The sequence below is a fragment of the Dermacentor andersoni genome, chromosome 7 (genome assembly GCF_023375885.2).
Source record: "Dermacentor andersoni chromosome 7, qqDerAnde1_hic_scaffold, whole genome shotgun sequence".
NCBI lineage: Eukaryota > Metazoa > Arthropoda > Arachnida > Ixodida > Ixodidae > Dermacentor > Dermacentor andersoni.
In genome coordinates, this window is record NC_092820.1 from 109,309,358 (window position 1) to 109,563,985 (window position 254,628).

At 47.2% G+C, this 254,628-nt stretch overlaps 2 protein-coding genes across 2 annotated transcripts; both read left to right on the top strand.

Moving 5' to 3' along the window:
- Positions 1-51,239: 51,239 nt before the first annotated feature.
- LOC126534633 (cell-death-related nuclease 7-like) lies at positions 51,240-104,213 on the top strand. Its single transcript, XM_050181904.3, has 7 exons — positions 51,240-51,465; positions 54,485-54,677; positions 71,613-71,685; positions 75,315-75,485; positions 78,499-78,696; positions 81,447-81,688; positions 103,940-104,213. The coding sequence occupies exons 1-7, from the start codon at positions 51,347-51,349 to the stop codon at positions 104,054-104,056; spliced, it is 1,113 nt and encodes a 370-aa protein (XP_050037861.1). The 5' UTR covers positions 51,240-51,346; the 3' UTR covers positions 104,057-104,213.
- A 10,098-nt stretch (positions 104,214-114,311) lies between these two features.
- Positions 114,312-240,627, top strand: LOC126534634 (plancitoxin-1-like). Its single transcript, XM_050181905.2, has 7 exons — positions 114,312-114,623; positions 153,245-153,440; positions 158,331-158,403; positions 169,782-169,952; positions 203,065-203,259; positions 211,094-211,335; positions 240,382-240,627. Exons 1-7 carry the CDS (start codon positions 114,505-114,507, stop codon positions 240,487-240,489), a joined length of 1,104 nt encoding a protein of 367 aa, XP_050037862.1. The 5' UTR covers positions 114,312-114,504; the 3' UTR covers positions 240,490-240,627.
- Positions 240,628-254,628: the final 14,001 nt, after the last annotated feature.

The following is a 254,628-nucleotide window of genomic DNA, read 5'->3' on the forward strand; positions in this document are numbered from 1 at the left end:
AAACCAAAGCCTTCTTCGCCCTCGTACGCTTTGTAACGGTTCCCCCATTGCTGGCTCAATATCGTCTCTCTGCCGCCACTGAACTTCACACGGATGCCAGTGGCCATGGCATTGGGGCTGTACCTGTTCATTGGCAATGTAACGCATAGTACGTAATTGCATTCGCCAGCGGCCTCCTGTCACACGCCGCGAATAATTTTTCAGTTACCGAACGGGCGTGCCTGGCGTCAGTTTGGGCAGTTGCCAAATTCTGCCCCTGTCTTGGCCATTTCTTCTGTGAAGGCAGCGCAGCGCTAGCTTCTTCTCTCGCGCCTCTCGATGTTGCCAGAGACAATGAAATGGCGCTCGCTTCCCAGCCAAATAAATAATATCGTCCTAGCTACTCGTCTATCGCGGATAATTCAAGTGAGCTTTTAGACATGTAGGCCCCTCTGGGCTGGTCTTCAGCGCCTTAAGGTGGCCTTGCCGCCAGCAGGGTTATCTGACTGAGCTATCTCGGATGATCGGTTGCTATAGCCAGAAGTTTAAATACTTGTTTTTTGTTTTAGAAAAAAAACACTCCGGCTCCAGCTGATTACTGGCGCTCCTAGCTGCCACAGGCACCGAAGAATCCTTTCTTCAGACGCAGTCGCTAACGAATCGGGAATGACATGCCATCTAGTAGCTGCAGCAAACGCGCCTGTCGAATCTAAGTGGTGAGGTCAGTTAGAGATATGGTTTGTACACCTCGCGCACGGCAACAACCGTGCAAGAGATTATTACAATAACAAGTCAGGCGCCATATCGAAGACTGAGTCGTCGGTCGAGACGTAGGTGTACTGGAAGGGCTAAGCTGTAACTAAATTATGGTAGAAAGCAGTGCAAAGCTAGCGAAGCGCGACTTAGCACATTAGGTAGGACAGTATTATTTATTCGGCGCGGAAGCGAGTGCCATTTCATTAACTATGGCCACAGTCCAGAGGCGGGACAGAAGAAAAAATAAAAAGCCAGAAAAGAAAAGGGAGGAAAACATTCAAAAATAGCTCTAGGTTCGTTGTTCTGAACAGCACGTAAGCAGGCGACCGAGAAGTCGACTAGGTACGCTGGACATTTGCAACATTCTTTGACAGAACTTAAACGAGAAGGGAAGTGAAAAAAAAAAGACATGCCTAGAGACGCTAAACTGTGCTCATTCTTTTTCTCAGTCTCTTCCTTTAGAGCCCGCCGCCTCCGTCCACGAACGCACGTGACGTCACCCTACCATTAACCTGTAACCTGGTAAAACTAACCCACCGAGGATGACAAGGCTGACCTACTTTTATAACTAAAAGTAGGTCAGCCTTTCTGAGGCACCTTACCCTGTATGAAACTTTACGCCCATTACAACCCATGAGGTATTCAATTTAGGGCTGCGAAGTCCGGTGCTTTAGTTTTAAAGGATCTTTAAAAATTACGACGTGGAGAGTCACGTCAGTACCCTTTCGTATATAAAACACGCAGCGTAGCAACTGATTTCATTGTTTTTTTTTGGAGTTCCCCCATGGGTAAGCAACGTATAGTTAGGACTTCCGAGAGGCAGCGTGAATACGAGGAGCCGCAAAGGGAAAAAGAAACCACAATACGACCAGCGGCGACGTGCTGTAAAATTTATCATTCGTCGCATTCCTACCGCTAGTGTAAATTACCATTACTGCCATTACTCTAAAGCAATGAAACATTGCATACCCGCCTCAGGACTTGTACTGCTGGTTTTGAACAGCTTCGCCGGACATAAGTGGGTAGAAGTCCACCCATTAAAGAGTATAGATAGGTAAGTACGTTTCAGCACTGCGTAGCTTTAATATGGAAAATAATGAGCAAACATGGTTATCTAAAACTGACGCGTGCACTCTGTGAAAGCTTGTTTCCAAAGGGGATTCTGTTTGCCGATACGTTATGCTCACTGCCTGTCATACTTTCATTCACAATGGGTTTTATCCCAACGAGTTTTATTCTCCAGATATGCTTTGTACAAGATGGGAAGGTCTCTCGAGCTTATCTCGAGGGACTGGTAGCTACGGCAGCACATTTGGCCGTAGTCAATGGATCCTTATCGCAGCTCTTTGTTGGCTTCGAGGCATACCAATACGCCACTTGTAATAAAGTGTCTGCAAACAAAAACATGTTTGGGTTTTGTTTTTTGCTTACAACGACAGCCGTCATCGCTGCCGTACAATGACCCTTTCAGGTTCCTAATTCAGAGAGCGTGAAACCGTTCTTTCTAATAGCAAAGTGAATGAGAGTACCGCGATTATTGTCGATGTGGAGGACTTGTATTCTTTAGCCTAACACAAGGAGAGCTCACGAACGATATGAAATGCCGCATAACAGAATAAAAGATTGTGCAAGTCTTCACAGAGACCAATGAACGTTTTCTTGGAACTACTTCTATTCTATTCAAATTCAAGACTTGTGAGGACAAACAATTAGTTGCACAGAGAAAGGAGAGGCGTTTATGCTGGATTAATAGTCGAACCAATTTTGAGAAATGTCGTCTTAAATAGAGAGTACGTATTGATTTCATGCCGTCTTAATAGGCTGGTTATCAGACTGACCAAGTATGTCGATAACTACATTGTGCTCCTCAATATCGGCACTGACTGTCGAGCGAACGACGTTCTTAACCTTTTTATTTAATCTTTTATTAACCTTTCAAATCTAGCTCTTTCATTAGAACTTTCCGGGATCATATGAGTTGCAAATATTCCGCTAGAACAGAAAAGCCCCTTTTGCATGCTAGCTCGGCGCATTCCAAGGTTGCCAAGTATGGAATTGCTGTATCGTGCCAACGAGTGCCGCTGTGTCAAAGTCTTGCGCAGATAGCAGGTGCCAGTGTTCTTCACCAAGCAGAAATTTTAAGCAATGACGGCTGGCCATAGTTTCTAAAAATGAGTGCTCGCGAAAAGGTGGCAAAGTGTGCTAAGACCAAAGGCAGACCAGAGAATAAAAATTAAGCGGAAATAATAACTTGCTGCAATCCCGTTCGCCCACAGGGTGGCCGCAACACGAAAAATGAGGCCTTCGGTTATGACGCCAGTTCTTGGCGCCAAATGAACTTGATGGCGTATGTCAAGTTAAAAAAAAATCGGTAGAAGCGATCTGAAGATCAACGTCGAAATTCATGTGATGAACCTCATCTTGGGTATTAAGCGCGAACACACACAAGGAACAAGGAAGGAGACTGGAAAGAACACCACTTAAAACAGCTTTGTTCGGAGGCACACCACACACTTGTATAGCCGTCTTAGACGCAAGGAACACAATCAGATCCATATTGCTATGCAAGGGAACTGGTTAAATATTTCTTTTCAGCCATATATAAAGATATTGATGGGTCGCTGATGCACATGCTTCCTTTCTTTCCGATAAAGAAAGCTTCAATTACTTCTCGAGCTTTTGTATCTTTACTCTTTGCTAGAATCCGCGCCCCTGCAGCACATGGCTCACACGAGCGTGACGGGCAGGACTCAATGTGCTTGGGTATGTTTGGCCCTTCTTTATCTTGCTCTACATTTCTTTCATGTTCCCTAATTGGGTCGTTAACGCAGCGCCCAGTTTATCCTATGTAGGAGCGGCCGCATGAGAGGGAGATTTCGTACTCGACACCTTCGGCGCACTTCATAAGCGGTCACTTATGCTTGGCGCCGCATCCATTTTTATCTTCACCTATTCTTTCGATAAGGGAACAAAGGCTTCCGAGCTTTTTGGGGGCTGAAAACACAAGCGGCATCCCATGTCTGCTAGCATCATCATCATCAGCCTGGTTATGCCCACTGCAGGGCAAAGGCCTCTCCAATACTTCTCCAACTACCCCGGTCATGTACTCATGTACCCCGGTCATGTACCTCTGCTAGCAACCTTCTTTAAATTGTAGGCCATCTTGTGTACATAGGGCACCACCACAGGCCTCACCACCTCTTCTCGAGGGGGATCTTCCCAAGCTCTCACAGCCGCACTCTTCATTTTTTGTAGTAGGCTTTCAGCGACTGCCATCAAAATCGAATTAGGGAATCCAGCTGAAGACAGCCTGGTCAATTGGTTCTGGAAGCTAAACTGCATCCTGTGAGGGTACGATTTTTCGAGGGCGGATTTCAGGCAAAGTGAAGCAATCTCCCTTTTTATAAACATCGAATGGGCGGAGTCGTATGGCAGGAGCCCCCTTTTTTTTGCACGAGGTGCATATGCCCAACAAATCTGATCCGCACAAAACTCAATATTTATATCTAGAAACTGTAGGCAGTTACCCTCAGGCACTTCAATGCTGAATTGCAAGCCATTTCCATGTTGTTGGAATGTGGATAAAATATCATGCACATTCTCTTCGAAGTTCAAACATCCGTGCTTATTATAAGATATCAAAAAGATCTTCCACGTATCTACAAACATTAAAAACGTGCTTAGCCGGTAAAATCTGATGTAAAACTTCATCCATTTGTGAGAGCAAACTATTACACAATACTGGCGCCACACAGGATCCTATAAATATCCCGCCTTTCTACAAGAAACACTGCTGGTCAAATGTTATGAAAGTCGATTGCAAGTAAAACTCTAAAAGGGTTAAAAAATCATCAATGGAATTTCCCGCATTGTTCTGAAAGGAAATAGGTTCGTTTTTTTTTTCAATACACTCTCGGACTGCAGCAAACAGGGCATTGTGAGGAGCAGAGTAAAATAAATCCACCACATCCACGGAAAAGGCGCACCCAACATCACATTGCAATTTTAGGAAGTCACAAACTTCGTTGGATTTCCTTGTAAGAAATGGGTCGTCCACTTCAAGTGTACTCAAATGTTCTAACAATAGCTGGCTTCGCTCCTTCCGCCACGACCCTTTTTCCGTGACTATTGTTCTAAACGGCATACCTTGCTTATGCGTTTTCACTGAAAAGAAGGCTTCCAAGGCATTATTTTTTGCTTTTTCCTGTCTGTTCGCCAAGACGGTCTAAACCAAACTGCCCCGCAGGGGCGTCTGCGTAAGCAGGCGTTTGGTGTGTTGCGACACCACGTACCCGAGCACACGAGCGTCGGACCCTCCCGCGTGTAGCCGTGCGCGGCTTAGCCGTGTCTGGGGAAAAGGGGATCCTGGGGGTTGAGCCAATGCTGGGTGTTTGGACCTTTAAGGCGCCCCGGCGGAGGCAACACACCTCTTCGGCCTCGGCTTCACATAGACGGCACCTCCAGGCTGACCCACCTGGAGGACATCGGCAGTCGCCTTTTCCTGTCTCTCCCTCCTCGAATCTTCGTCTTTATCTCTCACTTTTTGACCTTTCCTGTCTCCTTCTCTCTTCTTTTTACTTCCTTTCTCCTGGCGGCAAGGGTTAACCCTGTGTGGCTATCCAACCTTGGGTACACCATATTCGGTTATAGTGACGGCGTACGACTGGCGTCGTGCAGACTTGTACGCAAGCTCTGCCGCGTCCCCTCGTTGGGCTCCGTGGTGGGCGGTCGGCGCTGTTGCCGAATGCATACATTTTTCATGGAAACTTCTTTCCCCTCCCTTACTGATCGCCCTCAGAAACGAGGGCGCACCGAAGATGTCTTCAAGTTTTTTGGACGCCAAACCCAGAACTTTCCCCGCTTCCATGTTATTCATTCCGAAAAGCCAAACAAAGCAGTGCGAAACATCTCACCATTCCTTGTTTCAAAGTCCCTAACTGATATTTTTGGTCCAGGTTACAAAGTGTCGAGGATGGCAAGCGGCGACCTCCTCTTGGAGCTCCGCGATGCAAAACAGTATGAGAAACTACCGCAACTAGTGTCATTTGGAGAGACCCCCATAACAGTAACCCCGCACCGTACAATGAACACCACCCGTGGTGTTGTGTCAGATGATGATTTGCTTGAGCTGACTGAAGCTGAACTACTGGAGGGCTTCAGCGAACAAAATGTGATCAATGTCAGAAGAATTAAGATGAGGCGGGATGGAAAAGAGATTCAGACGAAGCACCTAATAATTACTTTTGGATCAAGTATCTTGCCCGAATCAATCGAGGCCGGGTACATCAAGCTCCGTGTCAGGCCGTACGTGCCAAACCCACTCCGATGTTTCAAATGCCAGCGCTTCGGCCACAGCTCGCAGAGCTGCCGAGGCCGCCAAACATGTGCAAAATGCAGTGCCCACGAACACACATCTGAAGCTTGTGAGAATGCTCTGCACTGTGTAAACTGTGATGGGGAGCACGCCGCGTACTCGCGGGCGTGCCCATCCTGGAAAAAAGAAAAGGAAATTGTAACAGTTAAAGTAAAGGAAAATATAAGTTTCAAGGAGGCACGCAGGCGGGTATCGTACCTGCCCAGGAAAACCTTTGCCGATGTGGCGCGTCAGGGGGCAGCGTCACAACGGCCTCCGGCGGCTGTCCGACCCACAGGCATTGAGTCGGCAGTTACGCCATCTGCCCCCGCGGCGGTTGCAGCTACCGCTCCTCCGTCGACCCAGAATGAGGGACCATCGACCCCGAAGGTGGCCGCCGCCGAGGCTGTCCCAACCTCCCCGGCCCCTTCCAGCGCTGGCAACAGCCGGCGCAGCTAGATCCCTCAGGGAGCCCCATCGACCTCCGGGCTGGTGGGCGCAGGGGTCTTGCCCTCCAAGGCGGGACTCTTTCGGGAAACATCTCGCTCGCAAGAGCACGTGTCCGGCGCCTCACAAGAGGCAATGGACACTACACCCATCCTCAAGGCGCACCAAGCGCCTAAGGTGCGGCGAGGCTCCCTCGAACGCTCCAGAAAGAACAAAACCCCTATTACAGGGCCTCGAAAGGGCTCTGTAATCTAAAGCATCCCATCCGATTCCGTAAACACAGCACCAATTTTATTTTAAATATGGATACCCAAATTATTCAATGGAACATCAGAGGTCTCCTTAAAAACCTTGATGATTTACAAGAACTCATCCACCAACACAATCCAAAAGTGCTGTGTTTACAGGAAACACACCTAAAACCAAAACACACAAACTTTCTACGACCGTATGTCACGTTTCGGAAAGATCGCGATGATGCTATCGCATCATCGGGCGGTGTTGCCATTTCTATCTATAAGAGCATTGCATGTCAACTTTTACAGCTACAAACGCCTCTCGAAGTAGTGGCGGTTCGAGCTGTACTCCTAAACAAACTCATCACCATTAGCTCTCTTTACATACCCCCACATTACAAATTAACGAAACATGAATTCCAATCCTTTATTGATCAATTGCCAGAACCTTACGTTGTACTTGGCGATTTCAATGCGCACAGTTCCCTGTGGGGCGACTCTCGTATAGATGCGCGAGGTCGACTTGTTGAACAGTTTCTTTTTTCCTCTGGTGCGTGCCTTCTGAATAAGAAGAAACCCACATATTACTGTCTTGCAAACAATAACTTTTCTTCAATTGATCTGAGCATAGTTTCTCCGTCCATACTGCCTGAACTAGAATGGGAAGTTACGAATGATCCTTACGGAAGCGACCACTTCCCCGTACTACTAAGAACACTTAAAGAAAACGAATATCCACCACAGGCTCCTAGGTGGAAGATTGACACAGCAGAGTGGGATAAATTCCGAAACTTAACTAGTATATCATGGGATGACATGTCCTCGTTAGGAATTGATGCTGCCGTGGAATATTTTACAGCCTTCATAATAGATGCCGCAACTAAATGTATATCACAAGTAAATGGCTTGGCATGCAAACGGCGTGTCCCGTGGTGGAACGAGGACTGTAGGATCGCTCGTAAGAAACAGAACAAAGCGTGGGGGTTGCTAATCGCCTCTCCTACTGCGGAAAATCTGCTTAACTATAAGAAAGTGAAATCGCAAGGCAGGCGAACACGCCGACAGGCTAGAAGAGAGAGTTGGCAGAACTTTTTATCCGGTATCAATTCGTATGCAGATGAGTCCAAAGTTTGGAACAGGGTTAATAGGATAAAAGGGCGACAAACATATTCCCTTCCTTTGGTAAACACACAAGGTCAAACACTGAAAGATCAGGCAGACTCGCTTGGGGAACACTTTGAGAGCGTGTCGAGTTCAAACCATTATTCGCAATCCTTTTTGAAATATAAACAAATAGAAGAATGTAAGCCAATAATACGAAAATCCAGACAGAATGAACCCTATAACCGGCCTTTCAATATTGCTGAGTTGACAGCTGCCTTGAACACATGCAAAAGCACTACACCGGGACCTGATAGAGTCATGTATGACATGATCATAAATTTACATACTGACACCAAACTTACACTACTCACACTTTTCAACGCTATTTGGGCTACGGGATACCTCCCATCCACATGGAAAGAAGCGATTGTGGTTCCTGTTCTTAAACAGGGCAAGGACCCTTCCTTGGCGGCAAGTTACCGTCCGATAGCCCTTACAAACTGTATTTGTAAGCTTTTTGAAAAAATGGTTAACCGCAGACTTGTACATTTCCTTGAACTCAGCAATATGCTCGATCCCTTTCAGTGTGGCTTTAGACAAGGGCGGTCCACAACCGATCACCTTGTGCGCATTGAGGGAAACATTCGCGACGCCTTTCTACATAAACAATATTTCCTATCCGTATTCCTCGATATGGAGAAGGCGTACGACACTGCGTGGCGTTATGGAATCTTGAGAGACTTGTCGGGAATTGGCATCCGTGGCAATATGCTCGTCCTAATAGAAAGCTATTTGTCCAACCGTACATTCCGTGTGAAAGTCGGCAATGTATTGTCGCGACCTTTTATACAGGAAACTGGTGTACCCCAAGGAGGTGTACTTAGCTGCACGCTCTTCATCTTAAAAATGAACACGCTTCGTGCTTCATTACCGCCAGCCATTTTTTATTCTGTTTACGTAGACGACATACAGATAGGTTTCAAATCCTGCAACCTTACAGTATGCGAGAGGCAAGTACAACAGGGCTTGAACAAAGTGTCCAAATGGGCAGATGAAAACGGATTTAAAGTTAACCCCAACAAAAGTTCTTGTGTGCTTTTCACAAGAAAGAGAGGGCTCATTGCAGAACCCAGTACCGAAATGTATGGTCAGCGAATTCCTGTGAACAAAGAACACAAGTTCTTAGGCATCATACTTGATTCGAAATTAACGTTTATTCCACACATAAAGTACCTCAAGGTCAAATGCTTAAAAACAATGAACTTGCTTAAAGTGTTACAGCACACAACATGGGGCAGCGACAGGAAGTGTTTAATGAATCTTTACAAGAGCCTCATCCGATCACGGTTGGACTACGGTGCCGTGATCTATCATTCTGCAGCCCCGAGCGCGCTAAAGATGCTAGATCCGGTCCACCATCTAGGAATCCGACTGGCCACTGGAGCCTTCAGAACAAGTCCTATTGAAAGTTTATATGCAGAATCGAATGAGTGGTCACTTCATATCCAGAGAACATACATCAGCCAAACATATTTTTTGAAAGTCCACTCTAATCCTGAACATCCCTGTTTTAACACCATTAATGATATGACATATGCTACACTGTTTCGTAATCGTCCTTCCGTAAGACAGCCTTTCTCGCTGCGTGTGAGGGAGCTTAGTGACGAAATGCGTGTCCCAATCCTCGAGCTTCGCCCAATGCATCCAGCCAAGCTGCTACCTCCTTGGGAGTGGCAGCTGATACAATGCGATATATCCTTCATGCAAGTTACAAAGCACGCTCCAGAGATTGAAATCCAAATGCATTTCCGGGAACTCCAGCACAAATACTCCTGCACGGAGTTCTACACAGACGCATCAAAGTCACACGACGGGGTGTCCTATGCAGCCGTCGGTCCATCCTTCTCGGAATCCGACGTACTGCATCCGGAAACTAGTATCTTTACGGCTGAGGCTTACGCACTGCTGACGGTCGCAAAGCATATAAATAAATCAAAACTCCAGAAATCAGTTATATATACGGACTCGCTTAGTGTTGTGAAGGCCCTGATATCTTTCTGTAGCCACAAAAATCCGGTAATTAATGAACTCTACTCCGTACTGTGTAAAGCATATATATCTAACCAACATGTGACTATATGCTGGGTGCCTGGACATAGGGGCATTGAGGGAAACGTAATAGCGGACCAGATGGCCACATCCATTCCATTGCATGCAGTTAGTCCTACTGCTTCGGTCCCTGTCACAGACCTGAAGCCTTTCTTAAGAAGAAAACTGCGAAACCACTGGCAACGTATGTGGGACGCAGAAGTAAATAATAAACTACACGTAATAAAGCCACAGTTAGGTTCTTGGCCCTCTGTAACAAAATCACGGCGAACAGATGTCCTATTCTGTCGCCTCAGAATAGGACACACGTTTGGCACGCATAACTTTCTACTCACTGGAAATGATCCTCCAACCTGTGGTAGATGCGGGGAGAGGCTGACCGTCCTCCACGTTCTCCTGGAGTGTCGGGCAGCCGAATCCGAAAGAAGGAAACATTTTTCCCTAGCATACCGGCAGCACATCCCCCTTCATTACGTAATGCTACTCGGCCCAGAACCTTTATTTGACGCCAACGCAGTCCTAAGTTTTCTGAGAGATGTTGTCTTGCATGTTTTTAACCCCACATGTTCGTAGCAGGTCCTCTCTTCAGAGGATGCCGCTGCGATAGCTCTTTAGTATAGCACATGCCTCTAGGCCCTTGTGCTTCAAGGGCTCTGATGAGGCAGCAGTGCTCCAAGTGATTTTACCATCCTATATATTTTTAATTTTTTTTGCATCATTTTCCTACGATGGATTTTAATGGTCATAGTATTCGTCATTAATCATCGCCATACTTTTATAGCACGTAGATTTTACGCAATTTACAGCGACTATTTTTAGGCCACTTTACAGCCAAGTCACATCTTCCATAATACATCGTCAACATTAACACTTGTCATGGCGCTCTTTGGTCAAACCTGGCCCTTGCGCCACTAAACACAACACATCATCATCATCATTAAACCAAACTGCTCACATAGTGTAACAGCTCTGCTCTTAACTCTAGTAGCTTTAACTTTCACAGGCGCAATATTCTTTTCTAGTGCCTGCGCAGCTCTTTCCGAAAAATTACCTTGAGATAACACGACAAACCCTCCCTCCTTATCGGCTTGTAAGATCTTTAGGTGGTTGTTTCTGAAGCACGTCACAATGGCTCAGGTTGAAGTTTCCTTGTGACGTGAACGCCCCCGATCGCATTGAAGCAATAAAGTTACACGCCATGCTGACAACGCCGAAGCGTGTATGCAGCCGGGGTCCTTTCTCACGCTTCCCATGGCACGCGCTGTGCCGCATAGCGCGGCTTGATTCTGCTTCGCTCGGATTCTCCTGGAGAGCTTCTGTTCAGAGACACTCATCATAAAATTTGACACTCCGTCAGGTAATGTTGCATTTGGGGGGAGTGGGTCTCGACACGACGTTAAGTGAGGGTGCGGTCAGTGTGAGGGAAAGGGAAAAATTTGTCGTTGCTTGTTATCTCCAGCCGATAGCGAGAGCACAGCTGTTGTAAGCTTCGTCCAGCTTGCAAGCGATATGCCACACGCCGTAAGCCACGTCCCAATGGTGGCTTGGCGATGTGTCGAGATACATGTTCCGGTAGGCGAAACTAGCTGAATCAGTGTCATATCTAATGATGAATATCTCGGAAAAGAAGCGCTCCAGGAGAATCAAACAAAGTAGTCTTGAAATAGGACCGCCTCAATATTTGAGATATAAACTTGTACTACAATTGCAGTGGTATAGTGACTTGTAGATTTTAGTGACTTTAGAGCGGCGTACGCAAGCACCACGTTCCCCGCTTCCTTTGTGCTTCTTATATAGTGTAGTTCCGCGTTCGCGATGGCGCGTTGCTGTGCCTTCGGGTGCAGCACAAGCGAGAGAGACGGCAATCGACTATGCTGTATTCCATCTGCGAAGCGTGGCGCGGCACGGAGGAAGGCCTGGCTCTAAGGAATCAGCCGGGCTGCTTTCAACCAATGGCCCGGCTCTGTGAGGTAACCCAGCGTTTCTTCGCTCATCACTAATCTCACATGCTGTCACTTGCTGTAAGCGGCTTCGTTAGCTTATTGCTCTCTTAAGTGCCGCATGTTCGCGTTGCGTTTACTTGCAACTTTCGTGCCCGACGTCAATCAGGTCGTCTTCAAATGCACCTGATTTTTGTCAACTAAGTCGTACATTCCATACCGTTTTGTTTCCTGAATATATGCGAACCTTTTGAATGTATCATAGTACGTTACGAAGCGGCGACGGTACTTAGGCAAACAAGTGCGCTGATGACGGTCCGATCATTATAAGTCGTTATCGCTGTTTAGCGCCTTATCCATTCGTGTCGAACCGTTATGAACCGCGACCAAACGTACTCGGGCGGAGGCACCGCCACGCGGACCGTACCTTGAAAGTAATCGGCGATGCTGGCAAAGAACGCCGACTGCTGATATAGCTTCGCGCTTTGTGTTCTCGCGGCTTACGTAGCTTTGAAGAGAGACGCGCCCAGAACGTGGGGACCTTCTGAGAGCGTCTGCTAGTTCAGCACCTCGTAGGGGGAGCCAACGCCGGCGCAGGAGGAGGAGGGAGGAGATGGCGCTACCTTTATTTTATTTAAGGGCATTACACCAAAGAAAGTCAGAGTATCACGATACTGACACTGAAAAGCATTAGAACATTCAAGTACTGATGTACTTTTTGTATGTTTGTTGCCAGTGCGGCTTTCAGTTCCGTAGGAGTGCTACGCAGCTACTATATTTTTATTCGCTCATTGTAGTTTATCTGTGACGATCTTCGAAATCTTATCGCGAACATTCGCAAGTGCAGCCTATATTGTCGCAGTACAACGCGGACAGTAGACAGGGAGACGTTCAAGAGCCGCAGGACAACTTGTTCAAATACAAAACAGGCCAGAGCCACGTCTTCTTCGATCTCGCCGAATCCCACTGATCCACTAGACGAAATCCGTTAATGTCCCTATCTTCGTTGTCGTCTGCATAGAAGAATAGACGCACGCGTCAATCTACGATGATTTTCATAAAATATTACAAGCAACGTTCGCATGTCTATCCTACCTGCGGTGATCTTAAAATCGTAGTCAATATTCGAAAGTTTATAGACCTGTATGATGTGCCGAAGGGCAAACTCCTAGCGAACGCGGACGATGTCGTTGGGTGTCGCATAGTTAAAAAAAAAAGCGTTTGAAAATCTGTCCCTGTGCTGAAAAAATTTTAGGACATCACGGGTAAGCGCGTAAACTGTGGACAGTGTCTTGACATTTGGCACGAAGCGTGGCCGTCAAATCCTGCGATCTTGGCAAATAAATGTAAAATGATGCACAATACCTGAAACATACGTAATGTGCCGCTTGAGGTGTGCAACATTCGACCTTTTAGTGTTAAATTTCCTGTATTGCATATGGCGCTCCTGTGTGGTTGGCTTCTATTGTGAGCGAGATAGAAGACCAGCTTATATCTATTTTCGAGAGCACCTTAGTCGTTTTGTATATGTAATTGAAACCCATTGTTGTCCTCCGCCATGGCTGGCCAAGGTGGAACCCCTGGCAACCTTAAATGAGTTTTGAGTGACGATGCTGGTCGTAATGTGATCTTGGGCGTTCGGCACTTCTTGTCTGTGGTGTTTATCAAGGCAAAAGTGGCTCGTACCTCCCATGGCCTTACAATAAACGCTTCGTCCGGTCCAATGGTACAAAGACTATCACCATCAGCAATGGTTCATACTTCCTTGACCAAGCAAAAAATGCAATAGCCGTCCAATACAACCCTCTCCTAATGCAGAGACATTACGAGAGGGTTGTATTGTGAGGCGTACAATGTATACATTCATTGGAATCATTACGATTAAGTGAGGCATAGAGTGCATACATTCATTGGAACCACGCATACAACGTAGAGAAACGCGGCGTCTAATCGAGTCATACAAAAAAAAAAAAACACCACGTGACTTTTTCAATGGCTCATAAACCTTGTAAACAAGCAAAAGATGCAATGACTCATACTCCCACGAGGCTGAGATTACAAGCGCTCAGCAAAGAGAAGCGAACAGTGCATACATTCATTGAAATCACCCATAGAACACACACAACAGCATAAGTTTCAATACCCTGCTGCGAGGATGCAACGCAAAGTCGAAGAGAAACGTCGTTGGCGCGAGTCAGACTGCGCTATACGAGCGCGCGAATCCGCAACTAAGCGTTGAAAATGAGCCGAAGAAGTCGAACTGCGAATGCAGCAACGCGACGATGCGAGACGGCGCATTAACAAGTGTGCAGCAGGCTTTCGCCTTCGCGTTGTTACAAGAGTGTGACATGCTGCCGAATTTGTTATGCTGACTTCATTGTGCACGTTTCCGTATGCGTCTCTCACTTAGTGTCTTGCTAAAATTAGTTAAATCTTGGGATTTCGCTTGCCGAAGCCACAATAGAACATGAGGCGTGCCGTAGTGATGAGCTTCGAATTAAGTTTGACCATCTGGAGTTCTTTGGCGTGCACCCGAATGTAAGTACGCGAACGTTTGCATCTCGCCCTCACCGAATTGCGGCCGCCAAACCCGGGATCGAACTCGCAACCTCGCACTTGACAGCGCAATGTCGTACCCACGAAATATTGTATCGCTGAAATCCAGATATAAAGAAGAAAAAAAGAAAAGAAGACAGGGGTCAAATTATTAGAGCATTGGACTGCTGTGACGCGAGACAGAGGTTCGTTCACACCGTAGGTCGCGCACGTTTATTTATTTATCGAAAAAACCGCTGAGCCGAGACAGCAACCTACCTACCTAGTGTGAAGTTAGTGATACAAAGCGAAGTTTGTTTTACATTAAAGAAGATTGTGCGCTAATGGTTAGAGCACCGGGCTGTTGTGAGAAACCAAGCTTTGATCCCGCACATTCGGCCAGACAGCAGCAGCAGCCACGGTCAGTGAATTCGGGGATCGTTCGCGGAGAAAGCTTCACTTTAAGATGTGCCGCGTGCCTCCGCACAATCACACCTCGAGGTGTAAGTGGTAGGATATTTGTAGAGCTCGCGTGGCATGGCCGGCGTGACGGCGTCCTTTCGACCAGGCGTCGCGACGACCGCCATTCGAGAGCTGATAAGCGCAAAAGAAGATAATGAAGCAGACATTGCCCTTCGTGAACCCTTCACCATGTGTGTGCACAAGAGCCAGAGTGGCTACTTCTTCACTCTCGATAAAATGAGTTTAAGCGGGAGCCGACAATCGGAGCGTGCCGACGTGGCCACGAGCACTCTCGTCGCGTGGGCGCGTGACCGCGTTTATTTTAAAATAGAGGTGGGTGAGTATCACCTTTTTTGAATACCAACCGATGACGAATATTAAGCAAACAAACAAACACAGCCACATATAATTTACAGCACGAGTATTTATTTCGGTATAATTGGGTTCCACTTTTGAACTGACTGGAGAAAAAGAAAGGCAGATAATTATAGGAAGTAACTGAGATCAGTTTTAAACAAGATATAACTTATTGTCGTTAAGAAACTACGCAAATAGCCTCTCAAGATATTTAGAGTTCCGTAGCAAAAAGTCCTTCCAAGAATCAACGGTTGCTGTATGAATACGTCTCGAAAAGGGATAAATAAATGTTCTTGCACTGCAATGTTATATATATATATATATATATATATATATATATATATATATATATATATATATATATATATATATATATATATATATATATATATATATTGTGGCAACGTGGCTTCTCGGGCTCAGCCGTTGCCCTCAAGAAAGACAGCGAGACCACGACATCCGAGGTATATTCTGCTTTCCGAAAAAGCATTTGATTTCTTTGATCGCTGGGCGTTCCGAGCGTGCCATGGCGCCCGATACTTCTCCCTCTCAGGAAGTCGACGATCCAGTGACAGGCGCGTAGACAAACGCGCGAGAAGCCATGAGCGGCAAAATGTTGGCGTGCACATTATGATGGAAGCTTAAACTGGGGGTAAATTTTCATGTGCGGTGTGTGACACAGATTAACCAGGTGCCTAATAAGCCTTTATTTCCACAAAATGCACAAAGCCCGCCTCTTCAATACTCACGCAGCGAGGTAGCCTGTAAGATAAGGTGGACATTTTCTCGGTTATTGCGTACCTTACGTTGCGGGTTAGGAATGCAGCGAAGGCGCCCGTAGCACCGCTGATAGCGTGCCTGCGGCGTAGTTTGAGATCGCCGACCTCAAATTCCTAGACTTTGAGAGGCCGATTGCACTACTAATTCTGCTCCATACGTGCAGCATGTAAGGGTACCCGTGTAACACCTAAAGCGTATCGCAGAGACGACGGGGAAGCTGATCCGCTGCAATGGAAGAACCACTTGAAGGAAAATGCAAGATTTGCGCGGGGAAAAATAACGCACGACCAAAATTAAGCATCGCCGCAGCGCATCTAGCGCAGCAATTAACAGTAGTCATCTAGGCAAGAACCATCTCAGGCAGCTCTGTATCCCGAACAACTGTGCCCTCTGTATGTGCACTGAACATTGCTTTCAGATTGTGGTAGGTACTTTCTTTATTTCTTATTCAAGATTGACCCCGCATTGTCCTTGGGCGTTAGAACTTTCGTTATATTTATTTATTTATCTATTTCAGCGACATGTAGGTCTGGATATAACTTTCACTTATGTTAGCTTGGGGATGGTAAGCTACCGGCCGCTTATGCTTCCAACCAAAAGAAATGAAGGCTCCAAAGACAGGTTGCTAGAAGCTGTACGAAGAAGGTTTGCAGGTGAAATATGAAGCATTTAAAAAAAATCTGTGCCTAGACCACGATATCACAATCTACGTTGATGCAACATTGCATAATAGCGGCACATACAGCACAACGCAAGCACCTATCAAAGAAGCGCCGCGTCCACCTATTCCCACGGTGCATTGGATCCGCGTGCATAGTGTTTGCTCAATTTTATATCACCAATAAAGTTACATTAGCGATGAGTATTTGCTTGTATTATCAGTTTGGTTGAGTCCACATATATACGGATGGCTCTTCCACTCAGACCAGCTCCACCGGCGCAGTGCTTCTACCACCATGATCAATAAGCATCCGATACAAGATTTCTCACTTGACAACATCCACCGGTTCGGAGCTTGTTGCCCTCCGAGGTGCCGTTGATTATATTAATAACCAACCGGCTAATCGGTGGGCGATATTCTGCGATTCAAAAGCGGCCTTACAGTGTCCTGTCATCTCTTCGTTGCGGGTCCCGAGAGCGACTCGTGTCGGAGATACGAGAAATGCACCATCATATGATCTCGAAAGGACACGACGTCGTGTTTCAGTGGCTGCCTGACCATTGCGGTATCTCCGGCAATGACCTCGCTGACGAAGCTGCTAGGAAAGCACACGAAGGAGCAACACTTGTTTCCGTACCATTATCGCGGACTGACGCAGCCCAACAAGCTAGTGCACCGTATGACGTTGGAGAAGTAATTTACTCAAAATCGCTTGCATTCCCTCGATCCATCTATGCAACTGCGGCTGTTACCAGGGCTTCCGCGTAATGACGAAACAATGCTGTGCCGCTTACGCTTGGGCGTCGCATTCACCAATGCATAGACTTTTTTGGTCGGAATGGCTGATAGCGCCGAGTGCAATGCCTGCGGTGTCGAGGAAACTATAGAACATCTACTGTGCTACTGCCCGTCTTTTGAAAATGTAAAACATGACCTCTGCACAGCTCTGAATCAGTTAGATAGAAAGCCGTTCACCTTGAACAAGATCTTGGGACCATGGCCTCGCATATTTCAGCTGCAAAAGGCCACAAAAGCGCTGCTGCGATATTTTAAAGCTACGGGATTGAGTCAGCGTCTGTGATCTGGACTGAGAGACAGAATGATGTCCCCAGCGGACTTTCTCTTATTCTTTTAATCTTTCTTTACCATTTTCCCTTTCCCCAGTGTAGGGTAGCCCACCGGGCTCAGTCCTGGTTAACCTCCCAATCTTTCATTTATCATTTACTCTCTCTCTCTCTTGGTTCTCTTTCTAGAGCACAGCTCTTTGGCGACCGTTCCTGCGGCCAGCGTCGGCGTCCCTCGTAGCCGAGCGAACGAGCACAGGGAAGAATGAAAGCAGACGCGAAGCGCAGCGGCGAATGAAAGACGCCGATGGCAGAGCGATAGGAGGAACCATGAAGCGGAAAGCAGAGGAGGAGGGTATGGCGATACCATGAGAAGAAAAGCGTAGTTCCGCACAAGACAGGCTCTGCGGTGATGACGGCTACGAGATGGCGCAGTGTGGCGCGCGTCGTCTGTTCATCGATGACGCCACCGATGCCATATACAGAAACAATGCGCTGCATGGTGTTAAGAACGGCGAGCTGCAGCGCAAGTTTGCCAGCCATTTACGCCAGCGGTGCCAACCTCATCTTGGAACGCTGCCGCCAACCTCTAGCCACGGCGTGACTAAGTCGACTTTGTGTCGGGGACAATACGCGCATCCTCCACTCTCCGTCGCTTCAGCTAGGATGCGTTTGACGAAGCAGGCTTTGTGCTGAAACCGCCACCGTTACGCTCTAGCCTCGTCGCCAATGTGACTGAAAGAGTTCGACGAAGCAGGCTTTGTGCGCTACACGACAGCGCCGCCCTGTTCTGCTATGAGTGGGGGAGTTGCGGCGGGAACGCCGACGAAGGCCCCTTCCCACGCGCCGACCAAGACGCAGGACAATGGCTACCCGGGCGTGCTACCCGGGTCCCCTCAGAGTTCTACGAAATTCGTGTGGTGTCGGTTTCGGACCGTGAACACGTGTGTGTGTGCATCTGTGCGTGTAAACTGTCCCGCCGAGAGGCGGCTAGTTTACGATGCCTAAACGAACGTTCGCGTCACCTTGTATCGCGCGAGGACCGAGTGTTTAAAAACTGCTGTTGTGCGGATGCTCGACACACTTTTCTTAAGCAGTCATGTTGGACTGAGACATTCTCTCAAGCAGTCGTGTTAGACTGACGTACTGTCTATCGCAGTCATGCTAGAGTGATGAACTGCATGTAAATACTGTAAATAAACCCATATTCCTCGTTCTCGATGAGAAGCAGTCCTTCCCTTTATCAATGTCCTCAGCGTGGATAAGTTGCACGACGGCATGGGCCAGCTACCTTCGAATTCATGCCGGACTCCAATCTTGACAACGGATCACGAGCGATGGGATTGAGCCCCCAATCCTGACAATGGCCGGAGGTCTGTCTTTGGCGGCCCCTGTGAATCGCGCCCACGCGTTACCTACGCTCTGCCTCTCGCGAGGCCGACGCCCCACACTTCGTGCCGTTTGAAACGTACTGCACGAGACAGACTGTCCACGCCAGCCGATATATCGCGAAATAAAGACGTGTAGCGCTGCACATATATTTCGCATCACTGATTATCGTGATCGTCGGAGAATATTTTTCGTCTTGAAGACCGCAATAGAGAAGCTTTTTTTATGGTTCTAAGCTTCTGAGGGTCTGCATAATTGATTATGATGTGATCTCTATTTTGTGATGATAATATAAAGCGTGAGCAGTTGTTGAAATTTGTCAGAAGTGTACATATTTGCTAACTTCATTTGCGGCCAAGGTGCTTTGTAGAGAACATCAAACGCCACTTGCAGACGCGTGTGATGTCGTGCTTCGATGCTTTTTACGCAGGCAAAACTTCTGTGCACTTTCATAAATGTTTCCCTGAAAGTCCTCTTCATGACATCTCATGACACCTTTGCCTCTGAGCAGTGCCGCTCCATTGAAATGTAAAGGTAAGGCTTATTTTTGACCGTAGGCCGACCTTTATAGTATGTAACCTATTCCATGTTTTTCTGAAAACGGAGATGGCAGGGAGCGGGGAAAGGCATTTATTGCTCTCTCTCTCTCTCTCTCTCCCTCCATATCGAGAAGCTTTCCTTGTGCTGAGCACACTTGTCGCTGTCGTTTACACACCGTTGCGAATGTGCCACGCAATCTGACAATTCTTATCATGACTTTAGCATAAGTACGTTTGCATAAAAACAGGCGTAATCATTTTTGAAGGAGAGTGAAATTAGTGACTTGTGCGAAAATTGGGTACATATAAAATTATAGCCAACAATCTCAGAACCAGGACGACCTGGTTTAATTGCACCTTTCTCAGCAGCACTGTCTGCATAGATTCAGAGCCATAGACACGAACAGTAGCGCATGGGTACTGCATAGTGTGCGTTGTTTCTATTTTCACAAAACTCTTCGTATCTTTTAGATTTTCTTCCCAAATAAAACTAGTTTGTAACCAATACTGAGATGAGAAAGTTTTCTTGAAGCCGTCTTGCAAGATCACAAAGCCATACGACCTAGTGACTGTTATAAGTGAATAAGATCTAGTGCATTTGATATACAAATGCATTTTAGTTGTAACAATGTCGTGCGTTCACAGCTCGAACTCATACTGAAAAATATCAACGGATATACACCCTGCGTTACCGTACATGAACTTGTTCTTGCACAACAATAGCGATAGTCAAAAGAGTGCAAGGACACGGGCTAGAATATCCTGACACCTTGGCCCCCATAAACAGCCTCCAACACCCCTCTTCCTTCATGTCAGTTCTGCCGCAGCGGCAGGTAAAATGTAGTGAAGCAAGAAAAAAAAGAAAGAGTCAGTAAAGATTGCTTTCGCGGCAATGCTAACCTTAACGTCACCAGTCTCCTCGTATCAGAGAACATGCAAGCTGTGTTTCTCTTAGGTACCAGAATCAAATTTTATTGCTATATTGGCACGTGTGATTGTTTACCGGGTGACCGCGTTTTCTAACATGGTCACACGGTAAACAAGTCCCCCAATCTCATGACAAATAAATGTTTTTTTCCTCTCTCTCTCTCACCATCTAACAAATGGTATCGCTCAGCGTTGGACGCACGTGCATGTATCGGAAGTTTCTCGAATGTTATCGATGGATCTATCCGCTGTCTATTGTCGCGGAACCTTGTGTAATCTGACTGGATGCGCGACACCAATTATGCAATACTTTCTGGAAGACACGCGGGCGCCAGCGACTGCTCTGGAACAATCGATGACTCATGTATAAGAGCCGACGCGCCTGACCCGATGATCATATTTTCGACGGTCGCCGACTGTGCTCGCCGTTGTCGTTCTTCTTTGAGTGTAACGTGTTTCTGAAGGCTCAGATTCACCCAATAAAATGCAAGTTTCGTCATTCAAAGTTTTGCTGATTTCTTCACAGCCACTATGACGTGACATGTGGTGGAGGTGCTTTGCGTTCATGCACTGGACGCCCAGAAGAAGCCATGATCCAAGCCAGAACCCCGAACACAACACCAACGTCACCAAGGACCACCGAGCTAGCCGCACGCTGCAAGGACTGCCCCTGGAGAACGACCAGGAAGATCGTTACCAAGTCAACAACAACAATGGCAGTCCCGGCGTCCTCATCGTGCTTCAACAGCCCAGGGAGCCGCCTACCTTTCGAGGAGCTTCGTCGACGATCCGGAAACCTGCTCGATACTTTCGAAAGAATGTCAACCTTCAACAACTGGACCTCTGAGGATAAGCTACGCCACGTTTACTTCTCCTAGGCAGATGCCGCTAGGACGTGGTTCGAGAACCGGGAGTCCACCCTTAAAACGTGGGACCTATTCCACAGTAACTTCCTGAAGACCTCCACGAGCGTCGTCCAGAAGGAAAGGGCAATAGGAAGCCCGAGTGCAGCCACCTAACGAAAACGTTGCCATCTTTACGGGAGAAATTAGCCATCTGTTCCGCCACGCCGACCCGGAAATGTCCGAGAAGAAATTCCACCTGCTCATGCGTGGTATGAAGCAAGAACTTTTTGGTGGAATGATACGGAGCGCACCAAAGACACTCTAAGAGTTCCTTCGCGAGGCCACCAGCATGGCGGAAACACTGGAAATGTGGAACCGACAATTCAACCGCCTCACGAACGCAACAAATTACGGCGGAGTTCAATCAGTGGGCGCCAGCGACCTGCGTGGGACTATCACAGCGGTTGTGCGCGAGGAGCTTCAAGTGTTGTTTCCTTCGACGCAGCCTCAGGTAGCATCCATTGCTAACATCTTGCAAGATGATATTCAGCAGTCACTTGGAATCCCCGAACCACCGCGGCCTGAACCGCAAGCGCTGACCTACGCCGCCGTAGCCGGCCATCACGCTCCCCCTCTGCCCCCGCGCCAAGGCCCGGTAAAGTCCTGTCGTTCACCGCCGCCGCGGCCGCCGCCAGCTCCCCCTCTCGTTGCCCAGCGCAGCTACCCAGGGAAAGCAGTTGTGTGGCGCCCTCCAGACCACCGCCCGCCCGTATACCACTGCGGAGAAGCAGGCCACGTCTACCTGTGGTGGCCATACCAAGTTTCGGAACTGCGAGGCTTCGCCTTGAACGCGCCGCGTCCACAGCTTGGCGAACAGCCTCGTAACATCGCCGACTACATCGCCGCGACACAGTGGGAGCCCCGATGTCCTTCGCGTTCGTTGTCACTAGGACGCTACGTGTCGCCGGAGCGCCTACCATACACTGGTCCAGCCGGGGGCCGGTCCGTAAGCCCCTGACCGGAAAACCTTTTAGAGCGCGTCTCTTACGCGCCTATTGGTCGGTTGAGCGTCGGCGTCCTCCCTCGGCGCAACCGCGCGAGCGAGCACAGCGAAGGCTGAAATGGCGAACGCGGAGCGCAGCGGGGGATGAATGACGGAGAAAGCGAAGAGGAAAGTGGAGAATGAAGGTGCAGCGAAAGCATGAGGAAGAAAGCGGAGGAGGAGAGTATGGCGAAAGGGTAAGGAGGAAAACGGAGTGCTGCACTAGAAGTACTTCACGGCGGCGACCAGGCATGCGGCGAGCGCGTCCACCGATGCCATATATGAAAACAAAGCGCTGGCGTGGGCGTCGGACTCACTGCTAATCGCTCTAAAGTGCGCTCTAATCGCTCTTTCTAAATCGCACTAATCGCTCTTTAGAGCTAAAAATCGCTCTGAAGTGCGTAAGATCCATCCACATGCCAACAAATATAGGCACTGTCTTCTTGTCGATAGGCTGCTGGAACTTTGCGATGGCAGCTGTCTTCTGCGGGTTGGGGCGGACTCTCGCTTTCCTGATGACGTGGCCCATGAACGAAAGCTAATCGTAAGCGAAGCGGCACGTTTCTGGCTCCAGAGTGAGCCCTGATGACTTGATGGCCTCTAGTACTGTCGCAAGCCGCCAAAGTGTGATCGTCGAAATTGCCGACGAAGACGACGACGTCATCCAAATAAACAAGACAGGTCTGCTACTTCAATCCTGCTTATACGGCGTCCATCACGCGCTAGAACATTGCAGGATCCGAACACAGTCGGAATGGCATGGCCTTGAACTCATAGATGCCACCCGGTGTGATGAAGGTGGTCTTTTCGATCCCTCTCGTTGACTTCTATTTGCGAGTAGCGAGTCTTGAGATCCATCAATGAGAACTACTCAGCATTGCAGGCCCGATCCAATGCGTCGTCTATCCGTCGGAGGGGTACACGTCCTTCGTGATGTTCAGTCGACGATAATTGACGCAGAAACGTAGGGCTCCGTCCTTTGTTGCTTCAACAAGACTACATAATAATGTGGTCGCGAAGCATTTCGTAGACTTGTTTCCCTATAGCTTCACGTTCTCACGTTGAAACTCGGTAAGGGCTCTGGCGGAGTGGCCGAGAGCGCTCTTCTATTATCATACGATACTTTGCAACCGGTGTTTGCCGAATCATCAATGACATCGAAAAGCAGTGTTTGTATCGTCGGAGACGACTTCTGAGCTGTTGCTGCTTACTCATGGGGAGACATAGACTTATGTCCAAGTCAGGTCTGTAAACTGTGGTCAGCGGGGTAGATGCTGCAGAATCGGAGAGGATAAACGTATCGCTCGTTTCCACAATTTCCTAGATGTACGCAATCATCGTGCCCTTGTGATGGGCTTGAACTCCTGGCTGAAGTTTGTGAGCATCACTTTCGCTTTCGCTCCCTGTAGTCGAGCGATCCCTTTTGCGACACAAATTTCACGGTCGAGCCGTTGGTCGAGCTCGATGACGCCTTCTAAGTCTTCGGGTATTTCGGTGCCGACGGAAATGACAATGCTGCAGAGAGGTGGAATGCTCACTTAGTCCTCAAGTATAATCTAACCACGCTGACTTAAAGGCATCTCGATTGGTATAGCGTGGTCTGTGGACATCGTTATCGACTTCGACCCGAGGTGGATGACTGTGCCGTGTTGGTTCAGGAAGTCCATGCCGAGTATTGCGCTTCGTGAGCACTGTTGGAGGACAACGAACGTCGCAGGGTAGGTGGTCATGACCTGTAATTCTTGCCGTGCAGATTCCAGTCACCATTGTAAGGTGTCCTTCAGATGTCCGAATTTGAGGGCCGTTCCATGCTGTCGTGGCTTTCTTAACCTTGGCGGCGAATAATCCAGTGATGAGCGAGTAGTCGGCTCCAGTGTCACAGGCACGGTGACTACTTGGCCATCGAGAAGCACATCGAGGTTGCTGGTTCTTTGCCTTCAGTAGCAGTTAGGTCTTGGCGTCGGCTCACGGCTGCATAGCGTTGACCTGTTGCTCGTACGCGGCGTTGTCAGGTCATCTTTCGTAGGCGTATTCCTGACTTCAAGGCTTCGTCGGGATGGCGGCGTGCCGTTGCTACGTCGTCGAAGTAGATCTTGAAGTGTTGTCGTCGTCGGCGGACGGTCTTCGGAATTTCGACGGGCAGTAACCGCACCTCCATCGGTTGCTGTTTTTAGTTTTCAGATAGCTGCTTGCGGACCGACCTGGGCTGGGCAATTGCATGGTCCGCACTGCGGTGACAGGTAGTGGCCTGGCGACGGCGAACGAGACGGTTGTCGAGAGCTCCACTGAGTGGCGGCGAGGTAGTCGCCGATGTTACGAGGTCGCTCCCCGAGCTTTGGACGCGGCGCGTTGACGGCGAACCATTGCAATCCCAAGTCGCGGTATGGGCTTCGGCGGTAAACATGGCCGCCTTCTCCGCAATGGTAGCATAGCAGACGGTGGTGGGAGGCGCGAAATGTCCGTCTTCCTCGGGGTGTTTCGCTAACCGACGTGTGGCTGAGGTAGAGTCGCGTAGGAAGTGTCTGGCGGCGGGCGACGGGGGCGTATGTCATAGCTTCTGGCTTGGGCTGTGGCAATGGTGGTTGGAATTCAGTAACCCCAAGTGATCGCATAACCTCTTTGACGATGTCGGCATTGAGGCCACTTGAGGCTGCGACCTTGGAAAGCGCTTCTGCAGTTCCTCGCATACGACCGCTCTGATGGTCGCTCAGTGTAGTTTACCGTCAGCGTTCGGCGGTTATATTTCCTTGTCCGCATAACAAGCGTCTTCTCAATAGATGTGGCCTCAGAAACAAATTCAGCAACAGTCTTGGGCGGGTTGCATGTCACTCCGGCGAAGAACTCTTGCTTGATACCCCTCATCAACAAGGGAACTTTTTTTATTTTGTCATATCGGGATCGGCGTGTCTGAATACGCGAGTCATCTCCTCCGTGAAAACCGCGATGTTCTCATTGTGTAACTGTACTCGGGCTTCTAGCGTATCTGCGACCCTTTCCTTGCGCACGTCGCTCGTAAATGTCCGCAGGAAGCCGTTACGGAACAGGTGCCATGTTGTCAGGGTCGACTCCCGGTTTTCAGACCACGTTGTGGCCGAATCTTCTAAGGTGAAGTATACATGCCGCAGCTTGTCGTCGGAGTTCCAGTTGTTGAAAGTCGCGATTCGTTCATAGGCCTCCAGCCGATGATCCACCAAAGGTCGGTGGCTCCCGAGGTTGTTGCACCAGGATGGTGGCCGCTGGGTGAGCCATAGGGGTTGTTGACTTGGCCTTGATGGTCTTATCTAGAAGAGACCCCTACTACGGTAGCAGTCCTTGTAGTCTACGGCTAGCTCGCTGGTCCTTGGCGACGTTGGCGTTGTCCTCGGGTGTCGGGCTTCGATCGTCGCTTTTTGGGGGCGCTCGGTACATGAACGCACTTGCGCCTCCACCAGATGGAGTTAGTGCCCACAAAAGCAAGTTGCACTCAAATCACAGCGACAGCGACGAACACGATCGGCGAACGTCGAAATCTGATCTGCGGGTGAAGCGCGTCGGCTTTTATAGATGAATCATCGAAGGTTCCAGAGTAATCGCTGGTGCCCGCGTGTCTTACAGAAAGTACTACACAATTCGCATCGCTCATGAAGACAAATTATGCAACGTTTGGTGGCAACGCACAACGGATAGAACCATCGATAACATTTGAGAAACTTCCGATACATGCAGGCGCCGCCTGCGCTAAGCGTTAATGTTTAATGCTTGTTATTTGGTGAAAAGCGGTCGCCCGAAAAAAGTTCAACAAGTACACGTGTCAATACTGCAACACGGACCATAGCAACTATGGTCACTTAACGCAAATTGACAAACATATCTCGCTAGTTATTTCAATAGTAAGTGCGGTCACTTATTTATCTGTGGGCGCAACATTCACTCTTTGAACCCTGTGCAGTGTTAGCTACAACCAGCGTGAACGCCCGTGCTGTGCGTGTATTGTGAAGAAAAATGTCTATCGCATTCGCGGAATTGTTTCCCATTTATTTCGTATATAATGCCGCAAAGCGAGAGTAACGGCGAAGCAGTTGTTAAGGCTAACCTCTGAAAAACAGCTAGGAACATCCGATACCTTCCAGGGTTTCACAATGCGACAAAATACTGAATGGCTGATTCAGCAATGCCCTTTCAAAACAATAAAAAAATATTTACACGAAAGTGAATTACTAGCCAGAGGGAAAAAGCTTGTCGTGGAGGGCTTAAATGACATAGATAGTTTTTTGTATTTGGGTCCGCGCGTCATATCTCCAAAGCTTTCATTTTAGCACGCTTTGACGTCTAACACGCTCTCGTGCGATATATATCGTGCCGTGACGACAGGCAAAATTTGACGTCATTAGCTCATGTGTGTTTGAACAAGAGCTTCGACACAGTTTCACTGGACTCAGTGCACGGCTGTGACATTCGCAGCGATCATTTCTTACTGTCCGACGACGTGTATGCCCTTTTAAAGTGAGCTTTTCCTTTAAATGTATCGCACTTGCAAATTTGAAGGTGACAGCTTAATCTCGTCGAATATTTCAAAGTTTTCACTGCGCGGCCTATGTGAACTACTGTGAGGGCATCTAAGACGGCTAGTCTTAAGAAGGCTCCGTGCAGCGCGCCTCCAGCATTTTCAACAAAAGAAAATGTGCATAAAACTAGAACTAAAGGAGAGGAAGCCATAGACTTGACCTTGAAGGCTAACTTTCTAGAACTTTTCGTTAAATATGGGTCACATCTGTGGATGCTTACTGGGGCTCTACGACATTATCATACGTGTCAGTATCAGTGGGTTGTCGCGTATGTAGCCCTTTAGGAATCGCCATTCGGGTCGCCTGATGTGTCGGCCGTACAATAATTTAGAAAGAAAAAGTACATATGTGACTGGGATATGTGCGCCATTATTATTGAAGTCATGCAGGTGTTTCAGTATTTTGGAGTATTTTGTCACATACGCCGAATCATTTTCTTTAGCCTAGCACTGTAGCTCACGACGGGGCCATTCGGCATATGGTGGGATGGCGTCATTGCCAATTGTCGGAAAAACAGCCGCCAACCAGTTCAAGCATTAGGTTCGCAGTACCATGCTTACCTAATCGCCTGCGATTTCCTGCGCGCTAGAATGTCTCTAGCGAGACTTCCACAATTGGTAACGTAACAACGATTTGGGTAGCGTCTTGCACAGTCAACTTTCGTGATGGTAAATCAATAGACCGTTCGCACTGACCAGTTTCCCGAAGCCATTGCTGACGCGGTGCATGCTGGTACTTGTAGTCATTCGGCCGCTCCAGCCGCCTTGAGTGCCTGTGCGTCCTGTTTCCGAACGATTATTGCAATTTTTGGTTTCTGTGGGGCCACGGTGCGATGGGAGGATTCGTCTGCTACGTTCCTATAGTACTAGTCAATCTGTACTCCATAGTCCGCAAACGAGGCAAGCTAATGAAACAGCTGCATATATCGAAAACGTTAAATGCCTTCACTGCAATGTGCTTGTACCCTATTAGTATCTTCCTTTTCCGGTGTCCCACTGTGCTGCTAATCTCATGACTGTAACTATACTACTGCTGACATCAGCTTGACTGTATAGTCATTCTCATTTTCATGATTATTTATTATCCAATCATCCCCAAAGACCACGAAGATGGGTACTATAATGGGAGGGAGGGCGCACACAAAGTACACAGAGAAAAGTGCAATAAGGAAAAAAAAAAATTGGCAGCAATTACGAAACGCCACAAAAAACAAGTGAAGTAAAGAAATAACAAACGATATAGCATAACAGCAGTTCAAAAATAATGCCTGCCAAGAAATAGGACGGGAACAGCACAAAACTTATTATGAAAAATCAATCCAACGCAATTAAAACTAATCACAGGCAAAGCGTTGACCGTCTTGAAATGTAGTCATTGCATGAGTGCTGTGCAACGATAATGCAGGGTTTCAGACGATATTTTTAAAGCTGATCTGCAACCACAGTAACTGCTCTGGAACGGGAAAATAGGTAGCTCTGAGGTAACTGTGTGCACAAGCGACTCGAACGCTAGCGCGGCACTTGTTGACTCTTGGTCCTTATATGCGGCTTAGTCGGCCAGTACGAATCACTGATGAAAGTGTATTACGACTGCTCATATAATATCACTCCAAGCAGTCGGAGTTTTCGAAGCCGCAACCCCACCTTTCTCTTGAATGCAAATAAAAAAATGGCTGTGGCTTAGCTAAGGTTAAGCCCAGGATGCGAAGCATACTAGCCTTTATTTTAGTTGTTGAACCACTGTTTAGCCTGGTGAACTGCTGTTGCTTGGCTATATTTGGTTCGGCTAGTAGAAGAAACAACTCATGCGTTACTCCGCTTCGCCTTGAAGAGTGGAACGCGACAGCGTTCCCGTCGACCCGCCAAGGGGTGTAAGACAATGGGCTACGGCGCAGCGACTACGCGCCCCGCATTGGACGCGGTGAGCGTCGAGCAACGCAGCGTTCGGCGCGGCAACGAAATGTGCGCCGGAGCAAGCGACGCACGCCTGAGCCTTAGAAACAGCTCGTTTCTAAGGCAACACCACATTCACTAGAGGCTCTTTTGTACCGTCTCCGTCTCACACTCCGGAGACCCTGGTTCGATTCCCACTCAGCCCATCTTGCAAGAGTTGAGCCAAAGCCACCTAGAAAAAGCGCAGCTGCTTATATGCCGCGAGCGACGGCGCGAGTAGGAGCCCCGTTTCTCCTCTGTCGTGACGTCACGGTGTCACGTGGTATTGAAGGCGACACCGCCGCGCCTGAGGAGCTGGGTTGAGCTCTAGTAATATGCTTCGCATAAAAACGCTGCCTAGCTTACCTAAGAACTTTTACATATCGCTGTCACCGAAGTAACAAGGATATCTAAAGTCGTGCACGGAACCCATGTAGGTAAGCGTCATTAGGGCACGACAGTTTTCGCGTCGCACTTCAAACCTGTTTCCAACAGGTATACAAACCCTATCATGTCCGTCGTTAAGCAAACAACGTTGAAGTCACCGAGATGAACGTGTGCAAAAATAGTAACGCAAAACGACCGCGTACATCAGCATGTACTACATACAGAGCACGAACAAATATGATACCCTAATTAAAGTAGTAACTTAGCGCGATAAGAGCCACAGAGACAAGAAAGGTGGACAAAGACAAGCGCTACTCACAATTGTTTAATGGAAGGATAAAATCGTGCATAGTTATCCTCTTGCCACGCATGCGCCTAACAAGCAACAAAGAACATGCACATGCACGTCAAAGGCGGTTGCGCAAGAAGTCAAATTCGGCATCTAGTAATGAGATAGAAGGCTCACTTACACACTTATCTCTATGCTTCTTGATAAAGAAGGCCTCAAATGCAAGCCTAGAAGAGGCGTTATCGTTCCTGCGTAGAATAGTAGTCTCAGAAAATCGTGCGTCATACCTACACGCGTTAACATGCGCCACCATATGTGCGCCCTTATCCTCCTTTTTCTTTAGTTTTTGCGCATGTTCACCTAAACGTCATATATGATATCCGTATATGTCATATCCTTACTTGCTATTTATTTAACCTCACTTGTTTTTTGTGGTACCACTGCGTGAGCCTTTTTCTTTTGAAGAAGCGTAGGAACCTACATGTGGCCAATCCCTTCCGTGTGAAAAGTTCTTCGGAGGTAGCGGAATTTGTTAAGTGTAATGACTACATTAGGTATGCCTTTTCTGTTGACGTAGATTATCTATTCTACTCGATTCCTCAGGATAAGCTGCTAGTTTCCTTAAGGGAATGTATTGAGTACAATGATGTGATAGGCTTCCAGAACTCTGCGGGCCTGTCAGTGGACAGCTTTTGAACATTACTGGAGTTTTATTTAAGTGTGACTTTTATTCTTTTCAACGAGCAGCTGTATCTACAACGCCGGGGAGTGTGTATAGGGTCATGTGTCGCTCCTATTTTGTGCGACTATTTTGTTTTTTGTTGATAGGTCTTAGGAGCTTGTTTTTTATGGGGGGAAGGTTGTAAAGGCTTTTACGTATGCTGATCTTCTAGTGCTTTTAAAAAATGTGGGTGCCTTTACATCCCCAGCTTTCATTTTAGGAGCTTTTAACAACCAAGGCCAAGGGCTCGTTTTTGCGCATGAACTTCCTGACGCCACAGGCTTGCAGTTCCTAGATTTAAAGCTGTCTTTTGAAGCTGGTCACGTCTGCTGGGCCTATCAACGACGAGCCTTGAAGCAATTGCTGCCGTATAATTCCGCACTTTCTAAGACGTGAAGCGAGCAGTGTTACGTTTCGCCTCCGACGTGCGGTATAGCCGGCGCGGATGCAACGGACGCTGGGGCTTCGTTCAAAGCGGCGGACATTTTGGCCAGTTCAGCGCTACCTCAACGCCTCCTGCCAAGCGCGTCCAGGCATGTTTCAATGCCACGTGTCTTCGTGTGTTCGTGTGTGTGTGTGTGCATGTTGGTGCCCACGCTTGTCAAAGCGCGGCAGCCGGGGAGAGGAGCTCCCCAACGGAGAAGCGAGGAGGTCTGACCGGCGCCGGCCTGGCGGATACGTCACTTCTTGTCACAACGTGTCCGTGCGCCGCTGTCACGTGCGCCTCATCCGAGCCGTTCCTTCTTGCCCTCGACTCCGAGAGTATAAAAGCAGCTGCCCCCGGACGCCAAGAGAGAAGCTTCGATTTCTTCAGTCGAGTAACGTGGTCTCCCGTTTCTCCACTTCGGTCGACCTGACCGGCCGCTCTTTTGTGATGCTAGAATAAACAAGTTGTTCTGTTAGCAGTCGACTCATCCTTTGCCAGGACCTTCGGATGCTTCCAGCTGTGCCCCAGACCGCCAAGCCAACGCTACCCTTGGGGCTTGCGACCCATTTGCAACAGCAGTAGGCAGTCTTTGCTTGGTATCAGCTTTGCGAAAGTAGCGCGTGCGCCAAATGCGGTCTAGTTTCTCAATCCAAGTTGGACGCCTTTTGGCAGCTGGTTTCTCTTTGATTGTCGTCAACGCTATAGTAGAGTCACTTTTGCAAAAAGTATAGTTTGGAGCACGAAGGGCAAGAGTGCAGGCCCAACGACCGAACGCGAGAGCGGTGGCTATACCCCACGTCAGTAAGGTGTCACACAATCTTAAAAAGGTTGCTAACCGTCATGGTATTCCTCTGGTTTTTTTCTGCGCCCAACAAGCTTTCGAAGCTGTAATCTCGAGTTTGCTGTGAGAGCAGGCGCGGCTGCCGAACGAGGCATGAGAAGCCCTTTGTTAAGCGCTCCAGAAGGGTTGTATATGCAGTTCCCTTGCACCCTTGTGGGCAGGTCTACATTAGACAAACCGAGCGTTACGTGAATTACCGTTTAAGGGAAACTAAAGAGAAATGAGGATAAAGAAAAAAAGCTAAAGAAAAATGAGGGTAAGTGCGCACATATGGTGGCTCATGTTGCTGCGTGTCGGTGTGACGCTAGATTTTCTGAGACTGCTATTCTGGGGAGGAGTGGCCTTTATCAAAAAAGAATAGGGATAGGAGCGTAAGTAAGCTTTCTATCTCACTACTAGATGCCGAATCAAACTAGCGCAACCGCCTTTGATGTACATGTGCATGTTCTTTTTTACTTGGTATTCGCATGCGTGACATGAAGGTATATATGTACGATTGTACACTTCCATTAAACAGTTGCGAGCAGCGCTTGTCTTTGTCCGCGTTCCTTGTCTCTGTGGTCTTTATCGCGCTAAGTTACTTCAATTATGGAAAGCCAACTAGCCCAACAATTAACTCTTCTAGAATATGATACCCAATTTGTAATCAGCGGGTAACAACCAAAATGAAACAGCAGCACTCACTTTTGAACATTCGCCTCACATGCTGCAATGAAGAGCCGATGTAATTTCTTAAAATACTCACATGACGAATTTTTCTCGGTGGTGGAGTCGCGGAGATGCCTGGGGAGCTCTTGCGCAGTACTCAGTGAGCGGGAGCAGCGGTGGTGTGGTTGAGCAATCCACTACAATCAAGATGGTGGCAGCGCTACTTCAAGAAAAGCGGTGCATGCGCAGATCGGTCGATGGGATCGGTCTATTACCGTTTTCGAAATCTGAAAACAGACGCACCATTTTGTCAGTGAACACACGATTAGAACTGAGGGTTGAATACAGACACAATTATTTAAAAAATACGCCTAACTCGATGATTGTTACGGTAACTTGGCATGTGTCGCAGGAGAATATGATAGTGAATGTCACATTGCCTCAGCCCGCATGCCAGGTCATAAGAAGATTTCGTCAGTAGTCCGCTTCCTGCGACAATCTCCTTCCAGGATTCCTTCCGGGGCTGCATGAAACAGGAGTGAGGGAGGTCTAGACAAACAGTCAAATAAGATACTTCTTTCCCAGGAGTGAGCTGCAGCGCCGGTCTGGTGTATAGAACACGTCGCTAATGAAGCAGCTTGTACATGCGCATTTCGTCCGATTGTTTCTTACTAAATGAAGATTAAATTCTTGCAAGTTCCGGTGTGTTTGTTCCTACACTTGTCGAACTTGTAGACTCAAATCCACAGCATTCAAATTATGGTCATGTCACGCCAAGTCTCCTAGGTGTCACTCACCTTTGTGGGCTTCTCTTTTAAAAATCACGGCTATTTACTGTCTCGCGCAAAACCTTTTCCTAACATCGTGCTTGGTCTCAAATATACTGTCTTCACGTGACTCGTTTTGAAATTTGCTGATGTATGAAAACACGCTGCAGCCGGAAAGCTACTCTAAAATATGTTTTCATGTGTAGCGCTGCGCCCCCTTAAATTCGTCCTAAATATGCAGTGGTATTTGAAGACAACTTCCAGAGAGATATATTCCTTTGGAGCCCATATTATGATGAAAACTTGCTAAATGGGTCATCTTTGAACTTTGAAACAAGTTAGTTTCTATCGCGCACTGCAATCATATCACTTTACTCTCCTTGAGCTGTTCCGAATATTGTAGTACATTTTGCTTGCGCAAATACATTCCAGATGCTTTCAGAAAAAAAATTCACCAATTACCAAAATCTCAATACTAGTCAATTTCAAGCCATAATTCGGCCAATGATGCCTTCCACGTAAATATATGGCACAAGTAGATTAGACATTCCTGCTCGTCATCGCTACATTTCTATGTTATCTTATTTAGTATTGTTTGAGGCTAGATATAAATTTTGAACTGAAATCTAGCTAAAAACTTCATGTGTGACCACATCAATGGGTGCAGAGCTTACGGCACTCCGTGATGCACTTAATTTCGTTAATCAGGAACCACCGCGACTATACACAGTTCTTAGTGATTCCAAGGGAGCCCACAGTGCATACAAAGCGCAATGCGCCACAGGCACAATAACTTACCTCAGAAACCCGCCAGATATGTAAATGCAGCGACGACAATGGATAAAAAATAATCTTTCAATGGCTTCCAGCACATTGTAATATCAGCGGGAATGACCACGCCGACGAAGTCGCCCGATATGCACATGAAAGTGGTCTGTGTGTCTTGATTCTTCTGATTTCACCAGGGAAGAGGAGGAGGAAAAAAACTTTATTTATGGCCGACACTAAGGCCCAGTAAAATAGAGTGCTTGCTCCGCTAAGGCCCGTTGTTGATACGCCGAGTCCGAGTGAAGCCAAGCACTCCAGGAAGAGGGGAATGGTAAAGAAAATAAGGAGAGGTAATGGCAGTGTTACATGGGTACAGAATGTGTTCTGTATGTGGCTCTTATCTCCAGACATTTGGGCCAGTGAACTGCGCTATGGCAACCGAAGTTGTAGAGCATTAGTGCCGTGAGAAGAGTGTTCGTTTGAACTTTGCGAAGGACATGTGCTTGTTCCGTGTTGAGGGAATGATGAGGTTGCGGCAAAATAGTGCTGTTTTCCTTGATGTTCTTGTAGTGTTCAGCTATTTGCTCTTCGTACGTGGCAGCGACTTCCACTGCCTTTGGATTTGGCCAGCGAATCGAGGGCGCCCGGAGGTTAATTTCGCGGGCACGTTGATGAACCAACTCATTTCCCTCGATCCCAGCATGGCCACGCACCCAACGCAGGGTGATTTTAATGTTCGGCTTGCGGTTACAGGATTATATTAGGATGTCATGTAGGTGTATTTCCAACAGTCGGTGATGTATGTGGCGAATGGCTTAGCTAGGACGTTATAAAGGTTCATGTCACTGGACTGGTGCTTATTGAGTGGAGAGGCTTCTTGTATGGCATATATTATAGCGTGAGTTTCCAGAGTGGCTATATTGGGATGGTTCTAAAATGGCCCAGCTGTTTCAATGATCGGTGCTAAGAGACGCTGCGGCTCAGCTGCGATTGATGTCCCGTTAATGTACTTTGCCCCTGTGGGACTCGAACGTTTTTCCCATGCGTCGTTTGCGTTCGCTGCATGCAGATATACAGATGCATCTGCCCGCTGGGTTACCACGATAACGGATTATGCTCAACCGTCTGTGACTAGGCATTGCATTTGCCAACTCTTATGCCTAATAAGAATGTTGTCCAAGATATATATTAAATAGGATATTGAAATGGCCAACAGCCGCAGCTGCGACACATGCAGATGTGAAGAGACGCTCGCACACATTATCTGTGTCTGCCCGCGCCATAGTGCCGAGGGGCAAGTGATGTGCGCAGTGATGGACGAATCGAACAATCGTCCACTATGAGAACTAAAAGCTCTAGGCCAGTGCTCCCAAAGAACAGAAGGCTTTATTCGTGTTACTAACACGCCTGCGGTCTATCGGCCTTCCCGAGAGACCTTAAAAAAGGCGCCCCCTACCGCTCTATAGAGTGCGTGGCTTGTTTGTACTCGTCTCTCTTTCTCTCTCTTCCGCTTCCCTTTCTCTTTTTATCCCTTCCTCCTTCCCGCCGTGGAGGGCAGCCAACCGGAACTACCTCTGGTTAAGCTCTCTACGCCATTGGATTAAGCTCTCTAACTAAACCTACTTTGGTGTTTACTCAAACGCCTTCACTTGTGTGTTGCTCAAGGATCCTCTCACAGTGCACGCACTGGTTTCATCAGTTTTTTTCTCTTTTCTTCTTTTGTTTTTCGCTTTTGTTTCCTGTTCGTTTTACATCCTAACCTTTCAGTCAGAATGGCTCCGATTGGACAGACAAGTTAGTTTTTATTCTTCTGAATAGCGACGACGAGATAAAGATCTTTAGCATAACGCAGAGTGCGAGCGTAACCCTTCATTAGACAAAAAATTGGCTGAAGGCTTAGCTTGGTTAAGCCTGGAAGATTGCGAAAGCAATACCCTTGGCTACGCCGTGGTTTGGCTGATGGTGTGGACATGGTTGCCCTTTGTTAAACTTATGGCTATACATCATCCGACATAGCGCAAGGCAGCGCGATGACCTCTGCGAGAAGCCCAGCTGTAGCCCCAACACCAGCGAGCGCCCTCTCTCGGTAGCGCCGCAGCAGCGGCGCTCAAGGCTTCGCTTCCACCATCGATGCCGCGAGCTGGGGCCCCGTCTCTCGGTCTGGCGTGACGTCACACGGTCACGTGACGCGCAGCTGTGCAAGGAGGCGCCACGACCACCGATGGGCCGAAAGTGCGAGCAGTATTGCTTTCGCAATAAAAGATAAATAAAGCGTCGCAGCGCATCTCACAATAACTGTCGACGGTAATGCGTTTAGGATTGAGCTAATAAAGCCGCAGTACGTACTGCCACCGTCCAAACGAATCATGTGTGGGGCCTGTAGTGCAGCGCGATAGCTCTCTCTGGCATCGCTAAGAACACTCGGTGCAATCGAGCGCCGCCGCCGCGAAGACGGCACGTTGCCTCCGAAATGCTTGGCGCGCCGCTGAGGAAAGCGTCACGTGGCCACCGGGCTCCTCCTTTCCTGCGCTTTTCTCTGCACGCGCTGCCCCATCTTGTTGCTTGACCGAGCAGACCGCGCTGCCTCCGAAACGAGAAGCGTGACGCGCCGGTACCTAAGAAGGCGGAGAATTGTTCCTTGCTTGCCGCACCACCCAGTGGCGCATACTCTGTAACGAAACTTGGCGAGAAGTCCATTGAAGAGCCGCACATACCCAGTGCATCGTTGGCGCTGCATGCCTAAATGTTAGCGTGAAAGGCGTTCACTAAAAGCAGAACATGCCCAGTGCGTGTTTGGCACTGCCTGCTAAAGCGTCGGGTTGCTGTCCTGCACGGACCGTTGCGACGTGAGCTGGATTCCTTTCACCATCGGAGAAATCTAAAAGACCTTTGTACTAATTGTAGAGCGGCACATTACCAGTTGCGCATACCTAGTTACCCAAGTTGGCGTCATAGACGTTTGTTGAAGAATGGCACACAACTGCTGGCCTATACCCAATGACCTAAGTTGGCACCAAAGAAATTCCCCGAAGACCCGCTCAAGCCCAGTGGCGCATACCCAGTGCTCCAAGTCGGTTTCGAAGAGCTTCCTCGAAAAACGGCACCTGCCCAGTCCCGCATCTACAGTGGCCCAGGTCAGCGTGAAAGTGGTTCGTCGAATAGCTGTATCTATGTACACGTTGCCACACACACTGTGACCTAAGTTGTTCCTATGGTTCGCCTCGGACACCGTTACCTCACCGCAGCAGCCCCATGCGCTACCTATTCGACCACGGACAACAGAGTGACCCTGATAGGCGGGAAGAACATTAGACACAAACATATCGATATAGCTAAATAGAAAGGTGCGTGAAAGTGCGTGAATTACCTTAAGAATTCTAACGCATGAAAAGAAAAGTCAAGAACAGAAAAAATAAGAGAGAACAGCACAAGCATAATAAATTCCTATGCGCATCTTATGCTACAAGAATATCATATATTTTCCGCTGGTCGCGCGTCCAAATGTAACGAAGCACACAGAGCCCATCTGTCAGTTTTGAAGGCTACGAATCTAGACTTCTTGTTATAGCTTGACATTCTCCTTGAGTTCATGCGTTGAATTATAGGCCACTTGCCGGACGTTCATTCGCGGCCGTTGAATGTATGGATCTGAAGCAGCAATCGGAGCATAAAAGATGCCGTAATATGGGCTGCCGCATTGATTTTGACCACCTGAATTATAGCAGAGTGCATTGATATCTCGGTACACGTGCCTTTCTACATTTCGTCCTCGTAATCGGAGCCGCGTTCTTAGCCGCAGAACGCAATTTCCATTGACATCAAAGCGGCCATTGTTAGACAACTCCATGTACAGAAGCCTGCTAGTCTAAGTTTCGTTTATGAAATTTAAAGAAAAGTCTGTAGACTATCTATATTATTAGAGTAGACCTGCAAAATGATTTAGTCGTACTTCGCAGATAGTATGCTAAAGTTATAATGCGTTTCGTACACGTTCACGACCGGCCCTAATGGCACGAAGTTATTTTGTAAAAGTGATTTTTTGAACGACACACCTCGCATTTTCTCCTGTTTGACGTCACCAAAACGCAACCTTTCAGCTAGTCCTCTCTGGAGACACATGAGCGTCACACGGTTGCCCCGCTTGACGCTCACAATAAAGTGTCAAACACATGTGCACATTATCTGTCACCTTGTTTTTTTTTTATTGCCCGACAGGATCAACACCCCGGCAGACATCACCTTAAAGGTCTCTAACTGGCGGGTTTTTTTTTTTTTTTTTTTTTGGCAAGCGGACTTGCGAACACATTTTGTGAGCTTCATGTGGGCTTCAATTCGTTTTCTGCGCTCTGATGGTAGCAGATGACGATGACAAAGGTTTACAAAGCAGCAAAGCTTTTTTACCGCAAATCAAGCCTAAAACACAAGGACGTGGCGAGTCTTGTAGTAAATGAAGACGTCACACTTGGCCTGAAGCCTATTTGACGTAAAATTTTCTCCATGCCACATGCTACTTGAATTGCATACATTCATTACTAGAAGGCCGATTCTAATACATGTTTACTACAAGAAACGGTAATGGCAGCAAACGGAATAACGGAATGTGTTGCCGAGTTAGGAGGCGAGGGAACATCGCTGCTGCACGTCTGCATATAACCCATATAAGCCCATGCAAACATTTAAAAAATATGATTTAAGGACAGAGTCGCAATGTAGCGTCGTGACTACAGCAAGGCGTGCATTTCCACGACGATTAATGGCAGCAAGAATGTTAATTGCTTGATTGTGCCCTTTCACCTAGCCGGGACCGTAAAAAAAAAAAAAATCCATCAACTCCAATTTATCTCCGTCGCAACAAATTTTCATGTCGCAGTTATAGTTATGCGTTTGTCATCTCAGCTGGTGCTTATATTGTGCAGGAACTGTACTGCTTTCATTTTATCACACTTTGAAAAACCACAACCTAAAATTCTGTAATAACATCGTATGCCTCAAAATCGTTTCTGTGAAAACCTTCACTGGACAACTTGCATATTTGATCAGATCAGCAATTCAAAGGTAATACTGACGTATATTTATCGAGATTTTTCAGTTCTAGCTATATATGTGCTTTCAGCTGTAACCAAATCTATTTCTGCTATAATTAATAAAGAAGAGGATGATTAAAAGCACTATTCCAGTGCTGCGAAATGTAACTGACTTCTTTGCAGACAGCCCTTGAAAAGGAAAAACTGGGATGATCCTTAAGCTTCACCTTTAGAGTGGAACGCGATAGCATCTAAAGATCCCTGACTGCTTCTCACGCTTCCCTCCAACTGCAGCGTATGTAATCGTAATGTTTCCCTGAAAGCGCTGGCGGCGAACGCTATGCACGAAGGCGAGATTTCTGGGGCGAGTCGCTTATATTAAGATAGTCCTCAAACGGCAGCTGGAAAACGGGTTTGTATTCGACTTTCCGGGTAACAGAACGATCTTTCCTTGTATACTCAAGTTACAATCCAAAGCTATCATGTGTGGAGGTAGTCTGGAAGTCGTACTTTGCGAATTCTCTGACGCATTTTACTTTGACAAATTTATTAGTTCAGTAAGGCCTTTGCGCAACGCCGGAAGGGCTACGTGGATCGGGATGCGTAGTTCTGGATGTCTTCTTTTTTAGGACGCGGTGCCCCTAACACTACTGCGTAATACATATCAACTTACTTCTGCACTTTTTGACATTACACGCGTCACCAACGCCTACCTTTAGAACAAGGGACGTACAGTCGCGGACAGAATAAAATGGACCATGGCTCAGGCTGCCGGAGCGGCTGCGGGGCCACACCACGGCGCTGCTATCGCGCTTCGCGTTAGCTTCGCGCGCTCACGAAGAGAGTACCCGGAGTGACGTCAAGCTTCTCCTCCACACCCTCGCTCACGCGCTTGTGTTTGTCGCGCTTGATAACTTTCTTGAGCGGCGTTCGGCCGCTCTGCTGCTTACGGTCGGGGTGATTGGGGCACGTGAATCGACAGTGGTTCAGCACTGTGCGCTGTCGCGCAGCAGCGGACAGCCGCAACTAATCAAACCTCCACACTGTGAAGGAACGAGAACCCGATGTGTTTTTTTGTGTGTCGGCCATTTGCTGTCGCGGACACAATAACATGAAGCATGTCTTCAGTTAAAAAACGCGGACCAGTGCCAACTAGTGCAAAAGGCGCCTGCTGTCGAGACGTCTGCTCGCGCATGCTAGTCCTTTTTAGCTCCCAGCCTCTCCAAACCGTATCGGATTAGCGCTATTTAATGGTAGGGAGCAGCGCGAGATGACGCCGCTGTAAGCGCAACGTCTGATGCGCTGCCGGAATGGGTTGTCGCGGGCGCGATGGTTTTCGCCCAGCTCGCGCTGCATCTGACGGCTGCCACCTTAAAGCCACACGGCCTACAGATTTCCTTTCTTCTGTCGCGTGACCACAATACCGCGTAGGCAGATGGCCGATGCGGCGTCTCGTCTGTGAGAGTACCAATTATCCATGCGCGACAGGTCGTTGGAATGACGGCGCGCGACCCACCCTTTATATTCGCACTGCCTGAATGCTGCTGGGTTTATTCGCAGTCGATAAGTGGCTTCGGTAGGCTTTCTCTAATGAGAACTGCTATCGTCAGATCTTCGCTGTTTTTTTTGTGTGTGTTTGCTGAAACATGGAGCGCTTCACGCCGTGCACACCGTGCGGCTTTATGCGCTACCGCCCACGGCTCGCTGTTAGCAGACTGCTTAGCTGGTGTCGTGAGCTTGCTGGCGGGCAGTTTTTGCTCCAGCATGTTCCAGGCGACAGTTGTAATGCAGGGGCCTTGTTAAAGTGGCGACCATGTTGAATGGAATTATCTGTTTCTGGTACATGATATTAATATATGTTCGTGATCACTGAATAACCTGCTTGACTTTTCACGGGCTACATATGTTATTGCATCTTTGGTATATCTCCTTGAAATTCGCTACGTGCGAAAGGGTTTAGTGCTACGTTGCGGGGAAGTTGCTATTTTGCCATGTTCTGCGACGTTGTAACGGCACTGTGTTGGATGACACGAATAATTTTCTCATGAAAGGAAAGCTGTTCTGTCGCAGTGACTGCCTGCGAGTGGCTCGGCTATGTATGAGAGGGGTGGACGATAAATTCATGGGGATAGTTTGAGCCTCTGTTATACATTAAAACATCTGTGGCACATGAATGTTAGGATGTAAACATGCACTGGACGTCACTGGGGCAGGAAAACTCCTTCGGTGAATCCAGCGTATTGGTGGCGGTGCGTTCGACAAAAAAAATAAGTAGAAGTGATTGACTGGAAGCTGAACCGTCACTACCACTACCAGCGCACACGTAAAGGCGGTGGAGACGGTATGGAGCACGAACAAAAAAGAATAAACACGCATCCTTGCACACCACGGCAAGGGTGCCCCATGCAACGGCAACGCAATCTCACCCTGGTGACCGATAGCTAGCTTTGCACAGCGAAAAGCATACGATGGCGCTGATAAGTTTTTGGTTAGGCTTAAAAGACTACAGCAAATGAGCATGATGTCAGCGATCAACGATGCACGCTTGCTTGGCTCCAGCCGGCAGTCGGAACGGCCGCTGGTCTGGACGCCGCTTTGAGCTGACATTTCCGCATAATGTGTTCACATAATCGCGAGTTGTCTTTTGAAAAACGTACAGAAATAAAACTCGACCTGATATAATCGCGCGATGATGAAGCTAGATTCGCGTTCTTTTCCTAACTGGGCCTGGGTATGCAACGGAAGCTATAAAAGGATGTAGCAAATGGTTCGCGTCGTCTTTCGCCAAGATACCGGCTCGCGTGCCTTTTGAGGAGCGAAGATTCATCGTGCGGCTTTACATAGAAGGAATAAGCCAGCGTGAAATCTGTAGGCGAACAGGAAGAACAAGAACGGCAGTAAGCCGCATAACTCAAGCGTACCGCGATGAAGCAAGATTCGGTGACGCCCCCCGTACAGGGAGACGAAGAATAACCAAGGAAGAGGAGGACCAGCTTATAGTTGCAGCCGCCGTGGCAGACCCTTTTCTCACGGCGACAGATATCAGGGAGGCGCTCTCCTTGCATGTATCATGCAAAACAATTCAAAGGAGGCTTCAAGAAGCCGGTCTCGAAAACCGCGTCGCTGCCAAGAAGCCCTTACTCACTGAATCCCAAAGGAGGGCTTGGATTTGCACAGAAGGTTGCTGGCTGGACCGTTGAAAATCGGAAACAAATAGTTTTCACGGACGAGTCGACTTTCTGTGCAAGATGGAATGAACAGCCACGAGTCTGGCGTCCTTTGAACAGCAGGTGGGCAGCGCTTCACTCCCTTTATAAATTTCTGCCAGATGTTTGGTAGGGGCGGCGGAAATAGTTCTGACAGCGCAATATGAAGCAAGATAAGTGTTCTGGTACTACAAAGCGATGAGGAAAGATTAAGTTGTCAAGATATCTTGCCTAACTTTTATTATTTGAATGCCACTTGAAGATTACAGCTTGCAAATAGTGACCTCATCCTATGTCAGTATATCTTCATTTCATTGTATTTTTTTTTGCGCCATTTACCATAAACTAAAACAGATGTCATGCAAACCCTGCTTCTTTGGTGCAGTCAACCCTTGAGGGTTAATTTTCCTGCTTGCCCCTTTTTCCCGGTCTCCCTGTAGATACCGGGAGGTGTACACAAGAAGCGTACTTTCAAGCGGACGCTGCTCGTAAACGTGTGGGGCGCCATCATCAAAGACGGCCTGGGCCCGCTTGTGCGAATAGAGGACCGCTTCACGGCGAAGCAATATTGCGACATCTTGGAGCACACCCTGGTTCCGTACCTGCTGTACGGGCCCTTTCCAGACGGCCTCTACTTGCTCCAACACGACCGGAGCCCCGTTCATACAGCGCGCCGATTGTCTCGCTTGCTTGAGAACCGTGGCATTCAGGAGCTCCAGTGGCCGCCAAATGGGGCAGATTCGAACCCCATTGAAAATATTTGGGGGCTTATGAAACGGCGCCTAGCTTCAAGGCGCCTTAGAAATGCCACTGCGGACACGCTTTGGCAAACCATCAGTGACGAGTGGTGCACGCTTCAAGCGCATGCCGAAGTAGTGTCGCTGTACGATTCCATGCCACGACGGGTGGCGCAAGTTTTGGATGCAGAAGGAAGCTTCATTGGATATTAATTATGCAGGAGAATGAAAAAAAGTGTCGAATGTGGATAGTTTGAGGGCACGTGATTATTATAGTGCGAATAAACAATTGTCGATGAGTGCTCTTTGTCATGGTTCCCGTTGATTGCTTGGTCGCTGCATGCCTTGGGCGATGAAAGAGAAGGCAAGTGCCACGAAAGATATGCAGTAAGGTTTGTTCATTGAGAACACTTAATGTCTGTGCACATTATTAAAGCTAAAAAAGAACACTCCTAAAATCCTGCATTGAGGTAGTTCCCACTTAGTAATACCTGGAAAATCGCCTTATTCCTTTTTCTTTAAAATGTGTAGCGTATATTCTGTCTTTGAATATCCACTAATGGAGATGACTGAGAATTCAGAGAGGTCTAGCAATGGCTTCATCATTGCTTGTGCTTCGTTCCCATAGCCCGCCAGCGAGCCCCATGCATGCCCATTTTTAGGCAGTGAAAGGCTGGTAAGTTCGAGCCACTATAGAGGTAGAGCATCAAGCCACACGGTTTGCACGGCGCCAAGCGTTCCATGTTCCAGAAAAAAAAATAAACGAAGATTCGGCGATAGCAGTTCTCATAAAAGAAAGTGTATACCGAAGCCACTTATCTACTGCGAATAAACCCAGCAGCATCCAGGCAGTGCGAATATAAAGGGTGGGTCGCGCGCCGTCATTCCAAAGACCTGTCGCGCATGGATAATTGGTACTCTCGCAGACGAGACGCCGCATCGGCCATCTGCCTACGCGGTATTGTGGTCACACGACAGAAAAAAGGAAATCTGTAGGCCGTGTGGCTTTAAGGTGGCAGCCGTCAGCTACAGCGCGAGGTGGGCGAAAACCATCGCGCCCGCGACAACCCATTCCAGCAGCGAATCAGACGTTGCGCTTACAGCGACGTCATCTCGCGCTGCTCCCTACCGTTAAAGAGCGCTAATCCGATACGGTTTGGAGAGGCTGCGAGCTAAAAAGGACTAGCATGCGCGAGCAGACGTCTCGACACCAGGCGCCTTTTACACTAGTTGGCACTGGTCCGCGTTTTTTAACTGAAGACATGCTTCATGTTCTTGTGTCCGCGACAGCAAATGGCCGACACACAAAAAAACACATCGGGTTCTCGTTCCTTCACAGTGTGTAGGTTTGATTAGTTGCGGCTGTCCGCTGCTGCGCGACAGCGCACAGTGCTGAACCACTGGCGATTCACGCGCCCCTTCACCCCGACCTTAAGCAGCAGAGCGGCCGAACGCCGCACAAGAAATTTATCAAGCGCGACAAACACAAGCGCGAGAGCGAGAGTGTGGAGGAGAAGGTTGACCTCACTCCGGGTACTCTCTTCGTGAGCGCGCGAAGCGCGATAGCAGCGCCGTGGTACGGCCCCGCAGCCGCTCCGGCCGCGTGAGCCGTGGTCCATTTTATTCTGTCCGCGACTGTACGTCCTGGTGTGGAATAAGCAGTCCTGGCCGCCTATCACAGCCACTGCCATCGTTAGAGAGCGCTGTAAGAAGGCCTGCCTAGTAGCTACGTGTCGGCGGCCTCTGGCGCTGCTGCAACTCAAACTAAAAGAGGAAAACTCTTACGCTTTGTTTCCCTGGCAGACAGTGTAAAACCAAACAAGGCGCAGTGGCGCGATCTCAAATGATTACTTTTTTTTTCATCACCACGAATGTGTATATTTGTATGTGCGTTTGCTTGTGTGTGGGTGTGTGTGCGTGTGTGTGTGAACTTAGGCTAACAGCAGCGGCATTGCAGCCATATATCGGGAAGATAAAGAATATTTATTTATGTATCAATTAATTTATTTATTTATTCCTCATAGGCTCCGATGAACAATGGATGAGGGAGGCATATCAATAGAAACACTTTACAGAAATAATAAACCAGAGTACTGGTGCAACAGACGCGGAACAAGACAAATACGCAAAAGACACAAGACATGCACAAGACGTGCACAAGACATAGCGGCAACTTCCAACCACACTTTATTCCTGGAAACGGCGATTTATTAAACTCAGCAGCATACATGCTTTCATAGCCTTCTAGGGAGGCGATGAAAGAAGTCACCCAATCTGACTCAAGTCTCCAAATCATGTAGGCTTCGACAATTTCACGCTATAACTGGTGGCGTTCCTTGCTTACAATTGTAAACGAATTAAAGGACGGCTTACCAGCACAGATCTTAGAGCGCTCTCTGAGCCAGCCTTGACATGTGTTTTAATATCATTTGCATGTTCTCTGAGGCGGTCATTGAAGCAACGAGCCGCCTGACCTATCATGGTTTACAACATAGCGGTATCTTACACACAACATAACATATAGAGCCGACCCACGTCACTTATATGGACCCACCAGACAAATTTCCGCCGTCATCGTGGTCGTTGACCTCGCTGTCGGCGTTGTCGTGAGGCTCCGCATATATTTAGGTACGTGCATCCTACATGCGTATCCATACCGTATAGGCATGTTCTATCGCCACACTATTCAATCTACAAAGTTGCTCACGTCGGGTCTTATGTTCTTGACTGAATTTTTCCTCAACATTTTGAGAATGGCAGCCCGCAAACAATTGTCATGAAACATAACGTTTACAGCGCATGTGTTTTATTTTAAAAAAAATTACACAATTAAATATTCAAAGTGCAAAACAATGTCGCTGCTCAAACGTGAAAGAAATATAATTTTACTGGCGTGGCTCTTTACGGGCAGCGTAGTGGCAACTGTTAGGCGGCCAGCCATTCTGGCCCCCCGCGCATGTCACGTTCAAAAAAGCACCGTCTATGAAGTTCATGCGCAACGACAAACCTCGCAGTCGCAGTCAGAACTTAGCCCTTCGGGCGAAATTTACACGCTTATTGTGCCACAACATTCTTTAGCTACAAACAGCGGGCCACTGCACAATTACAACTATATACGCCAAAGTCTGCCACTGTTACGAGGCACAGAAAAAACAATTTTACCTTTGCAATGCTCCGTTATGTTTAGATTGCGAGAAACCTTATCTATTTTATGGAATCACTGCTGTGTTTTTCCTCTGCTTGTCTGAGTGGGGACGCTCAGAACTTTTTGAGGAACGCGTTTTTCTAAGCGCAAACTGCAAATACCGTTTGAACATACGTTGGATAAGCGACATCAGAGGTGGCCACGTAGATTGCCTCCTATGTCAGTCACTACCTCGTGTGTACAAGACTTGAAGTGCGCGGTAGTAAAATGTGTTTAAAATCACTGTCTTAACGAGCTGACCATGCGTGCAGAATGAAAGAGGGGGCGGGATTGATTTGTGCCACGTGGCTGACAGCGCCAGCAACTCCTCTCAGGGTGGAATAGAGCTTTAACTAAGACGATAATATTAACATCTCGAGGCAATACTTACGTTAACAGAAAGGGAAGAATTTTTCTATGAACAAAGGCAGGATACCAAGAACACGCGGTTGCACCTCACCGAAAGTATTAACGCGATGTCGTTAAGGAGCCCGTGTCGCAGAAAGTCTGTCGTCCCGCGGCCGGCGTCAGACATCGCATCGGCAAAAACATTTTCGTACCAACCATATTCATGATGATGTTTGAGGTTTAATGGCGCAAGGGCCAGGTATGGCCAAAGAGTGCCATGCTTGTCATCAACAACCTTGGGCACTGTCGCACCTTCCAAGTAAGTAACTGAGCCTCTGTTCTCTTTAGCCTTTCCTTTTTTTGGCAGATAAACCCTCAGCTGATTCCAGAACACTTCTGTTGCCTGGCCTGTCAAACGGTGATGATCCCGGAAACAGCGAACTCCTGACGGTAGCTGAATCGCTGCTTCAGAGGCTAAAGAAGGAACATACGAAGCTGGTAGATGGTGGGGCAAATGAATGTAGGAAACTTCAAGTTATGCCGTATGTGCATAAAGTGAGCCACAACATCAAGAAGGTTGCCGCCAAGCAGGGAGTAAGTGTTGTGTTTTCTGCCCCTTGTAAGCTTTCGGGTCTGTGCTCGCGGATTTCTCGAGGCAGGGCAAGGAACCACGTTTGCACAACGCAGCATGAAAACCGTTTCACGGCATGTGCTGCAGGGGTTGTCTATAAGTTTCCTCTCACGTGCGAAAGATTTTGCATAGGCCAAACCGGTCGATGTATTAATGACCGCCTGCGTGAGCACCACTCCTCCCTGGGGTCAGATAACGGTGCAAACTTGCCTCGCCATAGCGATGATGGTGGTTGTTACCCTTTGTTCAGCAATGTGACGATTCTTGGTAGGGGCACGGGCAAAGAATAGCGAGAAATCTTGGAAGCGTACTACATCAGTTTATTAGGTGATGACTGCGTTAGCACAACCTCGGTGCGCTTGCTTGAAAAAAGAATTTGAATTTCTAGGTCGGTCACGATAGAAGCGTTTCTTGTCTTTTCATGCTATGTTATTCGCGATGATGCAGTTGCGCATGCTCTGCTGGCCTTGCTGGGACTACACCGATTCTAATAAACCTCAGTTGATAGTCCAGTCGTTGTGGTGTGAACCTCTTCTCTTGTCCTTTGTGTTTTTGACTGGTTTTTTCGTTCAAGTATGTACCAACTGGCCCAGATTTCAACCCTTCTGCAAAGCATTTCTTCTTCCCTGGGCGTCTTTCTAAATGTTCGTTCTCCCGGCAGTCAGGCTACGCTTTGTATTAGCGCCATGCTAGTGGTAATGAATACGTAGTGGTCTGATGGGTTCTGTGAATTTGATGTGACGTGGCTGTAAAGAGGCCTAAAACAGTTGGTGTAAATTGCATAAAATGTACACGTAATAAAATTATGGCAATGATTCATGACGTGTACTATGATCACTAAAATTAATTAAGAAAGAATGATGTATTATATAAAATATGCGAGATGCTAAATTGCTTAGAGCCCTACTGCCTCGCCAGAGCCCTTGAAACACAAGGGCCTAGAGGCGTCTGCTATTGAAAATAATTATCACAGCGGCATCCTCTGAAGAGAGGAGGCGCTACGAACTAATGGGGCTAATAACATGTAGCACAACTTCTTTCAGGAAACCTAGGACAGCGTCGGTATCAAAGAGTGGATCTGAACCGAGTAACATAACAGGATGAAGGGGGATGTGCTGCCGGTATGCTCAGGGAAAATGCTTTTTCTTTTCTAGATTCGGCTTCCCGACATTCCAGAAGGACGTGGAGGACGGTCAGCCTCTCCCCGCATCTACCACAGGCTGGAGGCTTGCTTCCGGTTAGTAAAAACTTATGTGTGCCAAATGTGTGTCCTATTCTTAGACGACAGAATAGGACAGCTGTCCGGCGTGATTTTGTTACAGGAGGCCAGAAACCAAATTGTGGCTTTATTACATGCAGCCTATTATTTGTTTCCAGGTCCCACAAGCGGTGCCAGTAGTTTCGCAGTTCCCTTCTTAAGAAAGGCTTGAGGTCTGTGACTGGGACCGAAGCAGTAGGATTAACTGCATGCAATGAAATTGATGTGGCCATCTGGTCCGCTAGAACGTTACCCTCGATGCCCCTATGTCCAGGCACCCAGCATGTCATCACATGTTGATTAGATATATATGCTTTACACAGGACGGAATAGAGCTCAATAATTACCCGATTTTTGTGGTTTACGAATGACATCAAGGCCTTCACAACACTAAGGGAGTCCGTATAAATAACTGATTTCTGGAGTTTTGATTTCTTTATATGTTTAACAGCCGACAACAGTGCGTAGGCCTCAGCCGTAAAGATACTAGTTTCCGGATGCAGTACATCAGTTTCCGAAAAGGATGGTCCGACGGCTGCATAGGACACCCCATCGTGTGACTTCGATGCGTCTGTGTAGAACCCCGCGCAGGAGTGTTTGTACTGGAGTTCCCGGAAATGCATTTGGATTCCAATCTCTGGAGCGTGGAGCGTGCGTTGTAACTTCTAGAAATGATATATCACATTTTATCAGCTGCCACTCCCAAGGAGGTAGCAGCTTGGCTGGATGCATTAAGCAAAGCTCGAGGAGTGGGGCGTGCATTTCATCACTAAGCTCCCTCACACGCAGCGAGAAAGGCTGTCTTACGGAGGGACGATTGCGAAAGAGTGTAGCATATGTCATGTCATTAACGGTATTAAAACACGGATGTTGAGGATTTGAGTGGACTTTCAGAAAATATGTTTGGCTGATGTATGTTCTCTGCAGATGAAGTGACCACTCATCTGATTCTACATATAAACTTTGTATGGGACTCGTTCTGAAAGCGCCAGTGGCCAGTCGGATTCCTAGATGGTGGACTGGGTCTAGCATCTTTAGTGCGCTCGGGGCGGCAGAGTGATAAATCACGGCACCATAATCCAATCGTTATCGAATGAGGCTCTTGTAGAGATGCATTAAACACTTCCTGTCAGTGCCCCATGTAGTCTGGGATAGAAGTTTCATTATGTTTATTGTTTTTAGACATTCTTCTTTAATATGTTTAATGTGGGGGACGAAACTGAGTCTATAGTCGAGTATAACACCTAGAAATTTGTGTTCTTTGTCTACAGGTATCTGTTGTCCACACAGTTCCAAGCAAGGACCTGGGATCAGGCCTCTCTTTCTTGTAAAAAGAACACGATAATTTTTGTAAGGATTGATCCTAAATCCATTTTTGTCTGCCCACATTGACACTTTGTTCAGGCCATGCTGTACCTGTCTCTCGCACACTGCGAGGTTACAAGATTTGAAAGCTATTTGAATGTCGTCCACGTAGTCAGAGTAAAAGATGGCCTGTGGTAACGAAGCACGAAGCGTGTTCATCTTCACGATAAAAAGCGTGCAGCTGAGCACGCCTCCTTGGGGTACACCCGTTTCTTGCGTAAAAGGACGTGAAAGTACATTGCCGACTTTTACCCGGAAGGTACGATTGGACAGGTAGCTTTCTAATAGGTTAAGCATATTACCATGGATACCCATTTCTAACAACTCTCTTAAGATTCCGTAGCGCCACGTTGTGTCACATGCCCTTTCCATATCGAGAAATATCGATAGGAAGAACTGTTTATGTATAAATGCGTCCTGGATCATTATTTCTCAAGGCACCTAATGCTCATAACACACGTCATGTGTCATCGCCATAATCTTATTACTCGTACATTTTACGCATTTTACAGTGACTATTTTTAGGTCCCTTTACAGACACGTCACATCAGCTTCATAGAACCCATCGCTCCACTGCGAAATCACTAACACTTGCGTGGCGCTCTTTGGCCATACCTGGCCCTTGCTCCAATAAAAACCACACGTTCATTCATTCATTCATTCATTCATTCATTCATTCATTCATTCATTCATTCATTCATTCATTCGCAATACTTAATCGACTGCAGGTTACTTGAAAATCACTGGTGGGCGGAAGTATTGTACATCCACGCTTGTGTTAGCAAGCGATGAAAAGCCAGAAGCTCTTCGCTCGCTCCTCAGCTGATCCTTCCTTGGAGCCCATGGGCATAAGTTCTCAGCTAGAAGCCCAGTGAAGTGAAAACATCAGATATTTTACTCTGGCGCAAACGAAATATGTCAGGCACGTGATTGTCAGGTGGCATGGCGAGGACATGCTGTTCCTTATTGTAAATTTATCCACGTTCGCTGCTCTAGTACACATCATATTGTTTTTTTTCGGTACAGCGGCAAGAGTTTCACATTTAGCGGCCTCTTGCTGTGCCTTGTTTCCTGCGGTGGTGGGTGAACACAGCTTGCGAAGTGTGAGCACGCTAATATTTGTGTGAAGTAAATCTTGTGCGACATGTCTCAGAATGTCCTACCATTGTGTTGTAACCTTTCAGTGACCCTTCTCTGCAGACACATAGGCGCCACGCGACTCTTCACCGGTCCTTGTTATATACAAGTCAGATCGTTGTGAGAAGAGGACGAGTCTTACGCAATTGACTTTGAATGTCACTTTGTTTTCTTGAGAAGCGGAGCGACGCATATCTCTTGCGAATCCAGCGTCCTATGTTCATATGGCCTGAGATACCGGCGAATAAAGACAATAGTAGGGCTTCTGTAAATCACACCGATATTTTTTTTTTACAACAAACACATCAAGGCCGAAATACTATGACGTCGCGCGTCTTTGTGATGATCGCAGATGTCGTGAATGTCGTCAATGCTGCTTCGTGTGCCTCCGCCCTCTTTGCCAGCTGGTAGTAATAAAAACACATGACTGAAGACGCAGGTATGTGTCAAGGACAAACGTATATAGATCGGTTTTTAGAGAGCGGAGTTGGGTATTCTGCCTGCAGGTGCTGGTCACGCCGTTAGACCGTATCGTTCGTGGCGTATACAAAAAATATATCCAACGAATTGCTTATGAAGTGTCAAAATTTCCTGTCCCAGTTAGACCGATGGTTCACTTTTGCAACCCTGTGCGTCTGCTTCTCATCGGGGCTTGCTTAGGTGCTGTATCTGGAGCCCCTGCTTCCGATGTATCATGCAAGAATGCACACGGCAAGGATGTAGACTGGTAAGTAATTGTTTTTTTATTAATAATGCATTGCCTATGCTAACTTAGGTTCTATTGATTGCTGAAAAGTATTAGCACATTTTCTTAAAAGAACGTATTCATCCAACTGCAATTAAAGTAATGCGCCTCGTCACATCTTATATCCACGGGCAAACATTCGATTATATTCTGGAGGAAAATACCTTCGCTATTACGACTTGGAGAAAACTGCGGAACGTCACCATAAAGAGGACACTCACGTTTTACTTATGTAATGTATATCGGCTGTCCAAATACTTCGGCATGAGGAAAGCCTATTCCTAGTAATTTCTGAGGCCGCAGTACCGGGAACTCCTCTCTGTCAGCCATCGCTGGGTTTCAGCTGACCTGACACGCAACTTTCTTTCATACTGCCCACAGTAGTAATCTATCATGCTTTAAATATAATCCAACCGTCGACGCCCCATTGTTTAAAGAACTAAGGGTCGCTATAACATTAAGCTATTTCAAACTTTTCTCTTCCGATTCTGCAATCAGCCCTTCTTGATTGGTAAAAAAGAATTTTTTGGGCCAACCCCAGTTCACCTGTCTGTCACGCGACGTCACGACAACGGCGACTGCTTGCTCTTCTGATATCATGTGTACACACTGATTATGCATGATCAGAACAAACAAAAGAAAAATTATTATTTCTGATTCGATGCCTTTTCCACATTAGCCCTCTGCTATTGGTCAAAACTTTTCGGGCTGCTCCCACTTCTTCTGTCTATCACGCGACGTCACAAAGCCGCGAAAGCTCACCGCGTCCAAGTCAGGTGTACTCGTTAAAAATTCATTAATATGCCGAGCAAAACTGAATTTTTTCTGAATATCCGGATACTGGGCCCTATGACGTAAAACTATTCCAATCTGTTTTTATTCGAATTTCCTGACGTCAAATTACGTAACCACTGACGCAACCATCGGGCGGCAAGTCACAGCGCTTTTTGAAAAGCCCAACGAAACGCACTGCTTGTTTATTGGAGGTCGTTTTTTTTTTTCTTTCAAAGCGAATAGCATTGCCTGCGTTAAGATTTCCTTATCAAATTGGCTGAAAAGAGGCGAGAAGGAAGCTCAAGTGCGGAGGGCTTTGATAGGGCCGAGGCCAACAGCGAAAATATATAACCGACTGAACAGGCTGGTGCCGGCGTCTGCGATTGATCCGCTTCGCCTTACTTAGCTTGCGGTAGATGGTCGAAAATCGCGGTGGCGTGCGACGGAACGTTAAATATGCCACCAGAACAGACTCTAAGCAAAGAATAGTTGGCAAAGTGATGTCGGATACGTGCCGAAAGGGCTCGATAACGATGTGGTACAACGGAAAAAGGATTATTATACGCATATAAATCCATGCTTCGCGGCCACTCTTAGTAGCTAATGCCAGAGCAATCGGTGGGCAGCCATCGTCTGTTCCTTTCGGAACGGGGCAGCTTCCGGCTATTCAGAAAAAAATTCAGATTTTTTCGGCGTACTAATGCGTGTTTTATGCGTACACGTCACTTTGACGCTAGTAGTTTTCGTGGTTTTATGACATCGCGTAACAGACAGGCGAAGTGGGTGAAACCCGAAAACGTTTGACCAACGGCAGAGTACTATGGTGAAAAAGGCGTCAAATGAGAAATAATTATTTTTCTTTCATTTGGTCTAAGCAGGCATAATCAGTGTGCACACATTATGTTAGATGGGGCGTTTTCGCGGTTTTCGTGACGTGGCGTGAGAGACAGGCGAAGCGGGGTTGGCCCTAAAATTGTTTGACCAATCTGGAGAGCTGATAGCAGAATTGGAATGTAAAAGTTAGAAATAACTTTGCGTTATAGGGACCACTGTCTCGTTCCAAAAGGAATAGAAGATGGCTGCCTGCCGATCGCTCAAGCACTGGCTACTCGTACCTGCCGGAGATAATGGGTCTATTTGCCTATAATAAATCTGGCCGGATAACGTTACCGAGCCCTTTCGGCACTATGCTAACTCTTCTTTGCTGAGGATCTGTTTTAGCGGCATTCTTACCCTTCCGTTGCATGCCGCCGCGGTTTTCGACCAGCCACAGCAACCTAAGTAAGGGGAAGGGGGCCAATCGCAGACGCCGGCACTACCCTCTTCATCCTGCTATCTACTTGAATGCGCTGGCTTGGCCCCATGAAAACCCTCTCCTCTTTAACGTGCTCCTCTCTTTTCGTCAGCCAATTAGGAAAAGCCGCTCAATGTAGGCGATGTTATTTGTTTTGAAAGCGAACAAAAGTGACCGCCTATAAACAAGGAGAGCGTTTTATTGGGTTGTTCGGACAACGCTGCGGCTCACCGCCCGCTGCACGCGTCGGCATTTACGTAAATTTGACGTCAGATAATTTAAATAAAAAGACTGGAATAGTTTCACGTTATAGAGCCTCAGGGTTCATACAAGGGACAAACGTTCACGCATAAATCGAACGTCTTTTACCGGTGAAAGAGCTTGTGAAAGCAATGTTTGAAGTGGTTGCGTGGAAGAAACACAATAAAATGGGTTGTGCGTCGTATAAGAACCGTTGGAGTGGTCGTCCTTGCCACTTCATGAAGGAACATTCCATAAGACCATTTAAATGTGAAGTTCATCCTGGCCATTGATCGCAGGTAAGACACATAAGCATAGAGTTGTTGTCTAGACTTGAATGGCTGCGCTTTTCTTGCCGTTCAAAAACGGTAGCGTTTCACGTGCAAAATTGTGATTCCCTAATCTACTTTGTACATAATATACAGCTATCACGTGTTTTATTTTACACCAGTGCTCGAAGATCTTTGTAGAGCAGATATAATTTGACCACCTTTCGCACCATGCCTTAAATTTATCAGTGGAAATGCTCGTGGAAAGCACATACATAAAAAAACTATTCCTTCTTTTTCCAGGAATTTCTTCTTTTTCTGGCGTAGCTAAAGTGACTTGTTATAAGATCCTTGAATTCGCTTGGAAACCATCAGAATTTGCTTGAATAATTTTGAAGGTAGGTTTTCATATGCTGCTTTACAGGTTCGTAATTTACAAGCTGCCAAAAACTAAAGATGATAACAGAAATACAAGGTCACTTTTAGGTGGCGAGATGGCATATTACGACAGTAGTTCAAACAATTCGGAGTGGACCTTGTTGGACAACGACATTTACGCGAAAAAATTGAATCCTATTAAGGAAACACTGGCGCCGTTGTATGATTCTACGAAAAAAGTAAGTGTTTTATTATTAAAAAAAAAACCTCACCAATTAAACATCACGCATAAACAGCCGGGTACCCGATAATTATGAACTTACGGGAATAAATCGAAGTCTTTTGTCATGATACTTTTTGTATATATTAAATAATGTTGATGGCGGAGAGACAACTTGGCACATTTCTTTGCGATAAGAAGTTCAAAAATTATCTTGTGAAACCAATCGGTCGTAGAAACGGCTTGCACGTAGGTCTTAGGACAAAAAACATGTTTTGAAGCCTGAACTGAGCATGAATAAAGTTTATTCCTCCAATGGTATTCAGATACATCAATCCACTCATATATGACGCTCCTCATAACCTACGTCGCCTATTACATTCTAGGTCACCCACTTTTTAACAGCGTATTTCCCTTTTATCTTAGGCAACTTATCGTAATCATCATATCTTGAAGTATTTACGCTAATAATACCAGAGCGGCGCGCGCTGCTCGGTTCCTTGCAGCACCACCAGATGGCACTCACTTCCCCGCATCCTAGAGTTACTGTATATGCTACCAAAGGTAGCAGAGTTGGGCTTAGGTCCGCCATCTTGCCTGGGCGGCCATCTATGCGGCGAAACCGCACTCCGTTTTTGCAGGCGACATACCGTATCGTCGATCGACCGTGGCGCTTTTGCATCTCTTGTGGACTGCTTTTCCAGCTAATTACAAACAAAGCGCATCGAAACAGCTGACTGGATAAGATCGTCAAGAAAAAGGCGCCGAGATCGGTCCCCACCGAAGCTTAGGCCTAGCGTATCCGCCGAGTCCGTCTGCACGCTCTCGGCGCGTCTAGGCTCAGGAATCAAGAAGTCTAACAAGGATAAATCACTCTATATTTCAACTTGCGCATCGGTGTTCTTAAATAAACCATTTTTCATGTTTACAGTGCCAGCACAAGTAGCGATGAGCGCCGACATGACGCGTCATAAACACAGGTATATATTTGCTGTTGCCGAAGGCTCCCAGCACTAGCCTGCTCTTCTCTGACGAAGATATATGACTAGACAGACGTGTCGACTAAAAGGCATCACTGAACTAAGAAAACGCTGCATATCCTTCGCGTGAAGAACAAGAAACGGCTATCCAAATCGGTAGTAACTGCCCATACAGCGTCTCGGGTCGGCGGTTCATTTAGAACTTTTCTCGAAGTTAAAATGCCAATTGCAAGTGAAAATCGATGGTGTGGCACTTCCGAGCATGCTACTGAATACCGACAGCAAAATTTTCTTTGTGGTACAGGCGTGAGATTTAGTTGCTGGGCGATAGCGCATCTACCATGACTGAGCGAGACGCATGTCTGTGAAACTAAAACTACTTCTTGATTCTTGACATAGCATATTATCCGCCCATGTTCACTTTCTGGCGTGGCGTAGTGGTAAAGTACCGGGCTTAGGATCTATCGGTCCCGTGGTCGAATCCTGGTCGAAGCTTTCTTTTTCCTTTTTTCATTGCACCAAAACGCTCCCAGTTGCTTTCTGTATCAATATATATATATATATATATATATATATATATATATATATATATATATATATATATATATATATATATATATATATATATATATATATACAGTGTCCAGGCACCGCGTATTTAACGCGCTAGAGTTGTTTTTCACACCAATACCCAGCGCCTCCCAGCATGCCGCGCCTGCCCAGCGCCCCAGGATCCAGCGCGCGGCACTGGGCCCATAATCCGCACTGGACACTGGATACTGGGTTTTGCAATAGGGATACCTGCGTATGTGCCAAATCTCTCAACGTGTAGGCAGTCTAACATATTACTGGTAAATCAATGACCAACCACTAGTATTTCGACTCTGGTACCCCATTAGATTTGCTGTAGAAACGTACCCACCTACTAGCAGGCAGTGGATATCAGCCACACCTGCAAGTGCCACTTCATTATGTGCCTCTTCACTGCAGGGATTCCAAAAGTAACCTTGTGTGGGAGTGTAGTGAAAGTGAAAGGCGGGTGTCCTACCTGCCTAAAGTCAGTTTTACCGAAGTGACGCGTCAGAGGGCAGCGCCACAACGGCCTCCGGCGACTATCCTGTCCAAACAATGTGGGCCGGCGGTGACGTCATCCGCCCCCTTGGCTGCTGCAACTAGCGCAGCTCCGACGTCCTAGAAGAAGGGGCCATCAACTTCCGGGTTGGTGACTTCCATAGTCTCGTCTCCCCAGACGAGGCGCTCAAGCCAAGCAAACTGCTCTATAGAGCGGGTGTCCAGTGCCTCGGAAGTGGTCCTGGACACAACAGCCATTCTGACGGCGCCCTTAGCAGCCAAAGAGCGGCGAGATTCTCTCGACTGCTAACAAAAAGACAAACCTCGCATCAAGGCGCCCAGAAAGGGCTTTGTGAGCTAACTCATTTTACAGCGAAGCTGTATATGGCTAGCCTATTCGTCAGTCCATCCTTCCGTCCGTGTGTCGGCCACCTGTACGCCGAAAACTCCTCCGGCGCAACCCCATGCGCATACACAAAAGAGAGAGAGAGAGGGAAAGAGAGAGAAAGAGAGGCACGTGATTCGCCAATACCACCTAGATAGCGCGAGGCCTGTTTACTCCGATCCATGACGTCACGCCACCTGGCCCGCAATTTCCATTGAGAAGGCTGGCGTGACGAAAGCGGTGACGTCAAAATTACTGTTGCCTACTCAGAAGCATCCACATTAGATTCTATGGCAGTCGGGCCAGGAAACATAACGTCATGGATCGGAGTGAAAAGGCCTTGTGCTATCGAGGTGGTGTTGGATTAGCTGCGCCAGTAGTGACATCGTTCCTCTCCATCGCAGCCGTGTGCGCGTGCAGCAGTTTCTGTCCGGCTTCGAAATGGGTAGGCCACGCGTCATACGTACTCCTAAGGAGCAGACCGCTTTCGATCAGCAACGCCACGAGCAGAACCGGGAACGAACTCGTCTAAGCCGTGCCAATGCTGCAGCTGGGGTGCAAGAACAGGCTCGTGCAGCCGCGCGCAAACAGCAACTTGGTACCGAGGATCCGGCATCCTACCAAGCGGTCACTTAACGAACCGTCGGGATTAACCAAGTGACAAACACCGGGGCCGCACGTGTCAGCTTCGATGGTTAACCATCTGTGCGATTTTTTTTTTGTAGACACCCAGTATAAAAGCAACATTCAACGTGGACGCACAAATATTTCAATGGAATGTGAGGGGTCTCCTCCAAAACCTCGATTACATCAAAGAACTCCCATAAAAGTGTAATCCAAAGGTGATGTGTGTTCAGGGAGGCTATAACGTAAAACTATTCCAAACTTTTCTATTTCAATTCTGCAATCAGCCCTCCGCGATTGGTCAAAAAGTTGTTTGGACCATCCCCACTTCCCTGTCTGTCACGCGACGTCACGAAAACCGCGATAGCTCCCCATCTAATATTACGTGTACACACTGATTATGCAAGATTTGACCGAACAAAAGAAAAATAGTTATTTCTGATTCGACGCCTGTTCGTGATTAGCCCTCGGCTATTGGTCAAAAGTTTTCGGGCTGCACCCACTTCACCTGCCTTTCACGCTACGCCACAAAACCGCAAAAACTCACCGCGTCAAAGTGACGTGTACGCGTTAAAGGTGCATTAATATGCCGAACAAAAGTGAATTTTCTTTTGAATAGCCGCAGGCTGCCCCGTTCCGAAAGGAATAAAAGATGGCTGCCGCCGATCGCTCAGGCACTGGCTACTCGCACTAGCCGGAAAGCATGGGTTTATTTACGTATTATGAAACTTTTTGCGTGGCCGTGTAACGTTTTCGTACCCTTTCGGCACGTTTACGACCTCGTTCTTCTAACTCTTCTTTGCTGAGGATCAGTTTTACCATCATTCTTAAGCTTCCGTTGCATGCCGCCGCGATTTTCGATCAGCCACCGCAAGCTAAGTCAGGGAAAGTGGACCAATCGCAGACGCCGGCACCACCTTCTTCATCCGGTTATCGATTTTCTGTGCACTGGCTCGGCCCCATCGAATCCCTCTCCACTTGAGCGTGCTCCTCGCCTATTGTCAGCCAATTAGATAAGACAAGCCGCACAGACTAGGAAATGCCATTCGCTTATCAAGCAAACAAAAGTGACCTCCTATGAACGAGGAAAGCGTTTGATTGGTCTGTTCAGACAACCCTGGGGGGTCACGACCAGATGCTTACGTCGGCGGTTACGGAAATTTGACGTCAGCAGATTGGAATAAAAACACATTGGAATAGTTTTACGTTATAGGGCCCCAGGAAACATATTTAAAGGCCACGAAAATAAATGTTTTCCTACAATATGCTGTTTTTCGTAAAGACCGAGACAACGCTTTTGCATCGTCCGGCAGTGTGGCTATCATAGTCGACAGGGGGTTGCCTGCCGGGTATTGAAACTTCGTACGCTCCTAAAGGCAGTTGTTTACCGAGGGGTGTTGTGTGACAAGCTGGTCACTATCAGCTCTATATATACATCGCTCCCAATCATCAACTTCGTAAAAACGAATTTCAAAAAGTACACAGACGAACTTCCGGCGCCATACATAGCTGTCGGAGATTTAAACGCACATAACACTTTGCGGGGAGACTCTCGTTGCGATGCGCGAGGTCGCTTAATCAGAAACCTTATCTTTTTCTCAGGAGCACGCATGCTTAATACGAAAGAGCCAACGTATCACAGCGTGGCACATAACACGTACTCCTGTATAGATATAAGCATAGTGTAGACTAACGCCGTGCCTTGAGTGGTAGCGACCAATATGCATGCTCGCCCACGTTCCCCAATGGAAGGTTGACTCAGCCAACTGGGAACTTTTCCGAGAAGTAACGTATTTAAGCCCGGGTAATATTGCCTCTTTTGTAGCGTTGCTAACCAGTACGGCAACAGAAATGACAATCTGAGTGAGACGGGTGTCGTCCGCCATTTTATTCCAACTTCTTCCTTCTCACTTCTCCCCTAGCCCATTTCTTCGTCTTCTGTCATGCGTCCAGCGCAGACCGCTTCACTCGCCTGGATTTCTTTTATATACACCTTCTGGGGTAATACTTGAATATGTTTCCAATAGCGGCGCACTCCGTTTGGTCAGAGGCTCTGGCGTACCAGACATTCTTCAATATTCCATGCTGACATGCAGTCTTAATAACTTGAAATTGTCCGCAAAATTTTGAATTTGAAGGCACAGCTCCTTTCCTTACAAGGACATAGTCTCCAGGCTGTATGTCCGGTATCTCGCTACTGTGCCTTTTATCAAAGTTTCGCTTCATCCGGCGCTTGTAGACCTCCTGTTCTTTGACAGTTTTCCTTATTTCGGCGAGTGCGAGGTTCTCTAGGAGACCTAGCTCACGATCTGCAGGAAGTATGGGCGCTGTACCCGAAGTTACAAATGAGGGCTGCAGCCTAAAGCCGTGGTGTATGATCTGTTGTGATGTTTCACAGCGGCCTCTAGACAGCACTTCCAGCCACCGGCAAAGTCTGGATACATCTTCAGATACTGTTTGATGTCTCGTATGGCACGTTCCGCTAGGCCGTTTGCTGCCGGGTGGTATGGAGAAGAATACTTTATCATTATGCCGTGCTCCTGTGCCCACTTTGATAATTTGGCACTCCGGAAAGCCGGCCCGTTGTCGCAGACGAGCGTTTTTGTGTGTTTAAAACATTCAGCTTTGAGGAGATCTATTACGCTGTTTGCGTCTTTTTTGCCAGCTTTAGCCGCAATCGTCCTTGTACACTGATCTATGGAGAGCAAGAAAGCTTGCGTTCACTTGACTCCTTCCCCCTTCTTTTTGAGCTCCGCGAAGTCCAAATGAATTACTTCGAACGGGACGCTTGAATATTCAGGGTTTGTCATAACGTCTGTCGATTGCTTGAATTTAACTTTGTTCACCTGGCAGAGGTGGCATGCGCGGATGTAATGGCTGATGTCGTTTTTCATGCCCGGCCATGTGAATCTCATGAGCAATTTCTTATAAGTGCGCCAGAAGCCATCATGTCCACCCGATCCAGGGGTGTCGTGGTATAGATGAAGAATCCTTGGAATCATAGTTGGTGGTACGTGATACCTTCCATTGATAAACTGGAGCTCTTCTGTACCTTCCCATAGCTTAATATGATTGATTGTCTCTGGATTATTGCTTGATTCCTGTACAAGTAATCTTGATAGTGCGTCAGCGTCAGTGAGGAGTGGCCAGGACGGTGCGAAATTACGAAATCAAATTGTTGCAGATAGTTCACCCATCTAGCAATGCGGCCTCTTGGCTGGGCCATGCTCAGAAGTTGAGTCAGTGCTTGATGGCCAGAGCTTCCTTTTCTGTAGTAGAGTAATTGATTTCGGCGGGTTTCAGGGTATAGCTGTAGTACCCCACAACGTAGTGTTTGGTCTGATCAGCTTGTTTGGATGGCTTCTGGTATAGAACTGCACCGGTAGCATAATGGGATGCGTCCGTGTTCAGCACGAAAGGCAGAGAAAAATCCGGTATTCGCAAGATGGGGTCCGACGATATTAGTTTTACAAGCTCACGATAGACAGCTTCGCACTTCTCGTCCCAATGAAAAGGCACGTCTTTCTGAGTTAAACATGTGAGGCACCTTGTTCTCAGTGCATAGTCTTTGATAAATGCCCGGAAGTGTCCTGCAAGGCCAAGAAAAACGCGCAGGGAGTGGAAATCATAAGGCTTTACCAGCTTGGAGATTCTCTCTACCGATTCTTGCTTGGTGCTTTTAGTCTGTCCATCAAACACCCTGCCAAGAAATACTACGGTATCTTCAAAGAACGCACTTTTCTTGAAGTTGACCTTGAGTTGGTCAAGTCTGAGGGCATAAAGAACTTTTGAAAGATGACTACGGTGTTCTTCCTTTGTCTTTGAGTAGATGATGATGATGTCGTCGATGTGCACATTGCAAAATATGCCCAGGTAAGGTTTCAGAATGTCCGTCATAATCTTCTGAAACCACGCACGGGAGTTTTTCCAACCAAATGGTAGGCGGTTGTACTCAAACAAGTCAAATGGGGTTATGAACGTGGTGTACTTCTTCGTTTCTTCACTTAGTGCAATCTGCCAAAAGCCCTTGCAGAGATCTATTCGGGAAAAACAATGACAACCACCAGTTTCGTCAATAATGCCGTCGATTCTCGGCATTGGATAAGGTATCAATTCAGTTTGACGATTGGAAGCCCGGTAGTCTGTGCAGAGGCGGAGTGTCCCGTCTCCTTTAGGTGCAATAGTTACAGGAGAAGCAAATGGGGATACAGAAGGCCGGATGATATCTGCGTATAACATTTCTTGCAACTCTTTTTTCAGCCACACCTTTTTATCTCTGGACATATTATAGGGGGCTCCACGAACCACTGTTTTATCTGCGAGCTCGAAAGGAACGACATGCGATTTCATTGCTGGAGGGTAGCTTCCCATGAATATAAGCTCTGGGTACTTAGTCTTGATGTCTTCCTGGTGAAAAATTAGCCTTGATAGACTAGGTTCTTCACCAGGATCTTCTGTTCTTACCGTGTCTACGGCATTACCTTGTCATCCCAATAGAGGTTTATCTTAAGTTTTTTCATGTCTGGACGGGACAAAAGAAAATCGTAGGTGACATTGGGAATTGCCAATACGTCACTGGTAATAGCATTTCCTTGAAATTCAATAGCCAGGGTTACCCATTCGCTATGCATGGTCACTGACCCATCGTAGGCTTGGACACGCAATGTTCTACCAGCGTGCAGACGACTGGCATCCACTCGAGTCTTGTTGATAATTGATAGCGAAGCTCCACTGTCAACGAGAGCCTTCACTTCAATGCCATCTACCTTAAGGGGGCGTACAATAAGCTTGACGACACCAAATACACTGTCTCACTGAAGCTCTTTTTCTGGGGCTTGTGATGCACGGTAGACAGATTATGTGGAAGTAGGTTGCCAAGAACTGCGGTAATTGGTTCTTCACCATCCTCCCAGTCATTATTTACGCTTCGCAGAGATTTGTTTATGAAGCTGTGTTCACATTCAGTTGACGGCAACGACTCTAGACGCTCACTCAGCTTACGAGAATCAAGTTGCTCTGTTCTACCATCTGGCTGTCTTCTCGATGTAATTCTTGGAACTGAGGTCTGTAGAAAGTTCAGAAGGTCATCAAACGTTCTTGGACCTTTGAGCTGGACATGACTACGGATCTCGATACGCAACCCTTGCGTTATCAAAGCTACAACAGCAGAAGACGACAGCTTCGGTTCTGCAGAATACAATAGGCGACGCTTCTCAAGACAGTACTCAAGCAGAGAGCCACCTTTATAACTAAACCGTAGTGCCGCATCCCATCTGTCTACTGCGTTGTCTTCGAAACCCGCTAAAAAGTTGCTTTCCCACAGTTCCCAACAAGTTGTTCCATGATCCATGAGTTGCACGTCATACCATTTTCTGGCTATACCGCCCAAATAGCGGCGCATATTCAAAATCTTTGTGTCGTCGGTGTGCCACATTCTTGTCACAGGGGTACTCGAAAAACCACAGCCAGTAGTGTGCACTTTGCGAGTTTCCTTCAAAAACACCTGGTTCAACAATGCTTCGTGCTGACTGCTCTCGACTAAGCGCTTGGGCGAAAGTTCTCATTATTTCGATCTGTTGTATGATGTTCCTTTGCAGTTTCATAACACTGGAGTCTAGGCTCACCTTCCCGGCAGGCGTTTCCTCTTTGAGGGTGCCACGTCGTATGGTTTCCAGAACGAGTTCGCTCAGTGTCTGCAGTTGTAGATTCACTGTCACCGATCCTGTTTGCGCGAGGGCTTGGCGGCTGATTGCAGCTTGTTGCAGCACCACGTTGATCAGCGCGGTAGAACTAACTTCAAGAGGAAGGTTCGTCGCTGGCTCACCGTGCACTTGGTATCGGGTGAACACAACAGACTCCGATGACGCCTGGTCGACGAAAAACGTCACCCGCATGGCTGGTCTTCGAAAAGTGTCGGCTGCGCCAAAACGTAACGTTCCTAACTAGAACGGCAACAGAAATGGCTTAATCTAAGTGAGACGGGTGTCGTCCGACATTTTATTTCAACTTCTTCCTTCTCACTTTTCCCCTAGCCCATTTCTTCGTCTTCTGTCATGCGTCCAGCGCAGACAATATAGATGATGCTGTGGCGTATATCGGGTGTCTCGGCTAATTTGAGCCAGAGATTAAAAATATGCGAATGTCACATAGCTGGACAGAACCAAGGTAACCAAGGTAAATGGAAAACTCCCGATACAGCTTTCTGCTGCTTAATGCGTGCTAAATAGAAGTGTTTTTCTAAGTATGAAAGAAGCCCGCGAATACATCCAAAGTGCCTCGAGTGGACAATCGCCCTGCAATTTTGCGTTCGTCAGCTAGTAAAGAATGATGATCGCTGGCAACAGTGAAAGAACGGCGATAGAGATATGGGCGAAACTTCATAACTGCCCATACCACCACAAAACATTCCTTTTCTGTGGTTGAAGTATTAGATTCAGTATGTGAGGGCGTCCTGCTTGCGTATGCAATGACTCTCTCGGCTGAGTCTTGCCACTGCACGAGCACAGCGCCTAGACCTTCGTTGCTACCCAGGTAGCACAAAAGAGATACGTAACGTTTTCGTAGCGTTTATCCAAGACGATAAAAACGGGTTAAAGAAGACACGAATGAGAGAAGTTCGGCGGGAAAACGTCGTATATCTCTGCTAATGTCCGGCTTAATTACTTTCTTGAGACGATCTAGAACAGGTCTGCAAGACGTATTCGAAAAGCTGGTCTAGAAATAGGATTGGGAAAGACACAAGTAATCCCTTTGCCAGAACTATTCGTAACCAATTTCTAAACGTTTTTAGGACGTTATCAAAAAGCTGGTCTAGAAGCGGTCTTGAAAGGTTTACGATCATCTGAAGCTAATTTTCGCGGGTGACGGGCGCGATCAGACATCGTTGTTCAAAACACGCGTTTAGTTTCGCCTCACGCGACTGGCCTATGCCGCGCAGACGTCGTCAGCCGCACCCGTTGGCACGGCCTAGGCCAATCGCGTGAGGTGAAACTGATCGGGCGTTTCGAACAACGATCTCCAATCGCGCCCCAGATGAGTAGAAGCGTCGGTGTTGACTGTAAGAGCCACGGCGCAGTGCCAAGCACTGTTCCCCGCATGGCCGGCGCATCCTCTACCAAGTAGCACGACAATGAGCCTGTTAGGAATAATAAATCCTTAATACCGCCTTTAGTAAGCTACGATGCTTACAACCACAATGGGAATGACATCCTGCAAAGAACAAATGGCCACGTCTTGGCAGGTGGCCAGACCAAGCCTTTCGTGCCAAGAGTGCATGAAATGAGAACATTGTGACAAAGCAAAAACACTTTATTAAAATGTAATGCTTATGCAAGGTTCGAACAAACTGTGTGAGAAATGCAAATAGAAGTAAAAGTACATCAACAATGACAAAAGTCGCAGAAAGGATTCGTAATGAACTCGAAAGTGAACATTCATTAGCACATAAACAAAATTCCAAGTACACATACAAAAATGAACAGAAAAACCTGGAGTGTACTAAAGTGTCTATTTTATCATAGTAAAGTGCACGTGCTATTAGATGGACTAGAGTTATGCAGAAGTGACATCGGAGCGAATGGAAGAAGTAGACTGAAAAATGCAAGAGTATGAATCGGATGGTAACTGCCTCCAAGCAATGTTACCTACCAATCAGCTAGAAGCTTGAAAAGAGCACAAAAAGAAATACCACCGCATACCATCATAAAACAATCCTGTGACAGAAATAAAAAAAATAGGAACAATGCAAAATTGGAAATATTGCCTTTAGGATATATCAAAAAAGGTAATGGCGAGAAAAAATAACCATACAACAAAAAAGCAATAAAGTGAAATTAGTACAGAATACTTAAACGGGGGATTCAGTGTAACAAGTGAACACTACTGTAGTACAGCGAACTATGAGACAATAATGCTGCATCTTGCCACTCCACAACGTGAGAAATGAATATGCAAGCCTCGTATCAGAAAACTTACATAAACATGGAAATAAACTGGAATGCACTGGAAGCTGCATTTGTGTAACAAAGGAAGCAATGGTCATAATAAATAGTAAGTGTTTTATCGAAAAAGCCCTTTACAAGAGGGAAAGTTGTACCTCTCTGGCAAAAACAAAGTTGCAACGAATAATTTGCAAACCAGCAAATACATTAATTAGCACACTGACATGTCACACTTTGCGCACATCTCCAGTCTCCTAAAGTAAAAAAAAAAGCACTCTGAATGAGCAAAACGTTTAACACATGTAGCCCAGAGCAAATTCTTTGCCAGTTCACTCACACTTTCACATCCAAAAACATTTGCCACAAAGTCCAGGCACAGTTCCACTGATGTTTACCAATTCACCCCCACTTTCACGTCCAAAAATAAAAAATATTTGGCACACAGTCCAGGCAGAGCTTCATAGATAAACAGCTTGAGAGCACCCTACTGATTATTGTGCAGTCCCGCTGCTGGAAATAGAACTGCCGCACATGCTGGTAGTGGTTTCAATGTAGACACACTTGCTGCCCTGGACAGGTATGCTCAGATATCTGCACTGGTGCTCCATTTTGTCGAAGTAGACACATTGATGCACTACGCTGGTAATTGAAATGTACTGAATGCACAAGTATTGGCTTCACCAGAGAGACTTGCCCACATACCACCAATGGCATATATATGCACTTGCTCTTCACTCAGTAGCATTGAACTTAAAGTGTTCCCTATGTGGAAGCCATGTGTAAAACCGGTGTCACACGACCACTCTCGATCGCGATCAAGCCCGATCCGGATCGAAATTATCGATGCGACTGGCTCACTCTCGTAGGTTGCGCAGAGGAGCCAATCACGACCGAGAAATTCGATTTGTAACGGACTGGATAGCGGCTAAAAGAGCCCCGTGTGAAACCGGTATCAAATAATGCACAGACGTACGCTAGGAAAATGTGTTTCACAAGGACAAAGAACTGCGACATGCCCTGTTGTGCGAAGCGCGCGAACAGAACACATGTATATATATACATATATATATATATATATATATATATATATATATATATATATATATATATATATATATATATATATATATATATATATATATATATATATATATATATATATAAAACTGCGAGAGCGCTTTGCGAACTCCATGCGCACACATGGCACCCGCACGAACTCGGCAGGCCGCCGTAAAGCGCGAAGGGCGCACAGCGTACATTCCGACACATGTCCCAAGCTGCAAACAATCGTACTACCTAAAGCATACAAGTTATTTTATACCAAGGGCATACTCGACTCACGTATGCAGTATCCACAAGCGAGTTATGCAGCGTACATGCTGTATCCATTCGCCAAATAGTAAAATTGATAACAAGCACAAAGCTACAAGGGACTGAATACATTACTACCATTTGAGGCGTCAAATAAAATCGAATTTGGCCGTTTCATATATTGGACACAATATATGGACACATGTGGTACCCGGTAATACCATGAAATACCCATCACGTGGGTAAAGGGGGCGAAAACACAATCGAGAACCTGAAGCGCAAACGATAAAAGCACGGTATGGTGCACGCAAAATTCTGACAGTGCGCTGTAGCGCGAGGGAAGAAAATAGGGCGAGCACTTGACCTCACCTTTTGGGATACCGCACTAGTACTGAATCATTAAAAGAAAAGCCTGTTTGAACCAGTTCCCTTGTCTGCAACACTCTTGCTAAAGGGGAGACTAAAATACCATGATGACGGCTCTATTGCGGAGATCGGCAAGGTGCGCACAGACAGAAATTTTGCCGCCTTTCTTCGCATTCTGCAAAATGCTTTCTTGTTAGGATCACGCATAGCGGCCGATCCCGACGCTAGGGACACACAGGCACGATTTCGTCCCTCTAACTTTCGTCCTTATACTGTCCTTAACGCCTTAATTACAGCGTCAGTGAAAAGGCGCCTCACATAACATGACAATGAACTTGAAGAGCTGATTAGTGCCGCCCACTCCGCGCCCTCCAATTGAAAACACTACTGATTTCCAAGTTAAACTACACAAACAGATCGCACAACCCAAACTAATCACAGAACGTCGTTTTCTTGACGGCAAAACCCTGCAACACTTACATGACAAAGGGCAGCGGCAGCACATTCAGAACAGCCGCTATCATACCACAGCGCAATGCAAGTGCGATAACGCTATTATGCCCGGCTCAAACAGATCGCACAACCCAAACTAATCACAGAATGTCGTTTTCTTGACAGCAAAGCACTGCAACACTTACATGACAAAGGGCAGCGGCAGCACATTCAGAACAGTCGCAAACAGACCATAGTGCCATGCGAGTGCGATAACGCAACTATGCCCGGCTTCACGAATAACGTGGCCGCCTTGGTCACATAACAATTGAAAACACTACTGATTTCCAAATTAAAACCACACAACATATCGCACAACCCAAACTGAACACAGAATATCGTTTTCTTGACAGCAAAACACTGCAACACTTACATAGCAAAGGGCAGCGGCAGCACATTCAGAACAGCCGCAAACACACCACAGCGCAATGCGAGTGCGATGACGCGAGGCCGCCATGACGGCGCGACTATGCCCGGCTCGCCCGGCTGCCGGGCATCACGTGGCCACCTTGGTCACATGATTTGACGACGGTATCGCCACCTTGCGCAAGGTTGGATCGCGTTGATGGGTTGTTCAATATTGTAGAAGCCGCAAAGAGGCTGACGCGCCGTGGCGTGGCGCTGGCGCCTTGAGTCGTTTTCAAAACGTATTCACCCCTCGTTTTTAAGCTGCCTGGCTTCTAACGTTATCAAAACGTATTCACCCCTCGTTTTTAAGCTATCTTGTTTGGAACGTCTTTGATGCGTCGATTTTGGTCAAAAATCCGTTTCAGACGTTGAATCCCTTAATACGACGTTTTCAAGACTTTGTGTGCTACCTGGGATGAATCATTGTGGGAGCGTCCGTGTCAAAGTGAGCCAGTACAGGAGGCGTTTGCAGGCCCTGTCGGAGATTTTTAAACGCTGCTAGTTCTTCTTCGCCCGCTAGGGAGGCAACGTCTTCGGTTGTAAGGCGCGTTAACGACGAAGCTATATATAAAAAATTCGCAATAAATCTTCGGTAATACGCCCAGAGACCTAGGAAACTCCTCACTGCCTTCTTGTCTCTGGCGCTGGAAATTTTGCCACGGCCGTGACCTTCTCGGAGTCAGGATGGACGCCTTGATGACTCACAACATGACCTAAGAACTGGGGTTCCATGAAACCAAAGTGATACTTTTCTGCTTTCAGTGTTAGGCCCGCGTACCGTATCCTTTGTAAAACCACCAGTGTTCTTCGAACAGTGCCGAAAAAACCATGACGTCGTCGAAGGATACTACGCATGTCTGCCACTTCAAGCCTTATAGAACGGTATCCATGAGTCGCTGAAAATTTCGTGCAGCTGAGCATAAACCGAAAGGTAGGACCTTGAATTCATAAAGCCCATCAGTCATTACGAAAGCAGTCTTTTCTTTGTCTCTCACGTCGACCTCGATTTGCCAATAGCCACTGTTTAGGTCCATCGACGAAAAGTAGCGGGAATGCCTCAGCCTGTCGAGAGAACCGTCGGTACGCGGTAATGGCTATACGTTTTTCTTTGTTACCCGGTTCAGCTTACGGTAGTCGACGCACAATAAACGTAGACTGCCGTCTTTCTTTTTGACCATCACTGCCGGCGATGCCCAGGGGCTTTTCGATGGTTGGATAACGTCGTCGTCGAGCATTTTCTTCACTTGCTCTTGGATCCCTTCGCGTTCTTTTGGTGCTACACTGTACGGGTTTTGTCGGATTGGTCTCGCTGCCTCCACCGTAATAATCCGGTGCTTCGTCAGTGGCGCCTGACCGACTCTGGATGCAGACGAGAAGGAATCGTGAAAGCAGTTCAGCAGTTCCACAAGGCGCGTCGTCTATAATGCGCAAGGACTTGAAAATGCCTTCTGAACTTGTGCAGGATTCTTGTCTGCTCTCGCCTTGACTGTGGTGTTATAATATATCATTCTGCAACGCCAAGCGCGCAAATTATCTTAGACGTTGTGCACTACCTGGGTATCCGCCTAGCGAGCGATACTTTCAGGGCAAGCCCTGTAGATCGCCTCTACGTAGAATCAAACGAGTCGTCACTCCGTTTACAGATGTTATATTCTATCTTCACATATCTGAAAGTAAACTAGAATCCAGAACATCCTTGTTACACAAGTGTAAACGATTTGTCCTATGCCATACTTTTTAATAATCGTCCCACAACCAGAGAACCCTACAGAGTGTTTGTTAGGAATCTCAGTGAAGAAATGTGTGCCCCACTTCTAGAACACCATCTACTGCTTCCAGTGAAGCTGTCACCGCCGTGAAAGTGGCAGCTTCTGGAATGTGACATGCCATTTGTTGAAGTCAGTAAACGTGCTCCTGAAATGCACATTCGAATACACTTCCTTGTACTTCGGTCGAGGTGCTGCTGCCCGGGGTTTCACACCGATTCTTCAAAGTCACAAAGTGGCATGTCTTATGCAGCAGCTGGTCTGTCCTTTTTGGAGTCTGGCATTCTGCGTGCGCAAACAAGTATCTTAGCGGCTGCAGCCTCTGCACTATTATCGGCTGTGAAACACATCATACAATTAAAACTAAGAAAGGCAATTATATTCGCTGACTCTCTAAGCACTGGCAAGACTTTAGTATCGCGACAAAAGCATAAAAATTGTGTAATTATTGATCTTGATACCCTTGTGCGCTTTTTATGCATGCGATCAACGTGTTATAATGTGCTGGGTGCCCAGGCACAGAGGGATCAAGGGTAATGTGCTCGCCGGCGAAATCGCCACATCCACACCAACAAAATATTTCAACATTTCCATAGCTGTCCCCCCATAGATTTGAAACCTTTCATTCGGATCAAAATAAGAGGCTATTGGCAACGCTTGTGTTACGCCCGAAACTCGAATAAACTTCATCTGATTAAGCCATAGTTAAGCACTTCCCCATCAATAATAATATCACGAGAAGCTGGTGTCCGATTCTGCAGATTAGTAATAGGCGAAACATGCGGAACAAACTTCTTGCTGACTGGTGATGAAACTCCCACATATAGTAGATGTGGTGAAAAATTGACCGTCATCCAAGCCCTTGTGGAGTGTCGCAAAACAGAAATCGAGAGGCAAAAGCACTTTCTTTTAGCTTGTCGACAGCGTATCTCATTACATCCAGTACAGTTTCTTGCCGCAAACACATTATTCTGCAACGAATCTGCTTTAAATATTTTTAATGACTCTTTACACTGCACATTATCAGTCCAAAAGTTACGTAGTACGGGCTCTTAGGTACATCTAGTAGAGCACGTATCTCCAGGTCCTTGTATTAAAGGCCCTGACGAGGCAGTGGGTCTACGTTCACCTACACGTTTTATTACATCCTCCCTACGTAACAAAACATTTATGGTCATAGCTCACATCCCTGATCATTGTCATTGTTTTAATACTTATGTATTTTACGCAATTTAAAGCGAGTGATTTTAGGCCTATCTACAGCCATACCACATCCACCATTCAAAGTACAATTCTCGATTTTATAAACGATTCGTTGAAAATCATCACCATGTGTATGGCCCTTGTGCAATAAAACCCCATATATCTATCAATCAAACCATGTAGTATTTGTATCATCAGACCATTCTTCTCACATTGTTTTGGGACACCGCTTTATGTATATTTAAGGTTAAAGTGCCAATTTAGCCTTGAAAATTGATTAAGTTCGGACAAGGCGATGATTTAGAAAAAATAGATGTTAGAACGTGACGTTACCACACTTCACAGTACATAAGCCTGACTCATTTTCCTAAACATTCAGTGCATAACTAATGTATGTTTCTTTCACAGAACGTTGCCTTTCTGGCTTACAACGACCAGCCTCCTCAAGGCTTCGGCGGCTCAAGAGGAGGGCACACAAAGGGTTCGTATGACGTTGAATGTGTGACGTTGCACCCGGAACAAGCGGTGAATGCTAGTCTGGCACGTTCTTTCTTTCTTCGTTGTAAGTTCGCATTTAGTGACCTATTAGAATGCTTTCCATTCGACGACTAAGCCACTTAAACGCCTTTGACATTATGTTTGTGTTGCTAATGAACAAAGACTGCATAGCTGTTCTTAGGTGCTATAATGCACTATATTAAATCTTGTAATTATTATTATTATTAATAATGAAGCCAAGCTTTATTTGCCTCTTCCGCCGACATCGTGGGTGCTGGCTGCTACCCTTGCACGAATGGCCGTGCCGGACATAGTGCAATGGGACACCGGAATCTGAGGTGGCAGGTGATGCGCTAAAGCGCGATAATTAGCTCTACCGTATAAGTACGTCATCGTAGGTATTCTGTCGTCATTCCATTGACTTCAGTTTATTGCAATCTCTTCCTTCGTTTTTATGAAGTCGTAATCGTTCCGCCGTCTTGACGCTTCAGTCATTGCGTTGTGATTTCGTTGTCATGACGCCGCCCTAGTCAAGCCGTGTCTCGCAAAGCTTGTTCAAATGGTACGGGTTTTCCTCAGTTTATTCAGCTGATACCATGAGCCGCTTTCCATATTAGTTGACAAAAAATACTTAACTTTAAGCTCTGACCACACATAGAAAGTGACTTTGTTCAATTTGGTGCAGTGTGGACATGTGAATCCGAAATAAACATTCTGCAAAACCTGTGCGAGCAGGTGACTAAAGTAGAGAACATGATGCGTTGATGTAGCCAACCGAGTTCCGAGCAGCCTAGTACTGTTCACTGATGAAGTTACATAATGGCGAGTAACAATAGATGGCCCCTGTCAGACTGCTAGTTTTTACTGATTTGTGTGCTTTGTGTATATGTGTTTTGTTGTAAGAACAATTGTATGGACACTCCACAAATATCCACCGTTGTCTTCGGCGACACCTTCGACGTCGGCGTAGCCGCGATGTTCCGTATAAAGTCCAAGTGCCATAACATCGCGGCCGCTCGCCGTATATGCTATAGATGCATGCGAAAACTTGCTAGGGTAAGCCGAGAAGTATAGTGGCTTGATGCGGTGATTCCTTCTCTCGCTCGCAAGGGACGAAGGCGAGGAGGGTGCGCGTTGTCCTCTCACCCGCGCACAGGGAGAGGACAAGAGGAGTAGGGAAATGTCACGGAGGAAAGAGGCCCTGACGTCACTCTTTGTGAAGCTAAAGTGAAGCCGGAAGTTGGCGTTGCTCGTGGCGTTGCTCCGCCTTTCGCGCCAGCTCTCCTCTCTTGTTTACATTTCTCGCGAAACCACGCCGCGCTGCGCGCAACCGGGCTGCTCGGACGCGCGCGCTCCGCAGCAATACTAAACAAAATCATGTAATCGCGGTGTCTCAGTGGATTACCGTTGCCGAAGTCATGTTGAAAGAAGTTCATAATGAACTTTGCAAATTGGGCCGTGGGTCAAATCGGCTGCCTTTACTGGCTTTTATGAAAATAAACATGCTTTATCAGGCCAGCCAAATGAGCTATTCTCATCAACCGCGGGTACCGGCAGTTTCCCAGTTCTTGCGCGATATTAAAAAAGGTCACCTTTATCGCTTTTTTCTGCTTGGACTTCCTGGGGCTCTCGACGGTCTTGCGAGCTAGACGTCTGGCGATACAAAAAAAATGTACGCATTCTCACTGCACTGCAAGAACGCACTGGAGACACGTACGACACACCGACCCATTTGCGATCCATTTGTAGTTTATGAGCACAAACACATTCTCGTTTGAGGAATCGTCGTGCTTTATTGAACAAAGCTCGGGTAGCCGCGCATCACTGCGACAGCGCGCCGGCGAGGAGGCAGAATATCATTTCTGACTCCGCGTTTAGATTCATCGACTGCGGCCTGAGGTGCCTTCTGACCACGGTAAGTGAAGCATCACGTAACCAAAGTTTTGCGATAGACGGCGCACGGTGCCGAACAGTACCCGCGTAGAACCGGCCTACGTGCGACCATGAAACAGCCATTTGATCTGTTCGCAGGCGTACGTTCTGTGGAGCCTTGCTCACTCTTGCAGCGCATCCGCTAACCTTCATTTCCCTGCGCTTCTCGCGCGCACAGATAAGATACGCCTGCCGTAGGGAGGATTCGTTCCTTAAGTCAAAGCAGCTGCTTCTTTCCCATCTTCCAGGATGAAGCGTCGGCTGGCAGGCGCACGGCGCCAAGGGCAGCAAAATGCACATATTCTGCGTAACGCCCTATCAGCACGTGTATTGAGGTACACAGCTGTGCAGCTGTGCATGAACCTCGAACGCGCTCTGCTTAAAAGACTTCGTGCTGTCGCAAGTAATGCGAGGAACAAGCAACAGTTAAGCAACATGTGTTTTAATATGCACAAAAGCAAGTTGCTACCGAACACGAACTATGCATTCATAACGTACGTCTACGTGCCGCAAATGCACCATATGCGCTGTGAAAAGCAGGAATCACTGACCTGCAAGGCGTTCATTTCACAGATTCTGAAACGCATCGGTTTCGGCCAGCGATGGCACGTTAGCATGATTCCGCCAAAGAGTGCAATATTTCCCGCGGATATTCCTTCGTCCGTTGCCATTGCCGTGGCGCAGTACATTGCGTACAGCGTTGCATGCGCGTTCATTTCACGAACATTAGTTCCTCCTGTCCCACCTGGCCACAGCAAAATCCGGGAGAGCACGGTCCAGCTGACGCAGCGCAACAAAAGACGGAGACCAACGCAAACCTGCCCGCACGGCGCCTTTGCCACGGTACGAAGCCTACGGAGCAACACGTGTGAGCGCGCAGAACCAAAACAAAGCCGCCATTGTGGCCCGAAAGGCGTGGCCGCCACGGCAAAGAAATAAAAAATCTGCAAAAAAGAGGGAAACCTACTACGTCATTTCCTCCACACTTTTCGCCTAGCGCGCGGACGGGGCAGGGCCTCTCCTCAGTTTCCTTCCTCCATGGAAAATGTGCTCGCGCTAGGAGGGAGGGAAAGGGGCACGTTAGTGCAAATCTCACCTTCTACTTCCAGCTGCGGCGACTCAGCGCAGCCACACGCGTCGTATCTTGGCGGCAATTTGCACTGTGTTTAAAGGCTAGTCGGCATCGTGCACGCTGTGATCTCGCTCCCCTAGTACGCGTTGAAGCGAAAGGTGGCACGGAGGGGAATTTACTCACCGCTGCTGCCGGTCTTTATCACGCCCGCGTTTTGCCAGTGCGTGTCGTCGGTCATCGAGTGACATGTGTTCCTGTTTGCTCGTGGGTGAATGACGATGTGCTTGTTAACTTAGTTTGTAACAGACTTTGCGATGTAACTTCGAAAAGCTATCTAATGATTTGCTATAGCAATCATTGTTTCTCAGGCGACCTTAGCAATATTGACGTGAACCTATTACGTTCAGCAAACAAACAAGCATATCAAAAAGTTTTCACACGTAAATTATAAAACGTTATGCAATAATTTGAAGCCGAACCAGTTACATCGGTGACGTCGTTTAGCTACCTGTTTACAGCTGAGTGCAGCCCTGTTCTGTTCGTTGTATTGCGTCGTTCCTAACAAATGGCGCAAATGATTAACTCGAGCGGATGCCGCTTCCATGCAGGTGTGTTATTGGCGGGTACCGGACGCAGCGAAGGTGTAGTGTGGCTTCAGCACAGCGTGCCGAGGTTTGTGGAGGACGTGAAGAACAAATACGAATACCCGGAGAGTGGTCGAGAGAACGGTCAACTCTTCTTCTGCATCTCGTTCCCCTTGCAGGCAGTCGAAAATATATGTACGGTGACGGCTTTCCTGCGTTTCTTTTTCTTTTGTTTCTGACTGAAATGTTTATGTGCACTGTCGAATAATTATACTTTGCGCATATTTCCCGTTCGCTTGAAGGCAGTTTGTAAAATATGCTGATTATACGTCATTTCCAAACGTAGCAGTGAGGAGGACATGTATACAGTTGATGCAGGAAGATTAATACTGTTAACTCCTTGCAGGTGCACAAGAATAGTGATTGATTCACTGTGGTTGAAATTTTATGACCGCAAGGAATCAAATAATGACAGTTTAGACCTATTTTCATGCAAGATCAGCGAGACTTTCACTTAGCCACAGTGGCACCAGGACAAAACGTTTGTTTTCTGTTATACTATATTAATCTTCTTATCAAATGTTGAGCTATATTGCTTGCTAGAAAATAAATAAAAGCAAACACCAAGGGAGCGGCACTGGTGATGCGGTTTACGCAACTGTTTTTCAATAATCTTCGTACAATGTCACCAATGTAAGTGACATTTCAGAGAACTGTTACGAAATTTTTCCGGGGCATGCCAGTACAAGCACCTCTCGTCTCTGTGCTTACGTTCACATACTGCCTACGTATTAGTTGCGCATGTACCGTTCGCTCACCCTGACTGACCCTCACCCACACTCATTTAAGCGCCCGCTCACACTCATCGAAAGTTACTTGTGTTCACGCTAGCGTCCACTCACGCCTTTTCTTACTTACACTCACATTCACGCCCTTGAAATGAGTGATTTCGAATGCACTGGTTAATTAGTATGCCGACTTTCCATTGTGTCACAAAATAATCTGGACGCATTTGTAAGGAGCACACTAATACCACCGAAATGACAAGGACATGTGGACAGTGCGTTGTGTGCGCTTTGCACTTCGCGTGACACACTGCAGCGCTTGTTATTGGAGTGTCTTGCTTTTCTTGGGCAGCGCACGTCGCTAAAGAGGGATTACCTTCTTCTTGGCTGGTGATATACTACCCTCGATTAATGCCTGTGGCACAGTTTGTTGTCATGCCCACGGGACCAGGATCATCGTGCCCTCATTTTTCTGAAAGATAATTATTTGGCTTCCCGTTTGTTGTTATGTATTGTCTCTTGTTTGATTTGTGTTGTAATGACAAGACCGTGGACAATGATGCTCGTATTTTCAACATTCTTTTAACAGCGCAGTCTGTAGCGACATCCTTTTTTGTTGGCGGTGTCATACTCTCTTCTTTTCCATTGTTTTACCGCAGCCTTTGAAACCTGTCATTTGGTTCGTTCTTTCCTCTTTCATTCTCTTCTACCTATCTTCAGTTTCTTTATTTCTGTCTCCTTCTTTCTGAAGAGTAACCACGGATGGTGCCCTTTCCCATGGCTGTCACCAGCCTGGTTCTTGCTTTCATTTTTTTCTCTCTCAATTGTATATACGAAGTGTTTGATGCTATCTTTAACAGAATTTTCAAAAATCAAGTCGCACTGAGCCAATTATTCATCAGCTAGATTACTCTCGCAAAGAGATTTGCACGAAAAATCAAAATGAATCTTTGAATAAATAGGTTCTTGTTAATGAACTTTTAAACTAATAACTTCAACGTACATATTACAATCTACCAATTTTAGCGGGGGACTTCTAGAATCCAACCCACTTAGAATAAATTTTAAGGAGGACACCATCTTCGAGATATGTCTTCACAATTTTTACGACAAATTGCATTGGTGTCCCAGTAATTTATGAGCTTCAATGCTTAAAACAGCGTTTTAAGCATCGAAGCATTTAAAACGTAAATGGAAGAACACGTCATGTTTACTCCACGTTTAACTGCGACTGTCTCTCAACTGCTCCTACTTTTACAATTCGTTCTAAGTGGGCGTGTCTTGCAATATCCTGGCTGCAGTTCGTGTGGTGCAATATGTGTGCACAAGTAACGGTTAGTTAATTACTTAAATTTTAGAAATTAGTCAATTACGGATATCAATTTCCAGCGCAAATAATGTCGGCCTTGCAGAGTAATCTTGCTCAATAGGTAGATTTCTGCTATATGCCACAGGCGATTGCTCAAAGGTGTGTTACCGTAAAAGAAAACACTGGTGTGTGTTCAAAGCTAATAAAATATAATAATAATAACCAGCTTAGAAACTTCAAGCATCCACGAGACCTCCTATTTTATAGAAGAAAAGCTGACACAATTTATTGTGAAACCTGACACCTTACGTATGAAAAATAGAAATTATCGAACTTGAGTTCATTGTTGGCATGTTCTCACGGATGCTCCATGGTTGCTACGGACAATCTTCGTGAACACAGAGTGAGATTGACTCTGCACCATTGCTCAGTTACCCTCACAGGCGGTTCGTTGGATTAAGGAACCGTGATATCGCGTGAGATTTATACGCATATAAATTCATTGAGACTTCGGCAAGCTTCAGTTTATTGGGACGCGCCGATTCTTCCAACTGCTAATTGTCTACACTGACTCATATTACCTGGAATCAATTTTATTCAGTGACACTTACACTTGCGTCAGCTCCTTTTGATGCCGCCAAACTCAAGGTTCATTTACTTACACCTGACTGGGCTCATTCAGGCTTACGTTCACGCTACGTAGGACCACCCTGTCAGGCGCACTCAGTCTCATGGGTCGTTGGCGAGTGAGTGAGGCGATTTTTAACTCAATCGCTAAACATATAAACAAATATTCAGTCACTCTGAGAATAGGCAAGAAAATATAGTAATTCTTGAAGTAGGCAAGAAACCTTGCTGAGAAAGCTTTCACAGAGATGCCAGGCTTACTGGAAATACATCACTCAACTACAAAATATATAGGCAATGTCAAACAACACTATTTTTGCTTGCTTCAGAGAGTGCCATGTTTCGGTTGCTGTCTTTCGCGTACGTGGAAATTTAAAAAAAAAAAAGCGTAAGGGAATCTCATGAGTTCAATAGTTATTTGTACTTTCTAACTATATTTTACAGCGAAATCTTTTGATGAAATATTGTACGAAATTGTTTTTTGCAGCTTTGCATCTTCGAGTCCAAGGCGCCAATGTATACCAGTCGCGTGCACCGAAGTGGGCCGCCGATTTTGATGAATTCTGGTATTTGCTTCACCAGATGTATAGGAGAGACAAAAAGGGTCACTTGCGGATCGACCTTCTGCACACAAGTGCGCACAGGCTTGTGCTGGCCATTGCCAAGCCTCCACGATTGTTGCGAGGTAATGCGCTGTGCCCGGAAGATACTGCGCTGTCGAATAGTTTCGGTATATGGAACATGTGCACGAACTGCTTGTGCATATGCTACTAGTAAACTTGCAAATGCAATGTGCTTACTAGCCAAAAATGAATGAAAATTCAGTTTTCCTAGCATTTCTGTACGATATAACATCACTGCGCAAATAAGACCTACTAAGCAGGATTATACTATAACTCAACTCTAACAACATTTCTCCTTTACTATTTCCACATACGAAGACATACAGCTCACCTTTGCCGCCTGCCTTTCCTCCACTTTCGCAAGTCTCCTATGACAACCGTACACTTATTTGACTTCTCTGAGGGTGATTTAACGTACGGATAAGATTATACTACTACATGAATATATGAGCAGAATTTGGCGCATAGACGCGTTATTTTTAATGCGCATCTGTTATAGAGTTTCATTGCAATTATTCTGTAGAAATGACCGATGTTCATTGTGCTACGAGGTTTATTGACTATTAGCGGGAATCACAGTCACGTCGAGTCCAGCGCAGAAAGCAGCCGAGCAATTCTAGCGAAGCGCCAGCGCTAGCGCGAGCAAGAAGAGCGACGGGCACCCGTTGGACTTTGGCTTTCTCACTTCAGGAACCGATCGGCCGCAGTAACGCTTCGTCCTTACAACTGCTTAGTTCTTATATATCAGAAATCCTACCCCATGTTTTCTGTGTAGGTCTGCAAGACCTCTGTGACAAAGCGCAGGTTTATTAGTCAGTGCAGTATATGCGTCACAAGCACTGCTAAGCACAATGCGTTCCCAAGTAGCGCCTCATAATTTCTGAAAGGAGTGCGTTAAAGATGATTCAGTGGATGGGGTTTACGAGGTACAATTAAAGAGAAGATGGCCTTAAAGCAATAACCTGAGCGCTAAACGACGGACACTGGGCCATAAAGATCGAACAGTCCAAACGCCTACATATTCCAAACCCGTCGTTAACTAAATAACAGTGTACAAGAACACCAATTATCTCTGAGAAATCAAATATCTACCTTCTTACCTGTAACGCATTAAATTATGAGCCACGAGTACGTACGATAAGAAAATTCAGTCAGACCTCATCTACAATTACCATCCAAGTATGCGAACAGCTGAAACGCATGTACAACAAAGGCATGTACAACAGCCAGGCTCCTTTCTCGCTCTTTCCACAGGACACGCTGGGCCATCAAGAATTCGCGCAGCTAAGAAGTACGCGTGCATTGTTCTACGTAGCTCCTGAGATCGCGTGGCCTCCGAGATTTGCACCAGCGGCGCACCGGTGCGTTAGAGTCGTGTGCTTCGCGTACTTCAGCCGGGCTCCATTCTGGCGCTTCACCTCATAGACATCCTCCGCCATCCAGCGGCGCCCCCGGAAAGTCCGGGTGAGGCCTTTAAGATGCACGGCACGCTGGTGCGTGCACACAGTGAAAAAAAAATGTTTTACGTGCCGAAACCAGGATCGCATTATGAAGCACGCCGTAGTGGCAGACTCTGCAATAATTTGGACCACCTGCGGTTCCTTAACGTGCACGTAAATCTAAGTACGCGGGTGCTTTCGCATTTTCACCCCTTCGAAATGCGGCCACCGGGGCCGTGATTCGATCCCGCGACCTCGTGCTTAGCAGCCTAACACCATAGCTACTGTACAACTACGGCGGGTTGCTTGCGGACAGTCAGAATTAATTCCTGCCTCCACGAAGGCCTTCCTAGCTTGCGGAACCCGTCGGATGCGGGTTCCATTCTGCCCAGCACCATGGAAACTGTTAGTGGTTTCTTTTTTCGTTGAAGAACGCCGTCAACAAGGTCTAGGAAAAATTTTTACACTTCAATACCTGCCGTAGCGGCCAACAATTGTGGTGGAATAGTTTGACCGCCGGAAAAACAAAGAACTGGTCTGACAATATCATGAATGTCATCCGCAAGTATATTGGGTAGGAACACGCATTAACTTCTCGATGCGTGTGACACTGCGAAACGTCCTGTTGCTTGTACCAGTGACACGTCAATATTGCTGCTCTCTGCAGAAGTGAATGTACTTGATGACAAATCCTAACAAGAAAAGGTAGCGTTCGTCCCGTTCCTCTTTTTTCTTTTCGTATTAATGCTACGGGCATTTTTTTGCATATGAGCTGAGTAACCTTAGAACAAGAACAGGTGGGAGTCAAATACTGCATCAGGAATACCACGTCTTCTTTCCCCGAGGTTGTCTTTTTGCAATTCAGCAGACCACTACTTAGGTAGTGCAGGCTCACTAGGCTTAGTTTTATTGTAAATATGCTGCTATTTGTGTTGTTTGTATCAACGGAGCTGAAAACACCTAAGTATATAAAATGTTGTGTTACTTCAATAAGCTAGAAGCAACTGAGAGGTCGTCTGTGTATTGCAATCATAAGATGGAGCGTTCACAGTGAACTGGCGGAAATACCTTAGCTTGAAAGTTTGATTCACCCAAATATAGTTTTCTCTCATCAATGCAAAAACCAATTATGCGACGTCAATAGAAGAAAGCAAATTATAAATAGATGACTTAGAGTTAGTGAAAATGCATGTTTTCGTGGGGTCTCTTATAGAGGTATAGTGGTAACAGCAACGGGAGATTTTTCAAAGTCTACAAGGCAGCATTGAGCCGCCATGTAAAATGCCTCCGCCAGAAACGGTCATAGGCGGCATAGCTCTGTTGATGGCTGTTCTTTTAATAAACGTTTCGATTTCTTGTTATGGTTCGCACAGACGTCTACACACAGGATTTAAAAAACCACATGAACGACAGCATCACGGTCCAGTCCTGGAAAAATGGGGCCGGCGGTGCCCAACAAAAGCACTGCACCAAAACGTACAGCGTCACTGACGTTGAGACGATAAGGATACACACGAAAGATGACGACCTGTATTTCACAACTAGTGAGGACCACAGCAAGTGGTATGTCACAAAGTCAAACGGAATATTCTGCTTTTCTTCGCTGAACCGCATGGTAAGTATGGAGTTATGCAGTCCATCCAGCTCCTTGGCACATACCTTTTAATGCCTAAAGTCTGGCTGAACAACACTGAGGAAACCGCGTCTAATAAAATATGAAACGGATAACGACAGGCCGCATCCAAATGCATAAAACCGACACAGCGCACGTTCTATGCGTTGGAGTAGCCAGTGCTACGGTTAACGTTTGCTCATAACTGCGATAGCTGAGAAACACTTTTTACTTTCTAGTGTCACAGTCTAATATGGTGCAACAGAGTAAACCTCCAAAGTCCTCGCTCTAAGTGACAAGTGGGGATGGGGGATGTGTCCCTTTCGCGATGTATATTCGATAAAATTGTCAAGACACAATAGCGACCATGTGAAATATCCTGCATCGCCTTTCTGTTAGACTTGCAGTGGGAGTTCTTTATTAAAAAGTACGCCTTTAGCCGTGGACCGTAAATGCGGTGCATCATAGATGCATGCGTCATTAGCGTCATTAAAGGACGGACGCACATTTTCTAAAAAAACGAATACGGATAAAGTGATGCTGTGAACATGCCGGAAGACTAGAATTTAGGGCAGGCTAACGGCGCGTCTGCCGAGATGGATAGTTCCCTGCAATGCCAGAAATATTTAAGAGGCAAAAGTATATTCTGCCAATATTCTCTACGCTGTGTGCTATGCTCCCTACTTTACGTAGTCTTGTGGTATGCAAATGTCTGTTGTACTAGCGTTTGTGGTATCTGCGTCTTCGATTTGTGCCCCGTTTATATTGCACCAGTGCAATGAAGCAAGAAGCATCGCAAGTTGCTCATAAAATGCAGTACACTACTGAAGCATTATACGATCGATATGCAGGTTAGTTCGTGTGGTTATCTGAGGAGGCTGACTGATAATTGAGACCGCAAAGTGCAATTTTTTTACAATCATATTCAAGTAATCCTTTTTAAAGTTGGTAAGTGTAATCTGCATAATCCTCAGCAGAACGCAATGCCCTTTATCAGTACTGTTGGCATTCAGGAGTGTCGCTTTGAGGAGTACGGTTCCTTAGGGACAGACGGCGGTAATGCACTCTTCAAAAACAGAAGGAAGCATGAATATGAAGGCCTTGTATAACTCGCTGAAATTCCACTAGAAACAGGAGCTCTTGTGAGATGTATGTGATGTCTCTCATTGAAATATTCTGTAAAGTTAAAAATGCACAGGCAACAGCCGTAATGTTTTGCTACTCTTAATAACAACTCCGAACTATCAGGATTTTTACGCAACTAGTGTTTGTTCTTTTCGCTTTCGGAACTGCAGTTCTTGTGTACTTTATTCACATTCTACTTCAGCCATGCGTCTACATAGCGTATTTAACGGTCAGCTAACCGTGGCGGCCTCTTATAGTGTCACGAAATGGGGCCGCTAGTAATCGTCCCGTCGAGTTCTATAGAAGCGAGCTACCATGTCAAATCTACGAAACGCTTGCTCAGGACACCGCCTATGTCATTGAGTTTTATTGCCAGACCAAACTGCGTCAATCAAAGTGTATGTACACGTACCAGCCCGCTTTTCAACGTTTCTACAAAAAGGACGGCTCACACGACGTCGTGCTCTGCAAATTCTTTATTGGTTGTCGGCTCAGCGGCGTCCGTCTGTAGCATTCTCACGAAAAAGAACGAAACGTGAAGTGCAGTTCGGTAATCTGAGCGACAAGGGTCACTGAGGCGCCGTTTCGCGGGTGCGGACGGCAGGCGCCGGGAAGAGCGCATGTACCTGCGCTAGATCGCATTGTGTTGAAGTGCAGAGGGTGGTCACTTCTGGTTTGCTAACGTTTGCATTAATGCCTGTGTGGTATATTTAGGAAGCCTAGAAAGCGTGACACTTGGTTGTGCGAACAAGAATGAATGTTTATTGAAAAGGCTGCACTCGGGGTTTGTATGCCATAGCCATGCCGCCGGAGCGTGGGCAACTGCAAACCGTACAGGCACATGCTTTATGGACGTGTTCTGCTGCCCGTGTCTCTCACAACCTACCATACAACACTTCCTCCCCTCTTAGCTTGCGCCTGTCCTAGGGCCTACGGTGCCGGGTTAAGCGTCTGAGAAGAAGCGGTTCCGTTGTCGACCCTGGACTCCCTGCTGGCTCATTGCAACCTCCAGACGCTTCATCCCCCATCACGGGCTGACCAGCTTGCGGGGCTTGCCTACTTGTTGATTGAGTGTCGCCTTTCCTGCGGATGGCCTTTCCTGCGAAGCTTGCTCTTCACGAACTGCGTTTCGCAGTCTTCCTTATCCGACGTCAATGGCTTGCGTGGTCATAGGTGATCGACGTGCCTTCCCTTGACCCCATTTGCTGTGTGGACGGTTAACAAACGCTTGCCTTCTACTGTCGTCACGGTTTCCGGTCGCCACCTTTGGCCAAGCTGATTATACTGTCGAGTCCACACCTGCGTTCCGAGCACAAATTGTTGCAATCAGTAGTTCGGCACATAGTCGACAGCAGCACTCTTGCCCATCCTGTCCTCCGCTTCAAAGCAGGTGCTTACCCGATTCCGTGGGAGGATTCCTAGGAGCATTTCCGCAGGCGACTGTTCTTGTCCGGTCGGCCTTGTAACGTAACAGAAATTTGGCAAGTCGACTTTGCAAAGCTCCTGTCTGGTTTTTCTTTAAGCCCTCTTTGATGGTGCGGGCGCCCCTTTCTACCAAACCACTTGACTGAGGGTAGTATGGGGCAGTCGTTATGTGGCGCACACCATTTTCCCGAAAGAACCGCGCCATCTCTGCGCTCGTGAATTGCCGACCATTACCGGACACGACAGTCCGTGGTAAGCCAAATCGTGCGAAAATGCCCCTAAGCGTGTCTACTGTGGTAGGCGCTGTCGCCATTCTCAGGGGCACCACCTCAATCCATTTAGTTTCCGCATCGACGAGAACGAAGCTCATAAGCCTCTCCATGGGACCGGCAAAATTCATGTGTAAACGGCACCAACGTCTATTCGTCTTCGGTCAGTTTGCCGGGACCTGCGCTGTGTGCATGGATAAGGACTGCGCGATCTGGGGACACCGGTTCGCCAGCTTCGCAATAGCTTTGTCTACCCCAGGGTACAAAAAAAAAATAAAAAAAAAATAGCGCGCGAGGTTCTTCATTGCAGCCGTGCGAGGGTGCGTGGCGTCCAACTCTTTCAAGACTAATGCTTCAGCTGCTTTGGGCAAAATCACACGGTGACCCCAGAAGAGTACCCCCTTATTCTCAGCCAATTCGTCTCTCCGTGTAAAGTAGGGATGATACCGCTGTTGTTCCAAACCCAGACGCCTGGGCCAGCCTCGTAAGATCTACGTCCTCACTTGCTGGAGCAAGTTGTCCTTGCTGGTGTGGACGGACGCTTTCTCCGCAGACAAAGCAAAATCATCTAGCGCCTGCGCATGCAGGACATATTCGGCCAGCACACTTTCACAGTCCTTATCGCGAATCGGCAGATGCAAGTGGCTCAGAGTGCCTGCATTTGCATTTAGCTCCCCCTTTTCGGTATTCAAATCCCATTGATAAGCCGCTAAGAGCAGGGCCCAACGTTGAATCCTTGCCGCTGCCATTTGGCAAAGTGGTTTGTGTGGACTGAACAAACCAGTCAAAGGCTTGTGATTGGTAACAAGGGTGAACCTATTGCCAAAGAGATAATCTCCAAACTTGACAACGCCAAAATAAGCGCTAATGAATCCTTCTCTAACTGGGAATAATTTCTCTCCGCTGACGTAAGTGTCCTAGAGCGGAACGCAATGAAATATTCCACCCCGTTAATGCGGTGAGACAAAGCTGCGCTTATTGCTGCTACCATACGCGTCGCACTCAAGCAGCAGAGGTTCCTGAGGATCGTTATGCACGAGAAAGTTCCCCATGTTCATGGCGCACTTTGTTTTTTGGAATGCTGCCGCCTGCGTGGCCCCCCTACACCATGAGCCAACAGCCGGTACAACGGAGACAACAGCCGGTCTAATGGAGCTAAAGTGGACGACGAATTCACCACAAATTTCGAGTATTACGTGACCAGGCCCAAGAATGCTTTTAGATGGCTTACCGATGCAGGTGGCGGCGCCGTTAACACTGCCTCCAAGTTGTTCGGCAGCGGGTGAAGGCCTCTTGCATTGATTTGGTGCCCTAAGAATGCCACTTCTTTTTCCCGGAACCGGTACTTCTTTTTGTTCAGCGTGAGGCCGTTCGCCCGCAGTCGTTCGAACACTTGCCGCAGTACCGTGGTGTTGTGTGCTTTCCCCGCCACATTAATGTCGTCCAGGTAAACTTTCACCCCTGGTATGCTTTGTAGCATCGCTTCTGTGAGACGCTGAAACAGCGCCCGCGCAGAGGCAACGCCGAACGCTAAGCGGTTGTGGCGGAAGAGGCCCTTGTATGTATTCAGCAGAACTTTCTTCGCGGCTTCTTCGTCAAGGGTCGGCTAGTTGTGTGCATTTCGTAAGTCGAGAGTGCTGAATACCTCACCTCCTGATAGTGCTGCAAAAATATCGTCAATTTGCGGTAGCGGGTATTTCTCAACTCCTGTTGCTGGGTTGACCGTCTGTTTATAATCTTCACACAGCCAGAGCTCACCGTTCTTCGCTCCGGCACTACTGGCGTTGCCTATTCATTCATACTAACTGGTGACAGCACTCCTTCCCTCACGAGCCGGTCGATTTCGGCAGCTACCTGCGCTCTCATGGCATACAGGACTGGCAGAGCCTTGCGAAACCGGCGTTGGGCTCCATTTTTAAGGTACAGCTTCATCGGCGGTCCCTTGCAGCACCAGAGCTTCTGAAAAATGTCCGCAAATTCGTCAATCAGTGCGCCTAACGAGGTGTCGCTGTGAGCAACATTTACGGACGAAGACGTTCCTCCTTCCAAAAGCGACACATGCTTTCCGAATCGTGTCTCTTCCGCTAGGAGGTGGCCTCAATGGTCCACCTCTAGAAGTGAACTGCTTACCGTTGCTGATCCAAACTGCACCTTCATATCCAGTTTGCCAAGGACGGGCAACGGTCCCAGAAAACATAAAAGGCGCAGTGGGGTTTTCTGTGCAGCCGGCCACTATTTGCGATGCTTCTTATAGACCGTTTTATTGAGGGCACCAACACTTTGCGATCGTAGCGCAGTCTATGGGGCGGCGCCATGCTGGTATGTGGGATGGCGGTGGAAGGTGCGCGGCGAAGATGTTGTTGACGACGAGTCAACAACGCTTTTCCGAGAGTTGTCAACAAGTTGTTTGGATTGCAAAAATCCTTAGAGTGTCGTCACTAAGCTTTTAGCGTCGATAGCCGCAATATCGAACGGCGACTGGTCGAAAGGCGCTGCCGCACCTCTCACCAAGATTGAAATAGGAGGCGAGTCAAGTCTGAACATTGTTGATACGTAGCATATACATGTAGCGTGTTATTATTGTATGTCTAGCATTGAACTCTATAAAGGTATCACTCAGGTGACAGCAATCCGAGGTGTCTCCATGTGTCATGCAGTGTGCCGCACCAACGTACCACCAGGTACCAGGTCGCACCACACCAGGTAGCTGCGACGCTCCGAGGAAACATGTTTTTGCTAGCTTTCGTGGTCTTGAAATTTTTGCTGTACAAAATAAAGCTTTACAAAATAAAGAACTGTAAAATAACTCGATCGAAAGGGTTGTTAACATGTGTAAAATGAGCTGATGATAGTGGCGGCGAGTATGCCACGATCAACCAGACGCACGCGACATGTTGAAAGATGATGCGCAATCTTATGTCTCGAATGGTGCCTGTGCATGCAAGGACACCTCGCCTACTCAGAGAGTTCAAAAACAAACTACTCTTTGCAGTGGCAACTTTCTTTTCTGCAGTAATACAGCGCACGGTGAGCGCCGTCGGCAGCTTGCCGGCGAGATTCGGAAGCACGGGGAACCCATGTGAACCCGACGCACGGTAGACATGGCTTTGGTTGCAGAATGTAAAAGAACACACCTGCATTTCTTAGTCGGCACGCATTGTTTTCATAATACGTCCTCGGCCAACTTCAGCCAGAACGTTGTTTGCCAAGCAAGATAATCTTAGAACACGTTTGAGCAGAACAAGTTTAATGTCCGTGCACGAAGGAATAGCTTCATCCATTCGCAATAGTTGACCAACTCGAATACGCACCTTTCTTTCATATCCCAGTTTGATCATGGGTGCCTAGTTCCGAGTTCGTCGCCGTGCGCTCTCTGGGAACAAGATATTCCGAAGATACACAAGATGGCTTCAAGTCCTTTCTGTTTATGCTGGCAATACAAAGCGGACGCTTCTCTGGTATCGCAGCAGTGTCCACGAGGTCGCCACGGCTCAAGATCCATTTCACGCTTGCTTCCTAAAGTTATTTTCGCAGTCGAATACAGCAGAGTGGTAGCTCGTCGATCTTGTGTCAGCTGACATCGCAGAAATTCCACAAAGAACACGTTAGAATCCCACTAATTCGCAATGAAACCGCTACCTTTCCAAGTTGTGGCTGGGAGAAAATGGAATCCGCACATACCAGGGCGCGGAGCAGAACGACGCGGCGCGCTGTATCGAGGATAGGTTCCTCCTCGCCGATAAAACGGTCTGTAGATCATTCCACGCCAGCTGTCCCAACCGCGGCGCTCGACCTTCAGCGATTTCTTTGAAAAAAAAAATTGAGGACTATCTATTTAAAGCAAGAAGTCATACTGTAAAACATTTTTGCGAAAAAAAAATTTTTCAGAACCGCTAGGAACATGTGAAGGTGTTTTAGAAAGCTCGAAATTTTGAGTCGTAAAACGCATTCTCAAAAAATTTTGTCTCCTTAAATTAGGTGAGCACACGATTTTCTCTTGCGAATGAAGATAGGCTTTTCGCTTTAAAAAGTTGTTATCGCTCTTTACGTTTCCGTGAGCTTATTATACGGCACTAAATATGCAAAATTTGGTGCATATTGGGAATTTTTTTGCAGAAAGATAACTTTTACCGAAAGGTTGTATTGCATAGTAACTAATTGCCAGCAAGTTGTACTTAAGTGAAAAATAACTTGAGATGAATATAACGCGATCATAACGTGAATATAAGTGTCAGCCAGCAACATATTCACTCAAGCAATCACGGCGCGGGTCCTCGTCGTGTTCTTGAGCGAGCCACGGAAAGAAACACAAGCGTTTCTGCTTCACTAAAACTGCTACAGAAGTTTCGTAGGCTTTGTTTTGACGCGTGTCGGAAGCCCACACTTCCGGCGGTTCGTAACCATCAAGTGCCAACTTCTCGCCCATCTGCTCTGGCGAGCTACAGAACCGCTGATTCGAGGCGCAACCTTTTTACAGTCGATAGCTCGAACGACCCTTCCCATTTTTTTATTCAGTTATCGCAGACTGGATGTCAAATCCTGCGCTTCACAAAGGTCAGCGGACTACCTCATTCGGCCTGAATTTAACATTTAACTACAAGAAAGACATAGAGGGCAAGCAACTAAACGTATTTATTTCTTTCCATCATCTTTTTAAATGCAGTACTTTGAACTTGAGCATGCCAAAACATTTAATGACGAGTCGACATCACTCCTCGAACATCATTGCCGACATGGTCGCTAAAACACGATTGTTTTGGCTGACATTTGCTACATATTTGACGTAATAAAGCAACAGATTGTTTTCTTATTCACAAACTTTTCGCCCATTTCTAAATCTTAGTGTGGCTAACTGCACTCTGCACTCACCGCCGTAACTTTCCGATGCCGCGTGACGACGTTATGCAGGCCGTCGTTGTACGGCGACATCCGGTTAAATGCGCTCTATTGGGGCTCGCGTTTTTGATTGGCTAGGCTAATGATTTCTAATAAAGCACTCAAGTAAAACCTAGGAGTTGATTATCTTGTCTAGATGTTCCTCCATCGACTCAGGAAATTTTGCGTCCGCGCAACTTCTACTTACCGCTAGGACGCTTTCCTACGAAGGGGAAACACGTGCAAGCACATAGATCGGTATAACGCAAGATCAAATTTTTTTTTTCTTTCGCAAAACAAAAGGTTATTTGATAAAAGTTTGTCAGTTTGTAGACAATGGATGTTTCTAATAAATATACTATTTAGCGTATTTTTACCCCAGCCACAATGCTAAATTTGTGACTAAGCATAGGCTAAAACTACCTTTTTTGCAACTTTGTCGCCAGCTGTACAGATCATTTCACGTTATATTCGTCCCAAATTATTTTTCGCTTACAGAACAACTTGCTGGCAATTAGTTACTATAAAATACCACCTTTCAGTAAAAGTTATCTATCTGCAAAAAATCCCCAATATGCACCAAATTTTGCAATGTTAGTGCCGTATAAAAAACTCACGGAAACGTAAAGATCGATAACACCTTTTTAAAGTGAAAAGCCTGTCTTCATTCTCAACGGAAAATTGTGTGCTGGCCTAATTTAAGAAGTGAAAATTTCTTGAGAATGCGTTTTACGACTCATACTTTCGAGCTTTCTAAAAAAAAAAAACTTCATATGTTACTAGCGGTGTTGAAAAAATTTTTTTTTCGCAAAAATGTTTTACTGAAAGACTTCTTGCTTTAGATAGATAGTGCTCAATTTTTTTCAAAGAAATCGCTGATGGTCGAGCGCCTAAGTTGGGACAGTTGGCGCGGAATGACTCCTGTACAAGCTTTTGGGAATTACGCTTTTCGGTGACCCCGCATCCACAATCATTCGCAGCCTCCGGCCCTCCCATGTTAAGACGTGCTCGATTGGCTGCACCATGTTCTTGTTGGCGGAATTGCGCGCGACGAGAGAATGCAGCATCGCTTCTTCTCTTTCGCATTTTGTTCCTTCGACAGCAAAAGTTCCTGTTGCGCGGGCGTGGGCTCCAGTGGAAGCACTTGCAGTACGCCCACGTTTGCCACATTGGTGGCAGACAGAACTGCGATCATGGCACGATGCCATTCCATGAGCCCCTTTGCATCTGTTGCACAAAATACTATGACTTGGCTGGTCTTAATTCTTCTTCCAGTGTATTCCTGCTGTTCGTGTACTATGTTGACAACGCCACTGTCAGGCTTTGCGTAAGAACCCTGCATGCCACGAGCGTCTTCATTCGCTTTCTCAGAAGCTAAGACGATTTCTTAGGAGCCAGTAAGCACCGGCGCGTTTCTTCGTCCCGGATGCTGCAAACGATTCGGTCCCGCAGCATGCGGTCCAGCGTCGTTCCGAAGTTGCAGTTTGCGGCCAGTCTTTTTAGTTCTGCAATGTTGTCCCGGACGCTTTCTTGATATTCGTGTTTTCCCATAGGGAAGGAATAGCCTGCTGCTATTTCGTTTGTTTGAAGATTGAAATGTTCCTCCAGGCATTTTAGAACGTCGTCATACGTCAGCGAGTTTACGGGGACTTCCGGCGGGTGCCCCTTGCAAGATCCGGTGGACAGTGTCGCTCAACGATGACGCCAGCATGGAACCACGCTTTCCAGCCTCTGTTATTTCGTTACCACGGCCATGCGGCCGGAAGATGCGCAACTACAAACCGTACAGGCGCATGATTTGCCGACGTGTTCTCGCGCGCGTGCCTCTGACGATCTACGATACAGCAGCCTCATTTGTAATTTCCACTTTAGCCTTCTCCCAATACAGAAGTCTACAAGCAACGGCTACAGTACGCACGCTTTCCCCTCTGTCGCTCAAGCGAATTGCCATTGACGTCTGAGCATTCGTACGGTACTTACAGCTAGTACATCTTGTCTTGCGCCGAGTGTCCCCTGTGCGACAAGCACACCTTGTAACTCCGCAGGCACCGAAGAAAACCCATTATAAAGCAGTAGCTTTCTTTGGCTCTTTCGCGGGTGTTATGACGTGCTTCGGGCATCAGGTTAAATGTGTAAATCAGAGACGCATGTGAGATCAGCACGGAAGGAACGCCAACAATCAAACATATATTCACACATACAAAATGCAAGTACAAGGGCAGAGGCCATGCGAGCAAGCGGGACCAAGCGTCCCTACACATCGGTCAGGGCGACTGTCGCAACGCACCGCAGTTTGGCTGGTGTTGCGTCGCTTGACGAATTGCACGAGCGGATACGGCAGGCGACCTCTCGCAGGCTCTTGTTCGTGTGCTGTATGACGGGAGCGGAAGACGTGCCCTTTAGAGGTCCCCTCGTGCGTTCGCGCCCGACCGAGTCCCTGGGACAGCTGTTGGCCTCCCGAGCGTTGACGTCCAGCCCAAGCCAAGGCGTATTCCTTGCTCCGCTTCTCAGCTCCGTCTGCCTTGCCGACGTGGTCTCTTCGCCTTCTCTAGGCTGCATGAGCCACGCGTTATCTGCCGATTCGTTGCGCGCTCTCTTGTGGTGCTTTCTAATCAGCGGTTTTATTCTAGACTTATTAGGTTGTCGACGCCACGAGCGCACGTGCAGCGAGCTGTCGTTCTTGTTGTCAACCTTGCACGTGGGCGGGTGCAGGTGCTTCTGTATATCCTAAAGTGCTTTGTATTAGTTTTGCGTGCGTCGTTAAGCACTTCAGCACAGGGGTATTTAGTGGCCGTTGCTCGTTTAACCGCGTAGGCAATTAAGCCTGTCGTTCGAGGAGAGAGAAGGTGACGGAATATAAAGAAGAAGGCCGCTACGCGGAGATAAGACAGTCTCAAACTAACCTTTCTTTGAAGTGTTCTCATTTGCGCCAAGCAAATGACGCCATTGCGTGAGCGAAGTGTTGGCGGATAAGTTTATTCCACGCTATAGCGCTGCACGCGCTGACGGCATCTCAAGACATTCGTCTCTCGTAATGTACTCCGCGATTCTGGGAGGAGGAGGCGAATGCGCAGAAATCCTAACGTATCACATATAACGGTAACGTATCACGCGAAGCCAGAACGCTCCAACGTGAAGAGAGGTGCTGAAGTTCAGCGCATGAAGCTGCATGAGCACCAGTTCTCTCATTTTGGTCCATTAAACGCACGTACATCCTGCGCCCTGCCCTTCCGGCCTCCTATACATGAATAGCCACAATGTACACTGCACCAAATGAGCCAGGTGGAATATGTGTAATGCCAGCTGCAAGCCAGGTGAAATATGAGTAATTTCAAAAATCAATTCGAAGAGGACGGCCGGCGACCGTCCTCTGCAGCGGCGGTGACATAGACGACATGGTGCAACTACATGAAGGAAGGGCAGGACTACATAGTGTGCCTGGCGTCAGCGGGCTCATCCGCCTGGCACTCGGGGGCCCTTGGCCAGAATGGCTAGCCAGATTTGAGTAAACCGTGGCTCCGGCGGCTCCCTCTTCAGTCTGTCTAGAGTGAGCGCTCCCGCTGCGCTCAGGCGTAAATACTTTGATTCTTCCAATGCCTCTAATGACTTCGCGAGAGTACCGCATGCTTTTTACTCAAAACATCACAAAATAATTGAGGTACATTTCGCCCACTTCCACCAAAAACGATTATGTCCATCTAACGAAGTTGGAGGAGGAATACACTTAATTTATAGAAATAAGCTGACAGTGAAATCGCGCGAGGTGGGCAGTGTCCCTAGTCCAGGATACCGTGGGCCTGAGCCGATAGCTCGGCACTGCTCACCAGATGATGTTGGTCTTCAGGGCGCGGGCTTGGCAGCTGGGCCTCCCACTGATCGACGGTTGGTGCGGTGATGCTTGTTGTCGATGGCTTTGGCCCACATTCCCATACCATGTGGTAAATGGTATTAGGCACAGAGAAGAAGGCGCACTTCTGAGTTCGTAGGATACATGGCGTGCATCAGGGTGCCATGCGAGAATTTGCCCATCTGATGAAGTTATAACTGTTGTAAAATGCGGCATCAAACCGCCGCGTCATGTGCGCGCTGTCAATGCACATGCGCCAAGTTTCTTTTCTATGTTCACTCTCCAGATCCCCCTTTCCCTTTAATTTATATACCCCGCAGGGGCGTCTGCGCAAGCAGGCGTTTGGTGTGTTGCGACACCACGTACCCGAGCACACGGGGGTCGGACCCTCCCGCGTGTAGCCGTGCGCGGCTTAGCCGTGTCTGGGGAAAAGGGGATCCTGGAGGTTGAGCCGATGCCGGGTGTTTGGACCTTTAAGGCCCCCCGGCGGAGGCAACACACCTCTTTGGCCTCTGCTTCACATAGACGGCACCCCCGGACTGACCCACCCGGGGGAAATCGGTAGTTGCCTTTTCCTGTCTCTCACTCTCCCTCCAACCTTCGTCTTTCTCTTACTTTCCATCTTTCCTGTCTTCTCCTAACTTCCGCTCACTTCCAATTTTCCAGGCAGCAAGGGTTAACCTTGTGTGAATAGCCAACCTAGGTTATTTCATATTTGGTTATAGCGGTAATGTACAGCTGGCGTTTGCAGGCCGTGTTTCACACGCCCTGCAGCGTCCCCTTGTAGGACTCCACGGTGGGTGGCTGGCGTTACTGCCGAAAAATCACATCTATTTATGGATAGCTCCTTTCCTCGACTCCCTGATCGCCCTCCGAAAGGAGGGCGCACCGATGAAGTCTTTCAGTTTTTCGGACGCCAAGTCCACAACTTCCCACGTTTCCATGTTATTCATTCTGCAAAACCAGATAAACCAGTAAGAACTATCTCACCCTTCCTTGTTTCCAAGTCATTGACCGAAGTCTTTGGTCCTGGTTATAAGGCATCGAGGATGGCAAGCGGTGATCTTCACTTGGAGCTCCGCGATCAAAAGCAATATGAAAACCTGTCAAAACTAGAGTCATTTGGGGAAACCCAAATAATTATAACCCCGCACCGCACGATGAACACCACCCGTGGTGTGGTCTCTGACGATGACTTGATGGAGCTCACTGAGGCTGAACTCTTGGAGGGCTTCAGTGACCAGAATGTTATCAATGTTAAACGAATTAAGATGAGGAGAGACGGAAAAGAAATCAAGACGAAACACCTGATACTCACTTTCGGCTCAAGTGTCCTTCCCGAATCCATAGAGGCCGGTTATATCAAACTTCGTGTTCGGCCATACGTTCCCAATCCTCTCAGATGCTTTAAGTGCCAACGTTTCGGCCACAGTTCACAGAACTGTCGAGGCCGGCTCACTTGTGCCAAGTGCAGTGACAAAGAACATTCCTCCGAAACATGCCAGAACACTCCACATTGTGTCAACTGCGATGGCGAGCATGCCGCATACTCGCGGTCCTGCCCGTCCTGGAAGAGAGAAAAAGAGATTGTGACAATCAAAGTCAAAGAAAACGTATCTTTCAAGGAGGCACGGAGGCGGGTGTCATACCTGTCTAAGAGCAGCTTTGCCGATGTGGCGCGTAAGGGGGCAGCGCCACAACGGCCTCCGGCGACTGACCGACCCACACCCAGTGAGTTGGCAGTTACGCCTTCTGCCCCCGCGGCGGTTGCAGCTCGCACTGCTCCGTTAACCGAGGAGAAGGGACCATCGACACCGAAGGTGGGCGTAGCCGAGGCTGCCTCATCTTACCAGGTCCCTTCGAGCGCTGGCAACAGCCGGCGCAGCCAAATCCCGCAGGGTGCCCCATCGACCTCCGGGCTGGTGGGCGCAGGGGTCTTGCCCTCCAAGGCGAGACTTTCCCGGAAACCTTCTCGCTCGCAAGAGCACGTGTCCGGCGCCTCACCAGAGGCAATGGACACTACACCTATCCTCAAGGCGCACCAAGCGCCTAAGGAGCGGCGAGGTTCCCTCGAACGCTCCAGAAAGGGCAGAACTCCCGTTACAGGGCCTCTAAAGGGCTCTGTAATTTAATCTCTGTAATTTCCATAATCACTATTTCTGTTTCTGTACATACAGCACATATTTACCACAAACATGGATACACAGATAATTCAATGGAACGTCAGAGGTCTCCTTAAAAACCTTGATGATGTACAAGAACTTATCCACAAACACAATCCAAAAGTGCTGTGTTTACAGGAAACACACTTAAAATCTATACACACAAACTTTCTCCGAAAGTATGTTACGTTTCGTAAGGACCGCGAGGATGCTGTCGCAGCATCTGGCGGTGTAGCCATTATTGCTGACAGAAGTGTAGCGTGTCAGCATTTAAAGCTCCAAACGGCCCTTGAGGCCGTGGCCGTTCGAGCCGTACTTTTAAATAAACTCATTACAATCTGTTCTCTGTATATACCACCACATTATCACCTTCTCAGACGCGACTTAGAGTCATTAATAGATGAGCTCCCGGACCCCTATTTTATTCTTGGTGATTTTAATGCACACAGTACTTTGTGGGGCGATTCACGCTGTGATGCGCGAGGTCGCGTCATTGAACAGGTGCTTTTATCCTCTGGAACATGTCTCTTGAACACGAAGGAGCCCACATATTTTAACCTGTCCAACAAGTCATACTCTGCCATAAATCTTAGCATTTTATCGCCGACGCTTTTACCCTATTTTAAATGGAATGTGCTTAACAACCCGTATGGGAGTGACCATTTCCCAATAATCCTAACTACGCCGAAACAAGATCAACTTCCCCCGCAGGTCCCTCGGTGGAAGATTGACTCAGCCGATTGGGAACGGTACCGAACTCTTATTCACATGACGTGGACTGAGATGTCCGGTATAACCATAGATGACGCTGTTGCATATTTTACAGCTTTTATACTGGATGCCGCCTGTAAGTGTATTACACAAACGAGCGGCATGGGTTCCAAGCGGCGTGTTCCCTGGTGGAACGATGCATGCAGACAAGCACGGAGGAACCAGAACAAAGCGTGGGCGCTATTTCGCGATTCTCCAACAGCTGAAAACCTGGAAAACTTTAAACATGTCAAATCCCAGGCAAGGAGAACGCGCCGACAAGCAAGACGAGAGAGTTGGGCAAACTTTATATCAAGCATCAACTCCTATACAGATGAGAGAAAAGTCTGGAATAGAGTGAAGAAAGTTAATGGGCAACAAACATATTCCTTACCTCTAGTAAATTGCCACGGAGAAAGCCTTGAAGATCAAGCCAACTTTCTTGGAGCACACTTTGAATACATATCGAGCTCCTCACACTACTCCGAAACCTTCCTAAAGTACAAAACGCAAATAGAACAGCAAAAGTTAGAAACAAAATCTGCTAAAAGTGCGGCGTACAATGAACCATTCTGCATAGCAGAACTGCAGGCAGCACTTAACTGTTGTAATACATCCGCCCCAGGTTCAGACCGCGTAATATATGAGATGTTAAAACAACTACCATCCGGAACACAGAAAACCCTCCTTTACCTTTACAACGTTATATGGTTTTCCGGCGAGATCCCCTCTGCTTGGAAGGAGGCCATTGTAATTCCATATCTAAAGCAAGGAAAGGATCCTTCCTCTGTATCAAGCTACAGACCCATAGCATTAACAAGTTGCCTCTGCAAAGTTTTCGAAAAAATGATTAACTGTCGCCTACAACACTTCCTCGAATCAAACAATTTGCTCGACCCATACCAGTGCGGGTTTCGGGAGGGTCGATCTACCAGTGACCAGCTTATACGCATCGAGGCACGTATCCATGAAGCTTTTGTCCATAAGCAGTTTTTTTTATCTGTATTCCTTGATATGGAGAAAGCATATGATACTACGTGGCGGTTTGGGATATTGAGAGACCTCTCACACTTACGTATACGTGGTAATATGTTCAATGTTATCAAAAGTTATCTGGCTAATCGCACATTCCGTGTTCGAGTGGGCAATGTTTTACCACGGAAATTTGTACAGGAGACTGGAGTGCCGCAGGGCGGGGTGCTCAGCTGCACGCTATTTATAGTAAAAATGAATTCTCTCCGTCTACACATACCGCATAACATCTTTTATTCAACATATGTTGACGATGTGCAGATAGGATTTCAGTCAAGTTCTCTCGCAATCTGTGAGCGACAGGTCCAGCTTGGTCTTAACAAGGTCTCCAAATGGGCTGATGAGAACGGGTTCAGACTGAACCCACAAAAAAGCACCTGTGTCGTTTTCTCTAGAAAAAGAGGCCTGCATCCTGATCCTGAAATTGTGTTGCATGATGCGCGTCTGCCTGTAAACAGGGAACATAAATTTTTAGGCATAATCTTAGACGCTAAATTGACTTTTATACAGCACATAAAGCATCTTAAAAACAAATGTATGAAAACAATGAATATCTTAAAGGTTCTCTCACGCACAACCTGGGGCAGTGATAGAAAATGTCTTATGAACTTATATAAAAGCCTCATACGCACACGGCTAGACTATGGAGCCATAGTTTACCAGTCGGCTACTCCAACTGCTCTAAAGATGCTAGACCCTGTCCATCACTTAGGAATTCGCCTGTCCACAGGCGCCTTTAGAACAAGCCCAGTGGAAAGCCTGTACGTTGAATCGGATGAGTGGTCTCTTAATCTGCAGAGAACATACTCGTCTTTCATGTATTTTCTGAGAGTGAACGCAAACAGTGAGCACCCCGCGTATCCCACTATAAATGATTTGTACAGTTCTCAACTTTTTCGCAACCGACCCACAGTCGCACAACCTTTTTCACTGCGTGTTAGAGACACAGCTGAAGAAACAAGGGTTCCCCTGCTTGAATACCACCTTATGTCCCCTGCTATACGGCCCCCACCGTGGCAGTGGCAACAAATAGAGTGTGATACTTCCTTCATAACTGTTACAAAGCGCGCTCCTCTCGCGCATATACGAAACTACTTCCTGGAATTACAACACAAATACTCCTGTCCTGAATTCTTTACAGACGCATCAAAGTGTAATTCTGGCGTATCTTACGCAGCAGTCGGTCTATCCTTTTCGGATACCGGTGTTCTGCACACGAGCACAAGTATATTTACAGCAGAGGCCTACGCCATATTGGCTGCCGTTAAACACATTAAAGAACTAAATATCCCGAAGGCAGTTATATATACAGACTCTTTGAGCGTCGTAAACGCATTGAAAACTGTGAAGAAATATCAAAATCCTATAATTGTATCTCTCTATTCAGCATTATGCACCGCCTATGCGTCCAGGCAGCATATCGTATTATGCTGGGTGCCGGGGCACCGCGAGATTGAAGGAAACGTGTTGGCTGACCAGCTAGCCACATCCGTCCACACGAACGCTGCAGACACTTCGACGACTGTCCCTGTAATGGACCTCAAGCCCTCAATCAGAAAAAAGCTAAGGGCTTTCTGGCAGCGCTTGTGGGACAAACAAACAGAAAATAAACTACATGTTATCAAGCCGTATCTTGGTAACTGGCCGCCGGTAGCAAAGAACCGCCGCACGGAAGTAACACTTTGCAGACTTAGAATAGGACACACATACAGTACACACGCATACCTCTTGTCAGGTGGTGATCCACCCACGTGTGATAAATGTGGTGAGCCACTTACCGTGGTTCACATCCTGATACAATGCAGAGAATTAGATGCAAATAGGGAAGAGCATTTCCCATTACCTCACCGGCAACAAATTCCACTACATCCCCAAATGATTATAGGTATGGAACCTCTCTTTAAACATCAATCACTGTTTCAATTTTTAAAAGCTGTACAGAGTTTTCATATTATAGCCCCAGGAAATCCGTAGCACAGCCTCTTAACAGAGGTTTCTGCTGCGGTAGCTGCATTAAAGAAAGCACCTGCCTCCCAGCCTTTGGGCTCAAAGGCTTTAAGGAGACATATGTGCTATTTACATATTCATGCATTTTAGCCCCATGATCACTTGTCACTCGTAGTATACCCAGAGACCACTCCACGTATCACTGCCATAATTTTATACCTATATATCGGTTTATGCTCCTACAATAGCGATTAATTTTAGGCCACTTTACAGCCATGTTACACCCCATCCTCGTAACTCACCAATCAGCGCTTAACATATCATTATCAGTCATGGCGCTCTTTGGCCACACCTGGCCCTTGCGCCACTAAACAACACACATCCTTTAATTTATATATGCGTGCAATAAACACTTGTACGTTGTTCTCGGTTAACCACTGGGTCGCGAACGTCTCCCTTCTTGCATGACGGCAGCTAGGCTCCCGCTGCTATGCAACAGTGGCGACGAGCCAGCAAGGCACCCCCGCAAGGAAGAACCCAATGCTAAGCTTTCAGAGATAGCCGTACCGCTGACAACAATGGCCTCCAACATCCTTCCGAACTTCGACGGCATCACAGATAAGTGGAAGCTTTACCTCATCAAAGTGGAGGCGTATTTTGAAGCTAATGCTATTTCGGATTCTACTAAGAAGAGGGCACTTCTAGTGGCTGCACTTAGCACATCGACGGTCCAAATCCTAATGGGAAATATAGCACCTGGAAAGGTCAATGCCTTAAGTTAAAACGAAGTAGTCAAGGTGTTAAATGGCCGCTGTGACCCAAAGCACACCGAAATCTCTAAATGTTTCCAGTTCTTGAACCGCTGTCAGCATGAGAACGAATCCATTCATGATTTTGTCGTTGCAATCCGGTGCATAGCAGACTACTGCAATTTTGGAGAACCGCTGACCAGGCTATTTCGAGACAGAATTGTCTCCGGTGTGCGTTCAAGGGCTGTTCAGAAGCAACTTATGACAAAGAACGAGTTAACACTGGAGGAATCGGAGTCTATAGCAATAGCCGCTGAAACTGCCGAAAAAGGCGCCCGGAGAATGTCTGTAGTACCGCCTGTGAAAGCAAGTGAAAGCACGTCGCAAGCTACCATTGAGATCAAGCATTGCAAACGCAGAGCGATTGGAGTGCGGAAGGTGTGGCAGTTCTAGATATCATAGCAAGAGCTGTAGATGGGCTAAAGCCCGGTGTTACGGTCAGAGGGGTCATCTGGCAAATATGTGTCGCAGCCGCAACGGTAACGATGTTGCCACCAATCGGCGAGTCCCTCACGGGAAAGCTTTGGCGCTGGAAGACGCTGCTTCAGAAAAGGACAGCAGCGATAGTGCGCAAATCTGGACGTTGGCGTCAGCACGAAAGAATGCTCTTAAGCCGCCAATTAGACGAACATTTATCAATGAAAATAGATACAGGTTCCCGGGTGTGCGTAGTATCGCGACAGCTTTTTGATAAACATTGCAAATGCTTGCCAAGCTTGAAACATTCGCTTGTGAAGCTATCCTGCTACAACGGAAGATTGCCGGTGCAGGGCGGGTTTCAACTTTGTGTGAAATACCGCGCTATTTCTGTTAACTTTTCCCTTGTGATGGTAGATTGCCCCGGACCAGGCTGGCGCAGCCGAGACCTGCTAATCCTACTGTAACAAGCGGACGTTCCGGTACTACGAGACTCGTGCGAAGGTGAAGCGACGGTGAGTCAAGTGAACTGCAACATCATCCATGCCATTTTCGACACATGCCAGGACGTTTTCTCGGGAACCTTGGGGTTGATCAAGGGACCACCGGCCAGCCTCCTGAAGAAGGGCGACGCTGTTCCCAAATTCTGTAAGGCGGGACCTATTCAATATACTCTACGTGACAAAGTATCGCAAGAACTTGACCGGTTATGTCGCTGCTTGTAATATCGCCAGCCAAGCATTCTAATTGGGCGACGCCTATTGTACATCCTGCTTGCGCCACGGAGCAGTACCTGCTTCCGGTAATTCAAGACACCTTTGCGTCTTTAGGAGGAGGCCAGGTGGCCAGGTGCTTTTGTCCGAGGACTCTCGGAAGCTGTGCGTTATTAACACTTACAAAGGCCTGTTTTGTTACAATAGGCTTCCGTTCTGCATTTCCTCCGCGCCAGCAATTTTCCAAAGAAAAACTGACACAATACTTTTTGGGTTACCTGGCGTTCAGGCTTACTCGGATGACGTTCTAGTCTCGGAAAGGTTTAGAGATTGCGGAGCACGATTGTATAACGTGTTAGAACGGTTCAGAAAACATGGCGTGAAGCTCACATAAGTGTAAATCTAGCCAGCGATCTGTCACTTATCTTGGGTAACGTATTGGCCGTTCCGGCCTTCACCCAACTGGGAAGAACGTGGATGCTACCATGAATGCACCTAGTCCCGAAAACCTAAGCGAGCTGCGTTCGTGCCTTGGAATGATATCATTCTATTCGAAGTTTCTGCCGAATATGTCAGACACATTTTTCCCATTGTACGAGTTGGAAAAAACCGCGGTGACAGTGGAAGTCCTAACAGGAATCTGCATTTCTGTAGGCAAAGTAGTGTCTTAAATACGCCGAGGTAGTTGTGCATTTCGATTCATCAAGACAACTGAAGTTGGAATGCAACGCATCCGCTCGTGGGAAAGGCGCTGTTCTTTTTCGCACAATTGGAAGCACCAACGGACCAGTCGGGTTCCGTTCAAGAACCCTAACAAAAGCCGAAAGAAATTCTCCATTAGAACGCGAACCACAGGCGCTGGTTTTTGGAGTGACTAAATTCCAGGATTATCTTTTAGGTCGAGAGTTCGTCCTGGTTGCCGACAACCAGCCACGTTTAGGACTGCTAGGGCCAGACGCCTGCCGTGGCTGCAGCTCGTATCCAACGCTGGGTCCTCTACCTAGGAGGCTACCGTTACAAGCTCGAATATGCTCCAGAAAAGCTGCTACTGAATGCGATGCACTGAGCAGACTGTCACTGCGGGGCTCCGATCCCGTTACGGAACCTGACCCTGACGAGTTTTTTTTTTAAACCTCGATCAAGGGATAGTCGCAACACGCGAGCTGAAGGTGCTGACCGCCAATGACTCAACCTTAGCTCGCGTAAAGCAAAACGTGTTGCACGGGTGGCCGAAAGGCACAGAACGGCGTGACCCTTCCTTGGTTCCCTTGGCTGATTGCAAGTTGGAACTATCTCTGGCACACGACCTCGTCTAGTGGGGACATCGTGTTGCCATAGCTGTCGCAGCACGGAAGCGCTTGTTACAATTATTACATGAAACTCATAAGGGGTCCTCGGCAATGAATGAAGACAGTTGCGCGGTCCTTGTTTCGGTTGCGGTGAATAGACCGCGAAGCAGAGTTCACGGCAGCGCAATGTAACAATTGCATTGACAATTTGACTATGCCGCCAGCCGCCTATGCCCGCCGTTAAACTGGCCGAAAACGCAGGAGAGATGGTCCCCGGTTCATGTTGACTTCGCAGGGCCAATAGAAATTAAAATGGTTATCGTGGTAGTGGATTCCCACACTAAGCGTATAGAAGCGGTGCCACTGAACCAGGCTACTTCGGCAACCACCACTGACTGCCTGCGGGATATATTTAGCCCTTTCGGGGTACGAAGAACCCTCGTATCCGACAATGGAATGCAGTTCACCAGCCATGATCAGCAACGTTTGCTGACAGGAACAACATTAAGCACCTAAGAACCGTCCCCTATCATCCGCAGTTAAACGGAGCGGCGGAAAGAGCACTCAGGACAATCAAGGACGGTCTCTGGAAGATGAGAGGCGGAAAGCTGGAGCATAACTTTAAGCGTTTGCTGCTCAGTTACAGGACTCCCCAGAAAACCGGAAAGTCGCGATCGGAAATGCTGCTGGGGTAGCAGATACGATCGCGCCTGGACACCTGCTTGCCTGCGGCGACGGTGTCAAATTCTAAAGAGGAAAACGACCAGTGGTTGCCACCAATGGACTGTAGTGTACATGTCCGCAACTACGGGTCAACTGGTAAATGGATACCAGGACGGGTAACAACGACATCGGGAGGACGAAGCGTCACAGTGGAGACTCCTCAAGGAATCGTGCGGCGTCACATCGATCAAGTGAGTGCCCGTACTGGATCTTCTCAAGATGAAACACCGAACCAGGCACGATCAGCAGAGACATTACACCGAGCGCACCGCCACTCTGCCAACAGCTATCCGCGAGCACAGACGACGCGGGGGAATCTTCACCCCAAGAAGCGTTTCCAGACGTGGACCGCCAGGCACCTGTTGTTCGAACACTCGTGGCATCTGGGGCAGACAAAGTAACCACACGGCCGCTTCAACGCTCCACAATATCACGCCAGCCAGTGCGGCGTTATTAAGAGGGAAGAAATCTTGTAAAATGCGGTGTCACACCGCCGCGTCATGTGCGCGATGTCAATGCGCATGGCCAAGTTCCAGATTCACTCTCCAGATTCCCCCTCCCCTGTCGCCTTCACTTTATATGTGCTTGCAATAAACATTCGTGCGTTGTTCTCGGCTAACCACTGGGTCGTCAGTCTCCCTTGGATGATGGCAGCTAGGCTGCCACTGCTATGCTACAATAACAAAATTTAAAGGATAGACGAGGCAGACTTTTGATAATATACCTGCCAGTAAATGTCTAAAGCTTTCCAGCTAGACTGTGAATATCGCTTCGGCCTGTCCTTTTCTTCGATAGGGGGGGGGGGGGGGGGGGACACAAACCTTCTGCCTATAACCTGCTGTCGCATAACGTAATGTCTTATCTTTTTCAGCTATCCCAAATGAAGCGTGGAGGCGAAATTACTTGTATTGCGAACAAGTCCCTGGCAACCCTATTCATAAAAAGTATCTATAAACGGAGCCTATGTAAAGGTGAAAAAGCAGACTAGACGCCTCAAACTGTGCCCATGTAAAGGAGTATACAAGGCCGTCAACAAAAAGATCCACTCGTCTGCCACTTCCGTTCCACTCATTCCCATACTTTACTCTTACTCTGTCGCATGTCGTTCAGGTGGACCTTTCCAGCCTTCCATTAATAAAGCATACTCTCGCTCCTGCAAAGAGTGTTTACTTGAGCATTACTGTATTTCCAAATGAAACGAATCAATAGACATATGCTTACTGTGGCTTGTTAATCGCGTCTGAAATACGTAAATTAAAGTTCATTATTTCCAGCGGGGACCAGGCCTCTCCTCGCAATAGTGCCGAGAAGCTGTTGTGGCAATTTAGTTTAAACCCGTTTTCAGTGGCCCATATTGACAACCTGTTCGGGCCAAGCTGTAACTGTCGCTCGCACAATGTTACACGATCGGGCGTCAGTAATGTGTAGGAAGTGGCGCGTGGCTCGTGAGCCGGGTGACTCTTTCGTGCTAAGGCACCAGCGCCACGCGAATGCTGGTCGCCCCATTACGAAAGAAAGCTGCATGGGGTGTTTTATTGTGTGTGTGTGTGGGGGGGGGGGGGGAGGGGGGGCAGGGTCCAAGGGCCCACCAAGGCAGGGATCGCACCTGGGCGTCCATTTGAGAATTTGTCTCTTATTACACAGACTTCTTCACAGAACCAAACTCAATTAGAATAAGAAAAAGTGCTTCACACCAAGAATGAAGTAAATCGTCTCTGCCCCAAAACATAACTATAGGTACCGAGGGGAGGTCCACTACAACAATGAGTGTGTCGGTCAGCGAAAGGACTGAGAACCGTTCGGAGCGACAGCAGGAACAGGAGCTCTCTTTTATTCGTCTTGCCACGTTTCTTCTAAGCTCGAAGCACGAGGCACACGCACCGGAGCGCGCCATGTGTAAAAGGTGGCCTAGGAAAGTGACGATGGCTGCTAGAGGCCTACTTCTCCCCGCCCCCCCACCTCATCATTCCTTTCAGGAAAAGAGCAGCGGTGCCCAAGAAACAGTCTTTGATGCCGGACGATCGGGTAGATCCGTCGTTTCAGCGGTTCTAAATTCGTTCAAAGCGGCTAATGATGGCGAGGTCGCTAACTAGGCTGGTTTGACCCTTTCTATCGGCACTACTTCACGTCCGTTGAGGTCGATGGTAACAGCTGTTTTTGTTCGCATAAATACCTTGGGCCGTCATAGGGAGGCAAAAGATGGTCGGATGTCCTCACGCAGCATGAAGACGTGGCTCGCTGTAGGTATGCCTTTGCTGACAAAAAACATTACTACAGGATGCAACGACACAAGCGTGCAAACAGGAAGCGGGGCTGCTGAACATAGCTGTCCGGACCGGGCGTGGCAACAGTAGCTGGTGCGAGAAATTCAGCGGGCAACCGCAACCTCGTGCCATAGACCAGCTCCGCAGCTGTGCAGCCGAAGTCTTCCTTGAAAGAAGAGTGTACGCCTAGCAAGACGAGAGGGAGGTATTCAGGGCAACAAGAGTGAGCCTGGCGGGCGACCAAAGCTACCTTAAGTTGATGGTGAAGGCGGTCAACCATACCATTTGCCAATGGGTGATACGCGGTAGTATGGATATGGCGGACGCCAAGTGGGCACGTAAGTCCGCAGAAGAGATCACATTGGAAATGTCGGCCGCGATCGGTCGTAACAACGCTGGGGCATCGGAAGCGCGGCATCCAACCACTCACAAACGGTGAAGTCACAGTAAGTGCCATTAGGCCAGTGAGAGGAAATCCTTCAGGCCAGCAGGTATAACGTCCTGCGCAAGTGAGTACGTCGCGAGCACCAACTGGGCGTCAGGTGGACGAAAGGAGTTAATTGGCGACTTCGTGCGTCGTTTCGTCTTTTAGCATTGACAGTGAAGGCATTCGCAAACCCAGCGACGCGCGTCAGAGTTCACGTTCGGCCGCACAAAGCGGGAAGTAATTAGACGCTAGGTGGCACGAACCGTGGGATGACTGGCGCCGTGTAACTTGTAAAACACTCGACGGCGGAGTCGAAATGAAACGATTGGGCGTGTGCGACCTTTTGACACGTTTCAAGCGATGGTGCCCGAAGAAAATGGAAGGGGCATGTCGGACAGCGCTAATGACGTAGCAGAAGACCGGAAGTCCCGATAGCAGGAGCCGAAGCAGTTCTCATTCATTCATGAAGTCTATTAATCCTAGACATCCACTCTTGCGGCGACGCCGACCTTGGGGCGATGTGGTCGGCGTAGCTCTATCTGAAGGATTTGTTAAATATCGACTGATGAGCAATGCCTCAGTTTTCCCAAACTGCAATTTAGGCACTTAATTGTGACAACAGTCTCACGCTATATGTGGCGTCTGGTTTAATTACAATGGCTGGATTTAATTACAATGGCTTGAACCGTTTAAAATTTAGGGGTGATTTTTTTGAATGCTCATTACAAGGCAGCGAGAACTCATCCGCTAATTGCACTCTCTCTAGTGGAACATACTCTAGGTCTCCCTCTATATGTATATAGGTCCAGTTTCGTTTTAATCCGCTGGCTGAATTTTTTTCCTGGGGCGCTTTGTTCGGCCACAACGCGGCGAAGCAGCACTACAGGGGCAAAAGATTCGTCCGCCGTTGTATTGAAGGGAAAGATTTCATCAGTCATGTTAAACCTCATGGATTGGACTGTGCAGAAGGATGCACATTCGCACACAGATGTACAAGGAAAGATGGCACTACCAGATTTTGCAACAAGCAGCGGGCCGAATGGTTTTATTGAATAACAGTAGCCTGTATTTAGAAAGAACATGGGCCTTTGTCACGCCGAACTCTTTCGCCTTTTTGCACATGTTCCGGGCATTGTGTAATCATGATGTCGAATAAATCTGACTGTCTGACATCCACGCATTAAGCCTGGATACGGGCGGTATTCTTTTTTCTCAAATGTCGACAGAGGGCAAAATGTTCTATTTGGAATTTACAACGATGAAAATTACGTTTTACATTACCTTGCGGAAACAAAGCAGTAATTACATTGAATTAACGAGAATTTCACTAAGTAATTACATAATACAGCCAACTGATAGCACTAAAGCCACAAGTTATCACTAGTTACTAGCATACTAAGTTCTCCCGATTTTACACACCTGTACGTCATTGATATGAAATGAAGTATTCTCTCGTTGTAATAACGTTGAAGAAGGAAACAGAACTGTGATTGACGAAACCAGTATTTTATTGGGCGAACCCGTGCCCTCAAAAACAGGCTACACTCAAAGAAGAACTATAGCGGTGAACACAGTCGGCGAACGTCGAAAATCTGATCAGCAGGTCAAGCGCGTCGGCTTTTATACGTCAGTCATCGAAGGTTCCAGAGTAGGCGCTGGTGCCTGCATGTGTTCCAGAAAGTTCTACACCATTCGCGTCGCGCATACATGAAATCAGATTGCACAAGGTTCGGTGACAACAGACAGCGGATAGAGCCATCGACAACATCCCGAGAAACTTCCAACACATGCAGGCGTGTCCTGCGCTATGCGATAACATCTGTTAGGTGGTGAAACAAGATCGCCCGATAAAGATATACAAGTACACGTGTCAAGACACCCCTCTCAAAAAGCATCGTGCCGATGCTATGAACAAACGAAAGCAATAAATAAAAACACCCGTAGTAAAGTAACAACAAAATAACAAAGTTCGTCAGCCTGCGTAAAATGTTCCATCGCGCGCGGCGCCGCTGTGATTGCGAAATGTCGTCTGGCACTACCTCATACTCCAACTCCCCAATACATCGGATGATCTTGTAGGGTCCGAAATAGCGTCGCAATAATCTCTCACTGAGTCCTCGACGGCGTAACGGGGTACAAAGCCAAACACGGTCGTCGGGCCAGTATTTCACGTAGCGTCGTCGAAGATTGTAGCGGCGGCTGTCAGTCCTCTGCTGGTTCTGGATGCGCGTGCGGGCGAGCTGTCGGGCTTTTTCGACGCGCTGGAGATCGTTGGCGACGTCAACATTTTCTTCGTCGGTGACGTACGGCAACATGGCACCGAGAGTCGTCGTCGGGTTCCTTCGGTAAACCAGCTTGAACGGCATGATCTGTGTCTTTTCTTGCACCGCCGTGTTGTAAGCGAAGGTTACGTACGGCAGGACGGCATCCCACGTCTTGTGTTCGACGTCGACGTACATTGCTAGCATGTCGGCGAGAGTCTAATTCAGGCGCTCCGTAAGACTGTTCGTCTTCAGGTGGTAGGTAGTTGTCCTCCTGTGGCTTGTCTAGCTGTATTGCAGAATGACTGGGTACAGCTGTTGACCTCATCATCTCTGTCGGTGATGAGGACTTCTGGGGCACCATGCCGGAGCAGGATGTTCTCGACGATGAATTTCGCCACGTGTGCTGCACTACCTTTCGGTATAACTTTCGTTCGGCGAAGCGGATGAGGTAGTCTGTCGCCATGACGATTCACTTGTTTCCAGATGTTGACATCGGAAAGGGTCCCAACAAATCCATCCCGATCTGCTGAAGCGGTCAGCAAGGTGGCTCGATCGGCTGTAATAATCTAGCTGGCCTCGTTGGCGGTGTCTTTTGCAATTGGCAGTCACGGCAAGTCTTCACAAGTAATTCAACAATGAGGCCTGCTGGGAACCGGTATGATGCAATGAATAGCGATAAATAATTATTTTACTGGTACAACAGTTGTTTTGGTTCATGCACGTCGTCACTGGGATAATTCGCACTTTAATGAAATGAGCCTTTTGGTTGATATTGATTAGTGATATCACTTATTCTACCTTTCATACAACATTGTGTCATGGATATTAATTGAAAAGTCATTCAAACAGTGACTAAATTGTTATAACTAAGAGTGCCAGGACTGAGTTAATAGTGATCACGAGTTACTTTGTTAAGTCTGATACCGGTAGGCTTTACCCATATACGTCGTCACAGATGTCAATACAAAAGTCATTACCCTCACAGCTGCTGACCAATTGCGCCCGGTTATTAGTGATCCCTAGTGATATAAAAATTAAATTATGAGATTTTACGTGCCAAAACCACGATCTGATATGAGGCACGCTGTAGTGGGCGACTCCGGAAATTCCGACCACCTGGAGTTCTTTAACTTGCACCTAAATCTAAGTGCACGGGTGTTTTTGCATTTCGCCCCCATCAAAATGCGGCCGCCGTGGCCGGCATATAGATTTCGTTTATTGGAAATTAAAAAAAATCACCGTAATTAACACACGAAGTGTCGATTCCGTCGTCAATCTGCAAAAAATCGACAGCCATGACACATATTTAACGCATGATAACATTTCTATAAACGCAAAGGAACATTCGCATCACTTATACTCAAACACTGAGTTGGATTTGACGTAAAGTTACCATTATTGTTGTTATTCTTCCTATATAATAATAATAATATTTGGTAGTAGTAGCAGCAGTAGTTAGCAGTAGGAACTATTATCCTTGTTACCTTCGTTTTTACATGGTCATGCGAATGGTCAGCGATAGTTTCTCAGCGAAAACGATAGACCAGAGTTGACATGGATGAAGTAGAAGAAACGATGCGGACGCTGATTTGAGGTGGAGTGCAGTCACTCCACCTCAAATCAGCGTCCGCATCGTGAAGACCCTAAATCAATACAAATACTCGAAAAGTAGATTCGCCCTTGCATGTGACTCGAAGATCAGTGAAATTATTCTTATCCATCAGGTTTCCGAGAACGCAAGGGGCTGTTGTTTTTGTCGTAGAACTTTCACAAACATTTTGACAAAGGAGAAAAATGTCACAAATACGCAGCTCTATACTGCAAATCGCAGTGAAACGTTTGCGAACGTGTGGCGCTGTTTGATGTCTTTAGAAATATTTACTATTGTGCATAGGTAGCTCCCAGAAAACAAAACGAGGGTGCCCTATAACTTCACATAAACCAAACGCAGAACAATGGCAATGGGAAAGAATATCAACTTCCTTTTGTATCTTAAATTTTAGCTGAGCTAAGCTAGACTGTTTTCCACCCTTAGAGTTTCTGAAGCTAACAGAGGCGTCTCTTCGACTCCTCGAAGGAGGGCTAAGTACAGTGGTATGGACGGCGTGTCATAGCTGATTGCATTACAATTTATTTGGATTTCACGTAGCCTAGAGTCTCAGGCCATAAGCTCAGGTGAAATTAACCACACTACTTCAATACTTTATTGTGGAATTGCTGACGCATGCAGCTTCTGTTCGAATGATATAGCCTATATTTTATTTCAAAATGAAATAAAAGCGTGAGCACTTTCCATTCACGCTGGTCGAACATTTTAGTACCGTTGCGACATGGCAAGTGGCATTAGCCACATACGTATAAATACCCGATCATGCTGCGCGGTTTATTAGGCTGTGAGACGGCTAAAAAACGGACACCACGAGAAACCTTTGATGACTTATGTTGCTCCGCATGTAAAATAGCGGTAGTTTTTGTTGACTGACTTTATCAACACGAATCTGAACAGGGAGCAATGGGGAATGCCCCCCCCCCCCCCTTCCGTAGTAGAGGACATAAAATAAATTTCATGTTGGGTTTCTCAACGTTCATTTCAACTTAAAGGTATACTTGCCTGGAGTTTGTCTTTCGAAAAAAGAAACGACCGTAATAGCCGGGTTTCAACCCACGACCTTATGCAAAGCAGGACACCGGCAAAATGATGCACTAAGCCTTTTAGTGAAGCATGTCTTTGAACAATGACCAGACACAGACAATTTTCTGCATTTACTCCCGTTGCTGGCCAAGCCCTGATAAAAGTTACTCAGCTTGTACACGTCTCCTGCAAAAAGAAAACGGGAAGAAAAGAGACATCGACGTCTGCGGCAGTGAACATAACGCGACCAGGCACCTGCACGCAAATACACAAGTAGACTTGTGAACTGAGGCCAACAGAGATTAAGGACTATGTTGGGGACGTCAATCCTGCGTCTGCATATCCTGAAACATGCACCCATCACAACCATTTAAAAGGATTGCATTATTCTTCGAAAATAAGCTTTTCAAATTACGAGAAATGCAGTAACAAAATGAATTTTTTTTTGCTTTTATTGGACACCCGATGAAGCCGCACGACAATCCGATCGCAAAAAAAAAGTTCGACCAGGCGTAAGATAAACGAGAGGGCGTTTTTGTTTTCTCGAGATTCTGCGCCCGCTTTCTCTAAGCGCAATTAACTGAGCCTCTACATGCCTATCAATCGCAAGAAAGCTGCTAATTCACAGTCGACTAGCCGGCCGCTCGTATAACGCGCTGCGGTTATCATATCAGCCCTACCCGATAAAAGCTGCTGGCGTGGCCCTGTCATTTTTTTAGGTGCATCGTGTTTTCGTTTAGAAAACTACGTGCGTGATCGCGCGAACTTCCACTCTTGATGGTCGGTACGTCGCGTGGAGTAAAAACAGGGAACTAAAGGCGATGTCGGGAATTGCTAGCGTTGCTTCCCTTTTTTTTCTTCCCATTTCACTCGCACCACAAGACACGAGACGCACGCCGGAGCGCGCCATGTAGAAAGTGAGCCGAGGAAGATAATGATGGTTGCTAAAATAACAAAAAACTTCTGGTGCTCACTGTTGTTCGAAGCCCTTGCGAATCTTGCGAGCACAGCACGGCTGGCAAGACCATATTGTCTCTTTCTTCTTGTGTTTTCCCCTTTCCGGAGCACTTTATCGTCCCTTTTGCTTTTGCAGCGCTTGTGTGCTCGTTTCAGGCCCATAATAATGTTTCGCACGCATTTAGACCAAAACGCGTATGATTTTTTTCATTTAGTTATTCTATCCTTATGTTCACACACGTCTGGGATTTAAGCCCTAGATTACTAAAACGCCACGGCAGTACTGCAAATAGTAAATGCGAGCTCGTAGCACGGCAAGGGAGACGGAATACCACATCTACACGTAAGCAACGCGGCCACAATTATTACCGGAGGGGGCACTTTCGGGCTTTCCACAAAAAGAAAAAATATATATTTTACGATTATACCGCGATAACATACCGCAAAGAAACAGGCAACGAACAGAAAAGCGGATGCCCGCGGGGCTCTGTTAATCGTTACTGCGAACTGCAGTCGCAAAATAAAGGGAAAGGATGAATGCTGACATCTTTTTCACTGTTGGCGGGAATGGCGTCATCCTCCGTTTGATGTCGTCCACCGCGGTTATTGGACAAGCAGCGCAACAGAAATGCTCTCGCCACAATCGAACACGGCAAAGCCATTCACCGATTACGTGTTGATCTACGGCGCGAGTTTGAAGACAATGAGGATATCAATAGGGGCTTGTTGGTACGGCATATATTATTTTGTTATAGCGCAAGCTTGACACGGACAACAGAAGGCACACCTGACACACACAGGCTGTTGTTGAAAGTTAGCGCTGTGTGTGTCAGATGTGCCTTCTCTTGTCCGTGTCAAGCTTGCGCTATAACAAAATAAGATTTGAAGACCACTCGCCTGACGCGCCTACACAACAGCGCCGATTGTCTTGCTCCAGGTTCCGATTAATACGCCGTAGCCATATTATTGCGGTACTAAAAGCGTTCCAAATGAAAAGAAGCCCCAATCGGGCCGCTTTCATGCGAGGTGAAGTGGCAGCGCGCACAGAAAACACGGCAAGCAAGATAGCCGAGGGAGGTCCAGTCAGGTTTTGCGCTATAGTTTTAAGTGCTACAGAAAATAGAAGAAAAAGAAAATGAGACCGCTGAATATCGGAGCCTCGATTCCGAAAATAACTCGAGGCCGTTTTGAGCTCAGAAATTAAAAAAAAAAGACGCCGACGACGGCATTGGAAAGAGCATTATCTGAGCACCATCAATTTGAGGAAAAGAACATGCGTAACGCTTCGTCATTGTCCACACCCGACAAATATATATATATATATATATATATATATATATATATATATATATATATATATATATATATATATTATGAAAGAAAGCAACATGAAATTTGCCCCGAATGGACACATGATGCATCTCAGGTGTAAACAATAATCTGAAGAACTATGCCTACATGGGCGTCATCTTCATACCGACACCATACTGTCCTCAATGTCAAAACCAAAGAAAAACAAATGTTTGGTGAGGACTTAGCGTGAACGAGCAGGTAGAGCTCATTACAAAGTACATCAGTGTAGGCATTTGGGCTTGTTGGTGCAACATTTTGCAGTTTTTTTTTCCTGTAGCGCAAGTAGCAGAAGGACGTCTGTTTTCTCTTCTACGTCATTGTGCTATTTCCGCTACAGGAAAGAACTGCAAAATGATCACGAAGTAATCAATACCTTGCAGTCGCAGGCAACGTAGTGTTCGATCTTACAATGTATACATGGTGCGGGATTACGTGCTGAAAATCGACACATAAGCTATTTGCTATGACTCGGCAAATTACTATAGATATAAATATTACCCCTATATGTACGGCATGTTAGGGCAGTTTCAAGTTCACAGCATCAATATGCATTCTTTCTGGACTCATAGTGTACATCTACGAGAGGCAGCGACGATGGGTGGAACCTAATAAAAGAAATGACAAAATGTGGTATACTTTCTGGAGACTACGTCTTCAACTACTAAGAAACCTTTACATACTATGCGCAAAGAAAAGACGAGGAATTATTCTGAACTCATTCGACATTTGTCGACATAGCTAGCTATCAAAGAAAAGTTTTACTTTTAGCTAAGGATTGTGTGGCTCGATATATGTCCAAGAGTATATTCCGCTTCCCTTCCGGTAGAAGCAGTGAAACTTCTCTCTAGTCTGCTTTGCTATTTTCATTGAAAGGCTCTCGCATGACCTCAAGTTTTGGGTAGTCGTCGTTCAACCTTTTAACAGCGTTTTTCTACTGATCCATGGACGTCATCAGGTCGTATCCTCTGTCACAGCATCAGAGAAGGCAGCCAGAAAATTAATTCATTTTACGCAGCCTTCTATCTTACCGCGGCAAGAACTCCAGCCTGAAAGATACGAACATTTCAAAAATTCATAGCTACCGTTGATAGACAACCTTCAGTGACGCATTTGTGCTATGCCTCATTCGCCTTTAATTTTATTATTTCTGTCGTGGTTTGAAGGCTAGCGTAATAACAATAATCGAAGGCCCCAAGTGTCAGCTCTCTTGAAAAAACCATCCCATGACAACAGGAGAAAAAGTAGTTCGTGGAGAGCGCAGATGTCGCGCTTGTCGTCAGAGTGAGTGGCATTTTCCTCTCCTCTTTTAGCCGCCTGCTCTGCACTTTCCACAGTGCAGGTAGACTTCAGGATCAGAAGTACATAAAGCGCTACTTCGGGAAAGCTTCGGTGGATACCGCGCATGAAGTTTACAAGCCCAACTACGGCGACCGCAGTACAGGGAAGAAAGGAATTGAAAGAAGCGGTTTTACGAAACTTTACGAAGTTAGGGGGGATCTGCGTCTGCCGTCCTGTGGAGATTATCTCAGGAAAAGTGCAATGGCTACCTTCCACATTTCTGCGCAGCTCGTCGTCATTGGGACATGCGTGAGCTTTTACGGTGCATTTGTGAATGCAAAGCTCTCTTGCAAGGACGCCAAAGGAAACGATGTTGACTGGTAAGGCATCCTTTACATTTTTTCCTCAAAATGAAGATAAGCCTTTTGTTTTAGGCTGCGTGGGGCTGGATGCCCGCGGAAGACTTTCAATGAGAGGCAATGCACTCAGCAGAACCTATACATTTCGTGGCATACATTGCAGTATGTAGAAGCTTAGTTAAGGCACCTACGTTGCTCAATGTCTCTATCATATATCATTGTTTGCTACAATTTGTCTATCCGCGGATAGCCGCGGCTGTCTGTTAGTGGCTATGGCATCCTGACGCAGAGCGCCATGTGGATGATTCATATACAGGTAGCATGCGAAAATTATGATTTATTAAACACTGGGTGCAAGTTCAAGATCAAGTGATTGAAATTTACCTGGAATCGTCTGCCAATAGACCATCTCTCGCTGCCTGTTGTTCCTAAAGTGTCGTTCAACCGAATTATTGAAATAAATTGGTCAGTTAGTCAACCTGCCATTCTTTTTAAGAAAATTAATAAATTATGGGGTTTTACGTACCAAAACCACTTTCTGATTATGAGGCACGCCGTAGTGGACGACTCCGGAAATTTCTACCACCTGGGGTTCTTTAACGTGCACTTAAATCTAAGTACACGGGTGTCTTCGCATTTCGCCCCCGTCGAAATGCAGCTGCCGTGGCCGGAATTCAATCCCGCGACCTCGTGCTCAGCAGCCCAACATCATAGCCACTGAGCAACCTTGCTACAGTACTACAGTGACTCGGCCGTACAACTTGATGAGCACAAATGCTTCAGCACTATCGGCAATGTGAAGGAAGTTTATCAAATAGAAATTTCGCCATTTAACTCAACTCTGCACGAGGGCACAAAGTAAACGTGTAAGTGCATCTTAAAAAAAGAAAGCTTTGCACTTGAATACGTGTACGCCTTGGTACGCGAATCGGAGCAGGGATCAAAGATTTTCCTAGGCGATCGCATTAGCACCTCATCTAGGCAGCAGGATAGCATACTGAAAGGCGATGTCGAGTGATTCGACAACTCGAAGCGTAGGAGCACTCAATAAAGAAATAGGTTCTCCTGAACTCCAAAAGGTGGAGAAAGCTTTATCAAAGGCAAAAATTATTGTCATCCACGCCAATGCAAACGAAGCTACAAATCGAACCCATGCAGGTACAATAGAAAGGAAGGACCGCAGTTGAAAATTTCATCGTCGTCTGGGGGATCAAACCCGGAAATAACGCGTTTTCTTGTGCCTTCCTCCTCATACGTTCTTAGGAAGTACAATGTTGAAACGTTTTACAATATTTTACGATGTTTTGAAGGTGGCGATCTCATCGCCGCCAGTGGCACCCGTGGCCCGCGTTGACTTCCTTTCATTAAGAATCCCTTCATTAAGGTCAGGGTACAAACGCCGCACAATGTGTTTGTGATTTTATCGATATTTTCATTGCATCAAGCTGCAAGGAAACACAGCTATGGTACACGTTAGTACTCCGTCTATCACATTGCCGCATTCATGATGGCATCGCTTAAGGCACTCGGGCCGGCCCAAGGTGCCAAATTTAAAACAGTACATTTTTTCATCAGGGGCCCTATAACGTAACACTATTCCAATACGTTTTCATTCCAATCTCCTGACGTGAAATTTGCGTAACCACCGAAGCAAGCATCGGGCGGTGACCCGCACGGTTGTCTGAACAGACCAATCAAACGTTCTCCTCGTTTATAGGAGGCCAATTTTCTTTGCTTTAAAAACGAATAGCATTGCCTGCACTGAAGGGCTTGTCTTATCTAATTGGCTGACAAGAGGCGAGCAGCACGCTCAAGTGGAGAGGCATTCGATGGGGCCGAGCCGGTGCACTGAAAATCGATAACCGAATGAAGAGGGTGGTGCCGGCGTCTGTGATTGGTCAAGGCGACGGCACCACCCTCTTAGCTTGCGGTGGCTGGTCGAAAATAGCGACGACGTGCAACGGAAGGTTAAGAATGCCGCTAAAATGAATCCTCAACAAAGAGTTTGCACAATGACGTCGTAAACGCGCCGAAAGTGCTTGAAAACGATACACGGCCGCGCAAAAAGTTTTCTTATACGCAAATAAACCCATGCTCTCCGGCAGGTGCGAGTAGCCAGTGCCTGAGCGATCGGCAGCATCCATCTTTTATTTCGGAACGGGGCAGCCTGCGGCTATTCAGAAGGAAATTCAGTTTTATTCAGCATATAAATACATCTTTAACGCGTAGACATCACTTTGATGTGGTGAGTTTTTGCGGTTTTGTGACGTAGCGTGACGGGCAGGTGAAGTGGCGGTGGTCCAAGAACGTTTTTGACCAATCGCGGAGGGCTGATTGCAGAATTGGAATAGAAAACATTGGAATAGTTTTAGGTTATAGCGCCCCAAGGTTTGTACACGCCCGTCTAAATCAGTACAGAGGCGGCACGCCTTCAGCAGTCGCCTTGGGATACTGCGTTCATTTGCGTGTCTGTAAGTCGCCCTATTTAAATGCGAGGGTGCAGACGCTCTTGGCTGCCCGTGCTTCTGCCGTCTATGACTATTTCTCAAGTTTCTCGATAATTTCTCAATTCTCCTTAGCGGAATGCGTGTCCCTAAAGCTAGGTAGAATGTCGGATTTCTTTACAGCGCAGACGATTGGACAGCATCACGAAGCGACAATTACCAGCTTAAGTGAGAGTGCGTAATGCAGTAATTTCTATGACCCAAATTCAAGAGATTTTGTGCCTTGAGATTTTAATTTCCTTTGTTTTTTGGGTCGTAGAAATCTGATTTAACAAAAAAAAAACATGGTCTGCATACACAAAGTTGTTCTAGCGCTAAAGCTGTTCGTAAGAGCACATTTCCGCCAATCATCATGTTCGACTTAAAAATAACAAATGTTGCAGGAGAATGTCAGGAACACTTTAATGCGTTGTGGATTCGACCCCGTTATTCAGGAAATTTTAAACGTGCACCCTCAGAAGTCCTAGTGACACTTAAGTTATAGATTTTCGCTGGCATTTAGAAAAACAAGATGCGAACGACGCATACAATATTTTTATCGATAGCTTTACAAGAATTTATCATAAGCATTTCCCTTACAAAGTTATAAAATCTCCAAGAAATGCTGGGGAAGCATCGATCACTAAAGAACATTTGAAGATGATTAAAGAGAGACATCGCAAGTACCATTCATTTTTACGGACAAGTTCTGAGATCGCATTAAAAGAATTTAAAATATACAGGCATCGGTTGAATGCTGAGCTCAAGCAAGCAAAAATACATACTATCAAAGTATTTTTGCGGATGTCAGTCGGCAGCAGCCGGATCTAACGTGGAGAATGATCAATACTTTACTGGGTCGTAAGAACAAAACCAGTGTCCCGAATGCAATAGTACACAACGGTTCCATACTCAGCGGTAAATCACTTGCAGATTTTTCAACGAGCACTTTGTTAACACCCCCCTCGCATATAGCGATCCCACAAATACACCCTCTACCACCAAATGTATAATTAACACTGTTCAGCACACAATTTTTATGCAGCCCACTGATGAATATGAAGTTTACAGTACCTTCGCTAGCTTAAAAAATAACAAAGCAATCGATATTGAAAATCTACAGGTAAAGCCCATAAAATACTGTTTATGTTACATTGCTAATTTACTGGCACATATATTCAACCTAGTGTTGCAACCGAGAAGCTTCCCAGAACGTATGAAATGTGCCAGGGTTTCAGCAATCTTTAAAGGTGGTGATCACAATGCGTGCCGAGTAACTATAGGCCAATATCTGTATTGCCTGTTTTTTTTAAGGGTCTCGAAAACGTGTTATTCTCTCGCATGACAAAATTTTTCGACAAGTATGACGTTTTAACAAATGCACAGTTCGGCTTCAGAAAGGGGAGATCAACAGAAACAGCTCTACTTTCATTAAAGGAATACATCATACAAAAAAATAAAGAAGAACATGTTTACACTTAACCTATTTGTGGACTTTAGCAAGGCGTTTGACTGCCTTGATCATTCTACACTACTAGGCAAATTGCAGTCTTATGGTATAAGTGGTAATTCCTTAAATTTATTGCAATCATACCTCAGTAAACGCCTACAGTGCACATGTATAAATGACGAAACCTCAACCTTCTTACACAATAAATTTGGGGTACCGCAAGGGAGTGTGCTGGGAGCACTTTTGTTTAACATCTATATCAATGATATCGTAGATTTAGACAGAAGGGCAAAATTTAATATATATGCAGACGACAGCACCATTTTAATGGAAGGATCTGATATAAACCAGTTATCATCACAATGTAATGATCTACTAAAGCTATCTATATGGTCTAAGGAGCATAAACTTAAGATTAATGCAACAAAGTCAAAGGTTATGATATTTCATGCGAAAAACAAAAAGACAACATTGAACCACAGCATAATTTTTGAGAATTGAGGAATAGGGATTGTTGACAGTTACAAAATTCTTGGTGTTCATTCTTTATCTACTTTAACTTGGGATACACATGTAAGCTATCTATGTAAAAAACTATCCTCTGTGACTGGAGTACTATGCCGTTGTCGCGGCATGCTGCCAGCCTCCGCCAAACTACAGATATATTACGACCTTTTCAATTCACTCCAAAACTACTGTGCATTGGTCTGGTGTACAACTAAAGCCAATATAAACAGACTTTAATCTTACAGAAAAAAATTATTTGTCACATTGGAAACCTGGAACCTTTGTCTACGACTAGAGATGCGTATAAATTGTTTAATATTGTCAGAGTAGACCACCTTTACACATACCGTTTATTATATGTGACGCAATTTTTCGACACATTAGTAAAGAACTTCAAACGTCCAGCATGCTTAGAACACCGTTAGCCTAAGCTAAACACAAGGAAACCCATAAATGGATTACTCCACATTTCCGTACATACTGCTTCAAACACAAATCGCTAGCCTGCAACTTACCGTTTATTCTCAACAGATATGTAGATATAGCAGGTTACAGTAGGAAGCAACTCAGACAATATTTTGTTTCAGTTATAATATTCCGTTTCAAGTCGCTCTTCTTCTTTCCATACGCTTTTCGTTCTTTTTTAAAGTAAAATGTTTTTTTTTTCTAGTGTCCAAATGTTTCTCTTTTTGAAACGCATGTCTTTCTCTTCTGCATATATGCATCTGCTGTCATTACTACGGTGCGCTACGACATAGTTATTTATAATGCAGTCATGATAATTGTGTTTTTGCCTCACATATTTGTATATATTGATACAAGGCAGAAACATTTAAACAACGCGCGCAGGTTCGTGCGCCCCCTCAAGACGACAACGGAGTATTGAAGGAAAAGGACGAAGTAATGGCACGTGTTTTCGCCGCACGCACTCGCATCGCAGGTGGCCGTTGTCGGCGTCTACAAGAAGAAGACGAGGTGAAGCGACGCTCGAGAGAGAAGAAGAAGGCCTTCCTGATCTCCCGTTTAGAACGCGGCAGTGTTTTTTCATTTACCCCAGGGCACAAGTTCGCCCACAATAAATAGTTGTATCTGGGTTTCCTTAACTGTCCGTTACAATTCTGGTGGAGGTGCTGGGTAATGATTTCCAGCCCAATTCGAGTTGGAGAAAGCAGCCCGGAACCACGCCATCTCAGACCCAACGAGCTTACGCCCGTCCACCAGCGCACGAGCCGTCGCCTACGTGGTGAGCCGCCCGAGTTTCCTCTTTTGCCGGAGCAGACTATAATAGCAGCAGCAGACAATACAGAAATGACATCTCAGACAGCCTCAACCCGCATCGTGGTTGATCAGCCGCGAACGCCCGAGCCTTTTCACGGCGACACCTTCGAAGACGCCGAGGACTGGTTGGAAGGCTTCGAGCGCGTCGCTGACTACAACGGATGGGACGAAAACCGGAAGCTCCGCAACGTTTACTTCGCGTTGCAAGACTGTGCGCGAACGTGGTTTGAAAACCACGAAGCTGTCCTCCGGTCGTGGGATGACTTCCGACGGGAGCTGTTGGCCACGTATCCGAGCACAGACCGCCGGGAAAGAGCTGAAGCCGCTTTGCAAGCAAGAAGCCAGCGAAACAACGAAAGCGTGGCAATGTATCTCGAAGATATGTCCCGCTTATTCCGCCGAGCCGACCCGAGCATGAGCGAGGACAAGAAGCTTCGGCACCTGATGCGCGGCGTGAAGCAGGAGCTTTTTGCTGGTCTGGTTCGCAGCCCTCCACGCACCGTCGCCGAATTCCGCTCCGAGGCGACAACTATGGAAAGGACTCTTCAACAGCGTGCGAGACTCTACAACCGCGATACGAACATCGCCTCTGTGGATGCGATGCCGGCAATGTTCGGGAACAGCGTCGAGGTCTTACGAGAACTCATAAGGTCTGTGGTTCGAGAAGAGCTCCAGAGGCAACAGCGGAACAACGGCCCCACAGAGGTCTCTTCGTTAGCAGAAGTGGTTCGCGAAGAAGTGAGACAAGCCGTCCGCGAACAGCACCCACCAGCACAGCCGCAAGCGTCGTCACCGGTACGGCCGACGGTATCGTACGCCGAGGTACTCAGAGGATCTCCAGGACGTACCTTCGTCGCGGCAACTGCGCAGGTACCTGAACCTCGGTTCTTGCCGTCTCCGCCGGAGACGAGATACCGGAAAGCTGACATATGGCGCACTCCTGATAGAATCCCGCTGTGCTACCACTGCGGCGAAGCTGGTCATCTCTACAGGATGTGCGAATACCGCAGAGCGGGACTTCGGGGGTTTTCCATAAACGCTCCTTGCCCAAGAAACGGTGAACGCCCTTTCGAGATCCAGGAGTATTTGTCAACGCGCCAAAGCCCGCAGACTTCACAGCAACACCAACCTCGGTCAACAGTGCCGCTGAGGTATCGATCACCGAGCCCGCGTCCATCCTCAAGCTCCCCAAGGCGACGCCCCCAAAGCCCACGTCGGGAAAACTAATGCCGGCGACCTGTGGAGGTGAGGCCGCTGTCGACGCACGAACGGAGCCTCCAGCGCTGATTCTGAAATATAACGACGGACGCGAGAGCAGTTGCGAAAAGAGTGACGTAGCTTCCGATTTATGTGTGTTTATAGACGGCTGCGAAATTACTGCTTTAGTAGACACAGGCGCAGACCATTCCGTTATGAGCAAAGTACTTGCCAGAAGACTGAAAAAAGTGCTGACTCCTTGGAGAGGACCGCAAATTCGAACCGCCGGTGGACACCTTATCAACCCGGTGGGCAGGTGCACTTCTAGAATCGGAATACGCGGCTTTACATACGTCGCCAGTTTCATTGTGCTATCAGAATGCTCAAGGGATGTAATTATTGGAATGGACTTTTTGCAGGCGAACGGTGCAGTTATCAACTTGCAGGAATCCTGTGTGTCGTTCTCAACGAAGCACGCCATCGCGACGTTCGAGAGTGAAGAACGATTCGATGCGCTTCAGATTATAGACGACGACGTCACGATACCCCCAAGATCCAGCATAGCTGTCGCCGTAAGAAGCACCGTATTCAGCGACTATGAAGGAATAGCCGACAGTAACACTGGGCTCTTACTCGAAAAAGGGATCTGTATGGCAAGGGGCCTTGTTCGGCTGCGTGACGGGTGTTCAAATGTCTTCCTGACTAATTTTGGAAATGAAGTTCAGCATGTTGCGAAGGGAACCGTCATTGCCCGCCTTAACGATTATGAACAAATTACGGATTTGAGCTCTTCCGATGGTGCACTACTGGAGTCTGACAACGTAGACTCCATACTCGCATCCGTCCACATCGAAGAAGCACTATCACCGAGCCAGAAGCAGCAAATAGAGAACCTTGTACGAGAATTCGCCTCATGTTTCTCAACGACATCGAAAGTCCAGAGAACATCCATCGCCAGACACCGCATTATTGTCGACGAAGCTGTGAGGCCCATTTGCCAGCATCCCTACCGAGTGTCACCGAAGGAGAGAGAGGTCATCAGCAAACAAGTCGAAGAAATGCTTCGAGACGACGTAATTCAACCATCGACCAGCCCATGGGCTTCGCCTGTAGTGCTGGTAAAGAAAAAGGATCAGACCTTGCGCTTCTGCGTTGATTATCGGAAGCTAAACGTCGTCACAAAGCGGGATGTCTATCCACTTCCGAGGATCGATGACACCCTCGATAGACTACGGGATGCGAAATTCTTTTCCTCTCTCGACCTCAAAAGCGGATACTGGCAAATAGAAGTGGACGAACGGGATCGTGAGAAGACAGCATTCGTGACACCAGACGGACTATACGAATTCAAGGTACTTCCGTTCGGCCTCTGTTCCGCACCTGCCACCTTTCAGCGGATGATGGACACTGTGCTCTCCGGGTTAAAGTGGCAGTCCTGTCTGGTTTATCTCGACGATGTCGTGATTTTTTCTACCACCTTTGCTCAGCATGTGGAACGACTAAGGACTGTGCTCAAAGCTATTAGTTCAGCAGGGCTGACGATAAAGCCACAAAAATGTCACTTCGGCTTCCATGAGCTCCTTTTCCTCGGCCATGTGATTAGCTCCGAAGGCATCCGTCCTGACCCTGAGAAGACCGCAGCAGTAGAAAAGTTTCCTAGACCAACCAACAAAAAGGCCATTAGGCGATTCCTAGGACTTTGTGCCTATTACAGACGTTTCGTCAAAAACTTTTCGAAGATTGCCGAGCCGTTAACGCGATTAACGAAAGAAGATATGCCTTTCGTATGGCACAGTGAACAAGAAGATGCGTTCAATGAGCTGCGACGGCGACTTCAAAACCACCCGGTCCTTGCGCACTTTGATGAGGAAGCGGAAACAGACATCCACACAGACGCCAGCAATTTAGGACTTGGTGCCGTCCTCGTTCAATGGCAAAACGGAGAGGAAAGAGTGATTGCATACGCTAGCCGCACTCTTTCGAGGGCTGAAACCAACTATTCAGCCACCGAAAAAGAATGCCTCGCAGTAATATGGGCCATAGGAAAATTCCGACCATACTTATACGGTAGACCGTTCCGAGCAATCAGTGACCATCACTCATTGTGCTGGCTTGCAAACCTGAAAGATCCGTCTGGACGACTTGCTAGATGGAGTCTGAGGCTGCAGGAATACGACATAACGGTCGTGTACAAGTCAGGTCGCAAGCACAGTGACGCTGATTGTTTATCACGTGCTCCGGTCGAATCTGCTCCTGTGAAAGATGGAGACGAATTTTCGTTTCTTGGAGCCGTGACCACATCTGAGATGGCCAAACACCAGCAGTCTGACGCTGAGTTGCTTCTACTCATCAGGCACCTCGAGGGACACCACGTCCATGTTCCGCGAGTTTTCTGCCGGGGATTGTCATCGTATGTGATGAGAAATGGCGTCCTGTACAAAAGAAATTTTGAGCACAGCACAGAGAAATTTCTACTCGTTGTTCCTTCAGCTTTGCGATCGGAAATCTTAGAAGCCTGTCACGATGACCCATCAGCAGGACACCTCGGAGTGAGCAGAACCTTCGCCCGAATTCATGCTAAATACTACTGGCCAAAGCTATTGAATTCAGTGCAGCATTATGTACGAACATGTCGGGATTGCCAAAGACGCAAAACGCCTCCATTAAAACCCGCAGGCCTCCTTCAACCAATAGAACCCCCAGGAGCCCCGTTCGAACAAGTAGGAATGGACTTGCTTGGTCCTTTTCCGACATCGTCATCGGGGAAACGATGGATTGTAGTAGCGACTGATTACCTAACGCGATATGCCGAGACATCCTCTCTAATCAGTGCAACGGCCGTTGAAGTGGCTGAATTCTTTGTCACCAAGATAGTATTACGACACGGTGCCCCTGCAATTATTATCACGGACCGAGGAACTTCGTTCACAGCCGATTTGACGCAATCCATCATGAAATTGACTCATACCAGCCACAGGAAAACAACTGCCTATCATCCTCAAACAAATGGGTTAACCGAGCGATTGAACAGGACGCTGACCGATATGTTGTCAATTTACGTAGACTTAGAGCACCGTACATGGGACAAGATCCTACCCTATGCAACATTCGCCTACAATACCGCATTGCAAGAAACCACTCAAGTAACGCCATTCCAACTTGTTTTTGGTCGAACAGTTACCACACCCTTGGATGCAATGCTGCCTGTCAGCGACAGTACAGAACAGAACCCTGACATCAGTGACTTTACACAGAGGGCCGAAGAAGCACGTCAGCTGGCGCGACATCGCATTCAACAAAGGCAGCGCATCGACGCGGACCGTTACAACCTGCGACGAAGGGAAGTCGAGTATGCACCAGGTGACAGAGTATGGGTGTGGACCCCCGTGCGGACGCGCGGCCTGTCCGAAAAGCTTTTGCGCCGTTACTTCGGCCCTTACCGAGTACTTCGCCGCATCAGTCCCCTGAACTACGAAGTTACGCCAGAAGGACAAGTGAGCTCATCACGATGCCGGCGTCGCACAGAAACTGTACATGTGGTCAGACTGAAGCCATATTATGACAGGCAGTGATTATTCGACCAAACATCTTTTCTGTGCCATATACCACTTTAGTGTGGACAACTGCTTGTGAACAATTTCGTCGCTTTACGCATCGGGACGATGCGTTTTGGAGGGGGGATAATGATACAAGGCAGAAACATTTAAACAACGCGCGCAGGTTCGTGCGCCCCCTCAAGACGACAACGGAGTATTGAAGGAAAAGGACGAAGTAATGGCACGTGTTTTCGCCGCACGCACTCGCATCGCAGGTGGCCGTTGTCGGCGTCTACAAGAAGAAGACGAGGTGAAGCGACGCTCGAGAGAGAAGAAGAAGGCCTTCCTGATCTCCCGTTTAGAACGCGGCAGTGTTTTTTCATTTACCCCAGGGCACAAGTTCGCCCACAATAAATAGTTGTATCTGGGTTTCCTTAACTGTCCGTTACAATATCTACTGCAGTGTTTGATCATGTGCCAAGTTGATGTTGCCATGTAAGGTCTTTTGGGCCCCGTCAAGGTACTCTCGCAGTTTTTATCCCGAAATTACCATCCAGTTCTGTTTCTTTTACTGGAAAATAAAGATTGATTTGATTTGATTTGGGATTATCCTTCAATCTGCGCGAACTCCTTTGCGCAGACGACGATTCCCTAGAAAGCTAACTGGTGGTATATGTACTTGCGCGGTATCTGTTTTCTGTTATATTGTTTCTAGGGGTTTTTGAAGGGGAACTCGAGCGCCGCATTTGTCTCTTGTATTTCTCGAGTTTCCTCCTGCGTTCACATTTACTTCATTTGTGCTTACAGCGATAGTCACCCGAGGGTTCTTTTAGTTATTGAAGAAATCTGGCGTATGGGTGGACTTGCTCTTCTGCGTTTTCAAGCAACGAGGAGTTGACGCATGGTTATTCCGTGGCCAGATGCAGATTCAGTGCGTTGTTTGAGACAAACATGAAACGCCTAAGCCCACCACACGCAAATCATCGGTGTGGTTTAACCAGAGTGCACTGGTCTGCAATGCATGCATGATTGTCGTTAAACATCGGGGCACCATATTGCAGACCGGAATCATATAACCTGTGTGGCAAGATGATGATTGACGTCTAATATTAAGCACCAAACTGTCAGCGTGACAACCGCGACAGATCACGTGGTAATATCCTGCAAACGAAATTAAACTAAGCGAAAGACGTTTTAAAAGGTCATTTTTCTTGCTTTTGAGATGAGGAGTACGGGCTCCCTTCATATATATGTTCAAAATTTTTTGAAACTTCGAGGCGCTGCCACCTGCTCCTACAAGGAATGTCAGCGCGCGGTAATCGACATTTGTCTGAAGTGAACGGCCCTGCTCTCATATCGCTGCGCTAGTTGTGTGTCGTCTGTGGCGTGCCAGCTGCGCAGTCATCCTGAACTAGGGTGTGCCATGAACTAAGTTGTTGAGCGCACAGTCTGTGGTATTTTATTCCTTGACAGAACGATTTTGAAGTACTTAAGAGATGCTTTGCGATATGGGACAATTTGGGCAGCTTTGAATCATTGGCAGATATTCGTGTTTGTAAGCGTAGCGGAAACTAAAATTTAATACATGTTCCTTGAACTTGCGGGATAAGTGCAAGGACTGCAGGAACTTTTGATTTTTTTCTTTTTTCTAGGCGCTGTGATGTTGTGTCATTTTTTTTTACTTGTTAGTGGATACACAAACGCAAAGAATTTTTTTTCCGTGTCTACAAAGGTTTTTATAGCAATGTGATTTTATACCGCAGCTGGTGAAACGCGCACAATGCCTTTTTTTTTTCAAGTATGCTTTTCAAACAGACGACGAAGCGAGTAGGCTAGATGACGAAGGCTGTGTGATAAAGTATAGAAGTCAATAGACTAGTTGACAAAGATAACCTCGGCAAAAGGGCAACATTGAATGCAGGTAAAAAGACATCACTATTTTAAACGCTTTCACATGATTTCTAACCTACCAATGAGAGGCTCTCTATCTGAACTTAACAATTAACAATTAAGGAAGATTCCCAAGCCCGTATTCACAAACCAACCTTATGCTTATCTTTCCCATTTCGTAATTTTTGAGCTGCTCTACATGTTACAAAAAGAAGCCATGTGCTTACCCGCATATGTTCCTTCAAGTAACGGCTTTTCAAAGGTGGTATATCTGAGGTAGAGGAAGCTCTGCACTTAAGTCCGTGCGTTCCTCAATGTAATGACCCCACAACAGCACGATTTATAAGGATGCATTGGATTGTTCGCTATAATCCTCCGGATCTTAGGTGGTAGACGCATGTTTGGCCCGTAATAATGAGCAGAAACTGTAGCTACCCGTCGGTCCAAGGGCTCAAAAACTGGGTTCTACAAATGGCATTTTTGGGCTCCGCGAGCGAGTACAGCTATCCAACTACATCTAGCCTTACGTGAATTTTACATCACAGTTTGTATTTAAGCAAACAAGCGCACGGCCTACCCGCTCTTCGGTAAACTTAGGCTACGCTCATACTTGGCCTCGAAAGGGGCGGAAGAGCCAGAACAATAAAGAAATCCTATCGATATACGGCCTACGCGGGCACAATCCAGGCGGCGGGTCAGACCGGTCTACACCGATGTTTTTCCCCACAACGAAATTTGAAGGTATTTCGGCTTCACTGGGCGCTAAATGAGCATGTTAACATCCGTTTCTAAATTGAACTTGGCGATCAAAGTGTCAGGGACGATACTCATTGGCAGAATAAAGAAGTTACTCCGTGTTGTACGATAAACTCGCAGCCTCTACAAGGACACATCCCACGACAGCGAGATATTGCGAGAGAAACTGGGTATTAGGAGAGGGTACAGCAGTGAAGCGTTGCTTATAGAGCAGGACGAATCCATCACTGACGCTTTCATGGTGCCCGTCTCTAAAGCTAATTTTGTTCCGTCTTTAGAAGACACGATAAAATGGTTATTACTATTTACTAAGGCGAAAGCCTTGGACGGCTAATGAGCCGAAAAATTCGATGTCCGACGTTACGCCGTCCGGCTCTATACGTGTGTTGTTAACTAAGCCGACTTTAGTTAAGACATACGACCTTTCGTGAGAGTCTAACCCAGCTTCAGAGATGGGCGTACATTCGGACGAGGCGGGTCGGTACGGAAGAATGGTGTCGAGTGAAGTCGTATATTCACCGCCATACAAGATGAAGAACGGGGAAAAGTTTGTGGCCGCCTGTGGGGCAGTGTTGTAGGCGTACGTGATGAACAGCACAATAAGGCCCCAATCAGTGTGATCGGGGGCGGCGTACTTGAAGAGGAAGTCGCCAAAGGTGCGCGTAAATCTTTCCATCAAACCATTAATTTGAGAACGGTAGGCATCAGTGGTAAAAGCAAAATTCGGCAAGGCGTTTACGACTTTGGAGAGGAACACACATCATCTATATCATACAAAGTTCACGAGGTGCGCCGTTGAGGAGAATAAACTTTTCAGGAGGAAAGATGCTATATAACGAGCTGTGGCAGAGCGGCTGTTTCGGTGTATCGCGTGAAGTGGTCGATGGCGACAACTATGCAGCGGTTTGCGGAAGCCGTCTGGGGATGGGGCCCATAGAGGTCAATGCCAATGCGATCGAAAGGCCTGGCCGGATACGGGCCTGGCTGGAGGGGATCAGAAGCATGCTGAGCAGGAAGCTTTCGTTGTTGGCACTGCGGGCATGATCGAATGTACTTCCACTCCAAGGCGTAGATGCTACGCCAATAAAACCTGGAGCGAAGCCGGGTCTACGTCTCGAAGACACCCACATGCGGACTCTGTGAGTCGATCAGCGTTAAGGGCAGAACATATTTCAACACGGCGATGTCGAGGTATGACCGGCAACCACTTGGGGCGGTCAGAGGTGTAGCTCCGGTGTTAGAGGAGGCCATCCAACATTTTGAAGTGTGAATCTTGGCGGCGCAAAGGTCGAGAAGGTGGAGGCAGAATCCCAGTGTTGACGGGTTTGAAAAGAAGCGGATAACGGCATCCTTGCGTTGCTCCGAAGAGATGTCGCAGCCAGCTGGGTACCAAAGTACCTGGTCAACAGCAGACAGGAAGGCAGAGCTTTCGGTTGACACGCGCGAACGGGAAAGAGCGTCGTCATCGGTGTGGCGGCGGCCAGACCTGTAGACAATGCGCACGTCGAAATCTTTCAACTGCAAAGCCCAGCGAGCTAATCATCCTGAGGGGCACTTCAATCTGAACGGCCAACAAAGCGCATGGTGCACCCGCCGTGGTTGCTCAGTGGCTATGGTGTTGGGCTGCTGAGCACGAGGTCGCGGGATCAAATTCCGACCACGGCGGCCGCATTTCGATGGAGGTCAAATGCGAAAACACCCACGTACTAAGATTTCGGTGCACGTTAAAGAACCCCAGGTGGTCAAAATTTCTGGAGTCCTCCACTACGGCGTGCCTCGTAATCAGAGAGTGGTTTTGGCACGTAAAACCCCTTAAAAAGCGCATTGTGATCTGTAATTACGTCGAAGGTGCGGCCATAGAGCGACGGTTGAAATTTACCAGGTGCACAGATTATGAACAAACGTTCCTTCTCCACAACGGAAAAAGCTGTTTCTGCTTTGGTGAGGGCGCGGCTTACGTATACAACTACGTACTCGTCGAATCCAGTTTTACGCTGCGCGAGGTCAACGCCGAGTACAACACCGCTGGCGTCGGTGTGCACTTCGGTAGGAGCTGTGGGGTCGAAGTGACGCAGTACCGGTGGTGAGGTTAGTAGACGTCGGAACTCTTGGAAGGCATCGTCACAAGCGGGCCACCAGGCGTAATTATTCCAGACGCTGCGCAAAAGCTCATTGAAGGGAGCGCTGATGGACGTAAAATTCAGAATGAAGCGGTGAAAATACAAACACAGGCCAAGGAAACTGCGAAGTTCTTTTATGGAAGAAAGTTAGGGGAAATCGGCAACTGCACGGAGCTTGGTGGCGTCAGGAACAATACCGTCTGTTGTTAATAGATAGTCAGGGATTGTGAGCTGACTTGCGCCAAAGTGGAATTTCTTCAGGTTGAGCTGAAGGCCGGCGTCAGTTAAGCAGCGTAACACTTTCCCCAGCACAGAGATGAGAGAGAAAAATCGGACGAAAAAATAACTACATCATCTAAGTAGCAAAGTCGCCTTTTCCACTTCATACCACGCAAAAGCTTGCCCATCATAAGCTCAAATGTTACGGGAGGTTGCAAAGCCCGAAAGGCATGATACAAAATTCATATAGGACATCTGGTTGGTGCTATGTGGTGGTTGGTGGATGTTGGTCAGCTGGTGCAATGGGGACTTGCCAATAGCCGCTGTGCAAGTCGATAGAACAGAACTCCGCGCCTTGCAGGCCGTCAAGGGCACCGTCAGTTCTCGGGAGAGGGAAAACACCTTTACAAGTTATTTTGTTAGGACGACGTAAATCTACACAGAATCGAATCGATCAATTCTTCTTATTACCAAGAACAACGTGAGGTGCGCAGAGGTTATCCAAAGGCTGAGGCGCTATAACGTAAATCTATTCCAAACTTTTCTATTCCAATTCTCCAATCAGCCCTCCACAACTGCTCAAAAACTTTCTCTCTGTCACGCGACGTCACGAAAACCACAATAGCTCCCCATCTGATATGACGCGTACACACCGATTATGCATCATTGGACCGAACAAAAGAAAAATAGCCATTTCTGGTTCGACGCCTTTTCGCCATTAGCCCTCGGCTATTGGTCAAGTTTTCGAGCTGCATCCACTTCACATGCCTGCCGCGCGACGTCACAAAACCACGACGTGTACGTGACGTGTACGTGTTAAAGATGTATTAATATGCCGAAGAAAACTGAATTTATTGCTGAATAGCGGCAGGCTCCTCGTTCCGAAAGGAATAAAATATGGCTGCCGCCAATCGCACAAGCAATGGCTACTCACACCTGCCGGACAGCATGGGTTTAGTTGCGTACGATAAAACAGTTTGCGTGGCCATGTAACGTTTTCGAGCACTTTCGGCACGTTTACGAGCTCGCTCTGCCAACTCTTCTTTGATGAGGATCTATCTTAGCTGCAATCTTGGCCGTCTGTTGCATGCCGCCACGATTTTCGACCAGCCACCTCAAGCCAAGTAAGGGACGCGGGCCAATCGCAGACGCCGGTACCACCCTCTTTATGCGGTTATCGATTTTCGGTGCGCTGAATCAGCCCCACGGAATCTCTCTCCACTTGAGCATGCTCGTTGCCTCTTGTCAGCCAATTAGGTAAGACAAGCCGCTCAGTATAGGCAATGTTATTCGTTTTTAAGCAAACAAAAGTGACCTCCTATAAGCGATGAGAGCATTTGATTGGTCTTTTCAGACAACCCTGCGGGTCACCGCCCGACGCTTGCCTTGGCGGTTAGGCAAATTCGAAGTCAGGAGATTGGAATAAAAACATATTGGAATAGTTTTACGTTATAGGGCCCCTGGAGGATACCACGCTTGAGCATGTCAACTACTTGGTCGTCGATAACACGGCGCTCTGTTGCGGATACACGATATGGTCTTTGTCGCAGTGGCGCACTGGTACCCGTGTCGATGCGATGACAAACAGTTCAAGTTCGGCCCAACGGAACATGATGGCAGTCGAAAGACGAACAAAACTTGTCAACAAGGCGTAAAAGCTGGGCACTTTGACAAACAGTCAACGTGTCGGCGATGGAGCTATTTAGAACATCAGACAAAGTTGGCTCTTGAGCCGTTGTTATAGGCCAATCCGGCTGCCTCGTGAGTAGTGATGGAAGCAGTTGGCATCTAAATGATGGCAGCAGGGTCGACGAACTGCACGCGGCCAACGCGCTAGCCACGAAGCAAAGTGAGGGGACATGACAATTGGTTAAAGAGCAGTCTGATGACGGCGGTATGAACTTCAAAAAGAGCGAAAGGCAGCGGGGCACATAGGCGATGAACGAAAACGACAGATGGCGTAAAAAGGGCGTTTGCATAAGCGAAAAATGTTGCATGACACCTGGAACTGGAACATCTGGAACTGCGGCGATTAGTTATCCTGTTCCAGTGAAGAGCGACGACGCTGCATCGGCGAAAGCGAGCGGCGTCGAGGCAATGGCGAACGGCGGTCAACAAGAGGGTGGTGGCCGGAGTATGAAGACATTTGGCCGGGGTTACGAGGCCAGGTAGACCACACGCAAAACATATTGGCCGGTTGTCGGGAGTACGCCATTGACCACTGCTTTGTGGGTACCTCGGCTGAACTAAGCGAGGAGCTGTAGACAGTGGCGTGTCTGAAGGAAACAGCGCAAGAGTCTGAGGTGGTGGCCGCGCGAAAGCTTCGGCATAACTGAGTGATGCGTTCACCTCGGTATAGGCCACGGGAGTTCGCACCAGCAGAGTCACGTGGGCAGAAGGCAGGGATTCGCAAACTTGCTCCTATAGGACCTGGCGGAGGTTGGTAATGAAAGGGGAGGGTGCTTGCCCGGCAGTGGACAGCAGGGAAAGCTGACGGGCGATCTCAGCACGGACGAACTCCTTTGCTTGGCAAAGTAGTGAATCAATGTCGGGAGCAGAGCCCATGCTCGAGAGGGTTTCGTGGGACATAGGTGGGCACCGCGTGGGGAGACGCTTTTGGCGAAGCTCGTCGAAACTCTGCCAAAGCTCAATGACTTGAGAAACAGTGCCAGCGTTTTTGACAGAGCTGCAGCATATGAAAAGCATCGCTGGAAATGCACTTCCTGATATAACACACCTTGTCCGCCTCCGGCTCGCCAGCAGAGGTCGACGACGTCCTCTACATGGCTGGTGAACGCTTCACCACTTTATACACCATCAGTTTATATACGCCATATACACGCCCTTATACACCATTATACGCCCTTATAGACCGACCTCTGTGTCAGCTCAAATTTAGGCCCCGAATTGTCGCTAATGTTTAGAAGGCCTGCAAGATAACTTACCATAGAGTAGCACTCTACGCCCTTGTGTGGCTCTGGGCGACGAAAGCTTATTTTTATTTATCATCCTAATCAAAAGGCGCTGTATTACAGCACTGAAATACTCCACGGCTAACAGGCACATTATCATGACATTCGGGTTTTCAAACTTCCTCGCCAGTTTGCCTAATCTTAAGCACAACAACCAGGAATGCTAAGCTGATTGGTACGTGCTGAGGAATGGTTATTGTACATCACTCTTCTGAAATACCAGACGCACCTATGAAACCGTAGGCGGGTTCTTGATAAGCAATTAAAAACAGCGTTCCCATTGCCGCGACGATTATTTAATGCTGTACGAGGTCCTTCTCCTATCCTGCATCTTTTTCGTAAAAACGACCTTCAGCGCGAAGGACAAGGAGTGAGAGAGACGACAAACACTGCGCTAGCTTTCAACAATATTTTATTGCCGTTGTCACATCCTGTGTGTATATGCATGATGGAGCATGCGCAGAAAATGAAAGGCGGTCACAAGGGGTGTACTAGGTACATGGTCACGTGAAAAAAAGCACACAATTGCCACCATCTGTTCAGATACATGACTTCACTAGGCGTCAGCGCAGTAGAAAAGGCACTAATGCACAAACTACCCAGTCTTCTGATGAAATCTGCTTCTATTATTTCCCGCGTGAGCAGTGAGCTTTGTCTTGTTAAAGCTCCCATATCTTCAAAGAGAGGCACGCAGCTGACGCCGCCGCAATTGTGAGAATAGATGCCCAAGTGGACTTGTGCACTGTTATGAACCATGCTGTAGTGCTCTCTTAAGCTAACGTTTAAGCACCATATTGCGGCATATTTACTGCCAAAAAAACAGGGAAGTCTGGTAAACCACATTGTTTGCGCATGTCACGAAACGTTTTTGTGTTTTTGTACCCATCAGAGCAACTCTGATGCTATTGAGGCACACTAACACGCTTACAGAAACTTTCCTGCTTTTTCGGGGCTGAGTAAAACACTGCGATTCCTGCACGCTTGCCCAATATTTTTAGGCTATGGGAGAGATCATGCCCATACGAAAGCACTGCAAACCAGCGCCCTTCAACCGGCTGGCTCCGCGAGTCGTTGCTCTGCCGTGCACAAAACGTTTTGGGACATGTTGGAAAAGAAAAACAGATATGCCACGAAGAGGTGATCTTTTAAAATATGTGATTGTCAGGAGTACTACTGCCTCATCAGAGCCCTTCGACAGTAAGGGCCTGGATGCGTGGGCTGTACCAAACGCTACCATCGCAGCACCGTCTTCTCAAGAGAGGCCGCGCTACGGATTCTTAGGGTTGATAACGTGTAGCAAGTGGACTTCATTGAAAAAAAAAACTGTTTTGGTGTTGAACAGTGGTTCCTTACCAAGAAACATTGCTGGATGCAGAGCGAAATGTCTGCAGGATAGAGGGAAGTGTTTTTTTTTTCGTTCAGCGTCTGTTGCTTGGCACTTCAGTAAGATATATGGATGACGGTCAACCCTTCACTACATTTACCACAGATGGGAGGTTCATCGCCCTTCAACAAGTGGCTGTGTGTGCCTACGTGTGTCCTATTCTAAGCTGAGTTAAGAGGACATCGGCTTTCCGTGATTACTGTGTTGATGGCCAAATGCCTAACTTTGGCTTAATGAGGTGAAGCATGTTAGACGTATTTGTTATTAGTAGTTGGCGAGAAGAAAGGGGGTTAACCGAGGGGCCGAATTTTTATTAGTCATATCATAAGAAGCCAACAAACACTGACATCAAGGGCAACATAAAGGAAATTACATGTGCTTAGTAAATGAAAATAAAGAAACGATAAATTGATGGAAATTAAAGTGGATGAAAAAACAACTTGCCGCAGGTGGGAACCGAACCCACAACCTTCGCATTTCGCGCGCGATGCTCTACCAATTGAGCTACAGCGGCTTTATCCACTTTAATTCCCATTAATTTAACGGTTCTTTATTTTCATTTACTAAGCACAAGTAATTTCCCTTATGTTGTCCTTGGTGTCAGTGTTTGTTGGCTTCTTATGATATTATTAGTAGATGGGTCACATTAAAAGTATTTAGCATATGGAAGGAGGTCTCATAGTCAAAGAGTGTATCGGGATCTCCTGTACGAAAACAGTTATGATAGTTATCATCTGAAAGAACCAGTCGCATATAATAAGGTAGTACACAAGCAACAGCAAAAGAACGGTAACAAAACAAAATACAGAGTTTATCACACATAATAACAAGGTTTAGCATATCTAATGGTAGCAAGAAAAGTTGTATGGGAAAAAAGTTTGCCGGAAGTTTATTTCCAAACAAAAAGAAACGAAAAAAAAAACGAGAAAAACAACGAACAAAGAAGACGGATACAGTAACCCTTCTCGTTAGTCTCAATATAAAGTGCATTTTTATTTCTAGTTTAAACTGATGTAAAGATTTTCCGTTTTTCATTATGAAAGGAGTGTTCTATACTGAGATGTAAGTGAATTCTACTGTCTGTTCACCATAGTTAGTGCAGATTCTTGATAAGATCAAATGTTATTTAACGTGAATCTAGTTGTACTATGAATCATCAGGTTATATGGTGATAATGTGACCGATGGTAGCTTAGTTTTCGCAAATCTGAAGAAAAAAAAATACCTAGGTTGTATTTAGTGAGTCCCGAAATTGTAAAGATATTATTGTCGTGTAGTAGGGAGTTGGCATAAGAAAATCGTAAACTGCAAGTAATTATTCTGATAGCTCGGTTCTGAACTGACTGGGGAGATGCAACATGAGTAGTATAGGTGTTTCCCCAACATATTATACCCTAAGTAATGTGAGAGTGGACAAAAGAGTGGTAAAGTGAGAGTAGTGTGGTAAGTGTGAAGTAACGGCGTGTTTTAATTAAGATGCTTATACCGTAAGCTATCTTATTTTTTATGTGAGCAATACGACTGTGATATTTCAAATTACAATCAAGCGAAATGCCAAGATGAACGTTAACTTGGTGGAAGCCAATGGGGACGAAAAGTTTATAGGTGAAATGAATGCTATGCTTTACTGATGTGAAGACAATACAATAAATTTAGTCGTAGTTGCATTAATAGATAACATGTTAACATTACACCACCTTAGAATATTGTCTAAGTCACCATTTAGCTTATTAACGAGAGATGATATATATTTATGAAAGGTGAATGTAGTGGTATCATCAGCCTACAAAATGTATTTTGTGCAAAAAAGACAATTAGGTAAATCTTTGAAAGGAACGCAAAACGTAAGTGGCCTTAGAATAGAGCTCTAGGGCACACCAATTTGAGTAGTTCACTGTCGAGAATAATTATTGTAAACAGAAACAGCTTGAATTCTGTTATATAAGTACGTTTATATTAGCGAAAAGGCAGAGCCGCAAATGTCAACTTCGAACTCAGCGAATAATATACTATGATTTATGCTGTCAAATATTTGCGTTAGATTGGTAAAAACTGAGGCGGCGTGAATTGCTTTGTCGATTAATTTATTTTAGTTTTTCAGTAACATGTATGAATGCCAGCTTTGTGGAAAATCCATGGCGAAAACCAATCTGGCATGAAGAGAGAATATAGAATTTAGAAATGTATTTCGTTAGCCATGTTTGAACTAGTTCCTCAATATCTTGCCAAAGAGCGGTAGAATACAAATAGTTCTGTAGATATGTAATAATGAGCTATCGCAGGCACGTACCCAAGGGGGGGCCCGGGGGGGCCCGGGCCCCCCCCCCGAAATCAAGTGGCATACCCCCCCTCCCCACCCACGCCACCACTCCTCACACATTCCTAAAGCGCCGCCAGATCAATGTTGAGACTTGGCAGCTGTTCATCGGTCAGCATTATGCTGCCTTTTTCACTCCTTTTAGATGGCGGTAGTTATCGGCATCTCTTGTAATGTGAAGGACAGTTTTCTCATAGATTCCGCACCCGCGCGATTAACTCGAGATGCGTTCAGTTGTCACCATCTATTCAACCGTCGCGCGCATAGCTGTTGCTTTTGTTAGTTCAACCTTCTTTGTTTAGGCTGATCCTGGGACCAGGAGAGGGATGCGGCTGTTACTCAGCTGGTCTGTACTCTCATGGAACGAGTTGCGGCGGGAGAAAACGCCAGTTGCGTTTAACTTATCCCTTTGCTTCATTATTTTCTTGAGTTACGGCTCGCCGCGACGCTGGCAGATGCCCGGAACCATATACACGTGATATGGGTTAGATAAGGTGGGAGGAGGAAAGAGAAAAGTAGAAGGCAGGGAGGTTAACCAGAATAACGTCCGGTTGGCTACCCTACACCGGGGGAATGGGAAAGGGGAAAACAAAGATCACAGGGAGAGAGAGGAGGGAAGGAAAGAAGGAAATTGCGGCGAGTTCGCTGACGCGTGTGGTCTTACAGAAATCGCATTATTAGTCACAGATGGTCGCACAAACCCGTCGTCCTTAAGAAACACAAAAGCGCCTTCACCGCTTTATGGGCCGACGGGCGATGGGGGCGGTGTTCTAGCAGCACCTGCACAGAAAGCGGCCGATTGTCCAGTTCTTGGAAAGCTTTGGCAAGTTCTTGTCTCTCTGAGGCATATCTTGGACAGTGGCACAGCAGGTGGTCGATGTTTTCTTCGATGCCACAGACCTCGCAAGCTGCACTGTCAGTCATTCCAATTAATGTAGAGTATGCCTTTGTGAAGGCCACTCCTAACCAAAGGCGGCAGAGAAGCGCAGCTTCACGTCGAGGAAGTCCAAGTGGAGGTCGGAGTTGCAGGGAGGGGTTTATTCGATGCAGTCGCGTAAGTCGTAAGTTTGGCGAGTTCCAATCGGTCAGTGTGAGACTGCGTGCCAGGTGTCTAAGCTGCCTTGCAGCGTCAGTCCTCGAAAGCGGAATTGGGACGCTGTGTTCTTCTTGATGTGCTGTGCGAGCAGCGTTATCGGCAGAATCATTGCCACTGATACCACAATGACCAGGTACCCATTGAAAAACGACCTCGTGACCTTTTTGTTGGACATCATGGTGAAGTTTCACGACTTCGTATGTCAATTGGTCATGACATCCGTGTCGGAGAACTGACTGCGTACCCTGTAGTGCTGGTTTTGAATCGCAGAACACAGCCCATTTTCTAGGTCTTTCAGAATCAATGAATTCCAGTGCTCGACGCAGGGCCATTAGTTCTGCCGCCGTTGAGGTCGTGACATGCGATGTCTTGAACCGCAGTGTCATTCCTCGCGTTGGTATAACCACGGCACCAGAAGAACTGCACGACGTAGTCGACCCATCGGTATAGATGTGCACGTGGTCGCTGTACTTTTCGTGTAGAAGAAGTAAGCTCAGCTGTTTTAGAGCAGGGGCCGGTAGATCTGTCTTCTTCTGTAGTCCCGGAATCATTAGATGTACTTGTGGACGGCTCAAACACCACGGAGGAAACGCTGGCTTGGCCGCAGGTGCGTACCCTGAAGTAAATGACGCACGATGTGCACTGACAATACTGCTAAATGTCGAGCAGGACCTTGTAGCAGTGAGGCTCGCCAAGTGGTGGGAAGGGGTCCTAGCATAATGCCTGAGATGCATACGCATTGTCTCAACGGTAATGTGCGTCGTGATTGGGTAATCCTGCGCAAGGGCAATGGTTTCAGCCGTTGATGCACTGCGTGGTAAGCCAAGACATATCTTAAGGGCTTGGGCTTGAATACTCTGAATCGTACGCAGGTTAGTCTTGCAGGTGTTGGATATTGCAGGCAGGCTGTATCGCAGGAATCCAACGAACAACGCCATGTAAAGCTGTAACATAGCCTGTATAGATACTCCCCAACGTTTTCCTGCAAGGAACCTGAACAGGTGACAGATAGCAGTCAGCCGCTTTTTCACGTAATTGACGTGCGGAGTCCAAGACAGGTCTCTGTCAATTATGACTCCCAAGAATCTGTGACTTCTGCTGTATGGTATAAGTTGTCCGTTAATAGATACGCCGTAACCAGACATTGGCTTCCTCGTGAATGCCACCATTGCGCACTTTCCGCACGAAATTTCAAGTCCTTGTTCACGAAGGTAGCAAGATGTCATTGTGGCTGCCTTCTGAAGCCGAGCGCGAAGCTGAAGTCGTGTCACACCTGATGCCCAAATGCAGATGTCGTCCGCATAGATGGAAAGTCGTACGGTGCTTGGCAGGTTGTAAACTAATCTACTGAGGGTGAGATTGAAAAGAGTCGGGCTAAGCACTCCTCCTTGAGGGACTCCTCGGCTACCGTAATGCTCGGATGTCGGGCCATTTTCTGTGTGCACGTAGAATGGTCTCCTCTGTAAGTAGTTACACACCCACATATACATCTTACCACCAAGTCCGACGGCTTCTAACGTGCGAAGGATGGCTTCATGGGTGACATTATCATAAGCTCCTTTAACATCTAGAAACAGAGCAGCAGATAGTCGCTTACAGGCCTTTTGGTGTTGCACATAGGTTATCAAGTCAACAACACTGTCTGTTGACGAATGGCCCCGTCTGAATCCAGCCATAGCATCTGGATAAATTTCATAGTATTCTAAGTACCATTCCAGACGTGTTAAAATCATTCTTTCCATTGTTTTTCCGACACAGCTGGCTAGTGCGATCGGACGGTATGAGGAAATGTCCAAAGGCGACTTGCCAGCTTTGAGAAGTGGAATGAGGCGAGTTGACTTCCACTCTTGCGGAACTGTACCCGTCTGCCAGGAGTCGTTGTACAGGAGCAAGAGTGCCTTCCGAGCTTGGTCTCCTAGGTTACACAGGGCACGGTATGTAATGCCGTCAGGTCCTGGCGCTGAAGAACGCCTGCACAAAGCCAGCGCAGCTTCTAGTTCTTCCATAGAAAAAGGGCATTCCATGCGGGGATCGCGTGAAAACAGTGGGTGGTCGAGCGTTCCCGTACCCGTTCCAACGGAATTTGCCTCGCCAGCAATCTTTCTGCAGAAAGATTCAGCGACGTCAATATCACTACATTGTAGATAAAGTGCCAGAGATTTAAACGGGTGGCGCTGACCAGAGGTCAGCGCCACCCGTTGAAATGAAAAAATGTGAAATGTGAAAGAGCGTCGATCATGAAACCCTGCAATAACCCTTAAGCCCATAAGCAAGATGAATGTCGCCCGTTACATCGTCTGCTTTTCCCTAATTGTATAGCACTTTTCGTGCAAAATTGGCAACTGGAAACAAAAATCGCAAGGAATTGAGAAATTAAGCGATCTACTAAGGGAGAGAGCCAAGGCAACAACCAAACTGCAAGCAAAAGCGAATAATAAAAAAGTTAACCGTCGTTTGTGAGAATAGTTATGGATCAACATCTTTTTATTTAAAAAGGAAGTAGAGAAAACGCCGCCGGAAGTGGAGAACAATTACTTGTTTTGAATGACGCTTCTACAGTTATCGGTCGAACCGCCTCACGTAGCCACTTCTCTGCTGTGCTTATGTGGAGTACTGCGCTCACCTTTCGCGGTGAGCGCAGTACGTCTAGAATCGCAGATTCCTGCGCTCTACGCGGTTGTATGGGACTGGCGGCCGCACAGCGCTACGCAACTCGCGGAACTGTCAAAACTGATCAACAAGGCGAAAATAACTGATATTCGAAACTATAACATGAGAAAGACTGAAGAAGCCGTAAAAAATGAACGCAGCCTACGCAGCCTGAAATCATTAAAAAAGAAACCTGGCATAGGACAAACCATGATGTATGCACTAAAAGATAAGAAGGATAATATCATCAGCAATCTCGAAGGTATAGCAAAAGCAGCGGAAAAATTCTAAGCTGACCTGTATACAGTACCCAGAGGAGTCACGATACCTCACTTAGAAACAGTAATGAACAGGGTAGAGAAACTCTCCTATAACTAGCGATGAGGTCAGAAGGGCCCTGCAAGACATGAAACGATGAAGAGCGGGAGGAGAAGGTGGAATAACAGTCGATTTAATCAAAGATGGAGGAGACATAATGCTTGGAAAACTGGCTGGTCTTTATACGAAGTGTCTATCGACTGCAAGGGTCCCAGAAAACTGGAAGAATGCAGACATTATACTAATCCACAAAAAAGGAGACGTCAAAGAATTGACAAATTATGGGACCATTAGCTTAGTCCCAGTATTATATAAAATATTTACCAAAATAATCTCCAAACACTGGACTTTAGTCAACCAAGAGAACAGGCTGGCTTCAGGAAGGGATACTCTACAATGGATCACATCCATGTCATCAATCAGGTTATCGCGAAATCTGCAGAGTACAATAAGCCTCTCTATGTGGCTTATATAGATTACGAAAAGGCATTTGATTCAGTAGAGATACCAGCAATCGTAGAGGCACTACGTAATCAAGGAGTACAGAACGCTTACGTAAAAAGCTTGGAAAATATTGCTACGTGCGTGTGGTATTTGTTTGTTTGAACGAGGCGCGTAGGCGCCATCACTCCAGAAAAGAGGAGGAAGAACGAACTGGGCTCGCGCTGTGAATCTAACCGGTAAGAGCTGCAACCGTTGTTGTAAATATAATCTGTAAATAGTTTCTCGTCTTACTGACTCGTCCTTCGCGTAAGAATATCTACAGAGGTTCTACAGCTACCTTAATTCTACACAAGAAAAGCAGGGAGATACCTATAGAGAAAGGGGTCAGACAGGGAGAGACAATTTCTCCAAAGCTATTCACTGCGTGCTTAGAAGAATTCAAGCTATTAAACTGGGAAGGCTTAGGAGTAAAGATCGACGGCAAATATCTCAGCAACCTTCGGTTTGCCGATGGCATTGTTCTATTCAACAACAATGCAGACGAGTTACAACAAATGATTGGAGACCTTAACAGAGAGAGTGTAAGAGTGGGGTTGAATATTAATATGCAGAAGTTGAAGATAATGATAAATAGCCGGGCAAAGGAACAAGAGATCAGGATCGCCAGTCGGCCACTAGAGACTGTGAAGGAGTACGTTTACCTAGGTCAATTAATCACAGGGAACCCTGATCATGAGAAGGAAATTCACAGAAGAATAAAAATAGGTTGGATCGCATACGGCAGACATTGCCAGCTCCTGACAGGAAGCTTACCATTATTATTGGAAAGTAAGGTGTGCAATCAGTGCATTTTGCCAGTGCATTTTGCCAGTGCTGACATATGGGGCAGAGACTTGAGAGCAAGTTAAGGGCCGCGCAAAGAGCGATCGAACGAAGATTGCTAGGCATAACGTTAAGAGAGAAAGAGAGCGGTTTGGATCAGAGAGCGAACGGGTATAGACGATATTCTAATTGACATCAAGAGGAAAAAATGTAGCTGGGCAGGTCATGTAATGGGCCGGTTAGATAACCGTTGGACCATTAGGGTTACAGAATGGGTACCAAGAGAAGGGAAACGCAATCGAGGACGACAAAACACTAGGCCGAGCGATGAAGTTAGGAAATTCGCGGGCGCTAGTTGGAATCGGTTGGAGCAGGACAGAGGTAATTGAAGATCGCAGGGAGAGGCCTTCGTCCTGCAGTGGATATAAAACAGGCTGATGATGATGATGATGATGATGATGATGATGATGATGATGATGGAGGTTGTGGAGGTGGTGGGCCCCCCCCGAAAAAAAATCCTGGGTACGTGCCTGAGCTATCGCCTTATTTTAGAACTGGGATGACTTTAACACGATTATGTTCAGAAGGAAATAAACCAACCTTGAATAATGAATTAACAATAAATGAAAGTATGCCTGAAATTAGCTGCACAACTAATTTAAAGTTAGCAGGGTGGACCTCATTTATTCCAGCGCTTGTCACTTTTAGGTTATTTAGACCAGCAGCTAATTCTTCTGGCGTTGTAGAAAATAAAAAATAGAATGAAGGGGTAGACGGTTCATGTTGATCATCTGTGTAGCAGAAGGTAGATTGTTATAAAAGTAAAAACTACTAAACATGTCAGCTATATCGACAGGAGTATTGAGCTCTACTCCCTCATTTAAAATTCTGGATACCTGGTTTAGTCGTGTTTCCTGTTTAAAAAGGTGTTGAAAATCTCTCATTTTTTTAGCGTCATTAGCCGCCTGTGAAATTCGTTCTAGAAATACAATCGTTTAGTGGATGTTATTTTACAGTTAAGAGGGTTACAGAAGCTTTTATATCGGGCACGTTAGTTCATGTTAAACGGTTGCCTTTTAGTTTTCCTACATATCTTACCCCGTTTGCGCAATGCTGCTAATAACTGTTGTGAAATTCATGGAGTGTGCGAAAATGCGGAACTGCGCAACTGGAACGTGCCATTATTCGATCCGAAACTGGCTTCAAGATTCGGTTCTCTTGGGAGGGCATGCTCGAAGTATGGGAAATTGCAGCGCTTGCCTTTGCCAACGACCAGGTATTGTTAACTGAGGATGGACGACAACTACACGAATTGGTCGATATAGCAGCCAACCACCCGAAGAACCTTGGCCTCGCCGTTAACTCGAAGAAGTCGGCAGTCTTGAGGTTCTACGGGAGCGGAAACTGCACCGAGACCCTCTGCCTACCAGACGGTGAGACCATCCCAACAATGAGGACCTACCGATACCTGGATGTTACACTAGGCACCAATGGTGAGCAACAGCGGTGTTAAGTGGAACACCAGACACACTTGAGGCAGAGCTCCCAACGAGGCAGCAACATCTTAAGCAGACAGTGTATGCGGGGGTGAAGTCGTTTCATGATAGTGCGCGAATTATGGAAGGCAGTGCACGTGCCGAGCCTGACATTCGCCTGTGCAGTGTCTGTCGGCGAAACACGAGCATTGCTTGAGCGCGCCCAGAGCGAGGTTGACCGACTGGTCCAAGGATGTCATGGATGCGTTGCAGTGGAGGCAGCGCAGGGGGACGTAGCATGGTCTTCTTTTGAGGTCCGAGAAGCTGCAAGTAAGATTAGCTTTTAGTGACGGCTCCGCTGCATGGGAAACACTCGCTGGGGACGTATGGTGCTCCAATACCTGTATTTCAAGGGCATTATGCCACAATGGAATGCTTGAGTACAGTTCTTATGGCACCAGACAAAGCAGCGACCAAACAGAGCGAGAGTAGGTAAAGGAGGCGGAAACTTCTGAGTGGTAAACTAACACGCAGGCGAAAACAACCCTTGCACCGTACCGAGCCCACAAGGGAGAAATCGCCATGGAACTCCTGTATCACAACAGTGGTGGCAGCGCTCTGCTTTTTGAAGCCCGTACGGGAGCGCTGCGCCCTTGTATACTTGTATACTGCCAGCGTTTTGACCCCACCCCAGACGTCCTAGCGGCATGTAGGGCAATTTGGCGACACGCTGAAACAATCGAACATCTTGCCTTTCACAGCAGGCAGCTCTCACCATCCCCACAAGGGGACATCATTATACAGCAGGCACTTTGGTTCGCGACAGACCGTGCACACAGCACAACCGCCACGTCGGTCACAAAGGCGAGGCTGTATACAACAATGGTGGAATGTGACGCAACTTAGTAAGGAGAACCAGTGTAGTGCTGCGTCAGTGGGTGCGTATGTTTTCCCATTTCTGTCGTTTTTTTCCCTCGACTAGGATATCCAAACGTAGCATCCGCCCGAAAAAATAGTGCAGCCACAGATCATCATCTTCAACGGAAATGAAGCTTTTTAGAGCAAAATGCAATATTGCCATTACCGTAGGTAGCGTATGCTGGTACGCGCCGTGCTAGCTCTGCTGGCGTTGCGGCACGCCTCATTGTTTTCTGCCGCATAGCAGGTGCGTGACACTGGTGCGTGCCAGGACGCCAAAGAACATCTACTGATGCCCATACGAACAAGCCACAAGTGAGTGAACAGAACGTGCGATTTTATTGCCAGAACAGAAGCAGTGCACCTTCGCGTACGGGAGCAAAAATAAGATTAGCATGTCAAAATAAGCTGCAATCAATAATGCGAACACGTAAATGGCTCACCTTTGTCGTCGCACATGGTGGTCTGGTAAGGGGCAACAACCAGCAGCGCAAGCAGATTGAACAGTGCCCCACCTGTTTGCACCTACAGTCGCCGTTGAAGATAAGCAACTTGCATTGCGAAACAATCGGGTGGCGCGGGCATCGGCTGCCGCAACCAACGCAGCCACATGGACAACCTGACAATTTAGCGTTAACTCCTCTCCAACTTGCACGTTTCTTTTTTTTTTCGGGGCAGCTAGGTGCCACTCACGCTTGGTGCCCCATTTTACCTCAACATGGACATTGTCGGCTTCGTGAGCATTACCTTCGGCAGCCATTTTGCAGGCCTTTCCACCTATGTGGCTATCAATTTCATACACGTCGGACCATGTAAGCACGTATGTTGGTCTCCATTCATGCCAAATCTCAGCCTAGAAAGGCCGCAAGCACAAATTGCCCATGGATGGAGAGGACGGAACGGGGAGCACTCATCACGGGGCTTGTAAATTGGGAGTCTATGTCGCTGTGCGAACTGCAAGAGAAAATGCTTACCCGAAGAGACTGCTTCCTACTGCAACTGAGCACGTCACCTCATCCGACAAACGTAACACGGCAACCATGACCGAGAGGGACAGTGCTGAAACAAGACTATGCAATGAATCGCTTCGGCATACCACTCACATAAGATTCAGGCTACACTCTATACAGATGCACATGACAACAGTGAGCATTCACGTGCACGGGTCGCTTACAGCACATTCAGCCGCCCACCGACAGGCATAATGCTTGGCGTAATTGCACATGGTCGTCTGGTAGCGAGCGACAACCAGCAGCGCAAAGAGGTTGCGTGGCGTGTCCCACTTCTTTGAGCGGACAGTCATCGTTGAAGATAAGCAATTTGCTTTGCGAGGCAATCGGCTGAATCAGGCACCTGCTGCCACCGCCAACACAGCGACATGGACTACCCGGCCTTTTAGCGTTAACCCATTCCCAACCTGCACATTATTTTTTTTTGTCTTTTTGGGGCAGCTAATATCCCTCACACTTGGTGCCCCTCTATCTCTCGATATGGACATGGTCGATTTCGTGCGCATCACCATAAGAAGAAACATTTGACAGCCATTCCACCCATTTCGCTGTCAACTTCATACACTTACATGCTACAAATTACATGAATCTTAAGACTAGCAAGTCCATAAGGCATATATCGAGCTTATTTATTTTTGATTGTAGTGTTGTGCACCTTATAGTAGCAGCCAAAGTCAACACAATGGCCTTGTTGTAGCATGCAGTAGCTTCTCTTTAGTTAGTGTAGTGTGTTGCTTTACACTGATGCTGTCCTTTCTACTATACGTCTGGAACGGAAAATTTTCACTGCATCAGAAATTGAAAAACATAGTTTTGAAATATGATATGCAAAAAGGTGTGAAATATATTTTGCAATGCTTTGCCACAGCAGAACAGATGCAAATGTACAGTGTTTGTTGCAGGGTGCTTAAGCGTCAAGTCAATTAAATAAATATTGCTACAGTCCATGAAATTGAAGTCTGCCTAACTACAATGCATATCACCACTCAAGCATTACTAAGATCACAAATGAGAACATCTGTTCGCTCATTTATACACTAGAAGGAATCACACTGCTCGTTCCACAAGCAAATGCATGAAAGACATAAAGGTGTTAGAACTGATGCGTTCTTTTTCTACATGAACGTGATACACAGCTTCACTACTGTAAAAATAAATACTAGGAGTGTGCGAATATTGAAATTTTCGAATACGAATCGAATACAAATAAGGCAAAAAACTGTCTTCGAAGATCGGATCGAATATCGAATATGTGTGTAGTATTAAAAAGTGGCAAAACGTGGTAACAATAGCTTTATTACTCTTTAAAAAAATAACATTGCATTTTGCAAGGCTGCTGCAGATTAAAAAGACACTCCTTACAGATAACGCGCTCACATAATGACAGGTAATTCTCTTACTCAAGTAATGCACTTGTTAATGATTATCAAGAAGGAAAATTAACTGCTCAACATGTTCAGAAAGTAAACGCTCTGTATGCACTGTAGACATTTCTAACGGTAGAAAATTCACTTGGAACTGAGGTGGCAGGGATGGCGGAGTACTTCTAGGCCAGTGTACTTAAAAGCGGGTACGTGAAGCGGCCAATGGACTGCCACCACTCACAAGGATCCTTGCCCATTTCGAGAAGCTTTTCCGTATAGTCTGTAACTTCTCTCTCAGAGGCAGATGCCAAATGTACGTTCTTCTTGTTCATCACTAGACCGTCAAAAGCTTTCCATACAGTGGATGGCACCAGTGGACACAAACTTGACGCTGGCACGGCAGTGTCCTCACTTGGTTCGACGCCAACTGCGTGGAGCTTCCTTGTTACAATGTCTTTCATCCAGATCATCTGACCAGACGCGTGATGAATTGTCCTTAAAAGCGCGGATCAAGAAACATAGCCAGGTTGGCCACTTCGTCAAATTCGCACTCAGCAAAACGAGTCTTGATACATTTTGCGAGATTGTTAGCAAACGCTGAGCTTCATTTGCAATCTTCGAGGCAATGCAGCATTTCAAAAATAATTGGAATTTGACATGACAGTGAGGGGTACTTTCCAGCACTTAAGATCACAGTTGCGCCAAATAAGGGCTTCAATACCTTGAAAAACTCCACTGTATCTCTTCACTCTGCAGAGTTAAAGGTAACTACGCTCGTGTCCGAAGCGGTGAGCTCACGTCTGGTGTACTCTTAGAGTTCAATGAGCCTTGAGAGCATGATGTACTGACTGTTGCACCTTGTGTCAACGTCCTGCAGAACATGGAGCACGTCTTTGTTCCGCTACGTCTGCAGAACGTTCACTCTTTTCTGTGCGCTAGGGCTATGCTTGCAGTGCCCTACAATTGCTTTCGTCTTCTTGCAGAGTCTGTTGATTGCCCGAGTACACGATATCTCATTGCTGATCACAAGGTGCAGAATGTGCGCAAAGCAGGCTAGCTGGAGCCAAGGCAAGCGCCTGGCATCCGCTCGGATATTGCGGCCGCTGTCCGTCACGATGTACTTCACGCAGGCGATTGGTATCTCCCAGTCGGTGCATAGCTGCTCCAATGACGCAGCTATGTTCACAGCCGCGTGACTCTCCGGCATATTTCGCGTGTTCAAAGTGAACTTTTTCATGTCGAACTTCACCTCAGGAAAATGACGCGTGAGGCTTACAAAGCCCTCGTTGGCACGCGAAGTCCAGATATCGCTCGTAAAAGCGAGAGTGCTTGTTCCGTGTTCAAGTGCTTTTCGCAGCTCGTGTCTTACCCTTGCTCTTAAGTCGTTGTACAGGCGCTGGACGAGCACACTCGACAATTTTGTTCGAAATCGCCGACTGTAGCACGACTGTACAGCTGCTTCGACCAGTGCCTTGAACTGATGTGGCAGAAATGGTGAACAAATGAATGGCTGCCACATCCTGGTGAAGTGCGTTTTCTTTCTTCTGAGACAATGACTGCTGTCTCTGCTGAAGTATATCATCCAGTGTAGGTTGATTCTTCAACGGAGCGTTTGCGGTGGCTTCCTTTTTGTACTTTTCCATCAACAAAGGGTGCTGTTTCGTGTGATCTTGAGGAGTAGTTGTTGTTCCCATTGGCATTTTAAGAACATGTTCGCACGACTTGCACGGAGCTATCGGTGGCGAAAGCTTTGTGTAGTGCCGCCAAAGGAGACTTCTTCTGGCTTTCTTTACTTGCTTGCTCGGTGGCTCGTCATCTGCAGTTGTTGCCATTCTTGGAGAACACGCTTGATCGAGGGCTCTATCAGCGCTGAGATAGTTGCAAATGGCGCAGTGGCGAAGTTAGCGTGTTTTGCGTTTGTCTCACGGAGCAGCAGCGCAGCAGGTAGCAAAGAGCCGGCGATTACATGAGAAAAGCAGGAACACAAGACGGGAGTCGTCGATGGCGAACGTTCTCCTCGGACATGTAATTTTTTTTCTTTTTAGTTTCCAAACATCTAAAAATTACCCAGGTAACACTTTTGGGATACATATTTTATCGCATATAGTTACAGAGCTCTAAAGGACATCATATATGGTTATGAAAGAGCCATAGAATAAAGCTTGGTAAAAAGAAACTGAAACTGATCGTGTCTCACGGGCGTCATGCAGATAGACTGAAACAGAGCATACAAGTAATGAGCCAGTCATGCGAAGTTCTCAGTGAATAAGCATGTTCTTAGGAGAATGCGGAGCAAGCATGTAATTCATTACTCGCTCAATTATTCCGTCTGTCAGAATATTCGCCCTTTCTAGCGTTATTCAGCCCTCTTCGAATATTCGAGAATTTCCGAATATGCACTTCTCGAATCGAATACGCTTCGAATAAAGCAAATATTCGATTCGTATTCGAAATTTCGAATTTTCGCACACCACTAATAAATACGCTAAAGTGCACCGAACTGAACAGCAAAAACATTTGTAACCAACAAGTACAAAATATTGCTGAATTATCAAACGCTCAATTCTTTAATGCATTAAATTGAGTACTTTTACTTCGCTTTGCCAAACGGCTTGTTCGGTTTTGTGAATGAAAACGTTGCCGGCGGACTTGAAAAGAAAGATATATATTGATAAGGCTACTGAGTCGCCCATGGCCACGGCTACGATAAAGTGAAAAATATGACGCGTGTTCAGATGTCGCTCTCTGTCTTTGGCGATTGTGTGTGTATAACGACAGCCTCACAACTAAAGGTTTATTTCGAAAACAGCAACACAGGGCCCTGACTGCCCCTATGTAATGCAGGATCTAGTTCGGTAATTTGTCTCCGCCTGTAAGTTAACGAGACCAATATTGCGTAACGATTCAAGCAGCCAAGTTAAACGACTCACAGGTATTGCCGTCGTCAGTCACAACCGAATCCGGCTCCCGTTTCGATGTAGACCGGTTTCGCATGGCTCACCATCGAAACCTAGCTTTCGGCATTCGTTCGCAACACGACATTTCACCCCAAGTTGAATAACACGACTTATCGAAGCGCAAAAAAATGCTTTCAGCACAAGACAAGCCACCAGTTTCACTATACAAACCAAGCAATCCTTGCCTGCCGCCCACGAGAACATACACGTACAATTTTAAATCAAGGCTGGAGGTCACGTGGGAGGTCGATGATGCTGAATGCTATTTCACGTTTAAAGTTGCAAACAAACAACAACAATGTTGCTGATAAAGAGTACAATGTACAATTAGAAATGATGATTTTGCACTCTTTGTGACGGAATAAAAACGCTTCGATAAGTGTAGGAGAAAGTTTATTGGTTAAATTTACGCTTACCATGGCGCCTCTACCGGGAGATACGGGGCTCACGCACGAAGACTTTGAATAGCTGTGCTATGCTTGTTTTATTAGCAGCACCGCGCGGTCGATGTTCTTGCCCTCTGTGGCCATTTGTTGAACTTGAGAGTGTGCTACCTGAAGTTTCAAAATAGGCAAGAAAAGAGCGCGAAGCGGCACCGTTGCATGTTGCGCCACCTTCGCTACTGACGCTGCGCTTCAAGGAAGCCGTCTAATATATTCTCATTCTTACATATTTTCACTATAAAACACTTTAATGCACAGTTATGTTATTGAACAGCACATATCTTATTTTTTTAGTTCCTCTTCATGTACATATTAAATTGTGCGCCCCCATCGCGGGCGGCAAGTCGCAGCATGCTATCAATGCGGAGCCAAATTTCAACCGGCGAAGGTGCGCACTTCAGAACGTGCGTAGGAATTCTACGAAGAATCGCTTTCCGCGCGCTCAATTTGTGGCACTGATTACGCTACAAGGAGTTTCATATGCCCTATCGACGCAATTATCCGCTATAAACACCACAACCCCCTCACCTTTTCCAAAGCATGCCGCCAATTTCGGCGCTCACAAAAATGTACGTGTCGCCCCCCCCCCCTCCATTCCACACCCCCACCATTCGCTGAGGCTTCCCTGGATCCTCCGTGGCAATGCCTTCTAAATTTTGACACCTTTTCTAGCTTCTTCACGATGGCTGGGAGCATATGGCTTGGAGACATCAAGTGCTAGCCATCTTGAAGATGCCTAAACTGTAGGTTGACATAGCTCTAGTTGTTCTAGCTTGCTCATGCTGTATGAAGCTAGCTAGTAGCCACTTTGTGCTTCCTGAGTACGTTCTCACCACCCTCTCTTTGTCGGCGTTCCAAGCACTTGCGTATCTCCTTCCCTTTTCTTCCGCTCTCCCGTAGTGGCGGTCCCGTAAGCGTGCTGCCCGCCAGGACCGTGAGACGGAAGGAAATGTGAACCGTCCATGTGATCCCGATCCCACAAACTTGGAACGTTTCACCGCAGCAACGGCTAGGTTTCAGAAAGAGTTTGTGGGGAACCAATTTTGAGTAGCCTGTGTTGTGTGTGACCACTTGTGATTTTAGACTGACCTCACAACCATTACTTCACTGCGGGACGTCGACCAACGGACGATCGCCTTGCCTACGATGAAGCAGTGCGTGCCGTCGAAGTGAGGTGAGGAGCGTGTTTGTTCTACGTGCCGGCATTGTTTAGTAAAAGGTGTCGTGCCGCGTTTTGCAACAGTACAATCGTATGTATACTTCTCCGGTTCCACATGATCTTCCGAGGCTGAACACCGTGGAGGAGCGACTAATCGCGCCTCGCCTTCCATTTATGTGCGTACAGCGTTTGGAGCGTGGCAGTGGACTGTTCGCCATTAAGGGACCCACATACAGAGCTCCGCTGTTAATACCCCTTTAGAGAGTGGAACAGCACTGAATTCTTTATGAAAGATTTCGCTTTTTCACAGGAAGCCGATGTCTTCACTGGCTTTAGCACATTTTCACCCTTCGCCACCCGTAAAGGTCTGCACAAATGCTATTCCACCTGGGATAAATGCCTTTCCTGGCCAGACAGAGCGTTGTCAAGAGTGTATCTCGTTTAGTTTAAGTTTAACTTACCTTTGTGTAGAGCCAAGCATAACTACTCTCTCACAGAATGGGAGTGTATTGTGCTGGTTTCCGTAGAAGCTATGTTGCGCACGTGTCTGTTTGGTAGCGTTTTCCGCGTACAAGCTGATGGCTATTCTCGTTGAAAAACCCATCAGGATCGCTTGGCTATTGAGCGTTGCGGTTTTACCCTAAGGAAGGTTCGCATATTTGTCGGCCGTATTAATTGCAATAAACATTCGCTTATTAATATTTGAAGACGCATAGTACTATGCGTAGTACTATGCGTACTATGAGTGTGGAGGCGTGATACGTATCACGCCTCCACACTCAAACATGAACAGATCTCACTCGATGAGCGTGAATAACCGCTGCGACTGCGCTAGCGTGACGGAGAGCGTGAACCGAAGGCCGCGAACGCTTCTGCTGTATCTCGCTTCCACGCGTCTCCGAAACTCGAGAGATTACGAGAAGTCAAGCATTAGGCGCTCCGGAAGATGGCGTCCATGAAGGCACCAGCCATCGCGGTTCGCTCATTTTTCGCCTTTGTCACAGATTGCCCCCAGAGATAGGGCGTGGGTGATGTACGCACCCAGCCGCTCGAATAGCCGCGCGCAGTCAGTGCCGGGAGACACGCACTCTGCCTCCCACGCCTGCCCTATTTATAGAGCGCGCTTGAACCCGGTGCCGCACGCACAACTGCCCTAAACCCCGCCTCGAACGCGCGTTATTGCATGACCTCCGAGATTGTAGGCGCATCAAGCCACCATAATCTTCGCTCATTGTCGCACGCTTGCCTTTGCGCCCTGATTACTCGGCGCGCCGGGCACGATGGGATGTTGTACTAATTGGGCTTTACATGGAACCTGACGGCGACGCCTATGCTGACGGCGACATTTGGCCTGTCGTGTGCACGTAATTGCTATCGCAATAAAAGTGCTGCAGTGCCGCCTTAGAAACAAGTTATTCAGACAATTATGATTTTAAAGCTATTCAACAGGGCACGGCGTTCTCACTCTTTGCACACTCGTGCTCCCTAGCGCACACTGTCAGCTGCTCCTACACGGTACCTACGCACTCCGGCAATCATGACAAAATTGTAATAATTTACTCTGAAACGCGCAAGTATCTTTTTAGTGAGTTGTTGATGCAGAGTTGCGGTGAACTGTGCCTCTGCGAGTCCGAAGTTGCAGCCCACGACTCAGAGTTATCCGCTGTTCACAAATTATTTACAAAATTATTTACGCGATGTCTCACTTTAAATCTGTGCGTTAAGTGATTAACAAGTGGTTGCATGCTAGGCCAAACGTAACTCATGTCCAACCTGGTGTCCACATTACAATTCGCAATTATCGTATTGGCAAGAAGCAGCACTCACACCCTTGTTACAAAGAAAGTTGAGTGCCTCGACGATTATTACATTTTTACAGGTTTGTCGTCTACAAAATACCAAAGACAAAGCCCGATTCCAGGAGTTTCAAACAGCCAGATGGTGGAGAAATGGCGTACTTTGACAGTACTTATACTAGTACTACAAGCCCAATGTGGACGCTGTATGATAACATTTATAGTAAGAAGCCTAACCCCATCAAAGAAACACTGGCTCCCATTTACAAGAAGAAGTCCGTAAGCACGTATTCTGCATATGTAAAAAGTACTCGCGAACGACTGCAGTGGTTGGGCGGGCAATTAGTCCTGTACTGAGGCACTTGTCCTTTTGGAACATCACGGGTATTTAGAGCATGGAACTTGCACATAATAACATAATTGTGCGTCTGGTTAGGCTAATGAATAGTTAATGACGTCTCGAACGAAAAAGTTATATCTACAAAACTCGAAGTTTCGCAGTCAACCTGGCTCCTTCTTCAGAAGTCAACGGCGATTAGCGGAAGAGTGTAGGTTTACCGATCTTGATAACAGCATGAAATGTCGTTCGTGCTGATAAGCATGTTTTCCTGATATGATAGACAGACAAAAAAGTAAAGGGGCAGATAAGGTTTCGGCGGACTAAATAAAAGTGGTGGAGTCGACGCTGAAGAGGGCAAGCTACTGTTCTACACTGCGCCGTCTATCAGCCATTGCCATTGCATGAAAACAAGCTTATTACCCTAAAATAGAAACCTCACTATCTAAATTACCGAGGTCTCCTGTATGGCTGAATTCTGCTGCCACTCGAAATTCACCCCTGTGAAAGTAGCGGAGTTGATTTCGAAACGTGGGGTTAACAAATGCGACGTTATTGTTGCGAACATTACTAGCTATATACTTCATTAGCGTAACAAGATACGCAATTCTATCAAAGTATGCAGCGTATATAATATATATACCAGAGCCTGATAGCCAGCAGCCATGATCAGCGTCCTTTTTTCGTGCAGTATTAGAACGACGTGAAGTCATTGCAAATTTACACTGGTACACAAATAAACGCAAACAACAAGAAATACATTTTCCCTTTCTTGAACACCTTAGGCTCCATTGATTGCCTAGTAGAATGCGCGTTTAGTGCATTTAGTTTCGAAACATTGTGGAAAATCTGATATCAGTGCAGTTACCACGAGCCATGAGATCAGATCACGTAAGTATACGAGTAATATAAGCAAGAATCTAATCACAACAATTAAAATGATCCTGAAGCGATTTGCTTGGTTGTGTACAAATACAGTGAGCTCGTAGGATAGGTCGCATCTCATCATCAAGAAAGAAATTCCAGTGATTTGCGTAAAGCATGCGAATTATTATTGAGTTTTATCTCACTGCACCACTAGTGATTGCAGTAGCGTCGGGCCCTATGTTGTAAGCTGCGTCGGCCCACTCTACGTCAAATTAGCGAGTGATGTCATTCGGGCGAGCCATTGGATAGGCTACACACCTAACGTCATCGGGAGTCATTGAGACATGCCATTTCATTAACTCTATTTTACAGCGAAGCTGTGCATGGCTAGGATCCCGGTATTCTTTCACATCCATTGACAGAAAACTATCATCATCAATGGTTCATACTCCCGCAAGCAAGCAAAAAATGCAATGGCTCATAGCCCCGTAAGGAAGAGGCTACAAGCACTCAGCAGAGTTAAGCGTACAGTGATTACATTCTTTGGAATGACGCACACAACACACAGAACAGCATGTCGAAAACTGTCATCAATGGCTCATACACCCGAAGCAAGCGAGAAATTCAATGGCTAGTGCCCCCCTAAGGCATACATTCATAAATCATAAGGCATACATTCTTCAAATCACGCACACAACATACTGAACAGCATATGTTTGACCAAAGAAGAAGCTTTAAAAAAAGCATCCGAACCACATATTTGATGAAAAGGCGCTGGCGGCGTGTGACGTCCCTAGCCCTTCGTATATCAAATAGCCAGCCTAGCAACTGATTTCAATGTTGCTGCAGCACTGCTTTGGAAAGCGCCGTGCTTTCAAAATTACTGTTATTCCCCTTCCTACTATTGCTCTAACACAGCACTACCACCATTACTCTAAAGCCATAAAACATTACTTGCTACCCTCAGCAGTTGTACTGGTGATACTCAACAGCTTCTCCGTACATGCACTTTCGCCGGGCCGGGATGGCGAGCTTCTTTCTCTTTAGTGGCATACGTGTGCGCACTCATTTTCGCACGCTTAAAAACAAATACACAAAGGCACAAATTGTAGACGTTTCTTCAAACCAATAGTTCACTTCTGCCTGAGAATGCAGATTGCTTGTTACAGGTGTGGCGATAGCAGCCGATGCGACGAGGACAGGTTCACACAAGAAAATAAATGCAGCAGTGGTTTTGTCCGGAGGCAAAGAGATAATTAAACTCTATTAAAAGCAGGAGTAAAAATGTTAAGGCATCGTCTAGGTGTAGTTCTCAGTTCAGCACTCCAGGGGCAGAGGCGACATCGTGGGCTCGGGCGATCAGCCAACGCTGGTCTTCCTAGATAACTCCAGTCAGTCGCACTTCCCAGGACGTTTGGTGACGGTTGAGATTGGTTATGACACCTGTTGGTTGTGGGCATTCCCATAGTAGCTTCGGTTACATCAATGAGGCAAAAGCGTATCATATCAACTTTCAAGCTCATCACCTGTCATGTAAACAAGATAATTCGCTAGACGCCTTTTTCAAATCGCGTCAAATGCGCCAAACTGGCCGGGGTAATTTGAGATAGAGAATGTGCATTTCAGCGGCGCATGCAAACAGAGGCGTCTCTTATCAGGCCTCATGGTAAAGCATTCGATTCGGGATCACAACCGGCCAGCCACCCTGCGGCTGCTGCACCCACACTACGGAATATCGAAACAAAACTGTCTGCTTACGAAGCAAGCCGCAAGGTATTTCTTTTCCCTCGTGAGTACATTACGAGTGTTCAAGCAGGGTCTTATTTGTCAATAGTTAATCACAATAACATTGTTGAGTTACACGATTCACTGCATTAACGTAGCCAAGTCGGATTTAAGGGAATAGAAACTGAGATGGCCGTGCTCGGCTACCACGCATGGTACAACTGCATGGTAGCAGTTGCGGGCACGCAGTGAACTTTTTATACCGTGATACAATGTGGTGCGTTTCCGGAAAGTAAACGTTGCTCAAGATAAACTACACCGATGCGGACAAACGAAAGAGGACCTGAAGGAATGTATCCGAAAAAGCAGGCTTACTTAAAGTGAGCGCGCTAACTTGCAATTATGACGTTAGGTGGCGTTAGCTTCCTCGAGAGGAAGGAAGGAAAAACTGGAGAAGGAAAGGCAGGGAGGTTAACCAGTTTAGCTCAACAAGTTTCCTACCCTGCACATTGGAGTGGGATGGCGGGGAGATGAAAGATGGGGAGGGAGGGAGAGAGAGAGAGAGAGAGCACATAGCACAGCACACACATCATCAGTTACAGTCCGTCACTCTTGCGTGGCACGCGCATTCATATAAATGGTGACGTGTGAGTATATGCAGTACAATAAACTATAACGATACGCTTCTTGAGTATCGATGTAAACGCGGCTACAGGGTTCGGGTAACACCACAGTATGAGCAGATAAAGGGGTATCTTGTGAGAAAGAAAGCCAGCGGAGTGTGCAAGTTGAAGCAGGAGTCTCGTTGGCGGCAGGAACATGTGTGGTACGAAAGCTATATTATACTCGCGTTGCAGTGAAGGCGAGGGCAGGGAGTAGAGCGCAGCGACTGCCTTTTGTAGAAGAGGACAGCGCTGCACTTTATTGTGAACACCAACCTCCTTCGTCAACGCAGTGCTGACTCGAACTATTCAGAAGCGCCAACTTTTAGCAGCAATCGCATGTTCACGATTTGTGAGAGCCAAGTGTTATGCATAAATCACATTAGAACAGTAACAAGAAAATGCCCTAACAAGCCTAGATCCGAAAAAAAAAGACTTTGCAAAGGCGCAAGAACGTGCCTTTCAAAGTGTCGTAGAGTCGCTCAGGAAACCGCCATATTTAGTTACACTGTGCTACCGTCTCTGCCTCCGAGACATAAAGGAGGGTTCGATGTGCACGTAAATTGTTGGTTTAAAATGCTTTTTTTTAAATTCGATAATAGATGAAACCTTATACACAGCCCAATTAACCAAATTCACAATTTATCGGCAGCTCTAGCTTGCTGTGGGAAGGCTTTTTTCTTTTCGGCTGGCGCCTGCCGAGCGTACTATAGAAGCCCTCTCTAAGGTACGCATTATATACTGACATGTTGTCACGCTATTACCAAACAAAGATAATACCGCAAGCAGGTACTTTTTTATATTGTACACGGCACATACGCATGCGGCAGCGCAAATAACGCCCGGTGGTGTCGGCCGCTTTTTGCTTAATGGAGGACAGGTCAGCAACCATTGCGTGTCGGGATCCTGCGTGTCCATCTCCCGCGCGAAGCTCACCGTGAAAGCTCGTGCCATGTAGCCCAGGCTTAAGGTTTCGGTAGGAAAACTTAAAAGTTCCGTAGGAAAGAGACGCCGGAACACACTGTGTTCAAATCAACCGGAAGAAAACAACACTTGCGCCAGGGCATGACGTTATGGCTAAGGAGGCGGGAAATACTGATTGCTGCATGGTGTAAAGGTTGACCGGGAACGCCATGGCTTGAGAGGAGGCTAACGTTTACCCACTCGTGCATGTTTTATTATAGCGCCCTGGCATAAAAGCTTTGTGATAAAGCATTTCTTGAAATACCCTCTATGAGTAGGCGTGCGAGAAAAACAGTTTCCAGAACCTTTAACGAGATCGCCCTTGGCGACATTTCGTACTGGTTTACACCTAGGCGTAAGAATACTTTTTCTCTTGAAATGCGCCGGTTCAGGGCCAACTTTTGTTCAAAACATAAAACAAGATATACCAGTGTTTACAGTTTAAGGAAGTTTAGCTCAATAACTACTACGTTTTGTCGTATGTGCTCATTCGTGATGTAGTTTCTTGAACTGGTCTTGAATTTTCAAGTATGAAGGTAAAAAAAACATTTATTAAGTAAGAAATGGCCATTTCACGATAACTGAACGTTTCCTATGTCTCGTTCTTTTTTTCAGAATGTCGCGTTTGTAGCTTACAACGATCAGCCCCCCCGAAATTTCAACGGCACGAGAGGAGGACACACAAAAGGTGCGTGCACTCACGAAAGGGAAAGTGCCTTTAGGATCAGGCACGGATACATTGTGGTTTGACCGTGGCTCCTCGCTTCTTTTTCAACTTGTTCTAGTGATGGTTAGTTAAGTAAAGACAACCACGGTGCTCTTTCTGTATCGCCGGAGTAAGGCTTCGGCAACTCTCTGACCCGATGTTCTAACGCAAATGTTATTTTCAGTTACTTGTACAAATAGTTCCAGCCTCTCAAATAGATGAGGCAGAAAATTTTACACACGGGCAGCATACAGGTTCATACAATAGGAAGCTTTCGGCAGAGTAGTTGGCGCCACTCTTGTACAGTGCTGTTGCCTTGCATCTTTTCTGTAACAGACGACGGCAAACAAGGCTGCGCCTGCGCTGAAAACGAAACTATCTTCTCAAACCTTTTCACGAAATGTGGAAGTAAATACCGTCGCTACGACAACAAAAGTAGAGTACTATAATTCTTGTGGATGTTGTGGCTCAATAAGGATTTAAGAAAGGCCGGCGCCGCGCTTAATTCTCACTCAGTGAAGGCCTTCTTAATTGTGTGTAAGTTGATTACAACTCTCGACCTTATGTAGGCGGTTATAGAGGGGTCTTTATTTACGAAATTCTGTATGCTCAGAAGCTGCATTTCTCTTTTCTCTATAACGTCTGTTGAGTTGTGATGGCACATACCTCAAATTTACTAATGTGCCTTAAGCTTTAGCTCTCGTATTTAGGGTGTTTTAGAGGCGCGGGTTGAAAGCTGTTAATGAGAGTTGGTTGACACATGCCTAGAAACTAAATTCTACTTAATATTGCTACGGAACAGTATTTGCGATCACGAAGAGGCGAGCAGTGTGAAAACGACGACGACGATTAGAGGCTAGTGCGGGCTGCTGCCTCTTAGCCAACTGCGGCGTATTTTCTTGTAAATATACCTGTATATAGCTTTTCGTCTGCGTCTTCCTACGTAACATATCTGGTAGAGGTGGACGTTCCCTGTACCTCGTCACGGAGCTTCGCAGTGGACGGTACGTCGAGCCTTCCTTCATGGCTCCCGGCGACGACAACTCGACTCCGCCGGCTACGACACCTGCTGCCACTTCGACGACATACATCACTCTCCCCGCTCCCCGTGATCCTGGCGTATTATCGGGCAAAGATGGGGAAGACGTCGATGACTGGATCAGCCTGTACGAACACGTCAGCCGCCATAGCCGGCGGGACCCTACTATCATGCTCGCCAACGTAGTCTTTTACCTCGGTGGCACACCTCGAGTTTGGTTTCGGATGAGCTCGCCAGTTGGGATTCACTTAAGCAAAAGCTTCGAGACTTGTTCGGCAACCCCTACGGTCAGCAACTTGCCGCACAGAAGGCGCTTTCCGACCGTGTGCAGACGTCAACAGAGCCCTATGTCACGTATATTCAGGACGTCTTGGCTCTGTGCCGCAAAGTTGACGCACACATGACTGAGTCAGACAAGGTTTCCCACATCCTCAAAGGCATTGCCGATGACGCCTTCAACTTGCTCGCTTGCAACAACGTGGCGACGGTGGATGCAGTTATAAAAGAGTGCCGCCGCCTGGAACTCGCTAAAAGCCGACGTATTGACCAGCAGTTTGCCCGTCTGCCCAACAACCCAGTGACATCTTCCTGTGCCGACGCTCCTCGACCCAACAGCACTGCCGATGTTACCAGGATCGTCCGGCGTGAGATCGAGGCCGCCTATCCGGCTGTCTTCGACTCCAGTCCCACCAACGCATCTGCAGTCACGGTTTCCCTGATCCAGGCAGTTGTCCGCCAGGAGTTCGAAAACATGGGTCTTCACACCATCTGCTCGGCCCATCGCCCTGATACCCGCCCGGCTTCTTCGATTCCGCTCCGTCCCGCATCTTACCCACCACGTTTCCGCAACCCATCTGAATGGCGCACTGCTGACGACAAGCCCATTTGTTTTCACTGCCATCGAATCGGGCACATTTCTCCCCACTGTCGCAGTTTCTGGAGTTCCCCGACCCCGTCTACTTATACTGCCTACTCCCTCCCCCCAGGTGGCCCTTCTCGTCCCTATGCGGCACGCTCCGATAATGCCTCCGCTGATTCTCCTGCACCGAACCTCGCCCCCCCTATTCTCGTTCGCTTTCGCCCCAACGACGACAATCTAGCTCTCCCCAGCCCCGTCGCTCCTCTTCACCGACTCCCTTCGGACGCCGGTGCCAGCCAAAAACTAGACAATGCAGCGCCTCGAGGTGACGCTGCATTGCTCCCTACGCTGCCAAATCCTCTACTGACGTTGCCCACTCATCTGAACCTTCTTGACGTGCAAGTCGACGGTGTTTCTGTGTCTGCTCTTACAGACACTGGCTCGCATTAGTCGGTAATGAGCGCTGACCTTCGTAACCGGCTCAAGAAAGTAATCATGCCCGCCACGATGCCTGTTGTCCGTGTCGCCGATGGCGAAACAGCCCCCGTAATTGGTATGTCTACTGCCCGCGTCTCCTTCGCCGATCGCTCCACTATCGTGCTATTCACAGTCATCGCCCACTGTCCCCATGACATCATCCTCGGCTTAGACTTCCTCTCCGCACATTCTGCTCTCATGGATTGTTCCGCCAGTACTCTCCGCCTTGACCTGCCTGTTCTGGATCCCGCTGAACCACACCCCAGTCGCCTCAGTTCCGTCGACTTCGTTCGCTTGCCACCTTCGGCACTGACTTACGTTGACTTATAGTGTCATCCCCACCAGTGCCCGACGGTCACTACATCGCGGCTCCTATGCAAGACGTCTTACTTACACACGGGATCAAAGTACCTCATACCGTTTTCTCTATTACGGCGAATTGCGTCTGCCTGCCAGTGGTCAATTTTGGCTTGACGACACAAGTACTGCCACGAGGGATGTCTCTGGCCCAGCTTTGCTCATTCGAGGATCACTCAGTAGCATCTATTGCAGTAGACAAGAATTCAGCTGATCCTCCTCTACCATCGCAGTCGGCAACTTGTACCTTCGCCGACTTACAAAAAGTTATTGCGCCCGACTTGCCGTCCGAGCACGCTCGTGAGCTCTACCGCGTTCTGTTTTCCTACCACGATATATTTTACTTTAACGATCGTCCTTTGGCCCACACTACAGCTGTTAAACATTGCATTAATACCGGCGATGCCCCTCCTATTCATCGCCGCCCGTGTCGAGTGTCACCGGCTGAGCGTCATGTCATTCATGCCGAAGTTCGCAAAATGCTTGCCAAGAACGTTATTGAACCGTCATGTAGTCGATGGGCGTCACCTGTTGTACTGGTCAAAAAGAAGGATGGCTCATGGCGCTTTTGCGTGGATTATCGGCACCTTAACAGGGTTACCAAAAAGGACGTGTATCCCCTACCTCGGATTGATGACGCCCTTGACTGCCTCCACGGTGCTCGATATTTCTCCTCTATTGACCTTCACTCCAGCTACAGGCAGATTGCCGTGGACGATCTCGACCGCGAGAAAACTGCTTTTGTAACACCCGACGGTCTTTATCAATTCAAAGTGATGCCGTTCGGTCTATGTAACGCTCCTGACACTTTTGAACGCATGATGGACTCCATTCTTCACGGTTAATTTCAAATGGCGCACGTGCCTATGCTACTTGGACGACGTTATAGTATTCTCCCCAACATTCGCTACGCACCTCCAGCGCCTCTCAGCAGTCCTGGACGTCTTTCGGCGAGCCGGTCTGCTACTCAACGCATCGAAGTGCCAATTCGGCCGTCGCCAGATTACCGTCCTTGGGCATCTCCTTGACGCGAACGGAGTGCAACCGGACCCAGGCAAGATTCATGCTGTTACGCACTTCCCTGTTCCAAAGTGTGTCAAGGATGTGCGCAGCTTCATCGGCCTTTGCTCGTACTTCCGCCGTTTCGTGAAAAATTTCGCCGCCATAGCACGACCACTAATCGAGCTTTTAAAAAAAGACGCCCCTTTCCAGTGGACCGATAACGAGGCCTCTGCAATCTCGCATCCAATCGACCTTCTCACAGCGCCTCCCGTTCTCACCCGCGGAGCGCAACTATTCCATCACTGAGCGTGAGTGTCTGGCCCTAGTTTGGGTGGTTGCGAAATTTTGCCCATACTTATATGGCCGACTCTTTTCCATTGTCACAGACCATCACGCGCTTTGCTAGCTATGCTCACTGAAAGATCCTACAGGAACACTTGGTCGCTGGGCCTTATGCCTCCAAGAATATTCGTATACTGTCACCTACAAATCTGGCCGACTACACAAGGACGCTGACTGCCTGTCTCGCTACCCGGTAGACGAGCCTGACGACGCCGACAGTAGTGGCACCAACGGCATTTTCTCTGTGTCTGCCTTCGCTAACATTGCCTATGAGCAGTACCGAGACCTATCGCTGCGAGCACTCATCAAGCGTCTGCGCTCAACACCTACCGACGCATCCGTTCGCCGATATGTCCTCCAGGGCGGCATTCTGTATCGAAGGAACTTCCTCCCTGACGGCTCTGATATTCTTTTTGCCGTGCGAAAACATCTACGACAGACTGTGCTCTTTCAGGTGCATGACGCACCCACTGCAGGATATCTTGGGGTAACCCGCACGTACGACCGCGTCCGCCGTCGCTTCTATTGGCCTCGTCTCGCTCGCTTCGTCCGACTCTATGCTGTTGCCTGTGATCCCTGCCAGCGTCGGAAAACACCTCAGGTGCTACATGCCGGTCATCTCCAGCCGAGCACCATCCCTGTGGAACCGTTCTTTCGTGTTGGATTAGACCTCCTCGGTCCCTTTCCCACGTCATCCTCTGGGAACAAATGGGTAGCCGTCGCAACTGATTACACCACCCGATAAGCTATCACGCGGGCTCTCCCTACCAGTTGCGCCACTGATGTCGCGGACTTTCTCTTGCATGACAATATCTTACTTCATGGCGCCCCGCGACAGCTGCTTACTGACCGTGGTCGAAACTTCTCGAAAGTTATCGCCGACATTGTGCGTTCCTGCTCCATTCAACACAAACTGACTACCTCATACCATCCTCAAACTGACAGAACGGTTAAACCGCATTCTTACCGATATGCTGTCCAAGTACGTTTGCAATGACCACCACTACTGGGACATTGCACTTCCTTACGTAACATTTGCGTACAATTCTTCCCGGCACGACACCGCCGGATTTTCTCCATTTTATCTACTGCACGGTCGTGAACCGACCTTACCCCTAGCCACGGCACTTCCTCCTGCTGCGATCTCAACAAGCGAGTATGCGCGCGACGCCATCGCCCTCGCCGACCATGCACGCCAGCTTGCCCGTGCTGGACTGACGGCCTCACAAACCACTCAGCAGTGTCAGTACAACGCCCGCCATCGTGACGTACAGTATTCGCATGGTGCGTCGTGCTCCTGTGGTCGCCCTCTCGGACTTTCAAAGAAGCTCCTTTCGCGATTCACAGGGCTCTACCGCGTGCTGCGCCAGGTGACGCCTGTGGCGTACGAAATTGCTCCTGTGGATTCAACCTCGTCCTCTCCTCTGGCATCTAGTGATGTCGTGCATGTCAGTAGGCTCAAGGCCTACTACACTGCTTCCGAGTCCGGCCTTTAGTCGCTCCGGGACGGCGCTTTTGCCACCGGGGGTAGTGCTACGGAACAGTATTTGCGATCACAAAGAGGCGAGCAGTGTGAATACGACGACGACGATTAGAGGCTAGCGCGGGCTGTTGCCTCTTGGCCAAGCGCGGCGTATTTTCTTGTAAATATACTTGTATATAGCTTTTCATCTGCGGCTTTCTACGTAACAATAAAAACATACCAATTGGTTTGGCGTCTACGTGCGGCACCTGAAGATATACTAATGGACGCGCAACTGCTCTGGCTGCTGCCGTCACGTGAAATTATGCTTTTTTACGAGCTGTTGCATCAATGAAAGCGATGGCATGTACGGTGCAAGCAACAATAATTGCTATCCACTATCACGTTGTCACTGCACTTGAGCAGCAATGTGCCAACGGTACCTTTCTAAAAACGAATCAAAAACCAATCGAATAATTTTTGAATACTAGACAGCTTCTTACAATACAGTGCTGTTCCGCTAAATATCGCTCCAAAGATTATTAAATTTCATACAGCAACCAAACAAGATCCCAACGCTATGCATTGAAGTAACCTCCTATATACGCAGCACCGATGACAATATTGATGGTGGTATTTCGTAGCCATCTCTTACGTAAACGTCAGGCATTCAAACTAAACAAAATGCTGAGAAAATGGCAGCTTTACCAATGAAGTGAGAGTACCAGAGTACTGTCAAGAGCATAGTCAACAGAGGATAGGATAGGAATAAACTTTATTTGTCCAACGGTTGTTGATGTTGGTGCCCGGGGCTAGGCTGCCAGGGGTCCATGGCCCGAGGAAGATCTTTCGAGATCCTCGGCAACGGCCCTGGCCCGCTGGACGGCCCACTCCTGGTCTTCGGGTGCCTCGCTGAGGAGGGCGGCTTGCCATCTCTCAGCGAGGCGCCCCGCTTCAAAGGGTTCCGCTGTTGTATTCCCCCTTCCTCTTTGTCCTTGTTCCACGTGGCGTTGGCATTCCCAAAGCACATGGGCCATATCGGCCCGTTCGTGCACGCACCCCGGGCAGCCCGGCGACGGGTGCAGCGCGGGCCACAGGCGGTGCAGGTGGTAGGGGTTGGCGAAAGTGCCCGTCTGCAACCGTCTTAGGTCGACCGCCTGGGACCTGTCTAGACGCCCGTGGGGTTGTGGATATTTTCTTCTTTCTTTCCTGTAGTGACCAGTCACCTCTCTGTACGTTGCCGGAAACTCCTTGACATCGCAGTCGACGTCCGCGTGATCCCCAGCTCCGTCCGCCGCGATTTGTGTTGTATTGGTAACGACAGCGGCCGCGTCAGACGGAGTGGCAGCCGCCGTCGCCGTCACTCCTCCGCTGGGGTCCCGCACAACAACGGCAGCGGCTGCCCTCTGGGTGACCGCGTCGCGGCGGTTAAGTTGCCTCGCGACGATGTGGGCGAGCTCGTTGTGGTTAGGTGGAGTGTCGTTGCGTCTTCGGCCGTTAGCAATGTTGGTGTCATTGTTGCTGTTACTGCCAAGCTCCCCGACGTGCGCGGGGAACCACTTGAGGGACTTGTTTGTAATGGTGCCGGATCCGAAGTCCCCGGCCCGGGCGTTGAGCATGCGCGCCACATCCGCGGACACCCAACCTTTGATGTAATTCCGAATCGCTGATTTGGAGTCGCTGATAATCAGGTTATCCTCCGCACCTCCGTGGAGTACCGCGAGGGCTATGGCCATCTCTTCCGCTGCTTCGGCCGATGGCAGCCTCGCTGATGCCGTGACTCGGATCGTTCCCTTTGTATCTACGACTGCCATGGAGAAGGCGGGCGCCGCCGCCGTCAGCCGGCCGTGTCGATGTTGCCGTTGTTGCTGCTGCCGTTGTTGTCGTAGTAGCTGTAGTGGTGGTGGTGCTCGTAACTGTGGCTCGCCTCGCACATTCCCTTGTAGCGGTGGTGGTGGTCGACGTTCCTCATCGCCATCAGAGTCACCGACTGGCCGCGGGTACCTGGCTGCATCGACGAAGAGGACGCCTTCTTGTCTTCCATGCTTCTCGAGGATTGCTACCGCCCTGCGTATACGTCTTTGCACGTCATGCACCGGGTGCATATTCTTCGGCATGTTTTCCGTCTGTATGGCGTCCCTGACTTCCGGTAGCAGTGATTCTTTCAGTCCACGCGCCTCGTGATATCGAAACCCGAGCAAGTCCAGGATTCGTCTTCCCGTTACGGTGCTGGACAGCCTCTCCAGTTGCGCGATTCTCTGCGCCTCGGCGATCTCCTCGAGGGTGTTGTGTACACCCAACTCGAGGAGCCTATGGGTTGGCGTGTACTGGGGTACTCCCAGGGCGGTCTTGAACGCCCTGCGGATCGCCACGTTCAGCTTGTCGGTTTCGCTCCTGTTCCAGTCGGCGTATGCGGCGACGTACGCTATGTGGCTCAGCGCGTACGCCTGTATCAGCCTCGTAACGTTGTGTTCCTTCATTCCTTTCTTCTTGTTCGCGACCCGCCGCACGAGGTGTGTGGCGGCGGCCATTTTCTTCTGCAGTCGGGCAACCAGCTCGCGGTTGGCACCGTTCTCTTCCAGCCACAGGCCGAGCACTCGCAACTCGGACACCGTCGGTATTCGGGTCCCCTCCCTCGTCGTGACGCGGACGCCCAAACGACGAGCGTCTAGCACGGCCTGCGGAAGGGGTCCTTTCTTGCGCGGCCTGTGGAGCAGGATCTCCGACTTGTCGGGTGAGCAGACGAGTCCCGTGTCTTCGAGGTGCCGCTCCACCTCCCGGACGGCCCGCTGCAGTCGGTCTTGCATTTCGCCGACGCTCGTGTTCTCCGTGGTCCACACCGTCACGTCATCTGCGTATATGGTATGACTGATGCCCTCTATCGCGTCAAGACGTTCCGCCAGGCCGATCATGACGAGGCTGAAAAGCATGGGGGAGAGTACGGAGCCCTGCGGCGTTCCCGCACCACCCATTCGGACCGTTCGTGGTGGGGCCCCGTCGATCTTGACTGTCGCCTCGCGCCCATTCAGGAAGCTGCTGACATATCGGTGGAACCTCGCCCCGAGATCGAGTCGGCTGATCTTGTCCAGTATGGCCATGTGCTTCACAGTGTCGAAGGCGCTCTTGAGGTCTAGCCCGAGTAGGGCGCGCACGTGCGTGCTCGGAGCGTTCACGACCTGTTCTTTGATCTGCAGCATGGCGTCCTGCGTTGAAAGTCAACAGAAACAACTGCAATAGAATGCGATAGATCAACCAAGTGTTTAACCATACGATGATATCAAATTGATGGCACATGAGCATCGCTGTCACGTAACCATAAACAAACATTTATTCGAAATCAATGTTTTGCCCACGGTAGTGATAAAGCTTTGGTTATTCGTTTCAAACGCGCAGCGTAAGCGTGTAAAGAAGAAAATGGACCTCGCGCTGTCTTTTATTTTCCTTATCGAGCACATACTCGTCGGTACTGATTATTGGAAATGTATTCGATAAATATTCGCTATATAGAACATTCGCACACGAATATTTCCACACCCCTATTTCAAAGCCACAGGCGTTCACTGCCTTGCAGTTTCGCGCTCAGCGTGCTTAATAGCGTTCTCACGTCGAGACAATCGTAGCACTGATGAGCCGCAAGCTGACGTAGTTATTAAACGATTTTAGCCCCTCCTATACAAGTAAGGTTAAACCATTTCGAAGCGCGCAGTGCATGAAGATATCTTGCGGCGCAGTAATTGAGACATTACGAGTAAATGTGAAGCGTTTACACATTCTTAGAGACAACATAATATTGCAAGAGGTGAATACCGTGGTTCTATCGTTCCATTCTAGATAGGGTAGTGTTGCATGAGGACTAACTGTAGCCATTTGACACAGCACAGTTCCGGCTGTTATATTTCACTTCTGCGAAAAAGAAATTGCTTTAACGTAAATAAATAAAGTATAACAAGAACGCTTTAAAACACGTAAACACTCACACATACAAGAGCTAAACAACAAACACATGAAACTTAACGACGTGAGAGAGTGACTGCACAAAGATTGTGCTTAGTACTTCGAACGTGTCTATCCTGATAAAAATGTATTTCACTGCACTGAAAGCTATCCTTTCAAGGCCGCTAACTAGCCATGGTCCAATTATTGTCCGAATGGGCAATGATGGCTCCGCAGAGCACTTAGTTTAAAGCGCAGCTGGTGCATTTGGTAGGCGTAAACGGGGCAGTGCAGCAGCACGTGGGATATGTCCTCGTACTGCACTCCGCAGGAACACGGCGAGGAGCTTTCACGATACATTTTATAGAAGAAAGTGCTTTATGTGTGTCGCAACAAAGTGAAGGTGCTGAAATATTTTCGCACTTTGCGATACTTTCCCATGTACACTGAATGTCAGCCCAAACTCCGCGGCATAAAAAATTATGTTTTTGCCTCTTGGTTGAACCATGCTGCAGTTTATCTTTTCGCATGGCGTTTTCGTAAGATGTTTCTAACTTCGTTGTTGAACAGCAGACTGGCGTATTCTCTATTTTCGTGTTCATGTTTGGCAATTCTCCTGTTCTGTCTTAATTTTTTTCTTTATGATTGTTCTCAGCTGTCCAGGCGAGCGCAGTGCTAGCTAGCTCTGGCTTTGACCTTGTACACAGCCTTCCCTTACTCTTAATTCGACACGCTAACACATTTTCCCTCGTTTCCGCATCCTCCCGCCTCACACCCTCTCCCCTTTAGAAGAACCCCACCTATATATACTGTGGCGAGGAAACCATACGTTGCCTTGAAGAAAAGTCCACTTGTCGAAACGTTGGCTCCTGCATTCACCTTGTTCACGTTTTGCTCATCGGCTTGAATTTCCATCTCCCGCATTGCCCGTTTTTTCTCACGATATGACAGTGCACGATATAGGATACTGAAGGACACAGGAACCATAGCGGCAGTAACCTGCCACGTTCACAATAACTAAAAGTTTCCAAGGCCGCGAGCCAACATATGCTTCAGGAAGGCGAGCGCTAGTAGCCCTCCGAAAATTTCCAGAAGAGAATAATATTGTTAGAAACTTTTGATTGCAGTTTCTCGTTCTCTCTGTGCCCGTAACCATTAACATTGCTCTGCCCTGTCCTGGTCTATTTTGTAGTTATTGTATGACAGCTCACCTTATGTTCTAGAGTATGACTTCTGCTGTGATTCGTATTTATTGCCTTTGAGATTACTTGCTGTTCTTATGTGCTGTGAATTGTCTCTTGTACATTTATGCGAAATGCCCTTATGTTGAAATTTGTTTCTGATGTCATTCTTGTGGAAAACTGCTTTAGGGCATTTATGTCAGCTGATTGTCTGGTATTTTTGTTGTGCCTTTCTTTCGTTGATTACCGACTTGTTATTTGATAATCAGTATGATATTTAGCATATACCTGTTCTACCAGAAAATGAGTAGCAGGTTCCGCCTGAAGTCACCTACATCTCCCAATTATCATGCATTAAAGACTGCATATGTGTGACAGCTAGTGAAGGTAGTTTAAAAATAATTTGCAGTAGCAACAACAAACCATTCATTTCTTTATTTATCGCTTACATCATACATTTCGACAGTGATCATACGTAAGCAGTGTAGTTGAGAAAGTTCAACAAAATAATGTTTGTCTAAGCCATGCATATTTGCGAGTTTGTTACCTACACATGGTGTGCAGAATACAATCACCTTGTGGTAAATAAAGCTTCTGAAGGTAATAAGCTAGTAGATGCAAATGGTTTTGTATCCGTTTTTGCTCTAGCAAGAAAGTGAACTGTTGTGACAGAGCAGAAAATATTTATAGCCACGCTCCATATTTTAGGTGTACTGATGGTGGGAAAAGCACGGGACATCGGAGCAGTTTGGCTGCAGCACAGCGTACCCCAGTTCGTCCAGGACGTTGGCAATGACTATCTGTACCCAGAAAATGGACGAGAGAATGGCCAGCTGTTCCTGTGCATTACGTTTCCTATACAAGATGTGGAGCGCATCGGTACGGCAATATCTTTCTATTTTTTGCCATGCCTTAAAGGAAGACTCAACGTAGAAAATAGTTTCCAGGTGTCTCAAATTTAGGTAATTTATAGCAAATTACCGTGGTCAACTCAGCCACTTCCGGTTACTTCTTATGTGCAACGAAGGGAATGGCTGTCTCTTCTTGTTTCTTTTAACGAGAAGCTTTCTTTGCAAACCTTCCAGTACTTTCCTGACCGTGGCTGCCGCCTGCTGCTGATACCGCGCATGCGCTATCGCCGAATAGCTAAGGCTCGGATGGATGGATAAATAGATTCTATGAGCGTCCCCTTCGGAACAGGGTGGTGGGTTGCTCCACTAAGCCCTTGTTATTATATTGTATTAATGTCCTACATATATTAAAAACGAAAAAAGAAAGAAAAAACACGAAACATTCCCATAACCAAATTTTCGGAACTCCTATTCTGAACTTCATTTTTGTACTCCTACATTGTTTGTCCTTTCCCTACTTTTCCTCCACCTTACTTCCAATCACCTCTTAATCTCTAATGCGGACATGTATACTTTCCCCCTGCTCTCGCTGAACCCAGGCGTTTCAAGGAGGCCAGAGGTGCCTAAATAGACCGCTGGGCAGATACTATCACATTATAATAAAACATGCTCCATTGTTTCCCTAGCCTTGCCACAGCAAGAACAGGCATATTGTTCCTTGTTGTAACTCGCTTTATAAGTGCGAGTTTTAAAGCATCCTGATCTTGCTTCGAAAAGTGTTTCTCTTTGAGTCATCATAAATTGTTTCTTTCCTGATTTCGTTTTTCCCTCTTAAGTAGTTATTAATAGCAGTTGAGATTATCTCAGCCTCTCTGATTTGCCGCTTGACGTTCTTTGTGGCCATGTTGATGGTCATACAAGTCGTATACTTGCTGGTAAGCATCCTAGCTCTTTTCCTCCGCTGTGACTCAAGGTTTTTCCTGTACAAATACGTGAACACTCTCCCAGCCCATTTGCTTTCTTCGATGTTCCTCAGTCGTTCTTCATAATCAATTTTACTGTGAGCTTCCCTCACTTCTAAACTTGCCCAGCCCATATAACCCTGCATAGCTTCATTTGTTGTCTTCCCGTGAGCGTCCAATACGAGGCGTCCCACTGACCTTTGGTTGCCATCGAGTCCTGGTTGCACCCCTGATTTTAAGCAAAGAACCGCATTTCCAAATGTAAGTTCGGGAACCATCACACTTTTCCCAATACCCCGGAGAACCACATACCTATTGTATCCCCATAGCGTTCTGTGTTTCATTATGGCTGCATTTCTCTTCCGCTTTACTGTTGTTGTTTTCTTCCTGTGTTTTCATATATCTATTCTTTTCGTTTATCCATATACCAAGGTATTTATATTCTTTGACGCGATGTATTACCTGGCCCTGTATTGACAATGCCTGTTCACTCTTTTCCTTGAATATCACACCACCTAATTTTTCAATGCTAAATTTCAGACCTAAATTCTCGCCTTCCTATCGACACATATTAGCGAGACGTTGCATATCACTTTGCTTGTTAGCTAGCAACACAATGACGTCTGCATAAAACAAAGCTAGAAGCTGCTGCTCCACTGCTGTACCCGTCTGTTTGTATGAGAGATTAAACCCGATATTACTTCCCTGTAGCGCCCTTTCCATCCTCACTATGTACATTATAACAGCAGTGGGGATAAAAGGGCACCCCTGTCTCAGTCCGTTGATGAAATCAACTTTCTCCTAGCTCCTGATCCCTTCCTATTCAACGAAAACAGTATTTTCTAGGTAAATCTCGCTCAAAAGCTGTATACAATCTTCGCCTATGTCATCCCCTTCCAGAATATCCCACACAATGTTGCGGTCTACGTTGTGATACGCTCCTGTAATGTCTAAAAACACCACGTATAACGGTCTCTTTTCTACTCTGGATATTTCAATACACTGAGTAAGGACAAATAAGTTATCATCCAGACGCCTACCTATTCTGAAGCCATCCTGAAGTTCTCCCAAAATGCCATTATTATCTGCCCATGCTTGCAGCTTTAATAGCCTGCAATGCTTACCTGTGACTTCTATGTCTCTCGCTTTTACCTTTATAAATTAAATTCATTCTACTTTGTTGCCAACTGTCTGGTATTCGTCTATTTTTTAAAGTTTTTTTCTGCTGTTTTCAACAGAGCTTCCTTACCTTTCGGTACTAGTTCATTATTCTCGGCTGCTGTAGGGCGGCGCCATCTAGGAACGCTCGCTCGCACTACTTCACCTGCGGACGCAGAAGGTAGCGGGGAGAAGCCGGCCTGCGCAGGCGGGTCTTTGGCCACTGTTGGAGAGAGCGAAAGGTGAGCGATTAGAGAGGGGAGAGATGGAAACGGAGGAGATGGCCCTCCATGAGATTACCTCACATGGCTAGAGTTACTGGGCTTCTTCAATTTTTCACTTCTGGCTACCCTCGGGCTGCCAGAGCTAACCAGAGCACCTTCTTTTTTCTCGGGTTGCTGCGCCCACCACGCCACGTACTTCCGCCGGGCGTTCGTTTTACTCGAGCCGGACGCAGGTAGTAAGGTGAAGGGTAGAAACCATGAACGGTGGCGGTCGGGGCCATGGTGAAGCCCCGGCCGACGGGCTCCCCCTCTGTTTACCAGGTACCCGCAGGGGCGTCTGCGTAAGCAGGCGTTTGGTGTGTTGCGACACCACGTACCCGAGCACATGAGGGTTGGACGCTCCCGCGTGTAGCCGTGCGCGGCCTAGCCGTGTCCGGGGAAAGGGGGATCCTGGGGTTCAGCCAATGCCGGGTGTTCGGACCTTTAAGGCCCCCCGGCGGAGGCAACACACCTCTTTGGCCTCTGCTTCACGTAGACGGCACCCCCGGACTGACCCACCCGGGGGAATTCGGCAGTCGCGTTCTCCTGTTCTCCTCTCGAATCTTCGACTTTCTCTCTCGCCTTTTTCATCTTTCCTGTCTTCTCTTCACTTCTCCTCACTTCCTAGTTTCCCTGCGGCAAGGGTTAACCTTGTGTGGCTGGCCAGCCTTGGCTATGCTGTATTTGCTTATAGCAGCGATGTACAGCTGCCGTTGGCAGGGTTTCTTTTGCAGGAACTTCTGTCACGTCCCCCTGTTGGGCTCCATGGTGGCTGGTTGGCATCGCGGCCGAAAACCCAACTATACTTATGGAAAATGCTTTTCCTAAACTACCTGCGAGCGGACTGCGAGCGGACTGACAGACAGATACGCGGACGTACCGGACCACCTCAGGAAAACCATTATGTGGGACGACTGCCAAAAAATATGGATCCCAACCTACACGAAAACAGGCGAAAAGGTAGGGCCGAATACGTTGAGAGAACGCTAGCCCAGCTAGACAATACAGTATACACGGACGCCACCGTATATCCACACGGAAGAGAACGCGTGGCCGCGACGGTAGTGGTTAACAAGGAAGGAAACCCGATTACGTATGCCACGGCAAAGGTCGCTGGCACAGCGGAGGCCGAGGAAATTGCCGTGGCGCTGGCGGCAGCGGAAGGTTATAGAACAGGCCGATCTCTCAACATACTGACGGACTCAAAAGAGGTGTGCAGGAACTACACCAGAGGCAGAATCAGCAAAACTGCTCTCAGAATACTCAGCGGAGCCACCTCCGCCGAGAAGGAAATGCCCAGGCACAAACTAATCTGGATCCCGGGTCACGTAGGCATAGGGGGGAACGAAAGGGCAGACAGCCTAGCTCGAGGCGAAGCATTCCGAGCTGGGCGGTCGAATGCCCCGGAGACCCACCTACAGGCTTGCGAGTGGGGATACGCAGAGACCCTGAACTTACATAGAGGAACTAGAATTAGATATCCGCCACCACACAAAGACCTCACAAAGGAGGAAGCGACCAGTTGGCGCAGACTACAAACTCCTTCCCCAACTTACACGTGCTCAATAAGATGTTTCCGACACAATACAGGGCCACCTGCCCTTGGTGCGGTGCCAAACCTACACTCTACCATCACCTGGGAGTGCGAACGCAACAAAGCATTCCACAAACATGAACACCCGAGTGCGCAGCAATGGGAGAGTCGGCTCACCAGCAGCGAGCTCACGGCCCAAAGGGCCCTAGCGCAGCACGCGAGCGATGCAGCACGACTCAGTGGAGCCTTGGAATAGGGGATCACCCTTGCTGAAGAGAAGTCTCAAGTCGCCAGCGCCAAGAAGATGAAGACGACGTAGACCTCGTAACCGCGAAACTCTTGAAAGACTCAAAAGTTTTCACTCACTCACTCAGTTTTTCGGACGACAAGTCCACAACTTTCTTCGATTCCACGTGATTCACTCAGAAAAGCCAGACAAACTAGTGCATAACATTTCACCGTTCCTTGTTGCGAAGTCTTTGACTGAAGTTTTTGGAACAGGATATAAGGCGTCGAGAATGACAAGTGGTGATCTCCTCTTGGAGCTCCACGATCAGAAGCAGTATGAGAAACTGCCGAAACTTGTGTCATTTGGGGAGACCCAAGTAACAGCAACCCCGCACCGTACCATGAACACCACCCACGGCGTTGTCTCGGACGATGACTTGCTAGAGCTCACTGAAGCTGAACTCTTGGAGGGCTTCAGTGAACAGAATGTCATAAATGTTAAGCGAATTAAGATGAGGCGAGATGGTAAAGAGATCAAGACGAAACACCTCATACTCACTTTCGGTTCAAGTGTCCTCCCCGAGTCCATCGAGGCCGGTTATATCAAAGTTCGTGTTAGGCCATACGTGCCCAATCCTTTTAGATGCTTTAAGTGCCAAAGGTTCGGCAACAGTTCACAGAACTGTCGAGGCCGGCTTATATGTGCCAAGTGCAATGACAATGAACATCCCTCCGAAACATGCCAGAACACTCCACATTGTGTCAACTGTGATGGCGAGCATGCCGCATACTCGCGGTCCTGCCCGTCCTGGAAAAGAGAAAAAGAGATTGTGACAATCAAAGTCAAACAAAACATATCTTTCAAGGAGGCACGTAGGCGGGTGTCATACCTGTCTAAGAGCAGCTTAGCCGATGTGGCGCGTAAGGGGGCAGCGTCACAACGGCCTCCGGCGGCTGTCCGACCCACAGGCAGTGAGTCGGCAGTTACGCCATCTGCCGCTGCGGCGGTTGCAGCTAGCGCTGCTCCGTCAACACAGCAGAGGGGACGATCGACCCCGAAGGTGGGCGCAGCCGAGGCTGCCCCAACCTCCCCGGCCCCTTCCAGCGCTGGCAACAGCAGGCGCAGCCAAATTCCGCACGGTGCCCTATCGACCTCCGGTCTGGTGGGCGCAGGGGTCTTGCCCTCCAATGCGGAACTCTCTCTTGTAACTTCTCGCTCGCAAGTGCACGTGTCCGGCGCCTCACAAGAGACAATGGACAGTACACCCATCCTCAAGGCGCACCGAGCGCCTAAGGAGCGGCGAGGCTTATCCACAAACACAACCCAAAAGTGCTGCGTCTACAGGAAACACATCTAAAAACACAACACAGAAACTTTCTCCGACAGCATGTTAGTTTTCGCAAAGATCGCGATGATGCAATCGCATCATCGGGCGGTGTTGCAATTGTAATTCAAAAAAGCATAGCGTGTCAACGTTTACAGCTACGAACGGCCCTTGAGGCAGTGGCGGTTCGAGTTGTTCTGCTAAACAAACTTATCACTATTTGCTCGCTTTATATACCCTCACATTACAAACTAAGCAAACATGAATTTCAGTCCTTTATAGATGAATTGCCAGAACCTTATATTGTTCTTGGCGATTTCAATATACATAACTTCCTGTGGCGCGACCCACGTATAGATGCGCGAGGACGTCTATTGAACAGTTCCTTTTTACTCCTGGTGCGTGCCTGTTGAATAAGAAGGAGCACACATATTACTCCCTTGCAAACAGAACCTATTCTTCAATAGATCTTAGCATAGTTTCCCCGTCTGCACTACCTGAACTTGAATGGGAAGTTACCGACAACCCTTACGGCAGCGACCACTTCCCTATACAGCTAAGATCATCTAAAGAAAACGAATATCCACCACACGCTCCTAGGTTGAGACAGCTGATTGGGAGAAATTTCGATCTCTTACTTGTATCTCATGGGCTGACATGTCTTCGTTAGGAATTGATGCTGCGCTGGAGTTCTTTACAGCCTTTATAATAGATGTCGCATCTAAATGCATATCAGAAGTAAATGGCTTGGCGTGCAAACAGGGTGTCCCATGGTGGAACGACGATTGTAGGATCGCGCGTAAAAAACACAACAAAGCGTGGGGTTTGCTACACGCTTTTCCCACTGCGGAGAATCTTATTAACCTTAAGAAAGTAAAATCCCAAGGCACGCGAACCCGCCCACAGGCCAGACGAGAAAGTTGGCAGAAGTTTCTATCGCGTATCAACTCGTTTACTGATGAGGCCAAAGCCTGGCACAGTGTTAATAGGATAAGAGGGCGACAAGCATATTCACTCCCTTTGGTAAACACACAAGGCGATGCCCTACAAGGTCAGGCGGACTCACTTGGGGAGCACTTTGAGAGCGTGTCAAGTGCCAACCATTACTCACAATCCTTTCTGAAATATAAACAAATAGAAGAATGTAAGCCACTCATAAGAAAATGTCGACAGAATGAACCATACAACTGCCCTTTTAGTTTTGCCGAGTAGAGAGCTGCCTTGAGCGCATGCTAGAGTTCTGCGCGGGGATCTGACAGAATCATGTATGAAATGATGAAAAACACAAAGACACCGAAGTTACACTACTCAATTTTCAACACCATTTGGGCTGCAGGATACCTTCCAACTGCATGGAAAGAAGCCATTGTGATCCCTGTTTTGAAACAAGGCAAAGATCCTTCCTCAGTGGCAAGTTACCGCCCGATAACCCTGACAAGTTGCCTTTGTAAGGTATTTGAAAAATGATCAATCGGCGACTCATTCATTTCCTTGAACTGAGCAAAATCCTTTATCCCTATCAGTGCGGCTTCAGAGAAGGGCGCTCCACAACTGACCATCTTGTACGTGTACAAGCAAATATCCGGGACGCATTCATACATAAACAGTTCTTCCTATCAATATTTCTCGATATGGAAAAGACGTATGACACAACGTGGCGTTACGGAATCTTAAGAGACCTGTCAGAAATGGGCATCCACGGTAATATGCTTAATATAATAGAAAGCCATCTGTCAAATCGTACCTTCCGGGTAAAAGTCTGCAATGCACTCTCACGTCCTTTTACGCAAGAAACGGGTGTACCCCAAGGAGGCGTGCTCAGCTGCACACTCTTCATCGTGCAGATGAACACGCTTCGCGCTTCATTAACACCGGCCATCTTTTACTCTGTCTACGTGGACGACATTCAAATAGCTTTCAAATCTTCTAACGTCGCAGTGCGCGAGAGACAGGTACAGCATGGCCTGAACAAAGTCTCAATGTGGGCAGACAAGAATGGATTTAAGATCAATCCTAACAAAAGCTCTTGTGTTCTTTTTACAAGAAAGAGAGGCCTGTTTCCGGATCCTTCCTTAGAACTGTCTGGACACCAAATACCTGTCAACAAAGAGCACAAATTCCTGGGTATTATACTTGACAACAGACTCACTTTCATTCCACACATTAAATATCTGAAAGAAAAATGTCTAAAAACAATGAGCTTGATGAAACTTCTATCCCAGACTCCATGGGGCAGTGACAGGAAGTGTTTAATGAATCTCTATAAAAGCCTCATTCGATCACGATTAGACTATGGTGCCGTGATTTATCACTCTACCGCCCCGAGCGCGCTAAAGATGCTAGACCCAGTCCACCATCTAGAAACCCGACTGGCCACTGGCGCTTTCAGAACAAGTCCCATACAAAGTATATGTAGAATCAAATGAGTGGTCACTTCATCTGCAGAGAACATACATCAGCCAAGTCCACTCCAATCCTCAACATCCCTGTTTTAATACCGTTAACGATATGACATATGCTACACTTTTTGGTAATCTTCCCTCCGTAAGACAGCCTTTCTCGCTGCGTGTGGGGGAGCTTAGTCATGAAATGCATGTCCCACTCCTCGAGCTTAGCCTAATGCATCCAGCCAAGCTGCTACCTCCTTGGGAGTGGCAGCTGATACAATGCGATATATCTTTCATGCAAGTTACAAAACACGCTCCAGAGATTGAAATCCAAAGGCATTTCCGGGAACTCCAGTACAAACACTCCTGCACGGAGTTCTACACAGACGCATCGAAGACACACGACGGGGTGTCTATGCAGCCGTCGGTCTATCCTTCTGGGAATCCGACGTACTGCATCCGGAAACTAGTATCTTTACGGCTGAGGCCTACGCATTGTTGTCGGCTGTAAAGCATATAAATAAATCTAAACTCCATAAATGAGTTATATATACGGACTCCCTTAGTGTTGTGAAGGCATTGATGTGTTTCTGTAACCGCAAAAATCCGGTAATTAATGAACGATACTCCGTCCTGTGTAAAGCATATATATCTAACCAACATGTTGATTATATGCTGGGTGCCTGGACATAGGGGCATTGAGGGTAACGTTCTAGCGGACCAGATGGCCACACCAATTTCATTGCATTCAGTTAATCCTACTGCTTCGGTCCCTGTCACAGACCTGAAGCCTTTCTTAAGAAGGAAACTGCGAAACCACTGGCAACGTATGTGGGACGCAGAAGTAAATAACAAACTGCACGTGATAAAGCCACAGTTAGGTTCTTGGCCCTCCGTAACAAAATCACAGCGAACAGATGTCCTATTCTGTCGCCTGACAATAGGACACACATTTGGCACGCATAACTTTTTACTCACTGAAAATGATCCTCCAACCTGCGGTAGATGCGGGGAGATGCTGACCGTCCTCCACGTCCTCCTGGAGTCTCGGGCAGCCGAATATGAGAGAAAGAAACATTTTTCCATAGCATACCGGCAGCACATCCCCCTACATCCCGTAATGTTACTCGGCTCAGAACCGCTATTTGACACCAACGCAGTCCTAAGTTTTCTGAAAGATGTTGTGTTGCATGTTGTTAGCCCCACATGTCCGTAGCGGGTCCTCTCTTCAGAGGATGCCGCTGTGATAGCTCTTTCGTAGAGCACATGCCTCTGGGCCCTTCTGTTTCAAGGGCTCTGGCGAGGCAGCAGTGCTCCAAGTAATTTTACCACCTTATATATTTTCTATTTTGCATCATTCTTCTACGATGGATTTCAATGCTCATAGTATTCGTCATTAGTCATCGCCATAATCTTATAGCACGTAGATTTTACGCACTTTATAGCGACTATTTTTAGGCCCCTATACAGCCAAGTCACATCTTTTTCACAGAACTCATCTCAGCGAAATCACGAACACTGTCTTGGCGCTCTTTGGCCATACCTGGTCCTTGCGCCACTACACCACACACATTCATTCGAGCCGGATAGTTCTGGCTACCCGCAGGCTGCTAGAATCAGCCAGTACAATTTTGATACGGCTGCTCTCTTTAAGTTCTCTGGCTAGCAGACAACTAAAAGAGGCGATGAGCGCTCGGCGCCATGTTTGTGGGGACTTGATGGATTGCAACACGGGCGCTTGAGTACTTTACCTCGCTCAGCCAACTGGCTACGGTCATCTTTGGATTTACTTACTTCTAGGGCTATCTTCTTAGGCTCTTACGAATCGTCCTGCATTGCGAGGCAGTGCGATGCGAGCGGCGGAGAACAATTTGAAGCTTTTGTGTGTGTCCCGTCAAGGCTTCTTCCCGGCAGTCACCACCGCGCCGCGCAGTCATGCGTCCATGTCATCTACATCGTGTTCCGCGCAAGTTGTAGACGCTCATTCACACACACTGCGGCGCATTTTCGGTTTCTCTTTCTCTGGTGGTAGAGATATATCCTCTTTCTGCAGTTACCGAAAGCGTTGCAGCTAGCCCATGTTCGCCCCGTCTCTCCATCGCATGCTTGGGTGGCAGCTCGAAACCGATATGTGGTCGAAGTGCAAGCTCTTGATGTTAAAATGCACTGGTTAGGTATAATAGTGACACGTACATTAGCTTATTGTTCTCATGATCGCGACCAATATTGTGCATTCTGGAACGCACCCGCCGTGGTTGCTTAGTGGCTATGGCGTTGGGCTGCTAAGCACGTGGTCGCGGGATCACATCCAGGCCACGGCGGTCGCATTACGATGGGGGCGAAATGCGAAAACAACCGTGTACTTACTTTTAGTTGCACGTTAAAGAATTCCCAGTGGTCAAAAATATTCCCGAGTCCCCCACTACAGCCTGCCTCATAATAAACTCGTGGTTTTGTCACATAAGACCCCATGATATAATTCTGGGACGTATCATTACGCTGGAATAAATAACGAGTCATATTGAATAGCAGGCGCACTCGACTCGCAGTACCGATTTCGACGTGCAACGATCACTTTGTTTCGAATGTCATTCATTTTTTTGGGCCCATGTTTGACAATATAGGCAGTTTTTTTTTGTGCTTTAAAAATGCATACCACAGCGAGAGAGAGAAAGCTGTTCGTTAACAAGATTGTCGAATACAGTCCCGTCTCGTTAATATGGACACCTCCGTTGACCATAAAGAATCGCCCATAATGTGAGTCATCCATAATAGCAAATCAAGGTCAAAAAGAAACATTAAATAATAGGCGTTTTAAAAAGGAACACGGTTTATTTAGCCAAAACACAAGGAGTTGTAGATGTGCACTGATGCCTTCGATCCTACTGTAGTGTCCAGAAAGCGCAACACGTCGGCTACTTGAAGTGCGTGTTCTCCGTGTCTCTCCTGTTTCGGGCGTAGTCTAGGCGGGTAGGTATAAGGCTTTTGTACACATCATAAGGCTTCTCCTGTCACTGCCCAATGTTGCATGCGCAAAATTTTCAGAACGTTCATTCTTTTTAGGTATTTGTGCTTAAGATATATTAGGTGCACAATGAAAGTAAATTTTTTATCCAGAATAATGCCGAAAGTTTGTGTTCTGTTTTTACAGGTATGCGGTGTCCATCTAAGTCTATATTGGGATCTGCGGCCAGTCCACTCTTTCGTGTGAATAAAACACATGAGCTTTTATTTGGATTTACTTTAAGAGGAAGCTTTAGCTCGGGCCCAACTCCGACGTGCCTATTCAAATACATGTAAAATGCAAAAACGTGTTTCTGACATAACCCCTGCACCGATTTTAATGAAATTTATTCTATTTGAGAGAGAAGGTTACATTATAATGGCTGTTTAAAGCAGAATTTCGATTTAGGGCCTGAAGTTTGTTACAAGAATTTTCAAAAATTAGAAGTTTGAAAAGAATAGAAGCACGAAGTTTAAAAATACATAGCTCTGCATCAAGAACAGATATCGCGGTTCTGCGAACGACATCCATTAGAACATTAAAAACGGACAAATTTTATATGTCATTTTACATCTGACGAGAATTGGTTACTTTGTTTATAAGGGTTCCGCAAAAGCTGTATTTCCATCTTATTAAATTTTTTGATATTCCTGTGTAACATATCAGTGTTGTCCGCTTTGGATGTACTATTAGATGCATTGCACATAATTGTATTATCAGTTTTGTTGGTGAGTTACAGAGTTGTAAACTTGATAGTTTGGTTTTTTGAAAATTTTAGATATTCGCCAATTTTTAATAAAAAATTCACAACCTAAATCGAAAATTCCACACCAGCAATCACTAGATTTTAAGTTTTCCTTTTAAATGCAACAAACCTCGTCAAATTTGTGCAGTGGTTGCCGAGAAAAACGAATTCTCCTTTTACATATATTTAGATAGGAGCTCCCGAACTAAAGCTTCCTCCTAAAGCCATTTTCTCTGGCCCATTTAGACACTTTGTTCACTCCAATTTGGATGTGTCGTTCACAGATTGTGAGGTTACATGACTTAACCGATCTGTAATAATCTACATATAGAGAATAGAACACGCCGTGTGGTATTGCTGAACGCAAGGAGTTCATTTTTATGATGAGAAGCGTACAGCTGAGTACGCCTCCCTGCGGCACCCTCGTTTCCTGTGTATAAGGCCTGGACAGAGCATTCCCAACTCTAACGCGGAACGTGCGATTTGATAAGTAGCTTTCCATTATGTTAAGCATATTCCGGCGAATACCAATTTCTGAAAGATCTCGCAATATTCCAAACCGCCACGTTGTATCATATGATTTTTACATGTCGAAGAAGACAGACAGAAAAAACTGTTTGTGTATAAAAGCATAGCGAACATTTGCTTCTATGCGAACAACACTGCCTGTTGTAGAACGGCCTTCTCTAAAGCCGCACTGATAAGGACCGAGCAGTTTTTTTTTTTTTTTCAAGGAGATGAAAAAGCCTGCGGTTTATCATTTTTTTTCATAAAGTTTGCAAAGACAACTTGTTAAAGCAATGGGACAGTAACTTTCCACTGAGGATGGATCTTTACCTTGTTTTAGAATGGGTACTAAGATGGCTTCTCTCCATACCAGAGGAAGGTACCCAGTTGCCCAAATAGTGTTAAAGAGGGACAGCAGGGCCATTTGAGCGTCAGAGTCAAGATGCTTTATCATGTGATACATAATACGGTCGGCTCCTGGAGCAGTGTATTAACTGCCTAATGATGCTCTGAATTCGGTAACACTGAATGGACGGTTGTAAGGTTCGTTCTCACCCCACTTTCTATTCAACGGCTTGCTTTCTGCTGATTGTTTTAGTTTATTCAAAGACTCCGAATAATGTTCGGAGCTGGACACATGCTCGAAATGCTGTCCAAGGGCGTTAGCCTGGTCTTCAAGGCTATTGCCCAGGACATCGACCAAAGGCAGGAGGTAAGCTTGCTGGCCTACTAATTTTTTCAGCCCATTCCGTACTTTTCCTTCATGTTTGTAGGAGTTAATGCTGGAGACGTATTTTTCTCAGTTTTCCCTTTTAGTAGTGCGCCGTGTTCGTCTTCCTTGGGACTTTATGTGTTTAAAGTTGATGAGGTTCTCAGTTGTTGGAGAGTGGCGCAGCATGTCCCAAGCCTTATTCTGTTTTTTTTTTTTCATGCATTCCTGCAACCCTCGTTCCACCAGAGCACTCACCTTTTCTTCGGAGCCGCATTCGTTTGTAGGATGCACTCCAATGCGGCGTCAATCATAAAAGCGGTAAAACAACCAACGGCGTCGTTTATATTAAAATCGTTAAGAGCGTTTCGAGGCGTATATATCATTGTGTTAAATTTTTCCCAGTCTGCAGATGCAATCTTCCATGGAGGGGCGTGTGGGGAAGGATCGTGTTTTTCTGTTGATTTGAGGCACACAGGAAAATTGTCACTGCCATAGGGGTTCTGAATAACATTCCTTTCTAAACAGGATACTAAAGTCGGGGATTCTACGCTAAGCCTATGGAACTGTATGTGTTATGTGCAAGCGCTGCAAAATGATGGTTGTTTCCTATTTAGCACGCAGGCGCCGGAAAAAAAACAGGACTTCTTCTATTATTTGGCCTCTTGCATCGCATCGAGAATCCCCCCAAAGAGTTTCATGTGCATTGAAATATCCAACCAATATGTATGGATCTGGCAGGGCATCTATTAATCCCTCACGTTCTGTTCTATAGAGCCGAAAGTTAGGCGGTATGTAGATAGAACAAATGCTAATTAGTTTTCCTAACAATAAGGCCCAAACCGCAACTGCCTCAAGAGGTGTTTGAAGTTCTAGAGCACGGCATGCAACGGACTTATTAGCTAATATTGCTACACCGCTGTACGAGGTGTTGGCACCGTCACGGTCCCGGCGGAAAATGGCGAATTGTGACAGAAAGCCTGACTGTGTTGGTTTTAGGTATATCTCTTGTACACACAACACCTTGGGATTATATTTATTTAAGAGTTCTTTGATTCGACGATGTTTTGGAAGAGACCTCTAACGTTCCAATGTAATATTGGTGTATCCATGTTATTAATATGTGCTGTACGTTTAAGAGAGACAAAGTACTTTAGCCCACAAGGTCCTTTACAGGTCGCGTGATGCGGGTTTTGTTCTTTTTGGCGCGCTCCTGAGAACTGCGCCGATCCTTCAGGGTCTGGGACGCCGACGCACTTTGCGATGTATCCATCGCCTCCATCGAGGCGTTGGATGTCCGCTCGCGGTATCCGCTCGCGGGTTTTTGGGGCTTCTCTGCGCGTGCACAGGCCCTTGAAGCACTACAGACCGCAGACCCTGAGGGCTGCTGGCTCTTGCTGAGTGGCGGAACAGTATTAGCTGGTCCCGCAATGGGGCGAGTGGCGATGCTGCCGGTCCACTATGGGTGGTCCTAATGGCCGCCGAGTACCGTTGTGGCCGTACCCCCAGCCGTGCCACTTGGACAGACGCTTCCGCGCTTCTTTGAATGAGATGTTTTCTTTTACTTTAAGGGTTATGATTTCTTTTTCCTTCTTCCATGAAGGACAGGAACGAGAATAAGCGGGGCGTTCGCCGTCACAGTTTGCACAGTGGAGTGGGTCGTTGCAGTTGTGCGCAGGGTGGTCATGGGACGCGCACATTGCACAGGTGGTAAGGCCTCGGCAGCTCTAAGAACCGTGACGTAATCTTTGGGACTTGAAACATCGTCGTGTATTTTGGTATGTATGGTCTGAGATTAGTTTTCATATAGCCTGCTTCGATGCTTTCGAGGAGTGTGCTGGTACAAAAGGTAAGGAACGGGTGTTTTATGGGTATTTCCTTATCATCTCGACGGATCTTGGTTCGTTGCATATTTGTGACATGCTGTTCCTTCGAGCCCTCTAGGAGCTCTGCCTCAGTCAATTCTAGCAGGTCCTGTTCTGAAACTACACCTCTTGTGCTATTGAGGGAACGGTAAGGGGTTATTGGAATTGGGGTTTCACCAAATGAAACAAGATTTGTCAATTTGTCATGTTGTGTTTTGCCACGAACTTCAAGAAGGTCGCTACTACCCATTTCCGTAAATTGGTACCCAGGGCCCAGAGTTTCACTGAGACACTTTGCAACAACAATTGGAAAAAGCGTTCTTACAGTCCTTTGGTTAGTTTCGGTATGGATGACGTGGTAATGTGGGAAGATATCTTTGCGCTTGGCGAAAAAAGTTGAAGGATTCATCGGTGCGCCTTCTCTTCAAAAGAGGGCGAGCAGGTAGCTTTGGAAATGAGCTCGAAGCCATAGAAATACTCAAATTTGGGCAGCTGTGCCAGCCATCCATCATGGAGCCCAACAGGGGGACGTGACAAGATTCTGCATAAATGTAGCCTGCCAGCGCCAGCAGTACACAGCCACTATAACCTAATGTATATACCCAAGATTGGATACATTACACACGGTTAACCCTCGCCGCCAGGAAGTTGAAAATGATAGAGCGAAAGGCGAAGATTGGTTAGGAAGACAGGAAAAGGCGACTGCCCGTTTCCCCCATGTCGGTCAGTCTGGAGGTGCCGCCTATGTGAAGCCGAGGCCGAAGAGGTGTGCTGCTTCCGCCGGGTGGCCTCGCAGGCCCAAGCACCCAGCATCGACTCAACCCAGCGGATCTCCCTTTCCCCACACACGGCCAAGCCGCGCACGGCTACACGCTGGATGATCAACCCTCATGTGCTCGGGTACGTGGTGTAGCAACACACTAAACGCCTGCTGACGCAGACGCCCCTGCGGGGCAAATATAATTATGAATAGCCGGGCAAAAGAACAAGAGTTCAAGATCGCCACTCAGCCTCTACAGTCTTTGAAGGAGTACGGTTACCTAGGTCAATTAATTACAGGGAACCATGTTCATGAGAAGGAAATATATAGAAGAATAAGAATGGGTTAGCTCGCATACGGCAGACATTGCCAGTTCCTGATTGGAAGCTTACCATTATCATTGAAAAGGAAGGTGTACAATCAGTGCATTTTACCACTGCTGACATATGGGGCAGAGACTTAAGAGACCGACAAAGAAGCTTGAGAACAAGTTAAGGACCGCGCAAAGAGCGCTCGAACCAATATTGCTAGGCATAACGTTAGGAGACAGAAAGAGAGCGGTTTGGATCGGAGAACAAATAGGTATAGACGATATTCTAATTGTCATCAAAAGAAGAAAATGGAGCTGGGCAGGTTATGTAATGCGCCGGTTAGATAACTGTTGGACCACTAGGGTTACAGAATGGGTACCAAGAAAAGGGGAGCGCAGCTAAGGACGGCCGCAGACTAGGTGGAGAGATGAAATTAAGAAATTCGCGGGCGCTGGTTGTAATCGGTTGGCGCCGGAAAGGGGTAATTGGAGATCGCTTCGTACTGCGGTGGACATAAAACAGGCTTATGATGCTGATGACGAATTCCATTGCCATGGATTTTCTCCTACACCGTAACTGTGCAGGTTCGATTCACAATTTGGGTGCCATTAAAGATTTGTAAGAAACAAATCTAGACGCTAAACTTAATCAATTGCGTAAAGATTTTACTGTTGTGCGAAGCGACAGTGATCACTCCAGCTTTTGTCAGCAGGAGTGGCTGTAGTCAGTGCGGGGTGGCATCCTACCCGAAATTTTCAATTAAACACTCCTTTTGAGGTAGTAGCCGTCACTGCTTTATCGTATAAAATTATCTCTGTTTGTTCCATTTATATTCCATCTTATACCCATCTTACTGTTAGTGAAGTGGAAAATTTAATAGAACAGTTGCTTGAGCCAATGCTTTTAGTGGTAGATCTTATTGCTCAATGTACTCTTTCGGACAGCGATACGAATGAGCAAAGAGGACTCCTTACCGAAGATATTATTTTAACAAACGACATTTGTCTTTCGAACTCCAGTTTGCCAACACATGTTTCACCAAGTTCATGTAATTTAAGCTGCCTTGATTTAGCACTTTGCTCGCAGAATTTTTTTTGCCGATTGTAAATGGGTGAGACTGGACTTCTCATATGGCAGCGACCATTTGCCTGCCGTAATAAAACTCTCATCAACACTACCCACTATGTCTTAAAAGCTGCCCTGTTCGAAACTGAAAATGGGGAGCTGGTCTATATTTATGGAAAGTGCCAGGCTGGAGGAGCTCATTTTGACGGAGCTAAGTATTGATGAAATCAATGAAAATTTTACTCAGTGCATCATTGCTGCAGCTAAAAAAGTTATTTCTCAATCTTCTGGCCTTGTTCGAAAAAAAGCTAAGTTCCTGGTGGACAACTGAATGAATGCAAGCAAAAAAAAGCAACAAAATAAGGCGTCTGCGTTCTTGCGTAGATACCCCACGCATAGCAACTTCTTGATCTTCAAACAAGCCACAGTGAAAGCTCGATACATGGGAAGAGAAACCGAAAAACTGCCATGGCATAAGTACGTATCTCGAAATAATAGCACCATTACATCCTAATGGATGTGGGAACAGGTTAGGTATATATGGGGGCCAACTCATTATATACGATATGCTTACAATTTCATACGCCCAGACAACACTACAGGAAGAAGCCGATATACTTGGGCAGCACTTTTATAACATCTCTAGCACGGCGAACTATTCAGACACGTTCTTTATATACAAACAGTCAACCGAAAAGGAGAAATGAATAACTGTTTGGGCGTCGGCAGAAGGATATAACGATCCGTTTACCCTGCAAGAACTAAAGAGGGTACTCTCTGCGCTGGTATCAAACCGCAATAGGTCCTGATTATATCCACTATTTAATATTCGCACACCTGTCGAAGCAACGGTAGACGAACTCCTTGGATATTTCAATAACATATGGGAATCTGGAAAAAAAAAATGCCGAATGATTGGGAAAACGTAATAGTAGTGTCATTACTAAAAGCAGGTAAATCCCCTACATCCGCGAGCACCTACAGACCCATTGCCTTGACAAGCTGTTTGGGAAAATCGTACGAAATGTTTGTAAACACAAGATTGACATTCATTCTTGTCGTACGAAACATAATTGATTTTCATCAGTGCGGGTATAAAAAAGCCCGTTCAACGAATGGCCATCTCATCCGGCTTGAACACGATATGCGGGAATCATTCTTAAACAAACAACACTGCTTGACAGTTTTCTTCTATAGACAAGAAGCGTATGACACCACTTGGAGATGTTGAATATTACATGATATCGCTGCTTTAGGAATGAGTGGCGAAATTCCGAACTGTCTCGCCGATTTTATGTCCAGCAGAATGTTTCCAACACGCCTCGGCACTGTGCTCTCGCGGGTATTTCTCAAGGAAAATGGAATGTCACATGCTGGCACATTTAGCACAACATTATTCACAGTGAAAATGTGCTGCGTTAACAAAGTCATTCCCTGTTCGGTCAAGCATTCCATCTAGGTCGACAATCTGCAAATGGTCTGCCGCTCCTCAAATTTACCAACATGTGAAAGGCAGCTCCACATTACAGTACGTAAATGAATACAATGGACTACTAAAAATGGTTTCCGCTTCTTCAGCCCCCAAAAAATTTATCCGACGATTACGATACTCTCTAATGCGAAACTTCAGTGCAGCGTGTTTCATACGCGTTTTCATTTCGCGATATATTGGCTGCCGCGGACATTCCGTCTCGTGCGGCACGTCGTAAACGGAAAGAAGTGTGGCACGACTGCCTCGCTAATCTGGAGATCGTGAGAGCCAGCGCGTGGGTGACGCGTCGGCGTGATTCACAGCAGCAGACGCCGACAGACCTCCCAGACAGCGCGTGCTACTCTAGCGCTAGCTAGTAGCCATCGCCGCTGCACAACGCTTTTCCTCTCACCCTTTAGCCATACCCTCATTCTCCGCTTTTCTCCTCATGTCTTTTCCCCCCGCTACACTTCGCGTTCGATTTTATGTTTAGCTGCGCTCGTTCTCGTTAACTCGATTACGCCGACGTTCGCACCAGGAAATGGCGCCCAAGAGCTGCGTTCTTAAACTGTTGCAGTGCTCTTTTTGCAATAACAACGATTGCCCTTAGGCCCGGTCTTAAAATTGAATAATGTGAAGCTGCAGCTCAAGCAAGAATATAACTTCTTGGGAGTATTCTCCGACAAAAAAAAAAGCCGGCAGATACCACTTCCTGTGGAAATCGATGTTAAGCGAACCAATGTGCGGGAAGCCCACCAAGGTAAAGAAATGACCATGAGAGTACCAAGATGTAGACCGCTGTTCCATGACCTACATGGCTCGCATGTCAGGACATTCATGTCATGACCTATTATTTATGTTCGTTGTACAATCTTGTCATACCATCCCAATTCTCGTACATACCAAGACGTAGACGGCTGTTTCATGACCTGAGGCTGCATGCCACGCATCTCATGCTATCTATGTTATGACCAATCATTTATGTTCGTGATACAATCTTGTCATATTATGCGAATTTTGGTACATGCGAAGTTAACGAAACGATCATGAGAGCACGAAAACGCAAGCGGCTGTTTGATGACACACATGTGATGATATTCATGTCATGACAGATCATGGATGTTCGTCATACACTCCGGGCGTTGCGCCGGTACGATTATTTGCTACTGCTGCTGAGGCAATAAATCGGCGACCTTTTTCTATGTTGGGATTCGTTCCTTAGGCAACCCAAAATCCCACACCAATTTTGGTACATACCATGACGTAGGCGATGTTTCATGACCTACTTGACATGCATGTCATGACCTATCATTTATGTTCGTCATACACTCTTGTTATACTATGCCAATTTTCGTAAATCCCAAGACGTAGACGTCTGTTTCATGACCTGCATGGCACGCATGTCATGGCATGACCAATCATTTATGTTCTTCATATACTGTTGTCATACTATGCCAATTTAGTACATACAAAGTTAACGAAACGACCCCGAAAACACCAAGAGGGAGGCGGCTAGATAAATATATAATGTCCAAGTGGCCAATGTTTGCCAAGAAATGCTTTGCATTCAGTAATAATCTTGGGCAAACAGAAAGCACAGGATGATTTACAGACTATCTCTTTACCGAATGCGTACAGTGCACGTCCACTGCGCGCGGATGCCGCGATGAAGTCCCCCGTACCGGTTTGTTGCGTAATAGGTAGGCAATCGTTAAGAGCAAACTATGTGAAATATGTTATCATAGCAGGCTGTCTGAATAATGAAATGGATCATAACAGAACGAAGCCTCAATGGAGTGATCGCACTGGTTCTCAGCGACCGACTGCGAGTATGCATGCATGCCCGCGCTGAATGTTTCGCTTTCGCTGCGAGCGCGTTTTCGCACCGTGCAGTGAGCTTCAGGCTGCAGCATATGAACATTTGACAGCACAAAAGCAACCATATTTGTGTGGACGCTGTGAGAGCTGTTCAGAAATAATTTCGTTATAACCAGGGACTTCGGCGCCGTCGGCGACTTGTGATGTGTCGTCGCAACGAATCAATCTTTTCAGTGGCACGAGCATCGAGTGACGCTCCAGTTTTTTGTGCAACACTCCCGATTCACCTTCTGAGACGACCGCGGACGAAATTCAATATAAATCAGAAAAGAATAGAAAAAAACTGATACAGTAGAAAATTCATGAGTTTCGTTATGCATATGATATCACAACATGAGTTTACGTACAAGTGGAGTTACTGAATTGTCTGGAATAATTAAAATTAACTAAAAATCACTCATTAAGGCGCACCAAAACATAGAATCATAGAATTTAGACACCGGCTACGTGAGCACGACTTTGGCGAAATTCCTGGAAACACTGAAGTAGAAAGCGAAAGTAATGACGTCACTAAACACGTTACACACAAGAAGATGGCACGATATTTAACCGGCTCATTAATAGAAAGCAGTTGCCTGGCAGAGACTGAACGCCTGTGTAGCATAGCGGATCTGCCACGACTCCCTCCTCTCTCGCTTCTCCTTTCCCGGCAATCACCTACTCGCTCGCTTGCAACAGCTGCACGCGTCCGCTCGTTACATGCTCACACGTAAGCACCGGAGAGACTGCATAAGGTACACTTCGTACGCCGCTCGCTAGGGGGCTACGCCCCGCCAGGTGGCACGCGCTGCGCTTCCTTCTCGCCTGAATATTTTGCCAGAAGAAAGATGTTCGCTCGCTTAAAGACCAACAGCGAGGTGCGAGTGCCACTAAGAGACGCCCAAGTCAAAGATTAGGGTCAGCTATCATTTTTCTTTTATAGCGAAGCTGTTTATGGCTAACTTTCCGTGACATTTTTATGTGTGTGAGCAAAAACTGCGGTCCATAAATTGAAGCAAAATTGTTTCATTCTACGCATAACCTTACATGTCCCCCGCAGGGGCGTCTGCGTCAGCAGGCGTTTGGTGTGTTGCGACACCACGTACCTGAGCACACGAGCGTTGGACCTCCCGCGCTTAACCGTGCGCGGCTTAGCCGTGTCCGGGGAAAGGGGGATCCTGGGGGTTGAGGCGATGCCCGGTATTCGGACCTTTAAGGCCCCCCGGCGGAGGCAACACACCTCTTTGGCCTCTGCTTCACGTAGACGGCACCCCCGAACTGACCCACCCGGGGGAAATCGGTAGTTGCCTCTTCCTGTCTCTCTCTCCCTCCAGCCTTCGTCTTTGTCTCACTTTTCATCTTTCCTGTGTTCTCCTAGCTTTCGCTTACTTCCAATTTTTCCAGGCAGCAAGGGTTAACTTTGTGTGAATAACCAACCTAGGTTATCTCATATTTCGTTATAGTGATAACGTACAGCTGGCGTTTACAGGACCTGTTTTTACAGTCCCTGTAGCGTCCCTTTGTAGGACTCCACGGCGGCTGGCTGGCGTTACTGCCGAAATTACAATCTCCTATGGCTACTTCCTTTCCCCCACCACCTGATCGCTCTCTGAAGAGGGACGCACCGATGATGTCTTAGAATTTTTTGCCCGTCAAAAAGAAACTTTCCCTCGCTTCCATGTAGTCCACTTCGAAACACCAAACAAACCCGTGCGAACAATCTCACGATTCCTCGTATCCAAGTCTCTTACCCAAGTTTTGGTGCAAATTACACAGCATCCAGAATGGCAAGCGGTGATCTCCTCTTGGAGCTCCGCAACCAGAAGCAATATGAAAAGCTACCCAATCTAGTATCATTTGGTGACGCCAAATAACAGTAACTCCGCATCGTACTATGAATACCACCCGTGGCGTAGTCTCCGATGATGATCTCTTAGAGCTGACTGAGGCTGAGCTCTTGGAGGGGTTCAGTGAGCAGAACGTCATCAACGTTAAGCGAATTAAGATGAGGGCTGATAATAAGGAAATATGGACCAAACGCCTGATACTTACTTTTGGCACAAGTGTTCTGCCCGAGTCCACCGAGGCCGGGTATATCAAGCTCCTTGTTCGCCCATATCTTCCTAATCCCCTGCGTTGCTTCAAATGCCAGCGTTTCGGTCACAGTTCACAGAGCTGTCGAGGCCGCCAAACCTGCGCGAAATGCAGTGCTCATGAGCACACCTCGGAATCTTGTGAAAACTCGCTCCATTGTGTAAACTGTGAAGGGGAGCACGCTGCATACTCGCGGTCGTGCCCAACCTAGATAAAAGAAAAAGAAGTTGTGACGATAAAAGTAAAAGAAAACATAACTTTCAAGGAGGCACGCAGGCGGGTATCCTACCTGCCCAAGAACACATTTGCCGAAGTGGCGCGTCAGGTGGCAGCGCCACAACGGTCTCCGGCGGCTAACCGTCCCACACCCAGTGAGGCGGCAGTGACGCCATCCGCCCCTCCCCCCCCCCCCCCCCCCCCCCCGGCGGCTGCAGCTAGCGCTGCTACGCCTACCCAGCAGACGGGGCCATCTGCCTCCGGACAGGTGCCCCCAAAGGCCTCGTCCAACGTGGCGAGGCCTTCACGCCAAACAAAGCGCTCAGAAGAGCGCGTGTCCAGCGCCTCGCAAGAGGCGATGGACACAACCACCAGCAAGACGGCGCCACCAGCGCCTAAGGAGCGGCGAGGCACTCTCGATCGCTCCAAAAGAGACAAAACTCCCGTCACGGCGCCAGAAAAAGGCCCGTGAGCTAACCTCAGTCTCTTAAACACACAGCACCCAACACATATATCATAATGGATACACAAATACTACAGTGGAATGTTAGAGGACTTCTCCATAACCTTGACGACATTAAAGAACTACAACACAAACACAATCCCAAGTTGCTGTGTGTTCAAGAGACACATCTAAAACGCACACAAACAAACTTTCTTCGCCAATACACCATCTTCCGCAAGGACCGTGATGAGGCTAACACCTCGTCCGGCGGTGTAGCAATCCTTGCAGACAAGTCCGTAGCTTGTCGCCAGGTGGCATTACAGACACCCCTCGAGGCAGTGTCAATTAGAGGGATTTATTTCAAGAATTTGGTAACAGTCTGCTCCATTTATATACCTCTAAGCTATCATCTCCAAAAAAACGATTTCTATAAGCTGATAAATCAGCTGCCGGAACCCTACATACTTGTAGGTGATTTTAACGCCCACAACACGTCGTGGGGAGACGCGCGTTGCGACGCAAGAGGCAGACTTATTGAAAATTTTATTCTGAGCTCTAATGCCTGCCTATTTAATAAAAAGGAACCAACATATTACAGCCTTCAACACAATTCATAATCATCCATAGACCTAGCAATAGGATCTGCTTCCCTTCTGCCTCATCTTGAATGGAATGTGATCAAGAATCCTTTTGGAAGTGACCACTTCCCTATAACTTTAACATCAATAACGCAGCATGACAACCCTCCCCGATTTTCCATTTGGAAATCAGCATCGGCTTACTGGGAGCATTTTAAAGAATTTACTCATTTACCACTCGATTTTATAAACAATTTTGGTATAGATGAAGCTGTCGCATATTTTACTGCTTTTATTATTGATGCTGCTGAACAGTTTATCCCGCAAACAAATGGTGGTTCACTTAATAGACGTGTTCCCTGGTGGAATGATGACTGTAGAAATGCACGAAAGAGGCAGAATAAGGCATGGGGAATATTGCGTATGGCGCCGAATGCAGAAAACCTTATTGAATTTAAACACATAAAGTCACAGGGGAGGCGCATACGGCGTCAGGCGAAGAGATAAAGCTGGGTGAGGTTCCTTTCAGGCATCAGTTCTTACACACAGGAGGCGAAAGTTTGGAATGGCGTAAGAAAGATAAATGGGCAGCAAGTAAATCCATTGCCTTTGGTGAACGATCAAGTAAATACCATAGCGTGTGTCAAGCTCAATCCACTATTCCCAATCCTTCCTTAAAAATAGAGAAATAGAGGAACGAAAGTTAACCACAGGAAAATGCAGACAGAATGAACCGTATAACCGGCCTTTTACTATTGCCGAGATGAGAGCCACCTTGAACACATGCAAAAGCTCTGCACCGGGACCTGACAGGGTCATGTATGACATGATCAGAAACTTACATACTGACACACAAGTCACACTACTCGCACTTTTTAACACAATTTGGGCTGTGGGATACCTCCCATCCACATGGAAGGAAGCGATCGTAGTTCCTGTTCTGAAGCTGGGAAACGACCCTTCCTTGACGGCAAGTTATCGTCCGATAGCTCTAACAAATTGCCTGTGTAAGCTTTTTGAAAAAATAATAAATCGCAGACTTATACATTTCCTTGAGCTCAACAATATGCTCGATCCTTATCAGTGTGGCTTCAGAGAAGGGCGGTCGACAACCGATCATCTAGTGCGCATTGAAGGAAATATTCGCGATGCATTTATACATAAACAGTATTTCCTATTGATATTCCTTGACATGGAAAAAGCGTATGACACGGCATGGCGTTACGGGATCTTGCGAGACCTGTCGGAAATGGGCATCCGTGGAAATATGCTGAACATAATTGAAAGCTATTTGTCGAATCGTATCTTCCGCGTGAAAATCGGCAACGTATTGTCGCAACCTTTTATGCAAGAAACAGGTGTACCCCAGGGAGGAGTACTCAGTTGCACTCTCTTTTTCGTTAAAATGAACACACTTCAGCCTTCACTGCCACCGGCCATTTTTTATTCCGTCTACGTAGACGATATACAGAGAGGTTTCAAATCCTGAAACCTTACAGTGTGTGAAACACAGGTACAGCAGGGCTTAAACAAGGTGCCCAAGTAGGCAGACCAAAATGGATTTAAAATCAGCCCCCACAAAAGTTCTTGTGTCCTCTTCACAAGAGAGGTCTGGTCCCAGATCCTTGCGTAGAAATGGGCGGACAACAAATACCTGTGAACAATGAACACAAATTCCTAGGTGTAATACTTGACTCGAGGCTTACTTTCATCTCACATATGAAATGTCTTAAAGCAAAATGTCTAAAAACAATGAATTTACTTAAGATCCTATCCCACACAACGTGGGGTAGCGACAGACAGTGTTTATTGAATATTTACAGGAGCCTAGTTCGATCACGACTTGACTACGGTGCCGCGGTTTATCACTCTGCCGCCCCGAGTGCGCTAAAGATGTTAGACCCCGTTCACCATCTCGGTATCCGCCTGGCCACTGGCTCATTTAGAACAAGCCCTGTTGAAAGTCTATATGTCGAGTCAGATCAGTGGTCACTCCATTTTCAGAGAACCGTACATCAGCTTTAACTATTTTCTTAAGTTTCGCTCAAATAAGGAACATCCGTGTTTCACAACTGCTAATGACTTGACGTGTGAAACATTATTTCGCAATAGACCCTCTATGAGACTTCCTTTCTCACTGCGTGCAAGAGAACTTAGCGCGGAAATGGATGTCCCAGTTTTCGAACATCACCTAATGCCTCCAGTTAAGCTATTACCACCCTGGGAGTGGCAGGTGATAGACTGTGACATATCCTTTGTAGAGGTCACAAAGCACGCACCTGAACGCTAAATCACTATGCATTTCCGTGAATTTCAATCGATTTACTCGTGCTCAGAATTCTACGCAGACGCGTCAAAATCACATTCTGGCGTATCTTTTGTTGCAGTTGGTCCCTCATTTTCTGAATCTGATGTGTTGAATCCTTTAACAAGTATCTTCACTGCAGAATCTTATGCATTACTGTCTGCAGTAAAACATATAAATAAATTAAAACTCGACAGAGCAATAGTATTTAGACTCGTTAAGTCTTCTAAAAGCGTTAATTTCCTTACAAAAGCATACAAATCCTGTTTTCATTGAACTTTACTCGCTCTTATGCAATATTAATGTATGACATAGACACGTAGTAATATGCTGGTACCTGGCCATAGAGGTATCGAGGGTAATGTACTGGCTGATAAAATGGCCACATCACTCACATCGCTAAACACTTTTCCAACAGCTGCTGTCCCTGTCGCAGATCTGAGGCCTTTCTTGCGTAAGAAACTGCGACAACACTGGCAACGCATGTGGAACGCAGAAATAAACAATAAACTGCACGTTGTAAAGCCACAGTTAGGTTTTTGGCCCTCCCCAACAAAATCACGGCGAACAGATGTCCTATTCTGCCGCCTCAGAATAGGGCACACATTTCGTACACACAATTTTCTGCTTACTGGAAATGAACCGCCAACCTGTGGTCGATGTGGTGAGAGGCTGACCGTCCTCCACGTCCTCTTGGAGTGTCGCAAAGCTGAATTTGAAAGAAAGAAACATTTGCCTTTTGCATATCGTTATTGCGTACCTCTTCACCCAGCTATGTTTCTTGGTAAGGAACCATTTTTCAACACCAAAGTAGTCCTCAATTTTTAAATGAGGTTGTCCTACATGTTATGAGCCCAATAAATTCGTAGCGCATTCTCTTTCCAGAGGGTGCTGCTGTGATAGTTGTGTTATATAGCAAATGCCTCCAGGCCCTTGTGTCTCAAGGGCTCTAACGAGGCCATTGTGTTCTAGTGAATTTTAGAAACTTATGCATTTCTTATATCGTATTATTATTTTGCAATGCACCTTAATGCTCATAGTACATGTTATTCGTCATCGCCATAATTTTAGTACACGTACATTTTACGCACTTTACAGTGACTACATTTTAGGCACCTTTACAGCCACGTCACATCAACGTCATAGAACCCATCACTCCACTGTGAAATCACTAACACTTGCATGGCGCTCTTTGGTCATACCTGGCCCTTGCGCCAATAAAAACCACGCATTCATTCATTCATTCAACCTTACATGTCTTACCACTCAATTGCATATGCATGTTGAGTAAATTATTTATCAGTAAGCACCATTTGGAAGATCACTGAACTCAAGTAGATAGTAAATGTTTCTCAAACATCTACCGCTATGCAACCCGCGTCGACCATGCCTACGCTCACACAGCCTTCTCTTTGCCATTTTCTAATATCATGTGTACCTCGTTTCCTTCCGACCTGCCGGGGCGGCAGCAGCTTGATGCGTAGTGTATTCATCTTGCACGGGTGGCCGGTCTCACCCACGCATGTGTATAAACAAATCCACAAAGACAAGCTGCTGTTCTCCATTTTAACCTGCAAGCGTTGAAGGCGCCGTGTAGCAGAAAATCTGGCGTCGGTGACCCGCGTTGACCGTCATTTCTGCAAAAATCATTGCGAATTAGGCTGACCCAACCACGTAGGTCCTCCATGTAGCTCAAGGAAGTTAGTGAACTAGTTGAATTTCTCAAGGTAAAATGCGTCAGAAAAATCGTAAGGTACGACTTACACACAATCTAAGGACATGATAGCGTGAGATCGTAATTTGAATATTGTAACGTAGATTGGAGACGGAGTGTTACAAAATAGACGTTTCTCTTTAATGGCGGGCCAGAAGAAAAGCGTGCAGCTTACGCACTTCATCGTCTTTGATGGGGCCGACCTCTGCGCGCGCCGTTCTGCGGTGCGGGAGTCCCAATATTTGTGTCAATTGCTCCCATGCGAAAAGCGACCGTCTCGGTCGCGTCACAAGGTTATTTCAGCGACATAAGAAATGGAGCTCCTCAGGTGCATCTCGGCGTTCACGTACGCGCATAGTATGGTTTCATGCGTACTACATGAACAACTTCAGCGCGAGGACGACGACGGAGCGAACCGGGGTCAGAACTGCAGGGGACGACATCGTAGGTCACGTCACTGAGGCGGCGTGTAACCTTGTAGCGATCAAAATACCGGCGGATCAACTTTTACGAGAGTCCAAGGCGACGGACGGGCGTCCAGACCCACGCTCAGGCGCCGGTATTGTAATGGACGTCGCGTCGACCCTGGTTGTATCGAAGGGTGTCGGTATGCTGTTGGCTCCTAATACGATGCCGAGCAAGCTGGCGTGCCTCTTCGGCTCTTTGTACAAACTCTTCCGCGTGTTCGCTGGTAGGGCTATTATCAGCCAGAGGTAGCATGGCGTCAAGTGTTGACGTGACGTGGCGCCCGTATACAAGTTCGAAAGGCGTAAACTGTGTAGTCTCCTGTACAGCAGTGTTATACGCGAAAGTCACATAGGGTAAAATCTCGTCCCACGTCTTGTGCTCTACGTCGACATACATGGAGAGCATATTAGCCAGTGTTCTGTTCAGACGTTCCGTTAATCCATTGGTTTGAGGGTGATACGCTGTGCTCTTGCGGTGAGAGCTATGCGTCAGCTGGAGAACGTCCTGCATAAGTTCCGCTGTAAATGCTGTACCGCGGTCGGTGATGACAACAGACGGTGCACCATGTCGTAGGACGATGTGGAGTACAAAGAACTTGGCCACTTCATACGAGTTTGCTTCAGGGATAGCTAGGGTTTCGGCGTACCGGGTTAAGTAGTCGGTAGCGACTCACTATCCATCTGTTGCGCGAAGAGGTCAGTGGGAATGGCCCAAGTAGATCCATTCCTATTTGTTGGAACGGTGCTTGAGGAGGGTGTACAAAATGGAGAAAGGCGGCCGGTTTGACTGGTGGTTTCTTGCGGCGCTGACAATCGCGGCAGGTCTTCACATACCGTTGTACAGAAGTATAAAGCCGGGGCCAGTAATACTTCTGTCCTATCCTTGCTAATGTCTTAGCGAATCCCAGGCGTCCCGCGCATGGCTCATCATGGCAGGCTTGCAAAATGTCTTGGCGCAGCGCCGACGGCACGACAAGGAGATGCGTATTGGGACCGCTTCCGCAGTTTTTCCTGTAAAAGTCGTTGTTGTGCAAGTAGTACGATGATAAGCCGCGCACGAGCGAGAGGTGTAAAACACCTTCAACTCCTTGAAAGTGCTCGATCAGCGGCAGCAGCTCAGGGTCAGCGCGCTGGTGCTCAGCCATTTTTATGGCGTCGATAATGCCGACAAATGGCAAGTCATGGTCAGGGTCCGATGAAGTCGTAGGGAGTGGTGCGCGTGACAAACAGTCAGCGTCACTGTGCTTCCTTCCAAATCAGTAAACAACTGTAATGTCGTACTCTTGTAGGCGCAGGCTCCAACGTGCTAGTCTTCCTGAAGGGTCCTTGAGGTTGGCAAGCCAGCACAGCGCGTGGTTGTCACTGACTGCCTTAAAGGGTCTACCGTACAAGTAGGGTCGGAATTTACTAATTGCCCACACAACCGCTAAGCATTCTTTTTTCAGTGGTTGAGTAGTTTTTCTCAGCCTTGGTCAGACTGCGGCTTGCATAAGCAATTGTGCGTTCCGCACCAGCTTGCTACTGCACAAGAACTGCGCTGAAACCAGAATTGCTGGCGTCATTATGAATTTCAGTGTCAGCGTCTTCGTCGAAATGAGCAAGTATATACGAGGAAACATATTTCTGTTACGCCGAAACTCAAAACACAAACCCCTTTTCCAACGTTTCTACCATACATAGAGCGGTCATGGCCTGCAAGATATGCGCACGCAGGTGCGCGCAAATTTTGAAGGCTATAAACCAGTGCGTTCGGTTTCTTGCAACACCTCCAGATGGCGCTTGCCTCCACCGAATCGCTGCCCACGCAAGATGCCGCGTTTATACCAGAAAGCTCGACTTCAGGCAAACCGTTCGCCGCCAGCACTTCCCGCTAAACATTGCGGTTGCATAAGCTACAGTTGCCAGGAAGCGTGAGAAGCCGTCAAGGTTCTTTGAATGCTGTCACGTTCCCCTCTTAAAGGCGAAGCTTATGCTTCCTTCGAATTTTTTAGTTTCGCTCCTCTTCTGTCGTCGTCGTGGCGAGGCCGCGTGTATTGCGTACTCTCAGAGAGCAGCGTGCCTACGATGAGCGATGAGGACAACAAAGGAGAGAATGTGATCGGCGTCGGGTGGCAAACACCACAGATGAAGTCCACCGACTACGTCCGCCCACTAAGGCCACCTAATAAGACCACCTACTAAAAAAGAGCCATCAATCAAACAGGTGTGTGCGTTCGTGTGCCGCCTATCCAGGCCCGCCGATCAAATAAATGTATGTGTGTTCGTGTGCCGCCGATGAAGAAATGTGTGTGTGTTCGTGTGCCGCTGATTAAAAATAATGGGTGAATGTGTCTTTAGGAGGACCACCGTCACAGTTCAGCAGAAAAAGAATTTGCTCATACATTTAATCTAAATTCTCTGTCACGTCTATGTCTTCTTTGGTAATCCACCTTCACAGCAGTGGAATAGCGCGTGCTTTTTTTTTATTGTGTACTAAATTCTTTGACGTTTCAATGTCATTATTTTTTTAAGTTGCATAACACTGCATGTTTATCGGTTTTCGCAGAGAGCAGTTTAATTCCCGTTCCTTGTTTTTCTCAATCCAGTGCATTCATTGTTTGGTGCCAAAAAAAACGTGAGCATATGCCATGTCTTTCTTTAACGTGCTTCTTACGGTTCCCTTTCCATTGCACTGAACTTGGCAGTATCTAGCAACAACAAGTTCGTAGACCAAAGCTTCATTCGGGGGGGCAGCGCGTGAGGGCGAGCGTCTCACTGCGTGTTCTGCGGCTCACCGAATATCGCAGCCCCGACGCCGTAGCAGAAATCTTCCTCGCGGCAGTGTTCTCGCACATACGAGTTCCAGCCGATGGCTCCTTGCAGGTTCTAAGTTTCGTAATCGAAGCTTCGCCCAGCTTCTTGTCCTGCGGCTAGGTGTGAAGGCTGTCCTTTGGCTGCATTGTGTCTGTCCGGCACTGCCACGCCGAGAAGTAGCCTGCCATGCTGGACGCCTTCAAAGGGAGCCACTACCTTTTATAGTGCTTTCAAGTGTTGTCAAGCAGAGGAAAACCTCCACACTTAATCAGAGCCGCAGTGCAGATGGGACTTTAAACCTTCGTTTCCAGCTCGTTTCTGCGCTTCCGAAACAGCCGACGCAGCCGCTGTGTCAACATTATGCCTCATAGCATGTCACTCGAGGCCAGCTTTTCCAGTGGTGGTGCTCGCCCCCAATACTTTTGCTCCTGGATGTACACATATTGAAGAACATAGACGAAAACTATAACGCACAATTTATGGAAATTACGCATACCTTTATACCCTGCCTTAGCTTTAGGAAACGATACACTAGTGCCATTACCTGACGTGCTTAATTTTCCACAGGACACCGGCTTTTTACGCAAGCTGTAGAGCAGCACATCTTTTGCATTTCTTTGAATGTGAGTTTGTAACTCCTTTTGTTTGGCTTAGCATAGCCTTAGTCGCTTTCGCGCTACAAAACCCAATTTAACTAATTACCTATCGCATCAGAGTAGGTAACAAACGTTGATGTCTCTTATTCCTGGTGGTATCAGAAAAGCAGTAGCGGCTGTTTCGCTGCGCGATCCTACCTACTTCGTAGTGCTCTCCTTCTCCTCAGGGATCGTTACTTGCCTAGTTATGTTCTGGTGATGGAGAAACCGCTGCAACTTTGACATCCTTAATTCGCGTTGGCTTTCCCGGAATCGCCCGTTGTATATATATTTGGTTATCATTTATAGCGTCATTACTTCATATGTTTGTGTGATTTCTCCTGTTTCATAAGCCAATGGGGTAGCGAGTAATTCAGTTTTACCGCAGTTCACTAAAAGTTGTGTTCCGTTTATCCCATGTTTGCGAACATTGTGGCTATGGCCGTCCAACCAACGTTGATACCACTGCTCCTTCTATCAAGCATTGTCGTTTAAGTAAGCTTTGTTTATGTGGAGTCTACACAATATATATATATATATATATATATATTGACACGTGTACTTGTCTTTATCGGGCGACACGTGACACGTTTCAACGCCTACCAAATGTTATCGCACAGCGCAGGACGCGCCTGCATGTATCGGAAGTTTCTCGAATGTTATTGATGGTTCCATCCGCTGTCTGTGACCCAACCTTGTGTAATCTGATTGCATGTGTGCGCGACGTGAATAATGTAGAACTTTGTGGAAGGCGCGCGGGTCCCAGCGATTACTCTGGAACATTCGATGACTGATGTATAAAAGCCGACGCGCTTGACCCACTCATCAGAGTGTCGACGATCGCCGAACGTGTTCGCCGCTATCGTTGTGCTATAAGTGTAGCCTGTTTTTGTGGGCACAGGTTCGCCCAATAAAAGTTAGTTTTGTCTTTCACAGTACTGCTACTGTGTTCAACGTCACCACCACGTGACTATATATATATATATATATACACGTTGGTTGGGCGGGCTTTGCTTTCAGGACTTATGAACACTTTAGTTTTTTTCCTAGGAACGCAAAAGGCTTTTTTGTTACGAAAGTTCAGCTGCAGTTTGTTTACATTATTATATGAAGAAAGATGCGCCCAGAGAGGCGCTTCATTCTCTTTGCAAACGGTGTCTGCTTTCATTCGCAGAGGGTATGTTCGTGTCATCTGCATATTGAATGATTTGGGTTGATATTGAATGCCATTGAAGTTAATAAAGTAAAGTAAAATAAAATGGGTCCCACAATTTAACAATGCGGCAAGCTGTATATTACAGCGCCTGCTTGTAAACGAATTGAACTTACTTAAGACCCCCCTACTTTCCGGAACTGCCTGGCCTCGGCCCGACTCAATATATCACCTTGTAGCAGTAGTCTTATGTCTATAATTTTATTTTAAATTTTGTTAGCATTGTGGCGTAGTGGCTTTAGTGTTGCTCAGCTAAGCCTGGGAGGCCGCTGGTTCAAATCCCGGCCGCGTTTTCATGAGGTCACAGTCAAAACACACTCTTGTGCCGTGCCTTGGCTGCACTCTAAAGAACCCAATGTAGCCACATTAATCCGGAGTCCGCCGCTAAGGCGTGCCTCATAATCATATCGTGGTTTTAGGACGTAAAGCACAAGTGTTTTATTTATTAAAATATATGCTCATAGACTACGTTTGTGGATTTTTCCTAGATGTTGTTTTTATGGATTCTCTATTGTAACCCACTCCACAGCATACCACCTCCACGTACAGGCTATAAATGTGTACCAAAGGAACCTGCAGAAATGGGCCCGTGCTTTCCCGTATTTCTGGGCGCTCCTAAACAAGAATTACTTGAGGAATATCCGTCACCTTCAGATCAACCTGATGCTCACACACCGGCGCCGACTTGTCCTGGCGATTTCGAAGCCTACGAACTGGCCAAAAGGTAATGTGCGCCGCATGTTGACGCTTTGTCATATTTTGGCGCATTCAAAGTGTCTTGGCAATAGTCTCAGACATACCTTTCTCGATATGCATTATTTATTTATAGGAACAACCTCACACGTGCATATAGAATGCCGCTAGTAGAGAATACAAACGACAGGAAAGATACATGGTATTTTCGTATTTTGCGTGTCAGCAGACGATGAGACAAGGCTAACAAACGACCGATTTCCAAGGTGAAGTGACACCGCGAAGCGCTACAGAGGTGCGCAGCTCATGGAAACAGAGAAGAGTGATAAGGGCTCTAACGGAGGTTTCACTTTAACATGATATTATCCGATGTTTTTATTTCTAGCGCTTAATGTAGAATGGCCAGGAAATTTGCGCGCAAGAGCATAATACACATTATGCAAATGACTGCGGCAACAAGTGTGACAGCTGCAGCCCATGAGCTTCGTGGACCATTAGGCGCGCTCATAGCTTGATAGCGCAGCTTCCTTGTTTTCGCAATGGTTAAAGTATGCCGCTGTCCGGAATTATTAGATTGTATAAAGGTCGAGGTGGTGTATAGATGTGCAAAAAAGAACCGCCCGCCTTCTTAAGTATTATTATGAATGTTAGACACGTACTCTGATAAATGTATACAAAGCGAATTGTTCAGCCCACCATTCACACACCAAAAATTTGAGGGTTACTACCAGACTCAGAGAAATCATTTCATTCTACACGATTTCGAGATACTAATTGCCGCTCGACTCGGTTTGTTAAAGCTTGCCACTTGTGTACTGGAAATAAAAATGTGACATGGCTTGGCAGTTTGCTCTCAGAAAAAAAATGCAGTGGAGAGTGTAATAGACAACGAAAGTCACTAGGGATACACTTGTAGTTATTGACGGCTTTTAGAAATTTTGCTAGCTTGGAACACTTTGCAAAAAACAAGTACAACAGCGTAACAATTGCTTAGCTGATGACAGCTGAACCTCGAGAGATCTTATTTATTTATTTAATTATTTATTTATTCATTTATTTATTTGGAATTCGTTCAGACACAGTGAAGGTCTTCGGTGGCAGAACGTTGTCTACTTGACTAAGGCCTCGTCACTCATAAAATCCTCAACGGCGAGATACCATAGCATAAAATATAGCATGTATACATATCAATAGCATGAATTACACATGCATAGCATACATTACAAACGTATGTGCATCAAATAGCTGTGCCATCATACAACATTCTAAGTAGGAACAGTTTAGGTCAAACGGAGTATAACATCTGTAAGAAAAAAATAGATAAATATATACAAGCGCAATCTGAAACTGACTTAACAAAAGGTAATTATAGATAAAACATACAAACTAATTGGCACAGTCTCAATCACAAAAGGCAAGCAAATACATTTTCATAGTATTTCTAAAGCACTTCAATTATCTGAAGTTTTGCCCGATAGTGATCGTGTTAGAAGAAGTATTTTAATGATTGGAAAATGTAGAGAGGTCGGCCGGATAATGGAGCATCTGGCCTGCTACTCTACGTAAGGGAAGGGGAAGAGGGGGAGAAAAAGTGTCACAATGGGGGATGATAATGGGAGGAACGTGATGAATGACACATTACACAACTGGTATCACAGGCGTGAGTCCAGGCCCGTGTCACCTAGGAAACGTGAAAGTGCACGCATTGTCTCTGTCGTCTGCCAACTCTGTGGCCACGCGCCTAGCAAGAGGTCCTCCGACAGTGGTCCATTGTGTAAGTGTCTCAATGTATCTGCCAATGTCAGTCTTTCGCGCGCATACTCAGGGCACACCACGAGCACATGTTCTATATTCTCTACAGCGCCACACACTGAACAGTCCGGGGAGTCTGTCCGTCCAATAATGTGCAAATATTTGCGCGTGAAGGCGACGCCTAATCGCAGTCTGTGTATCAGGCATGTATGAGGGCGTGGAATTCCACGCAGAATCGGAAATTTCATATCGGGATCCAGCCATTTAAGGCGGACGTGACGAGCGTCTGGCTGGGTCCAGTATCTTCTCGTCGCACTCCTCATTCGGGAAGCGATTCGCCACATCTGCGGGGAAAGACCTCAAGAGTGGTGCATTTTCACGGACTCAAAACCCGCGCTGCAAATTTTGGGATGCTTCCTGCGCCACACCGCATATCAGGTTCTGGCCCTGCAGATCACCGAGCTACTTTCATACGCTCAAGAAAAACACCACCGCATCGTGTTCCAATGGATCCCGGGACACTGTGGGCTCAACGGTAATGAGATGGCCGATGCTGCAGCAAGGCGCGCCCTCAGCAATGGCCTGCGAACTGTAGTACCATTCTCCAGGCCGGACATCACATGCGTGATCGTGTTAGGATATGTATGTGAAGGATGGGACTACGTATTCTAGTTCTTTTGTACAATAGTTGGTCCTGCTCAATGTAACTCCAAACTGGTCATGCCTGAAATTGTATTGGTTCTTACTTGAAAGGTATTTCTGATAAAAAATGAATATTTTTCTCGAAATCACCTCGTATGTGCATCGCGAGTTTACATTCATATAGTTGATTAATTTTTAAAAGGCCATGTTTCAAGAGCGAGCGAGTGAGCCAGCGAAGCAACTTTATTGGGAATGCCTGCAGAAAGGTTAGCCTTCCCTTGTAAGGGAGGCGTCACCGTGACGTTTTCCCGGTGTGTGGCGCCTTTACTCCGGCCATGGCCGCACTACTCCCTTCGGTCGACCGCGCCTGCCCCGCGTGATCGTGAGGTGCGAGGTTTTTAGTGCAGCGAACTGCTTGTTCTTTGGAGACATATCAGTCGCTACAAAGTTGATTGGATCCCGTGGATTAGAGCAAGGAGGACAGTGATAACGGAAAGATATAAGGCGCAGAAGAGGTAGATGGACCGAATGGAGCGAGAGCCCACACTATCGTAGCTGAGGGAGTGAGAAACACAGCGAGTGGCACTGCACTGATGCGCATGCTGACAGCTGTAGGACAATGTACATGGTAATAGCAGCTCACTTAACGAGCCTGGAAAATCGGTAAACAGGCAGGCATGAAAGGAAGAAATACAGAGGGAATGAATGCACAAATCCTCATGCAAACAATGCACGATAATGTAACGGCGAGATAAGTCTGCCGATACGAAGCAGTAGGTTTAATGCTGTAGGTCTTTATTGTTTGAAAACTGTTATTATGCATAGCAATGTCAAGATGACAATAATAATAATAATAATAATAATAATAATAGTAATAATAATAATAATAATCACTGAGTCATTTATTTACCGTGCCCAGGCACAACCCTGAGCTCTCAGCTCTTCGTGCGCATACATTGGAAAAAACACTGCATGGGGAATATCAGTAAAAACAAACAATCAATAAAGAGAACAGTTTTGAGAAGAAGAATGTACATACAAGAAGGCGCAAGGTGAAGAGAACAGAAAAAGGAGAAAGGCCGTTAAACAATGCGTGAATCTATGACCCAACCACGTAAAGCTTAGAAAATAACAACGACAGCGAGTTATCAAAAGTATTGAGATACAAAATACACGTTATAAAGATTCGCTATTCTGTGGACGGTTGACTGTCGGTCATGACAGGCAGGAACATGGAAAGGTTTATGTTCCCTGGTGATCTTGCGCGGAGGAGGAGGAGGACGGAACTTTATTATTGCAGAAACCGTTGCGCGGTTTATTCCTGGGTGGTTCCCTCTGACAGGGCTCCACTGGCGAACGTGGCTCGCCGGGCCTGGTCGAGGGTCGCCAGTTGGCTTCCCAGGTCCAGTTCGGAGAGTCTCTCCTCCCAAGACCACGTAGTGAGTGTGTGTGCGTTGTGACTCGTGGCGAAACTGCGTCGCCCGGACGGTCGGTGCATTCGTGTGTTATGTGCGCGAGTGTCGCTATGTGGTTGCTACACCAGGGACATCTCCGGCAAGTATAACTGTCTGGGGAGATTGCGTGTAGACGAGACAAGTGTGGGTATGTGTTCGTTTGCAGGCGGCGCCAGTCCCTTGCCTGGAGTTTATTGAGAGCTTTGTGTAGGGGAGCGTATGAATGAGAGACTTCATATAACTGATGAGTTCGGGGCAGATCAGGATAGTGTGAAGGAGCTTCAAAAGAAGCGGAGCATGTAAATTAAGCATAGAAAACGAATACAGGAAAGAAACAAAATAAAAAAAACGACCATTCAGAAACGGAACAGTTTCAAATCAACAAACGCTAAGCTGAATTACCAACAAAAGGACGACGGGGAAAAACAAGAACGTGCATGAGAGCCAATAAAAATAAGTTATTGAATCCAGCGTTTAGCATATGTCCCCGGAAAAACAACTGTGAGGTTCGAATACTGGCGCACAGGTAATCTCACAAAAATTTATGCGCATATTTAAAAAAACGATACAGAGGCAAAAGGAAGAAAGCATGTACAAAAAAGCCATTTGGACATACTATTGGCACACGACAAAGGACATGGAAAGTTGCTAACACAAACAGTTATCTATTGACAAAGTTAAGGCAAACTAAACATAAACAGAAGATTAGTGGGTAAGTGCAATGGAAAAACGTACGGCTAAAGGTACAAACGTAAAGGAAAGTGGACACATAAATGTAATCCACCAAGAACATGAAATGTACAAGAAGAAAGGAAAGGCGGCACATCCCACGCCCTGTGGGAATCGATGTTATGCGAAACATTGTGCGGGGAGCCTACCAAGTCAACGAAACGACCATCAGAGCACCAAGACTTAGCCGGCACGTAGAACACATAGACGTAGGTGTCATGACCTACATGACACGCATGTCATGACATTCATGTCGAGACCTATCATTTATGTTCGTCATACAGTTTTGTCATACTATGCCAATTTTGATATGTACCAAGACGCGTTGGGCTGTTTTATGACCTACATGACACGCATCTCGTACCATTCATGTCATGACCAATCATTTATGTTCGTCATACACTCTTGTACTATGCCAATTGTGGCAGATACCAAGTTAACGAAGCGACCATGAGAGCACCGAGACGTAGGCGGCTGTTTCATGACCTACTTGACACACGTCATGATATTGTTACGGGGTTATAAACAGTCAGATGTGTATTTACAGAATGTTTACAATAATCATATCAGCTGACAAGATGGTAGCCAGCGCACGAAACCCAGAACTTCGTCTTCTTCCGACGATGATTAAAACATCTTATTCGTCAGCGTGTCACATGACCCCCGGCGGCTGAAGCATTGGCTCGGTGCTGGTTAGGAGGCGGGCGAGTGATACAACTTAGGACGCGCGACGTGGACCACGTCGCAGCGATGCGGAGCCACGGTTGGCTCAAGGGGGGCGATTTCGTACGTGACGTCAGTTACTTGACGCAAGACACGGTAAGGGCTGGAGTAGCGTGAAAGTAACTTCTCCGAGAGGCCAACGCGTCGCGACGGCGGCCAAAGGAGAACCAGGGCGCCAGGTGTGTAATGGACGTCACGATGGCGGGCGTCATATAAGCGCCGCTGATTGTCCTGCGACTCCACAAGTGGACGTCGAGCAATACGGCGTGCTTCTTGTGCTTTGAGGATGGCTTCACGGGCGTACTCGGATGTGGAATTCAGACTAGCAGGCAGAACGGTGTTGAAAGGTAACGTAGGGTCACGGCCAAACAAGAGGAAGAATGGAGAGAAGCCTGCGGGATCATTATCAAGGCGGACTTACGCAGCGGGCGCTCCTTGGCTGCATCTACAATGCCAGCTCAAGGCGAGGATGCTTCGGGCCCGTTGGCGCCCACGCCCACCGTCATTCTAGCCCAACCCCGGGACCCACGAACCTTTTCTGGCACCGACGACACTGATGTTGAGGACTGGCTTCAATATATGAGCGGGTGAGCGCCAGCAAGCACTGGAGCCAGACCATCATGCTCGCGAATCTGATATTTTACCTCGTGGGCACGGCACGCGTCTGGCTTCATACCCACGAGGAGGAACTTACCAGCTGGTACATTTGTGAACAGAAACTCAAAGATTTGTTTGGCAAGCCAGTTGGACGTCAGCGCGCCGCCCAAAAAGACCTCGCTTCGCGTGTCTATACGTGCACAGAATCCTATCTCACTTACATCCAGGACGTGCTCGCTCTGCGCCGCAAAGTGGACCCGAAGATGTCCGAACCAGATAAGGTTGCACATGTCATTAAGGGCATAGCAGATGATGCCTTCCATCTCCTTGTCTTCAAGAATTCTTCTACTGTGCAAGCCGTTATTACCGAATGCCGGCGGTTTGAAGAAGCCAAGAGTCGCCGCATTGCCCAGTCATTACCGCGCGCCTCCACCAAAAATGTTACCGGGTTAAAAAACAGTCAGACGTGTATTTACAGAATATTTACAATAATCATATCAGCTGACAAGATGGTAGCCAGCGCGCGAAACCCAGAACATCGTCTTCTTCTGACGATGATTAAAGCATCTTCGTCAGCGTGTCACAATATTCATGTCATGACCAATCACTTATGTCTGTCATGCACTCTTGTCATACTATACTGATTTGGGTACCTGCCGAGTTAACGAAACGACCATGAGAGCACCATGCAAGGCGTAGGCGGCACGTAGAACACGTAGACGTAGGCGTCATGACCTACATGACACGCATATTATGACATTCATTTAATGGCCTATCATTTAGGTTACTCATACATTCTTGCCGTACTATGCCAATGCCTTACTTACCAAGTTAACGAAACAACCATGAGAGCTCCAAGACCTAGGCGGCTGTTTCATGACCTGTATAGATGACACATATCTCATGATATTCATGTCATGACCAATCATTTATGTTCGTCATACACTCTTGTCATACTATGCCAATTTCGATAAATACGAAGTTAACGAAACGACCATATAGCACCAAGACGTAGGAGGTTATACTAACGGACAACTCTCTGTGGCAATGAAGGGAAAGCTACGGGCGCGTGGCTGCTGCACATGTGTCATGGCGCCAAGTAGACCGCCAGCGTTTGACAGTGCTTTTCGTTGGTCGGAGCAGACGCCGAATCGACGCAGCTTCACGTGTGACGGTTTCGCGTTTGGCCAGACGCGCAAGGGAACAGTCGCAAAATAAGTAAACTTTTACATTCAGTGGTGTGTTTTATCTTATTTAACTGCTGCTAATAAGGTGTTTAAGTTTTCTCTTCCCCAGCCTAAATTAACGTGGATGAAAACACGGGACTCTATTCAGAAGCGATCTCATTTGAAGCCGCTTGGCCTCCGTAACTTTCCCTTCGTTGCCACAGAGGGTTGTCTGCAAGTATAGTTGCATATATACTATAAAAGTGGCAAAAGTTCTCCAAGCAATGCTTCGCATTTAAAAAGCCTCTGAACCGTTAGACATACTTATCCCCAGGCAAGCTGAAAATGTACTAAATTACACGACAAAAGAGAGAGAGCACTTACTTATACCAAGAAAAACTAGCACACGACAATACGGAGTGACAGTAGCGACTGATGAAAAATATCAGTGCCCTTCTACTCTGTAAAGAAGGATGACTAGCGAAGTTTTGTATGTAGGCCTCTTAATGGCGAACTGCACCTCCACCACAGGTCGGACCGGCATTGCACTAGCTTCGAGATTGGCCTCGCATGGGGGGTGCTTAGCGCCTGCTTCACCTCCGCCGGAGGTCGGCTCGGCATTGCACTATCTTTGGGATCAGCCCACGTATGGGGAGTAATTAACGCCTGATTCACCGCCGCAGCGAGTGGGCCCGGTATTGTACTATCTTGGGGATCGGCCCACGTGTGGGGAGTGCTTAATGCCTGCTTCACCTTTGCCGTGTGTTTTACATATACTGGTTTTCTCCAAATCACGGTACAGATATTTACACAGAGGAGCTGAGGAACAAAATGAATAGTAGCATCACCGTTCAGTCCTGGAGAAACGGTGCCGGCAATGCTCAGACACAGTACTGCACAAAAGGCTACAGCGTTACCGATGTCGAAACCATACGTATCCAGACTAAACAAGGAAGTATATATTTTTCAAGCCGAGAGGATCACAGCAAGTGGTACGTGGCGTGGAAAAGCGACATTTTCTGCGCTTCTTCACTAAATCGAATGGTGAGTACAAGCACCTGGATTCCGTCTACTCCAGCGCTTGATTTCGCAGCCCTTTCATGTCAGAGCTGCGCGGTATGATTGAAGAACACAGCAAGCGACGCTTTCGCTCCTGGATCCAGTAAAAATGCGCGTTTCAGATTGCAATTAATAATAATAATAATAATAATAATAATAATAATAATAATAATAATAATAATAATAATAATAATAATAATAATAATAATAATAATAATAATAAATATTATTATTATAGATATAAAAATTTTAATATATTTGGGCAGTTTATTCTTATTAGATTCTACTCTATAAATGTTTTGCTCTATACTCTGAAGATTTACTTCTGGCCAAGTATGGGGAAGTAACTAAATTGCCAGAGCCGGTATGTGGCTGAAACGCAAGCAAGCAGTGGCTGCAGACCGCCCGCGCAAGGCCTGTTGTCAAGCGAATTCAGCAGGCACGACTGATTGCTGTTGCAGCCAGTGAGGCGATATCATGTTCACAGATGCAGCTGCATGCTAGGAACAGATAACGCGACTTTGCTTAACTAGTTCATTTCTTTAAGTGACCCTATTCTACCAGGTAACCCACATTGGAATATGTTAAGCTGCCTGCCAATCTATTGCTTCAGTTGTAATGAAGCGTTTGTAATTTCCACAGTGTAGTTGGCCTGTTGCGGCTACAAAGGTGTATGAGGTCAGATGTGGCTTCGAGTATAACTAGTGCTTTCACAAGCCACGTCCTTTCTTAGCGGCATAAAAAAACATAATACAGCGTATATGTAATTAGCAAGACTTTCTGCTTAAATAGGGCCACTGATTTCTACTAATTCTATGTACTGCCAAAGAACCACTATCGCACATTAAGATGAGGATGCTTTTACGCCCTGCTGTCTTATTTCGCATGGAGCTTAGGAGAGGCTTGTACAGCTTCATTGTTTACTTGGAAAATGTGAAGTAAGAAATTAGGTTGCTAAAAATTTAAGGCAAGGGTTTAGTGTCCAGAAACTGCACAGCACGTAATGAGGGGCGCCGTGTTGGCGGGGCTCCGAAAGAAATTTTACAGATGGGTTTTTTCGAAAGACGAAACCCGAGTCAATACCGAAGGCGCAGAAGGCTGTCACACGGCATCAAAGTACGCGAGTGTTTTTGTCTTTGGCCCCCTGACGAAATGTGGACGCTGCGGGCGGTAATCCACCCTCCGTCCTCCTGCTTAGCAGCGCGGCGCCATAGCCATAAACTACCGCAGCGGGTTTATATAATTTATATTTATTTATTTTGCTGTCTCCGCATTGAAGCATGCATGCTTACATGGGTGTGATGATGGGTATTTTATTATTATTACCTTACATCCCCATGAGCACACATTACGTAAGTCGTCAGTTCCTGGGCTATCAGACAATTTGCTCGCGTACTATTTCGGTAGCCTGCATTGGTTTGTGCTGATCTCGTAAAGAAAGCAATGACGTTTCACTCCGTGAATGCGGGTGACGCGCAAGCGTGTGGGTGCTATGCGGACACGACGCTATCGACCCACGGTGCGCCTTGGCGTCTACACTGTCCGCATCGCAGATCGTATTCAAGACAGGGCTGGCGAGGCTGCACCATACGCAGCAGCCGCCGGAGAAGAACGCCCCGTTCTAAACATTCACTTACTATCTAAATTACCTAGCATAGTGTCAGCGTGCACAGGGAAACACGAACATTTCACACGCGATGATATCGGACACTCGCTGTCAAAAGGCTGTCCTGAGGAATCGCGGCAGCAGCAGCGAGCGTAGTGACCCTCGTGCTATTTATCGCTTCAACACAAACTGAGCGGTGAGAACACAGCGCACGCAAAGCTACGAGCTGTCGGCCTACCTAGACTGACGGCTTACCTAGATTGTGCCCCCAAAGCAGATCCCTTTCAAGATAAAGCCCGCGCTACCGAAGTACAACGCCCCTTATCCCTCTCCTCCCCCGGTACCATAAGCGCGACGGAATACAGCGCGCTTGTTCCCTTTGCGCACGCGAGATTGAGCCGCCATCCTCGGCTCACCGTCGTGCGTTGATCACTCGCACACACAGCGTACGGCAAGCGACGATGATGTTATCGAGACGCGAATTCGATACGTATGCATCGCAAAGAAACCCTGGAGCAACTGCCAGAGCAGGTCAAACCAGTGGGCCTGCAACCAGCTGCAACCGCCGAGGATCGAGAACGGGAAGCGCTAGCCAAGCGCCGGGGGAGGCAAGCCAAGAACCAGCGGAGACAAGCTGACCCCCAACTTCGAGAGTAGGAGGCCGAACGGAGACGTCGACGCAGAGAGATTCCTCCCACAGAGGGCGATGATGTACAGTTCAAGAGAGAATTCCTCGACCGTGAGTGCGGCGACAGCTGCAAGGTGTGTGATAGACTGTGGTTTGATTCCAACCTCACACAACTGAATATTGTGCGCAATCCGGAATCGAAGCTTGAATGTAGCAAAGCGACGACAACGAGATAGAAGAGTTTCATGGAAATCGCGCTAAACACAAGTTCAAACTAGAGAACATGAGCACCAGCCTCGCTGTTTCGACATCTTTCACTGCGTGGAAGTGGCTTCACTTTTTTACGCTTCAGCCACCCGAGCAAGGTCTGCACGTCCTAGTGCCATTCATTATAGAAAAGTGCTAAATGACGCTGCATATTTTCCGTCACTTAAATAAAGACTGTATAGCGTGGATTTGCGCATACAGCGTGGCTGCCAAATATACCGCTTACTCCTTTCTTATTTACTCATTTGTACGTATTTAAACGACAGCCTTAAGTGCCTAATGGGCCGAAATATCCGTTGTCCGGCGTTATCAAAAAAATTGAGAGTTCGACGTTATGGCACCAAAATTCAATGGCTCCCAAATTGGTGCTGCTACCCTCGACCATTGGTAGGATTAGAACCCACAACCTCTGATGTTAATTATGGCACTCGAACACACGACATTCAGTGGGAGTCGCACCCTAGACCTTTGGTGGGACCAAAATTCAATGGGACCAAAATTTATGTGCTACCATTGATGGTCGAACCAACGACCTTTGGAAATAATTAAGGCGAATTAAGTTAACTTATGGCACATGTTAATTAGGATAGAGCTCATTCAATTACTCGACCCGACGACTTCTGGCGAGAGTCGAACCCGCCACCTTTGGTGCTAAGTAAGACAAACTTAATTAAGACAGTTAATTAATATATACGTAATTAAGGTACTCGAACCCACGACCATTGGTGGGAGAAAACAAGTAATAAGAACTAACGCAACAACGCGTGTGGCGAGTTCATTACGTCTAGGCAGTAAACTTCTAATGTTCGTATAAAGCAAAACAAGTCAAGTGGCGCGGGTATTCATGACCATAAATTAGGGACATCGCCTAACAGCGCCTCTAGCGTCCACCCTTGCAAACATGCGGGTTTTTTTATGAGATAGCGTTGTTTTTCGCGAATAATTAATCGTAGGGGCCATCTTTCAAAAGTTTCCCGTGGAAATAGGCTCTACGCGCATAGCCCGACATCTTATGCAAGCCGTATCATCGCTGATGGCCGAAAACCCGTTCCAAATTGCGGGCGACGTTTGAAGTATGGGAGTCTAAAACACGTTCGAATTTTTTTGGCTTTTTTGGTTAGTAAAAGACGATTTGCGATGAAACCATCGCATCGATTGGTATATCCCAGGGGATTTATCAACTTCAATGAGGTAGCTTGCAGCTGGTTGCAGCAGAAGCTCTTGGAATGGCAAAAAAAGTCGTTCCAAAATCGCACTTTTCTTAACAAGGTCTCGCAATTTATTGTGGTAGATATATAAACCTGATTTTAGCCTACAGCAGGCTATCGAAGCAATAGCCGAGCACTGAGGACGACGACAGATCAAAATCACTAATACCATGAGCACGACTTAGCAGGTTCGGCTCCGGCTGGTATTTCTTTTATCACTTTGTCAGTACTTAGTCTTGCAGTTTTCCGCCAGATGGCAAATTACGAAATGCAGATCATTTAGCTAAGGTTCTTGTTTTTTTTTCTATAGACACCAATCTTTACATACAAAAAATAGCTTGCTGATTTGGTGAACGTGCTTCCAAATTTATTTTGCTGGTTGAGTATGATCTATCTTAGATAATATACCTATATAAAGTCTTTCGAAAGTTAATCTATTTCTTAAGACGAAGATTTATGATGCTAATACTAAGAAATATTGTTGTCTCTAGAGCTACTCAGTTTGCGCGCAGTGTGCGCAAATAAAACACCCGAAAGTAGAAATATCCCCAGCTGCCACAGACGTAGTATTCATACAAGGGAATATAGTGGAAGCTATTTAACGAAGTACATTTGCATTAGATTAAAGCAGTATTTCTGCATACCTGATGTCGAGTACAAGTAAAGAATGTCCGAATTATTTAACAAATTTGTTTGCTTAATAAAGACCGGTACCTCGGAACCTAAAAATTATATGCTCAATATACAGCGCACGTGCCTTATCATTCAAATCATTCCCATATAGCTTCACGAAATAGCAGATATACTAAAACTCTTCATATCTATTCACCACGACGCACGAAGTAAAGTATTGGAATTTATACGAAAGGATACAAGGACGTGTTAATGTAGACTGTCGTGTAAAAAGAGAGAATGTTTCCAACCGCATACTTTCTTTTAGTTACGTCTACAAAGTTGTGCAAGAAGACCTTGTCCGCAGCTACAATCACCACAGTTGCTATAGCATTCTGGTGTTCAGTTCCTGACTCCCTCTATTGCTTAGCAAAGTCATAGCGCCGTGATATAATAACTGGTGCGATTTTTCCTAATTCTGTAAAAATATTCAACCCTAAATTTAACGTGTTCGAACAAGTGAAACATGAGAAAGGAGCGTAAGGACTTGCTAGAAATGTTCCCTTATTAGAACCGTTTACGACACTTATCGGTATCGTGGTCTTGCTATGACCACGTCAGTACCCACTGAGCAGCATTTATAATTTCCTTCACTGCCTGCAAATAAAATATAAAAGTGTATTTCGTTGTGCGTGAGCAGCACACTGGCAGCTGAGCCTTTCATATGGTCCCACTAAGCCAGAAATATATTAAACATAATAAAATTGCGCATAAAATTTTACTCAAATGTCACGACTATTTCAAAACTTGGCCTGCTCGTCTTTCTGATACTTTCTGATAAACTGAAGGGCGAAATTCAAGGGCCAAATTGACATGTCTTGCCTGTCGGCATAAGAGATTCCCTCTTATGCCATGGTGCCGCAATACATGTCATTTTCGCCCTTTCGGTTTAACAGAAACTTTAGGGAGGTACAAGAGACGAGCAGGCAAAGTTTAGAAGTAGTCGCTACAATTGAGCAAAATTTCATAAGCAATTTTGTTATCCTTTATTTGTTTGCACATTTGTCATACATCATCTGTGCCAATGCTGATGTAATACATGGGTTGAGTTGTTCTACTTAATACATCATGTTTGCGATGGGTGTCCTGAAGATTAGCCAGCTGTAATGGCCTTCCAGTCAACGTCTTTAGCTGGAAGGGCATTATTTAAAAAAAATCTATGCAGGAGGAGGAAAGAACTTTATTGTGTGCCCTGCGAGTTGGTGGGGAGGGCCAAAGGCCCCGCCTAGGTGACGGCCAGGAGTTCGTGGGTCCTGGCGGCATCCTCAGCCCGCTGGACGGCCCATAGTTGATCCTCGAGGGCGGGGCTGAGCAGCGCGGCTGCCCAGCGCGTGCGAAGGCTGCTGCTAGAGGCCGCGTTTTCTTTATTGTTATTTATCCCTCGGCATTCCCATAATATATGCTCCAGAGTGGCTCTGGATTCACATGTTTTGCATTTGTCCGTAGGATATACATCCGGATATATGATGTGCGAGAGCGCAGGATTCGGATACGTTCTAGTTTGTAACTGCCGCCATGCGACAGACTGCTTTTATGTCAATTTTGCGTGAGATCGCGGGAATATGCGTCTCTGTAACCTATAATGTTTCGTAATGTCATTATATGTTGTCATTCTGTCCTCCCACTCCCACTCATTTACCGCACCGTCACGTCCGGAGGGCGTCGGGGCGTCACTTGCGACTGCGGCTCGGTCCGTAAGCCCTCGAGGGTGTGAGCGGGTGTCCAGGTGATGTATATTTTTCTTTTGTAATTTTGGCCTCCTGCAAGAAGAATTCGTAGTGCCTCCGGGGAGATTCGGCCGTTGGCAAAGTTTCTTATTGCCGTCCGAGAGTCGCTGACTATCACGGTTGCGTTAGTCTGAGCTACTGCGAGCGCTATGGCTACTTCTTCAGCTATCTCGTTACTTGTGGTGAGTATCGTCGCGCACGTCTTGCACCGTTTCTCCCTATCGATTGCGGCTGCCGTAAACCCCCGTCTGCGACTGTATCGAGCCGCGTCTGCGAACACTGCGTTCTTGTCGCTGCCAAATTTCTTCTGTATTTGCTTCGCTCTGTTCTCTCTTCTGTCCTTATTGTGTTCTGGGTGCATGTTCTTTGGTATGGGAGGTATTTACCAATCTTTCCTTCGTATCTCTCGGGATGTCCACCTTGACACCATGCTGTGTGTGGAAACCTATGTCTAATCTCTCTAGGATGTGTCTGCCTGCTCTAGTCTTAGAGAGGCGTTCATATTGTGCCGTACATTGCGCTTCATTGAGCTCGTCTATAGTGTTGTGTAAGCCTAATTGCAGCAACTTGTCCGTGCTGGTGCTGATCGGTAGTCCTATGGCTAGTTTGTATATTTTCCGAATGAGGCATTCTAGTTTGATCTTTTCCGCGACCTGCCATTTTAAGTACGGCGCTACGTACACTAGTCTACTTATTACGAAGGCCTGTATTAACCTGATCGTGTTTTCCTCTTTCATCCCGCTATGTTTATTTGTTATCCTTCTGATTAGCCTCATGACTTGCGCTACAGTTCCTCTGAGGGTTTCTCCGTTGTTACCCTTGGCTTCAATGAGGAGCCCCAATACCCTGATCCTATCGACCTTGGGTATGGGTTTCCCATCGGCCGTCTTTAACTGTATCTCCTCTCTATGGGTGAGCTCTTCCCTCTAGTTGCCTGGTTTGCGACCTCTGCGAGTCGGTCTGTGCAGTAACAGCTCCGATTTCCCTGCCGAGCATGATAGCCCTGTCCCCTCTAGATATTTTTCGATTGTTTCGACCGCTGTTTGAAGCGTTTGTTCTATCTGCCCGTCACTTCCGTTTCTCACCCATAGGGTGATATCGTCAGCGTATAAGGTATGATTTAGACCCTCGATTTCTTGTAGCTTGGCTGGCAGCCCGATTAGCGCCAGATTGAATAGCATCGGTGATAAAGCCGAGCCCTGTGGCGTACCTGCGCTGCCTATCTCGATATCCTCCGAAACTAGGTCCGCTATCGTGATCTTTGCCTTTCTACCCGTTAGAAAATTGCGTACACAATCGTACGTGCGTTTTCCCAGTCCTAGTTCGCCTACTCTATCTAGTATCGTTGCATGTGTTACGTTATCGAAGGCCTTTTTTAGGTCCAACCCGAGAATTGCCTTTGTTGATCTGCCCGAATCGTCTATGATCTGATGTTTTAGTTGTAACAGAGCGTCCTGTGCTGAGAGGTTCCTCCTGAATCCTATCATCGTGGGCGGGAGCGCGTCGCAGTCTTCGAGGTAGGTGGTTATCCTCGCTAGGACCACGTGCTCCATGAGTTTCCCCACGCAAGAAGTGAGAGATATGGGTCTCAAGTTCTCAATTTGCAGTCGCTTGCCCGGTTTAGGTATTAACACGATTTGTGCCGTCTTCAATTGCTGTGGAATCTGCCCTGCCTCCCAGCATTCGTTAATATATTCGGTTAACTTAGCTATAGACTCATCGTCCAAGTTCCTTAGCGTTTTATTCGTTACACCGTCTAGTCCGGGTGCCGACTTGGTATTGAGTTTCTGCAGGGCTGCCCTGACCTCTGACTCGCCTATTTTGCTGTCTAATTCATCATTTACTGCCCTGTGTAGTCAGGGTGTATGACGGGCAGCGCTTGCGAGGTGTATCTTTTCTCGATTTCTTTGAGGAAGTCGTGCTCTGGCCCTCGGTACGTTTGTATTAGCCGATTTATATTTTGCCTATGTGCCGACTTTGTCCCGTCCGGGTCCAACAAATATCGACGGATGTTCCACGTTTTTGCCATTCCTATCTGACTGTCCATGTTGTTGCATTTTTCCTCCCACTGTTGTTTGCATAGCTGCTGGGCGTACCTTTCTATGTCCTGTTATCTTTCTACGAAGCGTCCGGTTGTGTTTTTGTTTTTTCCATCTCCATTGCAACCCTGCCTTAGCTTCCCACATGTGTGGAAGCTTACTGTCTACGTTCTCTAAATGCGCCTCCGGCGGGACCATTTTCGTAGCTGCCGCCACATCTCCCTTTAGTTTTTCGGTCCATTCCTCAATACCTTGTGTCGTGTCGTCGGCCTCCTCCATTATTTTCCTGAATTTGTCCCAGTCGACAATCCTAAGTGGTCTACCCTTTGTCTTGCGCGGTCCTGCCCTTACCGTTATTTCTAGTATACTGTGATCGCTCCGAAAGTCGTGTTGCGTATTTGTCCACTGCGTGTCCCGTATGTTCTTGGTGAATGTTAAATCTGGCGTAGTATCCGCGCAAACGCTGGTACCTATTTTCGTGGGAACCGATGGGTCGGTCACGAGGGTCAGGCCTTCCTGTTGCGCGTCTAGCCATAGGTTCCTGCCTTTTTTAGTTTCGATTTTGTAACCCCATGCCGCGTGCTGGGCGTTAAAATCGCCTCAGATCACTACCGCTCGGTTGTCCGCTATGGCTAGGGTTTTTTTAAAGAGCGATCGAAATTTATGGTGTCTGCACTTTGGACTGCTATAAATATTTAATACAAAGAGACTGTCCTTCGTTTTCCGCATGGGTATGGGTTCTAAAAGAATGTGATCGACTGACATAACTTCCGTGTCGTGTTGAATGACCGAGTGATTTCGCTTTACCAACGTCGTTAGCGCCTTCGTCTCCCCTTCGGCACTACCAAAGGACTTGTAACCCCACAATTTTGCCACCCCATTTTTTTCCTGCATCATTAAAATATCCGGGTTTTCTTTGTCTTTAAGGTGTTGTTGCAGAATGTATCGTTTTCGATCGTATCCTCTACAACTCCATTGCCAAATCGTGTATCTAATTCGTCTGTCCATGGCGGCGTTACAGGTTCTCCAATCCCTCGGCGGGTACCGGGGGCCTAGTGTACGGCTAAATGGCCGTCTTAACCGGTCCTCCCCCTACTTGTTTGCGGTGCCCATATTGCTAGTTTGGCTTCGAAGTCAGCTATCATTCGTTGCACTTGTTGTAGTATCGCCTTTCCTAGCGCCTCTATCTTTGCCTCTATCTTTGCCTCAAGCCTCACTTCCAGTTGTTCTAGTTTAGTTTCAAATTTTGTTTCGTTCTGTTTGATGCTGGTTTCGATTTTCTGTTCAAGTTCCTCCTGTCTTCCTTGGAGCGTCGTGGCGGGCTTGGGTTTCTTTACTCCGGTTTCAATCGGAGAGTTCTCGGTATTACGTTTAATGGCGGTGAGGGCTACGTCCTCTTCCATTGCTGTCTCTTTTTCCTCCCTTATAACTGGCGAGGTTTCCTCGTTGCGTGGCACTTTCCCGCTCCTCAAACGGTCGTTCTCTTGCCTGAGTTTTTTAATTTCATCCATAAACGCAATATTGCTCTGCCTGATTTGCGCCAATTCTTTCTCTAGCGTCTTAACTCTATTTTGAAAAGCAGCCTCTGCCTCCGCACGCGCCCCGGAAGCCGCGTCCGCCCAGCTCACCTGTAAGGGTCCCGCGGCGCCGTTGACGTTGCTCTTTCCTTTTGGGCCCTGGGATCCTCCTCCCCCCTGTGCTCTGGGGGATTCGGTATTACTGCTCTTGGGTCTTGGTCTAGATCTGGACCGCGATCTCGATCTGGTTCTGTTCGACTTCGAGCGGTTCCTTTCCCTTGCCTGGAGCTTGGGGAAATCTTCTAGTCCAGATTCGTCCTTTGTCCGATGTTCCGACCGCTGTCTCCAGTCTTCCCGTCCTGGCCTGTACAGTCTTTCAGCTTCCCTTTCTTGGTACATCGCTTTTTCTTCCTCTCGTCTGACTCGCTCCCAGCGGCGCCTCTTTATCAAATACGGTAACTTGTATCTGGCATTACATCGGCGATCCGCCGTAGGGTGGTCTTTGCCGCAGAGCTGGCACTTCGCTTCGCACTCGTGGTCCTGTGGCAGGTTCTCCATGCCGCAGCCTCTGCATATCCTGCTGTTCGGGTTCGGGCAGACATAGGCTCTTTGTCCGAGGCGTCCGCACTGGTAGCATATGTCTATTTGCTTCCGGTATAGTGAGCACTTGACCAGTGACCTTCCGTATCTCACGTTGTTTGGGACGTGATGCCCGTCGAAAAGGATGATGACGTTCGTGGTGTTTTCCATCCTTTTGGCCATGAGGACCGTCGGATTCCTTGGTGTTACAAGCATGTCCACTATTTCTCTAGGAGACACTTCGTGCGTTACTCCTCTTATCACTCTCTTAGATGTGTCCTCCGGAGCCGACTCGTACGCGTTGGCTTCGAACTCCTTGTCTCCCATCCTCAGTCGAGTGATAGTCCTGTATTTTTCGGCGCGCTCCTCCGATGGCGTGCTGATCACTAGAATGTTCTGTTTGCAGTTAGCACACACCGTGTCATCTTCCGATTCCTTCCTGGGGATTCCCGCGGCGTTGGCGACGCAGCATTCTAGGCGATTGATCCCATAGTCGGTGACCTTGAAGCTGTCATGTGGGCGCACTATTATCTTGTACTCCGCCTTCGGCAAACTGGGCATCCTGCTTGCCGCCATGATTTGTCTTGCTTTTTGTCTCTTGTTCCACCTATTATTGAATGCGTTCTCGCTGGAGAAGCGCGCTGCCTGATCCTTGGTTCCGTGAGATTCTGTCCGCTCATTGGCACATCCTCCTCTCTTCACAACGCGCCAATCTGCTTCGTCCTCATACTCTTCTCTCGTTATATCATCCCCTTGAACGCTCATCGCTGCCATCTTGCAGCTATAACCCGAAAAGAGGCGGGGCTCCAGCCACCGGGGCTCCACCCACCAGCTTCGTTGGGTCAGGCTTAGCGGCCGTGTCGGCGTGGCGCTATATAAGTGGTCGATGTGCCGAAAATAAACGGTCCACCTACTTGAGAATGATATCAGGGTGGTCCGTGGAATTTGCACTTCCTTCTGGATAATAAGGCGTCGGTGAATTCTTCGAATGTACGCCGAGAAACATTCAAAATCTGCGGAGCAGACGCGACACACATCCGCACTTTGCGTCTTCTTCTTCCTCTCAAATCTATGCAGAATAAAGAAAAATACAGGTGTTCAATGGCGCAGTCACCGTCAGAAGTTTATGCAGCCGAGGTTATGCGAATGAGTTCATTTTAAACGCAGCTAGACCCGTAGCCAGTAAAATTATGCAAAACCGTTGCTTACTCTAGACCAGTGCATGATGCAAAACCAAATACCACAATGCGTGCCTAGGGTATAGACATATAAACTTTCTTTTTTTTTTAAATTCCGGGCTTCATAAGCTTTCGATGCTGACTATGCGTTGCAAAGGGGAGGCTGCTTTTGGGCCTTATACGTGATGAGAAGCGCCGAGCTCTTGATGATGGTATATTGGAGCATAGAATTGTGGAGCTTATGCAAACTCAGGTGACTTCACGGCGCAAATCTAGCGATAAAAGCTAAGCATGTTTTTTTGTTTAGTAAGACTGATGACGAATGAATAGTCAGAGTAAATGAACCTTACCTTCAATTCGCGACAGACTCGAGCGTACTGCATATGTTCCATATCGCTAAAGATTTTATGATAATTCCATACTGCGCATTCCTATTCGAATTTTGACCTGTGTTAAGGCTACCGAGTATTTAGGAATGAGAAGACGTAGGCAGCTGTTTCTTGGAATGCAGCCGCGGTCACGGTAAGCTTGATTTGCAATTCTGTATATGTGAGAAGGGCGAAAGGGGATTATTACATGAAGTACGCCAAGGTACCGTATTCCTTCATGTATAGCCCGCCACCGTTTCTAATCCGCAAGCCTAATTATAACAGCCTGGAAAGAAAAAAAAATATCCCCGTATATATTCCGCGGCAATAACTCCATACAACACTGCTCGAAGTTTTGCAGAAACAGTTTCCGTTCGCGGATGCACGACTCGTCTACTGCGTATCTTCGGTCAGTGGCTCTGTTGCCCCATTCATGCTCACAAAGCTGGATTCACACGCCGGACGTCATCGCAGACGAATCAGTCGCATGATATCTGGCGTGAGTCGGATCACTCCGCAGCTAGCACTCGCACGACAGCGGATGAGTGCGGACGGAGAAGCCCTCACATCGGCAATGGCGGCGGAGCAAACGCGACGCAGCCGGAAATCCCAACGGTGATTTGACTCACCGTCGTATAGCAAAGCGCTTCGCGCACACTGAGGGAGCACCACGGAAATGACTGACGTATGAGTTTGTCGGCGCCGCGTGCACTAATCGCAAACTACTAAACGCAAAATGGCGACCCGTAAAGCGGAGGAGAAATGGCGACCGTTAATGAGGGCAGGAGGGGGCTTCAACATGCAGGGGTGGAGAGAAGGTGGCGTCTCCTGGAGATTGAATGGCGGAAAACCTTGCCTTGAGGTGCGGCAAAGCGAAATTTGCATATCACCCGCACTCCCACTTTACCGTAAAATTGCTTTAATTTTTTTTACCGTAAGTTTCTTTAAATTTTGTCAGAACCCACAACTGCTCTTTTTTCCCTTTATATATTGGTGCTGGTTATAAGCGCGAAAATACGGTAGCTACGTTAAGTGACGATGGAAATTACACAGCCCCTTATTGCATAAAAGGCGCTGAGAGTGTCTCAGATAAAAAGTTGCTTAATATATTAAGAGCTTATTAGCTTTCGGTTAAGCTATCAGGAAAAACAGTGTGTACGCAGCTAAATAAACTAAATTAGGGTGTTTTACGTGCCAAAACCACGATCTGATTATGAGGCACGCCGTAGTGGGGGACTTCGGAAATTTTGACCACCTGGGGTTCTTTAACGTGTACCTAAATCTAAGTACACGAGTGTTTTCGCATTTCGCTTCATTGAAAATGCGGCCGCCGTGGCCAAAATTCAATCCCGCGACTTCCTGCTTAGCAGCCCAACACCATAGCCATTAAGCAACTGCGTACAAAGCTCTGCCGTATGTTAAATTGCAACGTTATCAACGCTTCAAAACGATAGTGACTACCACTCTTTCTTTCTTGGGCATAGTTCATTTCGCCTGGGCACCACCGCCTCACTCCATAACCTTTTTATATTAAAATCTACCCCGATGACATAACTTATGTGGCGGAACCAAAATAAAAAAAGTCAGTTTCACCCGAAAGGGAAAGCATCAACTGCGATAGCAAATTAGTGGACAGCTATACGAGTAAGGATAGTAGCTTTATTGGCCGTGTAAACTTGTAAACATAAACAGGCTAACTAAGTTATGAAGCACGGTGTCACGCGCCCACAAGTAATCAAGAACAGATCTCACTCGATGACCGCGGAAACTCGCTGTCAAAACGCTGCAGTGAATGCGGCAGCAACAGCGAGCGAATCGTCCTTCCCGCAGCCGCTCGCACCAACGCGAACTAAGTTGCGAAACACAGCGCACCGCTGACTCTCAACCCGTCGCAGATGGCTTTCAAGATACAGCGGCTCGGCCGGGAGCGCGCGACCGCCCCGGCCACTCGGAGTGGACGCTTCCCCCCCCCCCCCCCCCCCTCCTTACCCACCACCCGAAGCCTTGAGCACGGTGGAAGGCGGCGCGCTTCCTCCCCGCTTTCGTCCGTTGTGTGCGCGAGATTGAGCCGACGATCGCCGGTTCATCCCAGCACGTTTTCACTCGCACATACAGCATACGGCGCACGGCGACGGTTTTATCGCCCTTGAAGAAAGAGAGAAACTTATATAAAAGAGCGCACGAGCGTAGGTGGCTCTTCCTCTGTGCAATAGGTGGTCCCCTCAGTCCAGAAGTCCAGCGGCCTTAGCTACCCTTCTTGCTCTACCGCCTTTGGACTTTATACGGAACCTCACGGTAACGCCTGGAATGTTCATTTAATTACTATCGCAATAATACCGTTTCTAAAGAATGAACCATCACAGCTTCATGACAAAGCCCCGTACGTTGAAGCGAGTCGTCATCTGTGATAATCATAAGAACGGCAGCCCGTAGTTAAAAAATATTTGTCACTCCCCGGTCTTTCTTTTTTCTCAAGGACGCGGCTAACCCGTGGAAGGGTAATCCCGACCTTGACAAGATGCTTGTCAACGTTCAAGTGCCGGACTAGCGCGTTCTTTGTGTATACTTCTGGCGCACCACGTCGACAGGCCTTGTTTGAGCACTTAAACAGCGACAGTTTTTCACAATCACTTGGTGGCTGCACATAAAGCGCGGACTATCAGTCCGCTTTCAGCACACACGCTCTCAGCCAAAACATATATTTACGAGAGGGGGGCTCTTATATTACCCATGCTGAGAAACTGATCCACAAATTACACCTCATTATCTCGATGTGTTGATGAGCTGACATGAGATGATGAGATATTGATATTATGGAAAAAAAATATAGTTTGTGTAGTGTCAGTAGCCTATGCTCAAAATAGGAAATTGAAATCAGAGTCACATCAACTGTCATATATCATAAATTGCTAGAAAGAAAACTGAAACTCCACTTCATAATACTCGGAAGGCAAACTTCGATGCATATGATTCATTTCAATTTTTTATCTGTTCGAGGGCACAAATATGCTGTTGAGACGTTAAACACAGTTTAGTTTTGCAAATATTCATAAGAACATTTGTTCTCTAACATGCTCTCCTCTTGGTCATGCACATTTTGCTCCATAATATATCTGGTCAAAACATAACTAAGTAGAACTGCGAATCATTTCAATGTTAAACTGGTTTCTCCACATGTACGGGAAATGCCTTAGGCCCTTGAGAATGTAACAATACACAAGCGTTTGTTTGCATAAGCTTCCTGGCTATAAGCATAAAATAAAAATCTCAAATATATTGCACGGCCTTGTCTTTTCGCAGCACACATCATCACCCACATTTATAAAACAATGCATGTTCTTGTTTTTAACGCATGAGTCCAGAATGCATAAGCGATTTATTTTCAGAGATAGTCCGCGATTGCGATATAAACTTCAAGAGCTCATTGAATAGGCTGCCATTTCAGTAATGAAGATGAGAGAATTTCATGCACAGACAAAATAAGCGGCTAAGAGTGACAACGGATTACTTATTTAAGAAGAAAAAACTGAGCTAAACTATCTCCTCTCGAACCATGTTGGTTTAAACAATCCACATATTGTGTACGTTGCCGTGCAGGTCTAATTAGAGATTACTGGTATAGGCCTTCATCCTACAGTGGACATAAACATAGGCTCGTGCGGCTTCTGATCATAATACATTGCCGGAGGTAACCGCCCCTGATTCAAGAAATAGGTTAACGGTTCACTATTGTATTTATCTCATGTGGGAGACCTCGCGATGCGACACGAAAGGCCGAGTCATAGAAAACTTCCTTGTGAACGCTTGCGCATGCCTCTTCAATAAAAAGGAACCAACATATTAGAATCCTCACCATATTTCATATTCATCAATAGACATGTCGATTGGCTCTGCCTCACATTTCCCTCATTTAGAATGGTATATGTCAGCGAAAATGCGTTTGGAAGTGACCATTTCCCAGTACTCTCCACTTAGTAACACAACGTGACTACACTCCGCTTGTTCGTTGTTGTAAGCCGGCCTGGGTTGATCAGGATTGTTTTAAGGAATCCACGTACTTGTCACCAGATTTTATAAGTAATTTTTGTATAAGTAATGCCGTATCATAATTTACTGCTTTCTTTATTTACTAAGCAGGAAAGTTCAGCCCTCAAACAAAGTTTCGTTCAATTGGTAGACGAGTTGCCTGTTGGAACGATGACTGTAGACAAGCTCGAAAGAAGCAAAACAACGCATAGGGCATTCTGCACAAATCCCCAAATGCAGGAAACCGTGTTGAATTGAAACAGTATAAATCATAGGGAAGGCGCACCTGGCGGCAGGCTAGGAGGGCAAGCTGGGAGAGGTTTCTTTCAGGAATCAATTCCTACGCACAAGAAGTAAAGATGTGGAATGCGTTGAGAAGACTAAAGCGGCAGCAACAACATCCGCTTCCGTTAGTCTATAAGCGGGGAGACATGCTTGAAGACCAGGCCGACGCTGTTGGCGAACATTCTGAACATGTATCTAGCTCCGCGCACTATTCACAGACATTCCTTAAATACAAAGCAATAGAGGAAGGCAAGACAGTGGATCGCAAATTCAGAGAAAACGTTCTATTCAAGACTGCCGAGCTTAGGGCAGCATTGAACGTCTGCAAAAGCTATGCGCCGGGAGAAGACAGGATCACGTACGACATAATCAAGAACAGGCACACGGACACGCATTGCTTGCACTTCTTAATAACATTTGGACAGCCGAACACATTTTAGCAACATGGAAAGAGCTATTGTTGTTTCAGGAGTCAAACAGTGTAAAGACCAATATTTAGTAACAAGCTACCATCCGATAGCGCTTACAAGCTTCCTATGTAAGCTTTTCGAAAAAAATGATAAATCGCTGTCTTTTGCATTAACTAGAATCAAACAAAATGCTTGATCCCTACTAGTGTGGTTTTCGAGCAGGCCGGTCCCCAACGGACCATCTTCTGCGCATCGAGGCAAACATTCACGATGCATTTGCCCATAAACGATACTTCTCAGTTTTTATAGAAATCGATAAGGCCTAAGACACCACATGGCACTACGCATTATCAGAGACTTATCGGGAATGGGTATCCGTGGTGGCGTGTTTAGCATAACTCAGACCTATCTGTCACACCGTACTTTCCGTGTTACAATTGGCAAATACTCTGTCAAGGCCATTTACGCAGGAAACTGGGGTAACGCGGGGTGGCCTACTTAGATGTTCTCTTTTTATTAGTAGAATGAACTATATACGTCCGTGTATTCCACAAGGTATGTTTTATTGCATGCAGATGGATATAAATCGTATAACATCGCAGTCCGCGAGTTACACGTTCAGCTTGGGCTGAACAAAGTCTCAACATGTGCTAATCACAACAGCTCTAAGCTGAATCCCAAGAAAAACTCCTGCGTCCTCGTTACAAGGAAGACGGGCCTTGTCCCGGAGTCGAGTAGTCAACTCCATGGTCAGTGCTTACCTTTCAACACACAACACAGATTTCTAGGTGTCATACTTGACTTTAAACTTACATTCACCCACATATAATGTATATGAAAGTCAAATGTCTCAAACAATGAGCATTCTTAAAATTCTTGCCCACATGACATGCGGCAGTGACAGGGGCTGTTTAATGAACCTGTACAGGAGCCTGATACGGTCTCGCCTGGAATGTGGTTCCCCGCTGTATCACACTGCCACTCCAAGCGCATTGAATATTTCGGATCCAGTTCGCCATTTAGGTATTCGCCTGGCCACAGGCGTCTTCAGAACAAGTCTCCTATACAGAGTTTATACGTATCATACAATGAGTGGTCACTCCACCTGCAAATAATATATATAATGTTTACAAACTTCCTGGAAGTGCAATGTAATGCTGAACACCTACGGTATAAAGCCGTTAGCGATTTTACCTCTTCCACACTACTTCAAAACCGACCTCACAACTCGTGAGGAAGCTGAGCGAGGTAATGAACGTCCTGCTACATTTGCATCCACTGATGGCTCCCTCAAGCCTGTTGCCACCATGACTTTGGAAACTGATAGAATGCGACACGTCCTTTGGCAAAGTTACAAAGCATGCTTCACAGATGCACGTCCGTATGTACTTTCTGGAACTCCAGTCGAAGTACTCCTGTCCAGAATTTTACACCGACGCGTCGAAGTCACCTAGTGGCGTATTCTACGCGGCAATCAGGCCATCTTCTTCCGAATACAATGTTCTGCGCGCAGAGACAGGCATGTTTACAGCAGAGGCTTACGCACTACTCTCAGCTGTAAAACATATAAATGCAATAAAACTGCAATAAGACGTCATATTTACATACTCCCTTAGCGTTAAGAGCGTTAGTGTCTCTATGGGAACATAAGAATCGAGTAGCGAATGAGTTTTAATCATCTATGTGCACTATGTAACCAACGTTTCGCAGTACTTTGGGTGTCAGGCCACAGAGGCATACTGGGTGATATGCTTGCAGACGACCTTGCTACATCCATGAGAACGAGAGCATGTAACTCTACCATAGTTATCCTTCCGACATACTTGAAGTATTTCTTGCACAAAAAGCTGAGAAACGTTTGCTAATCGTTCTGGTACCGTGAAACCTCTACTAAATTTAATTTAATTAATCCGCACCTACGAAATTGGCCTTCGGTAACAAAAACGCGACAAACTGATGTCATGTTCTGTCGACTGAGAATAGGACGCGCATACGGTACTCATTCTTACCTGCTGACTAGTGGTGAACTCTCCTTCGTGGAAGGTGTTTTGAGAGGCTGACCGTTTTTCACTTCTTGGTGGAATATCGGAAAGCAGTAGCTGAACGAAAAATTATGCGTGGCTTTGCTATCGCAAACACCAGAGACCAGTTTAGCTGGGGCAAGGCCAGTAAAGTAGTGCCAAACTACATACTTTAGTCTAACTTTCGCGCAGCTTCCCCGTTCTCCACTGGTGTTTGGTGTTTGCGATAGCAGAGCCACTCATAATTTTTGCCCACTGCGAGAAAATGGACTGCCGAAGCGAGCGCGCAGGTTTTCCTGGGAGAGCAACGACGTCACACCATCTGTGTCTCCGCCGCGAGGCTCCTTCTCCCCCGCTAGGTTCCACCCACCCTTGCCCCGTCGCTATGCTGCGCGATGCTATTTTTATTGGGGGCGAGCTCCACCATTGGAAAAGCTGGCGCCACCGTCGGCGTGACGTGGGATGAGGGATCACGTGGACACAGCGGCCGCGTCGCTGCTTCGGAGGCGCCGAAGCGAGCTGAAAAGGAAAGTTTAAAAGAGAGAGAGAAAATGATAAATGAAAGGTAGGGAGGTTAACCAGGGCTGAGCCCGGTTGGCTACCCTACACTGGGGAAAGGGAAAGGGGGACAGAAAGATTAAAGAAAAAGAAAGTCCACTGGAGATATCAGTCGGTCACAAAGTCCGGATCACAGACGCTGACTCAATCCGGTCGCTTTCAAATATCGCAGCAGCGCTTTTGTGGCCTTTTGTAGCTGTGATATGCGAGGCCATGATCCCAAGATCTTGTTCAAGGTGAACGGCTTTCCATCTAGCTGATTGAGAGCTGTGCAGAGGTCTTGCCTTTCATTTTCATAAGATGGGCAGTAGCACAGTAGGTGTTCTATGGTTTCCTCGGCACCGCAGGCATTGCACTCGGCGCTATCAGCCATTCCAATCAGAAATGCATAAGCATTTGTGAATGCGACGCCCAAACGTAAGCGGCACAGCACTGTTTCCTCATTTCGCGGAAGACCTGGTAACAGCCGCAGTTGCATAGAGGGATCGAGGGAATGCAAGCGATGGTGAGTGAATTCAGGTGTGTGCCATTTCTCCAATGTCAAAGAGTGCGCTAGCTTGCCTAAGTGTTGGGCTGCGTCGGTCCGCGATAAAGGTATTGAAACAAAGGTTGCTCCTTCGTGTGCTTTTCTAGCAGCTTCGTCAGCGAGGTCGTTGCCGGAGATACCGCAATGACCAGGCAGCCACTGAAACACGACGTCGTGTCCTTTCGCGATCATGTGATGGTGCATTTCTCGTATCTCCGACACGAGTTGTTCACATGACCCGCGACGAAGAGATGCCAGAAGACATTGTAAGGCCGCCTTCGAATCGCAGAATATAGCCCACCGATTAGCCGGTTGGTTATTATTATAATCAACGGCACCTCGGAGGGCAACAAGCTCCGAACTAGTCCATGTTGTCAAGTGAGAAATATTGTATTGGATGCTTAGTGAATTGGATGGTATAACCACTGCGCTGGTGGAGCTGGTCTGAGTGGAAGAGCCATCCGTATATATGTGTACTCGATCAAAGTAGAAAGTGTGCAAACAATCCAGAGCTGCTTGCTTCAAGGCCAAGGTAGGCAGGTCGGTCTTCTTTCTTATGCCTGGAATCGTAAGACGCACTTGAGGTTGTTTTAAACACCACAAAGCTGAGGTTGAACGTGCAGAGGGTGTGAAACCCGATGGTAAGGAGGCACGATGGATGCTGACCTTGTTGGAGAAGGACGCCTGTGGTCGTCGTTCAGGCAGGCACGCAAGAGAGCTTGACTGCATCCGTGAAACATGACGAACATGGGCTCTAAGCGTTTCGGTACTAATGTAAGTCGTGATCGGATGATCTTGAGCCATTATAATGGTTCCAGCTGTTGAGGCGCTGCGCGGAAGGCCTAGGCAAACACGTAGTGCCTGCGCCTGCACGCTCTGAAGTTCTCGAAGATTTGACTTGCATGTTTTAGCAAGCACGGGGGAGCTATAGCGTAGGAATCCGATGAACAGTGCTCGATATAACTGTAGCATGGAGCCCACTGACGATACCCATGTTTTGCCGGCGATGAACTTGAAGACGTGAACAATAGATGTGAGCTTCTTCTTTAAGTGGGCAACATGAGGGCTCCAAGTGAGGTCCCGGTCTACAATGACGCCCAAAAACCGGTGATTTCTCTTGTAGGAGATAGGCTGACCATTGATGCATACTCGATAAGGAGTCATCGTTTCTCGCGTAAAAGCGACTAAAGCACATTTTTCTGTTGAGATGGTAAGGCCTTGTGTGTGAAGGTAGTCAGATGCCTGTGTTGCTGCTTTCTGTAGCCGTGCGCGAACCTGCAGGCGAGTGACCGCTGATGTCCAGATGCAAATGTCGTCGGCGTAGATTGAAACACTCACTGTTTCCGGTAGGGATTCGGCCAGCCCAAGAAGCGCGAGGTTGAAAAGAATAGGGCTTAGAACACCGCCTTGGGGAACGCCTCGGCATGTGTAGTGGTCGGTAGTCGGACCATCTTCCGTTCGTACGAACAAGGACCTTTGTGTCAAGTAGTTACTGACCCATCGATGTACTCGCCCTCCTAGTTCAATTGTCAAAAGTGCGTCTAGAATGGTTTGATGGGAAACGTTGTCGTAAGCGCCTTTCACGTCAAGAAAGAGCGCTACTGATAATCGCTCCCGAGATTTCTGTTGTTCCACAGATGATACTAGATCGATGACACTGTCAATCGATGAACGACCGCGTCGAAATCCCGCCATAGAGTCAGGGTAAATTTTGTGGTGTTCAAGGTACCATTCGAGACGCATGAGGATCATACGTTCCATGAGCTTCCCGACGCAGCTGGCAAGAGCTATAGGCCGATAGGATGCCTGTTCGAGCGGTGACTTTCCTGCTTTTAGAAGCGGTACCAGGCGGCTGCGTTTCCATTCCTGTGGGACGAAACCATCTTGCCATGAACTATTAAAAAGGCTGAGGAGTTCTCTTCGTGCTTCTCTGCCTAGGTGGCGCAAATCAGTATATGTTATGCCATCGGGTCCTGGTGAAGACGAACACCTGCATAGCGCCATAGCAGCTTCTAACTCTTCCATAGAGAATGGAGCGTCCATACTTGCATCTCGTGGGCCGGGGATGTTGCCTAGAGCCATGTCAGGGACTAAAACTGTGCCGCCGGCGACGTTCGCACAAAATTCCTCTGCGACGTCTATCTCGCGGCGGTTTTGATAGAAAGCAAGGGCGTTGAATGGGTATCGTTGTTGGGGACTTGAGCAAAGACCCCGTAGGGTACGCCACACACAGGACAATGGCTTGCGGGGGTCTAGTGAGTCGCAAAAACATTTCCATCTTTGATCCGCTAGCTTATCCATTCGGCGTTTGATCTTCTTTTGCATGCGCCGAGCTTCTATGAGGTCAAAAATTGACTTCGTGCGCCTGTACCTCCTTTTAGCTCGGCGACGTAGTGCACGAAGCCTTTCCAATTCAATGTCATTATCTGTACGCTTTGATGGATCTGTGAGGCAGCGTGTACAATCTTGCATAGCGTCTGCAATTATGTCTTCTAATCTGCGTGCAATATGTGTCTTGCATGTGTCTTCTACGCGATCTTGAAAGACTGACCAGTCGATTTGGCGAGAGACAACCGGTAATGCGGCGTCTAGTCCATCGATTCTCACATAGGTCGGAATATGATCACTTCCATGGGTTTCAATATCAGTGAACCACTGCACGCTCAAAGTCAGGCAACGTGACACCAAAGTCAAGTCAAGGCAGCTACTGTATGCAGTTCCTCGCAGAAATGTCGGGCTTCCGTCATTTAGAAGACACAGGTTGTGGCCTGATGCAAAGGATACTAGTGACCTGCCCCTCGAATTTATCCTGGAGCTTCCCCATATATGGTGGTGAGCGTTGAAGTCCCCTGTTATTATCCAAGGACCGGGAGTAGCAGCCATAATATCTTCCAGTCTTTTTCTATCAAACTGACTTGTTGGGGAAAGGTAGACGCCAATAAGAGTAAAAGACAGCTTCTTCTTTTTCACAGTAACACAGACGTATTGGTTACCGTCGTGTGGCGCTACGTGTTGGGAAAAATACGTAAGGTCCTTGCGAATGTAAACCAGAACCTTACTACTAAGGACACACGTGCTTGAAGCAAAAGATTCATATCCCGATAGTCTTATGGAGGCTGATAAGTTCGGTTCACAGATGACCAGTAGAGGAAAATGGTTTGCAAATACGAACTGTCGGAAATCCGAAATACGAGACCTCAGGCCTCTCGCATTCCACTGGAATATGGTGGCACTTCTCACATCATCCCGGAACGATCGTTGTTGTTGTCGATGAGCCATGGTTCTTCTGTAGAAGTTCTCAAGCACTGGACTTCTGAAGGCTCGCCAGAACCGGACTGATGGCATCCAGCACTTGCAATGCACTTCGAGCTGTTGGTGTCTGTAGCTTGTCCAGAAGAACACGAATAGCACTCACCAGAGAGCTGATCATAACAACAATTTGTCGATCTTGGTCCGCCAATTTATCAGGAACAGACGAAGTGTCCCCTGCTGTAGGAGTATCATTTCGCTCAGTAGGGGCATGTAGCTTCGGGAGTGCAGGCCACGCGTCAGCAGCCGTGCTGTTCGATGCACCCTTGTCCTTTGAGCTGACTGCGTTTGGCCTGGGCGGAAGAGTGGGTGGTAATATACGTGTGTGGCGTTCTGCAGAGGCTTTGGAGGCTCTTGATCGACGTCGGCGACGTGATCGTCGTCGCTTAATAGATGCTGCTGCCTCTCGGTGGGACGAGTGGTCTCTAACCATTTTCTTCAATATTTGCATTTCCTTTCGAATCAAAGGGCATTCCTTCGAAGATGCATCGTGCGGGCCGCTGCAGTTTGTGCACTTCAGCACACTGGCCTCGCACGTGTTTGTGGTGTGGGGCCCAGTGCAGCGAGAACAGACGGTAGTGTTATTGCACACACTACTCACATGGCCAAGCTTCTTGCACTTCCAGCACTGCAGCGGTTTTGGTATAAAGGGGCGAACTGCGTGCCGGAAGTGGTCCACTTTTACGTGCGATGGGAGGGATTCGCCCTTAAATATGATCTTCACACACCGTGACGTGCCGAGACGAAACGCGTTTACGATGATGGTGTTTTCCGTAGCTGGCTTGATTAAGATTGACAGATCGGAGTCGACAATGGTCTCGTCAACATCGTAAATTACGCCAGTACGGACTTTTTTGCCGAGCGGAATATTAGGGCGGACTTTCATCTCGCCAAGTTCCGTGACCTTGCGCAAGGAATCCAACGCAGCCGCGTGTTCTACATCAATCGCTAGCACGTTCTTACGGGTGTTCACCCTGATGTCTTTTATTTCGTTTGGAACCAGTGCCGCTAGATGAGAAGACACGGCTTGCCTGTTGAGGCGTCTCAGGTTGTCAGTGGCGAGAACTGGCGAGAACAGGATGGTGAGCTCCTCGGTATCCCGCGAAGATCTCACGGTGGACTCACTCGAATTCGATGATGCGCTGAGAAATCTTCGCTTTGCTTTACGACTCCGCACCAGCTCGAAGGTGTCGTCACAAGAATCTTCACTGCTGACATAGTACTGCATGGTGTCGTCGCTGTCAGTGTCGCTCTCGGTGCCGTTGCGCTTCCTGGAGGCAGCCGCCGCGGGCACTGCCGAGTCCGGCGGACGCGCGTGAGGCTCCATCTCCATCGCAGTTAAGGAGGAAATAGCAGTCCACTAGCAAAGGCTAAGAAATTCACAAAATGAGTAGAGCTGGAAGAGCCGGCGTTCTGCCTGAAAGACACTTCGTCCCGCGTGCGCCGCGGTTCTGATTAAGGGGTGAGGCTTTACCGCCTTGGGTATCTGCTTGACAACATTTGAAAGTACTATAATAGGTAGTGGCTGCCTTTGGAGGCGTGCAGCATAGTAGGCTACTGCTCGGTGCCGCAGTGCCGGACGTGCGCTACGGAGTCCGGTGTCAGCCTTATTCACACGCTGCCGCAGGGCAAGGAGCTGCGTGAAGCTTAGCTGGCGAAACTTACCCCCGTATTCAGAAATGCATCTTAATTCGAAGCCCATGCTTGACTTGATTTAAACGATGCCTGTCGTCAACGCACCAAAACAAACGCAATGATCCTCTTCGGCGCGTTCACACGAGGCGTCGTTTATATCTAGTCAAGCATGAGCTTCAATTTAAGTTGGATTTCTGAATACGGAGGTTCCAACCGGAAACAGCCATCGGCTACAACTCGGGTATGCGGCAAGCTCAGCCGCGAGGAAGATTTCTGCTATGGCGCCTGGACTGCGCGGTGTTGGGTGAGTAGCAGAAAACGCGCAGTGAGACGCTCGCCCGCGCCCGCTGCCCGGCTAATGGCAGGACACTTTATTAGGTCTATGAACTTGTTGATACCAGATTCTGGCAAGTTCACTGGAATGGAAAGGGAGCGGTAAGAAGCGCATTAAAAAATTGGAGGACGCTTAAGCTTCGCCTTCAAGAGTGGAACGCGATAGCGTTATCGCACCCCGTTCGCACCGCCTACTCAAACGCGCTACGCCAGCCAAACGTCGCGATCGGCACAGATAGCCGGGCCCCGACGTGCCATGAAGGCGGACGCGATCATGGGGCGAGTGGCGCGCCACGTGTCGGGGCAGCGCCGTACATTGCGAGGAGGGGGTCATCTATGTTTGCCGGAAGATGGCTCTGCGTGTGCGCAGAGCGCAGAAGAAATGCAGCGGAAACGTACTTCGCTACTCGTGAAACTGCGACTTCTGTAAGTTACGTGGTCATAATTACCGATGTACACCGCAGTATAACTTTCTACCGCACGTTTCTAAGGCAACACCACATTCACTAGAGGCGATTTTGTCCCGTTTAGAAGGAGCGAACTCGTGGCTGAGTGGTAGCGTCTCCGTCTCACACTCCGGAGACCCTGGTTCGATTCCCATCAAAACATCTTGCAGGAAGTTTTTTATTTATGAAGTGCGTTCTGGGATTTATCGCTCACGGCCAACGCCGCTGACGCGGACACCGACGACACCGGCTTTTCTGCGACACGAGCTCCCTAACGCTGTCGCGTTAATAAAGGCATGGTATATGGTCATGTTTATGTTGTGAATTAACGCACTGGATTACGAAAAAGAAGCAGAGGGAAATCGCACGCTGAGAAGACCGATAAACATACAGTGCGATGCAACTTGAGAAATAATATTGAAATGTCCAAGAATTTAGAAGACAAAAAAAGATTGAATCGTCGCGACGGCACATCACAGTTGCCGTAGGCGTCGAAGTCTCTATACCGAAATTCTTTTTGAACAGTTCTGATAGCGTCCATGCAACAATGGTTGCTAGTGTACTTTCATATGTTCATATGTTGCGGCCTAAAGCTCACGGCACGGTGCGAAAGCACGCTCACAGCGAAAGCAAAACATTGTGCGCGGACATGCATCCAGACGCGCAGTCGGTCGCTGCGAAACCGTGCGATCGCTGCATTGAGGGTTCATTCTGTTATGCTCCATTTTGTTATAGAGACAGCCCACTTTAAGAACATATTTCACATAGTTTACTCTCAGCGTTTGCCTACCTTTCACGGAAGAAGCCGGTTCGGGAGACTCCATCGCGGCGACTGTGCGCAGCGGCGTTTACTGTACGCATTTGGTAAAGAAATAGCGTCTGTAAACGATTCTGTGTTTACAGTTTGCCCCAAGATTATTGTATCGACAGTCAAAAACTTCTGTCATTTTTAGAGTACCTACATAAATGTCCAGGAGGGCTGCCGCGTGGTGTTTTATTGAACAGCGTAAGCGAAACCTATGAGGAGCGCGCCGCGTGATCCCTCATACTACGCAAGGGAAACGCTTCCGACAGATGGCGACTCCATAACTCCTCGCCCCCAATACTCTGCTTTCACTCTCTCTCAGCTCTCTCTGACCTAGCTCGTCCAAGCTCCGAACATCAAGAGAACCCCAACGAGGGTCTAGCCGCTCCACTGTAGAAAGCACTTTCCTCTGGCACACCGATGCCACATTATCCTTCATCCGGCATTGCTTATTGAATCAGGGCCTATTTTTGAACATACATTAGCTTTAACGCGACAGCGTTAAGGAGCTCATGTCGCAGAAAAGCCGGTGTCGTCGGCGTCCGCGGCGTTGGCCGTGAGCGATAAATCCCGGTAGGCACTTCATGAATAAAAAACAACTTGCAAGATGGGCTGGGTGGGAATCGAACCAGGGTCTCCGGAGTGTGAGACGGAGACGCTACCACTCAGCCACGAGTTAGATGCTTCAAAGCGGTACAAATGCGCCTCTAGTGAATGCGGTGTTGCCTTAGAAACGAGCCATAGAAAGTTATACTGCGGTGTATATCGGTAATTATGAACATGTAACTTACACAAGTCGCAGTTACACGAGTAGCGAAGTGCTTTTCCGCTACATTTCTTCTGCACTTTCCGCACACGCAGAGCCATCTTGCGGCAAACACAGAAGACCCCCTCGTCTCAATGTACGGCGCTGCTCCGACAGGTGGCGCACCACGCGCGCACTGAGGTTGTGCGGGGACGGGTGCGAGGCGCGTCGCGGCCCGGACTCCCTCGCCCCTGACGACGTTTCGCCTTGCTCCCTCACGGGTGCTGGCGTGCATCGTTTCCCCCTCCGAGACACCGAGTTCTTTGGTTCGTTCCGCTTGCTCAGGCGCACGTTTCGTTGCCGCGCCGAACGCTGCGTTGCTCGACGCTCACCGCGTCCTATGCGGGGCGCCTCGTAACTGATCGCTGCGCCGTAGCCCATTGTCTTACACCCTTTGGCGGGTCGACGGGAACGCTGTCGCGTTCCACTCTTGAAGGCGAAGCTTCAGCGTCCTCCAATTTTTTTAAAATTGATAATAAGTTGTCGCTTTGTTACGCATTAAAAGTGCAAGATATTAGTATCACATCCCCTCACAAGAGGCTCATGCTGCGATAGTAGTGACCTGTATCGCACATGTCGCCGGGCTCCTGTGCTAAGGGCTTCGATGAGGCAATAGTACTACCTGTAGCTACATATTTTAGTACAGCACCTTTTCCTAGTACATCGTTTCTTCATGGCTTTCATGAATTCTTCATGTATCATTGTCTAGTTTTACTGCGAATATATTTACGTACTTTCCAACGAATATATTTAGGCATCTATATAGCCTTGTTTCATCCACGTCTCGATATTCATTATTCATTTACCAATGACAGTCTATTATCATAGCCTTCGCGCTCTTTGGTTACATTAGACCCTTGCGCCAATAAGCTCCAATAATCAGCATCATAATCAGCATCTTTCAACAACAGATTTATTTCCACTTATCGCAGGCGTTCTTATACTCCTGAATACGTCATAAGACACGTGTACATTGCTCGGCAAATATGACACACACAAAAAAAAACACACGCAGACACGTTTGCCACCACACTGATTATTTAGAAGAGGGTCTACTTAACTCAAACAGGGATAATCGAGCTCTTTTATTGACAAAGAAATTGATGGCTTACTGGCGCATGCGTTCGAATTTTGGTGCCATAACGGCGCTCAGTCGCCGGATTTTTCGACCCATCAGCCGCCTAAGGCTTTCGCCTGAATAAATATTTGAAGTCCTCAACAACCTCCTATTAACCTCAATGTTCATTCCTCACCTGCATGGGCACTTGATGAACGTATGGTACATGCGTTACGCAGTATTAGCCTATATTAGTGTTCGAAGAACTTCTAAACACTGTGGACAGTTTCATCAAACATTTAGGCGCCTTTGTAGCAAAAATTAGTGAAACTTCACGGCCAGAGTTTAGCGACACGCTCAAAAAAAGAATGGCAACACTGCTCGGGCCAGAAACAGTTGCTTCAGTTATCGTTACATAGACGCTTCATTGTCGCACATTTCGACTGAGTGTTCGTAGTACAGCTCAAGCAAACGGTAGAAGCTTGACTTCTAGAGAGTAATGTTCACAAAGTAAGAAGAGTAATGATCACAAAGACAGTTGTCTTTGTGACCCCAGTCGACAAAAGAGAAGGCCCAAAGGCAAGAAGTCAATAGGACAATAGCGGAACTACGTCATTTTATCATTATGTAAAGACAGGACGTACATTTCCCCAGTTTTTGTTTCTCGCAGGATGATGTAGTAATCGTCCATTATATAGGTTTTCCAGCACTAGATTGCAGATTGGTGAGTCTCCTAGACGAGTATTATGTTGATTAATGAATGACTCCATCTGCAGAACGCGACATATGTAGTGATTTCTGATCGTTCTTTGCTGATTTCCACAAGTACATATATTACGAAATTGTATCATTGCCCTCAAGTTATCTAATTATTTTGCCTTTCAAGTAACAGTGAACTACGTATTGATGGAATTATTTTAATGACACTGTAAACGTCGAGCGAAATGTTGTCATGTATAATGACAAAATGCTTAGCGCTTTCAGAACATGCAAACTTACGCGATCTGCTTGTTTCTTATCTTTCAGTTATCGCAAATGAAGCGAGGGGGAGGAATCACGTGCATCTGGAGTAAGCCACTGGCTGTGCTCTTCCGGAACAGCATAGACAAAAGAAGTCGCTGCAAAGCAGAATAACGTTGCCAAGAAACTATTTTTTTGAGGTCGGCGATGAGAAGCGTGTTAAAGAAACCAGCGAGGTTGCTAATTAAAAAGCAAGAGCAAACCTACAATGAGCTGCAAATAAACCTGCGCAGTTTTGTGCCTTGAATTTCCGGCAGGCAGAAATGTATTTGAATGCATGAAGAATGTAAATGTAGCTATTAGAGACAACGTAAATCTGAATATAATGAAGCAGTCAACTTGAACGCACTTTGGCTAATTTATCCACGATTAAAGCATCATCTGAGAAATAAAGCAAGTTTTCGGGCCACATAAACCCGCTGATTCTATTTAGCCGCCACAATTCTACTGCATACTGGATCAGCCATTGTACTTGGGATTTCGTTGAGGCAGACTAAGCGCCCTGGAAGTTGTCTGCTTCGAAGAAGCAGGCTACGCGCACTGAATTAATGACCGGCTACCCAAACAAGAGCTTCTGAGCTAATGCAAGAGAAGGTTTGCGTTAGTGCAGGTTTGCGTTAGTCTCCGTGCTTTGTACCGCTGTGTTGGACTACCGTGATTTACCGGCTGTTATGGCCAGATGAGACTCGAAGACATGAACACCATGGAACGATCGCGCTTACAACTATGTACACCGCGTACCGTACTGTGGACGAGGGACGAACTGGGAGTGCTGTTGCAGCCTTCAGTGGATTGATGGTAACATGCCGTCGCAGACTGTACGATAAACGCACGTAGAATACGTACGCAGAATCTGTACGATAAACGCCTTGCAGGTCAGTGACAGCTATGCAGTGTTCGTGCTCTTTAGACCTGCCGCTGTATTTGTGGCTTTATCGCAGGGTGGGCAAGAAGCAGCTGCTGTGATTAATGAAGGGACGAGCCCCGCTTAGCGTAGACATCTCATCTGTGGGTCGGAGGGGGGCAGCGAAGTGAAGGATGGGGGGTGTGGTGCAAGAGTGAACAAGGCTCAACAGCAGAACGCATGCGCGCGCACATATGAATGCCTGATGTTCTCACATAACGGCGCCGGTGAACGCCCTAACCGCACGGATACGCGCGTACCGTTCGGGAAGGCGCTGCGTGTCGCACGTAACTTAGTTACGGCGAAGGTTCACTAACCGTGGGAAGACTACACCTGAAGCCGCGTTCAGGTACGTAAACGTGTTCTCTTCTGCTGGCCTCCTCGTAGGCGCGCTCTGGCTCGTCACATCACCGCGGCGCGTGGCCGTCCGAAATTTCTCAATACAGCAAAATGATGCATCAAGCCACGACAAGCATAAGTGTTTGTTCTCGTAAACTGCGGATGGGTTAGCCAGAGCTCGATGCGCCGTCATGTACGTAAAATATGCCGCACGTCGTCGCCTGTGTGTTCCTGCAGTACAGTGCGAACGCGCAGATTTATTTTCACAAAACCAGGGAAAAGCAGTGGGGACCGACCTTTTGGCCTAAGTCGCGCATTTACCTATGCAATCTATTCAACGCTGCAGCGCAATACTCGGACGGCATGACAGGCAACCGTATCGCGATGGTGCATCGCAACTTAATCCGTTGATCGCGTCGCTACTTTCGGCACGGGGTCAGCGCAGCCGGGCGACATTGCATGTACAAGGCGAGTAACGCAAACAAGAGAGGAGAACCTGCCCCGATAAGACCTCGTAGTAAGGCCAGCTTCCGGCGTCACGGAAGCTTCCAAAAGAGTGGCGTAAGAGCTTCTCCTCGGTCTTTTCCTGCCTTCATGACGTGAAGCATTGCTTGCCTAGTCGAAGGCAAGGTGAGGTCATGCAAGCTCACAGTTCGTCGCCGATGAACGCGCACCCCCGTGCCTCAACTTCTTGATACAGATGCATGCGCGTGCTCTTCACCATGCGTTTAAAGAAGGCGGGAAGGTCTTACGTGCTTTACAGCGAAGTTGTGTATGAGCACCCTGGGCCGTCGTTGCCGGACTTCGCTAAAAAGGAGCCACGCGAACTAGAAGAAAAGAGCTGAAAAGGATAAAGGGGTTGGGGCGACCCCTTTCCCCTTGTGAGAATACTATGTTACACGCGAATCATATACGGTTGTAACACGGTACATTCTTGTCGATTGAGCCACATCGGCACCGAATTTATCGACGACTGATTCCACCCTGCCGCGAAAGAAACAAGTGTTATGCTGGCGGTTTGCGGCCAACGAACATTGGTCAGCGGTTGAAACGCGATACTAGGAGCATAGAGTAGAATAGTAAACGTAAAGAGTGGACACTACCATGGACGCCTGCGACTGACTTTAGCTCACTTTGGCTCTTACCACACCTATGGGAATCGTCGAAACGCACCAGCCTCCAAGTTGGCCGCCGCACGCCGCCGAATCTCGGAGGCTACTTCAGGTTCGTTTCTTTTATTTTTTTGTTTTGTGTGTGTGTGTGTGTGTGTGTGCGCGTGTGCGTGTGTGTGCGTGTGTGCGTGTGCGTGTGCGTGTGTGTGTGTGTGTGTGTGTGTGTGTGTGTGTGTGTGTGTGTGTGTGTGTGTGTGTGTGTGTGTGTGTGTGTGTGTGCGTGTGTGTGTGTGTGTGTGTGACCCATACCGTTGTTTAAATCGACTGATTTGATGCAGGCGCTTGTGCCGCTGTTTATATGTTGCGACGACGAGCGCGCAAAGGTGCTTCACTTTATGTTAGCTTTGTTTAAACATATATTTGCTGTTTCAAGCTGTAATTTAGCGCACCACTCATGACAACTGTTGAGGAAGTAAAACGTTATCGCTTGTGATGTTGTACGCCTAGTAACTCACGCCAAACGGAGTATCATAAATATTTGTGCTATGTTCCTTAAATACAAATCAACTTGCTGCACAGCCAAGAACACGAAAATCGCAGACAACAATTTATTGCAGCAAGATTGTAAGAGGTAGCTACATGAAAACGGGAAGAAGCTGCGAAATGCAAGTAATCCAGCTGTCACACGGCGCACTTTTATTCACGATCAAGCCCGATTTGATTTGAATTTCTCGGTCGCGATTGGTTCTTTTGCGCAAGCTGTCCGAGGGAGCCAATCACAGTCTAGAATTTAGATCCGGATCGGGCTTGATCGCGATCGAATGTGGTCGTGTGACACCAGTGTAATAGAGAATAGCCAGAAATTTTTGGCATGATGGCAATAACTTTACACAAGCAAAACACATCCAAGACGTGTTGGAACTATCCAGTAATGAAAAAAAAACTGCGCAGACACGCCAGCAATTAATTTTCTCGAAATGGGATTGTTTAGACGGAAAAAATATGACGCTTTTCTTGTACTTCTGCGAAGGAGCGCGAATTAAAGTAGCAAAATGATGTGAATGGTTCCGTGCCAAAATAAAATGGCTGCAAAAATAATCCGGCACGCACCAAACCCTCATCTCGAATGTGCAAGCCAGTGCGCCTGTCATGAAACACCTGCAATTAAGCACTTTGCGTTGGGGGGTCTTCACCTACTGTCTTCGAAGCCTTGCAATCGTCTTCTAATACTTGGGAATTTGCCCATGAATATGCATGATGTCCTTTAGCTGTAGAGTGTGCTTTGAGGAAAGAGTGGAGATTCCTGCAATACGTAGAATGACACTCCACTTCACTTCACTTCACTTTATTTCCTTAAAGACCCCACAAGGGGGTGTTACGTAATGACAGTCAGAAGGTAAACAGTATGGAGGCTTCAGAGCTATTGAATTTAGACGCTACGTTCTGTCGCGTTCGCTGCAGGAGCGCTGATGCGAGCAAAAGACTGACGCCACTCCGATGTAGTCACGAACCCAAAAAGCCCTGTGTTTATTAGACAGCCGCTTTTTATCCCTTTTCCTGAATGACGTCACAGCCTGCGCACACCGGTGCTTGGTCAGATCAAAGAACCGATAACACTACATCTCCTCCCCCCCTTTTTTTGTTGCTTTTTGTTACAACACAGAAAACAAATGAACCACAAAACAACTAAACAGTATGAAACATACAAATAGGATGAGTATAAAGCACCGAATTGCAGTATGCAGCTCTCAAGTGTAGCCATATCGCTGTGGCGGCCTTATTTCTCGACCGTAGCGTGTCATATAACCACCGGGTCTCCCGTCATCATATGAGGCAGCAGCCGGCGTTGACTTAAGCGCAGAAGACTCTGCCGAGGCCTTGTGTTCCTCGGATTGGCGTGCAGCGTCCGTAGTTGCAGGAAAGTCGTAGGAGGGTTCATGCGCGCCGGTTCGCTCGCTGTACCGGACCAACGCGCGTCTGTTTCTCCCAAGTTCAACCCCGTCGTCTGTCCGCACCCGTTAAAACCGAGGCCGCATGGCTGGACTCAACACTTTTGCTGGAATTTCGCCGTCTTTTATCCATACCCGGTTTCCTGGGGCGAAGAGCGGTAGCTGCGTTACCGCATGGCGACGGTCGTAGTCGAGTTTTTGCTTAATCCGTACTGTCTTGTCTTTGTATCGGAGGCTCCTCGGACAACTCATCATTGACGGTACTAGCTTTTTCTGGTGCGCGGGAAGCGTAGAGCGCGACTGTCGGCCAATCAATAGCTGGGCTGGGCTTGTACCCAAAGGACCTGGGGAGTCCCTATAGGCTAGGAGGGCCAGGAACGGGTCAACCAATTTTTCCAACATCCGTTGTACCGTCTGCACTGTACGTTCGGCCGCTCCATTTGACTGGGGGTACCTGGGGCTGGACGTGACGTGATGGAAGCCATAACTAGTTGCAAGCAATGCAAATTCTGGAATTCTGGAAGTTCTGGAATCCAGTGCCTTGCAAATATACTCTTGATTTGCTCAATAACCGCCGTCCAGCTCGTGGAAGATAAAAGGGCAAGCGGATAGCGTGAAAAATAGTTTACGACCACGAGGTACGATCTACCGTGCAAATGGAAAAGGTCAGCTCCTACCTTCAGCCAAGGCAAGCTGGGGGACTCTGACGGCGTATTTTTGAGCCCCTCGTAAAACAAAAATAATCTAAATAAAAATGAGGGAAAGCCGCACCACCAAGGTATAGCAGCTTTAAGCCAATCAAAATTAAATGAAGAGGGGTAGAAACCCAAAATGTAATTTGAAGTAAAGCCAATTATTAAGAAAAAAATCCGAGGTAAGCCAACAGAGAATGTTTATGCATACCAGGAGGGGATAGGACGGCGGAGGACTTGTCTGCATCGGCGTGGGACGGGTGAGGTCTCGTTGCGTCCAATTTTTTATTGAGTAGGAGGAAAAAGGGGGAAAAGGAACTAGGACGTCTTAAGAGAGCATGGTCCAAGGAGGCCAGCAGGTCCATCAGGATTCCGAAAAGCGGTGCAGAGTTTCCGGTAGACCAGACTGCACCGGCCTGGAGGAGTATTGGCATAACGGGATGGTTCCGGTAGGGGTGACTTGACATCAGGCTGCAGTGGGGTTGCAGAATCCACTGGACTGCAGGTCAACAGAAGATCTGCAAGAAAGCTGAAAATGATGTCAGGCAGGTTGAGAAGGTGTATATAGGGCACAGAGAAGGATGGGAAGAGAAGCTAAACTGCCAAAAGAAGAAAGCAGCCATTCCGTCCATAGTGTCCCCGGAGACAAGCTCCACCTTGGTTGGCATAACCAAGGACACTATAAGACGAAAGGCGAAGGGCAAGGTGGGAGGGATATAAAGTGGAGACAGGGAAAGAGGAGAGGGAAAGGAAACCGATTAAGGAAAAGGTATGATTGTAGAAATAATTAGGAGGAGTCCGGGAAAGTGAACGATTAAATGATTCGATATAGACGAATAAGAAGTGCGCGCTTTCTTTGATCTGTAAGAAAGGAGAGGTAACGATCAGGTGTAATGGTAGAGGGGAGATTCTCTTTAAGGGGATTAGCAATGTGAGATGTAAGGGGACAGTCATTGAAGTAGTGAAGCAAGTCTGTGCAAGGATTACCACAGGCACAGTTACTGTGGGATAAAAGGTGAAAGCGGAAATAATAGAAAGGGAAGCGACCATGAGCGGAGGTGAGGTGGACAATGGGTCCTTTCGGTGGAAAGAAAGAGGGAATGCGATTGACGTTTTTTATCCATTGAAAGAGTGCAGTGTCGCTATTCTCTCGCGTCCAGTGAGCATTCCACTGGGCGAAGGAACAGGTACGCATCCTTGATTTGATAGAGGAGGGAGCGACAAGGAGGGTTCGAGAAACACCATGTGAAGCGGCGGAGTTGGCGAGGAAGTCCGCCATCTCGTTTCCCTCGATGCCTTGGTGTGCCGGTACATGGAAAAGAGATACCCGTCGCCGGTTAGAGATGAACTGACGGAGCTGCTTCCCTCTGCCTGACAGAGGGATTTGTTGTCGTGAAAGTATTCAATGTAGTGAGCATGGACAAGCAATCGGTGTAGATGTGTAGAGGGATGAAATGGGGCAAAGTCTGTATATAGGCTAATGCCTCCAGTAAAGCAGCTGTTTCGGCAGCATAAGATGAAGTGGCACCAAAAAGTTTAAATTTTCCAACTTTGGTGATGCGGCCTGTTGGACTATAAAGTACGAAAGCGGCGCCTGCGCACTGGGAAGTGTAGGAGCCGTCGGTATACAGATGATAGGCCGGCATAGTGGTTACAAAGGGTACATCTTGAAGTCGAAGGCGGTAATGGGTAAAACGAGATTTCATGCTTGGATGAAAGTCCCAAGGGTTCATGGGGTAGTTAACAAGCGCCGGATGGTAGGAGTCAGGACCATAAAATGTGAGCGCTTTGAGTGCAAATAAAGAGAAGTAGGCGTTTAGACGGTCTAATTCAATATGGAGCGGTGGTGTGTTAGCCAGAACCTGAAGCTACGAGGTAGGCGTCGTGCGGAAGGCACCGGTGATTGGAAGCAGAAGGGTACGTTGGATTGAGGATATTTTGATTTTAGACTGTGAAGTAGAAAACGTTGGCCACCAGACGGGAGAAGCATATGTGATGGACGGAAGTAAAACCTGATTATAGAGGAGACGGAGAGCAGAAGGGGCCATCGAATAATGCATGCGAACGAACAGGAGAAGACGGGAAGAGAGAAGGTCTGCTTTTGTACGGAGATTCGTTAAATGAGCGTTAAAGTTTAGGTGGGTGTCAAAGATGACCCCAAGAATTTTAATGTTCGACTGAAATTTGAGGGGAAAGCCATTAAAACGAACTATGGGAAGACGGGTGCGGGAAGAGGAAGCAGAGTGGCTATTGGGGAAGTATAAACAGGAAGATTTGTCGGTACTAATGGTGAGTTTCGTACGCTGTGTCCAGGTCGAGATAAGATTAAGAGTAAGAGCTACCTTGGATTCTAAAGCGCGACGATTGTCTGCAGAGAGCACTATGACAGTGTCATCTGCATAGGCCTGCGCAACCACGTCCGGTGGAAAGGGGAGGTCAAGCAATCCGTAAATGACAATGTTCCACAGCAGTGGACTGAGTGGTGACCCTTGAGGGCTGCCCAAAGTAGGCGTAGCAGACACCTGACCAGTCTGCGAACGGAAAATGATCTGTCGGTTTTCTAAGAAAGATTGTAGAAGGTGGTACAGATTGGAAGGGCAGTTGTGCGAGCGTAAAAAATGAAGGACGACAGGGTGCCAAACGCTATCGAAAGCGCCTTTAAAGTCTAAGCAGATGAGAATTGCGCGTTGTTTCCGGTCTTTGTAGGTGTTTAGAGTTTGTCTGAGACGGTACAAAGCGGTGGTCGCACTCTTCCCATGTGTAAAACCGAATTGACGCGGATGAAGTAAATGATTGGAGTGGAGAAAAAAGTGGAGCCGGGAATTTAGGAAACGTTCGAGAATTTTACTAAACAAAGAATTTATAACAATAGGGCGGTAGGATGAAGGAGAGTCGAGTGGGCGGTTGGGTTTAGCAATAAAGATAACACGTCCTTTGCGCCAATGAGTGGGGAAGTAGGAGAGATGGCCAAAGAGCGCCATGCTAGTATTGGTGAGTTCGCAGTGGACTGATCAGTTCTGTGAAGTAATCTGACGTGACTGTAAGGGGTCTAGAAGAGTAGGTGTAAATTCCATAAAATCTACGTGCAATAAAATTATGGCAATGACTAATGACGTGTACTATGAGCATCAAAATATGTGAGCTAATAAAATTGGCTAGAGCACTACTGCCTCACCAGAGCCCCTGATACACAAGGGCCTAGAGGCATGTGCTATACAAAGAAAACTATCATAGCGGCATCCTCTGGAAAGAGGATGCGCTACGAATTTAGTGGGCTTGTAACATGTAGTACAACATCATTCAAGAAAGCGAGGACTGCTTTGGTCTTAAAAAGCGGTTCTTCACCAAGAAACATGGCTGGATGCAGAGGGACGCGATGGCTGTATGCAAAAGGAAAATGTTTCCTCCTGTCTCTTTCGGCTTCCCGGCACTCCAGGAAGAAGTGGAGCACGGTCAGCCTGTCACCACATCTACCACATGTTGGTGCTCGATACCAGCCAAGAGAAAGCTATGAGTGTCAAATGTGTGTCCTATTCTTAGTCTAGTAAACATGACATATATTCTTCGTGTTTTCGAAGTTGGGTGCTAGAAACCTAACATTTGCTTAATTACGTGAAACATATTACTCGTTTCAGCGTCCCACAAGCGTTGCCAGTGGCTTCACAGTTTGTTTCTTAGGAAAGGCTTCATGTCTGTGGCAGGGACAGCAGCAGAACGGAGACCCTGCGATGCTACCAATTTGGGGATCTCGTCGGGAAGCACATGGCTCTCGATTCCTCTATGGCCAGAAACCCAACATATTACATATCTATGTGATACATATGTGTGAAGTTCATTGAAGACAGGATTTGTATGCTTTTGTACAGAAATATGTGCTTTTACAAGACTGAACGAGTCTGTGAATATGATTGATCTGTCAAGATTTTTTTTATGTTTCACTGCAGACAGTACTGTATAGGCTTCTGCACTGAAGATACTTGTTAGGGGGTTCAACACGTCAGATTCTGAAAAAGAGGGACCAACAGCAGCGTAGGATACACCAGCATGTGATTTTGACCCGTCTGTGTAGAATTTGGAGCAGGAGTACTTCGATTGAAGCTCACGCAAATGCATAGAAATTTCAAGCTCAGAAGCGTGCTTTGTGACCTCTACAAAGGATTCATATTCTATTACCTGCCACTCCCAGGGTGCTAATAGATTAGCTGCAGGCATTAGGCTATGTTCGAGTATTGGGACATCCATTTCTTCGCTAAGACCTCTTACACGCAGGGACAAAGGAAGTTTGACAGAGGGTCTGTTACGAAAGAAGTGTTTCACACGTCAAGTTAACTGTTGTGAAACACGGATGTTCCTTATTAGAGTGCACTTTGAGAGAAAAAAAATTAAATTATGGGGTTTTACGTGCCAAAACCACTTTCTGATTATGAGGCACGCCGTAGTGGGGTACTCCGGAAATTTCGACCCCCTGGGGTTCTTTAACGTGCACCTAAATCTAAGTACACGGGTGTTTTCGCATTTCGCCCCCATCGAAATGCGGCCGCCGTGGCCGGGATTCGATCCCGCGACCTCAAGCTCAGCAGCCCAACACCATAGCCACTGAGCAACCACGGCGGGTACACTTTGGGAAAGTAGGTGAAGCCGATGTATGCTCACTGAAAGTGAAGTGACCACTCATCTGAGTCTACGTATAGACTTTCGACAGGGTTTGTTCTAAATGCGCCAGTGGCCAGGCGGACACCAAGATGGTGAACGGGGTCTAACATCTTTAGCACGCTTGGGGCAGCAGAGTGATATACCACGGCACCCTAGTCCAATCGCGATCACATTACGCTCCTGCAAAGATTCAATAGGCTTTCTGTCGCTACCCCATGTTGTGCAGGATAGTATTTAAAGTATGTTCATTGTTTTTAGACATCTTGCTTTAAGATATTTTATGTGTGGAATGAAAGTAAGCCTGCCGTTAAGTATAACACCTAGGAATTTGTGTTCTTTGTTCACAGGTATTTGTTGCCCATATATTTCGGCAGTGGGATCTGCAGCGAGCGCTTTCTTCCTGGTGAAAAGAACGCAAAAACTTTTGTTGGGGTACACTTTGAACGCGTTTTCGTCGGCCCGCTTCGAAACATTGTTCAAGCACTGTTGTATTTGTCTCTCACAGACTGTTAGGTTGCAGAATTTGAAACCTAATTTGATGTCGTCTACGTAGAAGGAATAAAAAATAGATGGTGGTAATGCATTCCGAAGCGTGTTCATTTTAACGACAAAGCGCGTGCAACCCAATACGCCTCCCTTGGGTTTCCCAAATGCAGGCGACAGTGCATTACGTATTTTCACCCGGAATGTACGGTTGTGTGGGTAGCTTTCTATGGTGTTTAACATAGTGCCGCGGATTCCTAGCGTCGACAAGTCACGCAGGATTCCGTAGCGCCAAGTTGTATCGTACGCCTTTTCCCTGTCGACAAACATGGATAAGAAGGATTGTTTGTGCACGAAGACATCGCGAATGTTTGCTTCGATGCGCACTAGATGGTCGGTTGTAGATCGTCCTAGTCTAAAACCACACTGATATGGCTCAAGAAATTTATTTAATTCAAGGAAGTGTAAAAGTCGACGGTTTATCATTTTTTCAAAACGTTTGCATATCGAACTTGTGAGGGCAATTCAGCGGTAACTTTTTACTAGTGGGGGCCTTTGCCTTGTTTCAGAATCGGAACAACTAGGGCTTCTTTGCATGCGGTAGAGAGGTACCCCGCAGCCCATATAGCGTTAAAAAGTACTAGCAGAATAAGTGGGAAGGTGTTTAATCATGTCATACATGATCCTGTCCGGTCGAGATGCAGAGCTCTGACATGTAGTCAGGGAGGCTCTCAACTCGCCAATGTTAAAAGGCGCGTTAAAGGGTTCGTTCTGTCTGCATTTACGGTCGATGGCCTTGCGTTCTGCTACTTGTTTGTGTTTCAAGAATGCCTTGGAATATTGATCAGAACTTTAAACGGGCTGGAAGTGTTCGCCAAGGGCGTCAGCTTCGTTTTCCAAGCGGTTCGCTCCATTGTTCACTAGGGGAAACGGATGAATTTCTTGTCCCTTTAGCCTTTTCAGCCCGTCCTATGCTATAGTTTCTTGAGTATACGAATTTATCCCTGAAAGGAACCTCTGCCAGCTTGCCTTCTTTGCCTGTCGTCACTTCCTTCTTCCCTGTGATTTAACCTGCTTACATTCTATTAGATTTTCGGCTGTAGGACTTTCACGTACTTTGCCGCAAGCTTTACTTTGTCTCTTCCGTGCCTACAATCGTCAATCTACATCTACAATCTACAATCGTCATTCCACCAGGGGACCCTCCTGTTGAATGAAGTGCCTCTTCTTTGAGGAATGAACTTTTAAGCGGCGTCAATGATAAAAGTGGTGAAGTATGAAACAGCATGATCTATGCTAAAATTATCTACAAAATCCCGTGATATGTGGGTGGATTCCCTAAAACGTTCCCAGTCAGCTAAGGACAGTTTCGAACGAGAAAAGCGTGGAGGGTAGTCATGTTGGTTTACAAAGTTCCGCGTTACTGGGAAGTGATTACTTCCGAATGGATTTTTAATTACACACCATTCTAAATTGGGGAAGATAGAAGCGGAGCCGACCGCCAGTTCTACTGATGAGTATGAGTTATGATGTGGATTATAGTACGTTGGTTCTAATTAAAGGGGCACGGTCCGGAGGTTAAAAGGAAATTTTAAATGAGTCGACCTCTTGCTTCGCATCGTGAGTCCTCCCACATCGTGTTATGAGCGTCAAAATCTCCCACGAGGTTTGGGGAGCTGATCAATGAGATTATAAAAGACTGTCTTTTCGACATGATGGTTCGGGGGTTTTGGTAAATACAGTGACCAACTTATTAAAAAGAATGGCCCGAACTGACACTGCCTCAAGGGGTGTCTGAAGGGCGACATGCCGACAAGCTACTGCCTTGTCGGCTACTATTCCTAGACGGCCGGAGGCATTAGCCTCGTCACGGTCGTTTCGGAAGATGGTGTAGTTTCGAAGAAAATTTGTGTTGGTAGCATTGAGATGTCTCTTGAACACACAGCAACTTGGGATTGTATTTCTGTAGTAGTTCTATAATGTCGTCGAGATTATGTAGAAGTCCTCGTAGACTACACTGTAGCATTTGTGTTTCCATTATGATGAACGTGTTGGGTGCTGTGTGTTAAAGAGACTAAGATCAGTTCACGGCCCCTTTCAAGGCGCCGTGACGCGGGTTTTGTCCTTTTCGGAGCGATCGAGAGAGCATCGCCGCTCCTTAGGCGCTGATGGCGTCATCTGGCTGGTTCTTGTGTCCATTGCTTCTTGCGAGGCGCTGGACAGGCGCTCTTGCGAGCGCTGGGTTTGACGTGAAGGCCTCGCATCGGTAGACGAGACTTTTGAGGGCACCTGCCGGGAGGTTTGTGGCCCCTTCTGCGGGGGCCACCGCATCGATACTAAAATTGTTGATAAATTTTTTTGCTAGGTAGGTTGACTCTTTAAAACGTGTCCAGTCCGCTGATGTTATTCTCCAATGGGAGGCGTGGGCTGGGCTATCACACTCCCGTGTCAAGGTGAGCGCCACAGGAAAGCGGTCGCTACCAAATGAATTCTTAACCACATTCCATTCTATATAAGCAAAGAGAGTCGCAGTGCCAATAGCCAAACCTATAGCAGAAAATGAATTGTGGCGGATGTTCTAACAGGTGGGCTCTTCTTTTAAAGACACACACACCAGAGTTTACCAGAATGTTTTCTATAAGCCGACCCCTGGTATCACACCGAGAGTCTCCCACAAAGTGCTGTGAGCATTAATATCGCCAGCGATAAGGTATGCTTCCGGGAACTGGTAAACCAGCTTGTAGAATTCTGTATTGCAAAGCTGGTAAGAAGGCGGTATGTCAATACAACATTTTGCTATTATCTTGTGAAAGAGAATAGCTCGCACAGATACCGCTTCGAGGGGTGTCTGGAGAGAGATTTTGATATGCAACAGAGATATCTGCAACTATTGCTACACCTCCGGACGAGGCAGCTGCGTCGTCAAAGTCTTTTCGGAAGATAACATACTGTCTGAGAAAGTTAGTTTGCGTGGGTTTTAAATGTGTTGCCTGAACACACAGAACTCTTGGGCTGTAATTATGGCGCAGGTTTGTGATATCGTTGAGACTGTGAAGTCCCCTCATATTCCACTGTAGGATTTGCGTGTTCCCTTAGTGTGTGTGATGCTGTGTTTTCAAGAATAGAAAAATAGCTCACGGAGCCTTTTCCAGGCGCCGTGAAGCGGGGTTTGACTTTTCTGGAATAGTCGAACGATTCTCGCCGCTCTTTCGGCGCCAGACGCGCCGTTTCACTGGGAGTCGGGTCCATCGCCTCTTGTGGGGCGCTGGAGACCCGCTCTTGTGAGCGGCATAGCTGACGAGAGGGCCTCTTCTCCAGGAGCGAAGTCCTTGGGACGACCATCGCGGAGGTCGATGGCCCTTTCTTCTGGGACGGCGGAGCAGTGTTGGCTGCAGTCGGCAAAGGGGCGGATGGCATCGCTGCCGGCTCACTGTGTGTGGGCCCGGCAGGCGCCGGAATCCGTTGTGTAGCTGCCCTCTGACGCGTTACATCGGCAAAGGTCTTCTTGGGCATGTAGAATACCCGCCTGTGTGCGTCCTGGAAAGTTATATTTTCATTTATTTAAGTTATCACTACTGCCTTTTCTTTTTTTCCAAGATGGCCACGACCGCGAGTATGTGACGCGCTCTCCATCACAGTTTACAGAGCACTGCATTTCGCGCAAGTTTAGCGGCCTCGGCGGCTCTGAACTGTGGCCAAAATGCTGGCATTTGAAATATCGGAGGGGATTGGGCACGTAAGGTCTAACACGAAGCTTGGTGTACCCGGCGTCGATGGACTCTGGCAGAACACTTGAGTCGTAAATAGGTATCAGGTACTTGGTCTGCATTTCATTGCTATCACGCCTCATTCGCCTCACGCCTCACTCGTTTAACGTTGGTGAAGTTCTGCTCACTGAAGCCCTCCAGGAGTTCAGCTTTAGTCAGCTCCAACAGGTCATCATTTGAGACAACGCCACGGGTGGTATTCCCAGTACGGTGGTATCCATAGTACTTGAGCATCCCCGAATGACACTAGATTAAGCAGTTTTTATATTCTTTCTGGTTGCGGTGCTCCAAGAGGAGATCTGGGCTTGCCCTCCGGGATGCTTTATAACCTGTCGTCATCACTGGTTTTGCACG

What these genes read in the sequence shown, in the direction of transcription:
- LOC126534634 (XM_050181905.2), top strand. Translation starts at nt 114,505, where the DNA reads ATGGCTACCTTCCACATTTCTGCGCAGCTCGTCGTCATTGGGACATGC. An exon ending in GCCTACGAACTGGCCAAAAG is followed by an intron (nt 203,260 to 211,093) that starts GTAATGTGCGCC and finishes ATCACGGTACAG; the next exon opens with ATATTTACACAGAGGAGCTG. An exon ending in CTTCTTCACTAAATCGAATG is followed by an intron (nt 211,336 to 240,381) that starts GTGAGTACAAGC and finishes CTTATCTTTCAG; the next exon opens with TTATCGCAAATGAAGCGAGG.
- LOC126534633 (XM_050181904.3), top strand. Translation starts at nt 51,347, where the DNA reads ATGGTTCACTTTTGCAACCCTGTGCGTCTGCTTCTCATCGGGGCTTGC. An exon ending in CACGGCAAGGATGTAGACTG is followed by an intron (nt 51,466 to 54,484) that starts GTAAGTAATTGT and finishes GCTGCTTTACAG; the next exon opens with GTTCGTAATTTACAAGCTGC. An exon ending in GCAGGCAGTCGAAAATATAT is followed by an intron (nt 75,486 to 78,498) that starts GTACGGTGACGG and finishes TGTTTTTTGCAG; the next exon opens with CTTTGCATCTTCGAGTCCAA.